Source organism: Balaenoptera acutorostrata, chromosome 3, assembly GCF_949987535.1.
Source record: "Balaenoptera acutorostrata chromosome 3, mBalAcu1.1, whole genome shotgun sequence".
In the NCBI taxonomy this organism is placed as follows: Eukaryota; Metazoa; Chordata; class Mammalia; order Artiodactyla; family Balaenopteridae; genus Balaenoptera; species Balaenoptera acutorostrata.
Genome location: NC_080066.1, coordinates 149,180,870 through 149,469,227, shown reverse-complemented (window position 1 = coordinate 149,469,227; position 288,358 = coordinate 149,180,870). Strand labels below are relative to the sequence as shown.

At 38.3% G+C, this 288,358-nt stretch overlaps 4 protein-coding genes and 3 pseudogenes across 6 annotated transcripts; 6 read left to right on the top strand and 1 right to left on the bottom strand.

Annotated features, from left to right (window-relative positions):
- Nucleotides 1-3,638: 3,638 nt before the first annotated feature.
- On the top strand, nt 3,639-38,820 carry LOC103019586 (disintegrin and metalloproteinase domain-containing protein 21-like; annotated as a pseudogene).
- A 2,356-nt stretch (nt 38,821-41,176) lies between these two features.
- On the top strand, nt 41,177-43,486 carry LOC103019319 (disintegrin and metalloproteinase domain-containing protein 20-like). Its single transcript, XM_007184555.2, has one exon. The coding sequence runs from the start codon at nt 41,276-41,278 to the stop codon at nt 43,484-43,486; it is 2,211 nt and encodes a 736-aa protein (XP_007184617.2). The 5' UTR covers nt 41,177-41,275.
- An 18,475-nt stretch (nt 43,487-61,961) lies between these two features.
- Nucleotides 61,962-149,852, top strand: SYNJ2BP (synaptojanin 2 binding protein). 3 transcript variants are annotated; one of them, XM_057542419.1, is made up of 8 exons: nt 61,962-62,024; nt 69,167-69,238; nt 110,382-110,644; nt 133,983-134,119; nt 134,313-134,423; nt 142,880-142,975; nt 145,607-146,227; nt 147,508-149,852. In XM_057542419.1, the coding sequence occupies exons 3-7, from the start codon at nt 110,581-110,583 to the stop codon at nt 145,745-145,747; spliced, it is 549 nt and encodes a 182-aa protein (XP_057398402.1). In that variant the 5' UTR covers nt 61,962-62,024; nt 69,167-69,238; nt 110,382-110,580; the 3' UTR covers nt 145,748-146,227; nt 147,508-149,852. The 3 variants fall into 3 exon arrangements, with proteins under 3 accessions (XP_057398402.1, XP_057398401.1, XP_057398403.1); XM_057542418.1 differs by having other exon boundaries at nt 61,982-62,190; XM_057542420.1 differs by lacking the exon at nt 134,313-134,423 and having other exon boundaries at nt 61,985-62,190.
- Nucleotides 149,853-153,373: 3,521 nt separating this feature from the next.
- On the top strand, nt 153,374-159,260 carry LOC103018028 (disintegrin and metalloproteinase domain-containing protein 21-like). The gene has a single exon (XM_007184376.2). It carries the CDS (start codon nt 158,244-158,246, stop codon nt 159,258-159,260), a length of 1,017 nt encoding a protein of 338 aa, XP_007184438.2. The 5' UTR covers nt 153,374-158,243.
- Nucleotides 159,261-159,657: 397 nt separating this feature from the next.
- On the top strand, nt 159,658-160,817 carry LOC114238183 (disintegrin and metalloproteinase domain-containing protein 20-like; annotated as a pseudogene).
- Nucleotides 160,818-169,467: 8,650 nt separating this feature from the next.
- Nucleotides 169,468-182,351, bottom strand: LOC103019040 (UV radiation resistance-associated gene protein-like; annotated as a pseudogene).
- Nucleotides 182,251-215,289, top strand: LOC103018317 (cytochrome c oxidase assembly protein COX16 homolog, mitochondrial). The gene is made up of 4 exons (XM_057542421.1): nt 182,251-182,418; nt 188,930-189,001; nt 211,619-211,681; nt 214,923-215,289. Exons 1-4 carry the CDS (start codon nt 182,350-182,352, stop codon nt 215,037-215,039), a joined length of 321 nt encoding a protein of 106 aa, XP_057398404.1. The 5' UTR covers nt 182,251-182,349; the 3' UTR covers nt 215,040-215,289.
- The last annotated feature ends 73,069 nt before the right edge of the window (nt 215,290-288,358 follow it).

The window sequence follows — 288,358 nt, the reverse complement described above, 5'->3', positions numbered from 1 at the left end:
AGGCTAATTAAAACAGCGCTGTGGAGAAGGCTATATGACCTATGTCAGGACTTCCCTGGCAGTCCAGTTGTTAGGACTCCACGCTTCCACTGCAGGGGGCACAGATCCCACATGCTGTGTGGCCAAAACAAACAAACAAAAAACCTATGTAATATTATTCAGGGAACTAAGATCCCACATGCTGCGCAGCCAAACATACAAAAAACCTATGTAATATTATTCTTTTGCTTAGAGCTCATCTTGAGAGGATACAATAGGAAAATGCTTCAAAGTATCTTTGTCATAATCTTTGTCCCATTGTATTATTTCTAGGACCCCAGAGACCCAAACTCCTAAAAGAACATCACTCTAAATGTTTAATACTATGAAGTGGTGCCATTAAAAATCCATATTCTCTAAAATTATTGGAGGCTCAGAGTAGACAATAGCCCTCTTCCATATATTTTATCAACTGTTTATTTTTTTTCTCACAGCTATTTCAAATTTCTGAAAACCTCTATCTACCCATCTCCCCTCTTACTCTATTATGTCTGAATATTATGCCTGAATGCAGTCTGTCACTAATGTCTGATTCATTAGAGTCATGAAGTTAATTAAATGGGTCATGACATGCAGTTTTTGTCTTTAAGGAGATTGGATTAAACTCTCAGAGGACATCCTTAGAAGTTCCTTAAAAACACTTACACAAATGGTGCCAAAATTTTGTGGTATTTTCTGTTCCAGATCATATCTCCTATCTACTAAAGGACTGAATCTATAAATTTTCCTACTCTCAACTCTGTTTTCTCCTATTTTACCTGTCCTTTACTGGCAATTAGGATAATCAACTTATCCTGCTTTGCCCAGTACTGTCCTGGTCTTAAAACTGAAAGTCCCACATCACAGCAACCCCCTCAGTCTTAGGCAAACTGGAATAGTTGTTCACCCTAGCTGTAACATAGCACTCCCTCCTCATGCTCAAGTCTCTCCCATCTTTAAAAAGGAAAAAAAAAAAAAAGACAAAGTGAAGAAACTTTACATTATTCAACATACTACTCTGATTACCAAATTATGCATAGAGGCAAACTTGATGAATGACTTACCAACGGAAGTAACAGTAGTTTCCATGCTCTTTTCCTTCTAGATGGCTTGTACTACACTTATCACTGAACAAAGATTGGTAGTTGAGACCTCACATAATAAAGGGAAACATAAGCTTTCCCACTTCTGTCTCTCAGGTGACCAAGTTCTAGATTTAGCTGCTTAGCAACAAGGATCTTTCACTTCTCCAGAAACAACTGGCTCTCAAGGATGTCTTCCTTGGGCTCCACCATTTCTATACAAATTTATGTCTGACTTCAATATAATTGGAATTAGATAGGCTCTTTAACTCCAATCTGTGTAGATTCATTTCTGCTTCATAATTTTACTCATGCTATTGCATTGGCCTAGACTGTCTAATCACTTCTCACTATTGGACTAAATTATACCCACATTCTAGGTCAAGATAAAATTCTATGTCTAATATCAAATATTTTCTAAATAATTTAGAAAACATTGATATTCTGTAATTCCCCTTATAGTCACAATATTCAATACGTTTTTGTATTATACAATTTATAATCTTGCTATTTTGTTTTGTATACAAGTTTTAAAAGTTGCATCTCCTATTAAACTGTAATTTTTTTTAAATGATGTTTTGTTTTTTTTTAAATTAACTTATTTATTTATTTTTGGCTGTGTTGGGTCTTCGTTTCTGTGTGAGGGCTTTCTCTAGTTGTGGCAAGCGGGGGCCACTCTTCATCGCGGTGCGTGGGCCTCTCACTGTCGCGGCCTCTCTTGTTGCGGAGCACAGGCTCCAGACGCGCAGGCTCAGTAGTTGTGGCTCACGGGCCTAGTTGCTCCGCGGCATGTGGGATCCTCCCAGACCAGGGCTCAAACCCGTGTCCCCTGCATTGGCAGGCAGATTCTCAACCACTGCGCCACCAGGGAAGCCCTAAACTGTAATATTTTGAGAAAGACATGCTCAAAATGGTTTGGTAGACAATTTAGAGTATGGTATTTGGCAAAATAGATAATCTATGAGATGATTTAAACTGTATAAATGTTGTATAGAGTAAAATCTGATCCAATAAAATATTAACTCTAAATCTGGGTAGATTCTGTTTTAAGGGGATTCTTGGCCAATGAGTCTTGTCATCTCTTAATTTAACTGGATTCAGAGCTCTATGAGATAATTAACAATTAGAAGCATTTTTAATGACAGTCCCCTTCTATTTACTCTCAGGAAAAGTTCTTTCTATCCATGCTGGTTTCCTCAGAAATCTGTTTGGGAGGTTCCTTTTCATAAACTGTTTCATTCATTCAGGCAGAAGTAGAGACATCCTTTCTTAGGAGGGGTAGATTTAAAAAGAGTTTGTCTGCCGCTAAACTCAGTGGATAAAATCTGCTCCTATGCATGAGGTGATTAACAATGAAGAAAACATACCCAAGAAATAAGAAAGTAGGAAACTACAGACGCTCAATCTTGGAAAAGTTTTAGTACCAAAGCAGTAGCACCAGTAAGCAGAGCAAGGAAACTCAACCCCGGAAAGGAAGACTAGAGCACCTGCTTCAGATAGACAGAAAATATCCTGGACGATCTAGGTGAGAAAGAATTGAAATCTTCCAACGTAGTTTTGACTTGATCTTGCTTGCTTTAAGAAGGAGTAATGGGGCTTCCCTGGTGGCGCAGTGGTTGAGAATCTGCCTGCCAATGCAGGGGACACGGGTTCGGGCCCTGGTCTGGGAAGATCCCACATGCCGCGGAGCAACTAGGCCCGTGAGCCACAACTACTGAGCCTGCGCGTCTGGAGCCTGTGCTCCGCAACAAGAGAGGCCGCGATAATGGGAGGCCCGCGCACCGCAATGAAGACTGGCCCCCACTTGCCGCAACTGGAGAAAGCCCTCACACAGAAACGAAGACCCAACACAGCCATAAAAATAAATAAATAAAAAATTTAAAAAAAAAAAAAAAAAAAAAAAAGAAGGAGTAATGCTTTTTAAAATATTGGGTTGGCCGAAAAGTTCGTTTGGGTTTTTCCATATCATCATATGGAAAAACCCAAATGAACTTTTCGGCCAACCCAATAGCATTAAGGACTTCTGGTTCCAGAAAAGGTAAACACTTGTCTCCCTATTGCTTATGCTCAGTACTGGTTAAAGTACTGTACTTTATGTATAAAACAAACATAAGAAGGTTCAGAAAGGTGGAGCAAAGAATACAGACCAGCTAGGGACATTGAGACCTGCGGAACAATATGGTGGTGATTTCTCTTCATTTTCTTTTATCCTCATTGCTGTTTGGAGAAGGCTGAAACCCTGAAATGCAATAGACACAAACAAGCAAAGCCCCAAGACAAGTTTGCTCTCTCTAGCCGAAGAAACAAGAAATGAGCAGCCTGGAAAGACAGAAACCTTTTCGAAAATAACCATCCTACTCCAGTCAAATGTCATGGGGAAAATTGTAGCCCCACATGCATCATCATAAGCAAAGGCCATCTGGGGAGATTAGACGTCCAATCTCACCCAGCTCAGGAGGTGCCTCAGGAACCTCCCATTAGGGTGGTGTCAGAGAAGGTCAAATAGACTTCAGGGACTTTCATTCTCATAATGTAGTAATGAGGCTCCCATTCCACAGTGTTATTGGAGTCCACTTGGGCAGCGGTAGTGAGGCATTCTTAAATCTCCCAATCAGGGTGGTGTCAGCAGAGGCCAAGAGGGATAATGAATGTACTCCATACTTTAACAGTATGAGGTTCCCCTTCTCCTCAGCATGTCAACAGAAACAGAGTGGAGACCTGGACATCTACCACTACCTAGCAATAACAATGAAACACTTCTCTTCCTCTGCTAGTACACTCTCAGAGGGGGCCTGATATTTATATAAGATCTAGAGTCTCATAATATAACACCCAAAACGTTCAGAATACAATGGAAATTCACCTGTCATATAAAGAAGTAGGAAATTTCAACTTGAATGAGAAAAGACAATCAACAGCTGCCAACTCTGAGATGATGCAGATGTTGGTATTATCTGGCAAGAATTTTGAAGTAGCCAACAAAAAAAATGCTTCAATGAACAATGACAAATATGATCAAAACAATTGGAAAAAAGGAGAAAGCTGCAGGAAAATAAAGTCTCACCAAAGAAGTATAAGATATAAAAAAAGAAAATAATGGAAATTTTATAACTGAAAAATACAAAACCTGAAGCCAAAAAGTCAATGGATGGGCTCGACAACAAAATAGAGAAAACAGAGGAAATAAGTAGTGATATTGAATACAGAGAAAGACTTATTACTAAATGTGAAAAGCACAGAGAAAATAAAGTGGAAAAATACGTGGAGCCTCTAGGACTACAACAGAAGATCTAACATTCACGTTATCACAGTTACAGAAGGAGAGAAGACTAGAGCAGGGGTGCAAAGTACTCAAAGAAATAATGACTGAAGATTTCTAAAATTTGGTGAAAGTCATAACCTACAGATTTAAGAAGCTCAGAGAATCACAAACAGGATATACTCAAAGGAATCCATGCCAGTTAACATCATAATCATAATTTTGAAAACTAAAGGCAAAGAAAAAATCTTGAAAATACTTGGAGAGAAACATTATCTTGCATAATCATATCCATAGGGGGAAAACAACTTGAAAGATAGCAGATTTCTCATTAGAAACCACATAGGCCAAAAGAAGCAAAATATTTGACAAGAATTAAAAGAAAACGTCAATACATAATTTTATATCCAGTGAAAATATCCATCACGAATGCAGAGGAAACCAAGACACTCTCAGATGAAGGAAAACTAAGAGAATTTGTCACCAGCAGACCTGCTTGAAACAATGGCTAAAGAAAATTCTTGAAACAGAACAGAAATTATAAAATAAGGAGTCTTGCAATATCAGGAAGGAAGAAGGACAATGGAAGAGTAAAAAGATGGGTAAATACAGTGGACTTTTTCGTCTTAAATTTTCTAAATTATATTTAATAGCTGAAGCAAAAATTGTATTGTCTAATGTAGTTCTCAATACATATAGAGGAAATATTTAAGGCAATTATACTGTAAAGGGGATGGAAGGGCACATAAGGGAATTAAGTTTTATAGGCTTCATTTGAATGAGAAAGTTTTTCAGAATTAAAACCACAGAAGGCAAAAAAAAAAAAAAGGAACAGTAGAAGACAAAGAAAAAGAGTGATGAACAGAAAACTTTTACAAATATGATAGATATTAAACAACTATGTCAATAATCACTTTAAATGTGAATACACATATTAAAAGACAGAAACTATCAGAGTATATGAAATATAAGAACCAGATATATGTTGTCTACAAGAAACCTACTTTTAATATAAAGACATTGATAAACAGTAAAAGGATGAAGAATGATGCTATGCTAATACTAATCAAAAGTATGCTGGAATAGCTATATTAATTTCAGATAAAGCAGAATTCAGAGCAAGGAAAATGTTCAGGTATATGAAGGAGCATTAAATAATGAGAAAGTGGACAATTCTCCAAAAGGCATAACGATCTTTAATGTGTATGTTCCTAACAACAGAGTGGCAAAATACTTAGGTGAAAAATGATAAACCTGCAAGAAGAAACTGACAAATGCACTATTATATTTGGAGATGTGAACAACTCTCTATCAGTGATTGATAGACCCAGCCAGCAGAAAATCAGTAAGGAAGGATATAGCTGAACTCAAAGCACCATCAATCAACTGGATATAATTGATATTTATAAAATAGTTCATTCAACAACAGCAGAACACATTTTTCTGAAACTCACATGGAACATTTACCAAATAGGACACTTTCTGAAACAAATTTCAAAGATTGGAAATCCTACTGCTTTTCAAAATTAATGGGATACAGTAAAAGCTGTGTTTAGGAAAATTTATAACACTGACTGAGTACATTAGAAAGAAGATCTGAACTAATAATCTGCTATCTAATTTAATCCAAAGTAAGCAGAAAAGAAGAAATAATAATAATTAAAGCAGAAAATAATGAAATTGAAAATTAATAGAGAAAAATCAATGAAACCAAATGCTAGTTCTTTGAAAATATCAATAAAATTTATAAACTTTTACCCACACTAAAAAAAAAAAAAGAGAGAGGACACGAATTACTAATAAAGATAGAAGATTTCTCTCAATGGAAACAAATCAGTTTTTCCTGGCTACAGTATGATGATGCAAATATTTTCATTAAAGTTTCACTTATAAGTGTCCTTGGTGTAGCCTATGTGGCAGGAATATGTCATCTTCCTCTCAATTGGAGTTAATAATTTCAAAGAAGGTCCCTGGTCTGTTTTTGTCCCCCCTGTAGCTCGTGAGTTAGGTCATACTCTGGGCATGCAGCATGATGAAGAATTCTGTTTGTGTAGGCAAAAGTGCTTGCATCATGAATGCTATCAGAGTGCCAGCAGAGAGATTCATGAACTGTAGTTATGCAGATTTTACAAAGACCACTTTAAACCAGGGATCACGTCTGCACAATCCTCCAATTCCAGGGGCAGTCTTTATGCTGAAGTGCTGTGGGAATGGTGTGATTGAAGGAGAAGTGTGACTGTGGATCTATAAAGTAGTGTGAACAAGATCCCTGTTGTCTGTTGAACTGCACTCTGAGGCCTGGGGCTGCTTGTGCTTTTGGGCTTTGTTGCAAAGACTGCAAGTTCATGCCATCAGGGGAACTCTGTAGACATCAGGTCAATGAATGTGACCTTCCAAAGTGGTGCAATGGGACATCTCATCAGTGCCCAAAAGATGTATATATGCAGGATGGAATTCCCTATAGTGACGGTGCCTACTGCTATCAAAAGTGATATCACAATGCTCAAAAATAAACTCAAAATGGATTAAAGACCTAAGTGTAAGGGCAGACACTATCAAACTCTTAGAGGAAAACATAGGCAGAACACTCTATGACATACATCACAGCAAGATTCTTTTTGACCCAGCTCCCAGAGAAATGGAAATAAGAACACAAATAAACAAATGGGACCTAATGAAACTTAAAAGCTTTTGCACAGCAAAGGAAACCATAAACAAGACCAAAAGACAACCCTCAGAATGGGAGAAAATATTTGCAAATGAAGCAACTGACAAAGGATTAATCTCCAAGATTTACAAGCAGCTCATGCAGCTCAATAACAAAAAAAACGAACAACCCAATCCAAAAATGGGCAGAAGATCTAAATAGACATTTCTCCAAAGAAGATATACAGATGGCCTACAGACACATGAAAGAATGCTCAACATCATTAATCATTAGAGAAATGCAAATCAAAACTACAATGAGATATCATCTCACACCGGTCAGAATGGCCATCATCAAAAAATCTAGAAACAATAAATGCTGGAGAGGGTGTGGAGGAAAGGGAACACTCTTGCACTGTTGGTGGGAATGTAAATTGATACAGCCACTATGGAGAACAGTATGGAGGTTCCTTAAAAAACTACAAATAGAACTACCATATGACCCAGCAATCCCACTACTGGGCATATACCCTGAGAAAACCATGGGTCAAAAAGAGTCATGTACCAAAATGTTCATTGCAGCTCTATTTACAATAGCCAGGACATGGAAGCAACCTAAATGTCCATCGACAGATGAATGGATGAAGAAGATGTGGCACATATATACAATGGAATATTACTCAGCCATAAAAAGAAATGAAATGGAGGTATTTGTAATGAGGTGGATGGAGTTAGAGTCTGTCATACAGAGTGAAGTAAGTCAGAAAGAGAAAAACAAATACAGTATGCTAACACATATATACGGAATCTAAGGGAAAAAAAAAAAAAAGGCCATGAAGAACCTAGTGGCAAGACGGGAATAAAGACACAGACCTACTAGAGAATGGACTTGAGGATATGGGGAGGGGGTGGGGTGAGATGTGACAGGGTAAGAGAGTGTCATGGACATATATACACTACCAAATGTAAAATAGATAACTAGTGGGAAGCAGCCGCACAGCACAGGGAGATCAGCTCGGTGCTTTGTGACCACCTAGAGGGGTGGGATGGGGAGGGTGGGAGGGAGGGAGATGCAAGAGGGGAGAGAAATGGGAACATATTGTATATGTATAACTGATTCACTTTGTTATAAAGCAGAAGCTAACACACTATTGTAAGGCAATTAAACTTCAATAAAGATGTTAAAAAAAAAAGTGATATCACAGGGTGAAGAGTGCAGGGAGATTTTTGGTGAAGGTGCAAAGAGTGCATCTCAGAAGTGCTATAAAGAAATCAACTACCTCGGAAACCATTCAACACAAGTGGGCTTTATCTCCTGGAGAGGAAGAGAAATTGTAGCTGGGGAGCACTCACAGGTATAGATAGAATCCAAGAGCTCCAAACTTTTACATGCTCATCCAGAGCAAGTCTGTTGCAAGTCATGGCTCAGGTGGGAAAGCCCAGGACCATTATACATGAGATAGTGACATCTAGGTGAATGCCCCTGAAGATATTGGCTCTGATTGATATGAACCCAAAAGAACTGTCCCCATTTCTCTTCCTGGATGCCCTAATATCTGTAGTGCTGTGCCATGCCCAGTATAATCTGGCTGAAGATATCAACACCCTGATGAGGGAGGGATGAGATTACACACTAATGTAGCTGCAAGAATTAGGTAGCATACAGTGGCTAAAGAAAGGGAAAACATCTGAGATTGGCTTATGAGATGTTATTATATAAAGGGGTGCTAGATTTAAATCAAGGTAAGCATGAATTCATTGATTTGGGGCACTTTCTTGAGATGTGGGATTTGGCACCCTGGCAAGGACCCCACCCCAGATGAGGCACACTCATTGCTAGGGAAACAACTAAATACAGGGAGATAGTGATAGCTCATCCCAAGCAAAGTGGAAATGCTTTCTTTATTATGAAAGTTGGAAGAACAAGGCCAAGGGAAATGGGCATGCCACATTGCATGTATTATGTCAGGCCAGAAGACCCATCAAGAATGAACTGGTGGGGCTTCCCTGGTGGTGCAGTGGTTAAGAATCCTCCTGCCAATGCAGGGGACACGGGTTCAAGCCCTGGTCCGGGAAGATCCCACATGCCGCGGAGCAACTAGGCCCATGCGCCACAACTACTGAGCCCACGCACCACAACTACTGAAGTCCGCAGGCCTAGAGCCCGTGCTCCGCAACAAGAGAAGCCACCGCAATAAGAAGCCTGTGCACTGCAATGAAGAGGAGCCCCTGCTCGCCGCAACTAGAGAAAGCCCACACACAGCAACAAAGACCCAACACAGCCAAAAATAAATAAAATAAAATAAATAAATAAATTTTTAAAGCTTAAACAAAAAAGAATGCAGTGGTGCAAGGGGCAGCAGCATCTCAAAGGAGTTCAGTTGTGTCTCTTTTGTAGTGCAGTTTGTTGATAGGACAGCTTGTCACAGGTAGGTGTTAACAGCCATTAGGAAAATTAGGACCATTGAAGTTACAGAAGCCAGGATGCTGTACTTAACAGCCAGAAGCTTTAGGACCACAATTACTATAAAATTTCCAAGGTTGGAGAGGCAGCTAAAGGAATTTATTTGTAGGAACTTTTGAGGTGGTAACAAATCATGGTATCTCAAGTGGCAAAATATGAGTAAACAAAAAGGGTGTTGTTTACCATCTATAATCAGAAGGCGGCAAAAATGGAAGAGCAAGAGGCTAAGAATGGTTGTGACAATAAAAATCATAAACCCTGTCCAGTTCCTGGAACAAAGCTGATTTTCAGATACAGAATCTGTTGACTAAAGAAATCACTAGGTTCCTAGGAAGCTCACATCAACATTATGTATATATATAATGTAATGGTTTTCCCAGTCCTTCCCCCAACACCTATAGCCATTTTCTTGGGAGTCTGTACACTAGGGATAAAGAAATACCTAGACTTTGAGAGAGTTATTGGACAATGTGTCTGCATTGATATTGATACTCAGAGCTCCAAAGTATCATCGTGGACCCTCTTATAGTGGGAGCTTATGGACGGCAGCCAATAAATGGAGTTTAGGCTGAAGTCCAGCTTACAGTGGGTTCAGTGGTTTGCTGTCCTACCCAGTGGTCACTTCCCCAGGTTCCAAGGTATTTAACTGGGATTGATACCTTTGGCATTTGAAATAACCTCCTCATAGGGTTTTGGCCTCTGGAATAAGAACTATCATCATCACACTACAGGTGGAAGACTTTTAAATGTCCCTTTAACCCTAGCAGCATAGTAAATCAAAGACAACGTTGTGTTTGGAGTGGGAATATGGACATAAAGTGCCAACATTAAAGGATGCAGCAGTTATTGTTTCTATCAGATCTCCATTTTTTTAGTTGAAGTATAGTTGATTTACAATATTATGTTAGTTTCAGGTATACGTCATAGTGATTCAGTATTTTTACAGATAATACTACATTAAAAGTTATTACAAGATAATGGCTATAATTCCTTATGTTATAAAATATATCCTTGTTGCTTATCTATTTTATACATAATAGTTTGTATCTTTTAATCCCATACTACTATTTGTCCCTACCATTTTCCATCTACTCACTGGTAACAACTAGTTTGTTTTCTATATCTGTGAGTCTCTCTGTTTTGCTATATACATTCATTTGTATTATTTTTTATATTCCACGTATAAGTGATATCATATATTTGTCTTTATCTGTCTGACATTTCACTAAGTGTAATATTCTCTAGGTCCATCTATGTTAATGCAAATGGCAGAATTTCATTATTTTTTATGACCGAGTAATATTCCATTCTATTATATTTATATATATATATGCATACCACATCTTCTTTAACGATGCATCTATTGATAGACACTTGGGTTGCTTTCACGTATTGGCTATTGTAAATAATACTGCTATGAACATTGAGGTGCATGTATCTTTTCAAATTAGCATTTTCATTATTTTCTGGATATATAACCAGAAGTGGAATTGCTGGTTCCTCAAAAATTTCCATTTTTTGAGGAACTTCCATACTGTTTCCATAGTGGCTGCATCAATTTACATTCACACTAAGAGTGTACAGTTTCCCTTTTCTCCTCATGCTCTCCACATGCTCTCCAACATTTTTTTTTTTTAATATTTTTGGCTGCGTTAGGTCTTTTTTGTTGTGCATGGGCCTTCTCTCGTTGCAGCAAGTGGGGGCTACTCTTCACTGCGGTGTGCCACAGGCTTCTCATTGCAGTGGCTTCTCTTGTTGCAGAGCACAGGCTCTAGGTGCATGGGCTTCAGTAGTTGTGGTGTGCAGCCTCAGTAGTTGTGGCTCATGGGCTCTAGAGTACAGGCTCAGTAGTTTTGGTGCACGTGTTTAGTTGCTCTGTGGCATGTGGGATCTTCCTGGACCAGGGCTCAAGCCCATGTCCCCTGCACTGATAGGCAGATTCTTAACCACGGCACCACCAGGGAAGCCCTCTCCAACATTTTTTATTTAGTGTTTGATGACAGCCATTCTGACAGGTGTGAGGTGATATCTTATTTTGATTTGCATTTCTTTAATAATTAGCCATGTTGAGCATCTTATCATGTGCCTGTTAGCCATCTGTATGTCTTCTTTGGAAACATGTCTGTTCAGATCTTTTGCCAAATTTTTTTGTTTTTTTTTTTTTGATATTGAGTTGTATGAGCTGTTTATATATTTTGGATATTAACCCCTTGTCAGTCACATCATTTGCAAATATTTTCTCCCATTCAGTAGGTTGTCTTTTAGTTTTGTTTATGGTTTCCTTTGCAGTGCAAAAGTTTTAAGTTTAGTTAGGTCCCATTTGTTTCTTTTTGCTTTTATTTCTTTTGCCTTAGGAGACAGATCAAAAGAATATTGTTAGGATTTATGTTGAAGAGTGTTCTGCCAAAGCTCTCTTCTAAGAGTTTTATGGTTTCAGGTCCTACATTTAGGTCTTTCATCCATTTTGAGTTTATTTTTGTATATGGTATGAGTAAATGTTCTAATCTCATTCTTTTACTCATAGCTGTCCAGTTTTCCCAGCACCACTTATTGAAGAGACTGTCTTTTCTCCATTGTGTATTCTTCTCTCCTTTGTCATAGAAAAATTGACCATAGATGTGTGGATTTATGGCTGGGCTCTCTATTCTGTTCCATTAAACTATGCTGTTTTGATTACAGTAGTTTTTTAGTATAGTCCGAAATCAGGAAGGTGATACCTCCAGCTTTGTTCTTTTTTCTCAAGATTTCTTTGGCTATTCAGGGTATCTTGTGGTTCCATATGAATTTTAAGATTATTTAATTCTAGTTCTGTGGGAAATGTCATGGGTATTTTGATAGGAATCGCATTAAATCTGTAGATTGCTTTGGGTAGTATGACAATTTTAACAATATCAGTTCTTCCAATCCAAGGACCTGGGATATCTTTCCATTTCTTTACTTCAGGTTTAATTTCCTTCATCAGTGTTTTACAGTCTTCAGAGTATAGTATTTTCACCTCGTTGGTTAAGTTTATTCCGAGTTATTTTATTCTTTACATTGTGATTTTAAACAGGATTGTTTTCTTGCTTTCTTTCTGATAGTTCATAATTAGTGTATAGAAAAGCAATAGAGTTCTGTTTATTACTCTTCTGTCCTGCAACTTTACTGAATTCATTTATTCTAATCATTTTTTGGTGGAGACTTTAGGGCTTTCTGTATATAGTACCATGTCATCTGCAAATAGTGACAGTTTTACTGCTTTCCTTCCAATATGGATAATTTTTATTTCTTTTTTTTGTTTGATTGCTGTGGCTAGGACTTCCAATATTATGTTAAACAGAAGTAGTGAGAGTGAACTTCCTTATCATGTTCCTGATTTTAGAGGAAAGGCTTTCAGCTTTTCACTGTTGAGTATGATGTTAGCTGTGGGGCTGTTGTAAATGGCCTTTATTATGTTGAGATATGTTCCCTCTATACTGATTTTGATTAGAGTTTTTATCATGAATGGATGTTGAAATTTGTCAGATGTTTTTTCTTTATCTCTTGAGGTGATCATGTGATATTTATCCTTCATTTTGTTAATGTGGTTCATGACACTGATTGATTTATAGATATTGAGCCATCTTTCGTCCTTGGAATAAATCTATCTTTATCATGGTGTATGATCCTTTTTATATATTGTTGGATTTGGTTTGCCAATATTTTGTTGAAGATTTTTGCACCTATATTTGTCAAAGATATTGGACTGTAATATCCAATCAACAGGGTAATGATGGCCTTGTAGAATGAATTTGGGAGTGTTCAGTCCTCTTCAATTTTTTGGAATAATTTGAGAAGGATAGGTATTAGTTCTTCTTTATGTTTGGTAAAATTCCCTTGTAAAGCTGTATGGTCCTGGACTTCTGTTTGCTGAGAGTTTTTTAAATTATAAATTCAATTTCACTACTAGTGATCAGTCTGTTCAAATTGTCTATTTCTTCTCAATTCAGACTTGACATATTGTATGTTTCTAGAAATTTGTCCATTTCTTCTAGGTTGTCCAACTTGTTGGCATACAACTGTTTGTGGTATTCTCTTATGATTGTATCTCAGTGGTATTGGTTGTTATTTTCATCTTTCATTTCTTATTTTGTTTGTTTGGGTCCTCTCTCTTTTCTTCTTGGTATGTCAGGCTAAAGGTTTATCAATTTTGTTTATCTTTTCAAAAATGTAGCTCTTGGTTTTATTAATCTTTTCTATTTTTTAATCTCTACTTTATTTATTTCCTCTCTGATCTTTATTATTTCCTTCCTTCTGCTGACTTTGGGCTTTGTTTTTTATCCTTCTTTTTCTACTTCCCTTAGTTGGTAGGTTAGATTGTTTATTTGAAACTTTTCTTATTTCTTGAAGAAGGCCTGTATCACTGTAAACTTTCCTCTTAGATCTGCTTTCATTGAATCCTATAGTTTTTGGTGAGTTCTGTTTTTATTTTCATTTGCCTGAAGTATTTTCTGATATCTGCTTTGATTTCTTCCTCTTATATCCTCTTTGACCTATTGGATTTTTAGCAGCATAATGTTTAGTCACCACATGTTAGTTCTTTCCCATTTTACTTTCTGTAATTGATTTCTAGTCTCACAAAGTTGTGGTTAAAAAAATGCTTGATATAATTTCTAACCTCTTAAATCTGTTGAGACTTGTTTTGTGGCCTAACATGTGACCTATCCTGGAGAACGTTCCATGTGTCCTTGAAAAGAATGAGTATTCTGCTGTTTTAGTATGGAGTGTCCTGTAGATATCTATTAAGTCCAATTAGTCTATTGTGTCATTTAAGGCCACTGTTGCCTTATTGAGTTTCTGTCTGGATGATATATTCATTGATGTAATTGGGGTGTTAAAGTCCCCTACTATTATTGTATTATTGTCAGTTTCTTCATTGATGTCTGTTAGTATATGCTTTATATATTTAGGTGCTCCTGTATTGGGTGCATATGTGTTAATGAGTTTACTGTCTTCTTTTGTACTGATTCCTTTATCATTATATAATGCCCTTATTTGTATTTTGTTGTAGCCTTTTTTAAAAAGTTTATTTTTTTTGTTTTGTTTTGTTTGTTTTAATTTTTATTAGAGTATAGTTGATTTACAATGTTGTGTTAGTTTCAGGTGTACAACAAAGTGAATCAGTTATACATATACATATATCCACTCTTTTTTAGATTCTTTTCCCATATAGGCCATTACACAGTATTGAGTAGAGTTCCCTGTGCTATACATTAGGTCCTTGTTAGTTATCTATCTTATATATAGTAGTGTGTATACTTCAATCCCAATCTTCCAATTTATCCCTCCCCCTCCTTACCCCCTGGTGTCCATAAGTGTGTTTTCTACATCTGTAACTCTATTTCTGTTTTGTAGGTAAGTTCATTTGCACCCCTTGTTTTAGATTTAACATATAAGCAATATTATATGATATTTGTCTTTCTCTGTCTGACCTAGTTCACTCAGTATGACGATCTCTAGGTCCATCCATGTTACTGCAAATGGCATTATTTTGTTCTTTTTTATGGCTGAATAATATTCCATTGTATGTATGTACCATATCTTCTTTAAAAGCTTTTGTAGAGCAAAGGAAACAACAAAACGAAAAGTCAACCCTCAGAATGGGAGAAAATATTTGCAAGCAAAGCAACCAACAAGGTTAATCTCCAAAATATACAAACATCTCATGCAACTCAATATCAAAAAAACAAACAACCCAATCAAAAGTGGCAGAAGATCTAAATAGATATTTCTCTAAAGAAGACATATAGATGGGCAAAAAGCACATGAAAAGATTCTCAACATCACTAATTATTAGAGAAACGCAAATCAAAACTACAATGAGGTATCACCTCACACTGGTCAGAATGGCCAGCATCAAAAAAGTCTACAAACAATAAATGCTGGAGAGGGTGTGGAGAAAAGGGAACCCTCTTACACTGTTGGTGGGAATGTAAACTGGTACAGCCACTATGGAGAACAGTATGGAGGTTCCTTAAAAAACTAAAAATAGAGCTACCATATGATCCATCAATCCCACTCCTGGGCATATATTTGGAGAAGACCATAATTCGAAAAGATACATGCACCCAAATGTTCGTTGCAGCACTATTTACAATAGCCAGGACATGGAAGCAACCTAAATGTCCATCAACAGAGGAATGGATAAAGAAGATGTTGTATATATATACAATGGAATATTACTCAGTCTACTTTGTTTTATATGAGTATTGTTACCTTGGCTTTCTTGTCATTTCCGTTTGCATGAAATATCTTTTTCCATCTCCTCACTTTCAGTCTGTGTTTGTAGTTCTGAAGTGAGTCTCTTGTAAGCAGCATATGAATGGGTCTTGTTATTTTATCCAAACAGCCACCCTATATCTTTTGATTGGAGCATTTAGTCCATTGACATTTAAAGTAATTATGGATAGCTATGTACTGATTGCCATTTTTAACTTGTTTACTGTTTGTTTTCATAGTTCTTCCCTGTTTTTTCATCTTCCTTTAGGTCCTGCACTTGTGGTTTGATGATTTTCTTTAGTGGAATGCTTGTGTTTCTTTCTCTTGTTTTTGTGTATCTATTGTCAGCTTTTTATTTGTGGTTACCACGGGATTCACATATATTGATCTATAACTATATCTACTTGTTTTATACAGGTAGTCCTTTAAGTTCAAACACATTCTTAAAGATCCACATTTTTAGTGCCCCTTCCCCACACTTTGTGTTTTTAATATTATATTTTACAGCTTCATGTTTTTCCCTTTACTCTTTATTGTAGTTATAGTTGATTTTGGAATTTTTTGTCTTTTAATCTATATACTAGCTTAATGAAGTGGTTGATCCTCAGTCCTTACTAGACATTTGCCTTTTCTAGTGGAATTTCCCCTTTCTTATAGATTCTTACTTCTGTTCCACTTAGAGAAGTCCCTTTAACATTTATTTTAAGGTAGGTTTAGTACTGATGAACTCTTTTAGTTTTTACTTGTCTGAGGAGTTCTTTATCTCTCCTTCTATTCTGAATGGTAGTCTTCCTTGGTGGAGTTTCCTATGCTGCAGGTGTTTCCTTTTCAGAACTTTGAATATATCATGCCACTCCCTTATGGCCTGCAAAGTTTCTGAAGAGAAGTCAGCTGATAGCCTTATGGGGATTCCCTTGTATAAGACTTTGTTTTTCTCTTACTACCTTTAGAATTGTCTCTTTATCTTTAAATTTTGCCATTTTAATTATAACATCTTTTTGAGGGTCCGTCAGGTTCACCTTGTTTGGGATCCTCTTTGCTTCCTGTACCTGGATATCTGTTTCCCCCTTCAGGTTTTGAAATTTTTCAGACATAATTTCCTCAAATACATGCTCAATTCTCTTTTCTTTCTCTTCTCCTGGGACCCCTATACTGCAAATGTTGGTATGTTTAATGTTACCCCAGAGGTCTCTTAAATTGCTTTTGTTTTTAAAAATTTGTTTTTCTATTTGCTGTTCTGATTGGGTGATTTTCATTATTCTATTTTCTGGATCACTTGTGGTCTTCTGTATCACTTAGTCTGTTATTCATTTCTTCTAGTGTGGTGTTTATTTGTGGTGTTTATTTCAGCTATTGAATTATGCATTTTGGGTTGGTTCTTTTCATATTTTCTAGTTCCTTGTTAAAATGTTTGCTGTTTACATCAATTCTTTCCCCTAATTCAGTTAACATTTTTATTACCAATGTTTTGAATTCTTTATCTAGTAAATTGTTTATTTCTGTTTCATTATTTATTTTTTCATGTGTTTTTCTTGCTCTTTCAATTGAGAGTAGTCCCTCTGCCTTTTCATTTTTCTTAACTTTCTTTACCTTTATGAATTTATGTGAATCATTTACATATTTCAGCCTTGAAGGGGTTTTCTAATGTGGCAGTATCCCTATACAGACTACATGTGCCCATTGCCTTTGGTATGAAAGCTGGATTTAACCTGGATGTAAGTCATGTCTTTCCTCATGGTGTGCTGGCAGCTATCACCCTGGTAGTGGGTTGGGCTAGAGAAGGAGGGGCTACAACTGGACCTGGATGTGAGACAGGACTTCCCCTCTGCTCTGTGGCCATCACTGCCCTATCCAGAGTGGGGTCTGATCTCAACTTGCTGGAGCAGAAGCCATGAGAGTCAGGCCCAAGCTGGCTCTGTTCCCTTAAGTGAGTTCTTTCCCCTCTCCCAGCACAGGGACCCTTGCCCCAGAGGGATTGCTGAAGCAAGGGGATACCATGTGGACTCTCTGTTCATGTTGGCCACAGAAAGATGTCTGAGCTGTCTCTGATTTGCAGGCGCCTGTAATTGTTTCCCTCACTCTGCTCAGATGCAGTCTTGGGTACAAGTTCCGTTTGACCCTCACAGCTGATCACTCTTCACAGCCTCCACCACCCCTGCCCTGTTGTGGAGCTGCACTGCAGGGAAGGCAGGGCCTGCATGGACTCTTGGCGTATGTTGGGGTATGAGTTGTGGTGGAGAGGCCACTGTCAGAGTTCTGGGTCTCTTCTGATGCTTGCTTGCATAAGCACCAACAGTGGCCGCTGCTGCCCCACCCAGGCTCCACCCAAGGACCAGGTCACCTCTGCATCCCACAGTCAAGTTTTCTTTCCAATTGTGGCAGCCCTAGATCCAGTGCCATGCTGTGTCATGGAGTAAGCAGGGCTGGAGTGTTTGCTTGGCTCAAGCTGAGGCGTACCAAGAAACAGGCTGGGGTTGTGGGAAACCTCTACCTGCCCTCTCTGGCCTGCCTTGGGGGCAAGCCAGCACACTCTCCTCACAAGCAGAGTCCAGGCTTCCCACAGCCCTTCTGTTAGTCTCACAAGTCCTCCAACCAGCCAAGGGGGTTCATCATCCCTGTATAGGCCCCCAGGAATAGGGCCCCCAATCTCTGTTTCTCACTGTTCACTCCCCAGGGTGGATCTCCACTGGTGCATTCTCCCTTTTTCTCTGAGTTCCCTCCCAGTGGCACAAGTCTCAACGTGTTCGCTTTTCTTCCCTTCCTACCTGATTACACTTGGATATTTCTTATAGCTTTGGCTGTAGAGGAGTCTTTCTGCCAGTTTCCAATTATTTTTCTGTGAGAATTGTTCCACATGTAGATGTATTTTTAATGTGTTAATGGGAGAGGTGAATTTCATGTCCTCCTATGTCACCATCTTGATTGATCCTTCTCAAGGGATTTTTGAATTTTCCTACAAAACTCTGATGAAAAAAATCAAAGATCTAAGTAAATGGAGAGGTATTCCCTGTTCATGGGTAAGAAGACTAAATATTGTCAAAATGTCACTTCTTTCCAACTTGATCTAGGACTCCAGTGCAATCCCAATAAAAATGCCAACCTTTTATTTTGTGGATACTGACAAACTGATTAAGTTTATATGCAGAAGCAAAGCCCCAGAATATTCAACATAATATTGAAGGAGAAGAACAAAGTCCATCAAGGGATGAATGGATAAAGTAAGTATTCTTCAGCCATAAAAAAAAGCAAATCTTGCCATTTGCACCAACATGGATGAACCTTAACATCATTACACTAAGTGAAATAAGTCAGACAGAGAAATACAAATACTGTATAATTTCATGTATATGTGGACTCTTAAACTCAAACTTATAGATATGGAGAATAGATTGGTGGTTGCTAGAGGCAGGAGATGGAGGGTGGGCAAAATGGGTAAAGGTGGTCAACAGGTACACACTTCCAGTTATAAGACAAATTATTCCTGGGAATGTATTGTACAGCATGGTGACTATAGTTAACAATACTAAGTAGGTCTTAAAAGTTCTAGTCACAAGAAAAAAATTTCTAACTGTATGTAGTGATGGATGTTATCTAAATTTATTGTGGTAATAATTTCTCAGTATATATATATACAAATCATTATGTTGTACACCTAAAATTAATACAATATTAGATGCCAAATATATGTCATTAAAACCAAAAGACATACAAACAACAAAACTAAAAACTTTAAAAATGTGTATTCTTCTCTTGTTGTGTGGAGTGTTCTGTATGTCTGTTAGATCCAATTGGTTCAAGGTTTGTTCAAATCCTATTTCCTTATCAACTTTTTGTCCCATTATATCAAATATTTATAGTGGTATATTGAAGTCTCCAACAGTTTTTATAAAACTATATTTCTCACTTCAATTTTGTAAATGCTTGCATCATATATTCTGGAACTATGTTGCATTTTGCATATATTTTTATAATTATTATATCTTCTTGGTGAATTTACCCTTTTATAAATATATAAAGTCCTACTTTATCTCTTTGTCCATGTTTTCCCTTACCTCTTTGAATATATTTAAGACAGTTGTTTTTACAGTCTTTACCTAGTATGTCTGATGTCTGGGCTCCATCAGGGATGGTTTCTGTTAATTTATTTTGTTCTTTTGAATGAGCCATGTTTTCCTGTTTCTTTGCATGCCTTGTGATTTTTTTGTTGTTGCTATCGAACATTGGGCTTTTTTTTATTATACTGTGGTAATTCTGGAAGTTATATTCTCATCATTCCCAGTGATGATTTTTACAATTTTATTATTGGGACTTCCCTAGCGGTCCAGTGGTTAAGACTCCATGCTTCCACTGCAGGGGGCACGGATTCAATCCCTGGTCAGGGAACTAAGATACCACATGCCACGTGGTGCAGCCATGACAAAACAAAACAAAACATAAAAATTTGATTGTTTAAGGCCATTTGAGACTTTTCCAAACAAATTTTTCAAAGACTATTCCTGGTTTTTTGTGCTCACTGAACACTCATTTCTCTATCTCATACTGAGCTTATGTTTGGACAGAGGTGTCCAAGAATTTCTAGAAATATTTGAAGAAGGCTTTGTCTTCATTGGGCATTTCCTTGGGTGCTGTTACACCTTTGATATTTTCTGAGAGCTCCAAAAATGTTGGTTCAGATAGTTTCTAGGTTTTTTTTCTTTCAACTTTTCTGTGGGGGGAATGAGAGCATAGAGCTTCCTTAGTCTGACATTTTGCTGATGTCATTCTGAACACAAAACTTTACAAATCTGCATGATTTCACAAAACACAGAATAGTTCATTAAAACATACAAATCATTTCAAGACTACCAGTTAGCAAAACATGGTCATGTTTCATTTTTTGACATAGACACTGTTGTGAATTACAACTATTGTGAAATCCATCTCTCCTTTTCATATATAGCCAGACCTCTTTACACAAGTTTGTTTTGTTTGGCATAATTTTTTCTTTGCTCCTTTTTTGTAATAACAGTAGATTCTAATTCTACCAAAAGTATATATTTGCTAATAGACTATTAATTTATCTTCTGGGTCATGGTAGTCTTAATAATCTTACTGACTTTGAAATCATGCTTAGTTTAAAAATCTTATAATAGCTTTTCAATTAGAAAAATACCATGCATCAGCCTCCAGTTTTCTCCACATTCTATACCCATATCAAAGACGTCTAAACTTACCAACCTCCTTTGTCCTCACAAAATACCACCATTGTCCTCCTTTAAGCAGGAGATAATATGATCTGGGACAAGTATTGGCAAATGAGACACAAAAGAAGAATTAAATTCAAGAATTTTGAAAGGGTGATAGACAAACATGACTACTCAAAACTAATTTATTTCTGGGTTCTCCTTTCTGTGCCCAGGAACAATCCTCTTCAGAACACTTAGATGTCCTATGAATTTATGCAACATTTTGCCTGATGGATTTTTGGCAGTATTTTTGTTTGTTTGTTTGTTCAGCCATATTGAGATATTATTTGTATGTAGGTTTAAAGTGAACAATGTGTCTACTTGATATATTTATGTATTTAAAAAATAACTATCAGTATTAGCTAATACCTCCATCCCATCACATAATTACCTTTGTGTGTGTGTAGTGAAAACGTTTAAGATCTTCTCTCTTACCAACTTTCCAGTATATAATACAGTATTTTTAGCTATCATCACCATGCTGTACATTAGATCAGAACTTGTCAATCTTGTAACTAGAGGTCTGCACTTTTTGACAAATATCTCCCCCTTTCCCGCTCCCCCAGCCCTGTTAATCACCACTCTACTGTCGATTTTTCTGAGTTCAGCTTTTTTAGGTTCCATGTATAAGTGATATCATACAGAATTTGTCTTTCTTTGATCTATTTCACTTAGCACAAGGTCCTCATGTTCATTGTTCATCCAAGTTGTCACAAATGGCAGGATTTCCTTCTTTATTATGGCTGAATAGTATTCCTTGTATATGTATACCACATTTTCTTTACCTAAACATCCATTGATGGACACATAGGTTGTTTTCCTATCTGGCTATTGTGAATAATGCTGGAATGAATATTGGAGTGCAGATATAGCTATGATTCTTGATTTCAATTCCTTTGGACGTATACCCAGAAGTGGATTGTTGGGTCATATGTTAGTTCTATTTTTAATTTTTTGAAGCACTCATATACAGTTTTCCTTTGTGGCTCTATTTACATTCTCACCAACAATGCACAATGGTTAAGATATAACAATCTTAAATATATCTCCACACTCTCACCAATACTTATCTCTTTTCTTCTCAATGATAACCATCCTAAGAGGTGTGAGGTAATATCTCATTGTGGTTTTGATTTGCTTTTCCCTGATGATTAGTGATGTTGAGGACCTCTTCCTGTACCTGTTGGCCATTTATATGTCTTCTCTGGGAAATGTCTATTCAGTTTCTCTGCCCATTTTCCAGTTGTGGTTTTGTTTTGTTTGTTTTTTGTTTTGGGAGCATTTGCTATTGACTTGTATGAGTTCTTTATATATTTTGGATATTATATACGATTTGCAAATGTTTCTCCCATTCAATAGATTGCCTTTTAATTTTGTTGTTTCTTTTGCTGTGTCTTTGGTTTGATGTAGTCCCAGTTTTTAATTTTTGCTTTTGTTGTTTGTACTTCCAGTGTCAAATCCAGAAAATAGGTTCCAGACCAAGGTCAAGGAGTTTTCCCCTATTTTCTTCTGGGAATTTAATGGTTTTAGGTCTTATGTTTAAATCTTTAATCTATTTTGAGTTCATTTGGTGAGTAGTGTAATGTAGGGTTACAATTTTATTCTCCTTCATGTGGTTATCCAGCTTTTCCAATACTATTATTGATTATTCTTGGCTCCCTTATCAAATATTAGTTTATCCTATATGTGGGGGGCTATTTCTGGGCTCTCTACTGTGTTCCATTGATCCGTGTGTCTGTTTTTATGGCAGTACCGTACTGTTTTCATTACTATAGTTTTGTATGTAGTTGAAATCAGGAAGCATGAAGCCTCCTGTTTTGTTCTTCTTTCTCAAGATTCCTTTGGCTATTTGGCTCTTTATTGGTTCCATATAAATTTTAGGATTGTTTATTCTATTTCAGTGAAAAATACCATTCTAATTTGATAGTGATTGCATTGAATCTGTAGATTACTTTGGTTACTATGGACATTTTAACAATATTAATTCTTTCAATATATAAATACAGCATATCTTTCCATTTGTTAGTGTCTGCTTCAATTTCTTTCATCAAAGTCTTGTGGTTTTTGGTGTAGAGAGTTCACTTCCTTGGTTAAATTTATTCCTAAGTATCTTATTTTATTTTATTTTTAAAATTTGAATCTTATTTATTTTTTTATACAGCAGGTTTGTATTAGTCATCAATTTTATACACATCAGTGTATACATGTCAATCCCAATCACCCAATTCATCACACCACCACCACCACCCCGCCGTGGCTTTCGCCTCTTAGTGTCCATACGTTTGTTCTCTACATCTGTGTCTCAATTTCTGCCCTGCAAACCGGTTCATCTGTACCATTTTTCTAGGTTCCACATACGTGCATTAATGTACGATATTTGTTTTCTCTTCCTGACTTACTTCACTCTGTATGACAGTCTCCAGATCCATCCACGTCTCAAGAAATGACCCATTTTCGTTCCTTTTTATGGTTGAGTAATATTCCATTGTATATATGTACTACATCTTCTTTATCCATTCGTATGTCGATGGGCATTTAGGTTGCTTCCATGACCTGGCTATTGTAAATAGTGCTGCAATGAACATTGGGGTGCATATGTCTTTTTGATATACGGTTTTCTCTGGGTATATGCCCAGTAGTGGGGTTGCTGGATCATATGGTAATTCTATTTTTAGTTTTTTAAGGAACCTCCATATTGTTCTCCATAGTGGCTGTATCAAATTACATTCCCACCAACAGTGTAGAAGGGTTCCCTTTTCTCCACACCCTCTCCAGCATTTGTTGTTTATAGATTTTCTGATGATGCCCATTCTAACTGGTGTGAGATGATACCTCATTGTAGTTGTTTTTTTTTTTTTTTTTTTCCACACACACACACTGTATTTTATTTTTACAAGAGATAGATAGACTGACACCAAGCATTGTACATGGATGACCACAACAAAAGCAACAATGATTGCAATTACCAAACATGAAACACACTTATACTATGTCATAACATTGACATTCAGTCCAGTAATCCTCCACTGTAACAGCTCCTTTACTTTGCAGTGAAAATTGATTTGTATATTCTTTTCCTCTGAGTCCTTGTGGGATTTTTTTTTTTTTTAATTCAGACAGAAAGTCACAAAAATTATACTCATCCTCATCAGTTCACTCAGTCCCATGTAATTAATTTCTTTTTTTTCATCTTGATCTTTTGTTAGCACTTTTATGGGTTCATCAGTTTTTCATTAGAGTTCTGAAAATGCTTATTCATTCAGTTCAGCAGTACAGTCAGTTACCAGAAACCTGTACTTGTCAGAGTCTTTTCCATGAATTTCTTGAAGATGAAACTCTTTTATAGGAACATATTTGCAAAATCATCAGAGTACACCCAGAACTGTCTGTAAATGACAAAAGACTTAAAAATGACCATGGTTAAAGATTTGATGAAAGTTCATAATAATGCAGTTGACAAGAAAATTAGTTATTTCTGAGATATACATTTTAAAGTAATAACTAGGATTATTACTTATAACATTATACCAGAACATATAAGATTTTTAGACGTTTCCTGTAATGTCTGAAACATTTATATTAACATATTTCCATACATATTTCCATACAAATACAAATATAAGATTTTTAGAAATTTCATGTAATGTCTGAAACATTTATATTAACGTATTTCCATACATATTTCCATACAAATACAAATATAAGATTTTTAGAAATTTCATGTAATGTCTGAAACATTTATATTAACATATTTCCATACAAATACAAATATAAGATTTTTAGAAATTTCATGTAATGTCTGAAACATTTATATTAACATATCTCCATACATATAACCCAATGAAAGTTTAGTATTAGTTGTTTTGTTTGTTTTTTTATACTGCAGGTTCTTATTAGGCATCAGTTTTATACACATCAGTGTATACATGTCAATCCCAATCGCCCAATTCAGCACATCACCATCCCCACCTCATCGCAGTTTTCCCCCCTTGGTGTCCATATGTCCATTCTCTACATCTGTGTCTCAACTTCTGCCCTGCAAACTGGCTCATCTGTACCATTTTTCTACGTTCCACATACATGCATTAACATACGATATTTGTTTTTCTCTTTCTGACTTACTTCACTCTGTATGACAGTCTCTAGATCCATCCACTTCTCAACAAATGACTCAATTTCGTTCCTTTTTATGGCTGAATAATATTCCATCGTATATATGTACCACAACTTCTTTATCCATTCGTCTGTTGATGGGCATTTAGGTTGCTTCCATGACCTGGCTATTGTAAATAGTGCTGCAATGAACATTCGGGTGCACGTGTCTTTTTGAATTACGGTTTTCTCTGGGTATATGCCCAGTAGTGGGATTGCTGGGTCATATGGTAATTCTATTTTTAGTTTTTTAAGGAACCTCCATATTGTTCTCCATAGTGGCTGTATCAATTTACATTCCCACCAACAGTGCAAGAGGGTTCCCTTTTCTCCACACCCTCTCCAGCATTTGTTGTTTGTAGATTTTCTGATGATGCCCATTCTAACAGGAGTGAGGTGATACCTCATTGCAGTTTTGATTTGCATTTCTCTAATAATTAGTGATGTTGAGCATCTTTTCATGTGCTTCGTGGCCGTCTGTATGTCTTCTTTGGAGAAATGTCTATTTAGGTCTTCTGCCCATTTTTGGATTGGGGTGTTTGTTTCTTTGATATTGAGCTGAATGAGCTGTTTATATATTTTGGAGATTAATCCTTTGTCCGTTGATTCATTTGCAAATATTTTCTCCCATTCTGAGGGTTGTCTTTTCGTCTTGTTTATGGTTTCCTTTGCTGTGCAAAAGCTTTGAAGTTTCATTAGGTCCCACTTGTTTATTTTTGTTTTTATTTCCATTACTCTAGGAGGTGGATCGAAAAAGATCTTGCTGTGATTTATGTCAAAGAGTGTTCTTCCTATGTTTTCCTCTAAGAGTTTTATAGTGTCCAGTCTTATATTTAGGTCTCTAATCCATTTGGAGTTTATTTTTGTGTATGGTGTTAGGGAGTATTCTAATTTCATTCTTTTACATGTGGCTGTCCAGTTTTCCCAGCACCACTTATTGAAGAGACTGTCTTTTCTCCATTGTATATCTTTGCCTCCTTTGTCATAGATTAGTTGACCATAGGTGCGTGGGTTAATCTCTGGGCTTTCTATCTTGTTCCATTGATCTATGTTTCTGTTTTTGTGCCAGTACCATATTGTCTTGATTACTGTAGCTTTGTAGTATAGTCTGAAGTCAGGGAGTCTGATTCCTCCAGCTCCATTTTTTTGCCTCAAGACTGCTTTGGCTATTCGGGGTCTTTTGTGTCTCCATACAAATTTTAAGATGATTTGTTCTAGCTCCGTAAAAAATGCCATTGGTAATTTGATAGGGATTGCATTGAATCTGTAGATTGCTTTGGGTAGTATAGTCATTTTCACAATGTTGATTCTTCCAATCCAAGAACATGGTATATCTCTCCATCTGTTGGTATCATCTTTAATTTCTTTCATCAGTGTCTTATAGTTTTCTGCATACAGGTCTTTTGTCTCCCTAGGTAGGTTTATTCCTAGGTATTTTATTCTTTTTGTTGCAATGGTAAATGGGAGTGTTTCCATAATTTCTCTTTCAGATTTTTCATCATTAGTGTATAGGAATGCAAGAGATTTCTGTGCATTAATTTTGTAACCTGCAACTTTACCATATTCATTAATTAGCTCTAGCAGTTTTCTGGTGGCAGTTTTAGGATTCTCTATGTATAGTATCATGTCATCCGCAAACAGTGACAGTTTTACTTCTTCTTTTCCAATTTGTATTCCTTTTATTTCTTTTTCTTCTCTGATTGCCGTGGCTAGGACTTCCAGAACTATGTTGAATAATAGTGGTGAGAGTGGACATCCTTGTCTCGTTCCTGATCTTAGAGGAAATGCTTTCAGTTTTTCACCATTGAGAATGATGTTTGCTGTGGGTTTGTCATATATGGCCTTTATTATGTTGAGGTAGGTTCCCTCTATGCCCACTTTCTGGAGAGTTTTTATCAGAAATGGGTGTTGAATTTTGTCAAAAGCTTTTTCTGCATCTATTGAGATGATCATATGGTTTTTCTTCTTCAATTTGTTAATATGGTGTATCACATTGATTGATTTGCGTATATTGAAGAATCCTTGCATCCCTGGGATAAATCCCACTTGATCGTGGTGTATGATCCTTTTAATGTGTTGTTGGATTCTGTTTGCTAGTATTTTGTTGAGGATTTTTGCATCTATATTCATCAGTGATATTGGTCTGTAATTTTCTTTTTTTGTAGTGTCTTTGTCTGGTTTTGGTATCAGGGTGATGGTGGCCTCATAGAATGAGTTTGGGAGAGTTCCTTCCTCTGCAATTTTTTGGAAGAGTTTGAGAAGGATGGGTGTTAGCTCTTCTCTAAATGTTTGATAGAATTCACCTGTGAAGCCATCTGGTCCTGGACTTTTGTTTGTTGGAAGATTTTTAATCACAGTTTCAATTTCATTACTTGTGATTGGTCTGTTGATATTTTCTGTTTCTTCCTGGTTCAGTCTTGGAAGGTTATACCTTTCTAAGAATTTGTCCATTTCTTCCAGGTTGTCCATTTTATTGGCATAAAGTTGCTTGTAGTAGTCTCTTAGGATGTTTTGTATTTCTGCGGTGTCTGTTGTAACTTCTCCTTTTTCATTTCTGATTTTATTGATTTGAGTCCTCTCCCTCTTTTTCTTGATGAGTCTGGCTAATGGCTTATCAATTTTGTTTATCTTCTCAAAGAACCAACTTTTAGTTTTATTGATCTTTGCTATTGTTTTCTTTGTTTCTATTTCATTTATTTCTGCTCTGATCTTTATGATTTCTTTCCTTCTGCTAACTTTGGGTTTTGTTTGTTCTTCTTTCTCTAGTTTCTTTAGGTGTAAGGTTAGATTGTTTACTTGAGATTTTTCTTGTTTCTTTAGGTAGGCTTGTATAGCTATAAACTTCCCTCTTAGAACCGCTTTTGCTGCATCCCATAGGTTTTGGGTCGTCGTGTTTTCATTGTCATTTGTCTCTAGGTATTTTTTGATTTCCTGTTTGATTTCTTCAGTGATCTCTTGGTTATTTAGTAACGTATTGTTTAGCCTCCATGTGTTTGTCTTTTTTACGTTTTTTTCCCTGTAATTCATTTCTAATCTCATAGCGTTGTGGTCAGAAAAGATGCTTGATATGATTTCAATTTTCTTAAATTTACTGAGGCTTGATTTGTGACCCAAGATGTGATCTATCCTGGAGAATGTTCCGTGTGCACTTGAGAAGAACGTGTAATCTGCCGTTTTTGGATGGAATGTCCTATATATATCAATTAAATCTATCTGGTCTATTGTGTCATTTAAAGCTTCTGTTTCCTTATTTATTTTCATTTTGGATGATCTGTCCATTGGTGTAAGTGAGGTGTTAAAGTCCCCCACTATTATTGTGTTACTGTCGATTTCCTCTTTTATAGCTGTTAGCAGTTGCCTTATGTATTGAGGTGCTCCTATGTTGGGTGCATATATATTTATAATTGTTATATCTTCTTCTTGGATTGATCCCTGGATCATTATGTAGTGTCCTTCCTTGTCTCTTGTAACATTCTTTATTTTAAAGTCTATTTTATCTCATATGAGTATAGCTACTCCAGCTTTCTTTTGATTTCCATTTGCATGGAATATCTTTTTCCATCCCCTCACTTTCAGTCTGTATGTGTCCCTAGGTCTGAAGTGGGTCTCTTGTAGACAGCATATATATGGGTCTTGTTTTTGTATCCATTCAGCCAGTCTATGTCTTTTGGTTGGGGCATTTAATCCATTCACGTTTAAGGTAATTATCGATATGTATGTTCCTATGACCATTTTCTTAATTGTTTTGGGTTTGTTTTTGTAGGTCCTTTTCTTCTCTTGTGTTTCCCACTTAGAGAAGTTCCTTTAGCATTTGTTGTAGAGCTGGTTTGGTGGTGCTGAATTCTCTTAGCTTTTGCTTGTCTGTAAAGCTTTTGATTTCTCCATCAAATCTAAATGAGATCCTTGCTGGGTAGAGTAATCTTGGTTGTAGGTTCTTCCCTTTCATCACTTTAAGTATTTCATGCCACTCCCTTCTGGCTTGCAGAGTTTCTGCTGAGAAATCAGCTGTTAACCTTATGGGGGTTCCCTTGTATGTTATTTGTCGTTTTTCCCTTGCTGCTTTCAATAATTTTTCTTTGTCTTTAATTTTTGCCACTTTGATTACTATGTGTCTCGGCGTGTTTCTCCTTGGGTTTATTCTGTATGGGACTCTCTGCGCTTCCTGGACTTGGGTGGCTATTTCCTTTCCCATGTTAGGGAAGTTTTCGATTATAATCTCTTCAAATATTTTCTCTGGTCCTTTCTCTCTCTCTTCTCCTTCTGGGACCCCTATAATGCGAATGTTGTTGCGTTTAATGTTGTCCCAGAGGTCTCTTAGGCTGTCTTCATTTCTTTTTATTCTTTTTTCTTTAGTCTGTTCCGCAGCAGTGAATTCCACCATTCTGTCTTCCAGGTCACTTATCCGTTCTTCTGCCTCAGTTATTCTGCTATTGATTCCTTCTAGTGTAGTTTTCATTTCAGTTATTGTATTGGTCATCTCTGTTTGTTTGTTCTTTAATTCTTCTAGGTCTTTGTTAATCATTTCTTGCATCTTCTCAATCTTTGCCTCCATTCTTATTCCGAGGTCCTGGATCATCTTCACTATCATTATTCTGAATTCTTTTTCTGGAAGGTTGCCTATCTCCACTTCATTTAGTTGTTTTTCTGGGGTTTTTTCTTGTTCCTTCATCTGGTACATAGCCCTCTGCCTTTTCATCTTCTCTGTCTTTCTGTAACTGTGGTTTTTGGTCCACAGGCTGCAGGATTGTAGTTTTTCTTGCTTCTGTTGTCTGCCCTCTGGTGGTTGAGGCTATCTAAGAGGCTTGATGGGAGGCTCTGGTGGTGGGTAGAGCTGACTGTTGCTGTGGCGGTCAGAGCTCAGTCCTCATTGTAGTTTTGATTTGCATTTCTCTAATAATTAGTGATGTTGAGCATCTTTTCATGTGCTTCTTGGCCATCTGTATGTCTTCTTCGGAGAAATGTCTATTTAGGTCTTCTGCCCATTTTTGGATTGGGGTGTTTGTTTCTTTAATATTGAGCTGAATGAGCTGTTTATATATTTTGGAGATTAATCCTTTGTCCATTGATTCGTTTGCAAATATTTTCTCCCATTCTGAGGGTTGTCTTTTCGTCTTGTTTATGGTTTCCTTTGCTGTGCAAAAGCTTTGAAGTTTCATTAGGTCCCATTTGTTTATTTTTGTTTTTATTTCCATTACTCTAGGAGGTGGATCAAAAAAGATCTTGCTGTGATTTATTTCAAAGAGTGTTCTTCCTATGTTTTCCTCTAAGAGTTTTATAGTGTCCGGTCTTACATTTAGGTCTCGAATCCATTTTGAGTTTATTTTTGTGTATGGTGTTAGGGAGTATTCTAATTTCATTCTTTTACATGTAGCTGTCCAGTTTTCCCAGCACCACTTATTGAAGAGGCTGTCTTTTCTCCATTGTATATCTTTGCCTCCTTTTTCATAGATTAGTTGACCATAGGTACGTGGGTTTATCTCTAGGCTTTCTATCTTGTTCCATTGATCTATATTTCTGTTTTTGTGCCAGTACCATACTGTCTTGATTACTGTAGCTTTGTAGTATAGTCTGAAGTCAGGAAGTCTGATTCCTCCAGCTCCGTTTTTTTCCCTCAAGACTGCTTTGGCTATTCGGGGTCTTTTGTGTCTCCATACAAATTTTAAGATGATTTGTTCTAGTTCCGTAAAAAATGCCATTGTTAATTTGACAGGGATTGCATTGAACCTGTAGATTGCTTTGGGCAGTATAGTCATTTTCACAATATTGATTCTTCCAATCCAAGAACATGGTATATCTCTCCATCTGTTGGTATCATCTTTAATTTCTTTCATCAGTGTCTTATAGTTTTCTGCATACAGGTCTTTTGTCTCCCTAAGTAGGTTTATTCCTAGGTATTTTATTCTTTTTGTTGCAATGGTAAATGGGAGTGTTTCCATAATTTCTCTTTCAGATTGTTCATCATTAGTGTATAGGAATGCAAGAGATTTCTGTGCATTAATTTTGTATCCTGCAACTTTACCGAATTCATTGATTACCTCTAGCAGTTTTTTGGTGGCATTTTTAGGATACTCTATGTATACTATCATGTCATCTGCAAACAGAGACAGTTTTACTTCTTCTTTTCCAATTTGTATTCCTTTAATTTCTTTTTCTTCTCTGATTGCCGTGGCTAGGACTTCCAAAACTATGTTGAATAATAGTGGTGAGAGTGGACATCCTTGTCTTGTTCCTGATCTTAGAGGAAATGCTTTCAATTTTTCACCGTTGAGAATGATGTTTGCTGTGGGTTTGTTGTATATGGCCTTTATTATGTTGAGGTAGGTTCGCTCTATGCCCACTTTCTGGAGAGTTTTTATCATAAGTAAGTGTTGAATTTCGTCAAAAGCTTTTTCTGCATCTATTGAGATGATCATATGGTTTTTATTCTTCAATTTGTTAATGTGGTGTATCACATTGATTGATTTGCATATATTGAAGAATCCTTGCATCCCTGGGATAAATCCCACTTGATCATGGTGTATGATCCTTTTAATGTGTTGTTGGATTCTGTTTGCTAGTATTTTGTTGAGGATTTTTGCATCTATATTCATGAGTGATATTGGTCTGTAATTTTCTTTTTTTGTTGTATCTTTGTCTGGTTTTGGTATCAGGGTGATGGTGGCCTCATAGAATGAGTTTGGGAGTGTTCCTTCCTCTGCAATTTTTTGGAAGAGTTTGAGAAGGATGGGTGTTAGCTCTTCTCTGAATGTTTGATAGAATTCACCTGTGAAGCCACCTGGTCCTGGATTTTGTTTGTTGGAAGACTTTTAATCACAGTTTCAATTTCATTACTTGTGATTGGTCTATTCATATTTTCTGTTTCTTCCTGGTTCACTCTTGGAAGATTATACCTTTCTAAGAATTTGTCCATTTCTTCCAGGTTGTCCATTTTATTGGCATAGAGATGCTTATAGTAGTCTCTAAGTATGCTTTGTATTTCTGCGGTGTCTGTTGTAACTTCTCCTTTTTCATTTCTAATTTTATTGATTTGAGTCCCCTCCCTCTTTTTCTTGATGAGTCTGGCTAATGGCTTATCAATTTTGTTTATCTTCTCAAAGAACCAACTTTTAGTTTTATTAATCTTTGCTATTGTTTTCTTTGTTTCTATTTCATTTATTTCTGCTCTGATCTTTATGATTTCTTTCCTTCTGCTAACTTTGGGTTTTGTTTGTTCTTCTTTCTCTAGTTTCTTTAGGTGTAAGGTTAGATTGTTTACTTGAGATTTTTCTTGTTTCTTGAGGTAGGCTTGTATAGCTATAAACTTCCCTCTTAGAACTGCTTTTGCTGCATCCCATAGGTTTTGGGTCGTCGTGTTTTCATTGTCATTTGTCTCTAGGTATTTTTTTTATTTCCTCTTTGATTTCTTCAGTGATCTCTTGGTTATTTAGTAACGTATTGTTTAGCCTCCATGTGTTTGTCTTTTTTACGTTTTTTTCCCTGTAATTCATTTCTAATCTCATAGCGTTGTGGTCAGAAAAGATGCTTGATATGATTTCAATTTTCTTAAATTTACTGAGGCTTGATTTGTGACCCAAGATGTGATCTATCCTGGAGAATGTTCCGTGCGCACTTGAGAAGAACGTGTAATCTGCTGTTTTTGGATGGAATGTCCTATATATATCAATTAAATCTAACTGGTCTATTGTGTCATTTAAAGCTTCTGTTTCCTTATTCATTTTCATTTTGGATGATCTGTCCATTGGTGTAAGTGAGGTGTTAAAGTCCCCCACTATGATTGTGTTACTGTCAATTTCCTCTTTTATAGCTGTTAGCAGTTGCCTTATGTATTGAGGTGCTCCTATGTTGGGTGCATATATATTTATAATTGTTATATCTTCTTCTTGGATTGATCCCTTGATCATTATGTAGTGTCCTTCCTTGTCTCTTGTAACATTCTTTATTTTAAAGTCTATTTTATCTGATATGAGTATAGCTACTCCAGCTTTCTTTTGATTTCCATTTGCATCCCCTCACTTTCAGTCTGTATGTGTCCCTAGGTCTGAAGTGGGTCTCTTGTAGACAGCATATATATGGGTCTTGTTTTTGTATCCATTCAGCAAGCCGGTGTCTTTTGGCTGGAGCATTTAATCCATTAATCCATTCACGTTTAAGGTAATTATCGATATGTATGTTCCTATGACCATTTTCTTAATTGTTTTGGGTTTGTTTTGGTAGGTCCTTTTCTTCTCATGTGTTTCCCACTTAGAGAAGTTCCTTTAGCATTTATTGTAGAGCTGGTTTGGTGGTGCTGAATTCTCTTAGCTTTTGCTTGTCTGTAAAGCTTTTGATTTCTCCATCAAATTTGAATGAGATCCTTGCTGGGTAGAGTAATCTTGGTTGTAGGTTCTTCCCTTTCATCACTTTAAGTATATCATGCCACTCCCTTCTGGCTTGTAGAGTTTCTGCTGACAAATCAGCTGTTAACCTTATGGGAGTTCCCTTGTATGTTATTTGTCATTTTTCCCTTGCTGCTTTCAATAATTTTTCTTTGTCTTTATTTTTTGCCAATTTGACTACTATGTGTCTCAGCATGTTTCTCTTTGGGTTTATCCTGTATGGGACTCTCTGTGCTTCCTGGACTTGGGTGGCTATTTCCTTTACCATGTTAGGGAAGTTTTTGACTATAATCTCTTCAAATATTTTCTCAGGTCCTTTCTCTCTGTCTTCTCCTTCTGGGACCCCTATAATGCGAATGTTGTTGTGTTTAATGTTGTCCCAGAGGTCTCTTAGTCTGTCTTCATTTCTTTTCATTCTTTTTTCTTTATTCTGTTCCACAGCAGTGAATTCCACCATTCTGTCTTCCAGGTCACTTATCCGTTCTTCTGCCTCAGTTATTCTGCTATTGATTCCTTCTAGTGTAGTTTTCATTTCAGTTATTGTATTGTTCATCTCTGTTTGTTTGTTCTTTAATTCTTCTAGGTCTTTGTTAAACATTTCTTGCATCTTCTCGATCTTTGCCTCCATTCTTATTCCGAGGTCCTGGATCATCTTCACTATCATTATTCTGAATTCTTTTTCTGGAAAGTTGCCTATCTCCACTTCATTTAGTTGTTTTTCTCGGGTTTTATCTTGTTCCTTCATCTGGTATATAGCCCTCTGCCTTTTCATCTTGTCTATCTTTCTGTGAATGTGGTTTTTGTTCCACAGGCTGCAGGATTGTAGTTTTCCTTGCTTCTGCTGTCTGCCCTCTGGTGGTTGAGGCTATCTAAGATGCTTGATGGGAGGCTCTGGTGGTGGGTATAGCTGACTGTTGCTGTGGTGGTCAGAGCTCAATAAAACTTTAATACACTTGACTGTTGATGGGTGGGGCTGGGTTCCCTCCTGTTGGTTGTTTTGCCTGAGGCAACCCAACACTGGAGCCTACCTGGGCTCTTTGGTGGGGCTAATGACAGACTCTGGGAGGGTTCACGCCAAGGAGTACTTCCCAGAACCTCCACTGCCAGTGTCCTTGTCCCGACAGTGAAACAGAGCCACCCCCCGCCTCTGCAGGAGACCCTCCAACACTAGCAGGTAGGTCTGGTTCAGTCTCCCCCAGGGTCACTGTTCCTTCCCCCGGGTCCCGATGCGCACACTATTTTGTGTGCGCCCTTCAAGAGTGGGATCTCTGTTTCCCCCAGTCCTGTCGAAGTCCTGCAATCAATTCCCACTAGGCTTCAAAGTCTGATTCTCTCGGAATTCCTCCTCCCGTTGCCGGACCCCCAGGTTGGGAAGCCTGAGGTGGGGCTCAGAACCTTCACTCCAGTGGGTGGACTTCTGTGGTATAAGTGTTCGCCAGTCTGTGAGTCACCCACCCACCAGTTATGGGATTTGATTTTACTTTGATTGCGCCCCTCCTACCGTCTCACTGTGGCTTCTCCTCTGTCTTTGGATGTGGGGTATCTTTTTTGGTGAGTTCCAGTGTCTTTCTGTCGATGATTGTCCAGCAGCTAGTTGTGATTCTGGTGTTCTCGCAAGAGGGAGTGAGAGCACGTCTTTCTACTCTGCCATTTTCCTTTTCTCCCTCTAAATGTTTGATAGAATTCGCCTGTGAAGCCATCTGGTCCTGGGGTTTTGTTTGTTGGAAGATTTTTAATCACAGTTTCAAGTTCAGTGCTTGTAACTGGTCTGTTTATTTTTTTCTATTTCTTCCTGGCTCAGTCTCGGAAGTTTGTGCTTTTCTAAGAATTTGTCCATTTCTTCCAGGTTGTCCATTTTATTGCCATAGAGTTGCTTATAACAATCTCTCATGATCCTTTGTATTTCTGCAGTGTCAGTTGTTACTTCTTTTTCATTTCTAATTCTATTGGTTTGAGTCCTCCCTTTTTTTCTTGATGAGTCTGGGTAATGCTTTATCAATTTTGTTTATCTTCTCAAAGAACCAGCTTTTAGTTTTATTGATCTTTGCTATTGTGTCCTTCATTTCTTTTTCATTTATTTCTGATCTGATCTTTATGATTTCTTTTCTTCTGCTAACTTTGGGTGTTTTTTGTTCTTTTTCTCTAATTGCCTTAAGTGTAAGTTTAGGTTGTTTATTTGAGATGTTTCTCGTTTCTTGAGGTAGGATTGTATTGCTATAAACTTCCCTCTTAGAACTGCTTTTGTTGCATCCCATGGATTTTGGGTCATCGTGTTTTCATTGTCATTTTTTTCTAGGTATTTTTTGATTTTCTCTTTGATTTCTTCAGTGATCTCTTGGTTATTAAGTAGTGTATTGTTTAGCCTCCATGTGTTTGTATTTTTAACAGATTGTTTTCCTGTAATTGATATGTAGTCTCAAAGCATTGTGGTCAGAAAAGATACTTGATAAGATTTCAATTTTTTAAATTTACCAAGGCTTGATTTGTGACCGAAGATATGATCTATCCTGGAGAATGTTCCATGAGCGCTTGAGAAGAAAGTGTATTCTGCTGTTTTTGGATGGGATGTCCTATAAATATCAATTAAGTCCATCTTATTTAATGTGATATTTAAAGCTTGTGTTTTCTTATTTATTTTCATTTTGGATGATCTGTCCATTGGTGAAAGTGGGGTGTTAAAGTCCCCTACTATTTTTGTGTTACTGTCGATTTCCCCTTTTATGGCTGTTAGCATTTACCTTATGTATTGAGGTGCTCCTATTTGGGTGCATAAATATTTACAATTGTTATATCTTCTTCTTGGATTGATCCCTTGATCATTATGTAGTGTCCTTCTTTGTCTCTTGTAATAGTCTTGATTTTAAAGTGTATTTGTCTGATAGGAGAATTGCTACTCCACCTTTCTTTTGATTTCCATTTGCATGGTATATCTTTTTCCATCCTCTCACTTTCAGTCTGTATGTGTCCCTTGGTCTGAAATGGGTCTTTTGTAGACAGCATATATACAGGTCTTGTTTTTGTACCCGTTCAGCCAGTCTACGTCTTTTGGTTGGATCATTTAATTCTTTTATATTTAAGGTAATTATCGATATGTATGTTCCTATTAGCATTTTCTTAATTTGGGGTGGTTTGTTATTGTAGGTCTTTTCCTTCTCTTGTGTCTCCTGCCTAAAGAAGTTCCTTTAGCATTTGTTGTAAAGCTGGTTTGGTGGTGCTGAATTCTCTTAGCTTTTGCTTGTCTGTAAAGATTTTAATTTCTCCATCAAATCTGAATGAGATCCTTGCTGGGTAGAGCAATCTTGGTTGTAGGCTTTTCCCTTTCATCACTTTAAATATGTCCTGCCACTCCCTTCTGGCTTGTAGAGTTTCTGCTAAAGATCAGCTGTTAACCTTATAGGGATTCCCTTGTATGTTATTTTTTGCTTTTCCCTTGCTGCTTTTAATATTTTTTCTTTGTATTTAATTTTTGATACATTGATTAATATGTGTTGTGGCATGTTTCTCCTTGGATTTATCCTGTATGGGACTCTCTGTGCTTCCTGGACCTGAATGACTCGTTCCTTTCCCATATTTGGGAAGTTTTCAACTATAATCTCTTCAAATATTTTCTCATTCCCTTTGTTTTTCTCTTCTTCTTCTGGGACCCCTATAATTCGAATGTTGGTGCATTTAATGTTCTCCTAGAGGTCTCTGAGACTGTCCTCAATTCTTTTCATTCTTTTTTCTTTATTCTGCTCTGCAGTAGTTATTTCCTCTATTTTATCTTCCAGGTCACTTATCTGTTCTTCTGCCTCAGTTATTCTGCTATTGATTCCTTCTAGAGAATTTTAAATTTCATTTATTGTGTTTTTCATCATTGTTTGTTTGGTTTTTTTCTTCTTCTAGGTCCTTGTTAAACGTTTCTTGTATTTTCTCTATTCTATTTCCAAGATTTCGGATCATCTTTACTACCATTACTCTGAATTCTTTTCCAGGTAGACTGCCTATCTCCTCTTCATTTGTTTCATCTGGTGGGTTTTTACTTTTACCTTTGCTGCAAATTTCTCTGTCTTCTCATTTGCTTAACTTACTGTGTTTTGTGTCTCCTTTTAGCAGGCTGCATGTTCCTAGTTCCCATTGTTTTAGGTGTCTGCCTCCAGTGGGTAAGGTTGTTTCAGTGGCTTGTGTAGGCTTCTTGGTGGAGGGGACTGGTGCCTGTGTTCTTGTGGATGAGCCTGGATCTTGTCTTTCTGGTAGACAGGACTGCATCCAATGGTGTGTTTTGGGGTGTCTGTGAACTCATTATGATTTTAGGCAGCCTCTCTGCTAATGGGTGGGGTTGTATTCCTATCTTGCTAGTTGTTTGGCATGGGGTGTCCAGCACTGCATCCAATGGTGTGTTTTGGGGTGTCTGTGAACTCATTATGATTTTAGGCAGCCTCTCTGCTAATGGGTGGGGTTGTATTCCTATCTTGCTAGTTGTTTGGCATGGGGTGTCCAGCACTGCAGCTTGCTGGTCCTTGAGTGGAGCTGAGGACCTTAGCGTTGAGACAGAAATCTCTGGGAGAGCTCTCACTGATTGATATTAAGTGTGGCCAGGAGGTCTGTGGTGATCCAATGTCTTGAACTCGTCTCTCCCAACTCAGAGTCTCCGGCCTGACACCCGGCCGGAGCACAAAGACCATGTCAGCCACATGACCAGGTACGTGGGGGAATTTCTTGCCTTTTGGGAAGTCTGAGGTCTTCTGCCAGTGTTCAGTAGATGTTCTGTAGGAGTTGCTTCACATGTAGATGTATTTTTGATGTATTTGTGGGCAAGAAGGTGATCTCCACGTCTTACTCCTCCTCCATCTTGAAGGTACTCCCCAAAACCTCAATCTTTATCTTTCAATTATATAGGGATATTTCTGAATAATTTTTTTCCACCATGCTATGTGGCTTCTGGGATCTCAGTTCCCTGACCAGGGATTGAACCCAGGCCACAGCAGTGAATTCCCAGAATCCTAACCACTAGGCCACCAGGGAACTCCCTGAATAATTTTTTAAAGAAGTCACACAAGTTATATGCTTTAAAATACAATGGTGGGACAGGCACAGGATAGACACTCTCATTCCAAAAGGGAGAAATAGGAAAGAAGAAAGGAGCGACCAGTCCCAAGTATGTCCAAAATCTTAAGGCAAGAGAATAATTAATCCTCTTTGGCTCCATGTTCTTCCCTCTAGGCACACTGGGGATTTTGTTTCACTTCCGGATCCATTGGAGTGGAGGTTCTGCCTTCCAGACACACTGGGGTGGCAGTTCTGGGTTGGACACCCAAGACTCCTGGAGGCCTGCCCCATGGTTTTGCTGAACACAGCCCACACTGTAGTTCTCATGGACTGAAGTCATATGCCTGTGGCTCCCCAGGCTTAAATAATGTGCAATAGTTCTACTAGTCTGGGATCCTGGAAGTGACCTGCCCCCATGGCTCTGCTGGGTACTACCCTAGTGTGTGCTCTCTAAGGTGGCTGCCTCTCCAGGGTCATAGACCCTCATCTCCAGTAATATCCATCCTTCAAAATCTGGGTGGAATTTGCACACCAATGGAGACTGCCCAGCATGGACACTGCCAAAGCCTGCTGCCTGTGCCTTCTAGAGGAGTGGCTACTGTTGCCTGTGCTGTGGAGTGCTGGGAATGGAACCCAAGTGTGTGGCAACTCTGTCATGCCTCTGATAAGGCATGAAAAGGTCCTGAAGGCACTGGAGACCCCTCTTTTGAAATTGATCTGATGATCTCTGGATCACCCTGTGGAGCAAGGGGGTGATTCTGCTATTGTCTTGTTCATAGCTCCTGACTTGTGGAGATGACTTACTAATCTTATCAAGTGGTTTGCTTGACCACATCCTTAGTGTTCTATTCAGACCATGCTTTCTCTGTCTTTTCTATATGGATGGCCTGGGAATTTTCCAAATCTTTTAAGTTCCACTGTTCTTTGATGAACAATTCCATCTTTAAATCTCTTTTCTCTTCCTACATTTTACTAGAAGCTTATAGCAAAAGGAAATAAACCAGCCACTCCTTCAACACTTTGCTGAGATATTTCCCCAGCTAAATATCCCACTTATGCTCTAAAGTTCTACATTCCACAAAACACTAGGACATGAACCCACTCCAGCCAAACCCACTCCAGCCAATTTCTTTGCTACTTGATAACAAATGGCTTTTCCTCCATTGTCCAATAACATAATCCCCATTTCTGCCTCATTAGGATGGCCTTTCCAGTCCATATCCTACCAATCTGTTCAAGATTACTTAGGTATTTTCTAAGGTATTTTCTAAGGAGACTGGGGGTTTTCTATGCAACTTTTCTTTTTTCTTTCTAGGCTGTCACCAAGAGTCTGTCCACAGCACTGTAGGCTTTCTAGTCTGCCGCTCAAAACTCTTCCAATCTCTATCCAATACCTAGTTCCATGCCATTCACAAAACTTCAGGTAACTGTTACCTACAACAGTACCTCCAGGAACCAATTTTATGTTATATTATGTTGAGACAGCAAAACACCATAGACTGGGTGACTTATACATAAGAGAACTTTATTTCTCAGTTCTGGAGGCCAGTAAGTCCAAGATAAAGGCACCACCAGATTTAGTGTCTGGTGAGAATCACTTCCTGGCTCATAAATGACACCTTCTCACCGTAACCACACAGGGCAAAAGGGGTGAAGGATCTCTCTGAGGCCTCTTTTATAAAAGCACTAATCACCTCCCAAAGACCCCACCCACTAATACCACCACCTTGGGGATGAGGATTTCAAACGTTCATCTTGAGCACGCCCCAATCAAGATTCAGAAGTTTCCCATCACTCCAGAAAGTTCCCTCCATCCCTCCATTCCCTCACATCAGGAAAACAGTGATTTAAATTCTATTCCTCTATATTATTTTGGACTATTCCAGAACTTCATACAAATGAAGTCCTATATGAAGTTTCTTTGGTTTGATTTCTTTCTATCATCATAATATCTATGAGATAGATACATCCATGTTCTTACACATATCAGAAACTTGTTCAGATTTACTGAGGATTATCCCACTGAATGAATATGCCAGTTTGTTTGCCATTCATCTATTCAGTACTGGTTGTTTGTTTCCAGTCTGTGGAATAAACTTGTGAATAATGCTGCTATGAATATCCACATACGAATCGCTGTGGGGAACGTCCTATGGCTAGAATCACTGAGATGTAGGGCAAGTATAAGTTTAACTTTATTAGAAACTATTATTATCCACCTTACCCTTTCTACTCATGACACTATTTATTTATTCTTTTTTTCCGTTAATCACCCCAACACATTCCATTTTTATAAAGTATGAGAGAATCTGATTCTCTTCTCAAAATTCTTACAGAAAAGAAGCTTCCACTCTCCTCTCCATTTTGTAATTTCTTAATTACAAATTGAAGCCTTGTCTCATTTTGGTTTCAGGAAAAAAAAGTCAATCACTGTCTTAAAACTATACCAAACCCACTGATTCTTCCCCTGTGACTTTTCCAAGAGACCGTGGAACCACTCAGCCCAAGATATACACTCCATTTTTCCTAATTTCTCCCAGGTTTCCTCCTCTCTAAGAGCCCTATGCCAGGATCCCCAGGATCACTTAGCACAGCCCCTCCCCCTCATGAATACACCATTGTTATGTAAGAGCTTCCCCCTCCCTCCTCCACCTCTCTGGGGATGCCCAGCCTCCAGCCCCTCTCTGCTCTCCTCAGGACTAGACTGCTGTTTAGGAGTTGCTGTTCCAGGGATAGTCTTGCCTGCCTCCCGCTGGAGTGCATTTCTTTGGTCACAGGCTTCCTCACTCATGGGGCCTGCCTGGGCCCAGGCCCACCTGGCAGGTGATCTCTGGCTGCCTCTGCTCTGGCTACTCCTGTTTCCGACCTGCTGCTCCCATGACCCCCCAGGATGGCGCTTCACTTCCTCTGAAATTGTGATCCCCAGGAAGGTGTCCCACAGAGTGCGTGGAGCCGCAACACAAGGCCAGCTCTCCTACAAGGTTCGCTTCAGTGGCCAAAGACACGTGATTCACATGAGAGTCAAGAAGAGCTTGCTGCCCAGACATTTTCCTGTTATCACCGATAACGACCAAGGCACCATGCAGGAGGACTACCCTTTTATTCCCCGAGACTGTTACTACTTTAGCTACCTGGAAGGGGTTCCTGGGTCCATGGGCACACTGGACACCTGCTATGGGGGTCTGCGTGGCATGCTGCAGGTGGATGACTTCACTTACGAAATCAAACCACTGGAGGCTTCTTCCAAATTCGAGCATGTGATTTCTCAGCTTGTGTCACAAAAAACACCAGCAGAGGATGCAAAATGTAAGATTGAAAGGAAAGATACAAATCAAGCATATGAGGAGGCGATGATTGCTGAGATGCCTAGAGCAGCTCCTGTGTATTTGTGGTGGCCGCATAGGAAATACTTAAAACTTCACTACACAGTTTCTAACTCATTAGTTGTTCAGAACTCTAATCATACACGTATAATAGAGAATGTAGTGATTATAAACAACATATTGCATAGCATTTTCTACCAGGGTCAACTTCAGGTTTTGATTCGTCTTATGTGCATATGGGATGGCATGGATAAGTTGGATTTATATAGTTGGCCTAGTGCTGAAGCTGCAGTATCTCAATTTGGTTTATGGAAATTGTGGGGATGGTATTCACAAATTCCTCATGATACTTCAATGCTTTTCACAGGACATAAAATCGCTGGGTCTTCATATTATAGCAGCCAAGAAGGAATATGCAACCCCAATTGGGGAGCATCGTTTGTATTTGTTTCAAATTATCACATATTTTTAGCTTCAACTGTTGCAGCACATGCAATAGGTCATGTTATGGGCTGTGTACACGATGGTCCAGGTTGTCACTGTTTTCGAAGAGATCACTGCATCATGGCTCCTGAGCCTGGTCTTCTAGATATGATGAGCAATTGTACATATAGCAAACTGCATCAACGGGTTTCTATGTGGGATCCTTGTTTGAGTATACCAAATGTACCATACCATAATTTTCCTTATGTAGCTGCTCGTTGTGGTGACAAGATCCAAGATGAGAGGGAAGAATGTGACTGTGGCACCTTAAAAGACTGTAGTCAGGATCCGTGTTGCAATACCAATTGTACCCTTAGCCCTGGCAGTACTTGCAATCATGGAGGTTGCTGCTGGAACTGTAAATATGCTCAACCTGGAACTCTTTGCAGAGATACTCTTGGTATTTGTGATCTACCAGAATACTGTAATGGGACAACGCATGTTTGTCCAGCTGACACTTATATCCAGGATGGAACCCCGTGTTCGCCATTAGCTGTTTGTGTGATGGGAAACTGTAGTGACCGTGATATGCAGTGTCAAGCCCTCTTTGGCTATAAAGTAAAAGATGCTGCACCAGCATGCTATAAAACATTGAATATCATAGGTGACCGATTTGGGAACTGTGGTGTGAGGTTGCTTCGAGGAGGAGGAAAACCTGTAAAATGTGAACAAGATGATGTTCTGTGTGGAATGCTGCACTGTGCTAATGTGGAGGAACTTCCTGGTGGTGGGGAGCACACTACATTTCATCATATGGTAGTACAAGATATTAAACCAGAAAGCTGCTTTGGGTACGATGCCCACTTTGGGACAGACTCACCAGAAATGGGGCTTGTAGTGGATGGTGCATCATGTGGCCCAGGATCATACTGTAAGGACCAAAATTGTACTTTTTTTCAAGACATGGGTTTTGACTGTGATGTCAAGATGTGCACTTACAGAGGGGTATGCAACAACCAAAGACATTGTCACTGTCAGCGAGGTTGGAAACCACCAAATTGTAGCGAGAGAGGACCAGGTGGCAGTGTAGATAGTGGCCCCCCACCTGACAGAGAAATAGGTATTCGAGCCAGGCTACTAATGAATATAAACAGAGGAACAGCTCTACTGCTTCTTCGTCTTTTCCTTCTTTTGCTTTCAGCGGTTATAGGTGCCTTTTACTATGTGAAAGATATTACGGAAAATGAAAAATAAACTGTTGGAAAAAACTATCCCTTGAACCCAAGTAAATACAAACTGGAACACACAAAATGGAGAAAATTACTTTGGCACTTACTGGAAGAAATGATCGATAATCACTCTTACAGGATTAATTACATAATTCTATAGTTCTTCCCAAGTTGTTATCTTGAAATAAAATGACTTGGCAATTTAAAAAGGGTCTGTGTGTTTAAATGCATTTAATATGTTATATCTAGTCATAGTCTTACTACTCCTGTAGACGATAGTGTGAACTGTTAGATTCACCAACAAGAGGACCTATACTTATTTATGTTGTGCATACTAAAGTTTCACAGATATGCCTGTAGCACTCCTTGTTTGAACTGGTATGCACTTGTTTAATACTTTATTAGACTTTCCTTTAGTTGATTATGTACTAGATTTGTGTTATTGGTTCATGTTTTTGCTAGTGTTAAATAAGCCTAACATAAAAGATAGCATAAAAGACACCTTGACAGATACAGTAGGAAGATCAAAAATTTTGTGTCATAAGTGCATGAATATCAACAGTAGTTCAACAACCTGCTAAGTATGTGATCTTGCCCAAGGTCATAGGCTTTCAGAGGATCAAGGTTATATCTGACATGTTACACTGAGAGATGAAATGTACTTTTCTGGGGTTTTGTGATGATCCAAAGAAAGGCCCTAAGAAGGGCCTGGAATATGTTAGGCACTTAATAAATGCTGACTCTTTCATTCTCATTATTCTCATTATTATCTTGGGTAGTGCTAAAACAGAAGTATTCCAAGTATAAGGACTTTGGCATTTGATATCTTTTATTGTAAAACCATCACACAAGGAGCCATTGATCACTGATTTATCACTTCTTATGGGCCCTAGTTATTAATGTCATATCATCTCACATTTAAAATCCTAGGAATTGCCTAAGCACAGCCTGTCTATAAAGTACAGGATGGAACTGCGTGCCTGATGTATAATATGTACAGGAACAAAAACTTACATAAAAGGAAACAGGAAGCAATCGTTTCATCAGAGAGTATTAGAAGCAGGTCTCATAAGTAAGATGTGTTATATTCATGCTATTAAAATGTCTCAGACCTTGGATCAAATCCCTTTCTAAATATGGAGTCCAGATGAGGGTAGCTACCTAAGGGAAGAGGAAGGATGCAGCAGTAGAGAATCAATGGTCTTGCCACCCTGTGACATTTTAATTTGTCCAACTTTTATAGAGTTCTCTTAGGCAGCATTTCTTGTTCACAGAGTTTATCCAGTAGAGTAATCTGGATCTTCATCCTTGACAGGTCTGAGACCCAGTTTACTATACCCTTCTCAAACATATGTTACTGCATTCGCTCTTTGCAACAATATCTATTAAAATCGAAGTTGGATGACCATTTACTAACATGGTTACTTCTCCTTGATCCAAAGGCACCTGATGAAAACAAAGTATCTTTCTTCCTGTGGGTCGGGGTGTGTGGGCGGGGTGATTTTGTTTCAAATTAGCAGTCCATTTGCCAAAAGGTGAAAACTGTGGCCCCTGTAGCTTTTTTTCTCTATTTCTATTTTTCTGATATCTACTCATATCCTTATTGGTCTTTTTGCACTGGTGAAGGACCTTTTGTTTCCCTCAAGGTGTCTAATTTGTAGTACCATACACTCAATTGTGTATGTTTTCTCTTTGGTTACCAGGCTATCTCCAAAATCTTGACCTAAGTGTTTTACCCTGAGGATGAGTGTGATCTTCAGTCTATTTTATGTTTCTAAACAACATTTGATAATTCAGGTATAGGCCATACTTTTAAAAGGTGGCTGTCTCGTGTTAAGGTCCAACATGGGTATTCCTTAAAAGCAGTTTCTAATTGGTGCCAGATATGTGAGACTGAATCATTACAGCCAAGTTAACGTGGTTGGATTATTCCCAGTCAAGTAAGGGAAGACACGCTCAGGGGTAGCCTTAGAAGATTTTTTTTCCCTATTGCTAGGGCTATGGCATATCAAGAAAGGGTGAAGTTTCAGAACAAAGGTAAGTGGGAGCACCAGAAGGTGAAGAAGAGAATCAAGGGGGCAGAAAGGAAAACAGGGGTGAGGATAGGAGGAAGGTGAGAAAGGAGTGGGCTTGTGAGACCCACAAACATAAGTAGACATAGAAAGACAAGGTCTCTGGGACAGGAAGAAGCAACGTGAAAGTTGTATACTACGGGTAACAGAACATTAGAATCTGTTCAAAATCTTTCTTTTCTTGGCTTCTTTGTACCAACTTGATCTCAGAGAGACAGCAGTGAGCTGTCTGGAAGAGGGATCTTAGTTCCCTGCTCAGGAATTGAACTTGGGTAGCCTGGGTGAAAAACCAGGAATCCTAACCACTAGACCACCAGGGGCTAGAGGCTAGAAGCAAAGTCCCCATGGCTCTTGCCCCCATTTGAAAGCAAGAATGTTTCAAGGAAGCAAAAACTGCAAAAACAGGTACAAAGTTTATTATTAGAGACACAGCTCAATAAGTGGGAGAGCACCTGGAGAAACAGTTTGTTTATTTAATACTGAAGCAAGGCAGAAATACACACCCAGAGAGAAAGGAGAGAAAGGGTGTCCTCTCTAATCTAATGATGAGGAGCACAGGAAAGAGGTGATTTAAATCACTTATATAGGATGGTTCTTCCGGGTCTTTGTTTACCTTTGGTCAATCATCTTGTTGCTTTTTTCACACCTGACCTGCCCTAGGACCCTCCCCAACATGCACGTGCAACTTTTTGCTAAGATGGATCCCACCACAGAGGCCCGTGGGGCTATCTCCACAGATTATTAGGGGGTGGCGCCCCTCTCTTTTTGACCCCAAGAAGCCTTCCTGCGCATGTGCAGACAGGGAAGTTTTCCTTGACCTCAGGAGTGGTCATCTTATCTCTTTACTTCAGCAGAGCTCAGCTTCTGCCACTAGTTTTGTCCTTGGAGTGTCTGGGGGAGAACAAAGCTTCACTTTTACTCCACTTGACAAACACCACCTGTGCAGCCCAGGGGCCCATCTATCTCCTACCTCAAACTGAGGTAGACTGCCCATGGTGTGATGGCTATTCTAATGCCCTTTCTTCTAAGGTGCCACACTCACAAGTCTGACATGCCGAAGAAACCAAAGGGCCGCTACAGTTTGAGATTGTACTCAATGAAACCATGCAACTTCGAGAAGAAACTAATAGAGTAAGGATCTTTCTGGCAGACCATATTTCTAGAGCAAATCTGACCAGCAGTTTGGGTAAAAGAGGAGTTTGCCCTGGTAAAAGAAGTCTGAGGTAGAAGGAGGGACATGACCTATCTCAGGAAAAATGCCTAATTCTCTGCTTGTCCAAAGTTCTCCAGAAAGCAGAAGAAAATTATTGACCTCAGTCTGACAAAATTTGACCTTCAAGAGATTCATGGCCCTGCAACTCCAACTGTGAAGAAACAAACAAACAAACCAAAAACAAAACAAAAAAAAAATGAGAAGAGGAGGAGGACTTACCTCCACACCAAAGAAAATTAGGGTTCTTTGATCGGTTCTGTTTTTGACCCAACCAGGCAGTGCTGGAAAATTTTCCGCCCTCTCCCAAGCAATGACACCAACTTATTTTTTTTTAAAGATTTCTGTGACTCCAATAGAGGGTAAAGCCTTCACTGAGTAGAGGCATAACAGAGAACAACAGCAGACCAGGTGGCTTCACAACTGAAGCAGGCTCAGGGTTTCTGTAAGAGGAAGAATTGGAGGAACTGTCCTATATTTTAACTTTAGCAGCAGTTTCACGTTTAACGAAGACGAGTGCATGAGGCACTTTCCTGTTATCCTGCCCCTCGGAGGAGTCCCGATAACCAACAGAACACCATTGCTGAGAACTGTTTCTGCAATCCTTGTGGTAGTTTTAGATACTCATGGGGTATGAGTATAAGAAAGGAGAAAGTAGATGGGGGCAGAATAGAACATACGGGGAAAACAGGGGACTCTCTTTATTGTTTGTTTAAAAATTTTGCATCTTTATCCTTGAGGAGTCTGAGACCTCTCAGGCCAAGATTGTTGCACAAGTCCATTCCAGTTACCATTGCCCAAGCAAGGGAGTTCCAGCAGTCTGGCAAGAGTATCACCTGGGTTCCACAGGTAATCCTCCAAGCCTCTACTGAGGAATAGCAGCCTTAACTCCCCTGCTACTCCGGGTCAATGACTCCATCCGTAATGGTGACTCTTCCTCTCACAAGCTAGTCCTTGGACATATGATGACTGAGGGGCCTTGATGGCCGCTGTACCTTGTAGTTCCATGCCATTCATGCTGTGTCCCTGGCAAAGGTGCATTCTTTGTGGACGAAGACCTACCTAGAGCCCTGGAGCACACACAGTTGCTGGGAGGGCAAGCAGAAAAACCACCAGTGGATCATTAAGAGTCATGGTAAGTAGGGCCACCCAACTTCTACTCCTTGCTTCCCGATCCCATATATTCCTCATAATGGATATACAGTACCATGTAGCAGTCTTTGATTGAACATACACACTGTACCCTGAAGGATGGCACTCTATCCTTCCAGGATATTGTTTCTGAGCTGATGTTTTGGCTGTGCCTTCAGTAGGTCATTGCAGTGCAGTGTGCGGGTGGTTGCCAGTGAATATTTGATGTGATGCAAACAATGGATTCCATTGGGATGGGCCCATTCCTTTACCTCATTCACTGAAGGCTGAGGTCTCTGTTCACATCCTAAGCCACGTGGGATTCCATGGTTAAAGATCACACATTTCATAAGCAAGCCCCCAATACTCGTGCTGGCTGTGGCTCCGCAGGCACAAAAGGCTACTTATCACATCTAGAATTGCTATCTATTCTTGCGAGGGCCAAACGCTGGTCCTTGCAGATTGGAAGGGGCCCACGGTAGTTGACTTCCCACCAATTAGCTGCTAGGTCTTCTTGAGAAATAGTGACTTCTCAGGACTTCAGCAATGATCTTTGTTGTTGGCAAGTTGGACATTTAGAGACGGTAGTACCTGGACTGACTTTCTTGGCAAGTGGGAGTTCATGCTATTGAGCTCACTGTAGCCACTACCTCTGCCACCATAGCCACTCTGTTCATGTGCCCACTGTGCCAGTTCTGTGGTGGTCAATGGTGAAGATTGTCTAATGTTGATTGGCTGAGTCATTTTGTCTGCCTGGTTGCTCAGGGCCTTTTCCAGGATGGAAGCTTCTTGATAGGCATGAAGCTGTGCTACAAAAAGCCAATCAAAAATGGGCAGAAGACCTACATGGACATTTCTCCAAAGAAGACATACAGATGGCCAACAGGCACATGAAAAGATGCTCAACATCGCTAATTATTAGAGAAATGCAAATCAAAACCACAATGAGGTATCATCTCACAACTGTCAGAATGGCCATCATTAAAAAGTCTACAAATGATAAATGCTGGAGAGGATGTGGGGGAAAGGGAACACTTTTACACTGTTGGTGGGAATGTAAATTGGTGCAGTCACCATGGAAAACAGTATGGAGGTTCCTTAAAAAGCTAAAAATAGAACTACCAAAAGATTCAGCAATTCCACTCCTGGGTATATATCCGGAAAAAATGAAAACAGTAATTCAAAAATATACACACACCCCAATGTTCATAGCAGCACTATTTACAATAGCCAAGACATGGAAACAACCCACATGCCCATCTACAGATGATTGGTTTAAGACGATATGGTACATGGGACTTCCCTGGTGGTCCAGGGGTTAAGACTCTGCTCTGCCAGCACAGGGGTCACGGGTTCGACCCCTGTTAGGGGAACTAAGATCCCACATGTTGTGTGGCATGGCCAAAAGATTTAAAAAAAAACAAACTGTGGTATGTGTATACACTGGAATAGTACTCAGCCATAAAAAGTGAAATATTGCCATTTGCCACAACATGGATGGACCTAGATAATATTATACTAAGTGAAGTAAGTCAGGCAGAAAAAGACAAATATTATATGATATCACTAACATGTGGAGTCTAAAAAATAATACAAATGAATCTATATGGCAAACAGAAACAGACTAACAGACATAGAAAACAAACGTATGGTTACCAAAGGGGGAAGGGAGGGAGTGGAGGGATAAATTAGGAGTATGGGATTAACAGATACAAACTACTGTACACAAAATAGATAAGCAAAAGGGATTTACTGTATAGTACAGGGAACTCTGTTCAATATCTTCTAAGAACCTATAATGGAAAATAATCTGCACCATATAGAGATAGATAGATAGATACATATAGAGATATATAGAGATATATATCTGAATCATTTTGCTATACAACTGAAACTAACACAGTATTGTAAATCAACTATACTTAAAAAAGAAAACCTTCACACTTCCTGATTGCAGCTATATGAGCAGCCACATAGCTCTACCCTAGAACACCTTTTCTCTGACACTCTAGTCCTTTTTATTTCAGGCCCTGACCAGCTCACAAGGCTCTTAGCCACCTGAAGTAGTCTACTTGGAGACCTTCCACATAAGGTAGACGACAAAGGTACTAGCCATAAAACTGCCCAAGAATATGATTTTTTGTTATTTCTCTCTTTTTAGAGTCATCCCTGAAGAGGAATGTTATGCAGTCATCTTCCATGTTTGGTTTGAACCCACATACCAAGCCTACCCATCCATACACCAAAGTCAGGCATTTTATTCCTCATTTAGCTGACTGAACAAAGCCCCCATGTGGGCATATATGGAAGCTGAGTGAAGTGACTGGTGAAACCATGGTGAGTGATATGGTGACCCCTGCTCATACAATGTACACATATCTTCTCCTCTTGTATGAGCTTGGTACTGGATGTTCTATTTTGAGTTTTCTGTGAATTGCTGCCAGATCCATATGATTTTATGGATTGGCAGACTCAGAGAAACCTAGCTGATACTCGATGATTCAGGACACGTGCTCATATGGGGCCACATGGACAAAAAGCTCATTTTGCTCAGGTTCCCCCAATGCACCGAGAGCTGTCTCTCCATAGTCTGATGGCATGGCCTTGTTTCAAAACCCTATGGCCTACGTTGTGATTCTCCTTTGGGGCCTGCCACAGATTCCACACCACTTCTTTACCCCTACCACCAGTTTCCCACAGGGTCAAAGACATCAGCTGTGCCAGACTTTATGGCCCAAATTATGGCTTCTGCTTACACAGGCTAGCAAGAAAGCAAGGCCCTTTCTTGCCTTGTGTTCCCACTCAAAGATGGTCACCTTCATTATCATCCAGCATCGTATTCATAGGTGTGAAATGTTTGCTTCAGAAATGCAAAGAAGCATATATATCAGCCATCACCTTCCTTGTGGTAGGGAAGGCACCATGAAGCAATTTGCCTTTACTCTCGGGGTATGTCTGAATATTACCTATACCACTGTAACCCTAAATACTCCGATAATGTGAATTGTCCCTGAATCTTTGTAAGGTGTATCTCCTAACCTTGGAATGTATATCTCCTTATAAGACCTCTAATGAACTAACCAACTCAAGTTCGCCTGGTCCCATCAGCATGATGCTGTTGATATAATGAATCAGTATGATGTCTTCTGTATGTTCTGAGAGTCTAAATCTGTTCAGATAATATTATGCCAGATGTAGGAAGGTGGACATGGCCCTGGAGGCAAATATACAAATATGGTTATCCATGCCACATGAATGCTACCTTCTTTTGATGCTCTTTTCTGATGCAAACAGAAATTAACTAGTTTACCAAATCAATGGCTGCATGTTATGCACCTGAGGCCATTTTAATATCCTCCAGGAATGATAGTATATCTGACATAGCAGCCACAATAAGACATTATACTTGGGAGAGTTGGTTGTCTATAATCACTCATTTGGATCGATAAGTTTCCTGTAAAGGATGGATTGGTGATTTCAATGGAGATGTGAAACATACAACCACTACTGCTTCTTTTAGTCTTTAATGGTGACGCTTGTATCTACCTTCCCATGGTGAACACAATTCTAGTTGTTTCTTCTCAATTCTAGTTGTTTCTCTATCCCTATCATATTGTCTACCAAGGAAATGGTTGTAGGTTTCTTGGGGAAAGGACTGGGAGAATCACTACATTATCTATTTGTCATGATGTTGATATGTCCTTCCTCCTAGGAACCCAGCGATCTCTTTAGTCAACAGATTCTGTATTTGAAAATTAGCTTTGCCACATGAACTGAGCAGGCATCACTATTTTTTTTTTTTTTTTGGTGCAACCATTCTCAGTCTCCTGCTCCTCCAACTTTGCCTTCTTCTGATTATAGATGTTAAGCAGCACTCTCTTTGGCTACTCATCTGTTTGTCTTAGAATGACATTGTCTGTTAGCACCTCAAAAGTCCTTAGGTAAAAGGTAAATCACTTCAGCTGCCCCTCCAATATTGGCAATTTTGATGCTAATTCTGGTCCCCTAGTTTCAGGCTCTTAAGTGCAGCCCCTGACCTCTGTTACTTGAGAGAATACATTATCCTCATAGCTCTTAACAAACACTGGTCTGTGACGATGTATCATCAAACTGTTCTACAGATGAGAGACTCAACTGAACTCCTTAAAGATGATGTTGCCCATTGCACCAGTACATTTTAAATAGTTTGTATTGATGTATAATTGACATATAACATTCTGTTAGTTTCAGGTGTACAACATCACTAATCATTAGGGATATTCCACACTTGTCAGAATGGCTATCATCAAAAAGACAACAAATAACAAGTGTTGACAAGATGTGGAGAAAAGGGAACCCTCGTGCACTGTTGGTGGGAATGTAAATTGGTGCAGCCACTATGGAAAAGAGTATGGAGGTTCCTCAAAAAATGAAAAATAGAACTACTGTACAATCCAGCAGTTCCCCTCCTGGTTACTTATCCAGAGAAAATGAAAATACTAATTTGAAAAGATATGTACCCCAATGTTCATTGCAGCATTATTTACAATAGCCAAGATAGGGGGGCAACCTAAGAGTCTATCCATAGTTGAATAGATAAAGAAGATGTGATATATATATATGTATTTTTATATGTATGTATTTATATATATGTGGTATGTATTATATATATATACACACAATACATCTATAAAGTAAAATTTTACTTAGCCATAAAAAAGAATGAAATCTTGTCATTTGTGGCAACATGAATGGGCTAAAGGGTATTATGCTTAGTGAAACAAGTCAGCCAAAGAAAGACAAATACTATATGATTTCACTTGTATGTGAAATCTAAAAATCAAGATAGGGCTTCCTTAGTGGTGCAGTGGTTAAGGATCTGCCTGTCAATGCAGGGGATATGGGTTCGATCTCTGGTCCGGGAAGATCCCACATGCCGTGGAGCAACTAAGCCTGGGTGCCACAACTACTGAGCCTGCGCTCTAGAGCCTGCAAGCCACAACTACTGAGCCCTCGCGCCACAGCTATTGAAGCCCACGTGCCTAGAGCCCATGCTCTGCAACAAAGAGAAGCCATTGCAATGAGAAGCCCACGCACTGCAACGAAGAGTAGCCCCTGCCCGCTGCAACTAGAGAAAGCCCACGCAGAGCAACGAAGATCCAATGCAGCCAAAAATAAAAATAAATACAATAAATAAATTTATAAAAAAATAAAAATAAATAAAAATCAAGACAAATGAACAAACATAACAAAATAGAAACATAGTTATAGATACAAAGAACAGATGGTTGCCAGAGGGGAGGCAGGGGAGGAGAGATTGAGAGGTAGAAACTTCCAGTTACAGAATTAATAATGAGCCATGGGTATGACATGTACTCTGTGGAGTATATAGTCAATAATCATGTAATGTCTTTGCATGGTGACAGATGGTAAGTAGACTTATCATGGTGATCATTTTGAAATATATAGAAATATGGAATCACTGTGCTATATACCAGGAACTAATATAGCATTGTTGGTCAATTATACCTCAAAATAAACAGACAAACAAAGAAACAAACTCACAGAAAACGAGATCAGATTTGTGCTTACCGCAGGCAGGGTTGCGGGGAGGGATGAAGGTAGTCAAAAGGTACAAACTTCCAGTTTTATGATAAATAAATACAGGGATGTAGTGTACCACAGGATAAATATAATTAACACTGCTGTGTGTTATATATGAAAGTCGTTAAGAGAGTAAATCCCGAGGTCTCATCACAAGGAAAATATATTTTTTTCTAATTGTTTAATACTGTATCTTTACGAGATGGATGTTTACTAAACTTATTGTGGTAATCATTTCATGATGTAAGTTACATCATTATGCTGTACACTTATACGCGCTGTATGTCAATTACATCTCAATAACCTTGGAAGAAAACATTGTAATTAAAAAATATAAAATAAAAATTGTATAGATAAAACTTTAAAAAAATAAAAAATAAATAAAGTGAAGGAGGCTCACCTGCTTATATTAAAGCATCAGCCTGAGGGGCAGGCATCTAATTTAACACACACATCTGGGAGCCTGCTGGAATACTCTCCAGGGACAGAGACTGGCGGGTGCCATCCTTGCACTCTCCCTTTGCCATGCTCCAGAGCACCAGTATCTCCTGGAAGGGAGCTCTTACCTGCGTCTGCTGCCCAGATCTTTGTGGCTGCTGCCAAAGGCATGCATCTTAACCGCTTGGCTCTGGAAGCCAGGGGAGTTTGTGTTGCTGTCCCATGGGACTGTAATAATTGATGTCACCTAGAAAGTAGCTCATACCCCTCTGTCTGGCACCCAGATATTTGTGGCTGCTGCCAAGAGATACCTCTACATTGTCTGGCTCTGGAGGACAGTGGGGCTTGACCTCTTGGGTCCCACAGGATTGTAGCCAACAGAGAAAGAGTTCTTAAACAGCTACCACCCCCAGGACACAGCAAAAGGCAACAGACCCAAAAGCTTGATCTTTCTGTGAAGGAAGCCTATTAGCTAATCATTATGACTGCGACCTGAGGGGCAGGCCTCTAACTAAATATGCATCTAAGGGCTGACTATAATCCTTTTCAGAGACCTTGGAGGGCAGGCACTATCTTAAAGCTCTCCCTCTGCTACACTCCAGTGCACCAGTGTCTCCTGGAGGGGAGTTTTACTCCACCATACTGCTGGTGACTTAGTTTTTTATGTCTGGTGGCCTGGTTTTTGCAGCTGCCACCCATGGGACACCCCTTGTTCACCTGGCTCTGGGGGACAGTGAGGGGGGTGGGGTGGCTTATATTCCCATCTCTCCCCTGCTTAGAAATCCCCTAGAAGTTTCCAACTGCCCTTTAACATCTAGCTGCTCCATCCATCAGTCCATTCTAATACCAACTACTTACTCATTTACGCTTCTTTTCAAATTTGCCTTATTTTCTCATTATCACTCTAGACTCCAATCCTTCCTCTTGGGTTTCTCAATTTTCCCTGGGCATCAACTCTGGGGCTCCACAAAAAGTGATACTTTTTTTGTTTGAGGGATACCCAACATATGTAGACAGTCAAGAGCTTTGCACCTAGGGAGGACATAAAGGACAAGCCATAAGAACTCAAATTCTTCCAGAAGCCTTCAAACAACTGGCAAAGGAAGTTGATATCAGGTCGGTGATCATACAGTGTTAGGGAAAAGGCTCTTGAAACCATGAAATAGTAAATTCCTTTAAGGAACCAGTAAAAGTACCTATATAATAGTCCCCAAGAAGATCTTAATAGAGGAGGAATAAAATTTTGCACTAGACTTTTAAATAATTAATTAATTAATTAATTTTTGGCTGCATTGGGTCTTCATTGCTGTGCGTTGCTTTAGTTGTGGCGACGTGGACTATTCTTTTGTTGTGGTGGCAGGCTTGTCATTGCGGTGGCTTCTCTTGTTGCGGAGCACAGGCTCTAGGCGCAGGCTTAGTAGTTGTGGCTCACGGGCTCTAGAGCACAGGCTCAGTAGTTGTGGCACGCGGGCTTAGTTGCTCTGCGGCATGTGGGATCTTCCCGGACCAGGGATCGAATTCGTGTCCCTTGCATTGGCAGGATTCTTAACAACTGCACCACCAGGGAAGCCCCTGCACTAGACTTTTGCAAGATATGGTTTGGCTCAATTAACGTGAATGTTTCCTCCTGTGTCACAGCCAACTGCCTAGTTCTTCTTAATGGTAAATTTCCAATTTCCATAGTAATTGTTATGTCGACTTTTAAATAATCATTTATGTTTTATCACCAAAACATCAATTTCTCTAGCTGTTCAATTTATTTACTATAATAGACTATAACTTGAAATTCTCATGTAATCACTTACATTTTCTTTTACACGTTTTCATTTTCTGCCTCATCCCTAATATTAATTTTTTCCCCTTAATCTATTAATTGATTCTTTGTACTAACCAGCTTTCGGTTTTATTGATCCATTCTTCTGGTTTTGTTTGTTTGTTTTCCATTTCTTTTATCTTAGCTTTTCTTTTGACTAATTCTCTCTTTATACTTTCTCTTGGTTCTTTTTTTTTTTTTTTGTAAGTTGGACATTTATTTTCTGTCATCTTAAATAATAGATTTCATATGAAAGTTTTTCCTTTTTATTACTTGCCACATAACTTGTAATTTCTAGTTTGATACCCTTTTTGATTTGGGGGGTTATGCAAAGTAGTATTACTAATAGTGTTATAGATCTTAAAAGTTCTCAACACAAGGAAAAAATATTGTAACTGTATGAGGTGATGAATGTTAACTAAATTTATTGTGGTAATCATTTCACAATATATATGTATATCCAGTTGTTATGTTGTTCACATTAATCTTATATAATGTTACGTGTCAATTTATCTCAATAAAACTGAAAAAAATTACATTAAAAAAAAGCGTTACATGATTTTGAAGTGGTACTTTAGTAAGAAGATTTACTTTTGAGGTGTCAAGTTCTATTTTTATTGGATGTGCATTGTGTTTTGATGTATAGGAAACTTTATACTACAATGATATTTGACTTTTTTTTTAAACCGGAGCAACAGATGTCACTCAAGCACTTAAAACACACATAAAGATAGGCCATTTTTTTAATGGTTTCCTTTCCAAAAAGTTTATCTTCAGATTAAAATACACTTTACTTGTCCTGGATTCAAAGATTTGTCTTTACATTTCTAAATATGCTTTCCTGCAAAGGTTTTTAAACATAAATTTCAATAGATAAAATCCTGTTTCACCGTTGACTTATATCATAAAAGCACACATTCACCTGCTCAAAAAGGAAGCCCTGGTTAGCTTAATTGACAGTATTCAGAAAGCTTTCAATGGGCTTTAGTCCCATGGCAATTGGAAAGTTAGAATTTTCCTGATTTTCTCTACCTCATGAAACTTGTTTTTAATCAAGGTAGTAAGTGTACTTCAAGACAATGCAATTAACTTTGAATTTTTTTGCTTTCACTAACCTGTACAGAAGAGATCTCTAGCACTTCTGTATAGAAGAGTTACCTTTGATTTTCTCCAAAGTGTTATGGAGCAGATTTTTGTTTGGCTTAGGAATCACTAATGGGGGATTCTTCACTGTATAGTATGGTATGGGAAACTCTTGCCACCTTTCCAGTTGCCATTTCATTTGTTTTTTCAAAAAGTATGAATTATGGTTTAGGACTATGAAAAAAGTCATGGAGGACAGAAATGTGTTAGACATAGTCCCATTCATCCTATAGCCTATACTTTATAAAAAGTAATAAGACAAGTACATGAATAATTCTAAAACTGGATTGTTAATGATCACTGTCATTGGAGAAATGTGCAATAAAGGCAAAACAGTGAATTTCCTAATTGAATACTGTCACGGGCTAATTTTAAGTGGTTTGAAATTGGACTGAATTGGAAACTGAGTAGCCAACTCTCTAGTTCTAGCCATAGAAATTAGATAGAATGGAGGGAAAGACTTCTTACCCCCTCCAAAAGGAGATCTTTGTGGAATGTTGACTTTGAGGTGTTTGTTAGAAAACCATTTAGGCTACTAGAAATGTACCAGAAGTCACACACACTGTGATAAAATTTGAAGCCAAGGTGAAAGTTGAGTTTACCTAGCAAAAGAGGATACAGCAATAGTTCTCATAGTGTAGTCCCTGGACGACCACCACCACCAGCAGCATCTGGAAGCTTATTAGAAAATCCAGTTTTTCAGGTCCCATTCCAGACCTACTGAATCAGAAACCTTGGGGATGGGACACAGCAATCTGTGTTTTAATAAAGTCTCCAGGGGATCCTGTGCACACTACAGTTTGAGAGTCACTGGGACAAATAAAAAAAATGGAAGAGAGCTAAAGACCCCAGTTGAAGGTTTTTAAGGCTGAAGAAGACAAAAAGAAGTCCCAAAGTTGGAGAGAGGATCCATGGGAGCCAAACATTCAAGGAAGCCATGGGAGGAGAGAATTTCAAGAAGGAGATAATCAGTATTGTCAAATGTTATAGGAAGTTTAGTTCAAGTTGGGGCATTTGTACTAGTTCACAAATAGTACAAATATGAACTATTGTACAAGCTTCTTAACCTTTCTGAGCCTCAATTTGTGCACCTGTAAAATGAGTCTGGAATCATGCTCTTCCAAGATTTTAAGGTTTTTTAGTGAATTAAATTATATACTAGATGTCAATTATGAAACCAGATGATTCATGAAGTAATCTTTCTGTACCATAGCCATTAAATTTGGCCATAGTTCTAAAACCTAACTTCAGTATTAAAGCTCTCAAGGTTGGTGATTTTGATAACAACACTCCCATATACTTGCATGAGTTAAGTGATGGTAGAGCAGATACTGGAGGATTATGTAACTTGGCTAGATATCAAGAACATACTAGTGCTGAGGGACTGGCATGGACGGTGGATATGCCTTGTTTTCTGGATGTAAATTTTTATAAACTGCCACATGGAAGTGTGGCAGTTAAGATGGCTGGGTCAACTATTTTTCTGTTTATTAACACTAGAAACACACAGATGGGATTTGAGTCATATTTATGGGAAAGCAGCAGAAGCCATACTGATGAGCTATTTTGTGTTTTTTGTGAGAATTGTAAAATGATGACAAATATCACTTTGATTTAACAGATAGATATACTAAGGTATACAGTAGTGATGCTTAAAGTGAGAATATATATTATTTGTTAGGTTCTTAAATTCCTCACTGCCCCAAATTTTGTTTCATGAAAATCTTCCAGCATACTTGTAATTCTTACTATTTATTTGCTCCTTCAAGATCATTTCAAGGTTCTTAATAAGTGCTTATTTGGATGATGGACTAAATGGGAGACTGAAGACCTATATTTACTTAAATTGAATATATGCTTTATCTGAAAAGAATAACAGATTATTAGCTATGGCATTACCTAGAATACATGTATATGATTTAATCCATTATTTAACTATTAGCTGAGTGCCAACCTTTATTGGAGTCAGATCCATAAGGTGACATTTTATGTAGTGAAAAGGTACGAAAAGGTCTGGACTCTTAGAACAGTGCCCTCGGCATTTAAGATATGAGGAAAAGTTGGAGAGGTAATACACTTGACTAACTTGGATGCTGTATGAGTTCTGAAGTATCAAAAGAAGTGAATAAGGTGAGAGGCAATGCCATATACAAATTTTTGCATACTTCACAATACATTCTCTAATAAATCCTATGGCCCTATATGTTTCTGTCTCTGCACAGAGGTGAATTAAACAAACAAACATACAACAAAAAGTGTAAGCCAAGCAATTCAAAATAAAATACAAAGGAATCACAGCACTGAAGGAGACTCTATTCATAAACCAAAGCAACCCTGTTCACAAGACCATCTCTGCAATCCTAAGTTCTCCTGTATTCTACAACTGCTCCAGACTCTTTCCCATGAATCTAAATAATTTTCTCCCAGCACTACCAACTATGTAGTGTGACTTAACCTCTTAGGCTAAGTCTTCCCACCTTTCTTACTGCTCCAATCCCCAGGTTTGCAAGGTGTCTCTTTTTTGGAGAGATTGGGGTAGGGGAAGATTGGAGAAATAGGGGTAAGGGAAGGGATTAGTAGTCTTACTTTAATAAACCTTACCCTGATCACTTTAAAATCTTCCTGGTTCAGTTCAGGTGATGCTTTGTGGGAGGGGGTTGATACATTTGCTCAGCCCCAGAACCCAAAACAAAACCCCAAAGTTCAAATTCAAACCCTGAAGTATTCTTTCCACTCTCCTCTTTTTCATCTTTCTTATATACTGTTTGGACAACAATGACTTTGTACACCAAAACCAATAATACAGTGTGATAGATCTCTGTGATATATTTTAGTCAAAGACTAGTGGAGCTCTGAAGAGGAAATAATTTACATTGCCTGTGGAGTAAGGGAGGCTTCAAGAACCTGGTTTCCCTAAAGCGGCATCTGGAAGATGTGGAAGTTCATGCGTTACTCAGGGAGTTAATATCTCCTCCAGAATGGAGCATGGAGTGAATGAAGAACAGTGGCAGAAAAGGCAGGCCAAAGTCATATTACAAACGCCCTTCAATTACTTGCTAAGAAAATTAGAGTGACTACTGTAGGCAGAAAAAAATAGAGAATCTCATCATTATTTATGTCTCTTAGATAACTGTCAGCAGTGTGGGAGATAGGCTTGAGTTCATAATTAATGTTTTGTTTTTGTTTTTTAAGATTTTTGGCCATACCCATAGCATGTGGGATCTCAGTTCCCCCCCCCCCCCCCCCACCAGGGACTGAACCGGCGCCCTCTGCATTGGAAGTGCAGAGTCTTAACCACTGGTCTGCCGGGGAAGTCCCTATAATTAAGGGGTTTTTTTGTTTGTTTGTTTGTGTTGTTGTTTTAGACCCGGTGGGCCTAGATATGAGTGTTAACTAGATCAGCCTAAAGGCAGGAAGGAGATCAGGAATTTCTTTTCTAGAGGCACTTAGGGGAGAATTTAATAGATGGAAAGATGATAAGGGATTAAACCAGGAATATTTCAGTGGCAATAAAGAGGCAGGGATAGATGGAAAGATTTCAGGGTTAGCATGGGAAATGTGAGTCTTATGTCACCTGCACTCTATACTATTATGTCATCTCAAACACTTGACAGTTGAAGCTTTCTCTGACTCACCCTGGCAAATGGCACACGTGGGGGGCTTTCCCAAGCTACCCATGGTTCATTTGCATGCCCATTAGATTGCCAGCCTCTTTAAGGCAGGGATCATCTTTTCACCTCTGTGTTCCTCGAGGTTTCTAATGACCCACAGAAAGGCGTGCTGGATGGTTGGTGACTGAGTGGAAACTAGACATTCATAAATGACTGAAGATTACAGGCTATCTGGCAGTAAAAGCACTAGCATTAAAGGTTCACTGATACCAAGACATTACACCAATTACCATTCAACCTAAACTCTCATAGCAGTTTTTCCCCCTATTTTTATTAAGCTGGTGAACTACCTGATCTCGGAGAGGCAGCAGTGAGGGGTGGTGTGAAGCGAGATCTTAATTCCCTGCCCAGGAACTGAACCTGGGTAGCCTGGATGAAAACCAGGAATCCTGGCCACCACGCCCCCTGGATCTTGCCCCCAGTGAAAAATGCATTTCTCATGGGGACAAAAACGGTAAAAACAGGTACAAGTTTATTATTACAGACACAGCACAAAAACAAGTGGGAGCGCACACAGAGAAAGTTTGTTTAGTTAAGATAGAAGCAAGGCAGAGATGCACACCTGGAGAGAAAGGGTGTGGGCAGCCTCCCTAATGAGGAGAAGCACAGTAAAGAGGCAGTTAAGTCATTTATACAGGGAGGTTCTTCCAGGTCTTTGTTTACCTTTGGCCAATTATCTGATTTCTTTTTTCACACCTGACCTGCCCTAGGACCCTCCCCAACATAAGTGGGCAATTTTTTTCCAAGATGGATTATAGCCCAGAGGCCTATGGGATGGCCTTAGCATCACATATTGTGGGGTAGTGCCCCCTCCTTTTTAACCCCCAAGGAGCCTTTCTGCGCATGTGCAATGTCTCCCTTGCCCCAAGGATGGGAAATGTATGACCTCTTGATCTTTTAACAGGGTTTAGCCCCTCTCTGTCCCTGCCATAAAAGTGTCCAATGTCCGGTTATCTACCCTATTCCTGTTGTTGTTTCTTATATTTAAGTGCAGATCTCGAAATATAGACAGGAATCTGGTCATAAATATGTAGTCCGCAGCCCGTTTGTCTTTTGCCTCAGGAATTGCAAACAGGGGGCTGGTAATGAATGTCCGGCCTGGAACTCATCTTCTTCTCACCCCAGGAGGCCAGTTGTAAATGCCTAGCCTGGAGCCCATCTATCTCCTGCCTCATCCCTATCCCACAAATAACTATAGAGGCTAGAGTACTGGCTTCAAAGTAGCTTTTTCAAACCTGATTTTATTGAGCTGATTTTATGTGCCAGGGAGTGTTCTAAGTAGAGATCCAGAACACAGGAGCTACAGGTTTCTATATCCTTTGACGATTACTACAAACACGACTTAAGTCTCTTAGTCCCATTGCAAACCAGCTTGCCGGAACCAAACCGCTGACCCTCGAATTTCCCGGGGGGAAGCGTGAGTATGTTACTACGGATCGATTGCTTTTGCCTGGCGGAGACCTATCTGGAAGGGCCCTGCACTGGGAGGCCAAGGAAAGGACGTCAGTCAAGGACCTTACTCCTAGGGAGGGACCCAGAGCCACTGAGATTCGGGAGGCTACGCTGGCCTGTCTGGCTGGGCATCCAAGCGAGTCAGAGAGTTCAGTCATGTTCGCCCACGCGGTGAAGCGCAAGAATAAGACCCTTCGCTACTAAGTTCCCACGTTGGTGAGCGCAGTGAGAAAAAAGTGGGGGCGGGATTCCGGAAGGGGTGGGACCACAAGTCTGGCTGGAAGGAGAGTGCGGTGAAACTGTAACGCGTGCGACCCGGAACGGCAGTCTGGGCTAGGAAGGGGCTGGCGTTTAGGCCGTCCTAGTCTCCTAGTCTCTCCCCGCGCTGGTTGTGGGATCTCGAGTGTCCCTTTTACCTCTTTGGTAGTTACCTGGATGTGCTTCTGAGAGTGATGTCAGAACCAGATTTTAACCCAAGTCTGGATGATTACTAAACTTCCACCCTCCCCCGCTCCGCGCCCGCCCGCCCCCAGCTACAGCTTGACGATACTCTGGATCATTGGAACTAGTTGTATTTACTTAATTTAACTGTATAATTTCGGGCATCTTCAGGTTTCAGCTTCTTAGTTTGTGAACTGGCTTAATTCTTCCAGGGTTGTTATGAGTTAAATAAATCCTTGTGAGTTGAATGTAGCACACTGTAGCAGCCCTCCAAAGATGGTCGCTGAATTATAGTTGATATTTTTAAAGCACGTTGAAAGTAGTTTTGGTGTTTATTTCTTTGCATCCATTCCTACGCGGAGTTCCCAGAAAGTTGCATTCGTCTTGAAATTTAGATTGATGTTGGCTTAACACTTTAACACCAACCCGAGTTGGAGTCCAGCGAGACCACTCATTTTCTTTTCAGTTTGACCTTGGCAAGTTACTTTGCTTCAGCAAGGCTTGATGTCATAGTAAGTGAAACAATTTAAATATAAAGCATGTGGACAAAGTCCACTTTGTTTTACATAGTTTATTACTTTGGTATGGATTTGGTACAGGTGAAGTTAACCAGCTTTTGCATTTAAGCAGGACTAAACGAAAGAAGTGACCTTAGAAAAGTAATGAGTTTTTTTACTCATCTTTGATGAATGTGGATTTCTTGCTCATCTTTGGAAACTCCTTTTTATCTATCTTTCTAAAAGTTTAAAGAAAACTCTAAGACAATGTAGCTGACAGAGAATGTGTAAAAACTATCCTCCCTGTAGTTTCCCCTGCCACAAAATATAGATCCATTCAAAAATACTGTGATTGTAGTCACTACCTTGAGGTCACCTGCATGTCCCACTGGAAGACAGTTTGATTTTGTTTCTTATCTTTCAAAATCATCAAAGCTAAGCTCTTAAAACCACTAGTATTAAAGTACCTTCTAGGGTTTCCCTCATTTGTTTTATTTCATGGAATGGAAACTACCATAGTAGATTTCTTCCCAAGTATATTTCTCTATACTGTGTCTATATTGGACATGTACTATACTGGACCTAGGTCTGTACTGTTTCAAAGTATGGGTCCTAGACATATAACTACTTTTGTAGAGGAAAATGTTGAATTCAGTACTCTGAAACCCAACACTGCTAGAAAGAGCTCAAAAGATACATCGTCTTCATCATGTATCAGTCAAATATGCCATAATTACTATAGTATACTACTGTACTTCAAGTTGAAATTATTTCCTCTCTTAGGTAAATGTTAATGGCTGCTTCATAAGAATCTTTATTCAGCAACATACAGAAGAGGACTTAGAGTACCAGGTATAGGCTAATAATACTCTCTTTCCCCTGTCTCACAAAGCACTTGAAAAAGAAAATATATTTGTTGTTTCAGTTTCCACACTGCCCATTTAGTCCCCAGAATTTACCTTTCTAATCTGACCAGTGACTACTGGTTTCTACATTCTAAAAAATTAGCCCATTTAATGTTTTCTGTTCAGTTGAGTGGTACGCAACTGTCACTACAGTCTAATTTTAGAACATTTTCATCACCCTAAGAGAAACACCATACTCACTAGTAGCCACTTCCTGTTCTCCCCTACCCTTCTCCCATCCTAGGTAACCACTAATCTACTTCTGTCTATAGATTTAATACAATAATACAACTTATGGTCTTTTGTGACTGACTTTGTTCACTTAGCATAATGTTTTCAAGGTTCATTCATGTAACGTGTATCAAAACCTCATTCCTTTAATGGCTAAATAATATTCCATCAGTTGGAATATTTATTTTTCATTGATGAACATTTAGGTTGTTTTCATTTCTTGGCTATTATGAATAATGCTGCTATGAACATTCATGTACAGATATTTGTATGGATGTGTTTTCATTTCTCTTGAGTAAATACCTAGTAGTAGAATTGCTGGGTCGTATGGTAACTCCATGTTTAACATTTTGAGGAACTGCCAAGCTATTTCCCAAAAACTACATCATTTTACATTCCCACCAGCAATATACGAGGCTTCTGATTTTTCCATTCTTGCCAACAGTTTTCATTGTCCACTTTTTTTTTTAAAATTAAACCCTTACTAGTGGGTGTGAAGTGGTATCTCACTGTGGTTTTGATTTGCATTTCCCTAATGACTAATGGTGCAGGATATTCGTTCATACAATGGATTATTGGTTATCTGTATATCTTCTTTGGGGAAATGTCTATTCAAGTCCTTTGCCCATTTTTAAATGGGGCTGTTTTTCTTTTTATTGGGCAGAGGTTTTCTTAAACACCTGGAACCAGTAAGTTTCCCAGTCTTTGTCAAGAGGCTCTGTGTGCTTGATTGGGCATGCCTTCAGTATTCAGGCAAGTTACAAACTCTGCTTTAAGCTGTTAACTTCTTGCTTGCTCAGAGCCTCAAGGTTAGCCATAGGTGAGTGTTTAGGGCCTTCTCAGATCTCTCCTGAGCTTACACACTGCTCTGGGCATGTGGACAGTTCTGCTTATGTGCATGTCCTTCCAGACTGTCAGGAATATGTTTGAGCTTTTCAGAGTCCTCTGTGGTCACCTTATGCCTCATATTTTCCTTTTGAGTTTTTTGGTTAGACTATTCCTTGCCCCGTTATCTACCACCTCAGGCAGTATAATGTAAACAATGGCCTCTGAATTTTTTCAGCAGACACTTCCAGGGAGAAGTCTGTTTGCACTAGTTGAGTTCCAAGTCAGGAAAACTAAAGACAGCCTTGTGAGTGGGTCTTCCAGGCAACCACCAGACTGGTCAAATAATGAAAATTCTCAGGGAATAAGACTTTAAGGAGCTCCACCCCATTATGCCCCTTCCAGTGGTTACTGCTTTATATCATGATTTTAGACTACTGGTTTTCATGTTTACCAAGGAGCTGGGGTCCAGACGTGGGAATAGGTAGGTTAAAAATGCCACCAAGCTTTCTGCTTTAACCGAGATTCAGTCATTCTTCTTACGTAAGTGTTCCCAACATTATTGCAGGCCTTTTTTAATTTCCAAAGTTCTGTAAAAGTAGATTTGACAACTTTTGCCAGTGTTCTCATTGCGTTAATGGAGAAGGTTTTGGAGATTCTTACTCTGCCATTTCACTGATGTCACTTTTTTTGTTTTTGGGGGGGCTTTGGTGAGATTTTTCTAAATTTTCATTTGTTTATTGCTCTTTGAGGCACTTTTATGATGGTACCTTTAAAATCTTTGTTAATGTCACTTGATAGTCTTTCCTAATTCAAGTTGCTGTTTCTTGATTCTTCTTATGACAAGTGAATTTTTATTTTATCTTGGACATTCTGTATAGTATGTTAGGAAACTTTATATTCTCTTTAGGTCTTCTACTTTAGCAGCAGTCACCATGCTTGCGTTAAGCTTGTGGGTAGAAGTTAATGTAGGTAGAGAAGACCAAACACTGTGCCCTGGGGGTACTCCAAGTTCAGAGGGTTGGGGTGTACAGGAGGGACCAATACAGGAGACTAAGAAGGGTTCTCAGTGAGGTAAAAGGAAAACCAGGTTTAAGGGAAGAGAAGGAAAATGTGATCAACAGTGTCAAATTTTGCTCATGAAATAAGATGAGAACAGAGAGTTAAACATTGCATTTAGTAACATAGATGTCAGTGATGGTTGGAATGGGTCTAAGAGAAAGTGGAAAGAGCAGCAAGCATAGACAACTTGTTTGAGAAATTTTACTGCAGGTAAGAACAAAGAAATGGGATAATAACTGATGGGGAAGTAAGGTCTAGAGAAATTTGTTAATAAGATGGGAGAAATAATAGTATTTTTTATGATGAATCGTGCAGTGTGGTGAGCAAGATTTTTGATGAATCACTGCCCTTCAGTATATAAGATGATTGGGATCTAGTGCAGAAATGAAGATATTTAGCTAGGAGGGTAGGTACCATGGTAATGAGTGGTCGGTAGTACAGTGCAATTTTGACACTAACTATGTAGCATTAGTGCAGACTTCATAGATTAAGTGCACAGTTCTCCATAAAACTCCCCTTATCAGACACCAGCTGAAAGCTCTGCGATATGAGGCCACCTGTGCTTCTGATCAACTGGTAACAAATTCAGTGGTTCCTAATAGCCTCTCAGGTTCAGTAATTCAGTAGAATGACTCAGAACTCAGGAAAGCACTATACTTAGGATTAGTGTTTTATCATAATGGATATGAATTAGGAACAGCTGAAAGAAGAGGCCCTTAGGGCAAGGTCTGGGGAGGGTCCCAAAGGCAGAGTTTCCTTGTTTTCTCCCTCTGGAATCAGGGTATGCCACCATCCCAGCACATTGATGTGTTCACCAACCAGGATGCTCATCCAGAGTTTTTCACTGGGATTTTATAATTGGGATTTTCATCATCTATGGTTGATTGGATCATTGGCTGTGTGACTGAACTCAATCTCCTGCCACCCTTTCCTCCTTGGAGGTCAGGAGGTCAGGTGGCTATCACATGGCTCAAGGTCCCAACCCTCTAGTCACATGGTTGATCATCCCAGCATGACCAGCCTCTATCCTGTGACTATCTAGGGACCCACAATGAGTCACCTCATTGGTATAAACTCAGTTGTGGTCGCAATAACAAAGATGTCCTGTCACTCAGGAAATTCCAAGTGAGTAGCTCCCTCCCAAGAACCCAGGACCAAGACCAGAGAAATTCTTTATTATGTTACATGTGGGTATTGTGATGGCAGTGGTCCAGAAAAGAGATGATGGTGGCTTGGACTAGAATATTAGAAGATATAGTTATAAATTGTCAGATTCAAGAAATATTTTGACAGAACTCAGTGATGGATTAGATGTGAGATAGGAATTAGAGGAGCTAAAGATGACTCCAGAGAAGCTGGTTTGAGTAATTGGATGAAAGTATTTGACCTTAATTGGGATGTGAAAGATTGAGTAGCAGCAGATTGGGGCAGAAAGAGTGTTGGGGTAAAAAATCAAGAATTTTTTTCATGTTAATTTATATATACCTGTTAAACTTTCAAGTGGAGATGTCAAGTAGGAGGGCAGGTCTTCACTTCAGTGGGATGTTTCCCATTGAAAATGTGCATTTGGAAGTTGTTAGGTTATAGAAGCTATTTAAATCCATGGAACTGGATGGCATTGCCTAGGGGCTCTGTTGGTTATGAATAGGTAGAAAAGGTGTGAAGACTGAGCCTTTTGAGATACTCAGACATTTTGAGATGGGAAGGTGAGGAAGAATGAATAAAGGGAGGCTGAGAAGGAGTTAGGAAAATTACAGGTGTGTCTTTTTGTTACCACCCGGGATTCTTGGCCTTCCTTAATCAATAGAAATTGATAAGAGGCCATACAAGAAATTCAGGCAAGGCTTTATTAGCAGGGGGGAGCAAAAACAGTTAACAGGTTCCCTTGCTTGATCCCTGAGGGTGGGGGCCAGCTGATTCCTTATATGGGGTGAGGGTAGGGATGTGTCCAGGGGTGGGGCTAAAGGGGTGGCTTAGGTGTTCTGCCCACCCCTTTGGTGGTGTTGAGTGCAGGGGGCATGTGCAGTACCCTGCTTTTGCTCCTGACACCCTGTTTTTGCTTCCTGCTCTTCAGAAGTGGCAGTTGGGTTTTTGGTCTTTTTGTATCTAATTGTCCATAATCTGCCCCAACTGTGCATGCTTGCAGTGATTTTTAGTCCCTTGTACTTTCTTTGCATTTTGTTGCTGGAGGAGAAGTTTGTCCAGGTGCAAGCACTGCAGCAAAGGGTCCCAGGTCCCAGGTCCCAGCGTGTCTCATTTTCATTGACACCAAGAGACAAAAAAGTTATTTTACTTATACAAAGAATGATTGCATATTGACATTAGAAGTATTATCTGGTTATATATAACAGATATTTTTCCTGGTTTGTTATCTTTTGATTTTATGTCATTTTTATTTCATTTATTTGCAGGTAAGAGACCAAATTTTTATGTGGTCAGATTTACTGGGTTTTTAAATTCATAGCCTCAAGGTTTTGTCGGTATTCCAACTTCAAAATTATAGAATTTTATATTTTACAGTGTTTTTATCTGTTTGTATTACTTTAATTGGTAATATTAATATATTGATGGTAGGGATCAAACTTAATTTTTTTCCAAATTGCTAGACTTTTACAGCTTTAGGATGAGAGTAAAGCCCATTAGATTATCGGAGGAGATGCTAAAGCAGCAATGGCAATTCATGGGCTCTTTTAAGGTGTACCACATACTGAGAAGGGTAACATATTTCATGAGATTGTTTTATCACTTGGTTAGAAAATGGAGAAAAGTGCTCTCTAATTGTCCTATTTTGCAAAATCATAAAATTGAAAGAATTCTAGTCTTGAAGAAGCAAGGCCACGATTTTATTCCTGGATTTACCCATTACAATCATGGGCAAGTCATTTAGTTGGCTGTGCTTTTATTTCCTCATCTATTGAGTGTATTCTTTTTCCCTTAGCTCATAGGTCTTTTGTAAGAATCAACTAATATAATGCTTCTGATGGTGATATTTAAATCATAAGGTCAAGTACAGATGGGGGTAATGATTTTGGTATTTGCTCATGTGCTAAAATGTTTCCCAGTGATAGTGTGTACTATGTCTACTCTGAAAAGAAGAATGGTAACTCACCAGGGAAAATAATCTATAGGATTTTGTATAATCTGCCACTGTTGGTGTTCAGATAAGTAATGTATAGATAGACTGAATTCTGCCCTTCTATTTTGTTTAATTGTTTCCCTGTCTTGTTTCAGTTGCTGATTGTTGGAGGTTCTTTTGGTCTTCGTGAGTTTTCACAAATCCGTTATGATGCTGCGAAGATTAAAGTAAGAACTGTCATTGGAGTTTGACATGTGTACATGTATGTTCTGGTTTATGAGACACGAATACTCAGTAAACTAAGCTGTCTTGAGTTTTATCTTGCTTTTTAAGACTGATATATGGGGACTTCCCTGGCGGTCCAGTGGTTAAGACTCTGCGCTTCCAACGCAGGGTGCACGGGTTTGATCCCTGGTTGGGGAACTAAGATCCCACATGCTGCATGGTGAGGCCAAAAAATAAAATAAATAAAATAAAAATAATACAAACAGCTGTTAAAAAAAAGAGATTGATATATGATCTTTGGGCTCTTTTTAAAAAATTTTTATACAATTTTTAAAGGTTACTTTCCATTTACAGTAATTACAAAATATTGACCATATTCCCCATGTCATACATTATATCCTTGAGCCTGTTTTACACCCAACAGTTTGTACTTCCCACGCCCTCACCCCTATTGCCTCTCTCCCCTCCCCACTGGTAACCACTAGTTTGTTTTCTATATTTGTGAGTCTGCTTCTTTTTTCATTGTATTCACTAGTTCGTTGTATTTTTTAGAATCCACATATACGTGATATCATACAGTATTTGTCTTTCTCTATCTGATTTATTTCACTTAGCATAATGCCCTCCAAGTCCATCCATGTTGCTGCAAATGGCAAAATTTCATTCTTTTTTTATGGCTAAGTAAGATTACATTATACATATATATACATGTATATATATATATATACACACACACACACACACACACACACACACACACACCGCACATCTTCTTTACCCATTCATCTGTTGATGGACACTTAGGTTGCTCCCATATCTTGGCAATTTTTTCAATAAATACTACGGTACTACACGATCTGCAGTTGGTTGAATCCACGGATGCAGAACTCGCAGATATGGCAGGGCAACTGTTATTTACTGAGGAAAATCCTTGTATAAGTGGACCCTCGAAGTTCAAACTCGTGTTGTTCAAGGGTCAGCTGTATTTCATTAGCAGACCTCAGTAATGTTGGTAGAAAATTAGAGTATTAAAGGCCTATTCATTTTTTTCAGTTAATTTTATGGTTTAAGAGAAATACCAATGCTAGTTAGTGTTAAAGACAGTAGGTATTAGAATAAATAGTAAATTTAAAAGGGATATATAGTTTCTATGAGGGAATAGAGCAATTATGAAATGAGTTTTAAAGTTTCTGTTAGCATCCCAATTATTGTATTAAGGAATATTTTCCCTTTTCCTTTAAGATGAAAGTTATAATAACCTGGCTTTTGGAATAGGGATGTCATGCACATATTTGAAAAATAATTGAATATTTGTCATGTGTTTATCATGTGTTAGATCCTACAGATAAAGATTCAAGAAACTGGTTCTTATAAAGCTTATAGCATCATCAAGGCTGGGAGACATCTAATATAAAAATGTATCCAAACATACAATATAACAATGCCCAGTGAAATGCTATATTGGAACTCTGTGTAAAACATTTCTAGAACTTCAAGGAGAGGCATACGGTTTAAGACTTGGGAAAGGGGTATCAGAGAAGGTCTGCTAGAGGTATCAACCTTTGAATTAAGGTTAAGAATGAGTAAGAGTTAGCTAAATGATGGAAATTATTAGTATTATATAACATAGAGTGGCTAACATAGAGGGGAGATTGGGGGAGCAAGATAGAAGGGAAGAGATTGTTTCAAGTGGAGAGACCTGTTAAGACACTTTGGCAGTAGTATAGATGAACAATAATGGAATCTGAAATGAAACATTTGCAATGAAGATAGAAATGAATGGGTTCCAGAAAAATTTTTAGCAGCAAACTGATAGTGACATATAATATTAAAATCTGAATAAATATCAGATGACTTGAGGCTTTGCTTTTGAGGACTGGGTAAATTTTCATAGCAAGAGAGAGTGAGGGAGATTGCAGTAACAGAAGAGGTCTAGACGAGGGGGTCGAAGTAAAGAGAACAAAGTTGGGAGAAATGAGGTTGATTGAAGTTAAGAGGATGAGATTGGTCAAGGTCTATGGAAGGAGGCTGAGAGGACAAAGTTGAGGTGAGAAGGATCAGAGAACAAGACCTACTGAGATTGAGATGTCCAGGTTGGTTGCTGTTGAGAAGTCAGACTCAGGTGAAGTCAAGAGTCAGTGTTTAGGTGAGGTTGAGTTCAAATAAGGTTGAGAGGGTAAGGTGGATTAAATTTGAGAGGAATTGAGAAGGTAAGATTGATTGAGGTTGACAGTTGTTACAAGGGTTGAGAGGTTGAGATTAAGGAGGAGTCGAGGGAAAGATTGCTGAGGTCAAGGGCTGGGGGTCAAGACTGTGGCTGAGAGGACAAATTCAGTTAAGAAAGATCAAGAGAGGATAAAGGATAAGTACAGCTGAGAAGTTTTGAGGAGGGTGGAAAAAGACGGTATTGATTCAGAGTGACCAGCCATTTTAGTTTGCCTGGAACTGTCCTGATTTTAGGACTGAAAATCCAGTGTCCCAGGACGTAAAAATTCCTGCTTTTCAGTCGTGGGTATGGAAGGTTGAAAGGAAAGTACAGAACCCATGAGGTGAGCTTAAACAAATAAGCTGAAAGCAATAGCTTTCAATTTCTAGTGTGAAATAGATATGACATAGCTCATCTGCCTTCATTATGGCTGTTGCTCTTTTTTTCTTCTGACTCCTAATGCTAACAACTGTGGATCCACAGTAATAGATTATCTGCTTTTGCATCACTCCAAGTAATACGATTTAAGTGTACAATTAAGTGCATTGTAATCCTGAGCATTAACAGTCTTTTTTTTTAAACCTTTGCTTGACTGTTGTAGTTTGTAAAGAAATAGTGCTTGTTTAATTTTTAATGTTGTAAATATCATGACCATGTTTTTTAGGATTCAGATAATGAAAATGAGAATAATTATAGTACCAAGCACCAGTCTGTTCTCTGTATCTATGAGCTTGGTTTTTTTTGTTTGTTTGTGTGTTTTTTTAGATTCCAAATACAAGTGAGATCATTACTGACTGTATTCCCCACACTGTATGTTTCATACCCATAACTCATTTATTTTGTAACTGGTAGTTTGTACCTCTTAATTTTCTTACCCATTTCTCTCCTCCTCCTTCCCCCCTTCCCTATGGCAACTACTTGTTTGTTCTCTGTATGTATGACTCTGTTTCTGTTTTGTAATGTTTGTTCATTTGTTTCGTTTTTCAGGTTTCACATGTAAGTGAAATCAAACAGTATTTGTGTTTCTTTGCCTGACTTATTTCACTTAGCATAATCCTGTTGTCAAAATGGGGAGGTCCATCCCTGTTGTCAAAAATGGCAAGATTTCTTTTTTTTATGGCTCAATAATATTCCATTGTATATACACATCACAATTTCTTTATCCATTACCCATTGATGGACACTTAGGTTGTTTCCATGTCTTGGCTACTGTGAATAATGCTGTGGTGAACATGGGGTGCAGATACCTCTTCAAGATAGTGATTTCATTTCCTTCAGATAAATACCCAGAGGTGAAATTCCTGGGCCATATGGTAACTCTATTTTCCACTTTTTGCAGGAATCTCCATAGTGTTTTCCACAGTAGCTGTACCAATTTATATTCCCACCAACAGTGCACAAGGACTCCCTTTTTCCACATCCTCTCCATCAGTTGTCATTTCTTGTCCTTTTGATAATAGCCATTCTAACAAGTATGAGGTGATATCTCATTGTGGTTTTGATTTGCATTTTCCTGATGATTAGTGATGTTGAGCATCTTTTCATCTACCTGTTGGTCATCTGTATGTCTTCTTTGGAAAAATGTTCTGATCCTCTGCCCATTTTTTTAAGCAGATTTTTTTGGGGGGGTGCTACTGAGTTGTATGAGTTCTTTATATATTTCAGATATTAACCTTTTATGAGTTATATGATTTGCACTTATTTTCTTTCATTCAGTAGGTTGCCTTATCATTGTGTTGATTGCCTTTTTCTCCCCCCAGTATTATGTATGTGAAATTCATCTCTATTTTAGCTCTAAATTCAGGGTCAGCAAGCTTTTCCTGTAAGGAGCCAGGTAGTAAGTGTTTTAGGCTTTGTGAGCTACACTCTTTCACAACTATTGAAATCTCGTGTTGTATCACAAAAGCAGCCATGGACAAAAACAAATGAGCATGGCTGTGTTCAAATAAAACTTTACTTACAAAAATGGATATTAGACTAGATTTGGTCCATGGGCCATAGTTGCTGACCCCATGATTTTTTCATTGCTGTATGGTATTCCACTAATTATACTATAATTTATTTATCTATTTTACTCTTAGACATTTGGGTTGCTTGGCAGTTTTGGTTAGTGAAAATAATGTTGCTGTGAACATTCTTGTATAGTTTTCTTGCTGCATGTGTACAAAAAAGGAATTGCTGGATTATCACCTTTATTTGATAATTTCCATACTGTTTTTCAGAGTGATTGAATCAGTTGTAGGGGAGAAAAAATAATTTTCCCTTTACCCTTCTACATTCTTGGCTGTGATCCTTCCGTAATAAAATACAGATTAACAAGAGAAAAACAAACAGAAGTTTAATAACATGTATACCTCTTGTATACATGATAGATACCCAGGAAAAGTGAGTAAAACTTTCCCCACCATCACCTTAAATACTCTCTTAAGACAGAAGAAGGATGTTGGAGGGGGAGGGCAGTTATGAGAGGTTACTGGGAAAAACACAGTAAAAGGGTAAGGTTGTTACACAGATTTAAGTGGGTGCCTTCTCGATTGGTAGAAGTTTGTTGTGATTTAGAATCATCCTTCTCTTCCTGGTACTAAAAGGGAGACACTTATAAATGGAGATTTCCGTTATAAATGTATGTGTCCCTCACAAAAGGATAACTTGTACTGGTTTTCAGAGCTTCTCTGTTTGCAGATGACATGATCGTGTATATAGAGCATTTTAAGGCATTCACTAAAAATTATTATAACTAATAAATGAGTTCAGCACTCATATGGCTATAGGACACTTATAGGGGTGGCATTAGGATTTGGTAAGACTGTAAACCTCAAGGGCAGAGAATATTTAAGTATCCTGCCTGATCTCCTCTCCTCTCTCCTCTCTCCACCACAATACCAAAGACAATGCTTTCAGAGCTGACCTGATGTGCAAGTTCTTTTTCCTTGTAAGGTCTTGCCAAGCTCCTGGTAAGGAATGAATATACCAATTTAAGACAGTAAGCCTTTAAGAATCCATGGGAGGGTAAAATCAAATCCCATAACTGCTGGGTGGGTGACTCACAGACTGGCGAACACTTATACCACAGAAGTCCACCCACTGGAGTGAAGTTTCTGAGCCCCACGTCAGGCTTCCCAACCTGGGGGTCCGGCAAAGGGAGGAGGAATTCCTAGAGAATCAGACTTTGAAGTCTAGTGGGAATTGATTGCAGGACTGTGACAGGACTGGGGGAAACAGAGACCCCACTCTTGGAGGGCACACACAAAGTAATGTGTGCATCGGGACCCAGGGGAAGGAGCAGTGACCCTGGGGGAGACTGAACCAGACGTACTTGCTGCTGTTGGGGGGTCTCCTGCAGAGGCGAGTGGTGGCTCTGTTTCACCGTGGGGATAAGGACACTGGCAGCAGAGGTCCTGGGAAGTTCTCCTTGGCGTGAGCCCTCCCAGAGTCTGCCATTAACCCCACCAAAGAGCACCGGTAGGCTCCAGTGTTGGGTTGCCTCAGGCAAAACAACCAACAGGGAGGGAACCCAGCCCCACCCATCAACAGTCAAGTGGATTAAGGTTTTACTGAGCTCTGATCGCCACAGCAACAGGGAGGGAACCCAGCCCCACCCATCAACAGTCAAGTGGATTAAGGTTTTACTGAGCTCTGACCGCCACAGCAACAGTCAGCTCTACCCACCACCAGAGCCTCCCATCAAGCCTCTTAGATAGCCTCAACCACCAGAGGGCAGACAACAGAAGCAAGAAAAACTACAATCCTGCAGCCTGTGGACCAAAAACCACAGTTACAGAAAGAAAGAGAAGATGAAAAGGCAGAGGGCTATGTACCAGATGAAGGAACAAGAAAAAACCCCAGAAAAACAACTAAATGAAGTGGAGATAGGCAACCTTCCAGAAAAAGAATTCAGAATAATGATAGTGAAGATGATCCAGGACCTCGGAATAAGAATGGAGGCAAAGATTGAGAAGATGCAAGAAATGATTAACAAAGACCTAGAAGAATTAAAGAACAAACAAACAGAGATGACCAATACAATAACTGAAATGAAAACTACACTAGAAGGAATCAATAGCAGAATAACAGGCAGAAGAACGGATAAGTGACCTGGAAGACAGAATGGTGGAATTCACTGCTGCGGAACAGACTAAAGAAAAAAGAATGAAAAGAAATGAAGACAGCATAAGAGACCTCTGGGACAACATTAAACGCAACAACATTCGCATTATAGGGGTCCCAGAAGGAGAAGAGAGAGAGAAAGGACCAGAGAAAATATTTGAAGAGATTATAGTTGAAAACTTCCCTAACATGGGAAAGGAAATAGCCACCCAAGTCCAGGAAGCGCAGAGAGTCCCATACAGAATAAACCCAAGGAGAAACACGCCGAGACACATAGTAATCAAAGTGGCAAAAATTAAAGACAAAGAAAAATTACTGAAAGCAGCAAGGGAAAAACGACAAAAAACATACAAGGGAACTCCCATAAGGTTAACAGCTGATTTCTCAGCAGAAACTCTGCAAGCCAGAAGGGAGTGGCATGAAATACTTAAAGTGATGAAAGGGAAGAACCTACAACCAAGATTACTCTACCCAGCAAGGATCTCATTTAGATTTGATGGAGAAATCAAAAGCTTTACAGACAAGCAAAAGCTAAGAGAATTCAGCACCACCAAACCAGCTCTACAACAAATGCTAAAGGAACTTCTCTAAGTGGGAAACACAAGAGAAGAAAAGGACCTACAAAAACAAACCCAAGACAATTAAGAAAATGGTCATAGGAACATACATATCGATAATTACCTTAAACGTGAATGGATTAAATGCCCCAACCAAAAGACATAGACTGGCTGAATGGATACAAAAACAAGACCCATATATATGCTGTCTACAAGAGACCCACTTCAGACCTAGGGACACATACAGACTGAAAGTGAGGGGATGGAAAAAGATATTCCATGCAAATGGAAATCAAAAGAAAGCTGGAGTAGCTATACTCATATCAGATAAAATAGACTTTAAAATAAAGAATGTTACAAGAGACAAGGAAGGACACTACATAATGATCCAGGGATCAATCCAAGAAGAAGATATAACAATTATAAATATATATGCACCCAACATAGGAGCACCTCAATACATAAGGCAACTGCTAACAGCTATAAAAGAGGAAATCGACAGTAACACAATAATAGTGGGGGACTTTAACACCTCACTTACACCAATGGACAGATCATCCAAAATGAAAATAAATAAGGAAACAGAAGCTTTAAATGACACAATAGACCAGATAGATTTAATTGATATATATAGGACATTCCATCCAAAAACGGCAGATTACACGTTCTTCTCAAGTGCGCACGGAACATTCTCCAGGATAGATCACATCTTGGGTCACAAATCAAGCCTCAGTAAATTTAAGAAAATTGAAATCATATCAAGCATCTTTTCTGACCACAACGCTATGAGATTAGAAATGAATTACAGGGAAAAAAACGTAAAAAAGACAAACACATGGAGGCTAAACAATACGTTATTAAATAACCAAGAGATCACTGAAGAAATCAAACAGGAAATAAAAAAATACCTAGAGACAAATGACAATGAAAACACGACGACCCAAAACCTATGGGATGCAGCAAAAGCGGTTCTAAGAGGGAAGTTTATAGCTATACAAGCCTACCTAAAGAAACAAGAAAAATCTCAAGTAAACAATCTAACATTACACCTAAAGAAACTAGAGAAAGAAGAACAAACAAAATCCAAAGTTAGCAGAAGGAAAGAAATCATAAAGATCAGAGCAGAAATAAATGAAATAGAAACAAAGAAAACAATAGCAAAGATCAATAAAACTAAAAGTTGGTTCTTTGAGAAGATAAACAAAATTGATAAGCCATTAGCCAGACTCATCAAGAAAAAGAGGGAGAGGACTCAAATCAATAAAATCAGAAATGAAAAAGGAGAAGTTACAACAGACACCGCAGAAATACAAAACATCCTAAGAGACTACTACAAGCAACTTTATGCCAATAAAATGGACAACCTGGAAGAAATGGACAAATTCTTAGAAAGGTATAACCTTCCAAGACTGAATCAGGAAGAAACAGAAAATATCAACAGACCAATCACAAGTAATGAAATTGAAACTGTGATTAAAAATCTTCCAACAAACAAAAGTCCAGGACCAGATGGCTTCACAGGTGAATTCTATCAAACATTTAGAGAAGAGCTAACACCCATCCTTCTCAAACTCTTCCAAAAAATTGCAGAGGAAGGAACTCTCCCAAACTCATTCTATGAGGCCACCATCACCCTGATACCAAAACCAGACAAAGACACTACAAAAAAAGAAAATTACAGACCAATATCACTGATGAATATAGATGCAAAAATCCTCAACAAAATACTAGCAAACAGAATCCAACAACACATTAAAAGGATCATACACCACGATCAAGTGGGATTTATCCCAGGGATGCAAGGATTCTTCAATATACGCAAATCAATCAATGTGATACACCATATTAACAAATTGAAGAATAAAAACCATATGATCATCTCAATAGATGCAGAAAAAGCTTTTGACAAAATTCAACACCCATTTCTGATAAAAACTCTCCAGAAAGTGGGCATAGAGGGAACCTACCTCAACATAATAAAGGCCATATATGACAAACCCACAGCAAACATCATTCTCAATGGTGAAAAACTGAAAGCATTTCCTCTAAGATCAGGAACGAGACAAGGATGTCCACTCTCACCACTATTATTCAACATAGTTCTGGAAGTCCTAGCCACGGCAATCAGAGAAGAAAAAGAAATAAAAGGAATACAAATTGGAAAAGAAGAAGTAAAACTGTCACTGTTTGCGGATGACATGATACTATACATAGAGAATCCTAAAACTGCCACCAGAAAACTGCTAGAGCTGATTAATGAATATGGTAAAGTTGCAGGTTACAAAATTAATGCACAGAAATCTCTTGCATTCCTATACACTAATGATGAAAAATCTGAAAGAGAAATTATGGAAACACTCCCATTTACCATTGCAACAGAAAGAATAAAATACCTAGGAATAAACCTACCTAGGGAGACAAAAGACCTGTATGCAGAAAACTATAAGACACTGATGAAAGAAATTAAAGATGATACCAACAGATGGAGAGATATACCATGTTCTTGGATTGGAAGAATCAACATTGTGAAAATGAGTATACTACCCAAAGCAATCTACAGATTCAATGCAATCCCTATCAAATTACCAATGGCATTTTTTACGGAGCTAGAACAAATCATCTTAAAATTTGTATGGAGACACAAAAGACCCCGAATAGCCAAAGCAGTCTTGAGGCAAAAAAATGGAGCTGGAGGAATCAGACTCCCTGACTTCAGACTATACTACAAAGCTACAGTAATCAAGACAATATGGTACTGGCACAAAAACAGAAACATAGATCAATGGAACAAGATAGAAAGCCCAGAGATTAACCCACGCACCTATGGTCAACTAATCTATGACAAAGGAGGCAAAGATATACAATGGAGAAAAGACAGTCTCTTCAATAAGTGGTGCTGGGAAAACTGGACAGCCACATGTAAAAGAATGAAATTAGAATACTCCCTAACACCATACACAAAAATAAACTCAAAATGGATTAGAGACCTAAATATAAGACTGGCCACTATAAAACTCTTAGAGGAAAACATAGGAAGAACACTCTTTGACGTAAATCACAGCAAGATCTTTTTCGATCCACCTCCTAGAGTAATGGAAATAAAAACAAAAATAAACAAGTGGGACCTAATGAAACTTCAAAGCTTTTGCACAGCAAAGGAAACCATAAACAAGACGAAAAGACAACCCTCAGAATGGGAGAAAATATTTGCAAATGAATCAACGGACAAAGGATTAATCTCCAAAATATATAAACAGCTCATTCAGCTCAATATCAAAGAAACAAACACCCCAATCCAAAAATGGGCAGAAGACCTAAATAGACATTTCTCCAAAGAAGACATACAGACAGCCACGAAGCACATGAAAAGATGCTCAACATCACTAATTATTAGAGAAATGCAAATCAAAACTACAATGAGGTATCACCTCACTCCTGTTAGAATGGGCATCATCAGAAAATCTACAAACAACAAATGCTGGAGAGGGTGTGGAGAAAAGGGAACCCTCTTGCACTGTTGGTGGGAATGTAAATTGATACAGCCACTATGGAGAACAATATGGAGGTTCCTTAAAAAACTAAAAATAGAATTACCATATGACCCAGCAATCCCACTACTGGGCATATACCCAGAGAAAACCGTAATTCAAAAAGACACGTGCACCCGAATGTTCATTGCAGCACTATTTACAATAGCCAGGTCATGGAAGCAACCTAAATGCCCATCAACAGACGAATGGATAAAGAAGTTGTGGTACATATATACGATGGAATATTATTCAGCCATAAAAAGGAACGAAATTGAGTCATTTGTTGAGAAGTGGATGGATCTAGAGACTGTCATACAGAGTGAAGTAAGTCAGAAAGAGAAAAACAAATATCGTATATTAATGCATGTATGTGGAACCTAGAAAAATGGTACAGATGAGCCAGTTTGCAGGGCAGAAGTTGAGACACAGATGTAGAGAATGGACATATGGACACCAAGGGGGGAAAACTGCGATGAGGTGGGGATGGTGGTGTGCTGATTTGGGCGATTGGGATTGACATGTATACACTGATGTGTATAAAACTGATGCCTAATAAGAACCTGCAGTATAAAAAAACAAACAAAACAACTAATACTAAACTTTCATTGGGTTATTTGTATGGAAATATATTAATATAAATGTTTCAGACATTACATGAAATTTCTAAAAATCTTATATTTGTATTTGTATGGAAATATGTATGGAAATATGTTAATATAAATGTTTCAGACATTACATGAAATTTCTAAAAATCTTATATTTGTATTTGTATGGAAATATGTATGGAAATATGTTAATATAAATGTTTCAGACATTACATGAAATTTCTAAAAATCTTATATTTGTAGTTGTATGGAAATATGTATGGAAATATGTTAATATAAATGTTTCAGACATTACATGAAATTTCTAAAAATCTTGTATTTGTATGGAAATATGTATGGAAATATGTTAATATAAATGTTTCAGACATTACATGAAATTTCTAAAAATCTTATATTTGTATTTGTATGGAAATATGTATGGAAATATGTTAATATAAATGTTTCAGACATTACAGGAAACGTCTAAAAATCTTATATGTTCTGGTATAATGTTATAAGTAATAATCCTAGTTATTACTTTAAAATGTATATCTCAGAAATAACTAATTTTCTTGTCAACTGCGTTATTATGAACTTTCATCAAATCTTTAACCATGGTCATTTTTAAGTCTTTTGTCATTTACAGACAGTTCTGGGTGTACTCTGATGATTTTGCAAATATGTTCCTATAAAAGGGTTTCATCTTCAAGAAATTCATGGAAAAGACTCTGACAAGTACAGGTTTCTGGTAACTGACTGTACTGCTGAACTGAATGAATAAGCATTTTCAGAACTCTAATGAAAAACTGATGAACTCATAAAAGTGCTAACAAAAGATCAAGATGAAAAAAAAGAAATTAATTACATGGGACTGAGTGAACTGATGAGGATGAGTATAATTTTTGTGACTTTCTGTCTGAATTAAAAAAAAAAAAATCCCACAAGGACTCAGAGGAAAAGAATATACAAATCAATTTTCACTGCAAAGTAAAGGAGCTGTTACAGTGGAGGATTACTGGACTGAATGTCAATATTATGACATAGTATAAGTGTGTTTCATGTTTGGTAATTGCAATCATTGTTGCTTTTGTTGTGGTCATCCATGTACAATGCTTGGTGTCAGTCTATTTATCTCTTGTAAAAATAAAATACACTGTGTGTGTGTGGAAAAAAAAAAAAAAAAAAAAAAAGAATCCATGGGAGCATTTCAATTTATATTTGATTGGTTATGTCTTTGAGTTCTCCACCCTAAAGAAAACTCAGCTTTCTGACACAAAGTGTTAGTAATCAATGTAAAATTTACTGAAGATTTCATAAAGAAGAGAATGTTTACACTGCATACCATACAACAAGTGACAAAAATTACACTTACTAAATTTCTGGTTCCCACAGAGTCCGTCATGGGTACTGTATCCTCTTCTCACTTAGCCATTTCCCTCCATAGGGCCCAGCCTTGATGGAGCCTATCTTTTCTCTTTCTGGGTCTTCTCTTGCTCTGCCTCCCAGCTCATTCCCTTTTCCCCATCCCACTTCAAACTCATTACTCTCATGCGCACAGCAAGTTAGCTTTTCCCCATTTCCTGCAAACCAGCACACCCATCCTCAGAAGTTCATTCTACCACAGGGAACCAGTGAGGAATCATAGTGAGGAATGTTATATTCTATAAATTAAATACACAAGTATTATCTTGGAAAGATGATCTACTTGGTGCCTCAGTTTCCTCTTGTGGAAAATGGGAATAATAATCACAGTAGAGATATCATAGAGTTGATGGGAGCTAACTGATGTCAAGCTAATGATGCCAATAATTATGCATAGAGAAAGCTCTCTACAGATGTTAGCTATTATTAAATAGGAAGGAACTGTTAGTAACAACAAAAATTCTTATCAAAATGTCACATCAAGGATAGTATTTTAACAGCATTGCTCAGCAGTCTATTAAATTAGTAACAGTTAAACTTATGTTTCTGTATTTTTTCTCAAATCTTGTTTTGTATAATAAATGCTTTTTATATTATAATTGATTGTTGAAATAAAGGTTTAGAAGGAAAATTTTTTTTTAAAAAAGGAAAGATCTGTCTAAATAATCTTTTCTCTTCTGTAGACAGCAAAGTTCAGTGGGAAAGCATGCAAACTGATAGACCTGAATTGCAATCTTGGCTCTGTCAGTTTGTCAGATTCCAAACTGTGTACAAATATTATACAAATTACATAACCCACTTGAGTCTCAGTCACCTTGTCTGTGAATTGGAGTTTTGTGGTTGTTTTATGTCAGTTAACCTAAGTGAGGTATGTAAGGAACTCAGGAAAGGGAACGTAGGTGATAAAAGAGTGGCTATTATTATTGACCAGTAGATGAAAAACAGTCTGTTTACAGATGATAGATATTCTATCCTAAATCACTGCTTCCGGTAATTGTTTCTAAAATATTTCTCTGGTTTGTTTTCTGCCTTTTGACCCTTAAACAATATTTAACCGGCTGGAAGCATCACCAAATGATAGAAGGAAGGTGGACAAAAGGTTTCTGAAATGGGATTTTCGATTTCCTCTAGACTGGGAAAATGGAGACTAGAATTTGAGGGCAAAAGTGTTGAGAGGCATAAGTAGTCTGTGGTGTTCCCAACAGAAATCATCCTGGTGTGGGAAAGCTTTGGAGTCACTGCCATCACCACTGGAGGGTGTGCTAAGACCACAGAGCACTGAATTTGGGGGTCCACCTCTTAAGTAAAGTCCAGCTCTGGTGCAGGGTACTCTCTCCAGAGGGGTTCCATAGTCATCAGTCCTGCCTTGTTCTCTCTCTCTGCATTGTCCTTTACCTCCTGTGAGACCAGGAGATTCCAGACTGGGTGAATTGCCTTGGCTACCTCAGCTACTGCATCCTCCTTGTGTAGAGCTGCCTCTCCACAGAGTGGCTGATGCCTGCAGCCCAGGAGAGCTGCATATGCCCTGGATTCCACAGAGAAACTACAGATGAGAACGTCTTCCACATCTGGTGCTTCTAGGAGGCGCCAACCCCCTCTGTCTGAGCTGGGCTACTCTCTGTCTTCATCTATATCCTTCTGCCTTTACACTTCATGCTCACCTTTCTCCTATTCCTTCTTGGCTCCCCTCCCCTTGCCAAGGTGTATTAACCACAAGAAACCAGGGCTCCTTGGCATCAGATGCCTCTAGGAAGTCATGATCAAATCTTCCTGCTGGTCCTTGAACCTGCTGCTCCACAAGCATACCGACACACATATAGACACACGCACGCACACACAAGCGTACCAGCCAATCCCCCACGGTGGGTGCCTGAGGGGGAAGAGGCCATCTGGGACAGCAGCCCTGGGAGTTAGCTCTGAGGCCTGCCCTCAGTATACGTCACCAGTCTGTATCGTATCCCCAGTGGTGTGTTCACTCCTGTGCACTGGAGGGGCAATGTCCTTGCAAAGAGCATTTCCCTTGACCTGGGGAATCTCTTTTGGGCAAATCAAAGTTTTCCTCAGGCACTGGGAGAACAAGATAAGAAACTCCAAACCCTACGTTGGACACTGTCTGGGAGAAGACGCCCAACTTGCAGAAATTCCAGCACTTCGCTAGCAAAGGTTCAGCAGTGAGGTTCTGTAAGGCTTATTTGGTGATTTTTTTATGGGAGAGGGCCTGAGTGAGCAGACTACTTATACTGGAGTATGACACTTTTCAAACACACAGGAAAAAATCTTGACGAAACCCTTGTAAAGGTGTCTACTCCTAACCAGTTCCTTGGATTTTACAACACTGTGAAGGCCTCAAGGGCAGCCTTCGCTCCCCTACCTGCTGCCTCCCTCATCCTTCCCCATCAAAGAAGGACAAGAAGCCGCCACAGTTGTCACCCTTTTCCCCTTCTTCCTTTGCTATGCTCTGTTAATTGCTTGTACCATGAACTTTCTCTGAAGTTGTAGTATGTGAAGACCAGAGAGGCCTGTACAGATAGCCAAGCTATACTATCCCACGGGCTCAGGCCACTGTTTCTGATGCAGCCTCAGAAAATACTATCTCCTACAGTCCACTAAAAAAAAAAAAAAATTCCAGGTTCTTCATCAATTTCCCCCATCTAATAACTTCAGCTTTTCTGACAACTGGTACAGGGCCTACATTTATTAAAGTGTCAGAGAGTTAGAGAAGGCGATAATGAGAAAGACACTTAAGATCACCCATCTTCGACACAGATCCTCATTTTACAAAAAAGAGAGATGAGGCCACAGAAGAAAGGCGATGTGCCCAAGGTCACACAGCTGGTTAGTGGAAGATTCTGGACTGAAATTCAGTTACCCTGACTACCAGTTGAAGACAATCCTGTTCACCCTCAGTTTAAAGAGTTGAGTGGGAAGCATTATGTTTTTCCCAAATGTAATAAAGTCTGCATGTCTCTATTTGTGAATGTAGGTGAGGAAACAAGCCTCTGAGAACTGGTACAGTGCTTTTGGCATTTGTAACAATGCTAGGTGAGTATGTGCTAAGAATGTTTATCGAATGAATGGATGTGTGTGAACAAGGAGAAAGGCAGTGGCCATATGTACAACATTTTCTATGATTCCACAAAAACAGACAAGTCAGGGACACATAAATGTTAGGGAGTGTGTTTGTCCCGTGGGTACAAAGCCTGGGTGAGGGAGAGCGTATCTGTGTATAAGTGATGTCTGTAAGCACCAGGTGTGCAGAGAGTCCAGTGTGTGATCCCAGGATTAGCCTTAACCTCCTTGGCTCCATTTCATTATCTTCCCGAACATTGACTAGATTAGATCTCTAGGGATTGTCCCAGATCTGTGTCAGATCACAGACCTCAAGGAGGGAATGGATTTCATTTCACTGACGTGTCTCGTGGTCTTGTGACACTGTGCTCCTTTGTGTGTGTGTGTATGTGTGGGTAGGTGGGTGTCTTGCTGGAACTTGTAATGGGTAGAAAATGAGCATTTACCTCTCAACCTCCAACCCATCTGGCTCCACTCCCAAATCCCAAGCCCCATTTACTTCATTTCATATCCCAGTCCATATCCAGTGAAATCGAAGTCCTGTGACTATTTATTCTTTTACCTGTTATGGAAAATGTACCCCCACACACAATGGACCTTGTTTCTTAAATTACATTTCACACTGCCATTCCCAGACCACCCATCATCACTCGTGGCTATATCTGCCCCAGAGCTCCAGTGCTTCCACATCAGGTAGACAGTGAGGCATAGGGGAGGGGACAGGAAAAAGAGTACCAGCGTAGAACAGTTCTTCTCTTTTGGAGACTAGTTCCCGGCACTTGACAAGTCAGAGGAGAGGAAGTCTCTGAAGGTTTGCTGGGCAAACTGCTGCCTGCCTCCAACATCTGAGAGCAGGCTTAGCTGTGATCCCTAGCACAAGGAACTGTAATACCATGACTGGAGGGCGTCCCTGGTGCTGAGCCAAATTATAGTTTGTTTCTCTAGAATTGAGAATTAGCCTGAGCTTAATTCCAATCTCTGTAACATAAAAATCAGATGAATTAAAAGGTTATACACCCTGACTCACCATGATTTTCATTGAATTTTTGCCGGGAATGGGCTCATTTAAGTTCACTTTGATCTCATCCACTAATGGATATCAGATTTAAATTCAGGTTCCAGCCTCTTTGCTCAAATCAGTTTTATGGTACATTGCGATGCACAAAAGTACACCTGGGTTCTAGGGATTACATTCCTGATAGGCACAATGGTTACAGTGTGAAAATAAGTTCTATGAAGAAAAAATATGCTAGGAATGGAAACATTTCGTCTGAGGCTGGTCAGGTTGAGGCTGACTTAAATACGGTCCTCAACTGTGGGAATTTTGCAAAGCAATTGCCGATCAGTTTTTGTTTATATCACCGTGTGAGGTTAAGGAAAGGCACAAAACGCTTTATTGGCAGCAGAAACATTAGAGATCCTGGACTGAATAAAATGTTAGGAAGTCACCAGTCAGGCAGATCGGGGGCTTCTACTACAGACAAATTCCAGCAGAGAAGAGATGTCAAGGATTAATTAATGTGACAACTATTCATTGAGTGACTACTATGAGCCAGGCAACATTTCGAATGTCTCCCATTTCGAATACAACAATGTTAACAACAGAAGAAGATCCCTGCTCTCAGGGACCTGATATTCTAGCAGCCAGATGTAAACATAATAAACATGTAAATAAATTCTATGATATGTTAGAAACCGATGAATGTTATAGGGGAAAAAAGTAAAGAAAGATGACAGAATTTGGGAATCTACAGGGGGAAGGACAGCAGGTTAAAATTTTAAATAGGGAAGATGACATTTGACTAAACATCTGAAGTAAGTAAGGAAATTGGTCATGTGCATATCTGGGTTAAGTGGATTCCAAGCAGAGGAAACAGCCAGTGCAAAGGTCCTGAATTGGGAGTGTGATTGGAGAAACATAGGAGGTAAGTAGTACTGAAGCCAAGTGATTCAGAGGGCGAGGACCAGGAGAGATGAAGTGAGAGGTAAAGGGAGGAAGAAGGGACAGGTCATAGGCTTTCCGGCTATTTTCAAGTCTTTGGCTTTTCTCTAAAGGTAATGGTGAGCTGTTGGAGGGTTTTGAGCAGGAAAATGACATGATCTGACTTACATACAAGTATCTCTCTGCCTGCTGGGTTGTCGCATGCATCTGATTGCAGCCAAAGCCTTCCTTCAGATGTTCTTACATTTCACATCTAAATAAAGAAACAGGCAGATGAAATGTAGAATGTGGCACATGGGCAGCAAAAGAAGTAAAATTAAAGGCAGCTAGGGAGTCAGCTATGAAGAGGATTGTTTTGAACAATCCTGTGCTAAAATTTCAGAAACATTTCCCTACATGTATTCAGCGTTTTTGCAGTGGCTGTCCATTTCTGTGCCCTAGAGAGTGTGCTTAGTCCAAGTGTGCAACTCCAAGGATGTTAAACAGGCCCCACTTGGAGTAGTTCAGGCTCTTCTAGTGGGCAGTATGGAATCAGAGGCCTTAAAACCTCAACTCACCTACTCTGGCTCATTCCAGCTGTGTTTTTTCCAAAACAAGGAAGAAGTTGCCTTCAAACAAAGTGTGCCTCAAAGCTCCTTCACAGCACCCACTTGATCAAGGCACTGACATAGAAGACTTAATGAAATCAACTACATCATTATTCATTCAGTGAACATTTATTAAGCACTTGCCGTATCCTAGGGACTTTTCTAGATGCTGGGGATTGAAACAGTAAGGCTCTCTCCTCTTTTCATGTTGCTTATATCAATGCATCGTGAAGTCACCGACTTTATACATTAAAAATAAGCAGACTGAGATATGTGCCTTGTGATATATATGAGTCCAGGTTTCTGAGGAAGGATTAACTTACACCACCTGCAGAGAAGGGGAGGCTTCATGATCCTGGTTCCCTTGGAGCTGCATTTTGAAGTTGCGGAAGTTCATGGAATACTCGAGGAATGGTGTCTCCTCCAGGATGGAGTTATGGCGTGGATAGGGGGTAGTGGCAGGAAGTCGGATCAAAGTCATATTACAAAAAGCCTGATATTCCCTGCTAAGAAAATCAGAATGAACACTGAAGGCAAAAGCAGGAGAATCCCATCATCATTTATATCTTTTACGTAACTTTCAGCAGTGTCAAAGATAGACTTGAAAATCGTAAGTTTCTTTCTTTTCTTTTTTTCCTCCATATTTGACATTGTAGTTCTGTTGACATGGCTATTATTAGATCAGTGCAAAGGCAGGAGGGAGATCAGGAGTTTCTTCTCTGGAGACCACTTAGGGGCGACTTTAATCGGTGGAAAGATGATAAGGGATTAAGCCAGGAATGTTTCGGTGGCAATAGAGAGGCAGGAACAGATGGAAAGATTTCAGTGATAGCATGGGAAATGTGAGTCTGTCACCTGCACTCTATACTGTTATGTCATCTCAAACAGTAGGTGAGGTTTTCTCTGACTCACCCTGGCAAATGGCACTCATGGGGCTGTTTCCCAAGCTACGGATGTACTCCAGGCACATGTTCATTTGCATGCCCATTAGATTGCCAGCCTCTTTAAGGCAGGGATCATCTTTTCATCTCTGTGTTCCTCTAGCCTTCTAATGACCCACAGAAAAGTATGCTGGGTGGTTGTTGAAGGAGTGGAAACTAGACATTCATAAATGACTGAGGATTATAGGCTATCTGGCAGTAAAAGCACTAGCATTAAAGGTTCACTGATACCAAGTCATTACACCAATTACCATTCAACCTAAACTCTCATAGCACTTTTTTTTTTTTTAATCTGGTAAACTACCCATCCCACAATTAGTCATAGAGGCTGTTAATATACTAGCTCCAAACCAACTTTTTTTCTTGGCTGATTTTATCTAGCAGCTATGTCCTAGGGAGTGTTTTGAGAAGAGGTTGGTCAAGACCTGGAACATGGGAGTTACCAGTTTCCCTATCAGTTTGCTGGGGAGGGCGAACTCAATATGAGCCTCTAAATCCCAATTGCAAGCCCACATGCTGGAACCGAACTGTGGACGCTGCAGTTTCAGGACAGATGTATGAGTACGTGATGACGGACTGATTGCTTTTGCCTGATGGAGGCATATCTGAAGAGGGCCACGAACAAAGAGGCCGCCTTAAGGCCAGGAGTCTGTGATGTCCTTGTTGGGAGGGACTCTAAATCTCTGGGATTCGGGAGGCCTCGCAGGGCTTGTCTGGCAGGGCATCATGTTTGCCCATGCGGTGATGGGCGCCTTGCGCAAGAACGAGACTCTTCGCTTCGGAGTCCCCACGGTGGTGATGCAATTGAAGAGGAGAGAGTAAGAGTCTGGAGGAAGAAGTGTCCAGCGGGATTCCGGAAGGGGTGGGGTCTTAGGCTTGGCCGGATGGAGACCGCAGGGTATGTGTAATGTACAAGGCCAGAAGACTGGTCCGTGGATTGGGAGTTTTTAGGCAGTCCTTCTGGTGAGAGGGTTGCTGGAGGCAACAAAATTAACATATCAGAGGCAGATTTTGACTTAAATCTGGGTGATTACAAAGCCTGCTTTCTTCTACTTACTACACCATGACTCTTCTCAGGATCACTGCGACTAAATCTAGTTACTTAATAATTGTACAATTTTCGGCATCTCCATGAGTCAGTTTCCTAGCTTGTGAAATGGGCTTAATTCGTATTTCACGTAGTTGTTGTAAGGACATATACAGTGTTTAGCACCCTGTCTACCAAATGGTAGGGACTCCCAAAGTGGTAGCTGTGTTATCCTTTGTGTTTCTTTTCTTTTTTTTTTCCCAACGGAATTCTGAGTTTTTAATAAGTCCGTTTATCCCATGCCCCACTTCTCTCAGGGGTCTAGTTCCCCCTTCACTGCTCTCAGTGGCATTCCCATAGGAAAGTTTGAGAAGCACTGAAGTAGAGCAGTACTTCTCAAAGGGTGGTCCTTGGACCTGCATCAACGGCATCTCTTGCAAACTTGTTAAAAGTGCAAATTTTAGACCCCACCTCATATCTTCTAATCCGAATCTCTGGGGAAAGGGGCCAGGAACCAGTATTTTAACAAGACCTTCAGGTGATTCTTTTTTGATAATTTAATTTTTGTTCTATATTAGAGTATAGTTGATTTACAATGTTGTGTTAGTTTCAGGTGTACAGCACAGTGATTCAGTTATACATATACATATATCCATTCTTTTTCAGATTCTTTTCCCATATAGGTTATTACAGAATATTGAGTAGAGTTCCCTGTGCTATACAGTAGGTCCTTGTTGATTGTCTATTTTATATATAGTAATGTATATATGTTAATCCCAAACTCTTAATTTATCCCTCACCCAACCTTTCCCCTTTGGTAAGACAGGTTTGTTTTCGAAGTCTGTTTCTGTTTTGTAAGTAAGTTCATTTGTATCATTTTTTTTTTAGATTTCACATATAAGTGATGTCATATGATATTTGTCTTTCTCTGTCTGTCTTACTACACTCAGTATGATAATCTCTAGGTCCCTCCCTGTTGCTGCAGATGGCATTATTTCATTCTTTTTTATGGCTGAGTACTATTCTATTGTATATATGTATCACATCTTCTTTATCCATTCCTCTGTTGATGGACATTTAGGTTGCTTCCATGTCTTGGCTATTGTAAATAGTGCTGCAGTGAACATTGGCGTGCATGTATGTTTTCGAATTATGGTTTTCTCCAGATACGTGCCCAGGACTGCGATTGCTGGATCATATGGTAGTTGTATTTTTAGTTTTTTAAGGAACCTACATACTGTTCTCCATAACAGTTGTACCAATTTACATTCCCACCCACAGTGCAGGAGGGTTCCATTTTTTCCACACCCTCTTCAGCATTTATTGTTTGTAGACCTTTCGATGATGGTCATTCTGACTGGTGTGAGGTGATAGGAAACCATAAATAAAATGAAAAGACAACCCAGAGAATGGGAGAAAATATTTGCAAGTGAAGTGACCAACAAGGGATTAATCTCCTAAATACACAAACAGTTCATGCAGCTCAATAAAAAAAGTCAAAAAATGGGCAGAAGATCTAAATAGACATTTCTCCAAAAAAGATGTACAGATAGCCAAAAAACACATGAAAAGACACTCAACATGGCTAATTATTAGAGAGATCCAAATCAAAACTACAAGGTATCCTTTGTGTTTCTACAGCTCTTTGTACGTACCCTTTGTGTATCACTGCATATATGATATCCAATTGTGTTCTTTATGTATTTGTGTACCGTTCTACACTGAGTGTCCTGCGAATGGGGTCTTGTTCCATTGCTCAAGGGAATGCAAGTAGACAGTAGTATAACACTGGAAGGATTAGGTCTTGGAATTAGTTATACCCCAGTTGGAATCCAGATAACTTTCTTTATTTGCTGTGTGACCTTGGGCACTTTGTTTGCTTTTGCAATCCTCAGTCTTGTCCATAAACAGCATAATTTGGATAAAGGTTTGGAACACGAGGTAGGCCTTCCAATCTGAGTTAATTATACTAATGAGGCCAAGGAGAGAGGCCACTTAATTTAAAACACAAAGTAGTCTGTGTTTGGGAAGGGTTATATGCCTTATCCCTGGTGGCCTGTCAAATATACTAATTGACCTGTTGGCACAGTTGGAGTCAAGCAGACAGAAAATACTGGATTCAGTACTCTTGAACACAACAAAACTACTGGAATGAACTTAAGTAAATATTATACATTCTCTTTTCCTTGTAGGAATATTATGTAAAGAACAGCATATTATTATATATGTCCCATAATTACTATAATAACTTCAAAGTGGACTGTATCCTCTGATAAATATTAGTAATCTTTATGGAACAACATACAGAAGAGGGTTTTAAAGTACCAGGTATACACTAATAATTTTCTCTTTTCCTTCTTTTATGAACCTCTTAAAAAAAATATCGAATTTGCTGCTTCAGCTTCTTCCTTACCCATTTGCTGGTATCATCAGTGATCCACTAGTTTCTAAATCCAATACTTTCTCAACTTTATCTACCCTCTTTTATATAGTATATGCTACCAATGCTGACTTCATGCTTTTCAAAAACCCTGTTGTCTTACATAAACCCATTATGCTTCATTTTTTCTAGCTTGCAGCTCTTTCTTATTTTCTTGAGTTTGGCGACATGAAGGTCATCCATGAAAGTCATTTCAGAGGAGGAGCAGGGATAAAGCCAAATTGGAGTGGATTAAAGACAGAATGGCAAGTAAGGAAGTGAAAACAGCTAATATAGAAAACTTCTGAGGAATATTTTGCAGTTGAGGGAGGTAGAGAAATGGAGTGGTAACTGGAGAGAGAAAACTAAGTTGGTTAAGGTCATACTGTGGAGAACCTTTTTCACATTGGCAGTGGGAACCCCTGAAGATTTCAGAATCAAAGAATTCGTTAACAGTGTAGTGTTGAAAAGAGGAATGTGGTAGTAATCACTTGAGGGAGGGGTGAAATTGAGAGACAGGCGAGCAGATAGTCCTGGAATAAGGGGGTAAGGATATGAACCTGGGGGGTGGCCACCAGGATGGGAATTAACAAACAGAAATGAGGGGCATTATAGAATAGTGATCTTTGCTGAAAGATTTTCAGCAAAGTACCCAAATCACTTACTCAGACAAAACAGTAGAGCTGAAAGGAATCGAAGTATGATCTGACTTTACAGAAGAGGAAACTGAGACTCAAGAAAGGAAGGCGTTAAAGCATATATCTTACACAGAAAGAAATTATGTTATATGTACACACATACATGTATATATTTGTGCATCCAGAACATAAATGTACCTGAGGACATCCCAGTTAGGGGTCCTGGATATGATCATCTGAGCAGTTGGCTCCTTGGTCTTCAACAGCTCCCATCTGGCAAATGGCAGGATCATAGGCTTTCTTCATTCGTGTCTCTTAGGTGTTCCCCAAAGGGCAGGGCCATGGTACACATCATCAGAACTCGCCCTCTGCTCTGGAGGATGTCAGCTTAGAAGCTGGGTTCCTAGGGCCTCTTCTGCATTTCTGTTCTGTGGTCATCTTGAGTGTGTCAGCTCTCACTCTCTCTCCTCTGCACATCTACCATCCTGGGTTGACCACCTCTCCTGACACTCCCAGTGTGGTGGTGCTACCTTGCTGTGCTCCAACTCCGGTTAGGATTTGGGTACCTGCTCTCCATCTTGCTGCCACCCGGAGCTACTCACCTCTGAATCAGCTGTTGGTAAGGAGGCACTTCTTTTGTATTCAACTCTTTTGGAAGGGGAGTTGCTTAGGCTCTGGTGGCACAGCGCTTTAATGTAGTGTCCACTCTTCCCCCTGGGTTTACACATGCTTGCTTAAAGGAGTGGGGGTTGCTGGCTGAAGGCATGTTCAAGGGTAGACTCATTGCCATTGCCATTCAGGCATCGCTGCTGACTCCAACGCAGGGTGTCTGGTTCCTTCATCACTTATGGGGTCCTTCTCTCCCTCCCAATGGCTTGGCTACCCCAACCATTAGGTAGGTATGGCTATATCCCAACTCCAAGTAGAAACCCCAATAAAGTTATTTCCTATAGATCTTTAAGCTACACATGAAGCCAAGGATGTGGTTAAGCCTGTGTTATGTATCCTCATCTATTCAATGACAATAAAGGAAGCTTTGTTGGGAAGTCTCCTCTAACTTGACACTAGTCTCTACCTAGGGCAAGTTACGTAACCAGTCTGGGTCTCATTTTCCTTATCTGGGAGGGTGAAAAAAGTAAATATAGATAAGGCCCTTAGAATAATGCATCTCATTCACAGCTGGCATCTCAGCTCTGATCCAAATAAGGGGTGTGTGTATAATCACATGTTTACATATCAAACATTTACATACATGCATAGTCACTTCAATTGAAAGAGGCTTACAGAAGCGAAAGTTGTGTTTAAGTGAAAATGTTCCCAGATACTGCCTCTCCTTTCTTTCATTTAGTTTCCTCTTCCTGGAAGCCCAGAGTGTGACTGCTGCCTACAGGAAGATTCTGTACTCCTATTAACCAGGAGAGAGAAAGCAAGGGACATTGAGGAGGAGAGGCAGGGAAAAGTTGAATGCTTAGAGCCTAGGATTGACCTGTTTGAGATCTCCATCTCCATTTGGACTTTATCTGCAAGGTTGCTTTCTGCACATGGACATGGTGTGGTGGGAGTAATGAGGCCTTCGAAAGGTGGGCTGATGTCTATGGCAGACAGCAAGAGACCCTATGAGGCAGAGACTGAGCAAAAAGCGTCAGTATGTAAAACAGCATAAAATAGACTCATCTGGAGCTTACTTAGCAGGAGGAAGATGGATAGAGCCAGAGCTCTAGGTAGAATGGAGAAGTGTTTATAAAGTACAGACACTCAGCTTTGTATTTATTAATCCTCAGAGATGCTGGCCACTTGTACAACTTTGTAGAAAAAAATGTCTTCAGTTTCTCTGTCCATTTTTAATGGGGTTTTGTTTGTTTTTTTCTTTGTTTTGTTTTTGCTTTTGAGTTGTATGAGTTCTTCATATATTTTGGATATTAATCCCTTATCAGATATATAGTTTGAAAATATTTTCTTCAATTCCATAGGCTACCTTTCCATTTTGTTCATTATTCTCTTTGCTGTGCAGAAGCCTTTTAGTTTAACGTAGACTCACTGTCTATTTTTGCTTTTGTTGCCTGTGCTTTTGGTGTCAGATCTAAAAAATCATAGCCCAGACCAATATCAATGAGCTTTTCCCCTATATTTTCTTCTAGGAGTTTTACGGTTTCAAGTCTTACATTTCAGGCTTTAATCCATTTGAAATAAATTTTTGTGTATGGTCTAAAGGCTCAATTTCATTCTTTTGCTTGTAATTATCCAGTTTTTTTTACACCATTTATTAAAGAGACTGTCCTTTCCCCGTTGTGTTTCTTCTTGGTGTCCTTGTCAAAGATTATTTAACCATAATGTGTGAATTTATTTCTGGTGTCTCTATTCTTTTACACTGGTGAATGTATTTGTTTTTATGTCATAACATTATGTTTTGATTACTATAGTTGGTAATATAGTTTGAATTCTGAAAGTGTGATGCTTTCAGTTTAGTTCTTTATCAAGATTGCTTTGGCTATTCAGGGTTGTTTGTGGTTTCATATGAATTTTAGGATTATTCGTTCTATTTCTGTGAAAAATACCATTGGAATTTTGATAGATATTTCATTGAATCTGTAGATCATTATGGGTAGTATGGACATTTTAACAATATTAATGCTTCCCATCCATAAATATGGGATAGCTTTGCATTTACTTGTTTCTTCTTCAATTTCTTTCATTAATATTTTATAGCTTTCAGTGTATAGCTATTTTGTCTTATTGGTTCAATTTATTTCTAAGTATTTGATTATTTTTGAAGCTATTGTAAAGGGATTATATTCTTAATTTGTATCTCAGAAAGTCTGAAATGCAACTGATCTTGGTGTATAGAAATGAATGTTGATTTTGTAACCTGCAAATTTACTGAATTTGTTTATTAGTTCTAACACTTTTTGGTGTAGTTTTTACAGTTTTTTTCTTTTTCCTTTCTTTTTTTAACATCTTTATTGGCATATAATTGCTTTACAATGTTGTGTTAGTTTCTGCTGTATAACAAAGTGTATCGGCTATATGTATACATATATCACCATATCCCCTCCCTCTTGTGCTACCCTCCCACCCTCCCTATCCCACCCTTCTAGGTGGTCACAAAGCACCAAGCTGATCTCCCTGTGCTATGCAGCTGCTTCCCACTAGCTATCTATTTTATATTTGGTAGTGTATATATGTCAATGCTACTCTCTCACTTCATCCCAGCTTACCCTTCCCCCAAGCCCCGTGTGCTCAAGTCCATTCTCTACGTCTGTAGCTTTATTCCTCTTCTGCCCCTAGGTTCATCAGAACCATTTTTTTTTTTTTTAGATTCCATATATAGTGTTAGCATATGGTATTTGTTTTTCTCTTTCTGACTTACTTCACTCTGTATGACAGACTCTAGGTCCATCCACCTCACTACAAATAACTCAATTTTGTTTCTTTTTATGGCTGAGTAATATTCCATTGTATATATGTGCCACATCTTCTTTATCCATTCATCTGTCGATGGACACTTAGGTTGCTTCCATGTCCTGGCTATAGTAAATAGTGCTGCAATGAACATTGTGGTACATGTCTCTTTTTGAATTATGGTTTTCTCAGGGTATATGCCCAGTAGTGGGATTGCTGGGTCATATGGTAGTTCTATTTTTAGTTTTTGAAGGAAACTCCATACTGTTCTCCATAGTGGCTGTATCAATTTACATTCCCACCAACAGTGCAAGAGGGTTCCCTTTTCTCCACTACAGTTTTCTATATATAAGTTTATGTAATCTGTAAACAGAGAGAGTTTTACTGTGTTATTCCCAATTTGGAAGCCTTTTCTTTCTTTTTCTTGCCTAATTGGTGTGGCTAGAACTTCCAATACTATATGGAACACAGGTGGTTAGAGTGGGCATCCTTGTCTTGTGCCTGACCTTTGAGGAAAAGCTATCAGCCTTTCACTATTGAGTGTGATATTAGCTGTGGGCTTGTCATATATGGGCCTTATCATGCTTAGGTACATTCGTTCTATACCTAATTTTTTGAGAGTTCTTCTTATCATAAAAAGATGTTGAATTTTGCAAGTGCTTTCTCTGCATTTGTTGAAATGATCATATGATTTTTATCCTTCATTCTATTAATATGGTGTATTACATCAGTATCACTACAGTTTCCTTTCACACAAAGTAGAGATAGAAAAAAATAAAGAAAATCAATGAAACCAAAAGTTGGATCTTCCAAAAGATCCAAAAATTTGACAAATTTTTCTCTACATGAACTAGGAAAAATGGGAGAAGATTCAAATTGCTAAAAGCAGATAAGAATATGGGGCATTACTACTGATTCTACAGAAATAAAAAGGAATATAGGAGAGTATTATGAACAATTGTAGGTCAACAAATTGGATAACCTAGGGGAAACTGACACATTTTGAGAAACACACACACCTATTAAAACTAAATCATGAACAAACAGAAAACCCAAATAGGCCTGTAACTATTAAGGAAATTGACTCAGTAATAAAAAAATCTCCTGACAAAAAAAAGCCCTAGACCTGATGGCTTCATGCATGAGTTCTACTAAACATTTAAAGTAGAAAACTCATACCAATCTTTTTTAAACCTTCCAAAAAATTGAAGAGGAGGGAACATTTCCTAACTCATTCCATGACACCAGCATTATCTGATAACAAAACCAGACAAAGGCACTGCAAAACACAAAATGACAGACCCATATTGTTATAAGCATGCATGTAAAAATCCTCAACAAAATACTAACAAACCGAATTCACCAGCATATTAAAAGGATTATACACCATAACCAAGTGAGCTTTATTCCTGGAATGCAAGGATATTTCAATATATGAAACTCTATCAATACCCCTATATATATATATGTATTTTAGTTAATGTGGTGTATGAATAGATTTTATATATACTATAGATAACATATTACAATTATTATATATTATATATGAAGAAAAAACCACAGGATGATATCAATTGAAGCAGAAAAAGCATATGACTAAATTCAACAACCTTTCATGAAAAACATTCAACAAACTAGGAATAGAAGGAAATTTCCTCAACATAATAAAAGCCATATGTGAAAAACATACAGAAAATATAATACCCAATGCTGAAAGACTGAAGGCTTTACTTTAAGATCAGGAATTATACAAAGATGCCTGCTTATCACTTCTATCCAGCATAGTACTGGAGGGGCTTCCCTGGTGGCGCAGTGGTTGAGAATCCGCCTGCCAATGCAGGGGACATGGCTTCGAGCCCTGGTCCGGGAAGATCCCACATGCCGTGGAGCTACTAAGCCTGTGTGCCACAACTACTGAGCCTGCGCTCTAGAGCCTGGGAGCCACAACTACTGAGCCTGTGAGCCACAACTACTGAAGCCCATGCGCCTAGATCCTGCGCTCTGCAACGAGAGAAGCCACTGCAATGAGAAGCCCTCACACCACAATGAAGAGTAGCCCTCGCTCACTTCAACTAGAGAAAGCCCGCACGCAAAAACGAAGACTCAATGCAGCCAGAAATTAATTAATTAATTAATTAATTAATTAATTAAAAAAAAGAAAAAACATAGTACTGGAAGTTCTAGCCAGAGCAATTTGGCAAGAAAAAGAAATAAAAGGTAACCAAAGTACAATAGAAATAAAATTATCTGCTTGTAGATGATAAGATCTTATATGTAGAAAATCCTAAAGATCCCACAAAATAACTATCTGAACTAATATATGATAATAATAAACTAATAAACTAAAAATGAACTGATACACTAATTCAGCAAAGTAGCAGGACCCTAAGTTAACACACAAAAATCAGCTGCATTTCTATACACTAACAATGGACAATCTGAAAAGGAAATGACAAGAACAATTTCATTTACAATAGTGTCAAAAAGAATAAAATATTACTAAGGAATTAACTTCAACAAGGAGATGTAAAACTTGTACATTGAAAACTACAAAACATGGCTGAAAGAATATGAGAAGACATAAAAAAATGGAAACACATCCTGTGTACATGGATTCAATTACTTAATATTGTTAAAATTTCAATACTTCCCAAAGTGATCTACAGAGTCAATGTAAACTTTATCTAATTCAATTATGTTTTTTATCGAAATAGAAAATCCCATCCTAAAAGTCGTATGGTATCTTGAGAGACACTGAATAGTCGAAACAATCTTGAAAAAGAAGAACAAAACTGGAGGACTCACACTTCCTGATTTCAAATCTTACTACAAAGCTACAGTAATTGCAACAGTGTGGTATTGGCATAAAGACAGATATAGAGATTAATGGCATGGGATAGAGAGCCAAGAAATGAACCCTCACTTATACGGTCAATTGATTTTTGACAAGGGTGTCAAAACCACTAAATGGGGAAAGGGCAGCCATTCTCAGATGGTACTAGGGAAACAATATCCACATGCAAAGGAATGAAATTGGACCCTTACCTAACACCATATACAAATATTAACACAAAACAGATTACAGACTTAAATGTAAGACCTAAAATAATAAAATTCATAGTAGAAACGTAGGACAAAAGCTGCATGACATTGGATTTGGTAATGATTTCCTGGATATTATGTCAAAGGCACAGGTATAAAACAGAAAAATATAGACACATTTGACTTCACAAAAATGAAAACTTCTGTGCATCAAAAAATGCTAAAAACAGAGTAAAAATGCTATCCATAGAATGGGAGATAATATTTGCAAACCATATATCTTATAAGGGATTAAGATTCAGAATATGTACACTCTGTAATAACCTATATGAGAAAAGAATCTGAAAAAGAATAGATATATGTATACATAAAACTAAATCACTTTGCTATAACACCTGAAAACTAATACAACATTGTAAATCAAATATACTCCAATATAAAATAAAATAAAATAAAAACGAAAGAATTAGATAGAGGTATATTTACTATTTTAAAACATACCTATCTCTGAATGTGCTTATTTTCTGTTGCATGTCTTGTGCAAAATTAACAAATTATTTTATGGTTAAATAAAGAGAGAAATCTTTATATACTCAAAAAAAATCTAGAGTATATTTTAAAATTTATTTTATTGAAATATAGTTGATTTTAAATGTGTCAATTTCTGCTGTACAGCAAAGTGATTCAGATATATCTATATTCTTTTTCATATTCTTTTCCATTATGGTTTTTCACAGGATTTTGAATATAGTTTCATGTGCTATACAGTAGGACCTTATTGTTTATCTATTCTATATATAATAGTTTGCATCTGCTAATCAAAAACTCCCAATCCATCCCTCCCCCATGCTCCCCGCTGGCAACCACAAGTCTGTTCTCTATATCTGTGAGTCTGTTTCTATTTCATCGATAAGTTCATTTGTGTCATATTTTAGATTCCACATATAAGTGATATATGGCAATTGTCTTTCTCTTTCTGATTTACTTAACTTACTATGATAATCTCCAGGTACTTAATCCCTAGGTTCATCTATGTTGCAAATGACATTATTTAATTCTTTTTAATGGCTGAGTAATATTCCATTGTGTGTGTGTGTGTGTGTACACACACACACACATATATCACATATTCTTTATCCATTCATCTGTCATTGGACATTTAGGTTGTTTCCATGTCTTCGCTATTGTAAATAGTGCTGCTATGAACATAGGGGTGCATGTATCTTTTCGAATTATAGTTTTTTCTGAGTATATGCCCAGGAGTGGGATTGCTAGATCATATGGCAACTCTGTTTTCAGTTTTTTGAGGAAACTCCATACTGTTTTCCATAGTGGCTGCACCAATTTACATTCCCAGCAACAGTGTAGGAGGGTTCCCTTTTCTCCACACCCTCTCCAGCATTTGTTGTTTGTAGACTTTTTAATGATGGCCATTCTGACATTTGTGAGGTGGTACCTCACTGTAGTTTTTATTTGCATTTCTCTAATAATTAGCAATGATGAGCATCTTTTCATGTGCCTATTGGCCATCTGTATGTCTTCTTTGGAGAAATGTCTGTTTAGGTCTGCCCATTTTTTGATTGAATTGTTTGTTTTTTGTTATGAATTGTAAAAGCTGTTTATATATTTTGGAAATTAAGCCCTTGTCAGTAGCATTGTTTGCGAGTATTTTCTCCCAGTCCATACGTTGTCTTTTCATTTTTTTATGGTTTCCTTTCCTGTGCAAAAGCTTTTTAAGTTTGATTCTGTCCCATTCATTTATTTTTGTTTTTATTTTCATTACTGTAGGAGGTGGATCCAAAAAAATATTGCTATGATTTTTTTTTAATTTTTATTTTATTTACTTTTTTATACAGCAGGTTCTTATTAGTCATCAATTTTATACACATCAGTGTATACATGTCAATCCCAATCATCCAATTCATCACACCCCTACCACCACCACCCCGCCACTTTCCCCGCTTGGTGTCCATACGTTTGTTCTCTACAGCTGTGTCTCGATTTCTGCCCTGCAAACTGGTTCATCTGTACCATTTTTCTAGGTTCCACATATATGCGTTAATATATGATATTTGTTTTTCTCTTTCTGACTTACTTCACTCTGTATGACAGTCTCTAGATCCATCTACGTCTAAACAAATGACCCAATTTCGTTCCTTTTTATGGCTGAGTAATATTCCATTGTATATATGTACCACACCTTCTTTATCTATTCATCTGTCAATGGGCATTTAGGTTGCTTCCATGACCTGGCTATTGTAAATAGTGCTGCAATGAATATTGGGGTGCATGTGTCTTTTTGAATTATGGTTTTCTCTGGGTATATGCCCAGTAGTGGGATTGCTGGGTCATATGGTAATTCTATTTTTAGTTTCTTAAGGAACCTCCATACTGTTCTCCATAGTGGCTGTATCAATTTACATTCCCACCAACAGTGCAAGAGGGTTCTCTTTCCTCCACACCCTCTCCAGCATATGTTGTTTGTAGAATGCAAGGATGGTTCAATATCCACAGATCATTCCATGTGAGACACCATATTAATAAATTGAAGAATAAAAATTATATGATCATCTCAAAAGATGCAGAAAAAGCTTCTGACAAAATTCAACAATTTATGATAACAAATCTCAACAAAGTTGAGTGTGGAGGGAACATATCTCAATATATAAAGTCCATATGACAAACCTACAGTCAATGTCATACTCAGTGGTCAAAAGCTGAAAGCATTTCCTCTAAGATCAGGAACAAGACAAGGATGCCCATTCTTGCAACTTTTATTTAACATAGTATTGGAAGTCCTAACCACAGAAACCAGACAAGAAAAAGAAATAAAAGGATTCAGATTGAAAAGGAAGTAAAACTCACTGTTTGCAGATGTCATGATACTATACACAGAAAATCCTAGCGATACCACCAAAAAAAAAAAAAAAAACTACTAGAACTCATCAATGAATTCAGTAAAGTTGCATGATACAAAATTGATATACGGAAATCTGTTGCATTTTTATACACTAACACAAACTATCAGAAAGAGAAATTAAGAAAACAATCCCATGTATAGTCACATAAAAAATAAAATATCTAGGAATAAATTTAACAAACGAGGTAAAAGACCTGTACTCAGGAAAACTATAAGACACTGATGAAAGAAATTGAAGACGTACAAAAATTGGAATATATACCATACTCTTGGATTGGAAGAACTAATATTGTTAACATGATCATGCTACCCAAGGAATCCACAGATTCAATGCAATCCCTATCAAAATAGTAATGGCATTTTTCACACAACTAAAACAAATAATTCTAAAATTTGTATGGAAACACAAAAGACCCCAAATAGCCAAAACAATCTTCAGAAATAAGAACAGAGGTGGAGGAATCACACTCCCTGACTTCAGACTATACTACAAAGCTACAGTAATCAGAACAGTATGGTACTTGCACAAAAACAGACACATAGATCAATGGAACAGAATAGACAGCTCAGAAATGAATCCACAGTTAAATGGGCAATTAATCTACAACAAAAGAGGCAAGAATATAAATGGAGAAAAGACAGCTTCTTCAATAAATGGTGTTGGGAAAACTGGACAGGCACATGTAATCAAAGTGGATTATCTCACCCCATACACAAAAATAAACTCAAAATGAATTAAAGACTTATGTAAGACCTGAAACCATAAAACTTCTAGAAGAAAACATAGGCAGCACGCTCTTTGATATCAGTCTTAACAACATTTTTTGATATGTCTCCTCAGACAAGGGAAACAAAAGAAAAAATAAACACATAGGACCTAATCATACTAAAAAGCTTTTGCACAGAAAAGGAAACTATCAACAGAACAAAAAGCTACCTGCTTATTAGAAGAAGATATTTGGAAATGATATATCCAATGAGGGGTTAATACCCCCAATATACAAAGAACTCATACAACTTAACATCAAAAAATAAAACAAACAATTGATTAAAAATGGCAGTGAACCTGAATAGATATTTTCCCAAAGAAGTCATATACATGGACAACAGACACATGAAAAGATGTGCAACATCACTAATCATCAGGAAAATATAAATCAAAACCACAATGAGATATGACCTCAAACCTGTCAGAATGGCTATCATCAAAAAACAAAAACAAAAGCAAAAAACAAAACAACAACAAAACAAACAAACACAAACAACAAGGAATAACAAGCATTGGCAAGGACGTGGAGTAAAGGGAAGGTTTGTGCACTGTTGGTGGGACAACAGTGGTGCAAAATTGGTGCAGCCACTATGGGAAACAGTATAGAAGTCCCTCAAAAACTTAATGCCATACAATACAGGAATTCCACCTCTGGGTATTTTTCCAAAGAAAACAGAAACACTAATTTGAAAAGATATAGGCACCCCTATGCTCACTGCAGCAGTATTTACAGTAGCCAAGATATGAAAACAACCTAAGTGTCCATCAATATATGAAAGGATAAAAAAGATGTGTGAGATATATGTGTGGGTATGTGTACGTTTAATGGAATATTAACCATAAAAAAGAATGAAATCCTGCCATTTTCAACAATATGGATGAATCTAGAGGGTATTATGCTAAGTGAAATAAATCAGAAAGATAACAACAAATGCTATATGATTTCATTTATATGTGAAATCTAAAAGAACAAAACAAATGAACAAACATAACATAAACAGCCTCAGAGAACAAACTGGTGATTGCAGAGAGGAAGGCCTTGGGGTGAATAAAATAGATGAGGGAGATTAAGAGGTACAAACTTATAGTTATAAAATAAATAAGTCATGGGGATGTACAGCATAGGGAATATAGTCAATAATATTGTAATAATTTTGTATGTTGACAGATGGTAACTATACTTATTGTGGTGATCATTTTATAACATATAAAAATATAAAAATCACTATGTTGTACACCTGAAACAAATATTGTAAATCAATTTTACTTCAATTAAAAATAAATACTAGAAGCTGGGGAAAATAAAATAATTATTCTGAATATTTTTATTTGAATTGGGCAAATCCAGTTACGCAGGAAGAGGAAAGACTAAAGGAGGTATAGGGGATTAGTAATTCTATTTTCATCATGATAATTTAAGATGCCTGGTGACTGAGGAGCCTCAATATCAGTCCTATACTGTCTATTTCCAGAGTTCTTTAATGTGAGAGAAATAAACTTCCTTAGCCTATCGCATATAGAATTAAGTGTATATCTCTGTACTGGTGTATTTTTTTCATGATCTGTTTCTAGCCTATTTTTTGTGTCATCACCTACCAACCCATTCTGCTTTTTCACTCATAGATTATGTTCTATTTTCTTTTCCCCAAATGCTCATTATCGCGAGCCAGCCAGGAGGTCTGTTCCCATGGCAGGTTGACCCCGGCCAGGGGCAGCCCCTTCCCAAGTTCCCAGCAGGTGCTGGAGCTCATTTTGCTCTGGGGAACTGGGAGGGACTCTCCCTGACAGGCATCAGCCGCCCCACAGCACAAGGCTGTTTGGAGCAGTGAAACATCCAGAACTATGGTCCACATTTGGTGTCAGTTGGGGTAAGTCGCTCCCCCTTGTTCAGGCTGGAAATTCTCTCCACTCCATTTGGGCTGCTTCCCTTGCAGGAAGTGAGCCACTTTAGGTCCATTCACTTTTGAGAGCTGGGCCACTCTGTTTGGAGGCCTTGATCTGTGAGTGTAAGTGGAAGTCTAGACTACACCTCCTCTGATTTTCTGTCTGTGTGACTGTAGCTTATTTGTTGTTTGTGTTTTTGTGTGTGTCATTTTGGGGTGAGCCACTCTGGTTTGTGCTTTTGTTTGTGGGACCATGTTTGTTATTTGTTATGTTTTATGTGTGTGAATCAGTACTTGTATTGGCTAGTTGAGATGTCTTTGGTGAATAATGTAGCTCACAAGTGACGACACCACGTATCCTTCCCTATTGCATTGGGTTTCACCTGTGTTGGAACATTGGTTGGGATTTTCCCTTTGCAATGGGTGGGAATCTCCTTTTTGGTGCTAGGGAACTGTGATCCTGAGAGACCATTCTGCATTGCATTTGTTTGTTTGATATTTAATAACACCTGCCATGATAAGCAGAGCTGTATTCCATCTTATAGAGGTTACACCCCTAGGGTGTAAGAAAGAAGATTTTTTTACCACTGTGTGGCCACTATGTTCTTTAGACTCTGCAGAAAATTTGGCTAAGATGAAACCCTTTTGAAATTCCAAAACTGGTTCTTTTTGCATATGTAGTTAGAGAAAGCTGGCTTGATGAAATACTTTTTTTTGAATTCTGACCCTGAGAAAATAAAAATATTTCTAGGAGAGAGCTCGGAGTTAACTAAGTAAATTTAATTTATTCCAACTGTTTTTTGGTGTTTTTTTCTTTTTTGGTTTTGCGTTTGCCAGATCAATTGCCATGACACATGTGGTCATGATTCCCTATCTTTCCATTTGCATGTTGTTTGTTGTTAAAAAGAGGGACCTTTGCTTGAAAAAGTTGATGGGGCTTCCCTGGTGGCGCAGTGGCTGGAAATCCATCTGCCGATGCAGGGGACACGGGTTCGAGCCCTGGTCCGGGAAGATCCCACATGCCGCGGAGCAACTAGGCCCGTGAGCCACAACTGCTGAGCCTGCGCTCTAGAGCCCACAAGCCACAACTACTGAAGCCCGCATGCCTAGAGCCCGTGCTCTGCAGCAAGAGAGGCCACCACAATGAGAAGCCCGCCCACCACAAGGGAGACACAACACAGACAAAAATAAATTTTAAAAAAAAAGAAAAAGTTGAGGAAATTGTTGAACTTCACCCTTTTTTGTCCTGCAGGAATTAGATTTTGTTCCTTGTGTGTATGTTTGCATTTGTCTTGTGTGTAAGTGTGCTGGCTATGGGAAACTCAAATTTGTTTCCTGAATGCAGCCCCTTGAGGTGCATTCTCCAGAACTGGACCACTTTCAGTTATAATATGGCTAAGTTAACTTGTAAATGAGCTCTATTTAATTGACTCAAAAGTAAGTGCTTACAAATGAAATACTTCTTAATGTTTAGAAAGTTGGCCAAAATGAATTTCAGGTCCTCATGATCTGGGAAATGTTCAGTACTGAATTGATATCTGGCACTGAAGCTAGTTTAAGCTTGTTGGTTTGTTAAGTATAATACTTCTGTTGTACCTAGGTTATTTAGAGATCAAATAAGACCTTATATCTGTTGCAAATTTGTCAGCAAGAAAAATAACTTGATATGATGAAACTTTAAGTCTATCTAAAATAGTCTCTCCAAACTGGTAACTTGAAACTGAACTAAGTTAAATGGCAAGAATTCATTGACCATCTAGGTCATTTCAAATAGGATAAAATATTGGAACATTGGTTGCTGGGAAAATCTAAGTTTACCTACCTTTGCCTTCTTAGGAGAGGAAAACTAAAGCATAAGTTTCCAATCAGAAAATTCTGGTATGACAAACAGTTCACAATTACTTGCCTCTTGGTTTTCACTAAAAATTAAGGTACTTAAGAGTTAAGGATTCTAATCTAAATATGTAATTAAAGCTACTAAAATAATTTTTTAAAACATTTCTGTTTACAGTAGGAAAGTAGGATATATGTTTTGAGTAAAAAAGGACCTTTATGCATGATCAGGCTGAGATTAGATTAAACTTAGGTAAATGGATTTTGTTATCAATATTAAAAGTAAGCTGGTGCAAGACTAGATTTGGTTCCTCTCTGCTAAGAGAACAAGTTTACCTAGAATGCTGCTTTTGATAACAGGTTATATGAACTTTCTTCCTTTAAGTGATCTGTATTTGCTTTTAAGCTCTCTTCTTGCTTTGGATAAGAAACAAGTATTGTCTTACAGTGACTGATGATCTTATTTGACCAAGTGTTTTGAAACTTTTTGACAAACTTCCCAAATATCACATTTTAATTAAAGTTCTTTTGACCTCCAGCTAACTTTGGGATTTGTTAGGGGGCCCCTAAGGCATCTCAAGGAGGAATATTTAACTAGTATTATTTGGTACATTTAATTACATGGGAAGCATTGTCAAAGGAGTGATAAGCCTTCCTTTATTATACTGTACAGATAAATGTTACTACTATAGATATTCTACAAATTATATAAAGTTTCTGAAATGTACATATGTCCTGGTATAATCTATCAGCCATAACTCTGGTTATATCATAGCAAATTAAGTTTTGTCAACACATTGTGATCAGATCTTTAACCTTGCCTTTTTAAGTCTTTAATAGACAGTTAAGCTGATGCTTTGCAAAAGTGCTTTATCTTCAAGAAGATTCATAGGGAGGACTTTTTTGATAAGTGCAGGTCTCTAATAAATTTCAGATTATACCACTGAACTGGGTAAGAAACTTAAAATACTAATGGAAGACATGATGGCTTCATAAAAATATAACAAAAGGATTGGTTACTGAGTAAACTGGTGTATATGGTTATAATGACTATGCGTTTTGTCTGGAATATTACTGGTTTTTATCTGTGTTCTCCAGATATAGGGAAGCCCTTCCCATCAAGTTACTCATGACTTAAAGCAATTTGGTAAATTATACTTCTGTGAGTCTGGCTATGTGGCAACAAGTCTCCCCCAGTATACCAGGTCCATACTGGTTTTCAGGCTTAGTCTCCTGAATTTCTCAGGGAATGAGATGTTTCTTATACAAGACTTGGATCCAGGACTTGGAACTTGGGATTATTTCCAACTCGGTATCCATGCCCCAAATCAAGGTAGGACTGTGTCCCATTTTAGCAGGAAGTAGCTAGAGCAGTCATCACCCCATTCCCTGAAAGACTCGGGGAAGTGTGAAACAGAATTGGAGGTTGAAACCAAGTCCCCCTAAAACCGAGTTCTTCTGCCAAGTTCATGATTAACCACTCTATCCGAAACATACCTACATGTTCTCCTCAAGATTGAGGAATATCAAAGAAAAGGGGGGAATTGTAATAGAGCGGGGCGTACAGCCATTGGCAGCCAGCCGTTACCAGGCAGCCATTACTGCGAGACCACTAGCATGGTGGTTAGGGGGCCCATTAGGCCAACCCTCGGGTGAGTGGTGGTCAACAGGCAGAGAGCGAGGTAAGAGGCGGATCCTGGCCTTCTCCCTCGGGCCCTACAGCTCACCTGGCCTCAGGCTGGTGGGTGAGCTGGGAGGCCCAGGGAACAGGCAGGGGGCTGTGTCCTGCAGGGCCCCATAGGCCTCACCAAGGTCACCCACTGGCCAGGCCCAGGCCTTGAGGTGGTGATGAACCTCTCCCCCATCCCCACCTCTGCGACCTAATGGCAGTGGCAGCCTGCATGGGTTGCAGTCCATTGGACCTGGCTCCCTACCCCCATTTAGGCAGCCTGAGGCGCCTGAGGACCAATTGGGTCCTAGGCACCTGGTTCCCTCAGTGATGATGGCTGGGCAGGGACTGGGGACCTGGCCCTGAGGGCACTGCCAGCTGAGATCTGCCTATTTAGCTGGGCCTGGGTACTGGCGGGAGGACCCAGACTGGGTGCTGGACGAACGCTCCTGGTCAGGGTAACTGGTCCCCGCAGGGACCCCCTCCTCTTAGCCAGGACCTGGACCTCGGAGGGTGAAAGGTGAAAGTTACGCCTTGGGACCTTGCCCTTTCTTGTCAGAACAGAGAATAACATTTGTTTGGTGGAAATTTACAGGAACACCATCACCTGACCATGACCTGACCTCAAGAACAAAGGATCTGACACCAAGAAGTTTGCAACAGCTAACCACGCCCCTCCCTCACCTTTCCTATAAAGGGGCTTTGCTGAAAGCTTTCAAGGAGTTTGGGGTTTTTAAGGCATGATCCACCCGTCTCCTTGCATGGCCCTGCAATAAACCATTCTCTGTTCCAAGCTCCAACGTTTTGGTATTGTTTGGCCTCACTGTGCGTCATCAGGCACATGCACTTGTGTTCAGTAACACCATGACTACCCTGATTCCATAGCTTTTCTCAATTGTTTTCTCTTAGTGGAAACTCCTATTTCCTCTGTTATCTGCCTTCCTACATATTATAGTTTCCTCATTCTTAAAAACTATACTTACATTAAGGTATAAAGACTATTTACATGCCTTCTGTTGCTCCACTTATTACCAGCACTTCCTAAACTTATTTGGTGACCTTTTTTCTTTTACTGCTCTTTGTGTTTCTTTTGAAACTGAGGGCTCAGGTGAAAAGGGCAATCTTCCCAGGTACAGAGTAGTGACTCCCCCACCCCCACATAGTCTGCAAGAAACTTTTATTTTTCTTCAAAATTTCTTCATTAATGAGTTTCTGGATTTTCTTTTCCCATTTCTATGTGATGTCTTCTCTCTTGGCATTCCAATATCACCTACTTAGTTTTTTTTTCACTTATCATACTTTGTTTTTTATTATGATCACTTTATTCACTCATTCAACTAACACGTGTTGAGGAGGGCTGGAAGTTGAGGATGGCATGAATCTGAGTTTGAAGTTGAGAAGTCATTTTTAAAATTTTCATCTCATTTACTCTTTACAAAAACATTTTAAAGATCTATTATCATGCCCTTTTTAAGATGGGGAAACACAATTGGGAGATATTAGGTTACCTGATCAAAGCCAGACAACTGGAAGATGGAGCTGAAACTTGAGATCAGGTCTTCTAACATCACCTCCTGTGTTCTTTCCACTATTCCATATTAACTTCTCTCAGGATTGGCAAATAAGAGGCCTTCCTGCCTAATCTGCCTCTTTCTTGTTTTGTTTGATAAACACAGTAGCTTCTGGTTTGAGAAACCACCTGGAGTTAGACCACAGGGATTGATGGAAGATTGAAAAGTTCAATTCCAATTAAGGCATTCCAATTCAGATTAAATAATCAAACCAGAAGCTACTGTGTTTACCAGTCTTACTGCAGGGACTTAAAAAAATTAAAAGATTGAATTTTCCCTGTTTTCCCTGTTACCACAAGGAAGAGACCTTTACCCCTCTACCCTTTCATAGAGAATTTTCTTGAACAAATTTGTAATTATAAATCCTTCCTATATCTCTTTTATATGTATATAAGTCTTTTTAAAAGCTAAACAAGCCTCTTACCAGGTACAACTCAGTTGTTTTTCTTAAGGTCCTGGGAGCCAACTCTTTGAAATCTAAATATCCAGGAAGATAGTGCCCCATATCCTCGCACCATAGAAGTTAGCCTAGGCTCGTTGCTCCAAGCTAAAAGTACCTTCTTGTCACAGAAATAGAAAAGTTTTCTTTTTCCCTTCGATAATGGCAATTAACGAACACAAATGGCTACCCCAAGCGTGACCTACCAAAGAAGGTACAGCAAACGGTGTGGTTACGTAGTACTATTACATGAGAACATGCACGTAATGGATTGTATCTGCTTGTCTATAAAGAAGGGTGAGATTTCTTTCTTTGCAATCGCATTAGCAATTGCCTGTGACACCCATCCCAGTCTGGTTCAGGGCTTACTGAATAATATAATTTTTTTTCTACATTCGGTGAGATTTTCTGAGATGGCAGGAGATCTTAGTTTTCATTTTTCCTTGACAACATCAATTCATTTATGTCTCTTACCTTTCCTATCCCTACCTGCTCCCCCGCCTCCCCCGCCTCCCCACCACTCCGCCCCGAATAGTAAATCAGGATAGAAATGCGCTCCTTACTCACCTCTCAGTTTGCTTTGACCACCAGGTGAGATAACGCTTCAGAGCGGCAGCCAGAACCACGACTCCCAGCATTCCTGGCGCTCGCCGCTCTCCTGGCTTCCTCTTCCGGTTCGGGGGTTACTGAAACCGAAAGTGCGGTGCTGTGGCCGCCGCCGGGGTGATTTTCACCTTCGCCTGCGCGAGCCCTCGCTGACCCAGGTTGGGAAGCCAGACAAGAGTAAAATATGAACGGAAGAGTGGATTACTTGCTTACTGAGGAGGAGATCAATCTCACTAGAGGACCCTCAGGTATGTGCAGAAGTGATCATCGCTGGGAGTAGGGTACTTGAGGCTGTAATTGCAGAGCGGACACCTCTTATGCAGAGCCAGATTCTTTCGGCCTCGGAGAAGGCAGGCCCCAACCGAGATATTTCATGCAACGCTTGTGAGCACATAGAAGGCTATATTGGCATCCAGCGTTAGCCTGAGACGGATCTGAGGAGTCCACCTCATTTTGCAGTCGGATTACCACATGTATTTATAGTCAGGAAGAGTTTCTTCCTGCTAATGGTACTAGAAAATCCTGGGGGAAAGCCTGCTTTTTAGCCAGCACCCGTGGACACCACACCCTTCCTTCCATTTGCCTGCTCTATCCCTCTTTCTATGAGAGACAGTTTAGTAAAAATGGGAGCATAAACGGTGTGGACTGTAAATGCATAGCCGTTTTCTTGGTGCTAGTATCCCTCCCTCCCTCCTTTCATTTATGGGAAATTCATTTAGACGGTTTAACTGGAATGTTAAACCAGAAGGAGACCTTAGAGATTACTACAGATGTTCCCAAATCTGGTTTCGCCTCCAAATTATCCAAGGTTTTTTGGTTTTTCTTTTTTTTTTAAAAAAAAGGTTAATTCCTAGGACCCATCTCTGTGAATTTGGATTCAATGTAGGTGTTTCTTTGGTCCTTTTCATCCCTTCCTTCCTTCCAACAAGCCCATCATGGGATTCTGATACTACCAAATCCTGACTTTCACCTACAGTGCTCTTATCTCCTGACGCACTTCACTCCACTAGGCTCTTAATAGTACTATATGCTGCCCACTTTGGCTTTTGTTGCCTTTCCTTTACAGCTGTCTAGTGTGTCAATTAAGAGCTTTAGCTTTGGGCTTATGTAGGTCCAAAAATGGTATCTAACCTCTTACCAGTTCTTTGATATTTATTAACTAACTTTACTGATGTAAGACTTAATTTCTCTTATGTAAAATGTGCATGATAATAGAGTACACTTCCTATGGTTATGAGAATGAAATCAGTTAATCTGTGTAAAATATTTAGAACATTGTGTGCTAAGCACTGTGTGTTCACTACTATTGTTGTTTTTATTGTTAGTAGATAAATGGTTAGGTTAACACAGTAAATCCTGCTAAATACTGTTATTTCAAGAGTCTCCAGCAACTCATCAAGTACCATGAGCTCTATCGGAAATAATTTTTTAAGTCTTTCACTCCTTTCTGTTTCCATCGCCTCTACTTAGACCAGTCCATCTTTTCCCATCTGGAATTTTGCAGTAGCTTGACCACCACTCATAGATTATTTTTCATAAAATATGGCTTTCTGAATCATCCATGCTTTGTCTTTTTTCTTGTTATAAAAAAATTGGAAATCAACTTTACTTATGAGAGTGTAATTTATTGCTAATCTGCATGGTTTAATGTCATGCTTCATACGATCTCCTAAACTTTTGTCAAAGGCTCATTCAGTATGCCCAAGTCTCTGAGGTACATTTTTCTTATTTTATGTAAATTTCTCCTTCTCTCCCTGTTAATGGTTATTGACTTTTGAGGCTAACATGGAAAATTATTGTTAAACCAAAATCTGTTTTTCTGTGCTTTTCATCCATTGGTACTTGTTCTTCTCCTAGGGCCAACTGAAACAATGGTAGTTCATTTTCTGATAGCCTTGCAAGTATTTAAAGGCATCTGGTTGTTCTCCTGTTTTGTCTCTTCCTTCTACAGCCTAAATATCCCTAGTTGTTACATTAGCTCTCTTGTGATGTGATTTGAAGTTTGATTCTTGTCTCTTGCTTAAGAATTTAACGTATTTTGACATGGTTCTTTTGCTGCAGTATCCACAGTATTTTCAGGATCTCCTGACTGGAGCAGAGCAGAACTCTGATATTCTCTTGCATATTCCAGTCACTAAATATTTTAAAAGTTTCGTGTAATATCACTTCACCTTTTTTGGTATTTACATAACAGGGTTGATTAATGTTCAGCTCACTATTCACTGAAATTTCTGATCCTATTGATCTTGCAGACCTGAAGTTCCTAGTGTTACCATTTTTCTGCATTATTGGAATTAGGACAAACGTCAAAGGACTGATTAAGAATAATTGTATATGCTAATATATCTCACCTCAGAGCTGTTTAATTTCTGTTTTGTATGTGCATTTATTCAAAAATGAATGAATTTATTCACCTAGTGACTTTTAATTTTTTCTAAGCATTTTCATGTTTTACTCATATTAAGTTGATAAACTTAAAAGTTTAGATGAGTAGAGCCACAAACTTGGATAAAAACAGTCATTTGAAGTTTGATTAGTTCAGTTAACGAGCTTCCAGGTTTCTGTTTATCACCTCCCAAAGCTAGTTACTTGCTATGTGGTATTCCTAAGAAGTCTCACAGTCTAACTCCGCTTTTCCTCACTGTGCCATCATGAAGATACATAGGGAAGAAGTCACTTATCACCACTAGAAGCTTCCAGTAATTTCGGTAGTCCCATAGCGTTCTTTCTTTCTATAGAAGAAATATGAAAAGCCTCTAGTTCCAAGTATGCATTTCTGTTTGTAGACAGAATTGTCACTCTTTGTTTCAGGACAGTGTCCTTTGTAGGGACCTGATAGTCTAATCAGGTAACTGCAAGAACGTATATACTTTTGCCTTTTTGTGTCAGTGTTCTGTCAGGGGCAAGAGTCTTGGGTAATTCCAGTGTTTGGGCCCATTTTGCAAGGCAAATGAACCTATTCTGTCTGATCTTGCTTACTGCAAGGGAAATAAAATCTTGGGGAAATTATGACAATGAAGTGAGTATCTGGTGAGGCAAAAGGAAGCTTGGTACGTAGCTTGGCATCTATCCTATGCCTACTTCCTCAGCCGTGTAAGGAGAGGCTTAGGCTGGATGACTTTGTAAGTTTCTTCTCCTTCCAAGAGTTCATGATTCTTTGGCCCATTCCACGTGTTGTTTTATGGTTCCTGCCATTTTGAACCAACAGTAGGTGGTCTGAAGAATCAATCGCAATCTCAAATGAAATGCCCTCAAGGGTTTGAAGAGTTTACTTTTTATCCTTTATGGAACACTCTTTTCTTTCTATGGGCATCCAGCTTGATTATGGTCTCGAAGCCTCCCACTTTTATCAAATTGAGAGTTCTTAATGTTGGAAAGACTCAGTTACTCTAAGAAGTATGACAAGAATCTAATTTAGCTTTTTTTCACTGTAACAGGTACATATTGGCCATAAAGACAACCCTACTTCATGTTGGATATTAGGATTGCTTGTTCAGGACTGAGTTATCAGTGAGTTTCAGCAAGTTGCTCCCAATTACCACCTTTAAAGAGGGAACAGAATCGCTATTTTTCTACTTTCTTTAAAGGAGTTGCAGAGGGTAATGGGTTGGTACAGTGTTTTAATAATGAATAATTAAGGGAGTATTCTCTTTCTGGCAGTGTGCTAGTTCCTTTTTATATGTATATAAATTTTTTTTTCTTCACAACCACCGTGAATGGTGATTAATCCACATTATTAATTGAGGAAATTGTCTCTCAGAGAGGTTAAGGATTTGCCCAAGTTCTAAAGCCAGTAAGTTTCAAAAGCCAGGAATTTAACCCAGATCTGTTGATTATAGTGTTCCATATACTACCTCCCAGTGTAGTAGCTATGTCTAAAGAGTTGGCTCCCAGCCTTTCTCCTGACCTTTATTTTGTTATATCATGCCTTATTTCCAGAATGATTTGAGGCATCTTATGACTAACACAATCCGCAGTGGAAAGTTTTTATAGTTTGCTATTGACAGAGCTGACAGCGTATCAAGGTGAGAACCTAAAAACAGGAAACCTCATTAAGTCCAAGCATTTAAGCCTCTACAGACCTGCCATGTGCTTTGTGTTTAACCCTGAGACTGTTGCTAACAGTTTTCTGACCCTTCATATGCCAAATAGATCTGAGAATAAAGTGCTGTATCCTTGCCCTATTTTCTCTTGATTATGTGAAGTCTAGCCCTCATTGAATTTATGTTCCAATGGAGATATGACATTCACATGTAAAAAGTTAAATCTCAGTGCAAAGGTGCAGACGGTTAAGGACTATGATGGGCATGGATGTAATAGGAGGGCAAAGGAAGTGTGTAGGGAAGTATGTTAATCTAACCCTGTGCTAGAATAGGTGAAAGGATGGAGGCATCGGTGGGGGCCAGACTGATCAATTACAAGAAGGTGGAACTTATGTTGCTCTTATAGACAAGCTTTAGGCTAGTGCCACAACCAGGGATGGCCTAAGAAGAAATAGAGAAAAGAAAATAAGTAAGCATATTCTGAGATCAGTGAATAAACCAGCCTGGATAGAAGGAAGGGTTCATTTAGGAGAGTTAAGGGAGAAGAGGTTGCTAAGATAGGTAGAAACTGGATTATGAAGAGTTCTCAATGCTGGTGTGGAAACTTAACCATTCTCTAAGATTCCATCTTGATTCCTTCCCCTTCCTATTCATTGATTAAGATTCAATTCAAGAGTCACCTCCTCCAGGAAGCCTTCTTTACCCAGGCTAGATGCCCCCTTATTATGAATCTCAGACACCATTTATTATCTGTCATGTATTGCCAAACTAAGCACTTTGTCTCATCTACTCCCAACAAGGAATAAATAAAATGGTTATTATCCCATTTTGCAAAGGAGAAAACCTTGACTCTCATCACGCAACTTTTTAAGTGGCAGAGTTAAGAATTGGATCCAGCGCAGACCTACTAGGGAATGGACTTGAGGACACGGGGAGGGGGAAGGGTAAGCTGGGACAAAGAGAGTGGCATGGACACATATACACTACCAAATGTAAAACCAATAGCCAGTGGGAAGCAGCCGCATAGCACAGGGAGATCAGCTCGGTGCTTTGTGACCACCTAGAGGGGTGGGATAGGGAGGGTGGGAGGGAGGGAGATGCAAGAGGGAAGAGATATGGGGATATATGTATATGTATAGCTGATTCACTTTGTTATAAAGCAGAAACTAACACACCATTGTAGAGCAATTATACGCCAATAAAGATGTTAAAAAAAAAAAAAAAAAGAATTGGATCCAGGTCCATATGACTTAAAAATCCAGGCTATGAACAATCCTAGAAAGATCACAGAGTCCTGTGGGAACACAGAGAGAAAAAAATAGCGTTATTTCTATATTTGCTTCCTTACTTGTATCTCCTCTTCCCTCTACTTCAGTCTGAGCTCTTCTGATTAAAAGGATATATATTTCATCTCTTGTTTTCCTAATGCCTTGCCTGGTACATGACACAAAGTGGTCAGTAAATGTTCATGAAATGACTAGGCAAATCGATGAATATCAGAAAAGTATAATAGGATGTTGTTATATAAAGATAACCAGTAACATGGTCTATTTCAGCTTTCAAAAAGTCATAAACAAGGTTCTCCACTAAATACAATTTAAGAGAGAAGAATCAGTTTGGTCATAATGTGATATAATGGTAGGAAACTGACTAACATTCCAGAAACAAGGAGATGGAATAAGTGGAAAAACACAGAGAGTGAGAAAAGTATATGATACAAAGAATGTCTCTAAAGATTGCTTCAAGGATCAATCTTATTAAGAATTTTTTCAAGATAGAAGTAGAAAGGCAAGCTGATAGATGCTCAACTATAGAAACATTTTGTAAAGCCATGTGACTAGGCAACAAAGTAGCCAATGATTGTATCTGAGTAAATGCAAAATTATTTATTAGGAAAACTATCTATACTTGATTGATTGAATCAGAACAAACTTGGTTTCAGGAGGCTCAGAAATAAAGGGAAGCTGTTTTAAAAAATATTCATTTAGTGTTTACTATGTACACTATGATTAGGAATCATTGATACTAGGATAAAGAATAAGAAATGATCCCTATTTTAAGAATTTTGCAGTTCAGTGGGAGGATAATTATGGTAGGCATGTGCTAACTATCCTCAAGAGGTAGAATATCCAAAGACTTATGGACCTTCATAAGATATGTTCCCAGTAGAGTCAGACTCAGTGGAACATTTCAGACAAAAGACCAAAGGAAATATCAATGCCTTTAGGAAGTGTCTTAGAAACGAATTAGATAATGTCATTCTCCCCTTGTACAAAACTATGGTGTTTTCATGCCTGTTGCTATGTACAGCTTACCATATATTGGGCAAGAAGCAGCAGAATAAGAGAAAATTGAAAAGAGGGCAACAGGGTACAAACTGTAATATCAGGCAAAAATTAAGAGATCAAAACATTTTGAAAGCAAGGGAGCAAGTAGAGACATGATCTAGTAGAGACCGGACATACACATTCAGTGCTTGCAAAAGGGCTTATCCTGGAGTGAGAGAATAAGGATGCTGTCGACTGAAGAAAATGCACAATCTAAATGTTGAGAAAATGCACAATCTAAATGTTTTATTTGGCATTCTTTCTGAGGGCTTCAAGCCCAGAAGACAGCCTCTCAGATACCTCTGAGGGACTGCTCCCAAGAGGTAAGGGAGGAGCCAGAATATATAGGGGTTTTGAGACAAAGGCCAGGTAGTCAGAACATCAAAAGATGACCGTTAATGATAGAAAACCAGATATCTCAAGTTAGGGAATTTAGGGCTTTTCTATGTATGGAAAGATGCAAGTCTGGGCTCATTGAAATCGTTCCTTTGATACACACCTTAGCTATCTAGGGCCAGTATCCTGTTCTTTCCCATCCTGAATCCCCTCCTGGTGCACCATTGGGCGTGTCTGCAGTGGCTCAGGGCTTGGCAGTGGGTCAGCCCCTTTGTCTCCATCCTGAGTTCCCTCAGGGCTCACTGTCAGGGACAGCTGTAATTTGATGGCTTGATGGCTGCAACATCCTTTGTTCACCAAAATGGCAGGCAACACTTTTCACATACAGTCCCTCCCCTTGGTCATAAATTCGACCAACGTTTGGGAGACATTTCATGAATGATTTTTGTCCCACAGTGCTAGGAAGGCTCAGTCCTAGATCAGGCAAAGATTCTGTTGATATGCCACTCAAGGTGCCAATTTCTGGATTAGGCCCTGTTGATAATTTAAAATTCTCTGGATCCCCCCATCTTACTAGTTTATTATGATCCAGGAAATGTTTTCCCTTGTTGCTTCTTCCCATACCTAGAGTTGCACTATTACAATTATTCTGTATAGAGTTATATAGGTTTAACTCTCAAGACATCACTAATTTTGTTGGGGGCCTGGGGTAATGCAGGAGACAACAATCTTATAAAATAGACAGGATATAAGTAATACGGCTAGTAACATTAACAAAGTCATAGTGCAGCAGAGAGACAAAAAGCACAAATAATTTGGAAACAAAGAGAACAAATTAAAACAATAATTAGTATAACTAGTTGTAATCTGGTTGCAATAAACCATCAAGTCCACTGGAGAGCCAGCTGGAGAAGCCAAATTCTGGAGGGATGAGGAATAGGTAGATCAAATGCCTACCTAGATATTTGAAAGAGAAGCTTAGGAGCAATAAAAAGAGGCCCTGATGTACATCCTGGCACATACTGCCTGAAACATCTTTGGTCGGTATTGACTGGAAAAAAAAAAAGCACAACCTAAAAGTTGAGAGTTATGTTTTATTTAGCAGACAAAACTGGACTTAAGCCTGGGACGCAGCCTCTCACATAGCTCTGAGAGTCTGCTCTGAAGGGGTAAGGGAGGAGCTAGGATACATAGGAGTTTTTGCAACAAAGACCAGGTCGTCAAAACAGCAAAAGATTACTGTTAAGTAAAGAAAGCCAGACATCTCAAGTTAAGGAATTTAGTGCTTTTCTGTGTATGGGAAGATGCAAAAGTCTGGGCTCACTGAAATCATTCCTTTGATATGCACCTCAGCTATCCGGGGCCAGTATCCTGTGCTTTCTCACCCTGAGTCTCCTCAGGGTACATCATTGGAGATGGCTGCGGTGGCTGACTGCTTGATGGCCAGCATGCTGTTTCAATCCTGAGTTTCCTCAGGGCTCACTGTCGCAGGCAGCTGTAATGTGATGGCTCGATGGCTGCAACAACCTTTGTTTACAGTGTTGCAGGCAATATTTTTTTCATTCACACAGGCCATATTCTTTGTCGCCTCCATCAGATGGGGCACCAGGATGGACAGGGACTGACCATGGGCGTAACACATTTTTTGTTGCTGCGCTATCTTTCTGTTTCTTTGAGGTTTAAGATTTTCCCTCTTTCTCTCTTTGTCATGTTACTCTCTTTTGGGAGAAGTAACAAATAACAACTGACATATTTCATCTTTGGACCAGAGAGTCTCCAGAGAATATAATAGTTTTGGGTGAAAAGATGCCTAGTCATTTAACCTCTTGAATCACTTGTTTAAATCATTCATTCATTCTTTCTTTCAATCTACACATTTATTGAGCAGTGACTGTAGGGCAAGTTTCTGTGCTAGGCACTGTGGATACAAAGAGAACTGAATTTTAATATAATTGCAGCGAGTAGTAGAGCATAGTGATTAAGAGCCAGAATGCCTGTGTTACTAGCTATGTGCCTTGGGCAAGTTACCTCACTTCTATGTACTTTGATTTCCTTAGCTATAAAATGAGAGTATTAATAGCACCTATTCAGACTTGTTGTGAGAATTAAATGGGGGTTTTGTTTTGTTTTGTTTTACAGATACTTTTATAGTGTTGATTCTGTATCAGGCACTCTTCTAAGCAGTTTACCAAAGATAACTCATTTAATTAATTTAATGGTGCCTGTCATTACTGCTGCTGTGTGGAAAATAGATTTCAGAGGAGCAAGAGTTGAGTCATCCAGGAAAGGCAGGGTAACCTATGTCATAGGCATTTTAGGGACATTGGGCTTCCCCTTCTATATTTCCCTCCTTTTCTTTTGTGCCTTCTTTTTCAGGTTATGAAAAAGCCTGCTAGAGGCTCACAGAGACGTTATTAACCTTGCCGCATTTCCCCAGAATTAGAAATGTTAGGAATTCCTGGCTTAGGTGTTACTTCCAATGGCTTTAACAGTCGCTTGCCACCAACTGAGGTTTGTATGTATCCTAGGTACTGTGTGGGCACAGGAGATACAAAAATGAAAAACAGCCAATCCCCTGTGCATGGATGTTTATAGCAGCTTTATTCATCATTGGAACTATTGATAATTACTGCAATAGTGTAAAGAGTTAATTAAGCAAGTAATTTAAGTGAAATGTGTTTCTAGGCAAAAGGAAGAAGACATCGAAAATCTTGGAGACATGGAACAGCTGTGTGTGTGGAAGGGTGAAAAGCAGGGAGGTGGTAATTATTATTTTTTTAAATTTAGACTTTATTTATTTAGAGCAGTTTTTGTTTCACAGCAAAATTGAGAAGGTACAGAGATTTCCCATATCCCCCATCCCCACATATGCATAGCCTCCCCCATTATTGACATCCCCCACCAGAGCGGTAGGTTTGTTACAATTGATGAACCTACATTGATTGACACATTGTAAATACCCAAAGTCCATAGTTCATATTAGGGTTCACTCTTGGTGTTGTACATTCTATGGGAATGTACAAATGTATAATGACCTACGTCCATCATTATGGTATCATGCAGAGTATTTTCACTACCTTAGATCCTCTGTGCTTCACCTATATATCCCTCTCTTCCCTCCTAACCCTGGTAACCCCTGATCTTTGCCTTTTCCAGAGTGTCATATAGTTGAAATCATACAGTATGTAGCCTTTCCAGATTGGCTTTTTTCACTGAGTAATATGCATTTAAGGATCCCCACATCTTTTCATGGCTTGATAGTCCATTTCTTTTTAGTGCTAAATAATATTCCATTCTCTGGATGTACTACACTTTATCCATTCATCTACTGAAGGAGTTTTGGTTCCTCTGAGTTTGGGTAATTATGAATAAAGTTGCTGTAAATATCCATGCATAGGTTTTTGTGTGGACATAAGTTTTTGACACGATTGGGTAAATACCAAGGAATGCAATTGCTGGATCATATGGTAAGAGTATGTTTAGTTTTGTAAGAAACTGCCAAACTGTCTTCAAAAGTGGCTGTACCATTTTGCATTCCCACCAGCAGTCAGTGAAAGTTCCTGTAACTCCACATCCTCACCAGCATTTGGTGTTATCAGTGTCCTGAATTTTGGCTGTTCTGATAGGTGAGTAGTGGTATCCGATTGTTGTTTTCATTTGCATTTCCCTGATGACATACGATGTGGAGCATCTTTTCATGTGCTTATTTGATATCTGTATATCTTCTTTGGTGAGGGCAATTATTAAATTTTGTTGTTACTGTATAGTGTAGAGCAGAGAGGGTCCAAAGCTGGCTAGAAAGGTAGGTTATGAGGATTTTGAGTTTAAACTTCATCTTCTATATCAGCATTTTTCAGTTCTTTTTAACTTTCAACTTTCATTCACATTAACATCTTGAGACTGTGCTTAGAATTTAAAAAAAATCATTTTATCATATTTGCAATGAAAAGATACTGTGTGAGAAGTAGGGTGCTGTAATCACATTTTTTGCCCAATTATCACCAAATAATTGGTGCTTCAGGTAACTTTAGACTGTCTTTTATTATTGATTAATAATAAGAGTCAGGGCTTCCCTGGTGGCGCAGTGGTTGAGAATCTGCCTGCTAATGCAGGGGACACGGGTTCGAGCCCTGGTCTGGGAAGATCCCACATGCCACGGAGCAGCTGGGCCCGTGAGCCACAATTGCTGAGCCTGCGCGTCTGGAGCCTGTGCCCCGCGACGGGAGGGGCCGCGATAGAGAAAGGCCCGCGCACCGCGATGAAGGGCGGTCCCCGCACCGCGATGAAGAGTGGCCCCCGCTTGCCGCAACTGGAGAAAGCCCTCGCACGAACCGAAGACCCAACACAGCCAAAAATAAATAAATAAATAAATAAATAAGAAAATCCTTTAAAAAAAAAAAAATAATAAGAGTCAATGATAGTTGCTTAGGATACTTGCATTTTTGCACTTAAGAATTACCAGATTCACTTTTAAATCAATTTTATTGCAGTATGATTGACTTGTAATAAAGTGCATTCATTTTCAGTGTAAAGTTCTAAGAAGTTTGACAAATAATATACACATGTGTAATCATGACTCATCACTTTAGAAAATTCTCTGTGTGTTCCTGCAGTGGGCCCTTTCACCCCTTCCTCTAGGCAACCACTGATCTGATTTCTATCACGGTAGATCAGTTTTGCCTAATATAGAACGTCATAGAAATGGGATCATATAGAGTGTATTTAGGCTTCTTTCAGTCATCTATGCATTTATTTGTTATTACTGAGTAGTATTTCATTGTGTAAATATACCACAATATACCACATTATGATTATCCATTTACCTATTAATGGACTTTTGGGTTGTTTCTGGGTTTTGATTATTAAAAATAAATCTGCTGTGAGTATTCATATGCAACTCTTTGTGTAAACACGTGTTTTAATTTGCCTTGGTTAAATACCTAATAATTGGGAGTGGGTTTGGTGGGTTTTATGGGTGTGTGTTTAGCTTTAAAAGAAACTGCCAAACTTTTTCAAAGTATGTGTGTCATTTTACAATTCTATCAGCCATGTATGACAGTTGCAGTTATCTCACATCCAACATTTGCCAACATTTGATATTATCATTCCTTTTTATTTTAGCCATCGTAGGGGTTGTGGAGTGGTTTTTTATTTGCATTTCCCAGATAACTAATGATGATGAGCATATTTTTATATGTTTATTGGCCATTCATATATATTCTGAAGTATTTGTTTAAGTCATTTACCCATTTTTATTGGATTGTTTGTTTTCTTATTATCGGATTGTAAGAGTTCTTTATATATTCTGGGCACAAGTCCTTTGTCATGTATATGTGTTGCAGATATTTTCTTTCGGTTTGGCTTGCTTTTCCTTTTTGGGAAGTAGGGTTTGTGTTTTGAAGAGTAGAAGGCTTTAAGTTTTATGAAGAACAGTTTGTCGAGTTTTTTTTTTTTTCTTTTATGGTTGTGCTATTTGTGTAATGTCTAAGAAATCTTAAGTACCCCCAAGGTAAAGAACATCTTCTTCTATGTTTTCTAATAGAAATGTTATAGATTAGCTTTTACATTTAGTTCCAAGATACATTTCAAATTAATTTATTTTGCATGTGTTTGAGGTTAATCATTCATTTTTATCTCTATCTCATATAGATACACAGTTGTCCCAACACTTATTGAAAACATTATCCTTTCACCATTGAAATACATTATCTGTATCAAAAATCAGTTGACCATTTATATGTGGGCCCAATATTGATCTCAATTTGATTCCATTAGCCTGTCTTTCTCTATACAAATACCATAGTCTGTTGACAAATATAGCTTTATAGTAAACCTTGAAATAAAGTGAGTCTTCCAATTTTATGTTTCTTTTCAAAAATGTTTTGACTATTCTAGAACTTTAATAATATGTTTCAAAAAAAAACACCCCAGAATATTAATTTCCATGTAAATTTTAGAACCAGCTTGTCAGTTTCTACAAATATATCTCTGTTGGATTTTGATTGGGATTACATTAAAATTATCCATTTTATGAAATAATGCCATTTGCAGCACCATGGATGGATCTAGAGATTATCATACTAAGTGAAGTAAGTCAGAAAGAGACAAATACCATATGCTATCACTTATATGTGGAAGCTAAAATATGACACAAATGAACTTATCTACGAAACAGAAACAGACTCATAGACATAGAGAACAGACTTGTGGTTGCCAAGGGGGAGGGAGGGGAGGGGAGGGATAGATTGTGAGTTTGGGATTAGCAGATGCAAACTGTTATACATAGAATGGATGAACAACAAGATCCCACTGTATAGCACAGGGAGCTATATTCAATATCCTGTGATAAACCATAATGGAAAAGAATATGAAAAAGAATGTGTGTGTGTATGTATATATATATATATATATATATATATATATATATATGTATAACTGAATCACTTTACTGTACAGCAGAAATTAACACAACATTGTAAATGAACTATACGTCAATTTAAAATATATAAATAAATAAATAAAAATCCATTTTGATTTAGAGAGAATTGTATCTTAAAAGTACTAAGACGTCTAGTCCAGGACATGGTGTATCTTCATTTATTTAGTTTTTTATTGTTTCCCACAATTTTTAATATATTTTGATTTGTCATTCAGCTAAAATGTTTTCTATTTTCCCTTATAATTTCATCTTTAACTCATAGGTTATTTGTTTTCCAAACATTTAGGTATTTTTTAGATATCTTATTGTTGAGGACAATGTTTGTGTCCCTCCAAAATTCACATGTTGAAGCCCTAATCTCTAATGTGACTGCATTTGGAGGCAGGGCCTTTACTGAAGTAATTAAGGTTAAATGAAGTTATGATGATGGGGCCCCGATCCTATAGAATTAGTGTCCTTATAGAAAGAGACCCAGAGAGCTCACTCTCTCTTTGTGTATAACAAAGCAGTCATAGGACCGGAGAGCAAGATGGTGGCCACCTACAAGTTAAGAGAAGAGACCTTAGAATGAAATCTGTCTTGCTGGTACTTTGATCTTGGACTTCCTTAGCCTCCAGAACAGAATTTCTGTTAAGTCATTCAGTCTGTGGTATTTTGTTATGTCAGCCCAAGAAGACTAATATAGTTATTTTTGTTGATTTCTAATTCATTTCTGTCTTGAAATTTATTGAGACTTACTTTCTCGACCTACCATCAATCCTTGTGAACATTCCCTTTGCACTACAAAAGAATGTTTATTTTATAGTTGCTGAGTATGTTGTTCTGTAAATGTAAATTAGGTCAAGTTCATTCTTAGTGTTGTTCAAGTGTTCTATATTTTTGCTGACTTTTCTGTTTACTTGTTCTATCAGTTACTGAGGGAGAAATGTTGAAATCTACAATAGTCCTTTTTGACTTGCCTTTTTCTCATTTCAGTTTTTGTTTCATTGATACTCAAATTCTGTTATTGGATACATTCATATCTGGTGTTTTGTCTTCTTATGAATTGACTCCTTTTTTATTAGGAAATGCCCCTTTTTATCCCTTGTAATACTCCTTTTTGCAAAGTTTACTTTTTATTAATACGGTTAGTCCAGCTGCTTAGTATATCTATGTTCATTCTTTTAATTTTAAGTTGCATTTACCCATGTATTTATGATTTCTGGTGGTATTCATTCCTTCATAGAGATCAAAGTTTCCATTCAGTATTTTGTTTTTGCCTGAAGAATTTCCTTTAGTATTTATCATAATGTAAATCTGCTTAAGACACATTCTGTCAGCTTTTGTTTTGCTGACAAAGTGTTTATTTTGCCTTACTTTTTGAAGGCTGTATTCACTGGACATAGAATTATAAGTTAATTTGTATTTTTCTTTTAGCATTTTAAAGATGATGCTTCATTGACTTATGGCTTGCATAGTTTCTGAGGAGAAGTCTATTGTCATTCTTAGCTTTACTCCTTTGTACTTAAGGTGTCCTTTTTCCCTGTGAACTACTTTTAAGATTTTCTCTTTATACATGGTTTTGAGCAATGTGATCATGATATGTCTTACTGTTTTTTTCTTTTGTATTTATCCTGGTTGGGGCTTGTTGAGCTTCTTCGATCTGTTTATATTTTCATCAAATTTGAGCCAATTGTTTTCTTCAGACATTTTTTTCTATCTCCCTTTTTTCCTCTCCTTCTGGAACTCTAGTTACATATATATTAAACCATGTCCTGTTATCCCACATGTTACTGTGGTTTCCCTATTATGTCTTCTCACTTATCTTTTATTCTGTGGTATCAAATCTGTTGTTACTCACATCTAGTGTATTTTTTCTTTCAGATATTCTAGTTTTCAAACCTATAAGTTTCATTTTCCTAAAAAAATCTTCCATTTTCATCAGTAGAACAGGATAGAGAGCCCAGAAATAAACCCATGCATATATGGTCAATTAATTTATGACAAAGGAGGTAAGCATATACAGTGGAGGAAGGATAGTATCTTCAATAAAAAATGTTGGAAAAACTGGACAGCCACATGCAAAAGAATGCAACTGGCCTACTGTCTTACACCATGCACAAAAATCAGCTCAAAATGAAGTCGACTTCAAGACTGGGGGAAAAACTTCCATTTTCTCATTATGTTTGACTTCCTTTAATTATTTCCACATAGTTACAATAGCCTTTTAAACATCCTTGTCTGCTAGTTTCATCCTCTATTATTTCTGGTTGTTTCTATTGACCAGTTATTTTCTTGATTCTAGGTTATGTTTTCTTGCTTCTTAGCATGTTAAAAATTTTTAATTAGATTCTGGATGTTGTGATTGTTACATTGTTCAGTGTCTGCAGTTTGTTTTCTTACATTAACATTTTTAATATTACATTGTTGAATTTGTTTTGGTAGGCAGTTAAGTAACTTGCAGGTCAGTTTCACCTCTTTAGACCTGTTTGTAAGCTTTTCTAGGGTGAGTCGAAAGTAGCATTCACTTCAGCGATACTTGAGCCCTCCAAATGTTCTAAGTGGGTCTCCACTGAATTTCCTAGTGAATCACTGAGGATTTCGATTCTGGTTGGTCAAAATTTGAAAGTCTCCCTGCCTTGCGTGAACTCTGAGAATTGTTCAGCCTATAACTTACTAGTTTTTATTTGTCTAGCCTTGTGGAGTTCCACTCAGTGTATACATGGCCTCTTGGAAAGACTCATGTAAATACCTGGAGCTCTTTTTTTTTTTTTTTTTTTTTGTCTAACTTCCTCCTTTCCAGAACTTTGCCCTGCAACTTCCAGCAACCTCACCCTCCCCAAACTCTCATCCCCATTTCCTCCAACCAGTGAAGCTGCTAGATTCTATTTGGGTCTTACTCCCTGTGGTGGTGATTTAGAAATTGTCTCCACGCAGAAAGCTATGGTGATCATAGAGCTACATGGTTTTAATTCAGCAGCCTATTAAGAGGGTTATATACCATGACAAAGTGCAGTTTATTCCAAGAGTGCAAAGATGGTTCAATATAAGAAAACTGGTTGATGTGTTACAACATATTAATAGAATGAAGGGAAAAAAGCCCACATGATCATCTCAATATACAGAAAAAGGATTTGAGAAAATTCAACACCTTTCCACGTTAAAAACACTCAATAAACTAGGAATAGAAGGAACTTCCTCAACATGATAAAGGTCATATATGAAGAATCCATATATGGGTACATCATAGTCAATGATGTAAGATTGAAAGCTTTTCTTCTAAGATCAGGAACAAGACAAGTATGCTTGCTTTTACCACTTCTATTCAACATAGTGTTGGAAATTCTATCCAGAACAGTTAGGCAAGAAAAAGAAATCAAAGGCATACAAATTGGAAAGGAAGAAGTAAATGGTCTCTGTTCACAAATGATACAATCTTATATGTAGAAAACTCTAAAGGTTCCACCAAAAAAACTTAGAATTAATAATAAACTTAGCAAAGTTGCAAGATACAAAATCAACACATAAAATTAGTTGAGTTTCTATACATGAGCAATCTGAAAAGGATGTTAAGTAAACATTTCCATTTACAATAGCATCAAAAATAATAAAATACTCATAAATAAATGTAACCAAGGAGACAAAAACTTGTACATTGAAAACTACAAAATTTGGCTGAAAGAAATTAAAGGCATGAATAAGTGGAAATACATTCCACGTTCATGGATTAGAAGAGTTAGTATTGTCAAGGTGACAGTACTATCCAAAGCGATCTGCAGACTCAGTGCAATCTTTATCAAAATCTCATCTGCCTTTTTGCAGAAATAGAAAACCCCATCCTAAAACTCATATGAAATCTCAACGGACTCCCTAATAGCCAGAGTAATCTTGAAAACGAACAACAAAATTGAGGGACTCACAACATCCTGATTTCAAAACTTGTACAAAACTGCAGTATTCAAAACAGTGTGGTACTGACATAAGGACAGATATATAGAGCTGTGGAACAGAATAGAGAGCCCAGAAATAAGCCCTCTCGTATATGGCCAAATGATTTTTGAAAGGGTACCAAGACCATTCAGTGAGGGGAAAGACAGTCTTTTCAACAAATGATGTTGGGAAAACTGGATATCCACATGGAAAAGAATGAATTTGGATCCTTACCCTACATCATATACAAAAATTAACTAAAAATGCATCAAACACCTGAATATGAGAGCTAAGATTAAAACTCTTAGAAGAAAAGATAGGGAAATTTTTTCATGACATTGGATTCAGTGATGATTTTTTCGATATGACACCAAATGCACAGGCACAAAAGAAAAAAGATTAATTGGGTTTTACCAAAATTAATAATTTTATGACTCAAAAGACATTATAAAGAGAGTGAAAGATAACCCACAGAATGGGAGAAGATATTTGCAAACCATATATCTGATAATGGATTAACACCCAGAATATATAAAGAACTCTTACAACTCAACAACAACAACAACAAAACAACCAGATTCAAAAATAAGCAAAGAACTTGAAGAGACATTTCTTCAAAAATATATAAATGGGCAATAAGCTCATGTAAAGATGTTCAACATCACTAGCCTTCGGGAAATCCAAATCAAAACCACAGTGAGATACCGCTTCACATTCATCAGAATGACTACTATCCCAAAACCCCCCCAAAATGAAGATGACAAACATTGATGAGGATGTGGAGAAATTGGAACCTTGGGCAATGCTTTTTGGAATTTAAATTTCTACAGCTGCTGTAGAAAATAGTTGGGCAGTTCCTCCAATTGTTAAACATAGAATTACCATGTGATCCAGCAATTCAATTCCAGATATATACCAAAAAGAATTGAAAACAGGAACTCAGACAGACACTTGTACACCAGTGTTCATAGCAGCATTATTCATAATAGCAAAAATGTTGAAACAACCAAATGTCCATTGACAGTTGACTAAACAAAATGTAGTATGTACATGCAATGGAATATTATTCAGCCTTTAAAAGGAATGAAATTCTGATACCTGTTACAACATGGATGAACCTGGAAGACATTATGCTAAGTGAAATAAGCAAGACAGAAAGAACAAATATTTTATAATTCCACTTATATGAGGTATATAGAATAGGCAAACTCGTAGCGACAGAAAGTACAATAGAGGTTACCAGGGGCTGGGGGAGGGAGGAGTGAGGAGTTATTGTTTAGTGTATATAGAATTTCTATTTGGTATGATGAAAAAGTTCTGGATATGGATAATGGTGATGGTTGCACAACATTGTGAATGTACTTAATGCCACTGAATCATACACTTTAAAATGGTTAAAGTGTTAAATATTATGTTGCATATATTTTACCTCTAAACAAACAGTAAGTTGTTTGTCCAGTGGTGCTTGATTTTGTGTTACATATATTTTACCACAAAAAGATTAGATGAATAGTGGGTTGTGTGACCAATAGAGCTTGACTGGTGTCTAGGGAAAATTAGTGAGATTATCTTGGGATAGAAAAACCCTGCAGGTAGATAGGGGGAAAGTAGACAGTTTGTCAATCTAGTGTTCTTAACTCAACAGTGGCTATCATCATTTGGGTTAATGGACTGTTTTGTTTCATTTTAATGAATTATTTTTTCCAGAATAACAGATTGTGAAACACTGCTCTTTTACTTATAACCTTTAGATTTTAAAGAGAAGAATCTGAAGGAAATGAAGGATTTTTCCTTCTCTATCATGATAGTAAGCAATAGGGACCCTGACTAAGGTGACAGAACTCCAGAATGACCAGTTCTTCCTCTGGAATATATTATTCCTGAGGACTGTTCTACAACCATTATCCCAGCATTGCTTATTCAAGCCAGCCTCAAAACAAGTTGACTTTGCAGACTTTTTTTCTAAAGCAGTTGTTCATATTTTCTACAAAGATACAGTACAGCAAAATGGTTTGAAACTTACACTTAGCAATCAAACATCCTAACTTAGTGTCTGGGCTTTGCAAAGAGTTAACTGTGTGACCTTTTATAAAGTTACTTAATCTCTTCCTGCTTGACTTTTTAAATTCACCTGTAAAATGTGAGTGATAAACACTTCATGTGTTTGTTGAGAAGACTAAATGAGATAATGTACATAGAGTACATAGCATAGTACCTGGTACGTATTAAACGCTTAATAAATATTAGTTGTTGCTGCTGCTGTTGCTGCTCTTATTTGTAAACAAGCTCAAGATCCAGACCTGGAGACAGAAGGAGTCCACAAGACGACATGTCTTGTTTAATTTTACAGGGCTCTTATACTAGACACATTTTCTTTCTCTCCCAGTCCTATGATGGTGTCATTCTTATGCCATCTGTACTTTTTTGTGTTTAGACTTCTCTTCCAAATTAGAGGCCAAGCAATCCATTTTAATCTTGCCACATTTTAAAAATTTATTGGCACATTATAACCAGGGTTCACTATGGAGTACGTTTTCATTCACTCACTTTTTAAAAAAGTCTATTGAGTCCCCGTCTTTTTCTTTCTCCCGCTCCCTTCAACCCCTTTTGGATAGTAGATGCCAAGAACTGAATTAATTATACTCTTCAGCTCCATAATACATTGTCCTCTTCAGTACGTGCAAGGTCCCTCTTTGGTTTTATTTTTACCTTTCATCCCTAAACCTCACCCTGTATCCTTCCCTCACAGATAATGTGTCTTTACATGTCCTTAAATATGCATTCATTTTTGTAAATAGGTAATACTGTTCTGCATGAATGTGTTTTTAAGAAGATTTTATACTATTAATATCAACATTACATTTTAAAACTCTGTTACTCTGTGTATGATTATTCAGTGCTTCTAAATTTTAATTATCTCTCAGTTACCTGTTCCCCAAAGCAGCGCTCCCCCACCTTTTTGGCACCAGGGACCGGTTTCGTGGAAGGCAATTTTTCCACAGATGGTGGGGGGGGAGGGGGGATGGTTCAGGTGGTAACGCAAGTGATGGGGAGCGGCAGATGAAGCTTTGCTCGCTTGCCCGCCGCTCACCTCCTGCTGTGCGGTCCATTTCCTAACGGACCATGGACAACTACCAGTCCACGGCCTGGGGGTTGGGGACCCCTGTCCCAAAGGATGAACACCTAAATTACCATCAGTTCCTCAATACCACAAAACATGAGGCAATTAACATATTCTTACATTACCCTTGATAGGGTTATCACATTGGTCCAAACTGAGATGCTTTTGACATTGAAGGGGACTGTTTTAATTACAGAGACAACAGGTGTATACCAAGACTCCCAGACAAATCAAGATATGTGATCCACCCTACTTATAGAAGATTTTCCTAAGACGTAGCCAATAATCAGCAGTTATATACTGGGATAGCCCTTCCCCTTCTGGTTGTTTCTAGCTGTCATCTGGTGGGTGCATGTGCTGGCCTGCATATTTTAAATACCGCCATTGCTAGAAACTACTCATGAGGGAGATGTGTGGGTCACAGGTAAGAGACATCCTTAATTTCAATAAGTTTGAGTTCCAATCCATTCTTGTCTTATTAATAGATGGGTGGACTTTTTAATCTCTCTGTCTTCCTATATTTCAAGACTTTTCACATTTGTACTTTATATTTATTCATCCTTTCTCCATCAGACTATCTAGTTTGGGGTTGTCGCAGGCACTACTAGTTTATTGACAACTACTCTTAGTGCAGCTACTCCATATAGCAACCACTACATAGTTTATAAAGGATTTTTTTCAGATTTTATGTTATTGGATGCTAACAACTACCTTTTGAGGTAGAGAGGACAGAATTTATCATCCTTATGTTACAGAAGAAGAAGCTGAGCATCAGAGATACACTGACTTGTTTTAGTCCGCATACCAGGTGAGTTATGGAGTTGAATTTGTGGCTAGGTCTTCTGACTTTAATTTACTTCTGCAAAATCTAAAAGGGACAGGAAAAAGGATAAATTTCTATTTGTTGTTGAAGCAGGGACTGTCCAGTTTAGCTTTATGTTTTCCTCAGAATATAATGCAGTGCCTGACACACAGTAAATGATCAATAATTTTTAATGAATAAGTGGACTGAGGAGTACGTAGGTATCCATGGGGCCCAGGTTTAAACTGGTAGTATTGCTACTCATTTCTTGGGCGACTCCTGTTTATTGCAGCGATGCTTCAAATTATAGATAAGTTCAGTTTGTAAATGTTGTAACCGTAGAAAGGGACTTCATGTCAGTCCAGAAGTTCTCATATTAATTGGTGTGGTTCATTTACAATTGAAGTAGCAATAAACATGGTTATAAACATGCCTATATAATGTGATGGGGGGAGTAGACTACACTTGTTTGTTTATAGAAAATTTTGGTAAGATTTTTTTCCACTCTCCTTTTTTTTTTTTAATTAATTTTTATTGGAGTATAGTTGCTTTACAATGTTGTGTTAGTTTCTACTGTACAGCAAAATGAATCAGCTATACATATACACATATCCCCTCTGTTTTGGATTTCCTTCCAATTTAGGTCACCATCCACTCTCCTTTTTTTAATCACTGTTCTGTAGCTTTAAATAACCAGTAGCAGAGTCCCTTTTCTTCCTAATTACTATATTGCATTCAGCTGCTTAACACATACTTCCTGTTCCCAGGATTCCCAGAGGCAGCTCTAGTGTTTGGTGAGGATGTTGGATTTCATTGAAAGATTTTCTCCAGATAGTTTTTTCCAGTAGTGAGAGAGGCTGGTTGGCCTCAACCACCTTGCTCAAACCTGTCACAGTCTTAAAGTTATTTCAAAGTCTTTTATAAGCAAGGTCCACCTACCTTTCCATCTGATCTAAATTAACTACCTCCCATCCCCTTTCCAATACCTCCCACCCACTATAATTCAAATTAAGAGTTTTCTGAGGGAAACCATTTAGTAACATAAAATTTTCATACCCTACCCTTTAAAGAAGTTGAAATAGTCATCTTCCAGTGGAAGTTCTTTCTATTATGCATTCTTCTTTTCATTCTCTAGCTATAGGTACACTGTATACGAGGTATGATATTTCAATTAGACATTTCCTGCTGCTTCCTTCTTTGGTCATGTGTTTCCTTAAATCATAGATCGATTCGCTAGTGCTTAGGTTAATACTGTGAGGTCCACTTATAAGCTTTCCTCTCACCTTTTTAAGTATCTGTTTTCTGTTGAAACCAGTAGAAGGCTACTGATTATGGCTATTTTTTCCAATTGTGCCGCCAGATATTTGTTTTTCAATTGTTTCCTAACTATCTCCTTTCTCTTTGCACTGTGGCTTTGAATTCTACAGTACCTGACATAAAGAAAGCCCTAGGGAAGTTCCCTTTTCTTTCATTTCTTTTTATTGCATAGCTAAAATCCCTTTATAAATGGTTTTGTAAAATGAAGTCCTTCCCACAACTTAGTGTTTGGTCCATGGAAAAATTACCTTGGTAGTCAATTTTCGTTCTTTTTTTAATTCAATTTTATTTTATTGTGGTAAGAACACTTAAATGAGATCTACTCTCAACAGATTCTTACGTGTCTATTAAGGCTGTTGTTATCTATAAGGCACAATGATGTACATCAGATTTCCATAACTTCCATCTTGCATAACTGAAATTTTATCCTTGTTTAAAATAATCACACATTGAAGTGAAGAATAGAATGGTAATTGTCGGGGGCTAGGAAAAGGGGGAAATTGGTAGTTGCTAATCAATAGGTTATCAGTTATCTATAGTGAATAAAACTTGGCAATCACTGTACCCAAGGATGTGGTTATTTGTACTTGAGGTATAAAAGGAAAGAAGAGTGAATTTGGTGATTTAGTCCTGTCATGAAGCATAAGTTACCTTTTTAGTTCCCAGGTTTTCTGCCAACGCCTACAGTACTGCCCCCTCAATTCAAACTAGAAAAAAAAAAATGAACTCCCAAGGTCATTTCTTCCAAAGCACCACCATCCACAAACTCTCCTGAAGTTAGGAGAAGTATTGAGGGGATGGTTTGTTTAAGAGTCTCTCTCCCACTAAATAAGGAACAGTTCATTTGCTGATTAGTTAAAAGCATAGCTTCTTCTAAGCAGGAAAGTCAAGATTTGGGTCCTTTGAATGCCACCAACAGAATCAAAATGAAATGTGAGCAGAAGCGCATCTTAAAAGAATCACCATTATTTTTTCACTGAGCTCAGTATAGATCTTTCTTTTTATATTCACCTAACCATGTTGATCATTGTGTTTGTATTTTTAGTCCTGCCTGGTCTGAGTGGGCAACTCGCGGTACTCTTGACCTCTGTTGGTGATACTAATCATTGACCTTGCCCATGACTAGCCACCAACTACATCACAGTCTTAACTTCCCCACCTCCTACCCCCCCCACTCTCCAACCCCCACCCTTGCCACAAGGCCTTTCCTTTCTCCTTCTCCTCATCTTCTCTAATCCCTTTCCTTCTTCTTCACCCCTATCTCCTTTACAACTCCTCCATGATTTTCTTAGGGCTGGGCTTCAACATCGTCGGTGGCACAGATCAGCAGTATGTCTCCAATGACAGTGGCATCTTCGTCAGCAGCATCAAAGAGAACGGGGCTGCAGCCCTGGATGGGCGGCTCCAGGAGGGTGATAAGATCCTCTCGGTGAGAACTGGCTTCCGCCTCCTTCACTGTCCCTGGCTCTCTAGACCCTAGTTCCTACCCCCAACTCCTTCCTTGGGAAGATTCCTGCCTGCCCTTTTGGATCAGGAAATACAGTAAGGAAAACTTGAGAATGGGTTGTTAAGATTAAAGTATAGTATGTAGTTAAAAACTATGCAGTTTAATATTTTGACAGATAACTGCATTCTCTCCAGAACACTGGGAACTAGGCTCCATGGTGAAGAGGGACTTGAAAAATACAGGGGTTAAGAAGAGAGCCATATTACTCAAAAGGCTTTGGTTAAAGGTAAATTATTGAAAAATGAGAATGGTTAGAAAGTTTTGAGCACTCTATGCCAAGCAATATGCTGAGAACTTTAAACTTATTTAATATTGTAGCAACCCTATGAAGTGGTACAATTATTATGCCTATTTTGCAGCTAAGGAAGCTGAGGCTTGGTGAGGTCAAACAGCTTGCTCAAGGTCATTCAACTAGTGTATGGCAGAGGACTTGGTCTGTGAATTTGGAACCTCTACTCTTAACCCATGTACTATATTGCCTCCTAAAAGATAAGTGAGGAGCTAGGGTTCGTTATCCTAAACAGAAAGTTACATGGTTATTTAATAATAGAGTTTATGTATGGTTCTGTATAAAAATTGAAATTAGTCTTTTCTATTAAGGGTAGAATTAGGGAACAAAAAGACATAAACCTCAATGTGAGAGAATTTATTAGACACAAGCCAAGATAAGGAGCCTTTCTTATGTGAGCCATCACCTCAGAGAGAAAATAAATTATTTGAAGGCCACTCAAGTTTTTTAAAAAGGTATGGTAGGAGATACATGTCAATGAAAAGAAAAGTAGATATCTAAAAAACTGAGCTCATTTGTCTTTAAAATTTTTAGCAAAGAGGACTTGACTTTATCAAAATAAAAGAATTATTACAAAGATCTCTACAAGATATAAAATACTACAAATATATGTACGACATTGATTCAAGATTATGTTCTAGCCAATTAAGGAAAAAGTATGTGAAAGAAGAGAGGAAGAAATGCCAGGCAAAGAAAAGGCAATAATATAAGACTGATAAGTAGAGAAAAAAAGATGACAGAGAAAGAGAAAAAGATGCAGCTTATGCAAGAGGAAAAGGCCAGCATATTCTCTATTCTATCTAGGGCTATATTCCCTGACTCCAGTTTCCCTGCCAAGAGTTTGCTCCAAAATTCAAATTCTAGATCCTATTTCTTAAGAAATATCGCCTCACCATCCTATTCCCACTGTATCCTTAAGTGAACTTGTTAGGTATTAACCATTAAATGGTTCCGTCTATTTTTGAGCTCACTTTATCTCTTTGATGTACTTAAGTACTCATTTATAATTGGCGTCTCTGTAAAATGCTGCTAAATTATTTATTAGCCTATATTCTCATTTATTCTTTATGGGATTCCCTAGTTTCCTCACATGGTTATTTTTCCATGTTGTAAAGTTTGCTCCAACTCTTTCTTTTAACTGTTGCCAGATAATCAGACTAAGAATATGTCCTTTCCTTAGTACATATCCATTTTGGGTAACAGAAGTATCATTAAGTGGTCTAGATTTCAGGTGAGTTATTATTGACTATTAATTTAATCTTTCCATTTCTCCCTAAATAATGCCCATGTTTTATCTTAATTTCAAGTTCTAAAATTAAATAACTGCATGATTTATCATGCAGTTTCTCCTTTCTCATCAAAAGTGAAATTTAATTTTTTGTGATCACTGTGGATGAATGTAAATGATTTTTAAGACCCTGTCGTATCTGACAACCATGAAGCAAAAACAGATATTACCTAGAAGAAAAGATCTGAAGTTGAGATGAGGGTTGGAGAGTCCTTACCCAAAGTTCATTTGTGTGTGTGTGTGATGGTGAGAATGCTTTAATATTTATATAGGTTATCAGAGAACCCGGGGAAATTATATTTTTGTAAAAAAATAAATTAAGCTATCTAGGTTTCTTATTTATCCTGTGTGTCTACCTAAATGAAGGGAGGTAGATAGTCAAGAATAGTCAATTCTCAGTGAACTCTACATGTTTAATGAAACTTATAACTTCAGGGTGATGTAGCTGATTATTATAGGATACAGATTAATGTTCCATTTTGACCAAACCTATTATATAACAGAATGGCATGGATTGGGCCATTAGTCAGCTGCATTTCATATTCTCTTCAAACACAATTCTTACTTTGGTGAATAAAAGAGTTGAGTAGTCATCAACATGTATTAACTATTGTATTTTATGGCCTGCAGAGCACTGTGCCAGGTGCCATGGAAAATTAAAAGAAAATGAAAGACCAGTCTGTGCTCTTAGATCAATGGGGAAGACCCACCAGAAACCCTCATCCAATCAGCTACAGAGACATTGAAATATACAGAATCCTTTAGACAAAGTACCTTTAAGGAAGAGTCTTTGTCTTCTCATCTCTATCCACAGCATGTAGGCCTGTAGCTGGCACAGAGTAAGCATCTAGTAAATTATTTGCTCTGTGAATGAATTATAACTTTTTTGGTTTGGCTTGATTAATTGGAACTAGATAATCTATTTTTTTTCTTCCTTCAACTTTAATGAAAAAAAGAGGACCCCTCCCCCCAAATTGTAATTCACTTCAAGATTTTGGGGGAAAATGAAAATATCCAGAGTATAATCTGAGGTCAGTGCTTATTAAATTGAGCCCATTCTTTCTCTATATTTTATACATCTGTATTTGTATTATCCTATAGTTAGTGCTCCAGTAACTCTTACATTATCCTAAGATAATGTTAGATTATCCTAAGGCAATCCAAAATTATTAATCATCCAAGAAAACATATTTTAACTCAGTTTACTCCTTTCCTAAGGCAAGAAATAGGAAACTCATAGATTGATAACAACCACAGTTAAAGCAAAAAATTGCATGACTCCCCATCGGTGAACTAGAACACCACAATCCCAACACGCTGAACATTCAGTTAGCAAAATTTTCTAGCATGTTGCAAATCTGTCACATCTCAAGTTTAATATAACTTACAATACCATGAGTTAAGGAAACTGAAGTAGCAAGTTTAGCAGTATTTTAAAATTTCTCAGTTGAATAGCTCTTGGTAATAAAAGTGAGGTCCAAGGAATCTGGCCGTCGCCTGGGAGCTGATTACAAATGCAGAGTCTCAGGAAGCTCCTCAGACCCAGACCCACTCAGATAAAAATCTGCATTATAACAGATCCTTGGGTAAGCCCATGAATAAAGTTTGAGAAGCACTGCTGTAGGCAAATGTCTTTCAAACATTTTGAATTATGACCCATAATAGGAAATACTCACATGCACACACACATAACAAGCAAAGTTTAACAAAATAATACCTATTTCTTCTATATATGATGCATTCTAGTTTGTTGTGTTTTCTTCTAATTTCACTTACTTAAAATTAAATACTGGTCTTGACCCACTGGATTGACTTCACTATCTTTTGGAATGGGTCAACAGACTTATATTTGAAAAATCACTACCCAGTAAATGGAAAATCACTGATGGAATCTGTGGATGCGTAGACTATGTATTAAGTAGGGTAAGTAGGCAGGGTGTGGAGAAGACTTTCAGGCAGTTAGGTTAAAGCTAACTCAAACTTCACCAGATTGCTAGGATGGGACCTAATAATTTGCACTTTTAGCAAGTTCCCAAGTTAATGCTGCTGGTCCTGGGACCATACTTTGAGAACCTCTGGTCTATATTAGTAAGGATGGTGATAAAGAGAAGTGGATTCCACATATATTTAGGGATAAAAATCTACAGAACTTGGAGGTTAGTCAGTATGAGCTGGAATCTGTAAAAACAGAGGAGGTAAATATTGGAAAGCAAATTTGGCTTTGGAGTAGAGAGATATATTGTCAATTGAGAAAGAAACCATCATTTGTTTTATGGAGCTGGTTTACCTCCAGCATACTTGGGCAAAGGATGAGAAATGGTTCTTTAAAAAAGAAATTCCCTTTGCATTTCTAAAAGCCCTCTTTTTTTTTTTTTTTTAAGCAATTAAAGTAACTGACCTCATATATTAGGATACCTTTAGAATTAACTAGGAGGGTTGAAAGGTATAATTGGCCTGTGCTCTTTTGCCTGATGTCACCCAGTGTCTTTCTTCCCTGCTGGCAAAAGGTAACTCACGTGAGGACCAAGATTACACACTGAGTCATTGGCAACTAGAGCTGCTATTAGAGTCTAGGCCTTTCAGCTTTGTGTAATATCAATAAATGTCACCCAGGCTTTGTGTAGTTATGGCTTTTGCAGAGTATACTCTGCAGCCAAACCTCAGGAAATCGTGTGGCATTTATTATACTCAAATGTTGTTCAGAGCAGTATTCAGGTACTATAGGGGTTATAATGATGAGTAGAGATCCAGCCTAAGTTATTTACAGTCCAATGTAAAGTGTTATAAGACAGCGTTCAGTTTGAGCTTTAAGATAGTTACATAGTATGGAGATTGAGGAAGTAAATCATTCACATCTAGTGCAGTTATCTAGAAAGGCCTTGTCAATGAAGTGGCACTTAACTAAATTGCTTTTTTAATGTGAATGCCACTTCAATATATAAAAATGAATAAAAATATTAACATATAAACACCGTGTGTTTTCATACAACTCTAAAATTTTTTAAACGTATAGTATAACACATAAAACTGAAACTCCAAAACCAATAAAAATTTAATTTACAACATTAATGTGATGGATAGTGATAGGCTGCAGAAATAAAATTCTTGCTTACAATGTAAATTTCTAAAGTTTAGTGTTGTTAGTGAAGGTTTGGGGGCTGGGCTGCTTGAGTTTGAATCCTAGCTTTGCTACCTCCATTCTGTATGCCCATGGACAGGTTGCATAGCCTCTCTAGTTTTATTACTTATAAAATGAGGTTCCTAACTTATAGGACTATTGTGAAGATTAAATAAGTTAGTGCATGTAAAATGGATAGACAGCTCCAGACATGATAATAAATATACAGTGATTCCTGGCTATTAAAACTGACTGCTACAGCAAAGATTATTTTGAGCTCAGTATTCCTGTCATTGAATGTCATGTAGTGACTCAGTTTTCCCACTTGCATTCATATCATTATGAAACTTGGCTCTGATATGGAGCTATGACATCTTTGGCATTTGTTGACAAGACTGCATCACTAACTTATTTGTCTGCCTCTGAGAGAAAATACCTATTTCTTTACAATGAGAAATGCAGTTACCCTATGGGCAAGTCTAGTTAAGTGAGTATTCCCACTACCATCAGCAATCTCATACCTATTCTCTCTCTACCAGGAATTAACTAGAAAACTGAGTCTGAGAATTCACTGTGATGGTTCTAGAAATTCTGAAGTTCTTTCCCTTTGACAAATCTACCCCCCAAAAAACCAAGACATAATCAGAAAGTGGCTTGGTAGCATGAAATCACAGTCTATCAACTAGAAAACCCTGTATTCATTTCTACACTGTAGGTAGCATGACTGATCATATTTAAGATCAGTCTTGGGAGATAAATAGAATTTTTTAAAAGGGAAAGGTATTCAGATGATTGGTATAGCTTGAGCACAGGTATGAAGATAAGAATATATGTTTTATGTCCCAGGATCAGTGAGTTGTGTGATTTAGCTAAAGCATAGGATATATGAAAGGGTAATGAAAGATTACACTGGAAAGGTAGGTTTCCAGTCCTTCATTTCCTGGAGGACTTTGCATACCAGAATGAGAAATCAGGCATGCACTCTTTCCTCCCCTGCTCCCAGTTTTATTTTTGTTTTTGAGCAATATAGTGGCATGAACAGAATTATACTTTAGGAAGATTGATCTGGAGACGTAATGTTTGAATAGGTTAGAATGAGGGCGGACACAGAGGAAAGTAAATTAGAGAGAAGGCGATCCCAGTAGTTCAACTAAGAGTATTCATAACCTATAAAGAGAGAGGCAATAGAAAGAAAATAACATATGAGTAATGTTATTATGTTAGACTACAGGAGTTGGCAATATATTGTATGTAAAGATTGACAGAGTAGAGAGAGTTTTTAAATATTACCAAAATTTTAGTCTGAAGGAATGGTAGTGTCAATAAGAAAGAAGTCAGGATAGTTTTGGTTTTGTGGGAAATAAAAAAGAGGCTCTGGATATGTTGAGTTGGGGTCTTAACAGAATATGCCCCAGCTGGCAGAATAGGTACCCAGCAGGAAACCGGCAAATCCAGAAGTAGAAGTAGGGATGAAAATGTGGGAGTTGTCTAGCAGATTATAGTTGAAATTGTGAAAATTCACCATGGGAGAGAAGAGGACAAAAGACTACTGATACTGAGGAATATTTACTTACCTTAAGAAGGAAGGGGGAAAAAAAAAAAAAAAAGAAGGAAGGGAAAAAAAAAAAAAAAAGAAGGAAGGAAGGGGTACAGAATAGTGCAAGAACTAAGAGATCCAAGTGTTCATAAGCTAAGACAGGAGAGAACTGCAGAAGGGAGGAGGTGGTCTGAACCCTGAAAAAGGGCTATAGGATTTGGTGGTTGGAAGTTACTGCTGACCTGCAGGGGCAGCATGTTCTTCCCTGCCACACACCCCCCCCCCCCCACCTCATATACTGAGAGCACAAGGAAATGGAGCGGATGGTGAGGAAGTGGAGACAGTGCATGAAACAGTTCTTTCAAAAAGATTGGCAAAGAAAGAAGATGGGAAGAGGGTGATGGTGGGTTCCAAGAAATACTTGTGTGTGTGTGTTTTAATAGATGAGGGTAACTTTAGTTGAGAAGGAGCAGAGAACAATAATAATTAAGGAGTCAAGAGGGTAGGTGACTGCTTAAGTTCTGTAAGGAGGCTAGAAGGAATATGATCAAGAGCACTAGCAAATGGGTTAGCCTAGATAAAGGAACTCTAATTCAGAAATAAGGGGAAAGCAGCACTAAGAGATATCAAGGAACTGAGGGGAAAGGAAAGAAAATGGAGAGAAGTGTTTGTCAGAAGTTCTCAGTATTCTCAAGAAAGATAAGGCAAAGGAATCTGCTGAGAAGAGAGATGTGATTGGAGTTGGAGTTGGATGGTAGGAAAGGTCTTGGAACAGCTACCACTGCATATTTATTAGGGAGTTCACCAGATGAGAAGGGTTGTAAGGATGCAGCAGGAGCCAGCTAGTATGCGTCTGTGGTAGAGAATGTGACTGTGTATCTTTCTCAAGGAATATTAAACGCACTGATGACAAGGAAAAGTAAATGCAATGTGTTGCCCAGGACTGGAAAGATGGCAGAAGATCATGGGGATGAGGGATTCTAATAGTTTTCCAAGTGCTTTTTTGAAATAATAGGAACTCCTAGATGTGTAAAATGCTTTGATGAGGATAAAGAGGGAATTCACAGAGGTATAGGAAGTATGAAGAAAGTAGTAATTGTTTTTTTTTTAAGAGTTTGAGATATTGGAGCTGTAGCATGCCTAATGTTGAAGTTGAAGGCTTATGCCAATTGGTGATTAGAATGGAATAGAGCTGGAATTCTTCACTTTGGAAAGGTAGACAGTTTATAAGGCCAAAGTGTTGATAGATTAATTCAAAAGGATATTGGCAGGAAATAGAGTGGAGGGACAATTTTGAACCTCTTGGAGAAGGAAAACTGTGACAAGGAAGATGAGAAGGTTGAATAAGTCAGTGACTTGATCTTCAGCTGAGGAAAGAATAGCTGGTGAGTCAAGGTAGAGGAATAATAGTGCAGATGGAGCAGTAAAAGGCCAGGGCACTTTAGTCTTCCTTCCAGGACATAAAACCCGTAGCTCTAGCTTCTACACTTACTATGACTTTGGGTAAATTACGTAGCCTTGCTAAGCTTCAGTTTTTTCATCTGTGAAAACAAGATAAAAATAGTGTCTACCTCATAGGATTATTGTGAGTACTCAATGAGATAATGTATGTAAAGCATATAGCACAGAACCTACCAAATATATTCGATGTTCTTGCTGCCGTTGCTGACATTGACATGTATAAAAGGTACGTAGATTTTGCATAAAGTAGGCTATGCTGTGTCACTGAGTGCAGCATAGAATAGATACCACTTGTGGCCAGTGTCACTCCTGACGCTGAGAAGTGTTAATACCAGAGTCCTTCACATCTCTCACCTTTAAGTAGTAGGACTCACCTTCACCAAAACATTTTAGAAGTTTGTATCATCACAGAAATACGGTTTTTAGTAAATTTGAGGAGGATAGGGATATCCATGGAATCAAGGGAAATTGTTCAAAAGAAAACAAGAACAATAGAAGGAGCTAGTAGATTTGTACCACATCAAACTAAATTGTGGAAGAGCTTCTCAGAGTTGTATTTCTAGAGCTGAAGCTGGCCATGCCAGGGATTAGACATATAAAGGATAGAGTGGTAACCTGGGAGACCATGTTAGCTGTAGGGAAGCAGGTTGATGCTCGTGGAAGACATACAAGTACAGTAACAGAATGCCAAGTGTCAAAACGGGGCAGGCAGTAGGAGGTCAGAGAAAGGAGAGATTCCTTTTGTTGTTGTTGTTTTAAACTTAGGTGCTCTTCACATGGCCCATGTAACCTCAGTTCTAGGAAAACATAGCTTCAAAAATGAAAAAAGTTACTCTGAGTTCTAAGTAACTTTACCCCTTCTTCTAGCCCTTGGAATTTGCTCTGTAGGAGTTTGTTTTTTAAATCTTTGGTCACATGAAAGTAAATCTTTGACTTATGAGAGTTCACATTCTACGTCTCTTACTACTTTTCCTTGCTGTTTTTGGCAGGTAAACGGCCAAGACCTAAAGAACCTGCTGCACCAGGATGCTGTAGACCTCTTTCGTAATGCAGGCTATGCTGTGTCCCTGAGAGTGCAGCACAGGGTAGGTGTCATTTGCTGCCACCAGGCTTTTGTAACGTTGTGAATAAATCATGTGGTGTAATTTTCAGTAGTGTGTTTGGCTTTTTTCCTTTCACTGTCATTCTTTTGAAGAACCTGTCTGGCACAGGCAGGGGTCTTCTGAGACTTCTGCTTATCGTTAAAGGAAATTTATAACGGTATGTTTGCAACCCAGGTCCTAGCTTCAAGGTAATGTGCCCTAAAGAGAAAGCTTGACAACCAAATTAAAATAAATGGGGAAAAATACAACCAGAATCAATTTTATTTCTTACTAGGGAAGGAAACATATGTCTGCCCTTGAACATTCTTATTTATGAAACTCTAAGTGCAATGATGGTGGGTTTTTTGATACCCACCATGTGCTTTTCCCTATCACCACAACGAACCCTTTTCTTATCAACTTGGGGATCCGCTTGACCAAAGCTCTAGTGCTCAAAGGGAAGCTCCAGGAAAAAGGAAATGAGATTCAGAATTCAGTCAAGTTAGCACCTATTCTACATCCATTCCTTAGTTCCTAGTGTTTTATAATTTGGATGATGAGAAGAGAAGCCTGAGTGGACATAATTCCTCCCATAGCACGAAGGACTTTGGAATGCATTTGCAACACAGTTTAATTGTACCTTTAAAGTTACTCCCTCTTGAACTGATGCTGTCTTTGCTTCATTAACTCCTGAGTGAGGCTTCAAAGGCTGAAGAGTTCAACAGGAGATCGTAAAAAATGTGGAGAGGGCAAGGCACGAAAGATATCTGAGAAAACAGCTGGGGTTGCAAGCAGAATCTCAGTGTGGTGGATTAGAAAACAGGTTGATAGGAGACATATTGGTATTCAGCTGCTTCTGCCTTGGCTCTTCTTTGTTTCGAAAGCATGGGAGAATGTATGCAATAGGTAAAGGCAAGCAAATATAGGCATACACTTTAGATAATGATTAGAGTTCTTTTTGAAGGCATGTGAGAAGTGATTTCCAAGGTTCATTTTTTAGGAAACATCCAAAATAACTCCAAACAATACAGATTCTTCTGGTCAAGGAATTGGCCTAGCTCTAAAAACCATGTCTTTCTATTGAGCGTGTTCTCTCAGGACATCTCATCAGGAAATGAATGAAAGATGTAGAGGTGGGATAGAGGATAGAAAAGGTAGTTTGTTCAGTCTTGTCTTTCAGATTGAGGGGGTCAGAGTTTCATGGATTGTAATGAGGAGATTAAATCTAACTAAAGATGGCATCGCAGTTGCTGCCAGTTACCTATTAAAAGTTAAAGTTAATCTAATTCGAAAAGACACATGTACCCCAATGTTCATTGCAGCACTATTTACAATAGCCAGGACATGGAAGCAACCTAAGTGTCCAGATGAATGGATAAAGAACATGTGGGGTGTGTGTGTGTGTGTGTGTGTGTGTGTGTGTGTGTAATGGAATATTAGCCATAAAAAAGAATGAAATATTGCCATCTGCAGCAACATGGATGGACTTAAGAGATTATCATATTAAGTGAAGTAAGTCTGACAAAGAAAGACAAATACTGTATGATATCACTTATATGTGGAATCTTAAAAAGTGATACAAATGAACTTACTTATGAAACAGAAATAGACTCATAGACATAGAAAACAAACTTATGGTTACCCAAGGGGATAGTGGGGGCAGGGGGGGAGAGATAAATTAGGAGTTTAGGATTAGCATATACACACTACTATGTATAAAATAGATAAACAAGAACCTACTGTGTAGCACAGGGAACTATATTCAATATCGTGTAATAACTATAATGGAAAAGAATCTGAAAAAGAATATGTATATAAGTGAATCGCCTTGCTGTACACCTGGAACTAACACAACATTGTAAATTAATTACACTTCAATTTTAAAAACCAGTTTAAAAAAAAGGTAATGTTAAGAAAGGCTACCTTTTACAAAATTGATTGAAATGAAGAAAGACCACCAGCCTCAAAAGGAAATGCTTAGGCAATGAAAAACTATGACTGTTAGGATATGATTTATTTTTACTTATTTACCTTTGAGTCTTTTACCTCCGTTCCATATAGGTTTCACATTTATCTTTGCCTAGTAGTACAGAATAGGGGATGCAGGACAGGACCCCACCTTCGGAAGGAGTGGGTACCTTTTGGGAATTGGAAAGTATTTCTAAATAATGGCATTGCACCTATGTTAACATTGCTCAGATCTGCTCTTATTGCACTCTGATGACTGATAATCCTTCTAGAAAGATGGACACCCCCTGCCCCTGCCCAATAATTTCCAGGCTCCATATAGGATCAACAGCCTTCACCTCATATCTTCATTTTCCTGGTATGATACACAAATAGCTTGGTGGAGACAGTACAGAAATAGAAAGAGGTTATCTCAGGGGTCCCTTTAGGTCAGTAGCACAGCAAGGTTAAATGCCTCCCCATCAGATTTATTTTGTTTCCAAAGAATTGGTGAGATTGTTGTATCAACTCAGGACAAACAGAGAGGACTCCTGTTCGATAGTGCTTGGGGTTTACAGCTTTGGGTGGTATAGAGACTGTAGACCCAGGTAATGTGTCAGCTTGGACATTTCAGTTGTGGTAAACACACATTGGTCACTAGAGTTAACATTTTTCTTCCCCTTCCAGTTACAGGTGCAGAATGGGCCTATAGGACATCATGGTGAAGGGGAGCCAAGTGGTATTCCCATAACTGTGGTGGTGGTGCCAGTGTTTGCCCTCATCGTGGTAGCAGCCTGGGCCTTCATGAGATACCGGCAACGACTTTGAAAAGCTTGCTTTCTTCTAGTGCTCCCAAAGAAGAAGATACATTTCTCTCTTTCTCTCACCCTCCTCCCCTGCCATTCTCCCATAACTTTCCCTCTCTCTACATAGCCAACACACAATTTAAAGAGACTGCTACCCAACCAGAACCTTGCTGCTCGAAATCTCTAAATCCTCATACTCTAGTGGGAGAGTAAAGGCATTGTTTGAAGGAAAGCTGAAAGAAGGACTTGCATAGAACAAATGAAGAGTTATATATTTTACTAGGACCACCAATAGAAGTTCAGCTGCAACCCAGAGAGGAAGAGGTCCAGTCTTCCCATCACCATGCGTGATTCCTTTTTTCTTACCTGGCATGTGTCAAAGATCAGCTGTAATAAGAGGAAGAAAGGATTTTTGTCTTTAATGATCTTCGTTGGGAAGTTTTTGTGGCCTTTATTTAATTTCTAACTACCTACTTGGGCACCTACTTTGTATCAAACAAAGGTGAATGAGGAGAGAATTTCTACTTTTTAAAAAAAGCAAATATATATATATATATATATATACACAGACACACACATACGTATTCATATATGATAGTATAATAGTGATGCCTTATGGAGAATTAAAGAGGTAGAAAGCAACTCTGGTTTCTGGGTTTCTGATGTAAGAATTAAGGGATAATCTTAATTGAAGAATTCGATACATAGCGGGAGTGAGAGAGTGAGCCTTAAGAGAGGATGCAACTAATTTAAAATCTTAGAACAATATTTCTTCTCATCATAGCTGCGGTGAAGTTGAGGTAAAATGCCATAATCCAGCTTCGTGCAAGTCAGTCTGTTTAAAAAACTCGGGAGTTGTAAATATAAACCTTACTAATCTCTGGGCTACCCTAGTGACTGTTTTAGTCCCTTACAGACCTGTTAAAGGATCAGCTGGAATGACTGTGGTCAGAGCTGTAACTATGGTGATGGGGCCAAACCAGCCCAGTGAAAAAACTCAGGCTGTCTACCAGTCTTTCCTGTTTCTCCTAACAGGCAAAATCTGAGAAAGGGGCTGCTCCCAGCAGGATGGGCATGAAATCAGGTCTGCTTCAATCCAGTTAAGTTGAAAGGGTTTGGATTGCTACTGTTTTTTGAGAGGTTCTGTTCATGTGGTATTGAAGGTTGGTTTTAAAGCACTAAGGAGAGCTGAACCAAGACTTAATTTTCTGACTTAAAGAAAATCATTTGCATCCTCTAAATATACTGGCTAGGCTATAGGCTTTATATAATCTTGACAGCAAGAGTATGAAGACTTTCCCTCAGGCAGTCCGTTGTGTCCGATTTTTAGCATGGATGATCTGGTAAGAATTTTATAAATGTTGATTGGACATCAGCTTTGTTATGACTTTTACAAAGAAGCAAAATACATAGCCTCCATTCCTAAAGGGTTTTTTTTTTTTTTTGGTTGGGAAAGAGAACACCTTTACACATAAAATAATATACAATTACCTCCATAGGCAGGGAAATGTAAATTAGTGTCAAATTTATATTGCAAACCAAAGGGAACGGTTACTGATAATAGAGGCACTTGAGAAAGTTCCATGGAGGAAGGGGACAAGTTAAGGACCCTTGAGGAGCTCACAGTCAAGAGAATTCATAAATAGATGAGAAGTTAAAAGTATATCATCAGGTTAAGTAATAGTTGAGAACAATAATAAAAGAAATGGTACTTTTCAGAGTATGATGCAGCTACAAAGACGTGCAGACACATTTTCTTTTTTTTTTTTTTTTTTTTTTTAGGAATTCAGAAAAAGAAAGCTGTCACGTAATGGCATCAGGCCAGAGTGGAAAGGGAAGGCTTTTAAAAATAAAAACCCCAGTTAAGACCTTGCCTCTGGGTCACCTATTGGTATAAGAAGAAACTTGCTGTAAACAATCCTAAGAGGATTTTTGCCTTCAGACCTGAACTGTTCAGTACCTCTGAGACTCACTTAGACAACTGCATTCATAGGTTCCATGGAGAAACCCTAACAGTATTCCAGTTGTGACCTCAACCAGCCCCTCTGTGGAGGCACAACCCCGGGTGCCCTCCCTGTATCTGGAGGAATGTGCGGCAGCTTCTGCAGTGGGCCTGCTTTCCTCCCAGGATTCCTTTCGGGGTTTGGACATTAACTCCTGAGAGGACCTTGAGACATACAAAAGGAAGCAAATGGCAAGCAGGAAGGAAAGCTATTTTATTTTTTGTTTGTTGGTATATGTAAATAAAAACACCTATCCTATCCCATCATTGGTAGAGGTTTTGCTTTGGTTGATAATAGGGATTCCAATGCACTTTAATAATTCAGGTTTTCTCTGGAATTAAATAGCATTTAAAGATCAATATAGTAAAGGTTTAGGCAAGTATGCTACTTCAATTATATTCTTATTTCTGATTCTCTAGAAAATTAAATTATCATAGATGAAGTATTGGAGCCCATTGTAGGTCATTACAAAATTCATCCTATTTATAGATTGAATCTAACATTTCTATCACTTTATTGATTGTAGCTAATATTCTTCCCACCTAAATTACTATGTTCAAAGTTTTAAAAATTGAATGAAAATCTTTTTTAAGACATTTACTTAAAACACTTCTCTACATTTATCATCCTATATTATACATACAATTCTAATAAGACGTTGTTTGCTTCAATCGTCTCTTTTCTTTTCCTGCCAAGTTTTAACCAATGCTATTGATTTAACTTAATCACACCATCTAGACATGTATAATAGAAAAAGGAAATTAATACCTGTTACTACATTCTGTGCCAGGTACTAAACTACACCCTGATTGGTAGCACTGTTTCTTCATGCCTCACAACTCTGAAGTCTATTGTTAAAAAGACACTAAGGAGAATAAATTGTTCTACTAAGATTACATAGGTGGTAATAATAGAATCAGGATTTAAACTCAGGACTTCAGGTGCCACCACCAATATTTCCTTACTGGCAGTGGTTCTCAAAGTGAGGTCTCTGGACAAAAACATCAGCATTACCTGGGAACTTGTTAGGAAAGCAAATTCTTGGGCTCTACCCTAGACCTACTGAATCAGAAATTGAGTAGGGCACCCAGCTATCTGTTTTAATAGTCCCTCCAGGTGACTGATGCACATTAAAGTTTGAGAATCACTGCTCTATGCCAATAGTCACCTTTTTCTCAGGTTAGAATCACCCAGAGAGCTGATAAAAATTCTGATGCCCAGGCTGCACCTAGATCAATTAAGCAGAATCTCTAGGAGTGGGAATACGGCAGCAGTAAAACAGAGTTCATCATGTAATTCCAGTGTGCAGTGTCAGAAAGAAAAAAAAAAAAACGCTCTGGCATTTAAACCTAGACACTAAATTATTGAATTACATACGTGCATTGCTCCAGCCAAAAATGAGAATTTCACTTGGGCCTTTTTGGAGCCCAGCTCTGCATTAGCTTCTGCCTCAAGTATAGATGTGGAATAAGAAGTGGAGCAGTATTTGGCTTCTGATTTGCTAAGGACTGACCAAACTCCAGCAAAATGTATTAGTGAGCGTGTCAGTGTGTGCATCTATTAAATTAAAACCAAATCATAGAACATTGGAGCTGAAAGATTCTAGGATGAATCTGTCTTAAAGATGAGAAAATCAAGGTTCAGAGACGTGAACTAACTTAACCCAGATCAAAGACTTAGTCTGTGGCAGAGGTGCCCTTTCTGTCTCATATATATGTCTTGAATGTATCCACTATATGAACATAGACAAAACTATCCTTTTTATCTCAGTCCACTTCCATCTTCTTTCTTTGGGCCTTGAATAAATATCAGAAGAACTGACTGACAGCTGAAGGGTATTGCAAGCATCATGCAGAATTGGGAGATTACAGAGTAATCTGAGAAAGACCTTGTATCAAATTCAATCAGATGAGCTCTTCTGAGACTGATTCCAATAGTTCAAAACTAGAAAAGTTGTGTTTTTTTTACATTGGACATTGTTTTTGTTGTGTAGATAAGCAATTTTTAAAATATTTTTTTAAATGAAACAACATAAGGTTCTCAACTATGTGGGGGAGTAGAGTTCATGTAATTTCATGTGAAGCCAATAAAGATTTTATTCTAATCTATTTTAGTTGAAATTTATCTTTGGACAGATGAGAGTTCTTTTCTTCATTCAACAAATGAGTGCCTACTATGTGCTAGGTGCTGAAAATACAAATATAAATTAAATATGGTCACTCTAAGCTGAAATAGCTCATCATCTGAAAGTGGGGGAGTGTTTGTTGGTGATCTTGATGTTAAAGTATTTTTCTGATATCACCTAGAAATAGTAGATTGAGTTGTGAAGCTCTTTACCTCTCATTTATAATAGGTTTACAGTTGGTTGCTATCCTGGGGTAAGCCCCTTTTGCTGTTTCTCTTTTTATCTGCAAATCTTTTTGAGACAAGCACTCACATCCAAAAGGGCAATTGCTATCAAAAGGAAGACAGTATTTTAAGGAATTCTATTCTGATCAGAACCAAGTTCTTAACAGCCATAGTCTCTTGCCTGATGTTGACATTTATAGAGAGACTCCAAAGCACTTGATCTGCTTACCTGATATACTTGATGATACTGTAATAACCTATATGATAAGAAAGCATTGTTGTGTCTAAAGAATCAAATTATAGCAACCACTAGGTCTTGTTTCTAAATGTTTTCCTTACTGTTCATATTCTCTTTTTGCAGGGGAAAAGGGGAAAGGGAGAGAGCTGAAATGTGGTTTCAAATGCAAGTCAATCATTAACAGAGTCATTTACAAAAGAACTTTGTATTTACTGTAATCATTAAATTGCTTGACCAGTCACAGGAAAATGGGTGATCCTTCTTCCTAGTTTGCAGATTTGCAAATGGAATCACAAAATAGAATCCCATTTTAATTCTGTATCGGCAATGCTGATTTGAATATGAGTTTCTTATTACTGTTTTTGACGTTGAACATTGTTTTTATTGTGTAAAATACATGCACATTTTACCCCCAAGACATGTTAGTCTTTATAAGATTATTTTCCTTATGAACCTTATTTTATTTTGCTTCCTTTCTACTTTGATCCTAACGTCATATTGCATGCCTGGATCTAAACAGCAGTCAGTTTCTCAGATCAAATAGATGCCCTATAGCAACTTGGAAGACATATGGACATAAAACCATATTTTCTAAGGAATACCATTATAAATTAAATATGTTAATGATGCCATCAAAACAGATGATAATCTCTCTTAAGCTTTGCTATTTGATACCAGATACAGTACATGAAATAATAGTGTATCTAACTGTGCCTAACTTAGTATTGGCATTCAACAAAAACTTGTTGCATTTGTCAGTAAATCTTTACAATCTTTTCCACCTTATTTTGGGGATTGTTGAATAAATATCTCCTTATTTAACCACCAACTTCCTAGGGTAACACTCTGACAAAGCAATGGAAAGAGAAAAAGAAATCTAAATGATCAATTGGAGGCTTAGCTTTGACATAGAAGATTAGGAGATAAGGGCTCTTATCATGTACTGCTAATAATAATTGGCTAACAATTATTAAGCTCTCATGGATTTATTTCAATCTTAATCTTATTTTAGCTACTGTGCTAAGCCCTTTACATGTGTTTATTTAAGCCTCACAGCAACTCTATAACTGCTGCTATTATCCCAATTTTACAGATGAGATAAGCAAGACATAGATTAATTTGCCTAAATTACACAGCTATTAAGTGCCAGAGCTGGGATTTAAACTCAGGCAGTTTAGCTCCAGAACCTACATATATAACCATGACACTATGCTGTCTCTACTCTCCATGGTTCCAGGCACTACATTGGGCCACCCTTTTCCATAAGTTATAAATGTCAGTGAATTCTCACAACTATGCAAGTCACTATCAATAATTCTATTTTTATAGATAGGGTAACTCAAGGCTTAAAGAAGTTAATAACTTGCTCAAGATACATTGCTAATTAGTGCCAGACGTGGGAATTCCCTTCAAGCCAGTGAGGAGTCTATTTCTTTTCCATCATTCCAGGAAATTAAAGTTTATTAATTATACTGAATTTGGTTCAACCATGCTAGCATAGCCTTCCATTACGGATAATAGGGAATTGACTGCATTAGGTTAAATGTTCTACAACAATAGCAGTAGTAGTACCATTCGTTTTATACAAAGTTTGAAAGCAATTACCAACATTTGCTATCTGACTTGTCTTCCCTCCATCCCCCAAAACCTTACAAGATACATAGAAGACAGAAAAGGGTTTGTGCCACAGGATGTGAAAGGACTTGTCAGAACTGAATATTGACTTTTGCCCAAGTTACCTTGTATATAGCTGACTCTGATATGAAAAGTCATTATTGCTGCATCATATGACTTAAGCAAAGACCAGACCTGGAGTCAAAGTGCTAGTGTCTAACTGTAATGTGTACAGAATGTCCATTTTCTCCCTTGATGGGCAAAGAAAGTATGTAAGTTATCAATTACATAACAAACCACTACAAAACTTAATGGCTTAAATTTTTTTTAATTATTTTTAAAAAGATTCTATGAATTGACTGTTTCTTCTGCTACCATCTAGAGTCACATGGAACTGCATTCATCTGATGGCAGAAGAAGGGTAAGTAGTCCAAGATGGCCTCTCTCTCCTGTCTGGTACTTAGTGCTAGCTATAGCCAAGGGTGCCTTGCTTTTTCTCCACATGGCCTCTCATTTTCCAATAGACTAGATTGGACTCTTCATAGCAGGGGAAGAGGGGGTTCTCAGGGAATTGTTCTAAGAAGGCAAGTCCCAATGTGGAAAGCACTAGTCAACCCTTTGTACTTGTCACACTTGATGATGTTTTATTGGCCAGACCAGGCCATGGCCAAGCCTAGAGTCATTATCAGATGGGACCTAAACCCCACCTCTTGATGGAAGCAGGGCAAAGAATTTGTGGTCATTTTTAATCCACACAGGAAGAAACCAAACTTCAAACAGCGAAGACCAGGGGTCAGCAAATTTTTTCTCAAAGGACGAGATAGTAAATATTTTAGGCTTGCAGGCCTTGGGTCTTTGCAGTTTTGGTATGAAAGCAACCATAGACAATATATATGCAAAAAGGTGTGGCTGTTTTCCAGTAAAACCTTATTTACAAAAACTGAGGTCCTGCTACACTATAGTTTGAGGACTGCTGCCAAGGACTATCGCAGGTAGAGATAGATTTTTAAGAGTGAAAACGAGAGAAGAAAGCTTCCAAATGTTGATCCCTTGGAGTCCTAAATTGAACATTGACACATTTCCTAGGAAAGGCTCTTTTTAAAAATCTCTTATCCTACAAGAAAGAGAAGCCAGGGAAAGTTCAATGAAAATTTCCCCTGCTGTAATTTTGGAAATGAGTTGAAGAGTGACCATTGTCAGACTTCATGAAGCACCCATCATAGCCAGGATACCACCCAAAATTCAAGGATTCACATAAAAGTTATAACAATATTAAGAACTCACCAGGCACTTTATGGAAGTTATTTCATTCCATGCTTAAATGATCTCATTGGATTGAAATTATTACCCTATGTTAAAGATGGAAAGATAGAACTTTGGAGATGTGAAGTTAACTGTCTCTAGTTAATATCATTATTAATGTTAAAACCTAAACAGTCAAGGTTTGAAACCAGAACCAGAACATTTTCTGGCTCCTTATACTCCACCACATTGCCCTTGCCTTTTGAGTTTGGAGGAAAGTAATCTATGTAGAAAAATAACTTACTGGAAGAATTATTTGGTACTAGTCACACACACACACAAAATAGTGTCTCTTCAGGTGCAGAAAAAAGATAGGGAATAAGAAAGGATTGGTAGTTTTCTCCTACCTGTTTTAAATATTGTGCATTAATAGAATACTTGAGGTATAGTAAGGCCAAAAGTTCAGGAGAAAACTGACATTGAAAAGATAGTTTGTTACTCACAGTTTCCAAGAAAAGAGGACACACTATGCCATGGGGGCCACACAGGGAAGCACTGATGCTGGTCACAAGGCAGAGGGAGAGGGAGGAACTGGGGGCAAGAGACTTTATTGTGATTTCCATGAGAAGGAACAGACAAGGCCAGGTAAGCAGGCTTAGGATTGGCTAGTTTGAATACGTCAATGGTCTCTGTGGCATAGGGGCTGTCCCTAGCTATCTGGTACCTGGCCTTGGGGTGATTAGGGCATGTGGATAATGGCCCTAAGTGTGAGAGCTCAGAAAGGAGGTAGTTGGAATGTGGGCTCGATTGTCTGGTTTGTATTTGAAAACTGTGCTCATGGGAGAGTTGTTCACTATCTCTAAAAATTGACTAACACTGGGAGGAGTAGTCCATTCAGGGTCAGGAAGGCCCCAGATGTCAAAGCATCAAAATACAGAAAATAAAAAACACTGGTTACACTGCCACTACTACTATAGTGGGATCTCTGTCCCTCTAATTTCTGCCTTTACTCCCAAACCTACAGAAATGACTGAGATAGCCAAAGGTAATCAGAACTATCTAGAAAATAGCCAAGAACAAGGAAGGAAGCAAAACAACAACAGAGGGTTCTGGTTCAAGATGACAGCATAGGAAAATCCTGATCTCACTTCTTCTCACACACTGAGTCTACAGCTACATACAGAACAATTTTCTCTCAAAAAAACCTAAAGACTGGCTAAGTGATGACCACATCAGGCAAACAAGAGGAAAACTACCTCAGACTGGGCAGGAGGCTGGGATACAATCTTGCCATAAACCCCACCCCCAGCACAGTGGCACACAACCCAGAGAAAACTCAAAACCCAAACCTTCTCCCTGAGGAGCAAAGAGTTTTATTTCCACATCAGCTAACCTCAACTTTTAGGACCTGCACCAGAGAGATGACCCCCCAACATCTTTGAAGACTAACGGGACCCACAAGACTGTAGTAATCTGGGAGACATTTCTTAAAGGGCCCATGCACTGAGAAGAGCACCAGGGCTCAGCTCATCCATCAGCCAATCACACCCAGACTTAAAGTGAAAGAGGCTCAAAGATCAGGAACAAGACAAGGATGACCACTATCACCACTTTTATTCAACATAGTATTGGAAGTCCTAGCCACGGCAATGAGACAAGAAATAGAAACAAAAGGAATCCAAATTGAAAGGAAGAAGTAAAGCTGTCATTGTTTGCAGATGACATGATACTATACATAGAAAATCCTAAAGACACCACTGGAAAACTACTAGAACTCATCAATGAATACAGTAAAGTTGCATAATACAAAATTAATATACAAAAATTTGTTGTGTTTCAATACACTAACAACAAACTATCAGAGAAAATAAGAAAACAATCCCATTTACAATCACATCCAAAGAATGAAATACCTAGGAATAAAATCTAAGGAGGTAAAATAACTGTACTCGGAAAGCTATAAGAAATTAATGAAAAAAATTGAAGACAATACAAACAAATGGAAAGATATACCATGCTCATGGATTAGAAAAATTAATATTGTTGAAATGAACTTACTACCCAGGGAAGTCTACAGATTCAGTGCAATCCTTATGAAAATACCAATAGCATTTTTAGCATTTTTCACAGAACTAGAACAAATAATTCTGAAATTTCCATGTAAATACAAAAGACCCTAAATATCCAAAGCAATCTTGAGAGAGAAGAGCAAAGCTGGAAGTATCACACTTCCTGAATTCAAACTATACTACAAAACTACAGTAGTCAAAAACCCACGTTTATACAGAAATTAGCCTACAACAAAGGAGGCAAGAAAAAACAATGGGGAACAGATAACCTTTTCGGTAAATGGTGTCAGGAAAACTGGACAGGAACATACAAAAGAATCAAACAGGACAACTTTCTCACCCTTTATGTATAAATAAACTCATAGTGGATTAAAGACTCAAATGTAAGACCTGAAATCATAAAACGTCTAAAAGGAAACAGAGTGCATTCTTTGACATTCTTCTTAGCAATATATTTTTGGATATGTCTCCTTTGACAAAGGAAACAAAAGAAAAAATAAACAAATGGAACCTAATCAAACTAAAAAGGTTTTGCACAGTGGCAGAAACTATCGACAAAATGAAAAGGCCGCCTAATGAGTGGGAACAGATATTTGCAAATGATATATCTGATGAGGGGTTAATATCCACAATATACAACTCAACATGAAAAAAAAGAAAAAAAACCCAATAAGCTGATTAAAACATGGGCAGAGGACCTGAAGAGTTTCCAAAGAAGACATATAGATGGCCAAAAGGCACATGAAAATATGCTCAACATCACTAATCTTTAGAGAAATGCAAATCAAAGATACAATGAGATACAACCTCACAACTTTCAGAATGGTTATCAAAAAGACAAGGAACGAGTGTCGGTGAAGATGTGGAGAAAAGGGAACCCTCATGCACTGTTGGTAGGAATGTAAATTGGTGCAGCCACTATGAAAATAGTATGGAGATTTATCAAAAGCTAAAAGTAAAACTACCATATGATCCAGCACTTCCACACCTGGGTATATATAAGAAGAAAAGGAAAACACTAATTCAGAAGGCCAACAGCTGAAGTTTCTGTGGAAATTCTGGAGGCCAGAAGGGAGTGGCATCTGGCATCATATATTTAAAGTGTAGTAACCTTAAATGAGTGTAATCTATAAATATATTGAATCACTGTGTTGTACACCTGAAAACAATATAATATTGTGAATCAACGATACTTCAGTTTAAAAATAAGAAAAGAAATTACGTTTTTTCTCGTGGTGAATTCTCTTCAGGCTGAGTTAGAGCATACTTGTATCTTTTTGAAGATTCCTGGGTGTGCTGGAAAATCCTCCAGTATTGCATACAACACATTTACACAGTAGTACATTCTTCTTTTCTAAATATTAATGTGTGTGTTAATATGATCGACAAGAGGATTAGTCAAGTGAGATAAGCTGTTCATGGTAACTTCCTTGTTTTGAGTTGATTCCATTTACAAGCAATTCTATGTAGAAATGATTTTTGAAAAGACAAAGAAAATGATGTATGAAACGGTGATGATCATGATAATGATGCACTCTTCTGGAAAGAGCTAAAAAGAAGCTAAAGTCAGAATTTTTTTATACATCAATTCTTTTGAGGTATACTCGGCATACAATAAAATGCACAGATTTAAGGATGCGGCTTGACGAGTTTTGACTTGTAAGCACCATCCTGTTTTAGTCTGTTTGGACTGCTATAATAAAATACCTTAGACTCGGTGGCTTATAAACAAGAATACTTAATTTCTTACAGTTCTGAAGGCTAGTAAGTCCAAGATCAAGGCACCAGCAGATTTAGTGTCTGGTGAGAACCACTTCCTGGCTCATAGATGATGCCTTCTCACTGTAACCACACAAGGCAGAAGGGGTGAAGGATCTCTCTGAGGCATTTTCTATAAAAGCACTAATCACCTTACAAAGACCCCACCTGCTAATACCACCACCTTGGGGGTTAGGATTTCAAACGTTCATCTTGAGCACACCCCAATCAAGATTCAAAAGTTTCCCATCACTCCAGAAAGTTCCCTCCATCCCTCCATTACCTCACATCAGGAAAACAGTGATTTAAATTCTGTTCCCCTATATTATTTTCTGGACTATTCCAGAACTTCATACAAATGTAGTCCTATATGAAGTTTCTTTGGTCTGATTTCTTTCTATCATCATATTATCTATGAGATAGATACATCCATGTTCTTACACATGTCGGAAACTTGTTCAGATTTACTGAGGATTATCGTACTGAATGAATATGCCAGTTTGTTTTCCATTCATCTATTCAGTACTGGTTATTTGTTTCCAGTCTGTGGAATAAACTTGTGAATAATGCTGCTATGAATATCCACATACCAATCGCTGTGGGGAACGTCCTATGGCTAGAATCACTGAGATGTAGGGCAAGTATAAGTTTAACTTTATTAGAAACAATTATTATCCACCCTACCTTTTCTACTCATGACACTATTTATTCTTTTGTTCCGTTAATCACCCCCAACACATTCCATTTTTATAAAGTGTGAGAGGATCTGATTCTCTCCTCAAAATTCTTACAGAAAAGAAGCTTCCATTCTCCTCTCCATTTCATAATTTCTTAATTACAAATTGAAGCCTTGTCTCATTTTGGTTTCAGGAAAAAAATGCAATCACTGTCTTAAAATTGCACCACACCCACTGATTCTTCCCCTGTGACTTCTCCAAGAGACCGTGGGACCACTCAGCCCAAGATATACACTTCATTTTTCCTAATTTCTCCCAGGTTTCCTCCTCTCTAAGAGCCCTGTGCCAGGATCCCCAGGATCACTTAGCACAGCCCCTCCCCCTCATGAATACACCATTGTTATATTAGAGCTTCCTCCTCCCTCCTCTACCTCTCTGGGGATGCCCAGCCTCCAGCCCCTCTCTGCTCTCCTCAGGACTAGACTGCTGTTTAGGAGTTGCTGTTCCAGGGATAGTCTTGCCTGCCTCCCGCTGGAGTGCATTTCTTTGGTCACAGGCTTCCTCACTCATGGGGCCTGCCTGGGCCCAGGCCCACCTGGCAGGTGATCTCTGGCTGCCTCTGCTCTGGCTACTCCTGTTTCCGACCTGCTGCTCCCATGACCCCCCAGGATGGCGCTTCACTTCCTCTGAAATTGTGATCCCCAGGAAGGTGTCCCACAGAGTGCGTGGAGCCGCAACACAAGGCCAGCTCTCCTACAAGGTTCGCTTCAGTGGCCAAAGACACGTGCTTCACATGAGAGTCAAGAAGAGCTTGCTGCCCAGACATTTTCCTGTTATCACCGATAACGACCAAGGCGCCATGCAGGAGGACTACCCTTTTATCCCCCGAGACTGTTACTACTTTAGCTACCTGGAAGGGGTTCCTGGGTCCATGGGCACACTGGACACCTGCTATGGGGGTCTGCGTGGCATGCTGCAGGTGGATGACTTCACTTACGAAATCAAACCACTGGAGGCTTCTTCCAAATCTGAACATCTGATTTCTTTTCTTGTGTCACACGACATATCAGCTGAGCATGAGAAATGTACGATTGAAGGGAACGATACAAATCAAGCATATAAGGAGGCGATGATTGCTGAGATGCCTAGAGCAGCTCCTGTGTATTTGTGGTGGCCGCATAGGAAATACTTAAAAGTTCACTACACAGTTTCTCACACCTTATATCTTATGAACACTAATCATACACGTATAGTTGAGAATATAATGATTTTAAACGACATAGTCCATACAATTTACATGCATAATCTTCTCGAAGTTCACGTATGTATGTTGTGCATATGGAATAATAGAGATTCTTTTGATATAACTCAGTCAAAGTTTAGTGGTATTGTGGATGCTATAGCTCACTTTGGTTATTGGAAAATGTATGTGTTTAGACAATATTCTCATGATACCTCAATCCTTTTTACTGGAAATAAAGTCCATGACACTCAATATTTTGCCCACCAAGATGGAATATGCAATCCCAACCGGAGATCATCATATGTATTCCTAGCAAGTTATCATATATTTTTTTTAATTTGAATTTATTTATTAATTTATTTATTTATGGCTGTGTTGGGTCTTCCTTTCTGTGCGAGGGCTTTCTCTAGTTGTGGCGAACCTGGGGCCACTCTTCATCGTGGTGCGCGGGCCTCTCACTATCGCGGCCTCTCTTGTTGCGGAGCACAGGCTCCAGACGCGCAGGCTCAGCAACTGTGGCTCACGGGCCTAGTCGCTCCGCGGCATGTGGGATCTTCCCAGACCAGGGCTCGAACCCGTGTCCCCTGCATTGGCAGGCAGATTCTCAACCACTGCGCCACCAGGGAAGCCCTATCACATATTTTTTGGTGCTGCTATTTCAGCACATGTACTATGTCATATTCTCAGCTGTCCACATGATTCAGCTGGTTGTCATTGTTTTTGAAGACATCGCTGTGTCATGGCTCGTGAGCCTGGTCTTCTAGATATGATGAGCAACTGTACTTATGACAAACTGCATTGACGGATTTCTATGTGGGATCCTTGTTTGAGTCAACAAAATGTACCGTTCAACAATTTTCCTTATGAAGCTCCTCGCTGTGGTGACAAGATCATAAATCAGAGGGAAGAATGTGACTGTGGCACCTTAAAAACTGTGCTAGGGATCCGTGTTGTCAGAACCATTGTGTTCTCACCATTGGCAGTGATTGCAATGAAGGAGGTTGCTGCGTTAAGTGTAAATATGCTCAACCTGGAACTCTTTGCAGAGATACTCTTGGTATTTGTGACCTACCAGAATACTGTAACGGGATATCGAATATTTGTCCAACACACACTTATATCCAGGATGGAACCCCATGTTCGCCATTAGCTGTTTGTGTGAGAGGAGACTGTAGTGACCGTGATATGTAGTGTCAAGCCCTCTTTGGCTACAAAATAAAAGATGCTTCACCAGCATGCTATAAAACATTGAATATCATAGGTGACCGATTTGGGAACTGTGGTGTGAGGTTGACTTGAGGAGGAAGTAAAAGTGTTCCTTGTGAAGCAGATGATATTTTCTGTGGAATGCTGCACTGTGGTGGTATCAATGAAGTTCCTGGTGGAGGTGAGCACACTACATTTCGTCATATAATAGTACATGATGTTAAACTAGAAAGCTACTTTGGGTTCGATGCCCACCATGGGTCACGGGTAGCAGAAATGGGGCTTGTAATGGATGGTGCAACATGTGGCCCAGGAAGCTACTGTAAGGGCCAAAATTGTACCTTTTTTCAAGACCTTGGTTTTGACTGTAATGTCAAGAAATGCAGTTACAGAGGGGTGTGCAGCAACAGAAAACATTGTCACTGTCAGCAAGGTGGGAAACCACCAAATTGTAGCTCCAGAGGAGCAGGTGGTAGTATAGACAGTGGTCCTCCACCTAACAGAGAATCAGGTCTTCGAGGCAAAATAATAACTAGTGTAGACATGGGTATAGCTGCACTGTGTGTTCGTTTCACTGTTCTCTTTTCTACAATGTTTGTTGGTATCATTTTTCATGTAAAAGATGTTATAGAAGAGAGAGAAGAGGAAAAAAATGTTAAAAATCAGAAAAACCTTGAACAGAAGAAACACTAATGGAGAAAGTCACATTGGCACTTACTGGAAGAAATGATGAATAATCAGTCTGATAATTATATAATCCTACAGCTATTCCAAGGTTGTCATCCTGAAATAAAATGAATTAAAAAGGGTTTGTGAGTTTAAATGCATTTTTCATTTAACGACTGTTCATAGTCACACCATTCCTATAGATGATAGTGGTAACTCTTAGATTCACTAAAAAGAACATATACTTATTTAAGGTGTGGATTCTAATGTTTTATAGATGTGTCTGTAGCAAATCATGTTTGCACCAGTGTGCATTTTTAACAGTTTATTGGGCATTTCCCCAATTGGTTATGTAACAACCTTTTTTTGGGGTTCATTTTTTGCTACTGTTAAATAAGCATGAAAAGAAATCTTGACAGATGCAGAAGGAAGATAAAAAAACTTTTGTCATAAACACGTGGATGTCAGCAGTAGTTCAACAACCTGCTAAGTATGAAGTCTGGCACAAAGTCTTAGGCTTTCAGAGATGCAAGGTCATATCTTACATGTTACATTGAGAGATGAAAAGTATTTTTCCAAAGTTTTGTGATAGTAAAAACGAAAGGACCTAAGAAGGGCCTGGAACACGTTAGGCACATAATACACACTAACTCTAACATTCTCATTATTCTCACTATTATTTGGGTTGTGCAAAACCTGGGGTATTCCAAGTATAATAAATAACTTTGGCATTGTACCATTATTTTAAAACCATCACACATGGAACCATTGATCACTGATATATCACTTCTTCAAACCTCTGGTTACTAATGTCAGAGTACGTCACATTTAAAATGTTAGGAATTACCTGAGTCCATCCTGTCTATAAAGTACTGGGTGAAAATAACTATATAATACATGTACAGAGGTTAAAATTTACATTAAATGACTAAAAGAGGGTCTCATAAGTGATGGATGTTACATTCATACTATTTAAATGCCCTAGGCCCTGGACCAAATCTCTTTCTGTAAATACAGATGAGGGTAACTACCTAAGGGTAGAGAAAGGATGCAGTAGAGAATCAATAGGATTGCCACCCTGCAACATAGTAATTTGTCCATCTTTTAAACAGTTCTGTTAACCAGTATTTCTTGTCCATGTACTTTATTTGGTAAAGTGATCTGGCTATTCATCCAGGACAGATCTGAGTCCCAGTTTACTCTACCCTTGTCAAACATATGTTTCTGCATTTGCACTTGGCACCAAAATCTACTAAAATCGAAGATGAATGACCATTTACTAACACAGTTATTTCTTTTTCTTTTTAATTTTATTTATATTTTTATACAGCAGGTTCTTATTAATTATCCATTTTATACATATTAGTGTATATATGTCAATCCCAATCTCCCAATTCATCACCACCACCACCCCCCACTTTCCCCCTTGGTGTCCATACCTTTGTTCTCTACATCTGTGTCTCTATTTCTGCCCTGCAAACTGGTTCATCTGTACCATTTTTCTAGGTTCCACATATACGCATTAATATATGATATTTGTTTTTCTCTTTCTGACTTACTTCACTGTGTATGACAGTCTCTAGATCCATCCACCTCTCTACAAATGACCCAATTTCGTTCCTTTTTATGGCTGAGTAATATTCCATTGTACATATGTACCACATCTTCTTCTGTCGATGGGCATTTAGGTTGCTTCCATGTCCTGGCTATTGTAAATAGTGCTGCAATGAACACTGGGGTACATGTGTCTTTTTGAATTATGGTTTTCTCTGGGTATATGCCCAGTAGTGGGATTGCTGGGTCATATGGTAATTCTATTTTTAGTTTTTTAAGGAACCTCCATATTGTTCTCTATAGTGGCTGTATCAACTTACATTCCCACCAACAGTGCAAAAGCATTCCCTTTTCTCCACACCCTCTCCAGCATTTGTTGTTTGTAGATTTTCTGATGATGCCCATTCTAACTGGTGTGAGGTGATACCTCATTCTACTTTTGATTTGCATTTCTCTAATAATTAGTGATGTTGAGCAGCTTTTCGTGTGCTTCATGGCCATCTGTATGTCTTCTTTGGAGAAATGTCTATTTAGGTCTTCTGCCCATTTTTTGATTGGGTTGTTTGTTTTTTTAACATTGAGCTGCATGAGCTGTTTATATATTTTAGAGATTAATCCTTTGTCCGTTGATTCATTTGCAAATATTTTCTCCCATTCTGAGGGTTGTCTTTTCATCTTGTTTATGGTTTCCTTAGCTGTACAAAAGCTCTTAAGTTTCATTAGGTCCCATTTGTTTATTTTTGTTTTTATTTCCATTACTCTAGGAGGTGGATCAAAAAAGATCTTGCTGTGATTTATGTCAAAGAGTGTTCTTCCTATGTTTTCCTCTAAGAGTTTTATAGTGTCTGGTCTTACATTTAGGTCTCTAATCCATTTTGAGTTTATTTTTGTGTATGGTGTTAGGGAGTATTATAATTTCATTCTTTTACATGTAGCTGTCCACTTTTCCCAGCACCACTTGTTGACGAGACTGTCTTTTCTCCATTGTATATCCTTGTCTCCTTTTTCATAGATTAGTTGACCATAGGTGCGTGGGTTTACCTCTGGGCTTTCTGTCCTGTTCTATATCTATATATCTGTTTTTGTGCCAGTACCATTTTGTCTTGATTACCGTAGCTTTGTAGTATAGTCTGAAGTCAGGGAGTCTGATTCCTCCAGCTCCGTTTTTTTCCTTCAAGACTGCTTTGGCTATTCAGGGTCTTTTGTGTCTCCATACAAATTTTAAGATTTTTTGTTCTAGTTCTATAAAAAATGTCATTGGTAATCTGATAGGGATTGCACTGAATCTGTAGATTGCTTTCGGTGGTATAGTCATTTTCACAATATTGATTCTTCCAATCCAAGAACATGGTATATCTCTCTATCTGTTTGTATCACCTTTAATTTCTTTCATCAGTGTCTTATACTTTTCTGCATACAGGTCTTTTGTCTCCCTAGGTAGGTTTATTCCTAGGTATTTTATTCTTTTTGTTGCAATGGTAAATGGGAGTGTTTCCTTAATTTCTCTTTCAGAGTTTTCATCATTAGTGTATAGGAATGCAAGAGATTTCTGTGCATTAATTTTGTATCCCACAACATTACCAAATTCATTGATTAGGTCTAGTAGTTTTCTGGTGGCATATTTAGGATTCTCTGTGTATAGTATCATGTCATCTGCAAACAGTGACAATTTTACTTCTTCTTTTCCAATTTGAATTCCTTTTATTTCTTTTTCTTCTCTGATTGCTGTGGCTAGGACTTCCAAAACTATGTCGAATAATAGTGGTGAGAGTGGACATCCTTGTCCTGTTCCTGATCTTAGAGTAAATGCATTCAGTTTTTCACCATTGAGAATGATGTTTGCTGTGGGTTTGTTATATATGGCCTTTATTATGTTGAAGTAGGTTCCCTCTATGCCCACTTTCTGGAGAGTTTTTTATCATAAATGGGTGTTAAATTTTGTCAAAAGCTTTTTCTGCATCTATTGAGATGATCATATGGTTTTTATTTTTCAATTTATTAATATGATGTATCACATTGATTGATTTGCATATATTGTAGAATCCTTGCATCCCTGGGATAAATCCCACTTGATCATGGTGTATGATCCTTTTAATGTGTTGTTGGATTCTGTTTGCTAGTATTTTGTTGAGGATTTTTGCATCTATATTCATCAGTGATATTGGTCTGTAATTTTCTTTGTTTTTAGTATCCTTGTCTGGTTTTGGTATCAGGGTGATGGTGGCCTCATAGAATGAGTTTGGGAGTGTTCCTTCCTCTGCAATTTTTGGAAGAGTTTGAGAAGGATGGGTGTTAGCTCTTCTCTAAGTGTTTGAAAGAATTCACCTGTGAAGCCATCTGGTCCTGGGCTTTTGTTTGTTGGAAGATTTTTAATCACAGTTTCAATTTCCTTACTTGTGATTTGTGTGTTCATATTTTCTATTTCTTCCTGGCTCAGTCTTGGTAGCTTATACCTTTCTAAGAATTTGTCCATTTCTTCCAGGTTGTCCATTTTATTGGTATAGAGTTGCTTGTAGTAGTCTCTTAGGATGCTTTGTATTTCTGCGGTGTCTGTTGTAACTTCTTCTTTTTCATTTCTAATATTATTGATTTGTGTCCTCTCCCTCTTTTTCTTGATGAGTCTGGCTAATGGTTTATCAATTTTGTTTATCTTCTCAAAGAACCAACTTTAATTTTATTGATTTTGCTATTGTTTTCTTTGTTTCTATTTCATTTATTTCTGCTCTGATCTTTATGATTTCCTTCCTTCTACTAATTTTGGATTTTGTTTGTTCTTCTTTCTCTAGTTCCTGTAAGTGTCAGGTTAGATTCTTTATTTGGGGTTTTTCTTGTTTCTTGAGATAGGCTTGTATTGCTATAAACTTCCCTCTTAGAACTGCTTTTTCTGCATCCCATAGGTTTTGGATCGTTGTGTTTTCATTGACATTTGTCTCTAGGTATTTTTTGATTTCCTCTTTGATTTCTTCAGTGATCTCTTGGTTATTTAGTAATGTATTGTTTAGCCTCCATGTGTTTGTGTTTTTTACGTTTTTTTCCCCATAATTGATTTCTAATCTGATAGCATTGTCGTTAGAAAAGATGCTTGACATGATTTCAATTTTCTTAAATTTACTGAGGTTTGATTTGTGACCCAAGATGTGATCTATCCTGGAGAATGTTCCATATGCACTTGAGAAGAAAGTGTAATTTGCTGTTTTTGGATGGAATGTCCTATAAATGTCAATTAAATCTATCTGGTCTATTGTGTCATTTAAAGCTTGTGTTTCCATATTAATTTTCTGTTTGGATGACCTGTTCATGATTGTATGAGGTGTTAAAGTCCCCCACTATTATTGTGTTACTGTCGATTTCCTCCTTAGTAGCTGTTAGCAGTTGCCTTATGTATTGAGGTGCTCCTATGTTGGGTGCATATATATTTATTATTGTTATATCTTCTTCTTGCATTGATCCCTTGATCATTATGTAGTGTCCTTCCTTGTCTCTTGTAACATTCTTTATTTTAAAGTCTATTTTATCTTATATGAGTATTGCTACTCCAGCTTTCTTTTGATTTCCATTTGCATGGAATATCTTTTTCCATCCCCTCACTTTCAGTCTGTATGAATCCCTAGGTCTGAAGTGGGTCTCTTGTAGACAGCATATATATATGGGTCTTGTTTTTGTATCCATTCAGTGAGCCTGTGTCTTTTGGTTGGAGCATTTAATCCATTCACATTTAAGGTGATTATCGATATGTATGTTTCTATTACCATTTTCTTAATTGTTATGCATTTGTTTTTGTAGGTCCTTTTCTTCTCTTGTGTTTCCCACTTAGAGAAGTTCCTTTAGCATTTGTTGTAGAGCTGGTTTGGTGGTGCTGAATTCTCTTAGCTTTTGCTTGTCTGTAAAGCTTTTGATTTCTCCGTCAAATTTGAATGAGATCCTTGCCGGGTAGAGTAATCTTGGTTGTAGCTTCTTCCCTTTCATCACTTTAACTATATCATGCCACTCCCTTCTGGCTTGTAGAGTTTTTGCTGAGAAATCAGCTGTTAACCTTATAGGAGTTCCCTTGTATGTTATTTGTGTGTTTTCCCTTGTTGCTTTCAATAATTTTTCTTTTTCTTTAATTTTTGTCAGTTTGATTACTATGTGTCTCGGTGTGTTCCTCCTTGGGTTTATCCTGCCTGGGACTCTCTGCGCTTCCTGGACTTGGGTGGCTATTTCCTTTCCCATGTTAGGGAAGTTTTCCGCTATAATCTCTTCAAATATTTTCTCAGATCCTTTCTCTCTCTCTTCTACTTCTGGGACCCCTATAACGCAAATATTGTTGCGTTTAATATTGTCCCAGAAGTCTCTTAGGCTGTCTTCATTTCTTTTCATTCTTTTTTCTTTATTGTGTTCTATGGCAGTGAATTCCACCATTCTGTCTTCCAGGTCACTTATCTGTTCTTCTGCCTCAGTTATTCTGCTATTGATTCCTTCTAGTGTAGTTTTCATTTCAGTTATTGTATTGTTCATCTCTGTTTGTTTGTTCTTTAATTCTTCTAGGTCTTTGTTAAACATTTCTTGCATCTTCTCGATCTTTATCTCCATTCTTTTTCCGAGGACCTGGATAACCTTCACTATCATTATTCTGAATTCTTTTTCTGGAAGTTTGCCTATCTCCACTTCGTTTAGTTGTTTTTCTGGGGTTTTATCTTGTTCCTTCATCTGGTACATAGCCCTCTGCCTTTTCATCTTGTCTATCTCTCTGTGAATGTGGCTTTTGTTCCACAGGCTGCAGGATTGTAGTTCTTCTTGCTTCTGCTGTCTGCCCTCTGGTGGATGAGGCTATCTAAGAGGCTTGTGCAAGTTTCCTGATGGGAGGGACTAGTGGTGGGTAGAGCTGGGTGTTGTTCTGGTGGGCAGAGCTCAGTAAAACTTTAATCTGCTTGTCTGCTGATGAGTCGGGCTGGGTTCCCTCGTGTTGGTTGTTTGGCCTGAGGCAACCCAACACTGGAGCCTACCTGGCTCTTTGGTGGGGCTAATGTCATACTCTGGTAGGGCTCAAGCCAAGGAGTACTTCCCAGAACTTCTGCTGCCAGCTTCCTTGTCCTCATGGTGAGCCACAGCCATCACACACCGCTGCAGGAGACCCTCCAACACTAGCAGGTAGGTCTGGTTCAGTCTCCTATGGGGTCAATGCTCCTTTCCCTGGGTCCCGATGCACACACTACTTTGTGTGTGCCCTCCACGAGTGGAGTCTCTGTTTCCCCCAGTCCTGTCAAAGTCCTGCTATCAAATCCCACTAGACTTCAACGTCGGGTTCTCTAAGAATTCCTCCTCCCGTTGCCAGATCCCCAGGTTGGGAGGCCTAACATGGGGCCCAGAACCTTCACTCCAGTGGGTGGACTTCTGTGGTGTAAGTGTTCTCCAGTTTGTGAGTCACCCATCCAGCAGTTATGGGATTTGATTTTATTGTGATTGCACCCCTCCTAATGTGCCATTGTGGCTTCTCCTTTGTCTTTGGATGTGGGGTATCTTTTTTGGTGAGTTTCAGTGTCTTCCTGTTGATGATTGTTCAGCAGTTAGTTGTGATTCCATTGCTCTCGCAAGAGGGAATGAGCGCACATCCTTCTCCGCCATCTTGAACCAATCTCCAACACCGTTTTTTCTTGCTGATCCAAAGACACTTGGTGAAACTAAGCTGTGTCTTCCCAGAAGGAGAGCACTTTGATTTCGAATTGAGCAGTCCATTTGCCAAGCATGATAACCGTGGTCCCTCTAGCCTTTTTTCTCTCTTACTTCTATTTTTCCATTAACTGCTGGTATCATTATGGATCTATTTGCATTTGTGAAGGACTTTCTTATCCCTCAAGCTATGTAATTTATAGTCTCATACATTTGAGTGTATGTGATTTTTCTCTTTGGTTATCATGCTATCTCTAAAATCTTGAACTGCTTTTTTTTTTTTGAGGAAAACTCAATTTGTGTTCTTCTATACAATACATGGATACAAGCACAAAATTTCCTTAAAGAGCTTGCAACCCTGAGGCAATGTCCTTGGGTATATAAAGTACATAGCAATAGCAAATGAAATCTGAGCTCCAGGAATGAAAATGGACCTCAAAAACATAACTTAATATTTATTCCATTGCACACATACCAGTAGTATTCTATGCCTCATCCAGTCTCTTAATCCAACTACCTCAACTGCCTTGCAGTTTGTACATTGGACAGCCTGACTCTCCACATATATTTCATCATATACAATGCCTTCCTTTCCAACTGAAATGTGATAAATTAACATGGGATTTACATATAGGGATTTCTATATGGTGAGTGCATTGCCAGACAACACACCCAGCTTTTGACAACAGCATCTGCCCACATAAAAACTTTGACTCCCAGGTGGAACTGGATGCCATCTGACTATAGTAAACTTGTGGTCCTTGGGGGTCCCCTGGGATCCACCAGAGGTGAGGTTTTTCATCTAATCTGAGGGCTGCATCAAGGGTATGGCTGACTGGAAGAGCTGGAAGGTCATGGTGACTGCATTAAAGAACCAGTGACTGTGGTGTTCTCAGTCGTTCAGGATGCACAAGCATCTACTGTGCAGATGGGACGACAGCTAGGTTGACTGTGGAGCCTGGGGGCAGGGGCAGGGGCAGGTGGGCCTGTGTATAAGGAGAACATTGTGCTTCTTATTCATCAACTTAATGGATGGCCAAAGATCCTGGAGACCTTTACTGAATATTCAATTTCCCCAAAGTTTCATAAACTATGGTGAGGGCAAATGCTTATGAGAAACTAAAGGCAAGTTCACTATATTATTTATATATTATCGTCTACCCTCTGAGGACAACATAGAAGTGTCAATAAAAAAGCAGACAAATGCCTATAAAGTGACTCGAGCTGGAGAGTGACTTTTGCCTTTAAACAATTGTCAGGCCTGAAAAGCAAATCTTGCAAGCAAAATCTAACTTTGGCCCACTGATACACAGTGATCCTGAGTTCCTCCTCGATTCACAAAGTCTATTTTTCTGAGGAATATCCTTCATTAATATTCATTTTGTGTCATAATTATTACAAAGGGTGACCAGTGCAGCTTTATCCTCATTTCAAGCAGTGACTCTACCCTGGTCCTACTGTCTGTCCTCTTGCTTCACTTATCAGAACTCCTGCGTGGCCGGCGGAAGCTGGATATGTTTTCATTCAGTGCATAGATCCTTGGGGAGGACTCTTCAAATTCTCCCAGAACTTGTTCATCACACTCCACTGCCCCGGCACTGTCCAGGGGGATGCAGTTAAATGCTTCCAGCTGGTTGCCTGAGGTGACGCCTGTGGCTTTCATACCGATGAACTCTTCCGCTTGCTCCATGGCACAGCAGAGCTCGGCTTCAGACCCAGGGTGGAAATCCCCTCCCACCCCCGTCTCCGGAAGCAGGGTGCTGGAGGAGCCGGCCTGCTCGCTGGGCAGGAGGGTGCCGCTGACTGTGGCTGGAAACCCCGAGAAGACTTGTCCCTGTTCCTGGCTAGTGTTCACACTCACTTGGCCTCCATGTAATCTGTCTCCCAGATCTACCCCTATTTTCTTGTTTTCTTTGGAGGTGTATAAGGAGGAAGGCAGAGACATTGTCTTTCTCTCAGATTCTCCCGTGGAGGGGATGGTGGTCACAGGCTGGGCTAATGCCGAGTTGTAACTGGGGGGAGGGGTTTTGTACTCGCGTCTCTCATTCCCTGAGCTAGCCCGTTTCCAGTGTCCTTTGTCTGGTGAAGGGATCCCCCAGAGAAGTCTACATCTGCACCCCTGAATATGGAGCTTTGTATCTCTGGAACAGGGGTTGTACTGGAGGTGTGATGTCTGTTGCACCTGACCACTAGTCCGTGCTCCATGGAGTTTTTCAGGTTAGGGAGGGTTTGCCTCAAGTCTGGAGTCCCTAGTCCATGTTGTTATCTTAGCTGTGCTATATTTTTGTTCAGAAGATAGACACTGTAATCAAATTGCCACTTCTCCCCTCCTTTTGGATATAATGGAAACTCTCTCTCCTTTTCAGCTTGTCATTAATATTATCTTTGACTGTTGATCTAGATCCCTTAAAATTATAAGAAATTATAAAATTATAAGTTGGTTGTCTACAATCACTCATTAGGATTGATTAGGTTTCTGTTAGGGCCAGACTGGTGATTTCAATGGAGATATGATATGTACAACCACTGCTGCCTCTTTTTGTCTTTAATGGTGACCCTTGTGTCCATCTTCCCACCATGAACACAATATTGACTTTGATTCACTATCTTGGCCAGGGCCAGAAGGATGTTTAAGAGGCTTCCACCTGCACAGTGATTATGATAGCTCTTATTCCGCATGCCAAGGGCCTTATAAGGACATTATCCCCACTGCCTAAGATACCAATCCCAATTTTATACCTGGGGACTTGGAGGCATGACCACTGGGTTGGACTGCAGACCACTGAACACATTGTAAAATGTATGCCAGCTAGGACTCCTCTTATTTCCTGATGTCATAAGCTCCCACTATTTCAGGGTCCATGAAAATGCTTTGGAGTCTGAGCATCAATATCAGTGCAGACACTGTGTCCATTAATCTTCTCAATTCTAGTTGTTTCTCTATCCCTACCATATTGTCTCCCAAGGAAATGGTTGTAGGTTTCTTGGGGAAAGGACTGGGAGAATCACTACATAATCTATTTGTCATGATGTTGATATGTCCTTCCTCCTAGGAACCCAGCGATCTCTTTAGTCAACAGATTCTGTATTTGAAAAATTAGCTTTGCCACATGAACTGAGCAGGCATCACTATTTTCTTTTTTCTTTTTTTTTTTTGGTACAACCATTCTCAGTCTCCTGCTCCTCCAACTTTGCCTTCTTCTGATTATAGATGTTAAGCAGCACTCTCTTTGGCTACTCATCTGTTTGTCTTAGAATGACATTGTCTGTTAACACCTCAAAAGTCCTTAGGTCAAAGGTAAATCACTTCAGCTGCCCCTCCAATACTGGCGATTTTGATGCTAATTCTGGTCCCCTAGATTCAGGCTCTTAAGTGCAGCCCCTGACCTCTGTTACTTGGGAGAACTCATTATCCTCAGAGCTCTAACAAACACTGGTCTGTGACAATGTACCATCAAACTGTTCTACAGATGAGGGACTCAACTGAACTCCTTAAAGATGATGTTGCCCCTTGCACTAGTACACTTTAAATAATTTGTATTGATGTATAACTGATATATAACATTCTATCAGTTTCAGGTTTACAACATCACTAATCATTAGGGATATTCCACACTTGTCAGAATGGCTATCATCAAAAAGACAACAAATAACAAGTGTTGGCAAGATGTGGAGAAAAGGGAACCCTCACGTCCTGTTGGTGGGAATGTAAATTGGTGCAGCCACTATGGAAAAGAGTATGGAGGTTCCTCAAAAAATAAAAAGTAGAACTACCGTACAATCCAGCAGTTCCCTTCCTGGTTACTTATCCAAAGAAAATGAAAATACTAATTTGAAAAGATATATGTACCCCAATATTCATTGCAGCATTATTTACAATAGCCAAGATATGGGAGCAACCTAAGGGTCCATCCATAGATGAATAGAAAAGGAAGATGTGATATATATGTGTGTATATATATATATATATATATATATATATATATATATGTGTGTGTGTGTGTATATATGTGTGTATTTATATATATATTGGTATTTATATATATAGGTATATATATATATGTGGTACTTATTTTATATATATATACACACAATACAATATATCTATAAAGTAAAATATTACTCAGCCATAAAAAAGAATGAAATCTTGTCATTTGTGGCAACATGAATGGGCTTAGGTGGTATTATGCTTAGTGAAATAAGTCAACCAGAGAAAGACAAATATTATATGATTTCAGTTTTATGTGAAATCTAAAAATCAAGACAGGGCTTCCCTCTTGGCACAGTGGTTAAGAATCCGTCTGCCAATGCAGGGGACACGGGTTCGAGCCTTGGTCTGGGAAGATCACACATGTTGCAGAGCAACTAATCCCGTGTGTCACAACTACTGAGCCTGCGCTCCAGAGCCCATGAGCCACAACTACTGAGCCTGCTTGCCACAACTACTGAAGCCTGCGTGTCTAGATCCTATGCTCCACAACAAAGAGAAGCCATCACAATGAGAAGCCCACGCACTGCAATGAAGAGTAGCCCCTGCCCGCTGCAACTAGAGAAAGCCCGTGCACAGCAATGAAGACCCAATGCAGCCAAAAATAAAAATAAATACAATAAATAAATTTATAAAATAAATAAATAAAAATCATGACAAATGAACAAACATAACAAAATAGAAACATAGTCATAGATACAAAGAACAGATGGTTGCCAGAGGGGAGGCAGAGGAAGAGAGATTGAGAGGTAGAAACTTCCAGTTACAGAATTAATAATGAGCCATGGGTATGACATGTACTCTGTGGAGTATATAGTCAATAATCATGTAATGTCTTTGTATGGTGACAGATGGTAAGTAGACTTACCGTGGTGATCATTTTGAAATGTACAGAAATATGGAATCACTGTGCTATATACCAGGAACTAATATAGCATTGTTGGTCAATTATACCTCAAAACAAACAGACAAACAAAGAAACAAACTCACAGAAAATGAGATCAGATTTGTGCTTACCACAGGCAGGGTTGCAGGGAGGGATGAAGGTAGTCAAAAAGTACAAACTTCCAGTTTTATGATAAATAAATACAGGGATGTAGTGTACCACAGGATAAATATAATTAACACTGCTGTGTGTTATATATGAAAGTCATTAAGAGAGTAAATCCTGAGGTCTCATCACAAGGAAAACATAATTTTCTCTAATTGTTTAATATTGTATCTTTATGAGATGGATGTTTACTAAACTTATTGTGGTAATCATTTCATGATGTAAGTTACATCATTATACTGTACACTTTTACAGTGCTGCATGTCAATTACATCTCAATAACCTTGGAAGAAAACATTGTAATTAAAAAATATAAAATAAAAACTGTATAGATAAAACTTTAAAAAAATGAAAAATAAATAAAGTGAAGGAGGCTCACCTGCTTATATTAAAGCATCAGCCTGAGGGGCAGGCATCTAATTTAACACATACATCTGGGAGCCTGCTGGAATACTCTCCAGGGACAGAGACTGGCGGATGCCATCTTTGCACTCTCCCTTTGCCATGCTCCAGAGCACCAGTATCTCCTGGAAGGGAGCTCTTACATGCGTCTGCTGCCCAGATCTCTATGGCTGCTGCCAAAGGCATGCATCTTAACCGCTTGGCTCTGGAGGCCAGGGGAGTTTGTGTTCCTGTCCCATGGGACTGTAATAATTGATGTCACCTAGAAAGGAGCTCATACCCTTCTGTCTGGCACCCAGATATTTGTGGCTGCTGCCAGGAGCTACCTCTACATTGCCTGGCTCTGGAGGACAGTGGGGCTTAACCTCTTGGGTCCCACAGGATTGTAGCCAACAGAGAAAGAGTTCTTAAACAGCTACCACCCCCAGGACACAGCAAAAGGCAACAGACCCAAAAGCTTGATCTTTCTGTGAAGGAAGCCTATTAGCTAATCATTATGACTGCGACCTGAGGGGCAGGCCTCTAACTAAATATGCATCTAAGGGCTGACTATAATCCTTTTCAGAGACCTTGGAGGGCAGGCACTATCTTAAAACTCTCCCTCTGCTACACTCCAGTGCACCAGTGTCTCCTGGAGGGGAGTTTTACTCCACCATACTGCTGGTGACTTAGTTTTTTATGTCTGGTGGCCTGGTTTTTGCAGCTGCCACCCATGGGACACCCCTTGTTCACCTGGCTCTGGGGGACAGCGATGGGGGTGGGGTGGCTTGTATTCCCATCTCTCCCCTGCTTAGAAATTCCCCTAGAAGTTTCCAGCTGCCCGTAGGATTCAGTCCAAAATACTCAACACCACTTATAATGCACTGCATGCTCTAATTCCTGCCTACTTTCTCCAAACTCATTTCACTCCACACTCCATGCTTTCTCTCTGATCCCTCTCCTCCCTGGCCTTTCAGTTACTCAAAAATACCAGATTCTTTACCTTAGGGTCTTCCTACAAATTTCAAAGTTTGTGTATTTCCTCCCCCACTGATTTTCGGGCTAATTCTCAACTTAGTGTTATTTCCCCAGATGCCTTCTGTATTTTCAAGCTTGTTTGGTCCTGGGGGCACCTTAGACCTGGTTCCCTAGATGCATTCTCGGCACCGCCTCCTGGAGGCCACAATGCCCCTCAGAGACCTTCTCCCCATAGCCCAACCTGCACCTCTGCAGAAACCTCCAAGGATTAAACCTTTAACATCTAGATTCTCCACCCAACAGTCCATTCTAATACCAACTACTCATTTATGTTTGTTTTCAAATTTGCCTTATTTTCTCATTATCACTCTAGACTCCAATCCTTCCTCTTGGGTTTCTAAATTTTCCCTGGGCATCAACTCTGGGGCTCCACAAAAAGTGATACTTTTTTTGTTTGAGGGATACCCAACATATGTAGACAGTCAAGAGCTTTGCACCTAGGGAGGACATAAAGGACAAGCCATAAGAACTCAAATTCTTCCAGAAACCTTCAAACAACTGTCAAAGGAAGTTGATGTCAGGTCTGTGATCATACAGTGTTGGAGAAAAGGCTCTTGAAACCATGAAATGGTAAATTCCTTTAAGGAACCAGTAAAAGTACCTATATAATAGTTCCCAAGAAGATCTTAATAGAGGAGGAATAAAATTTTGCACTAGACTTTTGCAAGATATGGTTTGGCTCAATTAACATGAATGTTTCTTCATGTGTCACAGCCAACTGCCTGGTTCTTCTTAATGGTAAATTTGCAATTTCCATAGTACTTGTTATGTTTGACCTTTTTTTAAAAAAATTTATTTATTTATTTATGGCTGTGTTGGGTCTTCATTGCTGCGCATGGGCTTTCTCTAGTTGTGGTGAGCAGGGGCTACTCTTCGTTGTTCGTTGTGGTGCACGGGCTTCTCATTGCAGTGGCTTCTCTTGTTGCAGACCACCGGCTCAGCACGTGGGCTTCAGTAGTTGTGGCACACATGTAGGATCTTCCCGGACCAGGGCTCGAACCCGTGTGCCCTGCATTGGCAGGTGGATTCTTAACCACTGCACCACCAGGGAAGTCCCAATTTTTGACTTTTAAATGATCCTTTATGTTTTATCACTCAAACATCAGTTTCTCTAGCTGTTCAATTTATTTATTGTAATAGAAGATAACTTGAAATTCTCATGTAATCCCTTTTATTTTCTTTTACACGTTTTTATTTTCTGTCTCATCCCTAACATTAAATTGTTTCCCTTAATCTATTAATTGATTCTTTGTAATAACCAGCTTTTGGTTTTATTGATCCATTCTTCTGGTTTTGTTTGTTTTCCATTTCTTTTATTTTAGCTTTTCTTTTGACTAATTCTCTCTTTATACTTTTTCTTAGTTCTTTTTTTTTTTTTGTAGGTCAGATATTTATTTTCTGTTGTCTTAAATAATAGGATTTCATATGAAATTTTTTCCTTTTTCTTACTTGCCATATAACTTATAATTTCTATTTTGATACCCTTTTTGATTTGGGGGGTTATGCAAAGTAGTATTACTAATAGTGTTATAGATCTTAAAAGTTCTCAACACAAGGAAAAATATTGTACCTATATGAGGTGATGAATGTTAACTAAATTTATCGTGTTAAACATTTCACAATATATATGTATATCTAGTTGTTATGTTTTCACATTAATCTTATATAATATTATGTGTCAATTTATCTCCATAAAATTGAAAAAAAATTTAAATTTTAAAAATAGTGTTATATGATTTTGAAGTGGTACTTTAGGAAGCCAATTTACTTTTGAGGTGTCAAGTTCTATTTTTATTGGATGTGCATTGTGTTCTGATGTATAGGAAACTTTATACTACAATGATATTTGACTTTTTTCTTAAACCAGGGCAACCGATGTTACTCAAGCACTTAAAACACACATACAGTCAGGCCATTTTTTAATGGTTTCCTTTCCAAAAAATTTATCTTCAGATTAAAGTACACTTTACTTGCCCTGAATTCAAAGATTTGTCTTTACTTTTCTAAATATGTTTTCCTGCAAAGGTTTTTTAACATAAATTTCAATAGATAAGATCCTGTTTCACCGTTGACTTATATCACAAAACACACATTCACCTGCCCAAAAAGGAAGCCCTAGTTAGCTTAACTGACAGTACTCAGAAAGCTTTCAGATGGGCTTTAGTCCCATGGCAATTGGAAAGTTAGAAGTTTCCTGATTTGCTCTACCTCATGAAACTTATTTATTTTTGAAATTTTTAAAATTTATTTAATTAATTAATTTATTTTTGGCTGCATTGGGTCTTTGTCGCTTCACGTGGGCTTTCTCTAGTCGTGGCGAGCGGGGGCTACTCTTTGTTGTGGTGTGCGGGCTTCTCATTGCAGTGGCTTCTCTTGTTGCGGAGCACAGGCTCTAGGTATGCAGGCTTCAGTAGTTGTGGCTCACGGGCTCTAGAGCACAGGCTCAGTAGTTGTGGTGCATGGGCTTAGTTTCTCTGCGGCATGTGGAATCTTCCCGGACCAGGGCTCGAACCCGTGTCCCCTGCATTGGCAGGCAGATTCTTAACCACTGCACACCAGGGAAGCCCGATACTTATTTTTAACCAAGGTAGTAAGTGTACTTCAAGACAATGCATTTAACTTTGAATTCCTTTTGCTTTCACTAATCTGTACAGAAGAGATCTCTAGCACTTTTGTATAGAAGAGTTACCTTTGATTCTCTGCAAAGTGTTATGGAGCAGATTTTTGTTTGGTTTAGGAATCAGTAATGGGGGATTCTTCACTATATAGCATGGTATGGGAAACTCTTGCCACCTTTCCAGTTGCCACTTCATTTGTTTTTCCCAAAATTATGAATTATGGTTTAGGACTATGAAAAAAGTCATGGAGGGCAGGAATGTATTAGACACAGTCCCATTCATCCCATAGCCTATATTCTATAAAAAGTAATAAGATATGGTACTCCCCTGGTGGTCTAGGGGTTAAGATTCAGTGCTCCCAATGCAGGGGGCCTGGGTTCAATCCTTGATAAGGGAACTAGATCCTGCATGCCACAACTAAGAGCCCCGCACGCCACAACGCATATCTCGCATGCCACAACTAAGACCCAGCACAGACAAATAAATAAATAAATATTTAAAAAATAATAAGACAAAACATGAATTATTCTAAAACTAGATGTTAATGATCACTATCATAGGAGAAATATGCAATAAAGGGCAAAACAGTGAATTTCCTAGTTGAATAATGTAAAGTACTAATTTTAAGTGGTTTGAAATTGGACTGAATTGGAAACTGAGTAACCAACTCTCTACTTCTAGCCATAGAAATTAGATAGAATGGAGGGAAAGACTCCCTACCCCGTCCAGAAGGAGATCTTTGTGGAATGTTGACTTTGAGGTGTTAGAAAACCATTTAGGTTACTGGAAATGTACCAGAAGTCATCCACACTGTGATAAAATTTGAAGCCAAAGTGAAAGTTGAGTTCACCCAGCAAAAGAGGATACAGCAACAGTTCTCATACTGTAGTCCCTGGACCACCACCAGCAGCAGCAGCATCTGGAAGCTTGTTAGAAAATCCAGTTTTTCAGGTCCCATTCCAGACCTACTGAATCAGAAGCCTTGGGGATGGGACACAGCAATCTGTGTTTTGATAAAGTCTCCAGGGGATCCTGTGCACACTACAGTTTGAGAGTCACTGGGACAAATAAAAAAAATGGAAGAGAGCTAAAGACCCCAGTTGAAGGTCTGTAAGGCTGAAGAAGACAAAAAAAGTCTCAGAGTTGGAGAAGATCCATGGGAGTCAAACATACATGGAAGCCATGGGAGGAGAGAATTTCAAGGAGATAGTACTGTCAAATGTTATAGGAAGTTTAGTTCAAGTTGATAGTCAGTATTGTCAAATGTTATAGGAAGTTTAGTTCAAGTTGGGGCATTTGTCCTAGTTCTCAAATAGTACAAATGTGTACTATTGTGCAAGCTTCTTAACCTTTCTGAGCCTCAATTTGTGCACCTGTAAAATGAGTCTGGAATCATGCTCTTCCAAAAGTTTAAGATTTTTAGTGAATTAAATTATATACTAGATATCAATTATGAAACCAGATGATTCATGAAGTAATCTTTCTGTACCATAGCCATTAAATTTGGCCATAGTTCTAAAACCTAACTTCAGTATTAAAGCTCTCAAGATTGGTGATTTTGATAACAACACTCCCATATACTTGCATGAGTTAAGTGATGGTAGAGCAGATACTGAAGGATTATGTAACTTGGCTAGATATCAAGAACATACTAGTGCTGAGGGACTGGCATGGACGGTAGGGATGCCTTGTTTTCTGGATGTAAATTCTTATAAACTACCACATGGAAGTGTGGCAGTTAAGATGGCTGGGTCAACTATTTTTCTGTTTATTAACACTAGAAACACACAGATGGGATTTGAGTCATATTTATGGGAAAGCAGCAGAAGCCATACTGATGAGCTATTTTGTGTTTTTTGTGAGAATTGTAAAATGATGACAAATATCACTTTGATTTAACAAATAGGTAAACTGAGCTATACAGTAGTGATGCTTTAGGTGAGGATACATGTTATTTGTTGTTGGGAAAACTAGTAAAATAGTCTTGTTCAGCCTTCAGAGGCAGAAGCAGGCCTCTGACCGACCTGTGACCTTGCCTGGACTGCATGCCTGCTTGCACACCTAACAATTGCTGCTAGCAAGTCAAATGGTGCTTACAATAAGAAAGGGAGTGGGTCTGGCAATTTCTTGAGCCCTGAGGACCTGGCCAGTCCCCCGGAGTCTGGAAAATCTTGTGACTCACATGGTGAAATCAACAGCATTGTTAAAGTGAATCCTGAGCTGCATTTTTGCATGCAAACTGACATCAGTTTGTGGCCTGGAATTACAAACGGAAGCCCCCAGAACTCTAATCTGAAGTCTCACCTGTGGGGTGGACGCACCACCCAGGACCCTTCCCAACTGGGGCTCCTGATTGCTGTTACTCAGGACTTCCCAGCTTCTGTTTGGATCTGGAAGTAGGTGTTGGCTCAATTCAGTGATGCATACCCTGTTATATTTCTCTAATATTCTTATTCCTTTCCTTCTAATGATTGTATATTAAAATTAAGTTAAATCAGCTTTCATTAAAGAGTGGAGTAAAGCTGTTTATTTGTGTCTAATGAGTGGTAATTTTGCCAGCGAATCCAACGAACCTTAAAACTGAAAGCAGGCTTTCGGCAAAACATTTCTTAAGTGCTTAAATGCCACACTGCCCCAAATTTTATCTCATGAAAATTTTCAAGCATACTTGTAACACTTACTATTTAGTTGTTCCTTCGAGATCATTTCAAGGTTCTTAACAAGTGTTTATTTAGATGATGGAATAAATGGGAGACTGAAGACCTATATTCACTTAAATTGAATATATGCTTTATCTGAAAAGGATAACAGATTATTAGCTATTGTATTACCTAGATTACATGTATATGATTTAATCCATTATTAACTATTCGTTGAGTGCCAGCCTTTATTGGAGTCAGATCCATAAGGTGACATTTTATGTAGTGAAAAGGTAGGAAAAGGTCTGGACTTTTAGAACAGTGTCCTTGACATTTAAGATATGAGGAAAACTTGGAGAAGTAATACACTTGACTAACCTGGATGCTGTATGAGTTCTGAAGTATCAAAAGGAAGTGAATAAGGCGAGAGGCAATGCCATATACAAATTTTTGCACACTTCACAATATATTCTCTAATAAATCCTATGGCCCTATATGTTTCTGTCTCTTCACAGAGATGAATTAAACAAACAAACATACAACAAAAAGTGTAAGCCAAACAATTCAAAATAAAATACAAAGGAATCACAGCACTGAAGGAGACTATTCATAAACCAAAGCAACCCTGTTCACAAGACCATCTCTGTAATCCTAAATTCTCCTGTATTCTACAACTGCTCCAGACTCTTTCCCATGAATCCAAATAATTTTCTCCCAGCACTGCCAACTGTGTAGTGTGACTTAACCTCTCAGGCTAAGTCTCCCACCTTTCTTACTGCTCCAGTCCCCAGGTTTGCAAGGTGTCTCTTTTTTGGAGAGATTGGGGTAGGGGAAGATTGGAGAAATAGGGGTAAGGGAAGGGATTAGCAGTCTTACTTTAATAAACCTTACCCTGATCACTTTAAAATCTTCCTGATTCAGTCCAGGTTATGCTTTGGGGGTGAGGGTTGATACATTTGCTCAGCCCCAGAACCCAAAACAAAACCCCAAAGTTCAAATTCAAACCCTGAAGTATTCTTTCCACTCTCCTTTTTTTCATCTTTCTTATATACTGTTTGGACAACAATGACTTTGTACACCAAACCCAATAATACAGTGTGATAGAGCTCTGTGATATATTTTAGTCAAAGACTAGTGGAGCTCTGAAGAGGAAATAATTTACATTGCCTGTGGAGTAAGGGAGGCTTCAAGAACCTGGTGTCCCTAAAGCTGCATCTGGAAGATGTGGAAGTTCATGCATTACTCAGGGAGTTAATATCTCCTCCAGGATGGAGCATGGAGTGAATGAAGAACAGTGGCAGAAAAGGCAGGCCAAAGTCATATTACAAACGCCCTTCAATTACTTGCTCCAAGAAAATTGGAGTGACTATTGTAGGCAGAAAAAAAAAAAAAGAGAATCTCATCATTATTTATGTCTCTTAGATAACTGTCAGCAGTGTGGGAGATAGACTTGAGTTCATAATTAAGGTTTTGTTTTTGTTTTTTAAGTTTTTTGGCCGCACCCATGGCATGTGGCATCTCAGTTCCCCCTACCAGGGATAGAACCCTCTGCATTGGAAGTGCAGAGTCTTAACCACTGGTCTGCCGGGGAAGTCCCTATAATTAAGGTTTTTGTTTGTTTGTGTTGTTGCTTTTGGGCCTAGATATGAGTGTTAACTAGATCAGCCTAAAGGCAGGAAGGAGATCAGGAATTTCTTTTCTAGAGACACTTAGGGGCGAATTTAATAGATGGAAAGATGATAAGGGATTAAACCAGGAATATTTCAGTGGCAATAAAGAGGCAGGGATAGATGGAAAGATTTCAGGGATAGCATGGGAAATGTGAGTCATGTCACCTGCACTCTGTACTATTATGTCATCTCAAACACTTGACAGTTGAGGCTTTCTCTGACTCACCCTGGCAAATGGCACACATGGGGGGGGGTCTGTTTCCCAAGCTACCCATGGTTCATTCGTGTGCCCATTAGTTTGCCAGCCTCTTTAAGGCAGGGATCATATCTTTTCTTCTCTGTGTCCCACAGAAAGGTGTGCTGGATGGTTGATGAATGAGTGGAAACTAGACATTCATAAATGACTGAAGATTACACGCAACCTGGCAATAAAAGCACTAGCATTAAAAATTCACGGATAGCAAGACAGTACACCAATTAACGTTAAACCTAAACTTTCGCAGCACTTTTCCCCCCCATCTTTTTTAAGCTGGTAAACTACCCATCCCACACATAACTATAGAGGCTAGAGTACTGGCTTTAAAGTAACTTTTTTAAAACAGATTTTATTGAGCTGATTTTATGTGCCAGGGAGTGTTCTGAGAAGAGACCCAGAACACAGGAGCTACAGGTTTCTATATCGTTTGACGATTACTACAAACACGACGTTAAGTCCCCAAGTCCCGATTGCAAACCATCTTGCCGGACCAAACCTCTGACGCTCGTATTTCCGGGGGGAAGCGTGAGTATGTTACTACGGATCGATTGCTTTGGCCTGGCGGAGACCTATCTGGAAGGGCTCTGCGCTGAGAGGCAAAGGAAAGGAGGTTAGTAAAGGACGTACTCCGGTAGAGGGACCCAGAGCCACTGAGATTCGGGAGGCCACGCTGGCCTGTTTGGGTGGGCTTCCAGGCGGGTCGGAGAGTTCAGTCATGTTCGCCCACGCGGTGAAGCGCGCCCTGCGCAAGAATAAGACCCTTCGCTACGGAGTTCCCATGTTGGTGAGCGCAGTGAGAAAAAAGTGGGGGCGGGATTCCGGAAGGGGTGGGACCACAAGTCTGGCTGGAGGGAGAGTGCGGTGAAACTGTAACGCGTGCGACCCGGAACGGCAGTCTGGGCTAGGAAGGGGCTGGCGTTTAGGCCGTCCTAGTCTCCTAGTCTCTCCCCGCGCTGGTTGTGGGATCTCGAGTGTCCCTTTTACCTCTTTGGTAGTTACCTGGATGTGCTTCTGAGAGTGATGTCAGAACCAGATTTTAACCCAAGTCTGGATGATTACTAAACTTCCACCCTCCCCCGCTCCGCGCCCGCCCGCCCCCAGCTACAGCTTGAGGATACTCTGGATCATTGGAACTAGTTGTGTTTACTTAATTTAACTATACATTTTCGGGCATCTTTAGTTTTCAGCTTCTTAGTTTGTGAACTGGCTTAATTCTTCCAGGGTTGTTATGAGTTAAATAAATCCTTGTGAGTTGAATGTAGCACACTGTAGCAGCCCTCAAAAGACGGTCGCTGAATTATAGTTGATATTTTTAAAGCACGTTGAAAGTAGTTTTGGTGTCTATTTCTTTGCATCCGCTCCTACATACACTGCGTTCCCAGAAGGTCACATTAGTCTTGAAAATTTCGATCGATGTTGGCTTAACACAACACCAACCCGAGTTGGAGTCCAGCGAGACCACTCATTTTCTTTTCAGTTTGACCTTGGCAAGTTACTTTGCTTCAGCAAGCCTTGATGTCATAGTAAATGAAACAATTTAAATATAAAGCATGTGGACAAAGTCCGCTTTCTTTTAAATAGTTTATTACTTTGGTATGGATTTGGTACAGGTTAAGTTATCAGCTTTTGCATTTAAGCAGGACTAAACGAAAGAAGGACCTTAGAAAAGTAATGAGTTTTTTACTCATCTTTGATGAATGTGGATTTCTTTCTAAACTTTGGAAACTCCTTTTTATCTATCTTTTTTAAAGTTTAAAGAAAACTGTTTATAAGACAACCACTAGTTGTCTAACCATTAGTTAACCACTAATCTACTTTTGTCTATAGATTTCATAGAATAATACAACTTATGGTCTTTTGTGACTGACTTTGTTCACTTAGCATAATGCTTTCAAGGTTCATTCATGTAACGTATCAAAACTTCATTCCTTTTAATGGCTAATATTCCATCAGTTGGAATATTTATTTTTCATTGATGAACATTTAGGAGGTTGTTTTCATTTCTTGGCTATTATGAATAATGCTGCTATGAACATTCATGTACAGATTTTTGTATGGATGTGTTTTCATTTCTCTTGAGTAAATACCTAGTAGTAGAATTGCTGGGTCATATGGTAACTCCATGTTTAACATTTTGAGGAACTGCCAAGCTGTTTCCCAAAAACTGCATCATTGATCTGTTGACACCTTGATCTTAGACTTATCCAGAACTATAAGAAATAAATGTTTGTTGTAACCAAACAAAAAAACAAAAAAAAAACTACATCATTTTACATTCCCACCAGCAATATACGAGGCTTCTGATTTTTCCATTCTTGCCAACAGTTTTCATTGTCCACTTTTTTTTTTTAAATAAACCCTTACTAGTGGGTGTGAAGTGGTATCTCACTGTGGTTTTGATTTGCATTTCCCTAATGACTAATAATGCAGGACATTTGTTCATACAGTGGATTATTGGTTATCTGTATATCTTCTTTGGGGAAATGTCTATTCAAGTCCTTTGCCCATTTTTAAATGGGGCTGTTATTCTTTTTATTGGGCAGAGGTTTTCTTAAACACCTGGAACCAGTAAGTTTCCCAGTCTTTGTCAAGGGGCTCTGTGTGCTTGATCGGGTATGCCTTCAATACTCAGGCAGGTTACAAACTCTGCTTCAAGCTGTTACTTCTTGCTTGCTCAGAGCCTCAAGGTTAGCCATAGGTGAGTGTTTAGGGCCTTCTCAGATCTCTCCTGAGCTTACACACTGCTCTGGGCATGTGGACAGTTCTGCTCATGTGCACGTCCTTCCAGAGTGTCAGGAATATGTTTGAGCTTTTCAGAGTCCTCTATGGACACCTTATGCCTCATATTTTCCTTTTGTTTTTTGGTTAGACTATTCCTTGCCCTGTTATCTACCACCTCAGGCAGTATAATGTAAACAATGACCTCTGAATTTTTTCAGCAAACACTTCCAGCTAGAAGTCTGTTTGCACTAGTTGAGTTCCAAGTCAGGAAAACTAAAGACAGCCTTGTGAGTGGGTCTTCCAGGCAACCACCAGACTGGTCAAATAATGAAAATTCTCAGGGAATAAGACTTTAAGGAGCTCCACCCCATTATGCCCCTTCCAGTGGTTACTGCTTTATATCATGATTTTAGACTGTTGTTTTTCATGTTTACCAAGGAGCTGGGGTCGAGATGTGGGAATAGGTAGGTTAAAAATGCCACCAAGCTTTCTGCTTTAACTGTGATTGAGTCATTCTTCTTATGTAAATGTTCCCAACATTACTGCAGGCCTTTTTTAATTTCCAAAGTTCTGAAAAAATAGATTTGACAACTTTTGCCAGTGTTCTCATTGCTTTAATGGAGAGGGTTTTGGGAGATTCTTACTCTGTTTCACTGATGTCACCTTTTTTTTTGGGTTTTTTTTTTTTTTTTTGGTCTTTGCTGAAATTTTCTGATTTTTCATTTGTTTATTGCTCTTTGAGGCACTTTTATGATGGTACCTTTAAAATCTTTGTTAATGTCACTTGATAGTCTTTCCTAATTCAAGTTGCTGTTTCCTGATTCTTCTTATAACAAGTGAATTTTTATTTTATCTTGGACATTCTGTATAGTATGTTAGGAAACTTTGTATTCTCTTTAGGTCTTCTACTTTAGCAACAGTCACCATGCTTGTGTTAAGCTTGTGGGTAGAAGTTAATGTAGGTAGAGAAGAGCAAACACTGTGCCCTGGGGGTACTCCAAGTTCAGAGGGTTGGGGTGTACAGGAGGGACCAATACAGGAGACTAAGAAGGGTTCTCAGTGAGGTAAAAGGAAAACCAGGTTTAAGGGAAGAGAAGGAAAATGTGATCAACGGTGTCAAATTTTGCTCATGAAATAAGATGAGAACAGAGAGTTAAACATTGCATTGAATAACATGGATATCAGTGATGGTTGGAATGGGTCTAAGAGAAAGTGGAAAGAGCAGCAAGCATAGACAACTTGTTTGAGAAATTTTACTGCAGGTAAGAACAAAGAAATGGGATAATAACTGATGGGGAAGTAAGGTCTAGAGAAATTTGTTAATAAGATGGGAGAAATAATAGTATTTTTTATGATGAATCATGCAGTGTGGTGAGCAAGATTTTTGATGAATCACTGCCCTTCAGTATATAAGATGATTGGGATCTAGTGCAGAAATGAAGATATTTAGCTAGGAGGGTAGATACCATGGTAATGAGTGGTCCGTAGTACAGTGCAGTTTTTTTTTTTTTTTTTAATTATTTATTTATTTATTTTTGGCTGTGTTGGGTCCTCGTTTCTGTGCGAGGGCCCCCTCTAGCTGCGGCGAGCGGGGGCCACTCTTCATCGCGGTGCGCGGGCCTCTCACCATCGCGGCCTCTCTCGCTGCGGAGCACAGGCTCCAGACGCGCAGGCTCAGCAATTGTGGCTCACGGGCCCAGCTGCTCCGTGGCATGTGGGATCCTCCCAGACCAGGGCCCGAACCCGCGTCCCCTGCACCGGCAGGCAGACTCTCAACCACTGCGCCACCAGGGAAGCCCCTACAGTGCAGTTTTGACACTAACTATGTAGCATTAGTGCAGACTTCATAGATTAAGTGCACAGTTCTCCATAAAACTCCCCTTATCAGACACCAGCTGAAAGCTCTGCGATATGAGGCCACCTGTGCTTCTGATCAACTGGTTACAAATTCAGTGGTTCCTAATAGCCCCTCAGGTTCAGTAATTCAGCAGAATGACTCACAGAACTCAGGAAAGCACTATACTTAGGATTAGTGTTTTATCATAAAGGTTATGAATTAGGAACAGCTGAAAGAAGAGACCCTTAGGGCAAGGTCTGGGGAGGGTCCCAAAGGCAGAGTTTCTCTGTTTTCTCCCTCTGGAATCAGGGTATGCCACCATCCCAGCACATTGATGTGTTCACCAACCAGGAAGCTCATCAAGAGTTTTTTATTGGGATTTTCATCATCTATGGTTGATTGGCTCATTGGCTGTGTGACTGAACTCAATCTCCAGCCCCACCCTTTCCTCCTTGGAGGTCAGGAGGTCAGGTGGCTATCACATGGCTCAAGTTCCCAACCCTCTAGTCACATGGTTGATCATCCCAGCATGACCAGCCTCTATCCTGTGACTATCTAGGGACCCACAATGAGTCATCTCATTAGCATAAACTCAGTTATGGTCCCAATAACAAAGATGCTCCTGTCACTCAGGAAATTCCAAGTGAGTAGCTCCCTCCCAAGAACCCAGGACCAAGACCAGAGAAATTCTTTATTATGTTACATGTGGGTATTGTGATAGCAGTGGTCCAGAAAAGAGATGATGGTGGCCTGGACTAGAATATTAGAAGATATAGTCAGAAATTGTCAGATTCAAGAAATATTTTGACAGAACTCAGGGATGGATTAGATGTGAGATAGGAATTAGAGGAGCTAAAGATGACTCCAGAGAAGCTGGCTTGAATGAAAGTATTTGACCTTAATTGGGATGTAGAAGATTGAGTAGCAGCAGATTGGGGCAGAAAGAGTGTTGGGGTAAAAAATCAAGAAATTTTTTCATGTTAATTTATATATACCTGTTAAACTTTCAAGTGGAGATGTCAAGTAGGAGGGCAGGTCTTCACTTCAGTGGGATGTTTCCCACTGAAAATGTACATTTGGAAGTTGTTAGGTTATAGAAGCTATTTAAATCCATGGAACTGGATGGCATCACCTAGGGACTGTTGGTTGTGAATAGGTAGAAAAGGTGTGAAGACTGAGCCTTTTGAGATACTCAGACATTTTGAGATGGGAAGGTGAGGAAGAATGAATAAAGGGAGGCTGAGAGGAGTTAGGAAAATCACAGGTGTGTCTTTTTGTTACCAGCCGGGGTTCTCGGCCTTCCTTAATCAATAGAAATTGATAAGAGGCCAGACAAGAAATTCAGGCAAGGCTTTATTAGCAGGGGGGAGCAAAAACAGGTAACAGGTTCCCTTGCTTGATCCCCGAGGGTGGGGGCCAGCTGATTCCTTATATGGGGTGAGGGTAGGGATGTGTCCATGGGTGGGGCTAAAGGGGTGGCTTAGGTGTTTTGCCCACCCCTTTGGTGGTGTTGAGTGCAGGGGGCATGCGCAGTACCCTGCTTTTGCTCCTGACACCCTGTTTTTGCTCCCTGCTCTTCAGAAGTGGCAGTTGGGTTTTTGGTCTTTTTGTATCTTGTTGTGCATAATTTGCCCCAGCTGTGCATGCTTGCAGTAATTTTTAGTCCCTTATACTTTCTTTGCATTTTGTTGCTGGAGGAGAAGTTTGTCCATGTGCAGGCGCTGCAGCAAAGGGTCCCAGGTCCCAGGTCCCAGCATGTCTCATTTTCATTGAAACCAAGAGACAAAAAAGTTACTTTACTTATACAAAGAATGATTACATATTGACATTGGAAGTATTAGCTGGTTATATATAACAGCTATTTTTCCTGGTTTGTTATCTTTTGATTTTATGTCATTTTTATTTCATTTATTTGCAGGTAAGAGACTAAATTTTTATGTGGTCAGATTTATTGGGTGTTTTAATTCATAGCCTCAAGGTTTTGTCAGTATTCCAACTTCAGAATTATAGAATTTTATATTTTACAGTGTTTTTATCTGTTTGTATTACTTTAATTGGTAATATTAATATATTGATGGTAGGGATCAAACTTAATTTTCTTCCAAATTGCTAGACTTTTACAGCTTTAGGATGAGAGTAAAGCCCATTAGATTATCGGAGGAGATGCTAAAGCAGTAATGGCAATTCATGGGCTCTTTTAAGGTATACCACATACTGAGAAGGGTAACGTATTTCATGAGATTGTTTTATCACTTGGTTAGAAAATGGAGAAAAATGCTCTCTAATTGGCCTATTTTGCAAAATCATAAAATTGAAAGAATTCTAGTCTTGAAGAAGCAAGGTCAGGATTTTATTCCTGGATTTACCCATTACAGTCATGGGCAAGTCATTTAGTTGGCTGTGCTTTTATTTCCTCATCTATTAAGTGTATTTTTTTCCCTTAGCTCATAGGTCTTTTGTAAGAATCAAGTAATATAATGCTTCTGATGGTGATATTTAAATCATAAGGTCAAGTACAGATGGGGGTAATGATTTTGGTATTTGCTCATGTGCTAAAATGTTTCCCAGTGATAGTGTGTACTATATCTACTCTGAAAAGATGAGTGGTAACTTACCAGGGAAAATAGTCTATAGGATTTTGTATAATCTGCCACTGTTGGTGTTCAGGTAAGTAATGTATAGATAGACTGAATTCTGCCCTTCTATTTTGTTTAATTGTTTCCCTGTCTTGTTTCAGTTGCTGATTGTTGGAGGTTCTTTTGGTCTTCGTGAGTTTTCACAAATCCGTTATGATGCTGTGAAGATTAAAGTAAGAACTGTCATTGGAGTTTGACATGTGTACATGTATGTTCTGGTTTATGAGACACGAATACTCAGTAAACTAAGCTGTCCTGAGTTTTATCTTGCTTTTTATGACTGATATGTGGGGACTTCCCTGGCGGTCCAGTGGTTAAGACTCTGCGCTTCCAATGCAGGGGGCATGGGTTCGATCCCTGGTCAGGGAACTAAGATCCCACATGCTGCACAGTGATGCCAAAAAATAAAATAAATAACTAAATAAGTAACTAAATAAAATAAAAATAATAGAAACAGCTGTTAAAAAAAATAAAAGACTGATATATGATCTTTGGACTCTTTAAAAAAATTTTTTATGCAATTTCTAAAGGTTACTTTCCATTTACAGTTATTACAAAATATTGGCTATATTCCCCATGTCATACATTATATCCTTGAGCCTGTCTTACACCCAACAGTGTGTACTGCCCACGCCCTCACCCCTGTTGCCCCTCCCCCCTCCCCACTGGTAACTTCTAGTTTGTTTTTTATATTTGTGAGTCTGCTTCTTTTTTTGTTGTATTCACTAGTTTGTGATATTTTTTAGAATCCACATATACATGATATCATACAGTATTTATCTTTCTCTGTCTGATTTATTTCACTTAACATAATGCCCTCCAAGTCCATCCATGTTGCTGCAAATGGCAAAATTTCATTCTTTTTTTATGGCTAAGTAAAACATATGTGTGTGTATATACACACACACACACACACACACACACACACACACAGACACACACACATCTTCTTTATCCACTCATCTGCTGATGGACACTTAGGTTGCTCCCATACCTTGGCAATTGTAAATGTTGCTGCTATGAACATTGGGGTGCATGTATCTTTTTGAATCAGTGTTTTTGTTTTTTGTTTTTGGATATATACACAGGAGTGGAATTTCTGGGTCATATGGTAGTTCTATTCTTAGTTTTTTGAGAAACCTCCATACTGTTTTCCACAGTGGCTGCACCAATTTTCATTCCCACCAACAGTGTAGGAGGGTTCCCTTTTCTCCACATCCTCACCAACATTTGCTATTTGTGTTCTTTTGATGATAGCCATCCTGACAGGTGTGAGATGATATCATGTATACTCCATATACTAAACAGTCTGAGTTTTATCATGCTTTTCAGGGCTGATATATGATCTTTGGGCTCTTTCTTACTCTTTAAAATGACATTAATGATCACATGGAAGTGAATCATGAAATGTAAAGAATTTAGTAATCTTTCTCCTCACTCACTAAAAACTTTGCAGTACTGTTAGCTTTTTCCCACAAAATATGCTCTGGTGTAGCCATTTTTAGGATCTAGAAGGGACTAAAGAATATGGGACAATAATTTCACTCCATTTTATTATTCTAATTGTAAATTAGCTATTTTGTATTAATACCAGTAAATTATAAGTTATATTGATGTGTATCTTTAGTAACTAATACTAAAAGAAAGGAAAATTATCTTTCATTATAGTGATACCTATCTTTTCATAGCAATCCTTTTTATAAGTATGCATTTGTGGTAGGACTATACTGGCTCCTGCATAGATATATTACTGTCTCTATTTTTACAGGTGAGGAATCTGAGGCTCAGAGAGCTTAAGTAACTTGCTTAAGGTCATGTGGCTATTTAGGGGTAGAACTAGGATTCCCACCTCTATGATTACACAATTACTGTCAAATTCAGGTCAGTTGTTACAGAACCATTCTGGTTAATTCATTCAGAAGTATGTAGCTTTTGTTTGTGGCATACATCTGATATTTGAGGGTTTTTTCCCGAGTACAGGTGACCCTTGAACAACAGGGGTTTGAACTGTGCTGGTCCACTGATAACCAGATGTTTTTCAATAAATACTATAGTACTTTTTATTTTTTTATTTTTTTATTTTTTATTTTTTAAACATCTTTATTGAAGTATAATTGCTTCACAATGGTGTGTTAGTTTCTGCTTTATAACAAAGTGAATCAGCTACAGATATACACACGTTCCCATATCTCCTCCCTCCCGCATCTCCCTCCCTCCCACCCTCCCCATCCCACCCCCCCAGGTGGTCACAAAGCACCGTGCTGATCTCCCTGTGCTATGCGGCTGCTTCCCACTAGCTATCTATTTTACATTTGGCAGTGTATATATGTCCATGACACTCTCTCACCCTGTCACATCTCACCCCTCCCCCTCCCCACATTCTCAAGTCCACTCTCTAGTAGGTCTGTGTCCCCATTCCCGTCTTGCCACTAGGTTCTTCATGACCTTTTTTTTTTCCCCTTAGATTCCATATATATGTGTTAGCATACTGTATTTGTTTTTCTCTTTCTGACTTACTTCACTCTGTATGACAGACTCTAACTCCATCCACCTCATTACAAATACCTCCATTTCATTTCTTTTTATGGCTGAGTAATATTCCATTGTATATATGTGCCACATCTTCTTTATAGTACTACACGATCTGCAGTTGGTTGAATCCACGGATACAGAACTCGTAGATATGGCGGGCCAACTGTTATTTATTGAGGAAAATCCTTGTATAAGTGGACCCTCGAGGTTCAAACTCGTGTTTTCAAGGGTCAGCTGTATTTCATTAGCAGACCTCAGTAATGTTGGTGGGAGAGTATTAAAGACCTATTCCATTTTTTCAGTTAATTTTATGGTTTAAGAGAAATACCAACGCTAGCTAGTCTTAAAGACAGTAGGTGTTAGAATAAATAGTAAATTTAAAAGGAATATTACTTTCTATGAGGGAATAGAGCAATTATAACTGAGTTTTAAAGTTTCTGTTAGCATCCCAATTATTTTATTAAGGAATTTTTTCCCTTTTGCTTTAAGATGAAAGTTATAATAATCTGACTTTTGGAAATGGGATGTCATGTACATATTTCAAAAATAATTGAATATTTGTCATGTGTTTATCATGTGTTAGATCCTACAGCTAAAGATTCAAGAAACTGGTTCTTACAAAGCTTATAGCATCATCAAGGCTGGGAGACATCTAATATAAACATGTATCCAAACATACAATATTACAATGCCCAGTGAAATGCTATATTAGAATTCTGCGTAAAACATTACTAGAATTTCAAGGAGAGGCATACGGTTTAGACTTGGGAAACGGGTATCAGAGAAGGTCTGCTAGAGGTATCAACCTTTGAATTAAGGTTAAGAATGAGTAAGAGTTAGCTAAATGATGGAAATTATTAGTATTATATAACATAGAGTGGCTAACATAGAGTGGAGATTGGGGGAGCAAGATAGGAGGGAAGAGATTGTTTCAAGTGGAGATGGAGAGACCTGTTAAGACACTTTGGCAGTAGTATAGATGAACAATAATGGAATCTGAAATAAAACATTTGCAATGAAGATAGAAATGAATGGGTTCCAGAAAAATTTTTATCAGCAAATTGATAGTGACATATATGATATTAAAATCTGAATAAATATCAGATGACTTGAGGCTTTGGTTTTGAGGACTGGGTAAATTTTCTTAGCAAGAGAGAGTGAGGGAGATTGCAGTAACAGAAGAGGTCTAGACGAGGGGGTCGAAGTAAAGAGAATAAAGTGGGAGAAATGAGGTTGATTGAAGTTAAGAGCATGAGATTGGTCAAGGTCTATGGAAGGAGGCTGAGAGGACAAAGTTGAGGTGAGAAGGATCAGAGAACAAGACCTCCTGAGATTGAGATGTCCAGGTTGGTTGCTGTTGAGAAGTCAGACTCAGGTGAAGTCAAGAGTCAGTGTTTAGGTGAGGTTGAGTTCAAATAAGGTTGAGAGGGTAAGGTGGATTAAATTTGAGAGGAATTGAGAAGGTAAGATTGATTGAGGTTGACAGTTGTTACAAGGGTTGAGAGGTTGAGATTAAGGAGGAGTCGAGGGAAAGATTGCTGAGGTCAAGGGCTGGGGGTCAAGACTGTGGCTGAGAGGACAAATTCAGTTAAGAAAGATCAAGGATAAGTACAGCTGAGAAGTTTTGAGGAGGGTGGAAAAAGATGGTATTGATTCAAAGTGACCAGCCATTTTAGTTTGCCTGGAACTGTCCTGATTTTAGGACTGAAAATCCAGTGTCCCAGGACGTAAAAATTCCTGCTTTTCAGTCGTGGGTATGGAAGGTTGAAAGGAAAGTACAGAACCCATGAGGTGGGCTTAAACAAATAAGCTGAAAACAATAGCTTTCAATTTCTAGTGTGAAATAGATATGACATAGCTCATCTGCCTTCATTATGGCTGTTGCTCTTTTTTTCTCCTGACTCCTAATGCTAACAACTGTGGATCCACAGTAATAGATTATCTGCTTTTGCATCACTCCAAGTAATATGATTTAAGTGTACGATTAAGTGCATTGTAATCCTGAGCATTAACAGTCTTTTTTTTTAAACCTTTGCTTGACTGTTGTAGTTTGTAAAGAAATAGTGCTTGTTTAATTTTTAACGTTGTAAATATCATGACCATGTTTTTTAGGATTCAGATAATGAAAATGAGAATAATTACAGTACCAAGCACCAGTCTGTTCTCTGTATCTATGAGCTTGGGTTTTTTGTTTGTGTGTTTTTTTAGATTCCACATACAAGTGAGATCATTACTGACTCTATTCCCCACACTGTATGTTTCATACTCATAACTCATTTATTTTGTAACTGGTAGTTTGTACCTCTTAATTTTCTTACCCATTTCTCTCCTCCTCCCTTCCCCCTTCCCTGTGGCAACTACTTGTCTCTGTATCTATGACTCTGTTTCTGTATTTGTTTTGTTATGTTTGTTCATTTGTTTTGTTTTTCAGGTTTCACATATAAGTGAAATCAAACAGTATTTGTCTTTCTTTGCCTGACTTATTTCACTTAGCATAATCCTGTTGTCAAAATGGGGAGGTCCATCCCTGTTGTCAAAAATGGCAAGATTTCATTTCTTTTATGGCTGAATAATATTACATTGTGTATAGACACATCACAATTTCTTTATCCATTACCCATCGATGGACACTTAGGTTGTTTCCATGTCTTGGCTATTGTGAATAATGCTGTGGTGAACATGGGGTGCAGATACCTCTTCAAGATAGTGATTTCATTTCCTTCAGATAAATACCCAGAGGTGAAATTCCTGGGCCATATGGTAGCTGTATTTTCCATTTTTTGCAGGAATCTCCATAGTGTTTTCCACAGTAGCTGTACCAATTTATATTCCCACCAACAGTGCACAAGGACTCCCTTTTTCCACATCCTCTCCATCAGTTGTCATTTCTTGTCCTTTTGATAATAGCCATTCTAACAAGTATGAGGTGATATCTCATTGTGGTTTTGATTTGCATTTTCCTGATGATTAGTGATGTTGAGCATCTTTTCATGTACCTGTTGGTCATCTGTATGTCTTCTTTGGAAAAATGTTCTGATCCTCTGCCCATTTTTTAAGCAGATTTTTTTTTTTGGAGGGGTGGTACTGAGTTGTATGAGTTCTTTATATATTTTGGATATTAACCTTTTATGAGTTATATGATTTGCACTTATTTTCTTTCATTCAGTAGGTTGCTTTATCATTGTGTTGATTGCCTTTTTCTCCCCCCAGTATTATGTATGTGAAATTCATCTCTATTTTAGCTCTAAATTCAGGGTCAGCAAGCTTTTCCTGTAAGGAGCCAGGTAGTAAGTGTTTTAGGCTTTGTGAGCTACACTCTTCCACAACTATTGAAATCTTGTGTTGTATCATAAAAGCAGCCATGGACAAAAACAAATGAGCATGGCTGTGTTCAAATAAAACTTTACTGACAAAAATGGATATTAGACTAGATTTGATCCATGGGCCATAGTTGCTGACCCCATGATTTTTCATTGCTATATGGTATTCCACTAATTATACCATAATTTATTTGTCCATTTTACTCTTAGACATTTGGGTTGCTTGGCAGTTTTGGTTAGTGAAAATAATGTTGCTGTGAACATTCTTGTATATTTTTCTTGCTGCATGTGTACAAAAAAGGAATTGCTGGATTATCACCTTTATTTGATAATTTCCCAACTGTTTTTCAGAGTGATTGAATCAATTGTAGGGGAGAAAAAATAATTTTCCCTTTACTCTTCTACATTCTTGGCTGAGATCCTTCTGTAATAAAATACAGATTAATAAGAGAAAAACAAACAGAAGTTTAATAACATGTATACCTGTTGTATACATGGGAGATACCCAGGAAAAGTGAGTAAAACTTTCCCCACCATCACCTTAAATACTCTCTTAAGACAGAAGAAGGATGTTGGAGGGGGAGGGCAGTTATGAGAGGTTACTGGGAAAAACACAGTAAAGGGGTAAGGTTGTTACACAGATTTAAGTGGGTGCCTTCTCGATTGGTAGAAGTTTGTTGTGATTTAGAATCATCCTTCTCTTCCTGGTACTAAAAGGGAGACGCTTATAAATGGAGATTTCCTTTATAAATGTATGTGTCCCTCACAAAAGGGTAACTTGTACTGGTTTTCAGAGCTTGCTTGTCTAGTGTTTCCTAAAAACAATCAGCTCAAGATAATCCTTATGCCAAAGAGACATATTTTGGGGTGTCATATTCTGCTTCCCTTCACATTCTACACTGCTGCTTTAAAACAAAGAATGTCGTCCTCCGTCCAGTTCTGTAGGTGATCTTGGGTGGCCTTGGACAGCAGTGGCTTGAAGCAGGATTTTGGTTCCCTGGCCAGAGACTGAACTCAGGCTGTGGCAGTGAGAGTGGTGAATCCTAGCCACTAGGCCAGTGGCCAGTCGGCTTTGTAGAAGTGAATTTCCACAAAGAGATGGAAAGTAGTGAAACAAAGTGTTTATTAGGAGGAAAAAGAGTATGTGTGAAAAAACTTAACACGGGTGGACTCAGAGAAAGAGTCACGCCCTCGTGGTAGTTTGAATCACTTACATGGGGCATTTCTTCTGGCTTTCCTCTGGCCAGTCATCTTGCCTTTGCCTGGCTCTTAGTCCATATTTGTTTATCTCAGGGTCCTCCCCTGTGTGCGCGCGCGCATCTCTTAGCCAAGATGGATTCTAGCGAAGAGGGCTATGGGTAGGTTGACATCACTTACTGTGGAGTGGCGCCCCCTCCCTTTTTGACCCCCGAGGGGCCTTTCTGCGCATGCATAGTCAGGAAGGTCTCCTTGACCTCGAGAATGAGAAATATGTGGTCTCTTTATCGTTTATCTGGGCAGGGCTGAGCTCTTCCTTGCTCCTGTCCCGCAACGGGACAGTCTCGAGCTGCTCAGCCTGGGGCCCATCTGTCTCCTGCCTCATAGGGATCGAGTCATTAGCCACTACAATCACTGACTTTACAATACACCCTGAAAGGAATTCAGGACAAAGAACAGGATGAGACACTCTGCTTTGGCACAACAGGCAAAACAGGCCCTTAGTTAGATATATTTTGGAAAATATTTTTTATGAACCTGGATTCTTGCATCTTCCCATACTCAGAAGAGCACTAAAATCATTAACTGAGATGTCTCTTCCTCATGACTAGCAATAACCTTCTACCGAGATGTATGCTTGATTGCACGTATTCCTTAGCCATATATGTACTATATATATATATACTAGCCTCTTCCCCTACCTCTTCAGAGCAGTTCTTCATATCCATCTGGGAGGTTGTCTCCTGGGCTATAGTCCTCAATGAGACACTGGATACTCAACCGAGAGCGCTTATATTGTGCGTTTTTCTTTCAGTCATCACTGCTAACAGTTTTTTGTTCCCCAGGCTCCAAATACTTGCCACTACGTGCTATTATAGGTTGGGTTTTTTTCCTCATTTTGTTTTTTAAAGCAATTTTGGTGGGTGTGTTATGAATTGTTACCTAATTACGTGGTGAATTTGAATTTTTCGTGATGATGAAACTGAGTCCCCCTAAAAGTTCCTGTATTGAGTTTGATTAATAATCTCTCTATCCAGAACTCTGTTCCCTTTCTTGTCCCATCTGACCTCAATCTTGAGCTAACTGAACACTAATCAACCAGAGTCAGATGACTAAAAAATTGCTGTTGTTAGTAACATCATTAATGTACTAAAACTGCTATTTTAGATATCATCATTAATGTAGAAACTCAGGTTGTTTCTCTAGGGCAAGACTAGCTCACAGACCCCTGAGCCATGGACTGCCTGTGCAGAGAATCACAAACCAAAGACATCCTGACTCTCGAAACTGCGATTAAGAAGATGATTAATTCCATCTTCTTTTGTAATATACGGTTGTAATGTGATGAATTTCCTTTTAAGCATGGCCATGGCTATCTCATGAAAGTTTTAATATGTAATATATTCATAATCAATCAAATTAAATTTGTTTTTATTTATCCATGAGCTATTTAGAAGTGTTTTTCCTTAACTTATAAACAGGGAATTTTCTAGTTACTATTTTTTATTGATTTCTAACTTGAGTGTGTTGTAATCAAAGAAAATTTTCATTGAGTTCTTTCTTTTGATACTTGTTGAGACTGGCTTTATGAGCTAACACATGATCAGTTTGTATGAATGATGTATGCTTGTTGGGTACATAATAAAAGTATGTTGTTGGGTACATACTAAAAGTTTATACATCCATTTGGTCAAGTTTGTTATTTGTGTTTTTTCAAATTTCTGTGTTTTTGACTTTTTATATCTGTTCTCTTACCAAGAGAATTGTGTTAACATCTCTCATTATGACTGTTTGCCTATTTCACCGTGGTATTAGGTACATATAATTTCAGAATTATTATGTCTGCTCCGTGAATTGAATTTTCATTGTAATGAAACTTTGTGTGGTAATAATGCTTTTTCCGCTTACCTATTTTGTTGGATATTAATATGGCTTCACCAGCTTTCTTTTTAATCTCAACCTTTATGTAAACTTAAGTTTTAGATGTATCTCTTATAAACAGAAAATATGTTTTAATAGTTTTGTTTTTTAATTGGCTCATTAAATATTTACATTTAATGTAATTTTAAAATATATTTGGGTTTAAATATGCCTTCTATGTTCTATTGTTATAATTATTTCTGTCTTGTTGTTCTCTTTTGGATTAATAACATTTTATTATTTTGCTGTTGTTCCATTAGTTTGGGAGCTGTAGTCTTACTCTTCCACTAGAAGTTGCACTACAGACTGTTGTGGTCTACAGATTTGTTTTTTTTTTCCTTCTACTCTTTTGGTCTTGATGGGGAGCAGAATACACCACCCCAAAATGTGCCACTTTGGCATGTGGATTGTTTTAAGCTGAAGGCAATTATGCCCCAACAGACTCAGGAAAAGCTTTTTATCTCTTCCTTAACTGCCCAAAAGGATTTAGGTAGAAAGCCTGTACCAGGAAGATAGCTATTATGAGAGAGAACTTTTTATATCAGAAGGACTTACCTGCATGGCATGGTAACGTTTGTTTACCAAACATTTGGTCTTCTCATCTTCCTGTGGATTATCTGCTTCCTCTTTGAAGCCCCAGACCCCTACCCCCTTAGCTCAGGATGGCATATAAGTCTAATTTGACTGCCTGTGAGTCTCATGTGTTTGTGGGGCTCCAGTACATACATAATTAAATGTTTTTCTCCTGTTAAATCTGTTTTATGTCAATTTAATTATTAAACTAGCCAACGACCCTAGAAGGGAAGAAGGGAAAATTGTTCCTCCCCAACAGTCTGGTTTTGGTATTGGGATAATGTTGACTTCATAACATGAATTGGGAAGTGTTTCCTCTTTTTTATTTTCTGGAAGTGATTATGTAGAACTGGTGTTACTTCTTCCTTAAATATTTTATAGAATTTGCCAGTGAAACCATCTGGGCATCTCGTTTTCTTTTTCAAAATGTTTTTAGCTATGAATTTAATTTTCTAAATAGATGATACTATTCTGGCTATGTATTCTTCTTTCTCTTACATTTTCTAATTGGTTTTTACTTGCATAAAGAAACTATATTGATTTTGTATGTGGATCCATGCCCTTTGATTTTTGGGTGTTGATCTAACTACCTTGTTGAATTTTCTTTAACAAGCAGTAATCATAGTAAATATTCTTAATAGAGAAACATTAAAAACATTGCTATTAAAGCTAGGAACAATAAAGGAATATCCGTAATTGTAGCTACTTTTAAAGTAATATTTTGGATATCATAGCCCATAAAATTGGACAGCAAAATGAACTACACGGTTTTTTAAAAAAAAATTTATTTTATATTGGACTGTAGTTGATTAGCAATGTTGTGTTAGTTTCAGGTGTACAGCAAAGTGATTCATTTATACATATACATGTATCTATTCTTTTTCAAATTCTTTTCCCATTTATGTTGTTACATAATATTGAGCAGAGTTCCCTGTGCTGTACAGTAGGTCCTTGTTGGTTATCCATTTTACATATAGCAGTGTGTACATGTCACTCTCAAACTCCCTAACCATCCCTTCCACCACCCAGCCTTCCCCCCACTGGTAACCATAAATTCATTCTCTAAGTCTGTGAGTCTGTTTCTGTTTTGTAAATAAGTTCATTTGTATCATTTTTTTTTAAGATTCTGCAGGTAAGCAGTATCATACAATATTTGTCTTCCTCTGTTTGACTTACTTCACTCAATATGATGATCTCTAGGTCCATCCCTGTTGTTGCAAATGGCATTATTTCATTCTTTTTAATGGCAGAGTAATATTCCATTGTATATATGTACCACATCTTCTTTATCCAATCATCTGTCCATGGAGATTTAGGTTTCTTCCACATTTTGGCTATTGTAAACAGTGCTGCAATGAACATTGGGGTGCGTGTATCCTTTTGGACCATGTTTTTCTCCAGATATATACCCAGGAGTGGGATTGCAGGAGCATATGGTAGCTCTATTTTTAGTTTTTTAAGGAATCTCCATACTGTTCTCCACAGTGGCTGCACCAATTTACATTCCAACAAACAGTGTAGGAGGGTTCCCTTCTCTCCACACCCTCTCTAGCATTTGTTGTTTGTGGATTTTTTGATGATAACCATTCTGACTTATGTGAGGCAATATCTCACTCTAGTTTTGATTTGCATTTCTCTAATAATCAGTGATGCTGAGCATCTTTTCATGTGCCTCTTGCCATTTGTATGTCTTCTTTGGAGAAATGTCTATTTAGGTCTTCTGCCTATTTTTTGATTGGGTTATTTGTGTTTATGATATTAAGCCGCATGTGATGTTCATAAATTTTGTAGACTAATTCTTTGTTGTTGCATTGTTTGCAAATATTTGCACCCATTCTGTGGGTTGTCTTTTTGTTTTGTTTATGGTTTCCTTTGCTGTGCAAAAGCTTTTAAATTTCATTAGGTCCCATTTGTTTATTTTTGTTTTTATTTCCATTACTCTGGGAGATGGATTGAAAAGGAGGATATTGCTGTGATTTATGTCAGAGAGTGTTCTGCCTATGTTTTTCTCTAATACGTTGATAGTGTCCAGCCTTGTATTTAGGTCTTTAATCCATTTTGAGTTTATTTTTGTGTATGGTGTTAAAGAGCATTCTAATTTCATTTTTTTACAGGTAGCTGTCCAGTTTTCCCAGACCATTTCTTGAAGAGCCTATCTATCCTCCATTGTATAGTCTTACCTCTTTTGTCATAGATTAATTGACCATAGGTGTGTGGGTTTATTTCTGGGCTTTCTATCCTGTTCCATTGATCTATATTTCTATTTTTTGTGCCAGTACCATACTGTTTTGATGACTGTAGCTTTGTGGTTTAGTCTGAAGTCAGGGAGCCTGAATCTTCCAGCTCCATTTTTCTTTCTCAAGATTGCTTTGGCTATTCAGGGTCTTTTGTGTCTCCATACAAATTTTAAGATTTTTTGTTCTAGTTCTGTGAAAAATGCCATTGGTAATTTGATAGGGTTTGCATTGAATCTAGATTGCCTTGGTTAGTATACTTATTTTGACAACATTGATTCTTCCAATCCAAGTATATGGTATATCTTTCCCTCTATTGTGTCATCTTCGATTTCTTTCATCAGAGTCTTATAGTTTTCAGAGTACAGGTCTTTTGTCTCCTTAGGTGGGTTTATTCCTAGGTATTTTATTCTTTTTGATGTGGTGGTAAATGGGATTTTTTCTTTAATTTCTTTTTCTGATATTTCGTTGTTAGTGTATAGAAATGCAGCAGATTTTTGTGTATTTATTTTGTAACCTGCAACTTTACCGAATTCATTGATGAGCTGTAGTAGTTTTCTGGTAGCGTTTTTAGGATTTTCTATGTACAGTATCATGTCATCTGCAAACAGTGACAGTTTACTTGTTTTCTAATTTGGATTCCTTTTATTTTTTTTTTTCTCTGATTGCCACAGCTAGGACTTCCACAACCCTGTTGAATGAAAGTGGCGAGAGTGGACATCCTTGTCTTCTTCCTGATCTTAGAGGAAATACTTTCAGCTTTTTTTGAAATATTTATTTACTTTTTAATTATTATTTTGGCTGTGCTGGGTCTTCGTTGCGGCATGCGGACTCTTCCTTGCAGCATGCGGACTTTTTAGATGCGGCCTGCGGACTCTTAGTTGCGGCATGCATGCGAGATCTAGTTCCCTGACCAGGGATTGAACCCGGGCCCCCTGCATTGGGAGTGCGGAGTTTTACTGGACCACCAAAGAAGTCCCTGCTTTTAGCTTTTGAACACTGATATTATATTAGCTGTAGGTTTGTTGTATATGGCCTTTATTATGTTGAGGTATGGTTCCCTCTATGCCCACTTTCTGGAGAGTGTTTTTCATAAATGGGTGCTGGATTTTGTCAAAAGCTTTTTCTGCATCTATTGAGACGATCGTATGGTTTTTATTCTTCAGTTTGTTGATGTGGTGTATCACACTGATTGATTTGTGGATACTGAAAAATCCTTGCATCCCTGTGATAAATCCCACTTGATCGTGGTGTATGATCCTTTAATGTATTGTTGGATTCAGATTGCTAGTAGTTTGTTGAGGATTTTTGTGTCTGTGTTCATCAGTGATATTGGCCTGTAATTTTCTTTTTTTGTGGTATCTTTGTCTGGTTTTGGTATTAGGGCTATGGTGGACTCATAGAATGAGTTTGGGAGTTTTCCTTCCTGTGCAATTTTTCTGGAACAGTTTCAGAAGGATAGGTGTTAACTCTTCTCTAAATGTGTGATAGAATTCACCTGTGAAGCCATCTGGTCCTGGGTTTTTGTTTGTTTGGAGTTTTTTAATCACAGTTTCAATTTCAGTACAGTAAGACCCCTACACATGAACGAGTTTTGTTCCAAGAGTGCATTTGTAAGTCCAATTTGTTCGTAAGTCCAACAAAGTTAGCCTAGGTTAGCCTAGGTACCTAACTAACACAGTCAGCTATATAGTACTGTACTGTAATAGGTTTATAATACTTTTCACACAAATAATATGTAAAAATCAAACATCTCAAAAAAATAAAACATTTTTAATCTTACAGTACAGTACCTTGAAAAGTACAGTAGTACAGTACAACAGCTGACATACAGGGGCTGGCATCGAGTGAACAGGCAAGAAGAATTACTGACTGGAGGAGGGAGAGGAGGTGGGAGATGGTAGAGCAATAGGAGGAAGGATCGTCAGCAATAGGAGATGGAGGGCAAGGTGCAGTTTCACTCACGCCTGATGTTGATGGCACAGGTTCTGGTTCCTTGCTGGATTCAGTTCTATCCACCCTCTTGAAAAAACGATCCATTGATGTCTGGGTAGTAGCTGTTTTTTTCTTGTCATTGATGATACAGTAGCACTGGGCTGAATTCTGAACGTCTGCTGCAACCTTCGTGCACCATTCTATGTTTGGGTCCTATGCCTCAAAACCTAACAGTGCCTCCTCAAATACAGAAAATCCCCTTGCCATTTCCCTTGTTGTGAATCTCTTTGGTTCTTCAATTACTTCTTCCTCTTGTCTCTCTTTGTCCTTTCTTTGGGCCTCCAATTCCATCAGGTCTTCATTAGTACTGTAACCTCCTTGTGTTGCACAGCAAGGAGTTCAGTGAAGCCGTCCTGTTGCAGATCTAGCTCCAGCTTCTCGCTTAGGGTCACTGAGTTGCTGAAGATCTCTTTGTGCTCCTCATCCACCTTCTCAAATCCAAGAAAATCGTGAACAAACTGCAGGCAAAGGTTCTTCCAAACCCCATTCATGGTGATGGCCGTAACCTTACGCCATGCAAAGTCAGTGTTTTTATGGCCTTGTAGGTGTTGTAGTCCTTCCAAAATTGTCGCAAGGTTGTTCCTGATTCCTGTCACTCGCCTTTACTGCGAAAAGTGTGATGTAAATAATATTTCTTGAAAGTCACTATAACTCCCTGGTCCATAGGTTGGATGAACAATATAGTATTTGGTGGCAGATGCACTACTTTGACGTTGGGATGAAAGTCATCCGTGAATGGGGAGTGGCCCCGAGCACTGTCAAGCAGCAAAGGAATGTTGAATGGGATGTCCTTCTCCAAGCAATATTTCCCTACCTTCGGGATAAAGTGGTGGAAAAACCAGTCATAGAAAATGGCCTCTGTAACCCAGGCTTTGGGGTTACTCTTCCACACAACAGGAAGAGATCCCTTGGCTTTGTTTTAACGGGCCTTGGGTTCTCTGAATGATAAACTAAGAGAGCCTTCAGCTTCATATTGCGGGAAGCACTGCCACCAGACAACAGAGTTAGTCTGCCCTTTGCTGCTTTATAGCCTGGCATTAACTTTTCCTCCTTACTGATGTAACTTTGGTCTGCCATCCTCTTCCAGTACAGTCCTATCTCATCCACATTAAAAACCTGCTCTGTTAAATACATGCCTTCATCAGTAATTTCTCAAAGAGTTTCAGGAAATTCCAGGGCAGCTACTGTATCTGCACTCACTGCCTTGCCACTTACTTTTACGTTGTGAAGTTTGGCTCTAACCTTGAACCAATGAAAGCAGTCATTGCTGACATTAAAAGATGTGCCCTCTGATTCTTTGCTGTGTTTCTTCTTCAAGTCTTCGTAAAGGCTTTTAGCTTTGTCTTGAATCAACATAAAGCTGAGTGGGACTCAACACTGTTGCTGATACTGCATCCATACACTGAGAAGTTTCTCCATCTCCTCCATCATTCTTCCACACTTCTTCGATATTATTGTCAACATCATCAGCACAGCACACTTCTTATATTCCATGATCTTGTCTTTGTTCTTTAGAATTGTGCCGATGGTTGAATGATTCATGTTATAAGAACGAGTGACATCTACCATCTTTTCACCTTGCTTCACTCTCAATTTTTTTCACTTTTGTTTCCATTGTTGTCTCTTGACACTTCTTAGCAGTGCCAGCTATATCACCCACTGCTTTTACACTTGCTTCCAGACATCCTGGGCTTGAAATAAAGATACTGTATTACTGTACTATATACAGTACTGTACAGTAAGGTACACAAAAGCACAACCACTTGTAGAGGATGCATGCATGTGACAATGTACACCAGACACGTGAAGTAACTTATGTGATTACACATGCAAACATAAGTTTGCATCTTTGAAAGTTGGCAACTTGAAGGCTCATATGTAGGGGACTTACTGTACTTGTGATTGGGCCGTTCATGTTTTCTGTTTCTTTCTGGTTCAGTCTTGGGAGCTTGTACCTTTCTAAGAATTCATCTGTTTCTTTCAGGTTGTCCATTTTATTGGCATATAGTCACTTGTAGTAGTCTCTTATGATCCTTATATTTCTGTGGTGTTCATCTTAACTTCTCCTTTTTCATTTCTAATTTTACTGATTGGAGTCCTCTCCATTTTTTTCTTGATGAGTCTGGCTAAAGGTTTATCAATTTTGTTATCTTGTCAAAGAACCAGCTTTTAGTTTCATTGATCTTTGCTATTGTTTTTTTCATCTCTATTTCATTTATTTCTGCTCTGATCTTTATGATTTCTTTCCTTCTACTAACTTTAGGTTTTGTTTGTTCTTCTTTCTCTAGTTGCTCTAGCTGTAAGGTTAGGTTGTTTAAAATTTTTCTTGTTTCCTGAGGTAAGATTGTATTGCTCTAAACTGTCTAGGAGGCTTGTGCAGGCTTCCTGATGGGAGGGACCGGTTCCCGTCCAGTAGTGGGTGGAGCTGGGTCTTGTCCTTCTGGTGGGCAGGGCAGTGCTCAGTGAGACTTTAAGCCACTTGTGTGCCAATGGGCGGGCCTGTGTTCCCACCTGTTGGTTATTAGACTGCTTTTGCTGCATCCCATAGGTTTTGAATCATTGTGCTTTTGTTTTCATTTGTCGCTAGGTATTATTTGATTTCCTCTTTCATTTCTTTAGTGATCCATTGGTTGTTTAGTAGCATATTGTTTAGCCTCCACGTGTTTGTGTTTTTTACAGTTTTTTTCTTGTAGTTGATTTCTAATCTTATAGCGTTGTGGTTGGAAAAGATGCTTGATATGATTTCAGTTTTCTTAAGTTTACCGAGGCTCGCTTTGCAGCCCAGCATGTGGTCAATCCTGGAGAATGTTCCATGTGCACATGAAAAGAATGTGTATTCTGCTGCTTTTGAATGGAATTATTGTTAAATATCAATTAAGTCCATCTGGTTTAATGTGTCATTTGAGGCCTGTGTGTTTTAATTTTCTGTCTGGATGATCTGTCCATTGATATAAGTGGGGTGTTAAAGTCCCCCACTATTGTGTTACTGTCGATTTCTCCCTTTATGGCTGTTAGTATTTGCCTTATATATTGAGTTGCTCCTATGTTGGGTGCATATGTATTTACAGTTGTTATATCTTCTCGGATTGATCCCTTGATCATTATGTAGTGTCCTTTGTCTCTTGTAACAGTCTTTATTTTAAAGTCTATTTTGCCTTATATGAGTATTGCTACTTCAGCTTTCTTTTGATTTCCATTTGCATGGAATACCTTTTTCCATCCCCTCACTTTCAGTATGTATGTGTCCCTAGGTCTGAAGTGGGTTTCTTGGAAGCAGCATATATTCGGGTCTTGTTTTTGTATCCATTCAGCCAGTGTATGTCTTTTGGTTGGAGCATTTAATCCGTTTACATTTAAGGTGATTATTGATATGTAAATTGCTATTGCCATTTTCTTAATTGTTTGGGGTTTGTTTTTGTAGGTCTTTTTTCTTCCCTTCCTCTTTTGTTCTCTTGTGGTTTGATGGCCATCTTTACTGTTCTGTTTGGGTTGCTTTATCTTTTTTGTGTGTGTATCTATTATAGTTTTGGGGTTTGCTGTTCCCATGAGGGTTTTTTGTTTTTGTCTTTAATTAATTAATTAATTAATTTATTTATTTTTGGCTTCATTGGTTCTTTGTTGCTGCGCATGGGCTTTATCTAGTTTTGGCCATTGGGGGCTACTCTTTGTTGTGGTGTGCAGGCTTTTCATTGCGGTGGCTTCTCTTGTTGCGGAGCACAGGCTCTAGGTGCACAGGCTTCAGTAGTTGTGGCTTGTGGGCTCTAGAGCACAGGCTCAGTAATTTTGGCACATGGGCTTAGTTTCTCTGTGGAATGTGGGATCTTCCCAGACCGGGGCTTGAACCCATGTCCTCTGCATTGGTAGGTGGATTTTTAATCACCCTGCCACCAGGGAAATCCCTGCTGTGAGGTTTTGATATAGCAGTCTATGTAGGTACAAGATTGTTTTAACTTTCTGGTTTCTTTCCCATCTAGAGAAGTTCCTTTAGCATTTGTTGCAGAGCTGGTCTGGTGGTGCTGAATTCTCTTAGCTTTTGCATGTCTGTAAAGTGTTGTTTTTTTTTTTAATTGGGGTATAGTTGTTTTACAATGTTGTGTTTCTTCTCTACAGCAAAGTGGAGTTTCCTGTGCTATACAACAGGTTCTCATTAGTTATCTATTTTATACATATTAGTGTATATATGTCAGTCCCAATCTCCCAATTCATCCCACCCGCCGTTTCCCCTCTTGATGTCCATACTTTTGTTCTCTACCTCTGTGTCTCTATTTCTGCCTTGCAAACCGGTTCATCTGTAACATTTTTGTAGATTCCACAAATCTGCATTAATTTACAATATTTGTTTTTCTTCTTCTGACTTACTTCACTCTGTATGACAGTGTCTAGGTCCATCCACATCTCTACAAATGACCCAATTTCATTCATTTTTATGGCTGAGTAATATTCCATTGTATATATGTACCACATCTTCTTTATCCATTCGTCTGTCAATGAATATTTAGGTTGCTTCCATGACCTGGCTATTGTAAATAGTGCTGCAGTGAACATTGGGGTGTGTGAAGCTTTTGATTTCTCCATCAAATCTGAATGAGAGGCTTGCTGGGTAGAGTATTCTTGGTCGTAGGTTCTTCCCTTTCATCACTCTAAATACAGTATATTGTGCTACTCCCTTCTGGCCTGCAGAGTTTCTGCTGAGAAATCAGCTGATAACCTTATGGGAGTTCCCTTGTATGTTATTTGTTGTTTTTCCCTTGTTACTTTTAATATTTTTTCTTTGTCTTTAGTATTTGTCAATTTGATTACTAGGAGTCTTGGCGTGTTCCTCCCTGGGTTTATGTGCCTGGGACTCTCTGTGCTTCCTGGACTTGGATGACTGTGTGAAGTTTTCAGCTGTTATCTCTTCAAATATTTTCTCAGGTCCTTTCTCTCTTCTCCTTCTGGGACCCCTATAATGGGAATGTTGGTGCATTTAAGAGGTCCCTTAGACTGTCTACATTTCTTTTCATTCTATTTTCTTTATTATATTCCATGGCAATGATTTCTACAATTCTGTCTTTCAGGTCACTTATCTGTTCTTCTGACTCACTTATTGTACGATTGATTCCTTCTAATGTATTTTTCATTTCAGTTATCATATTGTTCATCTCTGTTTGTTCTTAATTCTTCTAGGTCTTTGTTAAACATTTCTTGCATCTTCTTAATCCTTGCCTCTATTCTTTTTCCGAGATCTTGGATCATCTTCACTATCATTATTCTGAATTCTTTTTCTAGTAGGTTGGCTATCTCCACTCCACTTAATTTTTCTTCTGGGGTTTCGTTTTGTTCCTTCATCTGGGACATATTCCTTTGCCTTCTCATTTTGACTAAATTTCTCTGAATGCAGTTTCCATTCCACAGGCTGCAGGATTGTAGTTCTTGCTTCTGTTGTCTGCCCTCTGTGGATGAGGCTGTCTAAGAGGCTTGTGCAGGGTTCCTGATGGGAGGGACTGGTTCCCAGTGGTGGGGAGCTGGGTCTTGTCCCTCTGGTGGGCAGGGCTGTGCTCAGGGAGACTTTAAGCCACTTGTGTGCTGATGGGCAGGGCTGTGTTCCCGTGCCATTGGTTATTTGGCCTGAAGTGATCCAGCACTGGAGCCTACAGGCTGTTTGGTAGGGCTAATGGTGGCCTTTGGGAGGGCTCATGGCAATGAGTAGTTCCCAGAACTGCTGTTGCTAGTGTCTTTGTCCCTGCACTGAGCCACAGACACCCCCTGCCTCCCCAGGAGACCCTCCAATGCTAGCAGGTAGGTCTGGCCCAGTCTCTTCTGGGGTCACTGCTTTTTTCCTCTGGGTCCTGGTACCCTCAAGACTTTATGCATGCCCTCCAAGAGTGGAGCTCCTGTTTTCCCCAGACCTGTGGAAGTCCTGCGATCAAACCCCATCGGCCTTCAAAGCCAGATTCTCTGGGGACTCCTTCTCACATTGCCGGATGCCCAGTCTGGAAAGCCTGACTTGGGGCTCAGAATTTTCACTCCTGTGGGATTTTCCAGTTGTGGGTCACCCATCTGATGGGTATGGGGTTTGATTTTATTACGATTGTGCCCCCTCCTACCATCTTGTTGTGGCTTCTTTGTCTTTGGATGTAGGGTATCATTTTTAGTAGGTTCCAGTGTTTTTTTGTCGATGGTTATTCTGCAGTAGTTATGATTTTGGCATTTTTGTAAGAAGGGGTGAGCTCACGTCCTTCCACTCTGCCATCTTGAGCTAATCTGAACTAAGTGGGTTTAGATAGAAAGGAATGAAAATGTCATTATGTGGGGCTTCCCTGGTGGCGCAGTGGTTGAGAATCTGCCTGCTAATGCAGGGGACACGGGTTCGAGCCCTGGTCTGGGAAGATCCCACATGCCACGGAGCAGCTGGGCCCGTGAGCCACAATTGCTGAGCCTGCGCGTCTGGAGCCTGTGCCCCGTGACGGGAGGGGCCGCGATAGAGAAAGGCCCGCGCACCGCGATGAAGAGCGGTCCCCGCACCGCGATGAAGAGTGGCCCCCGCTTGCCGCAACTGGAGAAAGCCCTCGCACGAACCGAAGACCCAACACAGCCAAAAATAAAAAAAAAAAAAAAAAAAAAAAAAATGTCATTATGTGTGTGAAATGTTCTCTACCAAGAAATTTTATACACAGGAAGATTAAACCTATTAGAATGAATAAGATCATGCAACAGATGGCTCTTCACTTGTAAATACTTTGTAATTTTTAGTTTGATTTCTTCTCTAACATGTTAATGTATTTCAAAACGTTTTCAGCTTCCATATATGTGGATTCTTTCTGCAGTTATCTTTTTGCTATTGATTTTAAATGTTATCGATTGTAGTCATTGAGTATGTTATATATGACGATTTTTATATGTGAATTTGCCTAGTTTTCCATTATACCCTATAATAAGTTTAATTTTTATTAATATTTTTTGTATGTTTGAGGAGAAAATAGCAATCCAAATTTGCTGGGCTCAAAATTCTATATATATCTATTAGAAAGAACTTGTTAATCATTTTACTTATCTTCAGTAATCTTATTTATAATCTGCTTGATCAGTTAGTTTCTGGGAGAGGTATGTTAAGCTCCTTTAGGTTGTTTTTTGTATTTATTTCTTAAATTTTTATCCATTTTGCTACATAAATTTCAAACCAATATAGTCACATAATATTTAACAATTCTAACATTTTCTTTAAAAATTGTTCCGTTTTCCAATATTGAATTTTTTTTTTTTTTGGCCATGCCTCATGCATGAAGGATCCTAGTTCCCCAGTCAGGAATCAAACCCGCGCATTGCGCAGAGTCCTAACCACTGGACCACCAGGGAAGTCCTAAATGTTCCTTTCTGATGCTGTTTGCCTTGAATTCTGTTTTGTCCATTAAAAATATTGTTATGTATTGATCCTCCTGCCCCCACCAGTTGTGTGTGTGTGTGTGTGTGTGTGTGTGTGTGTGTGTGTGTAGTGTATCATTTTTTGTAACCTCTGCCTTCAACCTTGTGTTTTCATTCTTTTTTTTTTAAGTGCATTTTTTGTAAGTAATATGTAACTGGATTTCTAAAAATGTCAGTCAGAAAATCTTTATTAGTTAATAGACAAGTTCAGCAGTTACTGAGATTGTTGATATGTTTGTATGTATTTCCACCACTCAAAATACTGATTGAGAAAAACCCAATCAAGTAGAAGTCAAGGAAGAAGAGAGAAAATAGTCAAAATAAAACTGAGATTCAAAGTAATTCTTTTAATATCAACATTGTAGATATTATTTTATTTTATTTTAGCGTTTTAAGTTGCTGATGAACAGTCTTTTTTCTAATCCTCATCTCTTTGTAAGTAAGCTGTCTTTTCACTCTTTACTTTTGAGATTTTCTTTTTATGCTTAATATCCTAAGGCTTTACTATTAGTTGATTGAGAGTGGGCTGTCTTTGTTTTGTTGTGGTTATTTTAAAATTTTATTTATTTACTTATTTTGGCTGCACCTCATGGCTTATAGGGTCTTAGGTCCCTGACCAGGGATCGAACCTCAGCCCATAACAGTGAAATCAATGAATCTTAACCACTGGATCACCAGGGAATTCCTGTTGTGGTTATTTTTTATTGTGCTCTTTCAGTCTGAGGAATCATGTATTTTTAATATATTATTCATTAATTATTGATTAGTTATTGCCCTTCCTCCATTCTCTTTATTCTGTAATTCTGAAACCCCTAATAGACCTATTTTGGATCTAGCTTTCATAATATGCCTTTTCTTTCATTTATCCCATCTGTTTGTGCATCATTATAGTGGAATCCTCAGGTTGTGTTTCTTGTGTACTACTTTGGTCTTAAGCTGTGTATAGTCATTATTCAGCTATTCCACTGAATTTAATTTGGGTTTTGTTGGTGGTGATGGTTGTTAATTAATTTCAGCAATCACATTCTTCTTTCCTAAAGACTTTGCTATACACAGGTAACATGGCATCAGTTTGTTTACCACTATGGAATCCTGTCTAATTTCTTCATAGCTAACTTCTTAATTTCTGGTATATATAAAGTGTTCTTTTTTGTTTTCAAGAGCAGTGTTATATTTATTAGTATTTTTGTAATGATTCTATGTAATAACATAATTTAGTGTAGTGGTTAATAGCATAGACTCTGGAGGCAGAGGGCCAAGATTCAAAGCCAAGTTCTGCCTCTTTGACAAGTTATTCAAACTACCTGTATTCCATTATCCTTACTTTGATCATAATACTAATACTTACGTCATAGGATTTTTTGAGGATTAAAGGAGGTAATAAATGTCAAAATACGTGGCATATACCAAGTCCTCAGTAAATATTAGCTGCTATTAGCTGTAGTAGTGGTGGTAGTACTATATTAGTTATCATTATGCAATCAGATGGTTTGTGGAGATTTTCCCATGTTTTTGTAATCTGCCATGCCATCCCAGCCATGCCTTATATTACTTTTTTAAATTGAAAATGGGATCTAACAGACTTAAATAACTTATGGCTACTCTTTCTTTTCTACAGATTGATCCTGAGTTAGAAAAAAAACTGAAAATGAATAAAGTGTCATTGGAATCAGAGTATGAGGTACAGTATGCTAATGTAGCAATCTTCCTTGTCAGTGACTGGTTCTGTCTGCTTTAAGGTAAATTCAAATTATTATCAATACAGGAAAAAAATATTTACCTTAAATATATGTTATTGGAACAACTATGTAGTCATTTGAAAAGAAAATAAAGATGGATCTATATTTCATATACTGTTTCATATCCATATTCTAGATGGATCAAGAATTTAAAAATAAAAAACAAAAGGCTAAAAGTACTAGGAGTAAACAATGAAGATTCTTTTTAGTGGTCTTGAGTCAGAAAAGCCTATTTAAATATGATAGAAAACCCAGAAGCTTTAAAAGTAAAGATTGCAGAATTCATACATAAAAATGCAAAAGTTCAACCTAAAAAAAAAATAGTGTATATAAAGTTACTAGTTAAGTGTGAAATTCTAAAAATATTGTTTATCTTAACATGATGAATTAATTTATTTAAATATGAAGAGCAAATCAGTATGGAAAATTTCAACAACTCAGTTGATCAGTAGGAACATGGGCAGAGCATGTAATGAGTTCAGAGACAAGGAAATAAATATCATTTTTAAACAGATAAAGAGATGCTCAACTTATAATGGGAATGTTAATTAAAATTATACCGAGGTGTCATTTTCCACCTATCTTATTAATGAAATCAAAGAGCTTAATAGCATGTTTTATTATAGGATGTAGAGAGAGAGGGTGTTCTCCATCTCTGATCATATTTTCCCATTTCTTTTCATGTTTGGTCATTTTTGATTGAAAGGTGGACATTGTGAATAATATACATTGAAGAGACGTGTGAAGAGTGTTGATTCTCATTTTAGCATTTCAATCATTGGCTGATCATTTTGAGCTTGATTTTATGCTTTGTAAGGGAGGATCTGTGGAAAGGTTTTGATGTTTCCTAAACCCCTCAAACTCTGTGGCATTCAGTCTCCAAATTGTTTACCCAGAGGATCTTGTCAGAGCTTAAGACTAGACCACTTTTTTGTTGTGGTTGTTTGTTTTTGTTTTTGTTTTATTGTTGTTGTTTTTTAGTTTAGTTTGAGACTGAACCACTTTTGCATGAAGTTGTTCTGCCAACCTTGCATCCCATTTAAGAATTATTCTCAAATTCTCTTGAGCATATAGGTCTTATGTTATCTGAGTGAAGGCCATTATTCTTTCTTAAAACCTTTTTATAACTTTGTATCATTTCATAACTATACTTGAAAATAATTTACTCTGTTCTTGAACACTAAATTAGTAGAATTTTGTTCATCTATGTAGATTTAGTAAACTCCTGGTAAAACCGTAAGTGAAATTTAGAGAATGGTTCATTCACTATTTCCCCATTATCTTGTCAAAACCTCTAATTTGCTACTTCTCAGTATATAGCTATGGAGGGTTTGTCTGGGAGTGGACGTTCCTTAAAGTTCTTTTAGAAGCCGTAGAGTTTGAGAGCTGAAGAAATCATATAGACCATTTGGTCTAGCCTTTTCATGATTACTTTTGAGAGAATTAGTGCCCAGATGGCTCAAATCACTAGCCCAGGGTTATATAGCTTGTTAGTAAAAGAGTAATGCTTAGTATCCAAGTGTCAAGGTAAATTGATGTCATTTTCCCTGTCTCTGAATAAAAGCTATCCTGCGTTCTCTGTGTTTCTTTTTCTATCTTGTTCACTTAATTATTCCAGAATAACCAAAGCAGATATATGAAAGTTACTGTCAGAGTGGTGTCAGAAGGGTAAAGAAAGGTTTATGTTCTTCCCTTTTTTCCTATTTTCATTCCTATGCTTGAGAGACACTTCACACTAACAAAAGATATGGTGATCCAAACTGTGGTTGAAGCTAGTTTTTATTGCCCCAAAAGAGCTTTGCTCATGGCAGCTATGGGGAATATCTTTTCATTCTTAAGCCCAGGCTCATTTCTTAGGTGCAGAACAAATCATCTTGGTCTCTATTCCTTCTAGCAGACTCTAGAGTCTCCACTTTTGTTCTCTTCAGTTACTGCCATCACCCATGTTAACCCATGCTAGTCATTATTATGCTGGATTAGTGTTTGGACCTGGAGTTTTGTTTTCCCAGCTTCTTCCCTTTCTTTGTGCTCTCAAAAATAAAACATGTACATTATTCAAGAAATGCAAGTTAAAACTACAATGAGGTACCACCTCACAGAGGTCAGAATGGCCATAATTTAAAAAATCTACAAATAACAAATGCTGAAGAGGGTTTAGGGAAAAAATAACCCTTGTACACTGTTGGTGGGAATGTAAATTGGTGTAGCCACTATGGAAGACAGTATGGAGGTTCCACAAAAAACTAAAAATAGAGTTGCCATATGATCCAGCATTCCTGAGCATATATCTGGAGAAAACTATAATTCTAAAAGATACATGCACCCCTATGTTCATAGCAGCACTATTCACAATAGCCAAGAAATGGAAACAACCTAAATGTCCATCAACAGATGAATAGATAAAGAAGATGTGGTACATACTAATATATACAATGGAATACTACTCAATCATAAAGAAGAATGAAATAATGCCATTTGCAGCAACATGGATGGACCTAGAGGTTATCATACTAAGTGAAGTAAATCAGAAAGAGAAAGACAAATACCATATGATATCACTTATTATGGTATCTAAAATATGATGCAAATGAGCACATCTACAAAACAGAAACAGACTCACAGACATAGAGAACAGACTCGTGGTGGCCAAGGGGGAGCATGGGGGAGGGATGGATTGGGAGTTTTTGATTAGCAGATACAAACTATTAAATATAGAATGGATAAACAACCAGGTCCTACTGTATAGCACAGGGAACTATATTTAGTATTTTGTGATAAATCATAATGGAAAAGAATATGAAAAAGAATGTATGTGTATATGTACATATATATGTATAACTGAATCACTTTGCTGTATAGCAGAAATTAACACAACATTGTAAATCAACTATAATTTAATAAAATAAATTTTAAAAAAATACAGACTTTTTCTGTTTTAATAGTTTAATTCTGATGAGGGGAAAGATAGGCAGTAACATCAATAGGAAGTAAGAAAAATTTTAAGTCCTAAGAAATATGCCATTTCTTTAATTATTAAGCTTGATATGCAGTTATTTACTAGAATTATAAGTGAGGGCCTATTGAATTCTTTCTACTTATTTATTCATTCATTCACTGAGGTCCTAATCAAACCCACAGGGCTCCTATACTAATATTTATCCTCTAATATTTGTGGCTCTATAGAAAATAAAGGACTCTGCTTTTGATGACTGGAAGAATATTCGAGGACCCAGGCCTTGGGAAGATCCTGACCTCCTCCAACGACAAAATCCAGAAATCCGTAACACTAAGACAACTTGACTATGCTGATTCTTTTTTTTTTTTTTTAATAAAAATGTTATCAACTGGAATTCCCACCACATACTCCTATCCATTGGAAAGAAAATTCCAGACCTGCTGAAGCCTGGATTGGAGTAATTTGATGATAAGTACTCTTGATAAAAAGTTAAGTACAGGTTTCTATACTTCCCAACTCTTTTATTTGCAAATGAAAGTAACAATGTTGACCACATATATTTTTTACTGCTCAATAAAAATGTGAATACTGCCACTTAAAGAGTTTCATTTATTCTACTCCCAGGTACCTACCCATATTCTTTTCCCCCAGCCAGTAGGGCAATCTGATTCCTAATGAGAATTATAGGTCTGGGTCCAAATTTTCACAGTAACATCAAGCAGGATTTTATGTCAGACTTATGTGGAAAATAATGTTGATCAGTCTCGTAAGAGTCTTGGTTTTATTTGTAATACCTCACATGTCAGGCTAATCAATCTCCAAAGTATCACCTGATGATGGTGTTGATACCATTAAAATGCGTTAAGAAAGTTTTATTGCTCCAAGTTAAAGCAAAAATCATGAGGTCATAACTTCCATCCTAATATACAAAAAAATAAATAAATAAATAAAAATGCTGAAAAACTGAAAATCAGTATGCTTTGATCCATGAGAGAACTGAGGTACAGGACAAAACCATCACCCTGAAAACTTGAGACACAGAGAAATGTAGAAAATCACAGTTTACCTGGAGGAGAAAACACCTGGAAACCACTTCTGGGCCCAGCATCAGATAAGAATACCTAAAGGGTAATTCACTAATTATTAGAGACTGAGCATGGACTAACCTGAGAGATAAAAACTCCTGGAGACCAGGCCAGGGACACACTTTTACTTCCTGGAACCCCACCAAGTTCTCACAGTGAATGTCAGAGAAAAATCTTGTTCTTCTAACAAGGGGAGGGGAAAGTAACCATTTTGAAATGTGCCCTCCAAATTCTGTACTTAACAAAAGCCTGGTCTCAAAGGAAACTGTTTTGTTAGAGCTTAATTATACTGGGTTTTACCAGAGCCTAAACAACTGGCATAAGGGAAATACCCAACTCTGTCTCCCTCTAGCCTTTCTGTCTCATCTAAATGGAGGAAGAGGGGTGGGGAGTAAGACTGAGAAGCAGTTGTGCAGGTCACATACCAGGATCCCATGATCACTAAAAGAGTTAAGATCTAATCAAAAGAGTATAGAACGTTCCCCTCACTTTCCACATTACTGCCACATCGCCAAAGGCCCACTCACTGGAGTTTCTTTTACGCAGTCCAACTGGGTATCATGTCCAACTTTCCACAACAACAACAAAAACTACAAGGCATACTAAAAGACAAAAAGTACAGTTTGAAAATACAAACTAAGCAAGAGAATCAGATTCCTATATGGCAGGGATTGGAATCATCAAACTGAGAATTTAAAATAAGTATGGTTAGTATGCTTAGAGCTCTAATGAAAAAAGTACACAGTATGCATGGACAGTTGGGTAATGTAAGCAGAGAGAAGGAAGTTCTAAGGAATCATAAGGATATCAATATAACAGAAATGAAGAATGCTTTGCTGTAGTCATCAGTAGAGTAGATATGGTTGAGGGAGGGAGAAAAAGGAGGGGGAAGGATACATATACCATGTTAACACTAATCAAAAGAAAGCTGGAGGAGCTATTTAATTCAGGCAAAGTAGGAAAGTTAAAATTTAAAGCAAGGAAAATTATCAGGGTTAAAGAGGGAGCATTACATAGTGATAAATGAGTCAATTCTCTAAGAAGACAACAATCTTTAATGTGTTTGTACCTAATGACAGAGCAGCAAAATACATGAAGCAAAAACTGACAAAACTGCAAAGACTAATAGATGAATCCACTATTATTGTTGGAGATTTCAACTGCCCTCTGTCAGAAATGGATATATCCAGCAGTCAGAAAATCAGTAAGAACATAGTTGAACTCAAAAGTAGCATCAATCAACTGGTCTAATTGAAATCTCTAGAATACCTCATCCAACAACAACAGAATACACTCTTCTCAAACTCACACATAACATTTATCAAGACAACATTCTTCGTCATAAAACACACCTTAACAAATTTAAAAGAACAGAAATTATACAAAGTATACTCTCAAACAACAATGAAATTAAATTAGAAGTCAGTAACAGAAAGCTACTTGGAAAATCCCAAATACTTGGAGATGAATCAGTACACTTCTAAATAACACATGTCAAAGAAGTCTATAAAGAAAGTTAAAGTATTCTGAGCTAAATGAAGTTGAAAATACAACTTATCAAAGTTTGTTGGGTGCAGCAAAAGCAGTGCTTTGAGGGAAATTAGAAGCATTGAATACACGTATTAGGAAAAAAATCTAACATTAATCTAAGCTTCTAATTTAGGAAACAAGAAAAAGAAGCACCACTTAAATTCAAAGCAAGCAGAAGAAAAGAAATAATAAATTAGAGCTGAAATCTGTAGAGAAAATCAACAAAACCAAAACCTGGTTCTTTAAAAAGATCAATACAATTGATAAACCTCTAGCCAGACTAAGAAAAAAAGAGAGAAGACACAAATTACTAACACCAGAAATAAAAGAGGGGCCATCACTACTGGCTCTGTAACAACACTAAAGAATAATAAAGGAATATTATGAACAAATTTATGCCCACAAATTTGATAACCTAGATAAAATGGATCAATTCCATTACCTTTCAATTACTTGAAAGACACAATCTGCCAAAACTCACACAAGAAGAAATAGGTAATCTGAATAAGTCCATATCTTTTAAAGAAATTGAATCAATAATTTACCTTCCAAAACAGAAGGCACCAAACACAGATGAGTTCAGTGGTGAATTCTACCAAATATTTAAGAAAGAACTTATACCAGTTCTCTTCAACCTCTTCCAGGAAATACAAGCAGAGGAAATACTTCCTAACTCATTCTCTGAGGTCCGCATTATCATAATACCAAAAGCAAACAAAGACATTGCAAGAAAGTAAAACCATAGACCAATATCACTCATGAAGATAGTTGCAAAAATCCTCAAGAAATTATTAGCAAGTCAAATCCAACAATGTATAAAAACAATTATACACCACAACCAAGTGGGATTTATCCCACGTATACCTGGGGTGGTATAGAAGGCTGGTTTAACATTCAAAAATCAATTACTGTAATCCATCACATCAATGGGCTAAAGAAGAAAAATCATATGATCATATAAATACATGCAGAAAAAGCATTTGACAAACTCCAACACCAATTCATGATCAAAGCTCTCAGCAAACTAAGAATGAAGGGGAGCTTCTTCAAACGGATAAAGAACATCTACAAAAAATCTACAGCTGACATTATATTTAATGGTGAAAAACTAGATGCTTTCTCAGTAAGATCAGGAACAATACACAATGTCCCCTCTCATCACTCCTATTTAACATCATATGGAAAGTTCTAGCTAATACAGTAAGACAAGAAAATAAAAGGTATGTAGATTAGAAAGGAAGAAGTAAATGTCTTTGTTAACAGGTGACATGGAGAATATCTTGGAGAATCAACAAAAACAACCTGGAACAAATAAGAAATTACAACAAGGATGCAGAATACATGGGTAATATACAAAAGTCAATCACTTTCCTATATGCCAGCAATGAACAACTGGAATTTGAAATTAAAAGCAGTTTCATTTATTAGCATAAAACAACCCTTTGGTATAACTAACAAAACATGTACAAGATCTAAATGAAGAAAACTACAAACCCTCTGATGAAAGAGATCCAGGAAGATTTAAATAAATGGAGTGATATGCCATGTTCATGGATAGGAGGACTCAATATTAAGATGCCAGTTCTTGGGACCTTCCTGGTGGTGCAGTGGTTAAGAATCCTCCTGCCAATGCAGGGGACACGGGTTCGATCCCTGGTCCAGGAAGATACCACATGGCGCGGAGCAACTAAGCCCAGGCACCACAACTACTGAGCCTGCACTCTAGAGCCCGTGAGCCACAACTACTGAGCCCGCGTGCCACAACTACTGAAGCCCATGTGCCTAGAGCCTGTACTCAGCAACAAGAGAAGCCACCGCAGTGAGAAGCACGCACACCGCAACGAAGAGTAGCACCCACTTGCTGCAACTAGAGGAAGCCTGCGTGCAGCAATGAAGACCCAATGCAGCCAAAAATAAATAAATTAATTAATTAAAAAAAATATACCAGTTCTTCACAATCTGATCTATAGGGTCAATGTAATCCCAGTCAAAATTCTAGTAAGTTATTTTGTGGATATAAACAAACTTATTCTAAAGTTTCATGGAAAGAATCATATACGATGAGAATGATTCATCAAATAGAGAACACTGATAAAGAATTAGAAATTACAAAATAGAAACAAATGGAAATTATGGAGTTGAAAAACTCAGTGACCAAGATGAAAAATTCACTAGAGAGGGAAAACAGTAGTTTTGAGTATAAAAGAAAGATTTGAGTAACATGAAGATGAATTGATTATGAAATCTGAAACACAGAAAGAAGATAATCTAGATAAGATATAACAATTATAAAACATATATACAACTAACAACATAGCCCAGTAATACAGGAAGCCAAAAAGACAACTTAGAAAAAGGCAACTCTACAATAATAGTTGGAGACTTCAATACCCTACTTTCAATAATGGATAGAACAACTAAGCAGAAGATCAAGTAAATAGAAGACTTAAAGAACACTGTAAGCCAGCTAAACTTGACAGATATCTATGGCTCGCTCTACCTGACAACAGCAGAATCCGTATTCTCAAGTGTACCTGGAACATTCTCCAGGATAGACCTTATGCCTGGCCATAAAACAAGCCTCAATAAATTTAAAAGGATTTCAATCATACAACATCCTGGGATGATAATGGAACTAAATTAGAAATCAACCATAAAGGAAATGTTGGAAATTTGCAAGTATCTGAAACTTAAATGTAATTAAATGTCCAACTGGCCATTTGAGAAGAAGTCACAAGGGAAATGAGAAATACTTTGAGATGAATTACAATAAAGACACAACATACCAAAACTATGGGATGCATCTAAACAGTACTTAGAAGGAAATGCATAGCTGTAAACACCCATATTACAAAAGAAAATAAAAAAGATCTCAAATTTAGTAACCTAACTTTCTACCTTAACATATTTGAAAAAGAAGAGCAACAAAACAGAAGCAAAAAACTAAAAGCAGAAGAAAGTAAATAATAAAGATTATAACAGAAGTAAATGAAAGAGAATAGAAAAACAACAGAAACCAATCAAACCAAAAGTTGTGTTTTTTTAGTCTTTAGATAAAAAAAAGACTCAAATTGTTCACATCAAAAATGAAAAAGGGGGGGCTTCCCTGGTGGCACAGTGGTTGGGAATCTGCCTGCCAATGCAGGAGACATGCGTTCGAGCCCTGCTCTGGGAGGATCCCACGTGCCGCGGAGCAACTAAGCCCGTGAGCCACAACTACTGAGCATGCGCGTCTGGAGCCTGTGCTCCGCAACGGGAGAGGCCGCAACAGTGAGAGGCCCGTGCACCGCGATGAAGAGTGGATCCTGCTCGCTGCAACTGGAGGAAGCCCTCACACAGAAACGAAGACCCAACACAGCCAAAAAAAAATAAATAAATAAATTTATAAATAAAAAAAAAAAAAAAAGAAAAAGGGGACATTACTAGCAACCTTACAGAAATTTTTAAAAAAGAACTATAAGGGAATGTGTTATGAACAATTCTATGCCAATAGGTTAAATAATTTAGATTAAATAAACGAATTTTAGAAAGATGCAAATTATCAAAACTGACTTAAGAAGAAATATAAATCTGAATATACCTATACCAAATAAAGAAACTGAATTAGTATTTAAAAAATACCCACAAAGAAAAGCCCAGACCCAAATATCTTCATTGACAAATAATACCAAATATTCAAGAGAAGAATTAATACCAATTATTCACAAACTTTAGCGCCAAGAAAGAAGAGGACAGAACACTTCCCAACTCATTCTATGAAACTGGTATCATCCTGATACAAAAAGCAGGAAAAGACATTATAAGAAAGTTACACTCCAATATCTTTTATGAATGTAGATGTAAAAATCCTCAAAAAAATACTCGCAAACTGAATCCAGTAATGTATAGAAAGGATTATACATCATGATCAAGTGAGGTTTATCTCAGGAATGCAATATTGATTTAATATTTTTAAATTATGTAAGAGACTATCAATAGAATTGACAAAAACCACATGATCATATCAAGATGCAGAAAAACACTTGACAAAATTCAACACCTCTTATGATAAAAAATACTCAGCAAACTAGGAATAGAAAGAAACATCTTCAAACTCACAAAAGGCATCTACAAAAAAACCAAACAAATAAAAACAAAACAAAGCAGAACAACCCCTCATAGCTAACATGTTTAATAGCAAAGAATGAGTGCTTTCCCCCAAAGATCAGAAAGAAGACAAGAATGTATGCTGTCACCACTACTATTCAACATTGAGCTGTAGGTTTTAGCCAGGACAATTAGGAGGGGAAAAAATAAAGTAAAAAGCATCCAGATTGGAAAGGAAGAAGTAAAGCTATTTCTGCAGATGACATGGTCTTGTATATAGACCATTTTAAGGCATTCACTAAAAATTATTATAACTGATAAATGAGTTCAGCACTCATATGAGTATAGGACACTTCTAGGGTGGCATTAGGATTTTGTAAGACTGTAAACCTCAAGGGCAGAGAATATTTAAGTATCCTGTCCTATCTCCTCTTCTCTCTCCTCTCTCCACCACAATACCAAAGACAATGCTTTCAGAGCTGACCTGATGTGCAAGTTCTTTTTCCTTGTAAGGTCTTGCCAAGCTCCTGGTAAGGAATGAATATACCAATTTAAGACAGTAAGCCTTTGAGAATCCATGGGAGCGTTTCAATTTATAGTTGATTGGTTATGTTCTATCATTGTCTTTGAGTTCTCCACCCTAAAGAAAACTCAGCTTTCTGACACAAAGTATTAGTAACCAACGTAAAATTTACTGAAGATTTCATAAAGAAGAGAATGTTTACACTGCATACCATACAACGAGTAACAAAAAATACACTTACTAAATTTCTGGTTCCCACAGAGTCCGTCATGGGTACCGTATCCTCTTCTCACTTAGCCATTTCCCTCTGTAGGGCCCAGCCTTGATGGATCCTGTCTTTTCTCTTTCTGGATCTTCTTTTGCTCTGCCTCCCAGCTCATTCCCTTTTCCCCATCCCACTTCAAACGCATTACTCTCATGCACACAGCAAGTTAGCTTTTCCCCATTTCCTGCAAACCAGCACACCCATTCCCAGAAGTTCATTCTGCCACAGGGAACCAGTGAGGAATCATAGTGAGGAACGTTATATTCTATAAATTAAATACACAAGTATTATCTTGGAAAGATGATCTACTTGGTGCCTCAGTTTCCTCTTATGGAAAATGGGAATAATAATCACAGTAGAGACATCATGGAGTTGATGGGAGCTAACTGATGTCAAGCTAATGATGCCAATATTATACATAGAGAAAGCTCTCTACAGATGTTAGCTATTATTAAATAGGAAGGAATTGTTAGTAACAACAAAAATTCTTATCAAAATGTCACATCAAGGATAGTATTTTAACAGCATTGCTCAGTAGTTATTAAATTAATAACAAACTTTCTGTGTTTTTTCTCAAATCTTGTTTTATATAATAAATGCTTTTTATATTAAAATTGATTGTTGAAATAAAGGTTTAGAAGGAAAATTTAAAAGAAAAAAAGGAAAGATCTATCTTAATAATCTTGTCCCTTCTGTAGACCGCAAAGTTCAGTGGGAAAACATGCAAACTGATAGACCTGAATTGGAATCTTGGCTCTGTCAGTTTGTCAGATTACAAACTGTGTACAAATCTTATACAGATTACATAACCCACTTGAGTCTCAGTTACCTTGTCTGTGAATTGGAGTTTTGTAGTTGTCGATGTCAATTAACCTAAGTGAGGTATGTAAGGAACTCAGGAAAGGGAACATAGGTGATAAAAGAGTGGCTATTATTATTGACCAGTAGCTGAAAAACAGTCTGTTTACAGATGATAGATATTCTATCCTAAATCACTGCTTCCGGTAATTGTTTCTAAAAAATTTCTCTGGTTTGTTTTCTGCCTTTTGACCCTTAAACAATATTTAACAGGCTGGAAGCGTCACCAAATGATAGAAGGAAGGTGGACAAAAGGTTTCTGAAATGGGATTTTCGATTTCCTCTAGACTGGGAAAATGGAGACTAGAATTTGAGGGCAAAAGTGTTGAGAGGTATAAGTAGTCTGTGATGTTCCCAACAGAAATCATCCTGGTGTGGGAAAGCTTTGGAGTCACTGCCATCACCACTGGAGGGAGTGCTAAGACCACAGAGCACTGAATTTGGGGGTCCACCTCTTAAGTAAAGTCCAGCTCTGGTGCAGGGTGCACTCTCCAGAGGGGTCCCATAGTCATCAGTCCTGCCTTGTTCTCTCTCTCTGCATTGTCCCTTTACCTCCTGTGAGACCAGGAGACTCCAGACTGGGTGAATTGCCTTGGCTACCTCAGCTACTGCATCCTCCTTGTGTAGAGCTGCCTCTCCAAAGAGTGGCTGATGCCTGCAGCCCAGGATAGCCACATAGGCCCTGGATTCCACAGCAAAACTACAGATGAGAACGTCTTCCACATCTGGTGCTTCTAGGAGGCGCCAACCCCCTCTGTCTGAGCTGGGCTCTACTCTCTGTCTTCATCTATATCCTTCTGCCTTCACATTTCATGCTCACCTTTCTCCTATTCCTTCTTGGCTCCCCTCCCCTTGCCAAGGTGTATTAACCACAAGAAACCAGGGCTCCTTGGCATCAGATGCCTCTAGGAAGTCATGATCAAATCTTCCTGCTGGTCCTTGAACCTGCTGCTCCGCAAGCATACCGACACACATATAGACACACGCACGCACACACAAGTGCACCAGCCAGTCCCCCACAGTGGGTGCCTGAGGGGGAAGAGGCCATCTGGGGCAGCAGCCCTGGGAGTTAGCTGTGAGGCCTGCCCTCAGTATACGTCACCAGTCTGTATCATATCCCCAGTGGTGTGTTCACTCGTGTGCACTGGAGGGATAATGGCCTTGCAAAGAGCATTTCCCTTGACCTGGGGAATCTCTTTTGGGCAAATCAAAGTTTTCCTCAGGCACTGGGAGAACAAGATAAGAAACTCCAAACCCTACGTTGGACACTGTCTGGGAGAAGACACCCAACTTGCAGAAGTTCCAGCACTTCGCTAGCAAAGGTTCAGCAGTGAGGTTCTGTAAGGCTTATTTGGTGATTTTTTATGGGAGGGGGCCTGAGTGAGCAGACTGCTTATACTGGAGTATGACACTTTTCAAACACACAGGAAAAAATCTTGACGAAACCCTTGTAAAGGTGTCTACTCCTAACCAGTTCCTTGGATTTTACAACACTGTGAAGGCCTCAAGGGCAGCCTTCGCTCCCCTACCTGCTGCCTCCCTCATCCTTCCCCATCAAAGAAGGACAAGAAGCCGCCACAGTTGTCACCCTTTTCCCCTTCTTCCTTTGCTGTGCTCTGTTAATTGCTTTTACCATGAACTTTCTCTGAAGTTGTAGTATGTGAAGACCAGAGAGGCCTGTACAGATAGCCAAGCTATACCATCCCACGGGCTCAGGCCACTGTTTCTGTTGCAGCCTCAGAAAATACTATCTCCTACAGTCCACTAAAAAAAAAAAAAAAATTCCAGGTTCTTCATCAATTTCCCCCAGCTAATAACTTCAGCTTTTCTGACAACTGGTACAGGGCCTACATTTATTAAAGTGTCAGAGAGTTAGAGAAGGTGAAAATGAGAAAGAAGCTTAAGATCACCCATCTTTGACACAGATCCTCATTTTACAAAAAAGAGAGATGGGGCCACAGAAGAAAGGCGATGTGCCCAAGGTTACACAGCTGGTTAGTGGAAGATTCTGGACTGAAATTCAGTTACCCTGACTACCAGTTGAAGACAGTCCTTCTGTTCACCCTCAGTTTAAAGGGTTGAGTGGGAAGCATTATGTTCTTCCCAAAGGTAATAAAGTCTGAATGTCTCTATTTGTGAATGTAGGTGAGGAAACAAGCCTCTGAGAGCTGGTACAGTGTTTTTGGCATTTGTAACAATGCTAGGTGAACATGTGCTAAGACTGTTTATCGAATGAATGGATAGATGTGTGTGAACAAGGAGAAAGGCAGTGGCCATACGTACAATATTATCTATGACTCCACAAAAACAGACAAGTCAGGGACACATAAATGTTAGGGAGTGTGTTTGTCCCCTGGGTACAAAGCCTGGGTGAGGGAGAGCGTATCTGTGTATAAGTGATGTCTGTAAGCACCAGGTGTGCAGAGAGTCCAGTGTGTGATCCCAGGATTAGCCTTAACCTCCTTGGGCTCCATTTCATTATCTTCCTGAACATAAGTGACTAGATTCGATCTCTAGGGATTGTCCCAGATCTGTGTCAGATCACAGACCTCAAGGAGGGAATGGATTTCATTTCACTGACACGTCTTGTGGTCTTGTGACACTGTGCTCTTTTGTGTGTGTGTGTATGTGTGGGTAGGTGGGTGTCTTGCTGGAACTTGTAATGGGTAGAAAATGAGCATTTACCTCTCAACCTCCAACCCATCTGGCTCCACTCCCAAATCCCAAGCCCCATTTACTTCATTTCATATCCCAGTCCATATCCAGTGAAATCAAAGTCCTGTGACTATTTATTCTTTTACCTGTTATGGAAAATGTACCCCCCCCAATGGAGCTGGTTTCTTTTTTTTTAATTTTTTATTTATTATTTTATTTATTATTTTTATTTTTGGCTGTGTTGGGTCTTCGTTTCTGTGTGAGGGCTTTCTCCAGTTGCGGCGAGTGTGGGCCACTCTTCATCATGGTGCACGGGCCTCTCACTATCGCGGCCTCTCTTGTTGCGGAGCAGAGGCTCCAGACGCTCAGGCTCAGTAGTTGTGGCTCACGGACCCAGTTGCTCCGCGGCATGTGGGATCTTCCCAGACCAGGGCTCGAACCCGTGTCCCCTGCATTGGCAGGCAGATTCTCAACCACTGCGCCACCAGGGAAGCCCCCTGGTTTCTTAAATTACATTTCACACTGCCATTCCCTGACCACCCACCATCACTCATGGCTATATCTGCCCCAAAGCTCCAGTGCTGCCGCATCAGGTAGACAACGAGGCATAGGGGAGGGGACTGGAAAAAGAGTACCAGCGTAGAACAGTTCTTCTCTTTTGGAGACCAGTTCCTGGCACTTGACAAGTCAGAGGAGAGGAAGTCTCTGAAGGTTTGCTGGGCAAACTCTGCTGCCTGCCTCCAACATCTGAGAGCAGGCTTAGCTGTGATCCCTAGCACAAGGAACTGTAATACCATGACTGGAGGGCATCCCTGGTGCTGAGCCAAATTATACTTTGTTTCTCTAGAAATGAGAATTAGCCTGAGCTTAATTCCAATCTCTGTAACATAAAAATCAGATGAATTAAAAGGTTATACACCCTGACTCACCATGATTTTCACTGGATTTTTGCCGGGAATGGGCTCATTTAAGTTCACTTTGATCTCATCCACTAATGGATATCAGATTTAAATTCAGGTTCCAGCCTCTGTGCTCAAATCAGTTTTATGGTACATTGCGATGCACAAAAGTACACCTGGGTACTAGGGATTATGTTTCTGATAGGCACAATGGTTACAGTGTGAAAATAAGTTCTATGAAGAAAAAAAATGCTAGGAATGGAAACATTTCATCTGAGGCTGGTCAGGATGAGGCTGACTTAAATACTGTCCCCAACTGTGGGAATTTTGCAAAGCAACTGCTGATCACTTTTTCTTTGTATCACCGTATGAGGTTAAGGAAAGGCACAAAACGCTTTATTGGCAGCAAAAGCATTAGAGATCCTGGACTGAATAAAATGTTAGGAAGTCACCAGTCAGGCAGATCGGGGGCTTCTACTACGGACAAATTCCAGCAGAGAAGAGATGGCAAAGGATTAATTAATGTGACAACTATTCATGGATTGACTACTATGAGCCAGGCAACATTTTGAATTTCTCCCATTTTGAATACAACAATGTTAACAACAGAAAAAGATCCCTGCTCTCATGGACCTGATATTCTAGCAGCCAGATGTAGACATAATAAACATGTAAATAACTAAATTCTCTGGTATGTTAGAAACTGATGAGTGTTATAGGGAAAAAAGTAAAGAAAGATGACAGAATTTGGGACTCTACAGGGGAAGGGACAGCAGGTTAAAATTTTAAATAGGGAAGATGACATTTGAATAAACATCTGAAGTAAGTAAGGAAATTGGTCATGTGCATATCTGGGTTAAGTGGATTCCAAGCAGAGGAAACAGCCAGTGCAAAGGTCCTGAATTGGGAGTGTGATTGGAGAAACATAGGAGGTAAGTAGTACTGAAGCCAAGTGATTCAGAGGGCGAGGACCAGGAGAGATGAAGTGAGAGGTAAAGGGAGGAAGAAGGGACAGGTCATAGGCTTTCTGGCTATTTTCAAGTCTTTGGCTTTTCTCTAAAGGTAATGGTGAGCTGTCGGAGGGTTTTGAGCAGAAAAATGACATGATCTGACTTACATACAAGTATCTCTCTGCCTGCTGGGTTGAGGCATGCATCTGATTGGAGCCAAAGCCTTCCTTCAGATGTTCTTACACTTCACATCTAAATAAAGAAACAGGCAGATGAAATGTAGAATGTGGCACATGGGCAGCAAAAGAAGTAAAATTAAAGGCAGCTAGGGAGTCAGCTATGAAGAGGATTGTTTTGAACAATCCTGTGCTAAAATTTCAGAAACATTTCCCAACGTGTATTAAGCCTTTTTGCAGTGGCTGTCCATTTCTGTGCCCTAGAGAGTGTGCTTAGTCCAAGTGTACAACTCCAAGGATGTCAAACAGGCCCCACTTGGTATAGTTCAGGCTCTTCTAATGGGCAGTATGGAATCAGAGGCCTTCAAACCTCAACTCACCTACTCTGGCTCATTCCAGCTGTGTTTCTTCCAAAACAGGGAAGAAGTTGCCTCCAAACAAAGTGTGCCTCAAAGCTCCTTTACAGCACCCACTTGATCAAGGCACTGACATAGAAGACTTAATGAAATCAACTACATCATTATTCATTCAGTGAACATTTATTAAGCACTTGCCATATCCTAGGGACTTTTCTAGATGCTGGGGATTGAAACAGTAAGGCTCTCTCCTCTTTTCATGTTGCTTATATCAATGCATCGTGAAGTCACCGACTTTATACATTAAAAATAAGCAGGCTATGATATGTGCCTTGTGATATATATGAGTCCAGGTTTCTGAGGAAGGATTAACTTATACCACCTGCAGAGAAGGGGCGGCTTCATGATCCTGGTTCCCTTGGAGCTGCATTTTGAAGTTGCGGAAGTTCATGGAATACTCGAGGAATGGTGTCTCCTCTAGGATGGAGTTATGGAGTGAATAGCAGGTAGTGGCAGGAAGTCGGGTCAAAGTCATATTACAAAAAGCCTGATATTCCCTGCTAAGAAAATCAGAATGAACACTGAAGGCAAAAGCAGGAGAATCCTATCATCATTTATATCGTTTAGGTAACTTTCAGCAGTGTCAAAGATAGACTTGAAAATCATAAGTTTCTTTTCTTTTTTTCCTCCATATTTGACACTGTAGTTCTGTTGACATGGCTATTATTAGATCAGTATAAAGGCAGGAGGGAGATCAGGAGTTTCTTCTCTGGAGACCACTTAGGGGTGACTTTAATTGGTGGAAAGATGATGAGGGATTAAGCCAGGAATGTTTCGGTGGCAATAGAGAGGCAGGAGCAGATGGAAAGATTTCAGTGATAGCATGGGAAATGTGAGTCTGTCACCTGCACTCTATACTATTATGTCATCTCAAACAGCCCTTGATAGGTGAGATTTTCTCTGACTCCCCCTGGCAAATGGCACTCATGGGGCTGTTTCCCAAGCTACTGATGTGCTCCAGGCACATGTTCATTTGCATGCCCGTTAGATTGCCAGCCTCTTTAAGGCAGGGATCATCTTTTCATCTCTGTGTTCCTCGAGCCTTCTAATGACCCACAGAAAAGTGTGCTGGGTGGTTACTGAATGAGTGGAAACTAGACATTCATAAATGAAGATAACAGGCTATCTGGCAGTAAAAGCACTAGCATTAAAGGTTCACTGATACCAAGACATTACACCAATTACCATTCAACCTAAACTCTCACAGCACTTTTTTCTTTTTTAATTTATCTGGTAAACTATCCATCCCACACATAGTCATAGAGGCTAACGTACTAGCTCCAAACCAGCTTTTTTTCTTGGCTGATTTTATCTAGCAGCTATGTGCTAGGTAGTGTTTTGAGAAGAGGTTGGTCAAGACTTGGAACGTGGGAGTTACCAGTTTCCCTATCAGTTTGATGGTGAGGGCGAACCTAACATGAGCCTCTAAATCCCAACTGCAAGCCCCACATGCTGGAACTGAACTGTGGACGCTGCAATTTCAGGGCAGATGTACGAGTACGTGATGACGGACTGATTGCTTTTGCCTGATGGAGGCGTATCTGAAGAGGGCCACGAACAACGAGGCCGCCTTAAGGCCAGGGGTCTGTGATGTCCTTGTTGGGAGGGACTCTGAACCTCTGGGATTCGGGAGGCCTCGCAGGGCTTGTCTGGCAGGGCATCATGTTTGCCCATGCAGTGATGGGCGCCTTGCGCAAGAACGAGACCCTTCGCTTCGGAGTCCCCACGGTGGTGATGGAATTGAAGAGGTGACAGTAAGAGTCTGGAGGAAGAAGTGTCCGGCGGGATTCCGGAAGGGGTGGGGCCTCCGGCTTGGCCAGATGGAGACCGCAGGGAATCTGCAATGCGAGAGGCCAGAAGACTGGGAAGCAAGCGGCAGTCCATGGATTGGGAGTTTTAAGGCAGTCCTTCTTTTCCAGGGTGAGAGACTTTTGGGAGGTAACAAAATTAACATATCAGAGGCAGATTTGAACCTAAGTCTGGGTGATTACAAAGCCTGCTTTCTTCTACTTACTACACCATGACTCTTCTCAGGATCACTGGGACTAAATCTAGTTACTTAATAATTGTACAATTTTCGGCATCTCCATGAGTCAGTTTCCTAGCTTGTGAAATGGGCTTAATTCGTATTTCACGTAGTTGTTGTAAGGACATATACAATGTTTAGCACCCTGTCTGCCAAATGGTAGGGACTCCCAAAGTGGTAGCTGTGTTATCCTTTGTGTTTCTTTTCTTTTTTTTTCCCAACGGAATTTTGAGTTTTTAATGAGTCCGTTTATCCCATGCCCCACTTCTCTCAGGGGTCTAGTTCCCCCTTCACTGCTCTCTCAGTGGCATTCCCATAGGAAAGTTTGAGAAGCACTGAAGTAGAGCAGTACTTCTCAAAGGGTGGTCCTTGGACCTGCATCAACGGCATCTCTTGCAAACTTGTTAAAAGTGCAAATTTTAGGCTCCGCCTCATATCTTCTGAATCCAAATCTCTGGGGAAAGGGGCCAGGAACCAGTATTTTAACACGACATTCAGATGATTCTTTTTTTTTTTAATTTAATTTTTGTTCTATATTACAGTATAGTTGATTTACAATGTTGTGTTAGTTTCAGGTGTACAGCACAGTGATTCAGTTATACATATACATATATCCATTCTTTTTCAGATTCTTTTCCCATATAGGTTATTACAGAATATTGAGTAGAGTTCCCTGTGCTATACAGTAGGTCCTTGTTGATTATCTATTTTATATGTAGTAGTGTATATATGTTAATCCCAAACTCCTAATTTATCCCTCACCCAACCTTTCCGTTTGGTAAGACAGGTTTGTTTTCGAAGTCTGTAAGTCTGTTTCTGTTTTGTAAATAAGTTCATTTGTATCATTTTTTTTAGATTCCACATATAAGTGATGTCATATGATATTTGTCTTTCTCTGTCTGGCTTACTACACTCAGTATGATAACCTCTAGGTCCATCCATGTTGCTGCAGATGGCATTATTTCATTCTTTTTTATGGCTGAGTACTATTCCATTGTATATATGTATCACATCTTCTTTATCCATTCCTCTGTTGATGGACATTTAGGTTGCTTCCATGTCTTGACTATTGTAAATAGTGCTGCAGTGAACATTGGTGTGCATGTATGTTTTTGAATTATGGTTTTCTCCAGATATATGCCCAGGAGTGGGATTGCTGGATCATATGGTAGTTGTATTTTTAGTTTTTTAAGGTACCTCCATACTGTTCTCCATAGTGGCTGTATCAATTTACATTCCCACCCCCAGTGCAGGAGGGTTCCGTTTTTTCCACACCCTCTCCAGCATTTATTGTTTGTAGATTTTTTAATGATGGTCATTCTGACTGGTGTGAGGTGATAGGAAACCATAAACAAAAATGAAAAGACAACCCAGAGAATGGGAGAAAATATTTGCAAATGAAGTGACTGACAAGGGATTAATCTCCAAAATACACAAACAGTTCATGCAGCTCAATAAAAGAAATTTTTTAAAGTCAAAAAATGGGCAGAAGATCTAAATAGACACTTCTCCAGAAAAGATGTACAGATGGCCAAAAAGCACATGAAAGGATGCTCAACATCACTAATTATTAGAGAGATCCAAATCAAAACTACAATGAGTTATCCTTTGTGTTTCTACAGCTCTTTGTATATCACTGCATATATGACATTCAACTGTGTTCCTTATGTATTTGTGCCCCATTCTACACTGAGTGTCCTGAGTATGGGGTCTTGTTCCATTGCTCAAGGGAATGCAAGTAGACACTGGTATAACAGTGGAAGGATTAGGTCTTGGAATTAGTTATACCCCAGTTGGAATCCAGATAAGTTTCTTTATTTGCTATGTGACCTTGGTCACTTTGTTTGCTTTTGCAATCCTCAGTCTTGTCCGTAAACAGCATAATTTGGATAAAGGTGTGGAACACGAGGTAGGCCTTCCAATCTGAGTTAATTATACTAATGAGGCCAAGGAGAGAGGCCACTTAATTTAAAACACAAAATAGTCTGTGTTTGGGAAGGGTTATAAGCCTTATTCCTGGTGGCCTGTCAAATATACTAATTGACCTGTTGGCACAGTTGGAGTCAAGTGGACAGAAAATATTGGATTCAATACTCTTAAACCCAATAAAACTACTGGAATGAACTTAAGTGAATATTATACATTCTCTTTTCCTTGTAGGAATATTATGTAAAGAACAGCATATTATTATATATTTCCCATAATTACTATAATAACTTCAAAGTGGACTGTATCCTCTGATAAATGTTAGTAATCTTTATGGAACAACATACAGAAGAGGGTTTTTTTTTTTTAATTTATTTATTTATTTATGGCTGTGTTGGGTCTTCGTTTCTGTGCGAGGGCCTTCTCCAGTTGTGGCAAGTGGGGGCCACTCTTCATCGCGGTGCGCGGGCCTCTCACTATCGCGGCCTCTCTTGTTGCGGACGCGCAGGCTCAGTAGTTGTGGCTCACGGGCCCAGCTGCTCCGCGGCATGTGGGATCTTCCCAGACCAGGGCTCGAACCCGTGTCCCCTGCATTGGCAGGCGGATTCTTAACCACTGCGCCACCGGGGAAGCCCACAGAAGAGGGTTTTAAAGTACCAGGTATACACTAATAATTTTCTCTTTTCCTTCTCTTATGAACCTCTTGAAAAAAATAATGAATTTGCTGCTTCAGCTTCTTCCTTACCCATTCGCTGGTATCATCAGTGATCCACTAGTTTCTAAATCCAATACTTTCTCAACTTTATGTACCCTCTTTTATATAGTATATGCTACCAATGCTGACTTCATGCTTTTCAAAAACCCTGTTGTCTTACATAAACCCATTATGCTGCTGCTGCTGCTTCTTCTTCTTCTTTTTCTAGCTTGCGTTCTTTCTTATTTTTCTTCATGGTTTTCTTTGGTCTTTTCATTAATCTGTATTTTTCAGTATTCCATCCTAGGCATTTCTAATTTCATATGTTCAAAACCAAATTTGATTTCTTTTCCAAGCTTTGTTCTTCACTCTTCACCTCTCTTCAGCCACCACTACCAGAGTTCACCAAGGTCTTATTCAGTTTGTGTCTTTAATGTCTCTTTATTCTATCACCTGTTTACTTTCCCCACTTTCTTGGTTTGGTCCTCAGTTATGTCTTATATTTCTACTCAGTCTCACATTTCCTACTCAATGGGAAGGAAATTTGAATGGCTGGGGACTAGGATATTTTGAGGCTTCTTCATGCACATATTTATTTCCTAGGCTGGAATGATTTTTGTGGTACCTACTCATGGTCCCTCCATGTGACCCCTCCATGCTTCTCATAGCATGGCACTGGATTCCCAAAGGCATTCTGAAAGGGAATATCTGGAGACTGAGTTCCAAGTGAACCAGGTGGAAACTACTACTTTTTTAAAAAAAAATCTAGACTTGAAAGTAACCCATGTTCATCTCTGTTGCATTCTGTTAGATACATGAAAACCACTAAGGCCAGCTGAACCCAGATTCAAGGTGAGAGGAGAGGAATTAAGACACCATCTCTCTCTCACTGGGTGATATCACTTCTATGTGGAATCTAAAAAATACAGCAAACTAGTGAATAAAAAAAAAAGAAGCTGACTTAGATATGGAGAACAAACTATTGGTTACCATTGGGTAAGAGAGGGGAGCAGCGATATTGGGCTGGGGGAGTGGGAGGTACAAACTATTGGGTGTAAGATAAAGGGAATATAGCCAATAATTTGTAATAACTGTAAATGGAAAGTAATCTTTAAAAATTTTATAAAAAGTGTTTTAGAAAAATATAAAAGAGAGAGAAAAAGATTTTAAAATTAAAAAAAATTTTTAAAGACTTATCTTTTTTGTTGTTGTTGTTTTGTCATTTGGTTATTTTTTGGCCATCCTACTTGGTTTGTGGGATCTTAGTTCCCTGACCAGGGATTGAACCCAGGCCCTTGGCAATGAAAGCACTGAGTCCTAACCACTGGACTGCCAGGGAATTCCCTGATTTTTTAAAATTTATTTTTGATTGAGGTAGATTTTATTTGTAACATTATATGTTTCATGCATACAACCTTATGTTCTACTTCTGTATATACTACAGGGTGCTCACCATCAAAAATTTAGTTTCTATCCTTCACCATATAGTTGATCCACCTTTACCCATTTTGCCCTCCCCCCTGCCCCTTCCCCTCTAGTAACCACTTCTCTGTTCTATGTATCTACATTTTTGTGTGGTTTGGTTTGTTCATTTATTTTGTTTGTTGGTTGGTTTTTTTTATATTCCGCATATGAGTGAAATCATATGGTTTTGGTCTTTCTCCATCTGATTTATTTTACTTTAACATAATACCCTCAAGGTCCAACCATGATGTCGAAAATGGCAAGATTTCATCTTTTTTTTATGGCTGAGTAGTATTCCATTGTGTATGTATATATATATATATATATATATATATCTCACATCTTCTTTATGCATTCATCTCTTGATGGGTTGTTTCCATATCTTGGTTATTGTAAATAATGCCACGAAGAACATAAGTGTGCATGTATCTTTTCAAATTAGTGTTTTCGTATTCTTTTGATAAATACCCAGAAGTGGGCTGGCTGGATCATGTGGTAATAACATCTCCTTGTAGTTTTGATTTGCATTTTCCTAATAATTTGTGATGTTTAACATTTTTTCATGTGCCTGTTGGCCATCTGTATGTCTCCTTTGGAAAAATGTCTATTCAGCTCCTCTGCCCATTTTCTAATTGGATTGTTTGGGGTTTTTTTAGTGTTAAGTTGTATGAGTTCTTTGCATATTTTGGATATTAACCCCTTATTGGATATATGATTTACAAGTATCTTCTCCGATTTGGTAGGTTGTCTTTTTGTTTTGTTGATGGTTTCCTTTGCTGTGCATAAGCTTTTTAATTTGATGTAGTCTAATTTGTTTATTTTTGCTTTTGTTTCCTTTGCTTGAGGAGACATATGTAGAAAAATGTGGCTAAGACTGATGTCAAAGAGCATACTGTCTATGTTTTCTTCTAGGAGTTTTATGGTTTCAGGTCTTATATTCAAGTCTTTAATCCATTTTGAGTTTATTTTTGAGTATGGTGTGAGATAGTGCTCTAGTTTAGTATTTTTGCATGTGGCTGTCCAGTTTTCCCAACACCATTTATTGAAGAGACTGTCCTTTCTCCATTGTATGTTCTTTGTTCCTTTGTCATAAATTATTTTTCCATATATGTGTGGGTTTATATCTGGGCTCTCAATTCTGTTCCATTGATCTATGTATCTGTTTTTCTGCCAACACCATGCTCTTCTGATTACTATGGCTTTGTGATATAGTTTGAAATGAGGGAGTGTGATACCTTCAGCTTTGTTCTTTTTTCTCAGGATTTCTTTGGCTATTCTGGGTCTTTTGTTATTCCATATAAGTTGTAGAATTTTTTGTTCAATTTTTGTGAAAAATGTCCTTGTTTTTTTTTTTTTATCGGAATTGCACTGAATCTGTAGATTTCTTTAGGTAATATGGACATTCTGATAATATGAATTTTTTCAATCTATGAACACAGTATATCTTTCCATTTTTTTGTGTTTCCTTCATTTCCTTTCAACAATGTCTTATAGTTTTCAGTGTACAGGTCTTTACCTCCTTGGTTAAATTTATTCCTAGGTATTTTATTCTGTTTGATGCAATTGTAAATGGGATTGTTGTCTTTATTTCTCTATCTGATGATTCATTATTACTCTATAGAACTGCAATATATTTTTATTTATTGATTTTGTATCCTGCAACTTTACTGAATTCATGTATTAGTTCACTTTGGTGAAGTCTTTAGGGTTTTCAATATATACTATCATGTCATCTGCAAATAGTGACAGTTTTACTTCTTTTCTTGCCTAATTGCTCTTGCTAGGACTTCTAATACTATGTGGTGAGAGTGGGCATCCCTTTTTGTTCCTGATTTTAGAGGGCGAGCTTTCAGTTTTTCACTATTGAGTATGTGTTAACTATGGGTTTATCATATATGTCCCTTATTATGTTGAGGTACATTCCTTCTGTACCCACTTTGAGAGTTTTTATTGTAAATAAGTGTTGAATCTTGCCAAGTGTTTTTTTTTTTTCTTCTGCATCTGTTGTGATGATCATATAGTTTTTATCCTTTGTTTTGTTTATGTGGTGTATCATGTTGATTGATTTGCAGATGTTCAACCATCCTTGCATCCCTGGAATAAATCCCACTTGATCATGGTATATGATCTTTATAATGTATTATTGAATTCAGTTTGCTGATATTTTGTTGAGGATTTTTGCATCTGTTCATCAGAGATACTGGCCTGTAATTTTCTTTTTTGTGTGTTGTGTCTGTCTGGTTTTGGTATCAGGGTGATGTTGCCCTCATAGAATGAGTTAGGAAGTGTTCCCTCCACTTCAAATTTTTGGAAGAGTTTGAGAAGGATAGGTATTAAGTCTTCTTTGAATTTTTGGTGGAATTCACCTGTGAATCCACTTGGTTCTGGACTTTTATTTTAGGGGAGGTTTTTGATTACTGTTTCAATCTCTGTACTAATGATTGGTCTATTCAGATTTTCCATTTCTTCGTGAGTGAGCCTTGGAAGACTGTATGATTCTAAGAATTTGTCCACGTCTTCTAGGTTGTCCAGTTTGTTAGCATATAGCTGTTCATAATATTCTCTTATAATCCTTTGTATTTCTGTGATAGCCATTGTTATTTCTCCTCTTTCATTTGTGATTTTATTTATCGGAGCCTTCTCTTTTTCTTAGTGAGTCTAGCTACAGGTTTATCAATTTTGTTTATCTTTTCAGAGAACCAGCTTTTAGTTTCATTGATTTTTCTATTGTCTTTTAGACTGTATTTCATTTATTTCTGCTCTGATCTTTATTATTTCCTTCCTTCTGTTGATCTTTGGCTTCACTTGTTCTTCTTTTTCTAGTTCTTTTAGGTGTATATTAGATTGTTTATTTGAGATTTTTCTTGTTTCTTGAGGTAGGCCTGTATTGCTATAAACTTCCCTCTTAATACTGCTTTTGCTGCATCCCACGGGTTTTGGTATATCATATCTTCATTTTCATATGTCTTCAGGTAATTTTTTATTTCTCCTTTGATGTCTTTGTTAACCTGATAGTTGTTCTGCAGCATGTTGTTCAGTCTTCATGTTTGTGACTGATCCAGCTTTCTTCTTGTAGTTGATTTCTAGTTTCATACCATTGTGATTGGAAAAGATGTTTGATATGATTTCAGTCTTCTTAAATTTCTTGAGATTTGTTTTGTCCCCAACATATGGTCTATCCTTGAAAAAGTTCCATCTGCACTTGAGAAGAATGTATATTCTGCTGCATTTGGATGGAATGTTCTGTACAAGTCTATCTAATCCATTTTGTATAATGCTTTATTTAAGGCTGTTGTTTCCTTGTTGACTTTCCATCTGGATGACCTATCCATTGATGTAAGTGGGGTGTTAAATTCCCCTACTATCACTGTGTTGCTGTCAATTTCTCCCTTTAGTTCTGTTAATAATTGTTTTATATATTTTGGTGCTCCTATGTGAGGTGTATATATATTAATAACTATTATGTCTTCTCAATGAATTAAGTCCTTTATCATTATATACTGTTCATCTTTGTCTCTTGTTACCTTGTTTTTTGGCTTCAAGTCTACTTTGTCTGATATGAGTATGGCTACATTTGCTTTCTTTTGGCTCCCATTTGCTTGGAGTATTACATACCATCTGTTCACTTTGAGCCTATATTTGTCCTTAGAGCTCATATGAGTCTCCTGGAGGCAGCATATCATTGGATCTTGTTTTTTAATCCATTGAGGCACTCTCTGTCGTTTGATTGGTGCCCTCAATCCGTTTACACATAGAGTAGTTACTGATAGATGAGAACTTGGTATTGCCATTTTATCTTTTGTTTTCTAGTTGCTCTATATCTCCATTGTTTCTTTTTCCTTGTGTTTCCGTCTGCCATTTTGGTTTGAGGTTTTCTATGATGTTTTCTTCAGTTTACTCTTTTTAAATATTTTATTTCATGTCTGTGCTCTAGATTTATGTTTTGTGGTTACCATGAGGTTGTATAAGCTTTCTCTTGGATAAAATAGTCCTTTTTCTGCTGATAGCATCTTATCTTTATTTACCTATATGGGTTTCATCCTTTTCCCCTTGCCTTTTGTGTTTTTGTCATCTCAAATTATCCCTTTTTATATTGCAAGTTTATTACCAAATTGAAGTAGCTAAAGTTATTTTTCTGCTTCCCCCCTGCTTTAAACTTTATGCTATAATAAAGTGTTTAAAAACCTATTCTGGGGAATTCCCTGGTGGTCCAGTGGTGAGCACTCTGTGCTTTCACTGCAGAGGGCATGGGTTCAATCCCTGGTTGGGAAACTAAGATCCCACAAGCCACATGGCACGGCCAAAAAGAATAAAAAATAAAAACCTATTCTGGTAAAGGGTTGAGATATTCTGCTTCTGCCTGTCTATCTATTACCTTACTCAAATTTTTGTGTACTCTTGCCTTTTTGTTTCTTGTAGAAGAGCTGTTTTCAGCATTTCTTGTAAGTCAGGTCTACTGTTAATGAACTCCCTTAGCTTTTGTTTGTCTGGTAAAGTCTTTATTTCTCCTTATATCTGCATGGTAACTTTGCTGGATAGAGCATTCGAGGGTGATAATTTTTATCTTTCAGTATTTTGAGAGTGTTGTTTTACTCCCTCCTGGCCTGTAGAGTTTCTGTTGAGGAATCTGCCAATAGCCTACTGGATGGTAAGTTACCATCCTTTTTTTCCTGGCTGCTATTAAAATTCTTCATCATTGACTTTTGACAGTTTTAATACAGTATGTCTTGGAAGAGATCTTTTTGCATTAGGCTAATTAAGTGTTCTCTTTGCCTCATGGACTTGTATATCCAGCTCCTTCCCCAGGTTTGGAAAGTTCTCAGCTATTGTTTCTCTAAATAAACTCTCCGCTCCCTTCTCTCTCTTTCTTCTTCTGGGATACCCATTACTCTGTTGCCCTTCCTAAAAAAGTCAGATAGCTCTCATAGAATTTCCTCATTTTTAAAGTATGTACTTCTCTTTCTTCTACTGGTATCACTTCTAGACTTCTATCTTTGAGCTCACTAATTCTCTCTTCCCTATGGTCTGCCCTATTTCCAGTGATTTCTAATGCATTCTTCATCTCATATATTGAGTTCTTCAACTCCCAAATTTCCGTTTGTTTCTTTTTTAGAGTTTCAATACCTTTGGTAAAGTATTCTGTTCATTAATTTTATTTTTCAGTTCACTGAACTGCGTTTCTGAGTTTTCTTGTATCTCATTGAGTTTCTTCATGGTAGCTATTTTGAATTCTCTATCAGTTAGATTGCAGTATTCCATGACTTTAAGTTTGGTTTCTGGAGACCTGTCATTTTCTCTTTGTGGTACAGTGTTACTGTGGTGGGTATTCATGGTGCTTGATGAGTTAGTTGTTTATCTACTGATGCATTTGAAGTAGCAAACACCATTCTACTTGATTCTAATGATTCAACAGGTTAGAAATTAAAGGCTTTTATTCTGTATTCCAGTAGGTGGCACAATAGCACAAGCTTTTGTTTTCTCTTACCTGAGCTGCCTGTGGTTAGAATTGAGAGTTGGCCCTTTATGCACTCCACTGCCCCCTCAGAGGTGTCGCCCTGAGCCCTTGTTATGGCTTCTTGTGCCTCTAGGGTCATTGGTGCTGTGCTACTGTCAGTATCACTGGTGTTGCTGCCTGGGGCACCAGGATGGTGGGTTCTTCTGCTGTGTGTAGGTTCCCCTGAGTGTCAGCTCTGCTGCAGCAGGGAGAGAGGGAGGCTGGAGGATGGGAGCCAAGATGCATGGGAGCCTCTGCTGTGTCTGGTGTTTTAAGCTCCATGGGCTCTGCTGCGGCAGGATTGGAGGAAAGGGGGTGACATCGTGGGCACCTCAGTGGTTGGAGTGTCGGGATCCCAGACCCCACTGCCACTGCTGCCCAGTTACCTGTGGCCACAGGTGCCACTGCGGCCAGGAGGCTGGAGTTGTATGCACCACCTCCCCTGCTACTACTGCATCCTCTGGAATGCCAGGATTGCAGGCACCACCTCCAAGATTCCCCTGTTTCCACCTCCTCTGTGTGTTCCAGTCCACCCACCTTTAGATGAACAGGTGTGTGGAATTCTTTGGCACCCTGGTATGTTGGGTAGAGGCACCTTTGTTGAGCTGTGGGTGTTTTACTGGTTGTAGATGGAAGGGGAGAGACTGTGTCACTCTGCCATGCTGCTGATGTCACAGACTCCATCTCTTAATGGCAGAATGGCAAGGTCACCTAGCATAAGAGAATGTGGGTTGGGAGATATCTTTGGAAAATATTATCTGTCAGATATATGTAATATATATGTATATATTTGTGTGTGTCTATGTGTATACACAAAGAGAGATAGGTTCCCCCCACAAAGAACGACATTAGTAAATTAGTCTCAACTCTTTTTCTGTTCTTTTGTAGGAATCAAGGTTTTCACCCTGTCAGTGTTACTTCCTTCTCCTCTCCCCATTATTTTTTAGTAGCACAGATGACTACTATACACAAAAACATATCCTTAGATCAGGTAACTGCTTCAGGCAAAATGGCAAGTCTACCCACTTCCTTACCTTAGTAAGTGAACTTTTATAAAGAGGAGAGTAGTTTGGCTTCTCAACGTTCATAGCTAATCAAGAAATAGAGAATAGAGTATCTTCCCTATAATTTAGATGTTATATGTGATCTCAGTTTACTGGGGTTTTGCTAGAGCCCTTTAGCAGATTACCAATCCTTTTTTTTTTTAATAGTAATCTTTTATTTATTTATTTAATATTTTTATTTTTGACTGTGTTGGGTCTTCGTTTCTGTGCGAGGGCTTCCTCTAGTTGCAGCAAGCGGGGGGCCACCCTGCATCACGGCGCGCGGGCCTCTTCACTATCGCGGCCTCTCTTGTTGCGGAGTACAGGCTCCAGATGCGCAGGCTCAGTAGTTGTGGCTCATGGGCCTAGTTGCTCCATGGCATGTGGGATCTTCCCAGACCAGGGCTCGAACCCGTGTCCCCTGCATTAGCAGGCAGATTCCCAACCACTGCGCCACCAGGGAAGCCCACCAATCCTTTTTATAGTGCCCTTTTTCCTGAACTGCAGCTAATAACTTTTTTTCTTACCACACCCATGTTGCTTTTTGCTATTGGAGGAACATCATGTTGCATGCTTGAAATTATATTAGTAGATAGCCAGGTGCAATTTTGAATGTAACACAAAGACTTTGGAATTGTCGTGGTGGTTGTTCTCTTCATGTAGTCCAAGGCCAGAGAGAGAAGGTGCCTCATATTGTGGTTAACCTCAGTTTGCTCTAGTGTAGTTAGGTCAACAGAAAGTTTCAGCCAAAGTGTGAAATTCCTGAGAGGGCAGAGAGCAGAAGCAGGAAGAACTACAATCCTGCAGCCTGTGGAACAAAAACCACATTCACAGAAAGATAGACAAGATGAAAAGGCCAGAGCACTATGTACCAGATGAAGGAACAAGTAAAAACCCCAGAAAAACAGCTAAATGAAGTGGAGATAGGCAACCATCCAGAAAAAGAATTCAGAATAATTATAGTGAAGATGATCCAGGACCTCGGAAAAAGAATGGAGGCAAAGATCGAGAAGATGCAAGAAATGTTTAACAAAGACCTAGAATATTTAAAGAACAAACACTTAGAATAATTAAAGAACAAACAAACAGAGATGAACAATAAAATAACTGAAATGAAAAATACACTAGAAGGAATCAATAGCAGAATAACTGAGGCAGAAGAACGGATAAGTGACCTGGAAGACAGAATGGTGGAATTCACTGCTGTGGAACAGAATAAAGAAAAAAGAAAGAAAAGAAATGAAGACAGCCTAAGAGACCTCTGGGACAACATTAACCACAACAACACTTGCACTATAGGGCTCCCAGAAGGAGAAGAGAGAGAGAAAGGACCAGAGAAAATATTTGAAGAGATTATAGTCAAAAACTTCCCTAACATGGGAAAGGAAATAGCCACCCAAGTCCAGGAAGTGCAGAGAATCCCAGGCAGGATAAACCCAAGGAGAAACATGCCGAGACACATAGTAATCAAATTGACAAAAATTAAAGACAAAGAAAAATTATTGAAAGCAACAAGGGAAAAACAACAAATAACATACAAGGGAACCACATAATGTTAACAGCTGATTTCTCAGCAGAAACTCTACAAGCCAGAAGGGAGTGGCATGACATATTTAAAGTGATGAAAGGGAAGAACCTACAACCAAGATTGCTCTACCCGGCAAGGATCTCATTCAGATTCGATGGAGAAATCAAAAGCTTTACAGACAAGCAAAAGCTAAGAGAATTCAGCACCACCAAACCAGCTCTACAACAAATGCTAAAGGAACTTCTCTAAGTGGGAAACACAAGAGAAGAAAAGGACCTACAAAAACAAACCCATAACAATTAAGAAAATGGTAATAAGAACATACATATCAATAATTACCTTAAAGGTGAATGGATTAAATGCTCCAACCAAAAGACACAGGCTTGCTGAATGGATATAAAAACAAGAGCCATCTATATGCTGTTGACAAGAGACCCACTTCAGACCTAGGGACACATACAGACTGAAAGTGAGGGGATGGAAAAAGATATTCCATGCAAATGGAAATCAAAAGAAAGCTGGAGTAGCAATACTCATATCAGATAAAATAGACTTTAAAGTAAAGAATGTTACAAGAGACAAGGAAGGACACTACATAATGATCAAGGGATCAATCCAAGAAGAAGATATAACAATTATATATGCACCCAACATAGGAGCACCTCAATGCATAAGGCAAATGCTAACAGCTATAAAAGAGGAAATCGACGGTAACACAGTAATAATGGGGGAGTTTAACACCTCACTTACACCAATGGACAGATCATCCAAACAGAAAATTAATAAGGAAACACAAGCTTTAAATGACACAATAGACCAGATAGATTGCATTGATATTTACAGGACATTCCATCCAAAAACAGCAGATTACACTTTCTTCTCAAGTGTGCACAGAACATTCTCCAGGGTAGATCACATCTTGGGTCACTAATCAAACCTCAGTAAATTTAACAAACTTGAAATCAAATCAAGCATCTTTTCTGACCACAGCACTATGAAATTAGAAATCAATTACATGGAAAAAAACGTAAAAAACGCAAACACATGAAGGCTAAACAATATGTTACTAAATAACCAAGAGATCACTGAAGAAATCAAAGAGGAAATCAAAAAATACCTAGCGACAAATGACAATGAAAACAAGACTATCCAAAACCTATGGGATGCAGCAAAAGCAGTTCTAGGAGGGAAGTTTATAGCAATACAAGCCTACCTCAAGAAACAAGAAAAATCACAAATAAACAATCTAACCTTACACCTAAAGGAACTAGAGACAGAAGAACAAACAAAATGGAAAGTTAACAGAAGGAAAGAAATCATAAAGATCAGAGTTCAAATAAATGAAATAGAAACAAAGTAAACAATAGCAAAGATCAATAAAACTAAAAGCTGGTTCTTTGAGTAGATAAACAAAATTGATAAACCATTAGCCAGACTCATCAAGAAAAAGAGGGAGAGGACTCAAATTAATAAAATTAGAAATGAAAACGAAGTAACAAAAGACACTGCAGAAATACAAAGCATCCTAAGAGACTGCTACAAGCAACTCTATGCCAATAAAATGGACAACCTGGAAGAAATGGACAAATGCTTAGAAAGTTAAAACCTTCCAAGACTGAACCAGGAAGAAATAGAAAACAGGAACAGACCAATCACAAGTAATGAAATTGAAACTGTGATTAAAAATCTTCCAACAAACAGAAGTCCGGGACCAGATGGCTTCACAGGTGAATTCTATCAAATATTCAGAGAAGAGCTAACCCCCATTCTTCTCAAACTTTTCCAAAAAATTGCAGAGGAAGGAACACTCCCAAACTCATTCTATGAGGCCACCATCACCCTGATACCAAAACCAAAGACACTACAAAAACAGAAAATTACAGACCAATATCACTGATGAATATAGATGCAAAAATCGTCAACAAAATACTAGCAAACAGAATCCAACAACACATTAAAAGGATCATACACCATGATCAAGTGGGATTTATCCCAGGGATGTAAGGATTCTTCAATATATGCAAATCAATCAATGTGATACACCATATTAACAAATTGAAGAATAAAAACCATATGATCATCTCAATAGATGTAGAAAAAGCTTTTGACAAAATTCAACACCCATTTCTGATAAAAACACTCCAGAAAGTGGGCATAGAGGGAACCTACCTCCACATAATAAGGCCATATACAACAAGCCCACAGGTTGAGAACAGAGAGAAGGAAGAAATCCAGAGTCAAGCATGGTATTTGGTGTTATTTTTCCCTTGGGAGTGTTTCTGCTATAGGCTTAATGTTTGCATCTCCCCCAAATTCATGTTGAAACCTAATCTCCATTGTTATGGTATTTGGAGGTGGCTTTGGGAGTTGATTGGTCATGAAGGTAGAGCCCTCATGAATGGGATTAGTGCCTTTGTAAATGAGGCCCAAGAGAGCCCTCTTGCTTCTTCTTGCCATGTGAGGTTATAGCCAGAAGACTCGGTGAGCCAGGAATTGGGCTCTTACCAGACACTGAATCTGTTGGCACTATAATCTTGGACTTCTTAGCCCAGAACTGTGAGAAATAAATTACTGTTATGAATAAGCCACCCAGTGTATGGTATTCTGTTATAGCAGCCAGAATGGACTAAATCAATTTCCAGTTTTGAAAGTGATGGCTGAGATGCTGAGAGAGTAAGCAGCACATATGACATTGTTGCAGGTATTGTATAAGAACAAAAAAGTTGAAATGCAGGGCCCACCAAAAGGAGAACCTAGTAAACTCTCATGGCTTTGGATTGGAAAGCCAGAGAGCTGCACTGACTGACACTTAGAGGAACTTCAGCCCAGAATCCATTCACTTTGAAAACAGGTTGGTAGTTCCTTAAAATATTAAACATAGAGTTGCCATATGACCCAGCAATTCATATACCCAAGAGAAATTAAAACATCCACATAAAACCTAGTATGCACATATTCATAGCAGCAATATTTATAATAACCAAAAAGTGGAAATAATCCAAATGCCCATCAACTGATGAATGGATAAACAAAAGTGGTATATCCATTCAATGGAATATTCTTCAGCAATAAGAAAGAATGAAGTACTGACACATGCTACAACATGGATGAACCTTGAAAACATTATGCTGAATGAAAGAATCTAGTCACAAAAGACCACATACTGTGTGATTCTTTTTATGAAATGTCGAGAAAAAGCAAAGCTATGGAAAAAAAAAAGTGGATTAGTTGTTCCCTAGAGTTGGGCAGGGAATGAATAGTGAGTACTAATTGGTATAGGGTTTCTTTTTGGCATGATAAGATTGTTCTAAAATTAGATTATGGTGAAGGTTGCAGAACTCTATGAGTATACTAAAGGCTCTTGAATTATATGTACACTTTAAACAAGTGAATTTTATGGCATGTAACTATATCTCACTGTTTTTAAAAAATCCAGTTGTCTCAATCCCTGAATTTGGATCAAGGTATTTTGGATTGCTGTTGCCTCTGGGCACTGGCAGAAGAAAAAAAAGTGAAATCCTCTCTGGAGAATGAAAATGTCTTCTTGGGCCACAAATTAATTCTGAGTTTGCAAATACAGTGTTAAACAAAAACTTTTTAAATGGCTAGGCACACAAAGAAATAAGATAACATAAACAAGAATCAGCAGAAACAACAAATATTAGATCCATGAGGACTCCAGCTATTGGAGTTATCAATCACAGACTTAGAAAACTGTGCTTAATAGATTTATGATGATAAAAGACAAGATTTTAAGTTTTGGCAAAGAACTAGAAACTATAAAAGACATAGTAAGTTTGAAAAAGATCCAAATAGAATTCCAATATGAAAAATATAATAACCAGTGTTTAAAACTCAATAGGTTAAAATAATGAGAAATGAAACCCAACTGAATAGAGAATTACTGTACTGAAAGAAAGGTCTGAAAAAAAAATCCAGAATAAAACATGGAGACATGAAAGGATTAAAAACAGTGATGAGAGGGTAAAATAAAAAGAAGAGGCTGTGAGAAGATCTAAGTTGCATATAATTGAAGTTCTAGAACACAGATAAAAAAATGAATGGAACAGAAGAAATTTGAACAAAACAATGGTGAGAATTTGCCAAATCTCATGAAAGATAACAATCTGCAAATTCAAGAAATGTTACAAACCACATGCAGAATAGCCATAACAGTAGTAATAACAACAACAACAACAACAATGACAACAGCAACAGTAAATGCACATCATAGAAAATCTGCCAGAAAACAATGACAAGGAAAATAACCATGAAAGCAGTCAGGGAGAAGATTTTTAGGTCATCTAACATAGCAATAATACTAAAAATGGAGGGGAAATTTTTTATTCTGATTCAAGATTATCTATAGAAAACCTACAAAAAACTGTCAGGCTTAATGTGAAATGTTGAAATCATTCCCTTTGACATCAGATTAAGGATCCCCACAGTATTCTCACTATTACCACTTCTATTCAACAGTGTACTAGAAATCCTAGCCAATCCAGTAAGGCAAGAAAATGAAAACAATTGGTGAAAGATTGGGAAGAAAATTTTACATGTCATTTTTTGAATGTGATTGTTTGTCTGAAAAATCCAAAAAGCTTCACAGATGAGTTACCAGAATTAATAAATTAGTTTAACAAGTTTGCAAGATATAAGATCAATAGACAAAAGTCAGTTGTATTTCTCTACACCAGGGTAAAAAAACTGAAACTTTCAGAAACAATACCATTTATAATAGCATAAAAGTACCCAATATTTTACATTGAATAAAGGTATTCAAGAATATTTCACAGAAAAATAAAAAATATTACTGAGGTGAAACAGTGACCAAAAATAAACGTAATGATAATCCATGTCATGGGTTAGAGGATTCAAAATCATAAAGATATCCTCTTGCTCCAGCATGGTGTAAAAATTTAACACAATCCAATCAAAATTCCAACAGCTATTTTGTGAAACTTGAGATGATTCTAAAGTTTATGTTGGAATTTTACGGGCCAAGATTTGCCCAAGACCATCATTAAGGTATGTGTGCAAGGATAATAGCCAAAGTTTTAAATAATAGAAAGTCCAGAAAAAAAGACCTATAGAGATCAACACCTAATTTACCCCAAAAATAAATAAATAAATAAAATAAAAAGGCATAGAGCACAAGGTAAATGAAGACCTTATAAATATGTAGTGCTGGGACAAAGAAATATTCACATGGCAAAAAAATAAAATCTTGACTCTTGTCCCACACGTACAAAATCAATATTCCATTAGCTGTACGTCTACATGTAAAATACTTTTTATCATTTTAGATAACTCAGAGCAGAAAAGTAATTCTTAGGTGGGACATAAAAATTGTTAAATAAAGGAAAATATTGATAAATTGGACAGTATTAAAGTTAAGAACCTATGTTCACATTAAGATAACATTAAGAAAGAGAAAAGACAAGTTTTAAACTAGGAGAATATATTTGCCACACATAATGAAGGGCTTGTGTCCAAAATATAAAACGAACTTCTTATAAATCAGTAAGTAAAAGGACAAAGCCTTCACAGTGGAAGATATCAAAATGGCTAATACAAATGTGACAAGGGCTCAGCTTCATTAATCGGAGAAGGAAATGCAAAAATAAAACTACAATGAGATACTGTTGCACATCTAGCAGAATGACTGAAATTAAAATTAAAAAAAAAGAAGGAGAAGGAGAACAATATCAGGAATTGGCAAGGATGTGGAACAACAAATCTCACACACTGCTGGTGGGGTGCAAATTGGTACAATTAATTCGGAAACAGAAGTGTGTGCCTGTGCATTAACATACATGTATAATATTTTTCATAGCCAGGTAATAGCATAATTCATAGTAGTGAAAAACTGAAATCAACGAAAGTATCCATTCTCAGTACTAGAATGAAAAAAATAAATTCATACAATGGAATACTCTACAACAATGAAAATCAACAAACTACAGCCATATGCAGTAACATGGATGAATTTCACAAATGTCATACTGAGTGAAAGAAGGCAAATATAAAAGAATACATAGTATAGACTTCCATTTATGTAAATATCAAAAATAAGTAATTAAACTCCTCTGTTTAGGGATTCATGCTTAAATGGTAAAATTATGAAGAAGAATAGCAATTACCATATATGTCACACTAGTGTTTATCTTTTGGAAGAGGTAGGAGATAGTCATTAACTATGGGTTATATGGGAATTGATCTAGGTCAGGGGTCCGTACATCACAGCCTAGAGGCCAAATTCAGCTTCCTTCTGTTTTTGTCCATAAAGTTTTATTAGAACACATCCATATCCTTTTGTTTACAGTTGTCTATCAGTGCTTTCACTACAACAGATTTTAAGTAGTTGTGACAGAGTCCATATGTCTGCAAAGCCTGAAACGTTTATATCTGGCCCTCTACAGAAAACGTTTGCTAAACTTTGCTCTGGGTGATTGTTCCATGAGTGTGTTCATTGAGCTTTATGGTTTTCTGCTTGTATTTTATATATGTATTACAATTTTTAAGTTAAAAAGATAAGCAGTGGAATGTAGTAAGTGTTCTAATGCAAACATTAACAAATCACTGGAAGCCAGCAAGGGGGTCAGAACTCTTGAGGTGTGAGAGTATAAGAAGGAGTGTCAGAGTAAGTGATCTTGAATCTGAGTCAGGAAACACGAATAAGATTGTCCCAGTTGCCTGAAATGGAGAAAGACATTAGCAGCACAGGCACCAACATGTGCGAAGGCAAGAGGTGTGAGAGAAGAGGGCACATTTGGGAGAACAGGTATAGTTTGGTGAGGTGACATGGGAAGATTGCTAAGAAATGAGGCTGAGGAGGTAGCTGGGATCTTGACAACAAATGATAGGGGATGTCATGATTACAGCTTTAGAACTGACTTTGCAGAGGTGGTAACTAAAGGGCATCAAGCAGAGATGTGAAAAACTCAAACTTGCAAAATAAAATATTAAAATGATTTTGGCAACAGTACAGAGAATGAGTAGGAAGAGGACAAGACCTGAGGGGGGAAAAGGCAGCTAGAAGACTGTTGTGTTACCAGGAAAGAAACAATTTCAGTAGGCCCCTGCAGCATATGCCAAGCTCATTTAAAAGCCATTTTTGCCTTCTGCTATTACTGTGTTCACTGGTGCTGTCCTGAACTTATCTCAATCTGTCCCTCACATCTTGCTCAGTTTGGATCTTAACACATTCAGCAGGTAATCTTTACTTTGCCTCTCAGATTTGAGAAATGATCTTGACTCAAAATAAAATACAGGGGGCTTCCCTGGTGGCGCAGTGGTTGGGAATCTGCCTGCCAATGCAGGGGACACGGGTTCAAGCCCCGGTCTGGGAAGATCCCACATGCCGCGGAGCAACTGGGCCCGTGAGCCACAATTACTGAGCCTGCGTGTCTGGAGCCTGTGCTCCGCAACAAGAGAGGCCGCGAGAGTGAGAGGCCCGCGCACCACGATGAAGAGTGGCCCCCACTTGCCGCAGCTGGGGAAGGCCCTGGCACAGAGGCGAAGACCCAACACAGCCATAAATAAATAAATAAATAAATAAATAAATAAATAAATAAATAAATAAATAAAAACACAGGAACAAGCTTGTGTTCCAAGCCAGGGTTACAGGGTAGCTGACAGGCAGTGCCCACTAGCCAGCTGTATGATCAGGTCACCCAAGGTGGCTGTTCTCTTGTTCTCTGTACCTCCCCTGCTTGACCAGTCCCTGCCTCACCTACACCCTACGCACCTGAATGACTTTCTCTCTTAATCATAGAGCCTAATCAGTAAATACCTATGTATTAATGCTTGCCCCTGGCCCCAGCTACTGATTGTTCTAATCTTAGATCAGAACTATCTCTACTATGACAGTTTACCAAAGGGGCAATGAGGGACATCCTCTGCCGGTTTCCCTGGTAACCCATGAGCCAACCTGATGTCAATTCCCTCTGTAACTGGTAATCTCCCTCTTCCCCTGGGAGCAAAGACTGCTGCCACGTCCTGCCCTCTGTCTGCCGCATATGGTGGAGTGTTGCTCCAGGACCTTGCTTCAGACATGTAAGATCCCTCATCTATTAAACCATTCATGTGTCTGTTGCCAACACTGAGCTCTGTCTTTGGTCTTGAGGCTGGGCAAGTACCAGGCTTGCAGGCCTGCAGGGTGCAGCCCAACACCAGCTTTCCCTTTCCATGGTTGGCTTCAGTAGCAGCCACCAGCAACTTCTCTTGCAGCTCCTCCTGGCCTAGTCCGTTCAAGCCTTCACTCATCTATTTCCCATGTATTACTTGGATGGCTACTAAGTGGTGGACATTGAGCTTGGTGTCAGATCAGAAAAAGTCAGACACATTCTATGCCCTCAAGGAACTCTCAATCTTGTAGATAAAGACAGATATATAAGCCAGTGAGTGAAATGGAGGGTTTGGGGCTTTGAGAGACATAAAGACATGGCATAGGGAGCACAGAGGAGGAAGTGGTCCATTCTCTTGGGATTCAATTTTGAAAAGGGATGTTACTTTTAGAAGGACTATTGAGCAGATATTCAGGAGAAGCAACAGCTTGAACCAAGCTACAGAGCCAAAAAAAGGTCTGTTGTGTTAGGGGAAACTTTTTGAGACCTTGCTGTTTGCATGGTTGTATTAGTAAACAGCTGACCATGTTCATATATAAGGCAAAATTAATATCTATTATTCAGATGAAGATAGTCTGAAGAAGATATAAGAAAAGTGAATAGGTGCTCCAGAGGAGGCTAGGTACAAATCAAAGTAAAAACAAAAACAAAACCCAAAACCCACACAGACAGGTTTTGTCATGGAATGACATCGTACATGGGAGTTAAGGGAAGAATATTTTGCAAGAAGGAGAGAGTGTCCACCTGTATTAAATGCTTGAGACTTTGTATGAGAATAGAGAACTGATTCTTGAGTTTGGCGACATGAAGGTCATCCATGAAAGTCATTTCAGAGGAGGAGTACGGATAAAGCCAAACTGGAGTGGATTGAAGAGAGAATGGCAAGGAAGTGGAAACAGCTAATATAGAAAACTTCTGAGGAATATATTGCAGTTCAGGGAGGAAGAGAAATGGAGTGGTAACTGGAGAGAGAAGACTAAGTTGGTTAAGGTCATACTGTGGAGAACCTTTTTCACATTGGCAGTGGGAACCCCTGAAGATTTCAGAATCAAAAAATTCGTTGACAGTGTAGGGTTGAAAAGAGGAATGTGGCAGTAATGACTTGAGGGAGGGGTGAAATTGAGAGACCAGTGAGCAGATAGTCCAGGAATAAGGGGGTAAAGATATGAACCTGGGGGGTGGCCAGTAGGATGGGAATTACCAAACAGAAATGAGGGCCATTATAGAAGAATAGTGATCTTTGCTGAAAGATTTTCAGCAAAATACCCAAATCACTTACTCAGACAAAACAGTAGAGCTGAAAGGAATTGAAGTATGATCTGACTTTACAGAAGAGGAAACTGAGACCCAAGAAAGAAAGGCGTTAAAGCATATATCTTACACGGAAAGAAATTATGTTATATGTACACACATACATGTAAGAAATTATGTTATATGTACACACATACATGTATATATTTGTGCATCCAGAACATAAATGTACCTGAGGACATCCCAGTTAGGGGTCCTGGATATGATCATCTGAGCAGTTGGCTCCTTGGTCTTCAACAGCCCCGATCTGGCAAATGGCAGGATCATAGGCTTTCCTCATTCGTGTCTCTTAGGTGTTCCCCAAAGGGCAGGGCCATGGTACACATCATCAGAACTCACCCTCTGCTCTGGAGGATGTCAGCTTAGAAGCTGGGTTCCTAGGGCCTCTTCTGCATTTCTGTTCTGTGGTCATCTTGAGTGTGTCAGCTCTCACTCTCTCTCCTCTGCACATCTACCATCCTGGGTTGACCACCTCTCCTGACACTCCCAGTGTGGTGGTGCTACCTTGCTGTGCTCCAACTCCGGTTAGGATTTGGGTACCTGCTCTCCATCTTGCTGCCACCCGGAGCTACTCACCTCTGAATCAGCTGTTGGTAAGGAGGCACTTCTTTTGTATTCAACTCTTTTGGAAGGGGAGTTGCTTAGGCTCTGGTGGCACAGCGCTTTAATGTAGTGTCCACTCTTCCCCCTGGGTTTACACATGCTTGCTTAAAGGAGTGGGGGTTGCTGGCTGAAGACATGTTCAAGGGTAGACTCATTGCCATTGCCATTCAGGCATCGCTGCTGACTCCAACGCAGGGTGTCTGGTTCCTTCATCACTTATGGGGTCCTTCTTTCCCTCCCAATGGCTTGGCTACCCCAACCATTAGGTAGGTATGGCTATATCCCAACTCCAAGTAGAAACCCCAATAAAGTTATTTCCTATAGATCCTTAAGCTACACATGAAGACAAGGATGTGGTTAAGCCTGTGTTACGTATCCTCATCTATTCAATGACAGTAAAGGAAGCTTTGTTGGGGAGTCTCCTCTAACTTGACACTAGTCTCTACCTAGGGCAAATTACTTAACCAGTCTGGGTCTCATTTTCCTTATCTGGGAGGGTGAAAAAAGTAAATATAGATAAGGCCCTTAGAATAATGCATCTCATTCACAGCTGGCATCTCAGCTCTGATCCAGATAAGGGGTGTGTGTATAATCACATGTTTACATATCAAACATTTACATACATGCATACCCACTTCAGTTGAAGGAGCCTTACAGAAGCGAAAGTGGAGTTTAAGTGAAAATGTCCCCAGTTACTGCCTCTCCTTTCCTTCATTTAGTTTTCTCTTCCTGGAAGCCCAGAGTATGACTGCTGCCTATAGGAAGATTCCGCACTCCTCTTAACCAGGAAAGAGAAAGCAAGGGACATTGAGGAGGAGAGGCAGGGAAAAGTTGAATGCTTAGAGCCTAGGATTGACCTGTTTGAGATCTCCATCTCCATTTGGACTTTATCTGCAAGGTTGCTTTCTGCACATGGACATGGTGTGGTGGGAGTAATGAGGCCTTCAAAAGGTGGGCTGATGTCTATGGCAGACAGCAAGAGACCCTATGAGGCAGAGACTGAGCAAAAAGCATCAGTATGTAAAACAGCATCAAATAGCCTCATCTGGAGCTTACTTAGCAGGAGGAAGATGGATACAGTCAGAGCTCTAGGTCGAATGGAGAAGTGTTTATAAAGTACAGACACTCAGCTTTGTATTTATTAACCCTCAGAGGGATGAAGATCAAGAAATTCAAAATTGGACCAGTTTTGTGTGTGTGTGTGTTTGTGTGTGTGTGTAAGAGAGAGAGAGAGAAAGGGAGGACAAGCTGAACAAGCTGGGGTGATCCCATCCTTTAAGATATGGCTAAGACAGATAAAAAGCACCATATCTAATTGTGGAAATTCTAAATCACTCCCTAAGATTTCTGTAAATTTCTATAAGGGTGTGTGTCTCCCAGGACCCCCACTGACCACACTTCTACTTCCACTGAATGCATTCAGTTTATAGATCTTCTCCACACCCTGTTTACCAACCTGCCTAAGCTGGAATTTGGTTTTGCCTCTTAGCTGCTCTATGACTTTGGACAAATTACTTAACCTCTCTGTGCTTTTGTTGCCTCACTTACAAAATGGTGAAAACACTACTGCTTATCGGTTTGCCTTGAGTTTATTAAATTAATGCATTACCATAAAGCACGTAAATACATTAATGTATGTAAAGAGCTTAGAACACCACTTGGCACACAATAAGTATTTTTACAATATTGTAATTATGCTGACCTGATATTAGGCATCAAACCAGATTTTGAGCTCAGGGTCTCTTCTTTCTTTTCACCCAAAACAGCCCTACTCAAAAGGTTGTGTGTATGCATGTGTGTGCAGAAGACTTTACGAAAGACTGGGGAGATGACGGAATTTGCATTTCATTTGTAACAATTTACAAACCAACAACTTGCAAGTTCAGAGTATACAATTCTGCTCCTCAAAGTTCCTCAAACATTTCCAGTTTGATCTTACTCTTCTCTCAGTCCCCACTCATCCCACATTTCTAATCTTAATGAATGTGAGTAATTTTGCTATCTGTTTTTTCATCTTTAGCTCTACTGACCTGTGCTCTCAGGGTGTCCTCATCCACCCTCAACCTGTTTATCAAGAATTATCTTAAGCATGAGTATTTCCTTCTTCTATAAGCATATATCAGGCAGTAGATAACAGTTTCTAATGGTTCTCATGAATTCTTAGATATTGAAGTATGTTGAAAGCAATCTGATTAATTATTTTATCATTTGAGACATCAGTGGGGCTGTAGGTTTTCTGTAAATCTACATTTTCACACCTCAGGCTGCAAAACTAATACAAGAGACTCTGAGGCCTTAGAGAGCAGAGATTGAATCTGTCATCTTTTTATCTGCAGCAAACCCCAATAGGTGGCTCAAAAAATTGATGGACACTTGTACTTCACTGTCTATATCTTTTCAGTAGGAATGAAATACCTTCTTCTGGGAGAAGGCTTCAAGCCTGGTGTTCATTTGCAGTTACTGGGTGTAAAGTTGCAGAATTTCTTCTCTACCATCATGGTAAAGCAAATGGGCTCAGCTAGGTACCAAAGAGACCCAAATGATATTTATTCCATGGCATAATCCCAGGATCTTTTAAACACCATGAGTAATTCCCATTCTCCTCACTCCACAGAACTTGACATCTAACTTTATGTTATTGCAGTAATTCCTCTTGGTATTCTGTTTCTTCTGTGGAATAATAAATAATTTTAAATTGCTACCAAATTTAACAATTTGACCACAGTTACTCTTCTAGTGGTATATTCCTAGCAGAAGAAAGAATTGGGAGAAGTGGTTTCTAAAAGGGAGAAGTGACATTCTTTTCTGTGCAGACATATTATCTTCCAAAAGACAGATATTCCTTCTGTTTCCTATACAATTTTGTTTAAAGTATATTTGTAATAAAGACAGTGACTTTGTTTTTTTTTATGTTTGACGGATATCTTTTAAGGTCCACCTCTCTCTTCCCTCTCTGTCCCATATATGGACAAGCTGATAAGAAGGCCCAGGTAGTCTTTCTTTTGTGCCTGTGACAGTTCAAATCATGCACAGGAACCCTTGCTCTAGCCACCCTCCCTGAAACAGGCTGGGCCTGGGACCCTTTGCTGCAGTGCTGCAATGCTTGCACGTGGACAAATGTCTCCTCAAGCTACAAAATACAAAGAAACTATAAGGGACTAAAAATAACTGCATGCATGTGCAGTTGGGACAAATTATGGGTAACAAGATACAAAAGGACCAGAAAAACCCAACTGCCGCTTCTGAAGAGCTGGAAGCAAAAACAGGGTGTCAGGAGCAAAAGCAGGGTACTGCGCAAGCCCCCTGCACTCAACACCGCAAAGGGGTGGGCAGAACACTTAAGCCGCCCTCCGGCCTGACCCCTGGACACACCCCTACCCTCACCCCATACAAGGAATCAACTCGCGCCCACCCCTCCCCCCACCAGGGAGTGAGCAAGGGAGCCTGTTACTTATTTTCCAGCCTTGCCTGAATTTATCTGGCCTCTGATCAATTTCTGTTGATTGGGGAAGGCCAAGAACCCTGGTCAGTATCATCCCAAGTCACCATAAAAACCCCAAGTCAATCTTTTCCTGCTCTCCCCAGAAAGTCTCATTTTGTGAGTAATAAATCTTTCCATACTTTCTTGGGGGTGTGTGTGCATGTGTGTGTGTGTGTGTGTGTGTGTGTGTGTGTACGTCCAAACCAGACTTTGAATAGGTGTCCATCCTACCCCTACAGTGTGTCTGCAGCAATTTTATTAAATATTTAATGCACACAAGAGAATATTTATATGTTTAAAGTATCAAAGCAGCAATTTTAAAAAGTTCTAGACCTGTCATTTAACCTCAAAAATAGAACATTACCAATATATTTGAAGTGCTTTAATCTGATTTCATGCCTCACCCTCTATAAACCAATCCCCACCCCAACTCACCAGGGTATTAATTACCCCAGATATTTGATTGTTTACCACTCCCCTTATTTTATTTTTACATTTTAACCACAGATATAAGTATTCCTAAATTATATATTTTTGTTTTACATGTTTATGTACTCAATATAGACAAAGTCATACTGTATATACTCTTTGGGTATTTTTTTCCTCAATATTATATTTGAAAGTTTTATTTATATTGATTCATGTAGCTGCATGCATTCATTTTCTCTACTATATTGCATGTCCATTGTATGACTATATTACAAGTGATTTATGGATTCTTCTTTCAGTGTACATTTGGATTTTTCCCCTAGTTTTTGAACTTATATGTAAAATTGCTGTGAACATTCTTGTACATAATCGCTGGTAAAAATGTGCAAGAGTTTCTGCAGCATGTATGCCCAGGAGTGGAATGTCTGGGTCATACAATATCCAGTTTTAACTCTGTTTGAGGATGACAAATTGATTTCCAAAGTGGCTGTAAAAATTTACATTCCAATTTCAAATTTTCGTTCAATTTCCAAATATAACTATTTGGATAAACAATTTTCCCAGCAACATTTATTGGAAGGTTCTTAACCTAATGTCTAAAGTTGGAATGCTTAGTTCGTTAGTTTTGAGCCTCTTTTGTGCTTAGTTAGGAATATACAATTATCCATTTCCCTCAAAGTAAAACTTTAGCAGTATCTCACAAGTATTGAATATGAAATTCTTTATCATTCAGCTCTAAGAAATTTTAGAAATTTTCTGATTTCTATTATGACTTTTTTTGGCCTACAAATACATTTTTAAATTTCTAAACACATGGAAGTATTTCTATTTGTCTTTTTGTTATTGATTTTTAACTTGATTTTATGGTTGTCAAGTAAGTATTCTGTATACCAAGTTTTTGAAATTTCAGGGGACCTGTTTTATGCAGTATCATAAAGATTTTGTGCTTGAAAAGAATGTATATTCTGTAGCTGTTGACTGCAGTGTCCTGTATATGTCCTTTTCACTGAGCTTGTTAATTGTGTCTCTCAGAGTTTTTATATCCTCCCTTTTTTTGGTCTGTTTAATTTACTCTGAAAAATTAGTGAAAATCCTCCTTTTTGCTGGTGAATTTGTCCATAGATTTTGAGGCTATGTGATCAAGTGCATAAAGTTTAGGATTATTATATTTTCCTGATGAATCGAAGCTTTTATCATTATGCATTGACCATCTTTATTTCTAGAAATGCTTTTTACTTTGAAGTCTATTTTATATAATATCAGTATGGCTCCATCAGATTTCTTTCTTTATTTTTTATACCAGATTTATTTGTGTAGTATTTTCCCTATACTTTGACTTTCACACTTTCTCTGTCCCTATGTTTTAGATGAGGCACTTATGAAGAGCATAGAGTTAGATTGTTTTTGTTGTAGTCTGACAATATTTGACTACTAATTGCATAGTTTAGACAATTTCCATTTATTGGAATCAGTTTTATATTTGGTATGGTAGATTATTTTATTATCAAAATATTCACTGACCCTTCCTAACAACTCCTCCTTACAAGGCCCCTCTCTTCCAGGCCTATCCCTGTTAAAGTGTTATACTTCTAAGGCCATTAACATCTAAGCCCATTAACGAGCTTGACCATGTGATTTTATGTATTTATTTATTTTAATTTTATTTATTTTTTATACAGCAGGTTCTTATTAGTTATCCATTTTATACATATTAGTGTATATATGTCAATCCCAATCTCCCAGTTCATCCCATCACAACCTGTTCCCCCCAACCCCCGCTTTCCCCCTTTGGTGTTGATATGTTTGTTCTCTGCATCTGTGTCTCTATTTCTGCCCTGCAAACCAGTTCATCTGTACCATTTTTCTAGATTCCACATATATGTGTTAATATATGATATTTGTTTTTCTCTTTCTGACTTACTTCACTCTGTATGACAGTCTCTAGGTCCATCCACGTCTCTACAAATGACCCAATTTCGTTCCTTTTTATGGCTCAGTAATATTCCATTGTATATATGTACCACATCTTCTTTATCTTTTCTTCTGTGGATGGGCATTTAAGTTGCTTCCATGACCTGGCTATTGTAAATAGTGCTGCAATGAACATTGGGGTGCATGTGTCTTTTTGAATTTTGGTTTTCTCTGGGTATATGCCCAGTAGTGGAATTGCTGGGTCATATGGTAATGCTATTTTTAGTTTTTTAAGGAACCTCCATACTGTTCTCCATAGTGGTTGTATCAATTTACATTCCCACCAACAGTGCAAGAGGGTTCCCTTTTCTCCACACCCTCTCCAGCATTTGTTGTTTGTAGATTTTCTGATGGTGCCCTTTCTAACTGGTGTGAGGTGATACCTCATTGTAGTTTTGATTTGCTTTTCTCTAAAAATTAGTGATGTTGAGCAGCTTTTTATGTGTTTCTTGGCCATCTGTATCTTCTCTTTGGAGAAATGTCTATTTAGGTCTTCTTCCCATTTTTTGATTGGGTTGTTTGTTTTTTTAATGGAGTATAATTGCTTTACATTGTTGTGTTAGTTTCTGCTGTAAAACAAAGTGAATCATCTATATGTATACGTATATCCCCATATCCCCTCCCTCTTGTGTCTCCCTCCCACCTTCCCTATCCCACCCCTCTAGGTGGTCACAAAGCACCGATCTGATCTCCCTGTGCTAAGTGGCTGCTTCCCACTAGCTATCTATTGATTTCCTCTTTGATTTCTTCTTTGATCTCTTGGTTATTTAGTAACGTAGTGTTCAGCTCCCATGTGTTTATGATTTTTACGTTTTTTTCCCCTGTAATTTATTTCTAATCTCATAGCACTGTGGTCGAAAAAGATGCTTGATATGATTTCAGTTTTCTTAAATTTACCGAGGGTTGATTTGTGACCCAAGATGTGATCTATCCTGGAGAATGTTCCATGTGCACTTGAGAAGAAAGTGTAATCTGCTGTTTTTGTATGGAATGTCCTATAAATATCAATTAAATCTCTCTGGTCTATTGTGTTATTTAAAGCTTGTGTTTCCTTATTAATTTTCTGTCTAGATGATCTGTCCATTGGTGTAAGTGAGGTGTTAAAAGTCCCCCACTATTACTGTGTTACTGTCAATTTCCTCTTTTATAGCTGTTAGCATTTGTCTTATGTGCTCCTATGTTGGGTGCATATATATTTACAATTGTTATATCTTCTTCTTGGATTGATCCCTTGATCATTATGTAGTGTCCTTCCTTGTCTCTTGTAACATTCTTTATTTCAAAGTCTGTTTTATCTGATATGAGTATTGCTACTCCAGCTTTCTTTTTATTTCCATTTGCATGGAAAATCTTTTTCCATCCCCTCACTCTCAGTCTGTATGTGTCCCCAGATCTGAACTGGGTCTCTTGTCAACAGCATATAGATGGGTCTTGTTTTGTATCCATTCAGTGAGCCTGTGTCTTTTGGTTGGAGCATTTAATCCATTCACATTTTAGGTAATTATCAATATGTATGTTCCTATTACCATTTTCTTAATTGTTATGGGTTTGTTTTTGTAGGTCCTTTTCTTCTCTTGTTTTTCCCACTTAGAGAAGTTCCTTTAGCATTTGTTGTAAAGCTGGTTTGGTGGTGCTGAATTCTCTTAGCTTTTGCTTGTCTGTAAAGCTTTTGATTTCTCCATTGAATCGAATGAGATCCTTGCTGGGTAGGGTAATCTTGGTTGTAGGTTCTTCCCTTTCATCATTTTAAATATATCGTGCCACTCCCCTCTGGCTTGTAGAGTTTCTGCTGAGAAATCAGCTGTTAACCTTATGGGAGTTCCCTTGTATGTTATTTGTCGTTTTTCCCTTGTTGCTTTTAATAATTTTTCTTTGTCTTTAATTTTTGTCAATTTGATTACTATGTGTCTCGGCATGTTTCTCCTTGGGTTTATCCTGCCTGGGACTCTCTGTGCTTCCTGGACTTGGGTGGCTATTTCCTTTCCCATGTTAGGGAAGTTTTCAGCTATAATCTCTTCAAATATTTTCTTGGGTCCTTTCTCTCTTCTTCTTCTGGGACGCCTATAATGCGAATGTTGTTGCGTTTACTGTTGTCCCAGAGGTCTCTTCATTTCTTTTCTTTCTTTTTTCTTTATTCTGTTCCACAGCAGTGAATTTCACCATTCTGTCTTCCAGGTCACTTATCCATTCTTTCTGCCTCAGTTACTCTGCTATTGATTCCTTCAAGTGTATTTCTCATTTCAGTTATTGTATGTTCATTTCTGTTTGTTTGTTCTTTAATTCTTCTAGGTATTTGTTCTTTAATTCTTCTATGTTTTTGTTAAACATTTCTTGCATCTTCTCGATCTTTGCCTCCATTCTTTTCCCGAGGTCCTGGATCATCTTCACTATTATTCTGAATTCTTTTTCTGGAAGATTGCCTATCTCCACTTCATTTAGTTGTTTTTCTGGGGTTTTATCTTGTTCCTTCATCTGGTACATAGTCCTCTGCCTTTTCATTTTGTCTGTCTTTCTGTGAATGTGGTTTGTGCTCCACAGGCTGCAGGATTCTAGTTCTTCTTGCTTCTGCTGTCTGCCCTCTGGTGGATGAGGCTATCTAAAAGGCTTGTGCAAGCTTCCTGATGGGAGGGAATGGTGGTGGGTAGAGCTGGGTGTTGCTCTGGTGGGCAGTGCTCAGTAAAACTTTAATCTGCTTGTCTGCTGATGGGTGGAGCTGAGTTCCCTCCCTGTTGGTTGTTTGCCCTGAGGCGATCCAGCACTGGAGCCTACAGGCTCTTTGGTGGGGCTAATGTCGGACTCATGCCAAGGAGTACGTCCCAGAACTTCTGCCGCCAGTGTCCTTGTCCATGCAATGAGCCACAGCCACCCTCTGCCTCTGCAGGAGACCCTCCAACACTAGGAGATAGGTCTGGTTCTGGAGGTAGGTCTGGTTCAGTCTCCTGTGGGGGTCACTGCTCCTTCCTCCTCAGTCCTGATACGCACACTACTTTCTGTGTGCCCTCCAAGAGTGGAGTCTCTGTTTCCCTCAGTCCTGTCGAAGTCCTGCAATCAAATCCCCCTTGCCTTCAAAGTCTGATTCTTTGGGAATTCCTCCTCCTGTTGCCGGACCCCCAGGCTGGGAAGTCTTACGTGGGGCTTAGAACCTTCACTCCAGTGGGTGGACTTCTGTGGTATAAGTGTTCTCCAGTTTGTGAGTCACCCACCTAGCAGTTATGGGATTTGATTTTATTGTGATTGCACCCCTCCTACCGTCTCATTGTGGCTTCTCCTTTGTATTTGGATGTGGGGTATCTTTTTTGGTGAGTTCCAGTATCTTCCTGTTGATGATATTTCACCAATTAGTTGTGATTCCAGTTCTCTCACAAGAGGGAGTGAGCACATGTCCTTCTACTCTGCCATCTTGAACCAATCTCCTCCATGTGATTTTATTTATTTACTTATTTACTTATTTATTTATACCAGTTAAAAGTGAGTAGAAGTAAATGTGCCACTTCTGAGTAGAAGGTTTTAGAGCCACCATGTTGTTCTGAGTTTTTCTCTGCCATAATACATGTGGTGTTTCAGAGTGAAGCTTTTCCTTCAGTCTGGGTCACAGATTGAATAGCTAAAGCCTTCTGAAGACTGGCATATAATGTGAGTGAGAAATAAACCTTAGATTCTGTAAGTCACTGAGATTTGGGGTTGACTTATTAATGCATGATAACCTTACAAGATATGATTAATACATTTAAATTTATTTCTACCATATTATTTTTGCCCACTGTTGCTCTCTCTCCATTCCTTTTTTCTTTCCTATTGTGCTTTCTTCTTGATTGGTTTAAAAATTTTTTCATTCCTTATCTCCCGTAACAGTTTGGAATTATATTCTTTTACGTTATGTCTCTATGTATTTTAACTTATACATCAATATCCATTAAGATAGACTATATTATGTACTAGGAATTAACAATTCCAAATTCTCAGTGGCTTGGAACAATAAAGATTTTCATGCTTCCTCTTCAATGTAGGCTGACAGAGAATCCAGCATTTGGGAACATCAGTTGTAGTAGCAAGGCAAGAGAATGGATAGTTTGCGTGGTGCTTAAATGCATCTGCCTTGGATCACTTCTCATATTCCGTTGGACAAAAGTCACATTACCATACCTAAATTCATGGGAACAGGGAAGTACAATCCTCCTGTGAGAGGGGAAGGAGAGAAAAATTTGAAATATTGGTGAGGAGATATAATGTCTACTACAGTTTGCCCTCTGCTCACCAAATATTTGGGTCACTCTTTTTCCATGTAGATTACACTTAGTTCCACCTGAAAGGGGACAACTCAAAAAGTTGTCTCAGAGTTAGAAAGTTTACCTCAGAGTCAGATTTCCTCTATGTTATGGGGTAGGGTGGATGCACAGCAATCGCTACAAACAGATCTTGATGTGGTTACTCTTGATATAAGCTCTTCGAGCCAAAAAGACAAATTGTGTTCATTACATGTTCCCAATATACAATGATGAGACAGACACAGCATAACCAAAAAAGTACTTCTTCTTGGAAAAGAAAAACTCCATGATATATAGCAATCACTGGCCCATAGCAATTTTGAAATTCTAGTAGGCAAATATTAGTAAGGCCCTCTGTCTTTGGGGTGGGACATGTTCCTTGATTAAATTTACTCCTGAGAGAGTGGAGGGATTTTTTTCCCCATTGTTCTTTGTGGCCGTGATTCTACCTCTGGAAAGCTCTTTCTTTTCCATTATCCTTCTGGGGCACATCTGAAATAGAGGGCAACAGAACTTCCTTGTGGACCATGCAGTTTTCTCAGCCCTTTTTTTCTCCCACTTCCTCTGACAATAAAAATTCCCAAAACTTAATAGGCTTCCTATCTATTTGATTCCAATCAGTTATGTGTGCCAGTATTCATATCCACAGATCTTTATAAGGTGGGCTTTCTTAGAGTGTTATATTTCTCTTTTCCCACACACATATATCCCTACATCCTCACCCTCTTTAATATCAGGTAACTTGGGTCTGTTAGTTGTCACTGGGAAAGATACATACTTTAGCTCTTTACTCTGAGTTATTTTATCTAAATGAAGCAGTTGGTTGGATAGTGCACCTTTAATTGGCCTTTTGCCCTGAAGTTAGTCTATATAATGTTTTTCACAAAGTTATAATGGGCATACCTTTAACTTGACTGCTGTCTCAAAGCTAAGTTTTGATTAGCCTTTGTTGCTCAAAGATTTTCTTACATTGAACCTTTACATTTTAGGGTGGTGAGGTAGTTTTCTTTTTTATCTCTGAAAGTCCATGAACTTATATTCGCTCTACTCCCTTTATTTTATTATTAATTTTTATTGGGATATAGTTGCTTTACAATGTTGTGTTAGTTTCTGCTGTACAGCAAAGTGAATCAGCTATACATATACATATATCCCCCCTTTTTTGGATTTCCTTCCCATTTAGGTCACCACAGAGCACTGAATAAAGTTCCCTGTGCTATATAGTAGGTTCTATTAGTTATCTATTTTATACATAGTAGTGTATATATGTCAATCCCAATCTCCAAATTCATCCCACCTCCCCTTCCCCCCTTGGTATCCATACGTTTGTTCCCTACATCTGTCTTTATTTCTGCTTTGCAGATAAGTTCATTTGTACCATTTTTCTAGATTCCACATATAAGCGATATTATACAGTATTTGTTTTTCTCTTTCTGACCTACTTCACTCTGTATGACAGTCTCTAGGTCCTTCCATGTCTCTACAAATGGCACAATTTCATTCCTTTTTATGTCTGAGTAATATTCCATTGTACATATGTACCACATCTTTATCCATTCCTCTGCTGATGGATATTTTATTCCTGTTTGGGAACATACAAATGCTTTCCTGAACTCAGGAAATGGTCAAATGTGGCTAACTATTACCAACACTCACTGGTAAAGTTTTGTTTTCCAACTTCCTCCCCTAGAGCTACATTTAACTTTATGTTATATTATATGTCTCACAACTTATGGAGGATGGCATTTTACCAAATGTTTTGACGTTACATCTTTCTCACCTTCAATATGCATTTCCCTACTGCTTCCAATACCAGTGCTTGTTTCTGTTGGGATAAAATAATTTATACTATTATACAGACAACGTTGTGTAAGAAAATCTTCAGAAAGAAGCAAGATTTCATCCTCACTCTGGGTTATAGCCTGTTGAAGGTTCAACAGGAATAGTACTAGTCACTTGTCACAGTGGCAAAGGAAAGAGAGAATGGATACTCAAATTAATTCTTAAATACTTCCTCTTGGAAGTAATACCTTCATTCATATTTCATTGATCAAAGCTACTTTTGTAGCCAAGGCTAACTTCCAATAGGCAAGGAGGTCCAGGTCCCCAAAGTTCCCCAAAGGAGAGTAGAATGATAAATACTAAAGAGTAGCATTAATTTCTATAACAAAATACAAAGCTTATACCTTAAGCCTCTTCTAAAATAGTATAAAGACATTAGAAAACTTTAAATCTAATTTCCCCCAACCAATATAATATTTCCCAGGATATTAGTTTTTTAAAAATTTTTGCTTGCATCTCTATTAATTTATTAATTTAATTAATGATTGCATCTCTATTAATCCCCTCCCCTCCTTTGTGGTTTAGGCAGCCAGCCTAGACCTTGACCTTCAGTACCTGACGCGTAGCTTCGGCACCAGTTCCTTATAAACTTAACAGAGTTTCTACTTCTTCCCAAGCCCAATTACATTTCTTGGGGTCTTCTATTCTCTAACTCACCATAAGGTACAGGAGGCCTAAGCAATGATGAGTCTAATAAAGAGAGACCAGGTGAAGCAGCAAGTTGATTAGTCCAAGCTGACCTTGATTCAGTTTACCAATCCTACCACATGGGGGCAGTAGGAAACAAGAGAGAGGGAGCTACACACGTGCCCTTTTAATGAACAGTGGCTGCCAGTCTGTAACTGTGGCCCAAACAGTATGCCAGAATTTGACAAAATATTAGCGATTCCTCAGGATTGGGATGGATTAGGGAAGAGCAAACAGGGAGAATGAAATAAGGGAATAAAGATTTTTCTTTCTATTTCAATATACATTTTCCAGTTACTTTTCTAAGCATAAAGGATAATGTAATATTGTTTAGTAATTTGTTTTTTAGTTAAGAGTATATATCCATGTCCTTAAATATTTGATAGTACATAATTTTTTTTTAAATTAATTTATTTATTTATGGCTGTGTTGGGTCTTCATTTCTGTGCGAGGGCTTTCTCTAGTTGTGGCAAGTGGGGGCCACTCTTCATCGCGGTGCGCGGGCCTCTGACTATCGTGGCCTCTCTTGTTGCGGAGCACAGGCTCCAGACGCGCATGCTCAGTAATTGTGGCTCACAGGCCCAGTTGCTCCGCGGCATGTGGGATCCTCCCAGGCCAGGGCTCGAACCCGCGTTCCCCGCATTGGCAGGCAGACTCTCAACCACTGCGCCACCAGGGAAGCCCCATAATTTTTTTTTTTAAATGCACAACTTGAGAGCTGTGAGTTGTTTTTGTTTTTTTTTAAATTTTATTTATTTATTTATTTATTTATGGCTGTGTTGGGTCTTCGTTTCTGTGCGAGGGCTTTCTCTAGTTGCGGCAAGTGGGGGCCACTCTTCATCGCGGTGCGCGGGCCTCTCACTATCTCGGCCTCTCTTGTTGCGGAGCACAGGTTCCAGACGCGCAGGCTCAGCAACTGTGGCTCACGGGCCTAGTCGCTCCGCGGCATGTGGGATCTTCCCAGAGCAGGGCTCGAACCTGTGTCCCCTGCATCGGCAGGCAGATTCTCAACCACTGCGCCACCAGGGAAGCCCAGTAGTACATAATTTTTAATCACTGGATAAATTTCCAGTCAAAGGCTACTATAATATATCTAATAGGACCACTATTTTTGGATAGTTGAGGTATTTTCAGACTTCCTAAGTTATAAAATAATTAACTATAATTAACTTACATAGGGTTAAATCTTTACCGAAGGTCATAGTTATTTCCTCTGACCAAATTACTATAGATGGAAATGCTGGGTTCAAATGAATATAGATTTTTAAGGATAAATATTGCTAAGTTTGCCAAGAAGTGTGTACTAATGTTTACTCCACAAACAACATATTACTTATTTCTCTGTCTTTACCATGCTAACACTTGGTGACTTTTTAAATCTTTGCCAAGCTGATTCTCTGTTTATTCATATTTCTTAAATTGTAATGATGTTGCATATTTTATTTTATTAGAATTATCATATTATAATATTATAACATTTATTATTTTATTCACATATTTGTTGCTTTTAAAATTTCTTTCTTGAATTTTCCATGAGTATCCTTGATCCAAAAGCACTTTTTCTGAGTAATTTTGGTTCTGTTTGGGTAACCCTTGCCAACTCCCAGGTCAAGAAAGCATTAGCAAAGAGGAATTTGTATCATTGTGTTTTTGAAAAAGCACTTCCCTTCATTATGGTGCATTTTGTTTAAGTTCTCTTTTCCTCTCTCACCTCATTAACAGCCACCTCCACTCCAACAGTTTCCACATTACATGGCTGCTCCTATAAAGAGTTTGTGTAGACATCCTGATCAGCCCCATTCAGAGTCCTCAGAGTCCTCACAACAGGAAATTGTACCCAGCACTCTGCTACCAAAAGGTGACCACCTGATAAAGCATCCTTTTTTTTTTTTAACCTTTCCTGGTCCGCTGTTTGTGATGCACAGCCTTTCATTCAGTTAGTTTCCTGTGCAACCCATTCTGATGAATTCAGCTCAGACTCACTTTCACTGTCAGTGGATCCATCATATTAAAATAGCACTTCGGAGTTGGGTGAGGCAGTGAGGAGGAAGACAAGAGAAAGAAGAGTGAGAAGAAAAAGAGAGGAAGGTGAGGTGGTAACCCTGATGCTTGAGGGGAAAAATTTAACTGGACTACCCTGGAAGTAGACCCCACTTACTTTTGGATCAAACACAGTATTTGACTGCTGGAGTAGACTATTTTTTAACATTTCTTCCTCTATATGACAAAGTTATTTTTAGGAATAATCATGAAATGAAAGAAATAATAATAATGGCCAGAAAAAATTTAGGCAGTGAACATTTTCCTTCATTGAACCTCGTAATACAATCATGTCAGTAAAAATAAATAAATGAAAATAAATTTGCATTTCAAAAAAGGAAAAGAGTGAAATTTTTATTTTATTGAACTTTCCATATGCTGATTTTTTTTTTAAAAAAAGCACAACATGAGAGTTGTGAGTTAAGTTTTATTTGGGGCAAAATGAGGACTGTAGCCTGGGAGACAGCATTTCAGATAGCTCTGAGAAACTGCTCCAAAGAGGTAGGGGGAAAGGTTAGTATATATATGTGATTTTGGTGAAGGGGGAGTACATGCAATCAAGCACATATTTTTTGCAGAAGGTTTCTGCTAGTCTCGTGAAGGTTACTGCTAGTCACGAGGAGCAGATGTCACCATGAAGGATTTCAGTGCTTTTTTAGATATGAGGAGATACAAGAATTGGGCTCATAAAATCATCTCCTGAAAATATCTAACTATCTGAAGACCTTTTCTGCCAGTTTTTCCCAGAGCACAGAGTGCCTCATTTCTGATCTCCACCCCAAACTCCTTTCAAGGTGTTGAAAGTCAGTAGCTGCAGCAGCTCATGATTTAATCCTTGTAGAGGTAGATGGCAGTGCCAATGGCAAGTGCCCACTTGTAGTTGACACGTATATAATTATACAATTGAAAAAGTGTTTTTAAAAAAAGTAAAAAAAAGATAGAGAAGTACGAAAGAGAAAAGGTAGTAGATTAACACTTTTTAAAAACATTACTGTGACTATGTATATATATGTATACGTATTTGAAAAAATATAGTAAAACCTAAACCTTCATATTGGCCTATCATAGTAATGAATAACATTACAGTTTCTGTTTGAACCTTAACTTATACAGATTTGTCAATGACTTGGTCAAAACTGATCTCCACATACTCATGTTTAATGGACAGTATAGCCAGATTAATTTTTTATTAATTTTAACTTCAAAAGTTTTGTTAACATGTAGCAAGATAGTAAGCTAGTTAAGAGAAAAGTTTTTATGAAAAAAGGTAAGCAGAGATTCATAAGAATCCAATTTCACAACAAAATCCAAAATTGCAAAACTGCACATGTCTTTATTTCTTCAGGATCAATTCTAGCAACTTGCAAATATCTCTACAATCTTACATTTTGAATTTTATCTTAAATTTTAAACAAGTAAAAAACATCATATCACACATAATGACAGAACTGAAGTAACTCAAGTTTTGTTTCTTTGTTTTTATAACCACTGTGCTATCATTGTTTATCTGTATCTTTTGTTTAAACACTAGAATATGTGCTATCATAAGAATTGGAGACTCAAACTGCACCCAAAGTTAGCTTGAATAATTATGAACCTTTACAAATTTACTCTCAAACAAATGCATGTAGCTAAGTCTGCATGGGCCAGGGCTCTCCTTATTAACCTCCATGTAGAATGCAATGTTTATTAAAGAAAAAGCAACAAAAATGCTAATTTGAAGGTCGTGTATATAAATAATTAAAACTCAGCAGTAGCCATGGCAATTATTTAGAACCTAATCCAACAAAGAAAGTATTCGGGGAGGAGTATTTATCACTGACTTTGTTTAGAATTACCAGTTCATACTAAAAATAAAAAGCAGGCAGACTTTCACTCAGTTTTTAAAAAATTCTCTACAGATAATGTATCCCTTTATTTTCCTGCATCTGGGGCAAACCTGCAGCCCTGACCTTGGCAGAAAAATTAGAGCACATTCTCATAAGCTCAGCATAAAATAATAACACAAAAAAGCTACAATTTAGTGATTGGTCACTTGCTATGTTTCAAAGGCTATGCTTTCCTAATATTACTTCATTAATCCCTACTCTAATCCTATAAGGTTAAGTATCTTGATTATATACATTTTATTAATGAGGTGACTGAGGCATAAAAAGGTTAAATAACATAGCCACGATTACACAGCAGCTGGAAAATAGTCCAGTAGTTTAGGACTTGAACCCACATCTGTCTAATGCCAAAGTATGTAGTCTTAATGACTACATGTCTACTAGAAAAGCAACCTATACTTCTCTTATCTGCCACAGGAATTTCATGTTTGTAGTAATGAGTAGGCGCTTATGATTACTGGATGGAGAAAGGAGGAAGCAAGAACCAAAATGGAGTCAGAAAGGTAACTGTGGTATAATGTGAAGAATACCAGACTTGGAGTCACAATACCTTTATCTGATTTGCCTAATGATCTATGAGACCAGTAGTATTTGTTAGTGTTTTTGTAGGATGTGGTCCACAGAAACAACTGAGTATTTCTTTTTTTTTTTTTTTTTTAATTTTGGGTTTATTTATTTATTTATTTATTTATTTATTTATTTGTGGCTGTGTTGGGTCTTAGTTTCTGTGTGAGGGCTTTCTCTAGTTGCGGCAAGTGGGGGCCACTCTTCATCGCGGTGTGCGGGCCTCTCATTATCGCGGCCTCTCTTGTTGCGGAGCACAGGCTCCAGATGCGCAGGCTCAGTAATTGTGGCTCACGGGCCTAGTTGCTCCGCGGCATGTGGGATCTTCCCAGACCAGGGCTCGAACCCGTGTCCCCTGCATTGGCAGGCAGATTCTCAACAACTGCGCCACCAGGGAAGCCCTGAGTATTTCTTTAGAATACATATTCCTAGAGCTCACTTCAGACCTGGTGAATTAGAATCTTTGGGGTTAGAGCTCAAGGATATGAAACACACCACATTTAAGTTAAAAAGACCACAAGTACCTGGGAAAAAGATGTGACAGACAAGATGTAGCAAAGAAGGTTTATGTAATAAACTTACAAATCAATGAAATAGTGACTATGTCCCAATAAAAATAGGCAATTAGATAAAGATGAGATACAAATAAGTAAGAAATACATGAAAAAATGCTCAGACTCTATGATTATCCCAGATATGCCTAAAGTTGGTCAGCATGTAGAGAAACAGGAACTCTCAAACTGATAGTTGCAGTATAAATTGATAAATTCCAAACTCAAAAGAAAATAATATGAGAGATTCCCATTTTGGACAATTTGGCCAAGGAGATACCTGGAGTAACCCTTTTACACTGAAAATATATATATTTAATAGATATATTAATTATATATATATTAACATTATTTTATATATATTTATAATAATATATGTATATAATATATAATTAAATTGTTGACACTAGATGTGGGGAGACCATTGGGAAGCCATAAAAAACAGAAGAAAAATTTCTGGTTTCTGGTCCATCATGTAAGGAGCTTGGAAGTTATCACTTTGTCCAAACAACAAGGAAAAAGCTGAACAAACACAAAAATCAAAAACTTTTCTTAGATCCGTCAGAGAAGTGAGATCACAAACTACTGCCCCCAAATTGAAGAGATACAGGGAATCAAACTTGCAGAAGTAAAAACCCTGAAGCGGCAGCCTCCGTGGGAACAAGTGCTGGGATAGGAAAGCCTGACCTGTAATTGACCAATTGCTGGAGGTCATTTTGGACAAGTCGGATAGTTAAAATCTCCCAGGGGTGGAAGTGGTTTGCAAGTGATAGGGAGCCCTCACATGTTTTTGTGAGCTTACCTCCAGGAGTTCTACCAGGTGAATATCAGAGAAAAATCCCCTAGTGCATCCAAGAGCTGGGGAAAAAAACATTTTGAAATACACCAGAATATCCTATTCTTCTTAGCAAAGCCTTCCCTCAAGAGAAGTTGCTTTACCAGAGCCTTACTTATTGGGGTTTTATCAGAGCTTAACCTCCTAGGAGAAGAAAAATACCCAAATCTAGCCCATTCTAGCCATCTGGTCCCATCTAAGGGAGGTGGGAAACTGAGAAGTATTTGTGAAGTTCACAACTCAAGGGCCCCAGCTCACTAATCATGAACTATAGAACACTTCCCCTCCTACCACACTTTACCATCACATTACTAAAGGCCTACTTACCAGAATTCCTTTTACCCAGTGCATCATGTCTGGCTTTCAACAACAACAACAAACTACAAGGCATTCTACAAGGCAAAAACAAAACAGGAAAAACAAAAACCATAGTTTGAAGAGACAGAGAAAGCATCAGAACTAGACTCAGATGTGGCAGAGATGTTGGAATTATCAGATTAGGAATTTAAAACAACTATAATTAATATGCTAAGGGCTCTAATGGAAAAAGTAGTCAACATGCAAGAACAGACAAATAATGAAGTAAGAGATATAGAAATTTTAAGAAAGAATCAAAAAGAAATGCCAGAGATCAAAAACACTGTTACAGAAATGAAGAATGCCTTGATGGGCTCATTAGTAAACTGAATATGGTGGAGGAAATAATCTCTGAGTTTGAGGATATGTCCATAGATACTTCCAAAACCAAAAATCAACAGAAATAAAGACTGAAAAGAATGGAACAAAATATCCAAGAACTGTGGGACAACAACGAAAGGTATAACATACAAGTAATAGGGGTACCAGAAGGAAAAGAGAGAAAGGGAGTGAAGAAATATTTGAAGTAATAATGACAGAGAATTTCCCAAAATTAATGTCAGTCACCAAACTAAAGATTTAGGAAGTTCTGAGAACACGAAGTGGAAAACTACAGTTAGGCAGATCATATGCAAACTGCAGAAAATAAAAGATAAAAAATCTTTTAAAAAGCTAGAGGAAAAACCACCTTACATATAGAGGAGCAAAGATAAAAGAATTACATCAGACTCCTCAAGAACAATGCAAGCAAGAAGAGAGTGGAATGAAATATTTAAAGTGTTGAATGAAGGACTTCCCTGGTTAAGAGTCTGCCTTCAAATGCAGGGGACGCAGGTTTGATCCCTGGTCAGGGAACTAAGATCCCACGTGCCACAACTACTGAGCACACGGGCCACAACTAGAGAGCCCGTGCACCACAACTACTGAATCTGCGCACCACAACTAGAGAGAAGCCCACGTGCTGCAATGAGGAGCCCGTGCGTCATAGCCAAGGATCCTGCATGCTGCAATGAAGATCCCAACGAAGATCCCGCATGCCGCAACTAAGACCTGACAAAGCCAAAGATAAAAAATAAATAATAAATAAATAAATAAATATTTAAACAAAAAATAAAGTGTTGAGTGAAAAAACACCCCACCACCTAAAACTCTATATCCTCCAAAATTATCCTTTAAAAATGAACTTTGTCTAACAAACAAAAATTGAAAGAATTTGTTGCCAATGGACCTGCCTTGCAAGAAACTTTAAAAGTTCTTTAGAGAGAAGGAAAATCATATAGGCCAGAATCTCTGCTCTACATAAAGAAAGGAAGAGCATTAGAGAAGGAATAAGTGAAGGTAAAATAACAACTTTTATTTTTCCTATTCTTGAAAAAACATAACAGTTTATTCAAAATAATAGCAACAATATATTCAATCATTACAATTTATATATAAGTGAAATGGATGACAGCGATGATACAATAGACATGAGGGAGGAATTAGGAATCCTTTGTTATTATAAGGTACTTGCACAACCCATGAAGCAGTATAGAGTTATTTGAAAGTGGACTTGGGTTGATTGCAAATGTATATTGAAAACTCTAGGACACCCACTAAAAAAAGTTAAAAATCAAAGAAGCATAATTGATATTTTTAAAAAGGAGAGGAAATGGAATCATAAATACTCAAAACTACAAAAGGCAGAAAAAGAGTGAACACAAAAATAGAAAAAAAACCAATGAGCAATGAATAGAAAACAGTAACAAATATTGTAGCTATTAATACATCTATATCAATAATATCTGAATGTCAGTGGTCTAAACATACCAATTAAAAGACAGAGATGAATCAAAGGCTATGATGACAGTCAATCAAACATGACCCAACTATATGCTGTCTATAAGAAATCAACTTTAATTATAAAGACACATATAGCTTAAAAGTAAAGGAATGGAGAAAGATATCCATGCTAATAGTTATCAAAAGAAAGCTGGAGTAGCTATATTAATTTCAGACAAAGCAGACTTCAGAGCAAGGAAAATTACCAGGGATAAAGAGAATAATTGCATAATGATAAAAGGCTCAATTCTCCAAGAAGACAAAACAATCCTTAATATGTATGCCCTAACAAAAGACTGTCAAAACATGTGAGACAAAAACTGATAAAACTTCAAGGAGAAATAGATGAATCCACTATCACAGTTCACAGTTGGAGACTTCAACACCCTTCTATCAGAAAGGGACAGATCTAGCAGGCAGATAATAAGTAAGGACATAGTTGAACCCAACAGCATCATCAATCAACTGGATATAATTGATATCTAGAGACAAGTTCACCCAACAACAGCAGAATACACATATATTCATACATTAGTAATCAATTAATGTAATCCATCACATCAACAGGCTAAAGAAGAAAAATCACATAATCATGTCAATAGATGCAGAAAAAGCATTTGACTAAATCTAACAACTATTCATAATAAAAAACTCTCGATGAACTAGAAATGGAGGGAAACTTCCTCAACCTGATAAAGTACATCTGCAAAAAAACCTACAGCTAGTATCATGTTTAATGATGAGGAACTAGAAGCTTTCCCACCAAGATCAAGAAAAAGGAAAGGATATCCCCTCTCATCACTCCTTCTAAACACCATACTCAAAGTCCTAGAAAGGGAAGTAAAAGATACTCAGATTGGGAAGAAAGAAAGAAAACTGTCTTTGTTCTGATGACATGATTGTCTGTGTGGAAAATCTGAAAAAAAATTGGCAAAAAACCCCCCACAAAACTCGTCTGAAACTAATAAGTGATTATAGTAAGGCTACAACATACACTTTAATATATAAAAGTCAATCCTATATCCTAGATACCAGGAATGAACAAGTGGAATTTGAAATTTAAAACAATACCATTTACTTTAGCACCCCTCCTCCTCCAATGAAATGCTTAGGTGTAAATCTAAAAAATATGGACAAGATATATATGAAAATTACAAAACTCTGATGAAAGAAATCAAACAAGAACTAAATGAATGAAGATATATTCCATGTTCATGGTTAGGAAGACTCAATATTGTCAAGATGTCAGTTCTTCCCAACTGACAATCTGTAGTTTCAATGCAACCTCAGTCAAAATCCTAGCATGTTATTCTGTGGATATCAACAAACTGATTTTAAAGTTCATATGGAGAAGCAAAAGACTCAAAATTGAAGGAGAAGAACAAAATTAGAGGACTGACACTACTCAACTTTAAGAATTACTCTAAAGCTACACTATTCAAAACAGTGTGGTATTGTGAAAGAATAAACAAATAGATCAGTATAATAGAACAGAGACCCCAGAAATAGAAACATATAAATATAGTCAACTGATCTCTAACAAAGGATAAAAGCTAATCTTTTTAACAATGCTGTTGGAACAACTGAACCTCCACATGCAAAACAAAAACAAATGAATTTAGATGCAGACCTCACACCCTTCACAAAAGTTAACTCAAAATAGATCATAGACCTAAATGTAAAACCCCAAATTATAAATCTCCTAGAAGATAACAGGTGAAAAATCTAGATGACCTTGGGTATACAATACAAAAGGTATGATCCATGAAAAAAAATAATTGATAAGCTGGACTTATTTAAAATTAAAAATCTTTGCTATGTGAAAGACACTGTCAAGGTAATGAGAAGACAAGGCATAGACAGGGAGAAAATATTTGCAAAGGATGTGTCTGATAAATGACTATTATCCAAAATATACAAAGAACTCTTAACAATAAGAAAATAAATAACCCAATTAAAAATTCGGCAAAAGACCTGAACAGACACCATACCAAGGATGATATACAGATGGTAAATAAGCATATGAAAAGATGTTCAACATTACAGGCCATTAGGGAATTGCAAATTAAAACAACAATAAAATACCACTACACACCTACTAGAATGGCCAAAATCCAAAACACTGACAACACCAAATGGTAGCAAGGATGTGGAGCAACAGGAACTCTCATTCGCTGTGGGAGTTCAAGATGGTACAGCCACGGTGGAAGACAGTTTGGCAGTTTCTTACAAAACTAAACATTGTCTTACTGTACGACTCAGCAATCACACTCCTTGTATTTACCCAAAGGAGATGAAAACTTCTGTTCATTAAAAAAACTGCCAATGAATGTTTATAGCAGCTTTATTCATAATTGCCAAAATATGGAAGCAAACAAGATGTTCTTCAGTCAGTGAATGGATAAATAAACTGTGGTATATCCAGACAATGGAATTATGTTAAGTATAGAACATATAGAGCTATCAAGCCATGAAAAGACATGCAGGAAACTTAAATGCCTATTACTAAGTGAAAAAAGTCAATCCACAAAGGCTACATATCATATTATTCCAACTTTATGACATCTGGAAAAGGCAAATCTGTAAAGACAGTAAAATGATTAGTGATTGCCAGGGGCTAGGAGAGAGGGAGAGATGAATAGGTGGAAGGCAGAGGATTTTTAGGTGGTGAAACTATTCTATATGGCACTCTAATGTGGAAACATGTCATTTCACATTTGTCAAAGCCCACAAGAGTGTACAATACCAAGAGTGAACCCTAATATAAACTATGGTCTTTGTGTAGTAATGATGTGTCAATGTAGGTTCATTGATGTAACAATTATACTACCCTGGAGCCAGATGTTCATAGTGGGGAAGCTGTGTGTATGTTGAGAGTGGGGGTGGAGCAGAGGGTATATGGGAACTCTCTGCACTTGTGTTCAATTTTACCATGAACCTAAAACTGCTCTAAAAAATAAAAATAAAAATTTTAAGTAAAGTCTATTAAAACAATTTTGCTTAAAGTCTTTCTGCTAGGATCCACATTTAAGTGACAGGTTGCACAGAGGCCAAAAACAATACTATAGGAGAAACTCCAAGAAGTAAGAGAGCACCCAAGTCTGCTTTCTCCCTAATGGTTTCTCCTGATCCCTGGAGACTGATTTTTGGGGACCTGATTGCCTATATTATGCAGGGGAACACGAGGTAAAGTCCTTAGAAGTCTGGACCTTAGAAGTCTGACAGAAGACCTCTTTATAGAGCTGGAACCCCAAAAGGAAAATGAGAAACAAACCTGCTACAAAAAGGAAGAGAGTGGGGAAAATTATTACTTGCCTCAAACTTGGCACAAAGGAGAGGTTGGTAATCTCCCACGAGAAATTATAACAACAGGCATCCCCAAAGCAGGTTTGAGGTCAAATTCACATAATCTATGTGACCCAAAAACTTTCTATGGAGAATTTAAAGTCATCTAGGTTGGTAGTGCCCTTAGGCAACTAGTAGAAGCAAAAGCAAAATCTTCTTTGCAGGAATGCAAATTCAACCAAATCCCAATGCAATCCCAAAGGTTCCAAAGAAAATAAACAGCTCCAGGAAAACAAATTACAGAGCAGAAATAAGGCACCATAAGTGAGAGCCAAAGAAGCACAGCAATATCAGGAACAAAAAGACTTAAAATATTCAAATTATCAGACACATTATAAAATAACATACTTAATATATTTAAATAAATTTTTAGAAGCTTAAAACATGTTCAAAGAATAAAAGAATTTGAAGAGAAACCACTAAGGTTTAGAAAATAATCAGCTAGAACTTTTAGAAATGAAAAATATAAATGATAAAACTCAATGGAGCAAGTTAGAACAGTTGGGAGAAAATTAGTGCATTGAACAATACATTCCAAAAAATTATCCAGAATGCAAATTATCCAGAAAATAGAAAAATGAAAGAAATATTAAGAGACAAGGAGGATAGAATGACAAGTCCTAACAAACATCTATTCTGTCTAAAACAGAAATAACAGAGAAAATGAGGAAGAGGCAATCTTCAAAGAGCTAATGGCAGAGAATTTTCCAGATTTTATGAGAAACACAAAGCCCAATACATTACAAACAGAATAAATAAAAGAAAATTTATACCTTGACAAGTCATGGTGAAATTGTAGACAAAGAGATAAGCTTTATAACAAGCAGAGAGAAGCAACTCAAATATTTGAGCTCAAGGACATATATCAACCATTGCACTCAAATTTGGAGAATTCAAATTCCTTTCAAGTTCACATGAACTTAGATGAAAATTAGCCATACTGCACATTCCCTAACCGCAATACAATTTAGTTAGAAATTTTTAAACATAGCAAAAAAAAAAAAACTATATATTTAGGTATTTGAAAATATACACACATACTTCTAAACAACTCATTAGTCAAAGAAGAAGGCATAATGGTAAAAATACATATATTTAGAAATAAGCTATAATAATAGTATTATGAGCAATAAAGAGCCCATTTTTTATATTTGACTGCTGACAACTTTCAGGCCCCACCACTCTTTCTTCCCCTTCTTCCCTGCTCCTGGGCAAGCTGATAAGAAAGCTTGGCTGCTCCCTTCCTCCTCTGGTGCTGGTGAGAAGTTCAAACCATACAAGTCCCAGCCTACAAGAGGGAACCCTAACCTCAGTCCCACCCCCTAACCACCGTAAAATCCCAAGCTGGTTGCCCCTTCCTGCTCTCTCCAGCCATCTTTGGAGTTGCTTTGAAGCTTGTCTTACTCCCCAGAAAGCCTTATTATGTGAGTAATAAATCTTTTCATACCCTCTTGGTGCACATGTCATGTCATGTCTTAATATCCAAACCAAAATTTGAATGAGGGTTGCATCCCTCCTCTGTGGGGGCCACAATGTTACATATCAAAACTTTCTATTTTAGTATTGCTAGCTTACAGGGATATTTATAGTCTTAAATAAATGCATATATTGGAAAAAAAGAAAGACTGAAAATTAATAAGCTAAGTATAATTTAAGATGTTACAAAAAAATTGCAGAACAAGCCCAAAGAAAGGGAGAATGGAGGAAGTTAATAAATGAATATAAAACTGAGACTCATCAAAGGTGAAAGTTAGTTATTCAAAAAGACTTATAAAATAGGTTAACCCTAGCAAAGATTACCAAGGGAAAAAGAGAATAAACAAATTAAGAAATATGAGTTATAACTACAGGGATCAAAAAGACAATAAAATGAAAATTTTTTGACAACAAATTTGAAAACTTAGATGAAACTAATAAATGCCTAGAAAATTTAATTTACCAAAACTGACTGAAGAATAAAGAGAAAACCTGAATAGTCCCACAAATGATAATAAAACTGAATGAGTAAATAACTTCCAATTCAGATAAGATGGTTAGACTTGTTTCTCCCTGCACCTCCACACTAAGTACAAATATATACCTTGGAAATAACAAAAGAGACAAGGAAAGGAGAACTCTGAAAGGTTGTAGAAAGAAGGCAAACTGGTTTGGGATCCCAATACACAGCAGCAGGGTACTTTACATAACATCTCACCCAACAAAAGAAGGCAACTCAGATCCAGTGTTTTCTAACCCCCAAGCTAGCAACAGAAGGTCAGGGTTACTTCCCTCCCCCCCCCCCCCCCATCAAACAGGAAGAATCCACCAGAAGAGCCTGGCATTACTGGCAAGGAGAACTGCTAATGATTAGTGGGCAGGAATAACACTTTTCTAGGCCTAAGATCCACTTCCCCCACCAAGAGATACTGAGACTGCCGGGCAGCACTGGACCACTGGCCCCCACCACAATAAGCATCTCAGGCAGGAAAGTCTCTCAGGCAGGTCACATGATGTGAACAAGACACCATACACCACCACAACACCAGCAAGGCATGGCAGGCCACTTTGTCTCCATGGGCCTGAGATTTCCCTTCCCCATCCAGAGACACTAGGGTGGCCAGGGTAGAGGGTGGGGAGAGATGTGATCAGCAAGAGGGACCCCACGACAACAAGCTGCCCAGCTAGGGAAGTTTCAGTGTCCTTGCAGACCTAAGATTCCCCTCTTCACTGGGGGACATTGGATGGGCCAGTCTGCAGAAATCCTTCTGCTCCCTCAGGCAGCAACAGCAGGAACAAGTGGGAATCTCAGTGCCACCAGATAAATCAAGCAGACCAAAATAATGCCAGAAAGAGAAAATTAGACTGTTGTTGGAAATACAGTCCACAAAAGTTGGCCAGTACTTGCATGCTTTATAAACCTAAACAAGGTAAATGCCTGCTAAAATAAAGTATTTAAATAAAGCCCAGAGTTTCCTAACATAATAGACAAAATGTCCAAGATATAGTAAAAAGTCATCCATAATACCAAGAACCAAGAAAATCACAACTTGAGTGAGAAAAGTAGATCATCTAACGCCAACATGGAAATGAATCAGATGTTGGAATTATCTGGCAAGGATTTTTAAAGGAGCCATCAAAAATGCTTTAACAATTATTACAAATTCTCTTCAAACAAAAGAAAAAACCCCAAAAAATCTCAGCAAAGAAATAGAAGTTATAAAAAAAGAACCAAATTGAAATTCTAGAACTGAAAAATACAATAAAAGGATTCTTGTAAATTGCTGGATGGATTCAACAGCAGAAAGGAGATGACAGAGGTTGGAATCAGTGAACTTTAACACACATCAATAGTATTTACCCAGTGTAAACAACAGAGGTGAAATAGACAAGGGGAAAAAAATGCCTCAGGGACTCGGACCTGTGGGACAATGCAAACATTCATATCATCAGAGTCTCAGAAGAATGGGAAAGTGGAACTGACAGAGTATTCAAAGAAATAATAGCTGAAAATGTCCCAAACTTGGTGAAAGGCACAAACCTACTTACTCAAGAAGCTGAGAAAACTCAAACAGGACAAACCTAAAGAAGTCTACTCCAACACACAACATAATTAAACTTCTGAAAACTAAATAAAAAGAAAAAAAATCTTGAAAACAACCAGGGGGAAATGATGTATTACCTATCAAGGACACAAATTCTAATGACAGCAGATTTTTCATAGAAAACATACAAGCCAGAAGGAAGTGGCACATTTTTCAAGTGGTGAAAGAAAAGAACTGTCAACCATGAATTCTATGTCCTGTGAAACTATCCTTCAGGAATGAAGAGGAAATAAAGACATTCGCAAAAGAAGGAAAACCAAGAATTTGTCTCTAGCAGATCTACCCTTAAAAATTAGCTAAAAGAAATTCTCAAAGAGAAAAGAAATGATAAAAGAAGGAATCTTGGAGCATCAGGAAGGAAGAAAGAACTATGGAAAGAACAGAAATATGGATACATACAATAGACTATCCTTTTCTTCATGAGTTTTAGAAATAGTATTTGATGATTAAAACAAGAACTAACACCATGTGATACTCAAGAAAATGATATTTAAACGTGGGGAAGGCAAAAGGACCTAAATAGCAGTAAGGTTTTAAAATTTCACTAGAAGTGCTAAAATGTTGATACCAGTAAAATATAATGGCACATATTTATACTTGTAATACTTAGAGCAACCACTATGAAAATTATACAAAGATATTTACTCAAAAACACTATACATAAGTAAGATAGAATCCTTAAGAATGTTCAAATAACGCACAGAAAGGCAAAAAAAGGAAACACATGAATGAGAACTAGAAGAAAAAAAAAAACAGAAACAAATAATAAAATGTCAGATTTAAGCAATAACAATAATCACCTTAAAAGTAAATGACCTAAATATACCAATTAAAAGACAGAGATAAGCAGAGTGAATAAACATGACTCAAAAATATGCTGTGTACAGGAAACTTACTTCAAATCCAATGAAATAGGTTGAAAATAAAAAGATTGGAAAAGATTAACCATGCAAACATTGATCAGAAACCAGGAGTGCTACATTAATGTCTGATAAAGTAGATTTCAAAGCAAAGAATATTACTAGAGACAAAGAGGAATATTACACAGTAATAAAGGATCAATTCACTAGTAAGATGTATTAGTTTCCTGGGATGGCTGTAACAAAGTACCACAAACTGGTGGCTTAAAACAATGTAAATTATCTCACAATTCTGGAGCGTGGAAGACTGAAATTAAGGTGTCATCAAGACTATGCTCCCTCTGAAAACTGTAGGGGAGAATCCTTGCTTTCTTCTTCTAGCTTCTGGTGTTTGCGAACAATCTTTGGTGTTCCTTGGCTTGTAGATGCATCACTCCAATCTCTGCCTCTGTCATCACATGGCTATCTTTTCCCTGTGTCTATGTCCAAATTTTTCTCTTCTTGTAAGGCCCACCCTAATCCAGCATGACCTCATCATCATCTGATTTCCAAATGAGGTCACATACACAGGTACCAGGGTTAGAATTTAAACATCCTTCCCCGCCCCCACCCCGCCCCAGGGGCACAATCTAGAGAAATCTTAGCTGAAGATATAATTATCCTAAATGTGTATGTACTCAACAACAGAGCCTCAAATTACATGAAACAAAACTGATCTAGCTGAAAGAAGAAATAACAAACCAGATTACAGTTGGGGATGTCAACACCCCCGTCTTGGCAACTAATAGAACTACTAGACAGAAAATCAACAAGATCCTATTGATTGGTTGCGTTGAATTCAACCAAGCAATCAAGAAATAAATAAGATATTGGGCAGAATTCCCTATGCTGTAGAGTAAATCCTTGTTGCTTACCTATTTTATGTATAGTAGTTTGTGTCTGTTAATCCTATACTCCTAATTTGTCCCTCCCCTCTCCCTCATCCCTTTGGGAACCATAAATTTGTTTTCTATGTTTGTGGGTATGTTTCTGTTTTGTATATAGATTCATTTGTATTATTTTTTAGAGTCCACATATAAGAAAATAACACAATATTGTAAATCAACTCTATTTCAATAAAAAAAAAGTAAATACTCCCAATCTTTACCCAATTTTTCCAGAAACTTACAGAAGAGAGAACACTCTCCAATTTAGCTTAAGAGATTGGTATAATCATAATACTTAAACCTAAAAAGGAGAATACAGGAAAGAAAATTATAGGTAATGCTCAATAATGAACATGGATTTAAAAATCCTAAACAAAATATTAACAAACTAAATTTAGCAACATATAAAAAAGATAGTATATTATGACTAAGTTGAATTTATTCCAGTAATGCAGCATTGGTTCAACATTTGAAAATAATTGATATAATTCACTACATTAACAGATTAAAGAAGAAAGACCATGTAACTGGGTCAAGTTCTATAGTTACTTGGTTTAAATTCAACACCCATTCATGACTTTAAAAAAAAAACACTGGTAGCAAATGAAAAATAGAAAGAAATTTCCTTCTATAACAAAAATAAACTTACAACAAACATCATACTTACCTCCAAAACAAGGAAGACTTCTCCTTAAAATTTATTACAAGTCACAGGTTATCTATGACCGCTTCCATTAATAGTTGTTCTCAAGTCCCAGGCCAGCACAGTAAGGCAAGGAAAGAAATAAATGTGTAAGTATTGGAAAGAAGTAAATAAAGCTGTTATAATTCATAAATGACATAATTTTTGTAAAAAATCCAAAATAAATTACTAGATTAAATGCACTTAGCAAGTCTGTTAGATAAAATGTAATTACACAAAATAATTACATTTTTATTTAGCAAGAAAAAACAGTGGAAATTATAAAATAAAAATAATATTTACAGAAACTTCAAAAATATAAATACCTAAGAAAAGTTAACAAAATACACACGACACCTTCACTGAGGAAATTATAAATCTTTAATGAATTAAAGTTACCCAAATAAAAGAAGAAATACACCATGTTCATGGATTGGGAGACAATGTCAAAATAGATGTCAGTTCTCTCCCAAATTGATGTATTTATTCAATGCAATTCCAATCAAAATTCTAATAAATGTTTTGCTGATCTTAAAAGCTAACTCTAAGATGTTTATGGAAGAGCAAAGGGCCAAGAATAGCCAAGACACTTAAAGAAAAACTTCACGATGGGGAGGCATACGTACCAGATATGAAGAGTCTTATTTTTTTTTTAAATAAATTTATTTATTTATTTATTTATTTATTTATTTTTGGTTGCATTGGGTCTTCGTTGCTGTTTGCGGGCTTTCTCTAGTTGCGGCGAGTGGAGGCTACTCTTTGTTGCGATGCGCAGGCTTTTCATTGCGGTGGCTTCTCGTTGTGGAGCACGGGCTCTCGGCTCGTGGGCTTCAGTAGTTGTGGCACACAGGCTCAGTAATTGTGGCGCACGGGCTTAGTTGCTCCATGGCATGTGGGATCTTCCCGGACCAGGATTCGAACCCGTGTCCCCTGCATTGGCAGGCGGATTCTTAACCACTGCACCACCAGGGAAGTCCATGAAGAGTCTTTATACAGCTCCAATAATTAAGGATGGTGTGCTGCTGTTGGTAGAGATGTAGACAAACAGTCTAATAAAATAGAATGAAAGTCCCTTTTCTCCTGGAAAGAGACTCACACCAATACTGAAACTTGATATACAATAGAGTTGGCATAGCAGATCAGTAGAAAAATGATACATTTCTCAATATATAGGGCTGGGATAATTGGTTATCTATATGGGGTAAATGAAATTATACCCATACTGAACATACATAAAAATTAATATCAGGTGGGCTAAGAATCCAATAAATGTCAAAGAAAACTCTACAAAAGTTCTAGAAGACAGTATAGACGAGTGCCTTTACAAGACACTCCTCTCACTCCTGAGTCTTCATACAGGCTGGTCCTTCTGTCCAGAATAGTCCACTCGGTCTGCTTAACTGTGACTCACCCTTCAGATTCCAGGTTATATGTTACATCCTCAGAAAAGCCTTCCTTGATTATCCAAGGTTAATCAGATTACCCTGTTATAAATACTCAAAAGTAACTCTATTTTTTTCTTTTTCTATTTTTAATGCTTTCTTTGAGGTATGTCCTGATGGATTTTTACATGGGTAAATACCTATGTAACCACTACCCAGATCAGGACACTGAACACCCTTCTCCCAAGTTTAAGCATATGGCTTCTCCCTATTGTTAAATAAAAATGGAGTCAGTGAGGGCTGGACGGAGCTGTTGGCTAACAAATAACAAAAAAACTTGGAAGATTCATTGAGGCAGTAGTCAGCGCAACCCCCAGGCAGGGCCATAAAAGGAATGGATGTCACATGTTGGCTCTGAAAAAAAAAAACAATCCCGTTTATTCTACTCAAAGCAACTTCTAATTCACACTTATGTCACTACCTGAACTCTGTGAGTGTGCACACATGTGTGTGTATTTTCGATATGAGTTTCATTCTGATTTCAATATTGTAAACTTTTAATATATTCTCATATATGATATTGGAAGTACCACCTCCATGCACTTATTCATCATTATCATTTTTCTTTTCAGAAATTTTTGACTGTTTTCACCATTATTTTTCCTTCTAGATGACTTTCAGAATAATTTTATCATATAACCATAAAAACATGAAACATTCTAGGAACATGCCATACTTTTTAGTTTGTTCAAGTTTTTCATTCATGTCCCTGTGGGGGGAAGGCATAAGGGGTAATAGCTAAAGGATATGGAGTTTCTTCCTGAGGTGTTGAAAATGTTTTAAGACTGACTATGGTGATAATTGCACATACCTGTGAACATACTAAAAATCATTGAATTATAGACTTTAAATTGGTGAATTGTGTAGTATGTGAATTATATCTCAATAAAGTTATCTTACAAAGGATGTACGAGAATATAGCTTACAAAATTTAAATATGCAATACAAAGTTTTAGAAAGAGTTAAAATAAATTGCCTATATCAGAGGGCAGAAAGAAACAATTATAAACAATTATAAAATATTGTTGTATTTTTCTTAGACATGATTTGTTTAATTGGTTCTACTATTATTACAAATTCTCACTATCAACTAGTCCTATGGTTGTATTGTTTAAACAATAACATTTATGTAACAGATAATAATACGGAATTATTTATAATTCCAATAAACACTTATTTTTCATATATTTCTTAAAGTAATAAAACATAATTATGTTAATTATAATTATAAATGGTATATAATAAATATATTACATACCTACAACATTGTATATTTGTTTATTATTTATGTTTTAGTCTGGTATGGCTGTGTTCCAAGTTGACACTTTAAAAATTTGGTTAAAAAAAAAAAAAGTTGGTTGCCTGAGTTAACCCCACATAAGCCCTATGTGATGACACTATTATCCCCACCAATTTATAGATGAGAAAAAAAGAGGTTCAGAGACGTTAACTTGTTTAAACCACAACATAAGAAACAATGGAGTTTTTTCCTCCCTTCCATCTAAGGTTCATCTACTAGGTTATCTCCACTTTTTAGGACAATTGAACATAGAAATGCCTCCCCCCTTCTTTTTTTTGGCTGCATCAGGCGGCATGCAGGATCTTAGTCCCCTGACCAGGGATCGAACCTGAGCCCCCTGCAGTGGAAGCGTGGAGTCTTAACCACTGGACCGCCAGGGAAGTCCCAAAATGTCCATTCTTTTTAATATAGGGTTCAGAAATTAGTCATCCATGGTAGTGTGTGTGTGTGCATGTATGTGTGTGTGTGTGCATGTATGTGTGTGCTTTGGTCAGCAGTGTATTTTTAAATTAGGAATTTCACATAAAATCCAGATTTCTGTTTTCTCTTGAAAACTCAGATGATCTGGAAACACTGGGCTTATATTCCTCCACAGCAGCAGTTGCTTGCTAATAGCTGTTTCTTTAGTCAGGACATTCATCTCTAGTTTGCCCAACTCCCCCTTCTCCCTTTCCTTTACATCCTACCAGCTTCACTCAAGGACATTAGGCTTACTACAGAGGTAGCAGACCATAATGGTTAAGAATCAGGCTCTGCTGCCAGACTGGAGTTCAGATCCCATCTCTGCTACTTACTGGCTCTATAACTTTGGACAAGTTACTTAACCTCTCTGTGTATAGGTTTCTTTAGTTTGTAAAATTGAACTAATAAGAGTATCTTCTTCACAGGCCTTTTTGAGGATTTAGGGTAATAATTCAAGTAAAACCCTTAGAACATTCTTTAGCGTGTGTAAGTGTTCCCTATGAGTATCATTACTACCTGTCACAGTGTAAGCACTTCAGTTTGCATCCCCTGTTGTAGACGAAACTCCACCTCTTCACCCTCAGAGGTATGGCTGTAGCCAGACAATGAGCTCAGACCACAACAGTCCAGCAGCTGTGCTTTCTGGGTTATTCGGTCCTAAGTAATTCCACACATGGACTTCAATCATCCAGCCCATGTTGAGCTAAACCATGGCCAGTCCAATTACTTTTTATAGTCTCTGGTCTAAATGGAATATACTGCTTCACATCCTTCATGCAGTTTTCAATTTCCCAGCTTCAGATATCCCGCACATCATTAACCAAAAAAGAACAAGCAACACTTGGCAAGTCAGTGCTCTCTAAATTCACAGGCAAGCAAGAGCATTTTTCCCACCTTCACTTTGAACCCTACCCCAAAGAAGTTACAGAGTCTCAGAGACAGCTCTGATTCAAACACACTTGAGAAGGCTCATTACCGAACAGAATTCTGGCCACTCAATATAAATCATCTGAATCAGGTTAAAGGTGACTCCCACCCCCCAAAAGCTGAAATCAACTCTCTACCTCTTTCAGGACTGAAAAAAGCTGGCAATTTATAAAAGATCCCAGAAGAATCTTAAGGGTCTGGCTTTAAATAATTATATCTAGATATAAATTTAGATTATAAATATAATATACATATAATTTTAGCAAAATAGATTCTACTCTCCATACTATCTTAAAATCTGATCTTTTCATTTAGTACTACATTACTAAAATATTTGATGTAAATACATTTACTTTTACAATATTATATTTAGTGACTTTTTGGTATTCAGCTCTATGGATGTAATAATTTCCTGTACTTGGACACCTGGATTGTTTCCTGATGGTACCCAAGACAACAATGTTGTGATAAACACTCCTGTAAATTAAATTTGGAGAGCGGATTTATTTGTTTACCCTGGGATTTCTTCTTAGAGGTGGTTCCCCTAAGTCCTGCCCACCTTTGGAAATAATCCATTTTTAAGGAAAAAAAACCTTAAAATATCCTAATTTGAATATTCTATCTATTTCGTGTTAGACCTTAATTGACACAGAAGCTATTACTTATCAATATCTACTATGTGTCCAATACTTTACATTCTTTACTTAAACCACCCAATAGTCTTTTGTGATGGGCATTATTATCCTCAGTTAAGAAATGAGGCTCAAAGACAAAGTAATATGTGCAAGGTCACAGCTAATTAATAGCAGGAAATTTTAATACTTGTTGGTCTGACTTCAAAGTTAAGGAACTTTCCTTAATAGTATGTTCCTGAAGAGATTCCATAATTCAATTTTTAAATAGATCCAACAACATTTTAGATACTGTGAGGAAGATGACCATTTAAACTGTCAGTAATGATTTGTAAAACAAATAACCACTCACTAAAAATTGATGGAAATTAAAATGTTTAGTTATAAGGTAGCTGAAATCAAGAGGTATTTCTAATTTCCTTTTTGTTCTGAAAACACGTAATTAGTACCATCTGCTCTGAGAGGGATGCACGTGCCAGCTAAACTCTCTTCCTTAGTGCCTTACAGAGCTCTTTGAGAGGTCTCTATTCATGACACTAACTCCCTTTTCTTATACTATATAGGTTAACTTTTCTCTGTTAGGTGTTGTCAAAAACATATGTACTAATGACAACATGTTTTAGACTTAACAGAGAGCATGTTTAAAGAATATGTCACATACCTGTACTCAAGAGTATTGTGGGATATAGATTCTAGTCGGTTCCTTTTTGCCCACTGGCTGATCTACATCTGCCCATCTTTTGTAAAGATCAGCTTCCACCAGTTAAAAGACAAATGCACCCTGTTCACCCAGCTGGTCAACTCCTGAAATTGAAATTGAATTTGTTGGTTTGTAGTTTGCAGTTACTACAATATTAAGGGTGCCCTTCAGAAAAGCTTAACCTCTCACTCTTTGACCATTCTTTGTATCAATTAGGATAGGTTCACTTGCAAGAAAAGTGTCTTAAACCATAAGACATTTTCTTGTTTCTTAAGAAAAATTTCCAAAGTGGGCAGTTCCAGAGTTGACTAGCAACTCAAACATGTCATCAGGGATCCAGCCACTTTTCATCCTTGAGTTTCAGCATCCTGAGCACGCTGCCTCATGCTTGTCACCTCACTGTCACAAGGTGG

Bases quoted from the DNA above. Each gene is read 5' to 3' on its own strand.
- LOC103019319 (XM_007184555.2), top strand. From the start codon at position 41,276: ATGGGGCCTGCCTGGGCCCAGGCCCACCTGGCAGGTGATCTCTGGCTG.
- SYNJ2BP (XM_057542419.1), top strand. From the start codon at position 110,581: ATGAACGGAAGAGTGGATTACTTGCTTACTGAGGAGGAGATCAATCTC. The intron at 110,645-133,982 runs GTATGTGCAGAA...TGATTTTCTTAG, and splicing joins TCTCACTAGAGGACCCTCAG to GGCTGGGCTTCAACATCGTC. The intron at 134,424-142,879 runs GTAAATTATTGA...TGTTTTTGGCAG, and splicing joins TCAAAAGGCTTTGGTTAAAG to GTAAACGGCCAAGACCTAAA.
- LOC103018028 (XM_007184376.2), top strand. From the start codon at position 158,244: ATGGGGCCTGCCTGGGCCCAGGCCCACCTGGCAGGTGATCTCTGGCTG.
- LOC103018317 (XM_057542421.1), top strand. From the start codon at position 182,350: ATGTTCGCCCACGCGGTGAAGCGCGCCCTGCGCAAGAATAAGACCCTT. The intron at 182,419-188,929 runs GTGAGCGCAGTG...GTCTTGTTTCAG, and splicing joins GCTACGGAGTTCCCATGTTG to TTGCTGATTGTTGGAGGTTC. The intron at 189,002-211,618 runs GTAAGAACTGTC...TCTTTTCTACAG, and splicing joins ATGATGCTGTGAAGATTAAA to ATTGATCCTGAGTTAGAAAA.